At 42.3% G+C, this 288,358-nt stretch overlaps 3 protein-coding genes and 1 long non-coding RNA gene across 12 annotated transcripts; 2 read left to right on the forward strand and 2 right to left on the reverse strand.

Annotated features, from left to right (window-relative positions):
- Positions 1-40,531: 40,531 nt before the first annotated feature.
- Positions 40,532-98,338, forward strand: KIF2A (kinesin family member 2A). Of its 5 annotated transcripts, none has more exons than XM_077347212.1 (21): positions 40,532-40,743; positions 58,996-59,090; positions 60,525-60,641; positions 62,890-62,944; positions 66,624-66,746; positions 67,225-67,325; positions 69,354-69,449; positions 71,135-71,189; positions 76,925-77,087; positions 79,974-80,064; positions 80,620-80,683; positions 81,008-81,099; positions 81,276-81,418; positions 82,617-82,821; positions 87,255-87,365; positions 88,995-89,062; positions 90,478-90,591; positions 91,123-91,273; positions 93,886-93,987; positions 95,559-95,694; positions 96,162-98,338. In XM_077347212.1, the coding sequence occupies exons 1-21, from the start codon at positions 40,680-40,682 to the stop codon at positions 96,245-96,247; spliced, it is 2,232 nt and encodes a 743-aa protein (XP_077203327.1). In that variant the 5' UTR covers positions 40,532-40,679; the 3' UTR covers positions 96,248-98,338. The 5 variants fall into 5 exon arrangements, with proteins under 5 accessions (XP_077203327.1, XP_077203329.1, XP_077203331.1 ...); XM_077347214.1 differs by having other exon boundaries at positions 66,624-66,689; XM_077347215.1 differs by lacking the exon at positions 40,532-40,743 and adding an exon at positions 41,876-41,894.
- A 324-nt stretch (positions 98,339-98,662) lies between these two features.
- DIMT1 (DIM1 rRNA methyltransferase and ribosome maturation factor) lies at positions 98,663-111,139 on the reverse strand. Of its 2 annotated transcripts, none has more exons than XM_077347219.1 (12): positions 110,789-111,139; positions 107,927-108,002; positions 107,337-107,423; positions 106,238-106,299; positions 106,053-106,146; positions 105,908-105,957; positions 104,202-104,325; positions 103,999-104,091; positions 102,886-102,950; positions 101,103-101,166; positions 100,875-100,981; positions 98,663-99,280 (listed from the first exon to the last, which is right to left on the reverse strand). In XM_077347219.1, exons 1-12 carry the CDS (start codon positions 110,857-110,859, stop codon positions 99,238-99,240), a joined length of 936 nt encoding a protein of 311 aa, XP_077203334.1. In that variant the 5' UTR covers positions 110,860-111,139; the 3' UTR covers positions 98,663-99,237. The 2 variants fall into 2 exon arrangements, with proteins under 2 accessions (XP_077203334.1, XP_077203333.1); XM_077347218.1 differs by having other exon boundaries at positions 107,927-108,000; positions 110,781-111,134.
- IPO11 (importin 11) lies at positions 111,107-203,583 on the forward strand. 4 transcript variants are annotated; one of them, XM_077347209.1, is made up of 30 exons: positions 111,111-111,181; positions 121,282-121,425; positions 124,834-124,934; positions 127,959-128,031; positions 129,200-129,403; positions 132,612-132,744; positions 137,264-137,322; positions 137,995-138,043; positions 138,799-138,869; positions 140,377-140,569; positions 140,676-140,828; positions 141,085-141,128; positions 141,979-142,069; positions 143,328-143,375; positions 143,977-144,082; positions 145,666-145,792; positions 147,380-147,413; positions 147,546-147,586; positions 148,834-148,950; positions 150,799-150,912; positions 152,704-152,819; positions 154,227-154,303; positions 161,181-161,260; positions 163,022-163,102; positions 165,485-165,580; positions 170,500-170,613; positions 171,459-171,580; positions 180,785-180,880; positions 183,665-183,749; positions 202,144-203,583. In XM_077347209.1, exons 2-30 carry the CDS (start codon positions 121,288-121,290, stop codon positions 202,306-202,308), a joined length of 2,928 nt encoding a protein of 975 aa, XP_077203324.1. In that variant the 5' UTR covers positions 111,111-111,181; positions 121,282-121,287; the 3' UTR covers positions 202,309-203,583. The 4 variants fall into 4 exon arrangements, 3 of the variants coding, with proteins under 3 accessions (XP_077203326.1, XP_077203324.1, XP_077203325.1); XM_077347210.1 differs by lacking the exon at positions 111,111-111,181 and adding an exon at positions 111,981-112,262; XR_013233053.1 differs by lacking the exons at positions 183,665-183,749; positions 202,144-203,583 and adding an exon at positions 173,609-173,785 and having other exon boundaries at positions 111,107-111,181; positions 180,785-180,873.
- An 80,459-nt stretch (positions 203,584-284,042) lies between these two features.
- On the reverse strand, positions 284,043-285,272 carry LOC143841752 (uncharacterized). Its single transcript, XR_013232784.1, has 2 exons — positions 285,160-285,272; positions 284,043-284,488 (listed from the first exon to the last, which is right to left on the reverse strand). It is a non-coding gene; the product is annotated as an uncharacterized LOC143841752 (long non-coding RNA).
- Between the last annotated feature and the right edge of the window lie 3,086 nt (positions 285,273-288,358).

Raw genomic sequence — 288,358 nt, forward strand, 5'->3', positions numbered from 1 at the left:
GGAACTTGGGATCCAGTTGGAAAAACCCGGGACTCTGTCCTGGCCTCAACCATATGCCTGGTGGAAGAGCTCCATCTTGCAGGCCCTGCAGAAAGCTGGTAATTCCGGCAGGGCCCTCAGCTCTTCCGGGAGCTCATTCCACCAGGCTGGGGCCAGGACCAAAAATGCCCTGGCCCTGGTTGAGGCCGGGCGTACATCTTGGGGGCTGGGACAACCAGTAAATTCATACCCACAGAGCAAAGAGCTCTGCGGGGGGCATAAGGTTGCTCAGGTGTGTTGTGTATGTTGTCCATAATGCTCAGATGCACTTTTTCTGTTCACTGTGCTTCATTTTCCTCTGTTGTTGTAGATTCATTGATGTCTAATTTCTCCATATTTCTCCCTTTCATCAATGTAGACCACCATGCAGATTTTGACTGTTTCTGTTTCTAGGTTGAAGATTCTGTATCCTTTGTATCCCGGTGCATACCCAACAAAAATGCCCTCTCCTGTTCTAAGATCCATCTTGGTCCACTTTTCTTTAGGAATGTAAGTGTAGACCTTTGATCCAAACATCTTTAGGTGATTCAGGCTGGGTTTGTGCTACAATATGTTTGGAAACATGAAAGCTATGTCTGTGAATGCCTTCAAGAGGGACTGTACTGTTTAACTTCATGGCCTTTCCTTCTAGTCATTTTCTGCTGCCCATTTATCACCTGATAATACAAATATACTTCCCCCCTGATACTTTTATGAAGTCTGTTCACTGCAGTCTTATTCAATACAGAGTTTCAAAGTCAGATGTCCATTTTTATAAAGTTATTACATAAAAAGCTGTAGGAGGCTTCTGTGGTTAGAGAGTCTTGAATAACCTGAGGCAAAAGAAGTAAATCTTGCACAAAGGAAAGGGCTATATATTCATGGAAAATAGAAAATAACCAGGAGTCTAGGAGAAGGAACACAAAACAACATGCTACCTAATACTATTGTCCCACTTTAGGCATTAAATAAATCGTATTGTGCTTGTGGCACTGAAGACTTTTGACACTGATTACCTAAGCTGGTATAATGGTGCAGAATGTTGTAATAATTCCAAACACACAGGAGAAAACTGTCAAGGTTTGCACTCTGGTTTGCGTGGGAAAGCACAAGAGTCCTGAGCAGCTTTGTAGGGCAGGTTCAGCCAGGAAACAGGTCCAGGAGGTTAGGAAAATTAAGGGACTGGAGCCAATGAAGTGAGACGAAGAGATGGGATTTGACCAAAGAGGAGCCAAGAAAAAAGTTGAACTGTGCTAAAACTTCCCATACAGCCACACAACAGGAGTAGGCTGTGGGCTTTTGCCAGGTGTCAAATAGATAGGCTGGGGCTGGGGCCCCGGGGGCTAGGATGGGATGGGTGGGATAGGTGTACACCATGTCAGGAGAATTCTCCCAGGTGTGGCTTTGACTGATGCTGAAGCACTGGGTCTTGGCAATACCATGAGAATGATGAGGGTCAGTGAGCAACAGGGATGTGCACAGAAAACCAACAGAAGCATAGGCTGTGGGCCTGAGGTACTTTTACTGTGTGGCTCGCCTCCTTCACTTAGTGGTGAAGGATGCCCTGGATTTGGGTTCTGCAGAAAATTCCAAATGGGATCTTGAGACTAGTTCAGCAGTAAAACTGGTTGTTTATGGAGGAGGTGAGCTCTCCTCACTGGTGGTCTTCTTCAAGCAGATACTCATGAGCCCTGCTGAGAACACCAAATAGTGATGCTGAGATTACCCCAGAGCAGCTGGAATCTCACAAGCCACTTCTTGAGCTGTGTGACGGCTACCCATCTGCGGTGCCAGAAGCATGCACTCATAGGCAACGTGTTTTGCTCCCTCTAGTAGCCAATTTGACATCAAACAAGTTTATTCCCCTGTGTTTAAAACCTTCAAGGAGATAAACTGGAAATAAACCTGTTTGACGTCAAATCGACCACTAGAAGGCACAAAACTGAAGAAACAGGAACTGAATGGGTTCAATGAGAATGTGGAATAGCCCAAAAAGGCCAAAAAGCCCCACAAATATAATGAGAACAAAAAGAGATGTTAGAACAGTAAACAAGTTTGCCAATGAAAACAAGGAGCATCCACAGAAGAAATTAAAATTAAACTCATGCAAGCTATATTGCTGTTGTGAATGGGAAGGCGACTGTAAGCCGCTTTGAGCCTCCTTCGGGTAGGGAAAAGCGGCATATAAGAACCAACTCTTCTTCTTCTTCTTCTTCTTCTTCTTCTTCTTCGTCTGTGGTTCTGCTGGGATTCTCTGGTTTCACAGCGTTAGTGTTTGCTTGAATCTGCTTAAACCTGGCTAGCCAGCACCAGGTCCCCTGCAAATCTAGTTGCAAAACAGCCATTCCAACACACACTCTGAAAAATCATCATAGGCAACAACGGGATTTGAATCATTCTAGTATCACTCCCCTACCCCCAGAAAAATCAGACCCAAATCCTAAAATAGTATCAGGGGACCCAAATACTCCCTAATACTGGCATTTATTCCCTATCCCAAATCTAAAAAGGACTTTTTCCCCAGCAACACATCCCTCCTGAAGCTATCTCAGTCTCTGCTTTCTGCACCAGAATCTAGCTATCAAGGCTAATATCATTGAAGCTCAGCAAAGCAAGCCGGTTGCACTGGTAACAATGCCACATTGCACCCACAAACATGTGCATATAAGAAGGTCATTTTTGTGACTTTTAGTTGTCAGTCATGCCTTGCATGAATGCAAAAGAAAGGGTTTTTCCATCAAGCCTGTCAAATGGGAAAATATCTGGAAATCTCTGTTACCCCAGAAAAATTGGAGAAATCTCGTAGACAAGCCAGTGTGGTGTGGCTAAGAGTGCTGGCCTCTAATATGGAAAACTAGGTTTGATTCCCCACTCCTCCACATGCAGCCAGCTGGGTGGCCTTGGGCCAGTCACAGTTCTCTCAGACCTCTCTCACTCCCACCTCCCTCACAGAATGTCTGTTGTGGGGAGAGGAGGGATAGGCAATTGTAAGCTAATTTGAGACTCCTTCGGATAGCGAAAAGTGGCATATAAAAACCAACTCTTCTTCTTCTCAATACCAAATCCAAGGTGGGTGGGGACACTCTCCTTGCTATAGCCAGTTGCTGCTGAGGCTGCTGATTATACACTCCACATCTGTGTCTCTTCCAGGGACTGTGAGGAAAAGTCTGTTCATATATATATATATGGCAGTGTAAGCCCACTTAAAGCCAGCGAATTTACCCAAAGGTAAGCCAAGAGCAGCCCTGTGAACTATTTGAAATGACAACTGAAAGAATTGGTAGTTACAAAGTAGCAGTGGTGCTAATCCCCAACCTGTCAACACTTTATTATTTTTTTTCCAAAAGTAAGACTAATTTTTTCCCATGTGAGCCATTAAATTTCATAATCAAGAGAAAGAGATGGTGGCAGCTACCCGTCCATCGGAGGTGACGAAGTACCTGCCTTCCCCCACCCCTGGGAATAATTAGAGTGAAATGAAACTGCAAACATCAATAGCAAAAAAAGGGGGTGTGGGGAGAGGTAAGGTGTGAAGAATCCCAGTTAGAAATCCTGAGATTTGTACTTGCTTGTTACTGTGAAATATAGATTTTAATGCCCTAAAGACTTTAAAACCACAAGGCCCATTCTAAAAACGGGGTGTGAAATACAAAAGAAACAAATGCACAGGTTTTTCAAATAGAAGAAAATAAGATGAAAGTATATATAGATGCTTTCAAGGTGTGTATTTGGAAAGCAGGCAGGCTAGGATCTTAAGCTGAGTTAATAAGCTTGGGTGTATATCTTAGGTACTGCAGAGGCTTATGGGCATAGAGGATGGCCCCCAAGGATGGCAGTGACTAGCTAGTTCATCGGTTATGGCTGTCTGTTTTTGTTTATTTTGGGGCTGAACTAGTATTCATTTTACTGAAGCTGATGGCCTGGAAAGTGGTTTCAGGTCCACAGAAGTCTGAAAGGGAGAGCAAAAAAAGTGGGATTCTGTTTGTTTTCCAGCAGCCAAAAGATAAAGAAGAGAAAGAAGAGTTGGTTCTTATATGCTGCTTTTCTGTACCAGAAGGAGGCTCAAAGCAGCTTAAAGTCGCCTTCCCTTTCCTCTCCCCACAACAGACACCCTGTCAGGTAGGTAAGGCTGAGAAAGCCCTGATATTCCTGCTCGGTCACCCAGCTGGCTGTATGTGGAGAAGAAGGGAATCAAACCGGGCCAGATTAGAAATCTGCGCTCCTATTAGATCAAGCTTGCTAAAGGGACAGAAAAATATTTTAAACCAAAGGAAAACAGGGAAGCTGATTGGGGGAGACTGGGCAGGGAAGGAGGGCAAATCTTCATGTTGTAGGAATATAATTTGGTAATTTTTCCCCATATTTGTTAATGAACAAGGAAGTAGCTTCTATTTAAATAGGTTAAATGTATACTGTTAGGAAACTATTTGTTTGCAACTGGCTGAAGCTGTTAGCTATCTTCAAAACAAACACAGACTAAAGGGCACAGAAATGTAGATTTGATCCCTGATACAGCCCAGCTTCATTTACCCAGATAGCCTGGGGGACATCCAGAACATTCAGATAATCAGAGATTTAATAAATGGGAGTGCTTGCAACACAAGAATAGATCAGCAAAGAGCTCTATGTGTGTGCTGAATTAAGCTAATGAGCTGTTTTGGATGACTGCTGCGGGGACAGGGTGAGTTCTACTGAATGATCACAATGTCAGCTCAGCTCTCTGTGATATAACCAGGAGAGAAAATGCATCTGACTGTTTTATTAAAAAAAACAAACCCACACCTCTGCAGGTTTGAAAATGTTATAGTCCTCCATGACACTACAGTTCTCATGTCCACTATGTCACCTTTCTGATTCTTCCTTACCTGAATTGTATTGTGCTTACAGAAATAGTCACAAACACAAATAGCTATTGGGCTGTCACATTTTGTGCTTGAGACTAACAACCCATTAATTATTAGTATAAACTGAGGCAGAGCCCCAACAGAAGGTGCTTTTCACAAAATATCTTTTCTCCTAAACTGCTTGGGAAACTTGGACACAACACCAAGAACCTCCATGACCGCCAGGGGAGATGCAGTTCCCAGCAGACCCACGCTTGCTGACAGAGACCCCAGCAGCCCCCCAGTGACAACACATGGCCCTTAGTGGGCATCCCAGCTTTAGGCACAGGTGGAGGAACCAGCTGAGGCCCCAAACTGTAAGGGGTAAGAGAAGACAGCAGCCTCTAGAGCAGGGGTAGTCAAACTGCGGCCCTCCAGATGTCCATGGACTACAATTCCCAAGAGCCCCCTGCCAGCGAATGCTGGTAGGGAGCTCCTGGGAATTGTAGTCCATGGACATCTGGAGGGCCGCAGTTTGACTACCCCTGCTCTAGAGCTTCAGCAACTGCCAGAGCAGGACTGGGACAGTGTGCAAATGGACAAGCTAGGGCCAAAGATAGGGATGTCAGCCACCAGATAGGCTCTGGGAACCCCCAGAATTACAGATAATCTCCAGACTAAACAGATTAGTAGAAAAGGAGAAGATGGATACATTGAAGGGTAGATAGACTCTATGGCAATATACCCCACGGAGGTTTCTGTCCTCCCTGGTTCCGTCTCCAAATCTCCAGGAATTTCCCGGCCTTGATGTGGCAACCTTCCAATTCCCTGTTGGTATCCTGGAGAACTGGCAACCTTAGCCAAAAAAGCCTGCACCAGGGGAAGTAAACCAGCAGAACCCAGGCCCTGAGGCCTGGGCTTGGGAAGACCATGGAAAAGCAGGGCCAAGAATCTGGAGTTGTAGATGGATGATCATCCATCAGCAGAAATAGCTGGCTATGATCAGTGTGCTGATGGCAACCCAGCCTGAAACTCCAGATCAGAGGGTGCATATCGATGTTAAATAACATAGGGGAGAGAATAGCTCCCTGTGGGACCCTGCTTCATTTAAGGGGGGGGGGATTGAATTCCTACTAGCCTTGAGCTAGTAGCCCATGGGGTAGCCAAACTGTGGCTCTCCAGATGTCCATGGACTACAATTACCATAAGCCCTTGCCAGCACCATGCTGGCAGGGATTCATGGTAAGTGTAGTTCATAAATGTCTGGAGAGCCACAGTTGGCCACCCATGGTTTGTGTGGAATGCTGCTGTCAGGTCTAGCAAGAACAGCAGTGCCAATAGGAGGGATTTTGCCATTTTAGTAAATTGGGATTTGTGCTGTTTTTGGGGGGGAGGGGATATACAGAATTTTTAATATGTAATCTACCTGGAGTCCAAGGAGGAAGGTGGGCTAGGAATTTAATAAATAAATAATAAAATAATAAACAAGCAACAACAACAACATGAAACCATATGATAACATTTCTTAAGATCAACCTCCCCACCCCAGCAGGCAAGGTAATATTTCCAGTGCTGGTAACTTAAAGGATGTGTCAAACAGGGCAGGTACAACAAAGGGGCCAGCTTCAAGTGATTCCATGTTTGATAAAGAAGTCACATTTATGACCTCACCATGACCCCAAGGTATATGGGCTACTTTTCTGGTAACTGAAAACTTTTACTGTGCCATCCCATGCAGGTCTGCTCAGAATCCTACTCAGGTATATTCAATGGAAGCTTTTGGAAAAAGTGTTCTTGGCCTGTTCCTGAAATATAGGCAGTTTCTATATAAGTGTAAAGCTGCTCAGCTAGGTGTGCAAGAGGAATTGTGACAAAAACCAGGAAGGCAAAGAGCTTGTCTTATGTATAGCTGGGGAAATTCTGTCAAGGTACGTTCAGCTGTCAATCATACCCATCAGAGTTCCTAGCATGCCCATGCATTGCTTATACTGATCTCTTAGTAGTCTGCACATGGAATAAAGGTCAAACCAGATGAGGTGAGACACGTGGAAACCTGGGAATGGATTTCCCTTACATTTTAATTTACAGGCAATTGTTAGATGCCTATATGTTACCTTCACCAAGGGGAAAATAGGGTAGGGGGACTGAGATCACAAAAACAGCAAGGGAAAGGAAATTACTGCTTCCTCACCCACATTGTAATTCCAGTTGAACATAGGGGCTTTGCAGGGCAGCACAGTGAAGGTGCTATGCCTAATTTACTGCTCAAACATCGTCTTTCCTTTTTTTACAATTAGGCGTGAGATTAGTGACTATTCTCACTGAATATGCAAGGAAGTGACTGGCATGCAGCCACTCGGAGTCCTTCATAGATAGACGGGGTATAAATGGTGTCCAATAAATAAATATTTCAGTAGTGGGTGATGCACAATTATCTCCTATGCTAGAAATGCAATGTTTATGACCCAGGTTGCTGTATTATAGCATTATGACACCCCCAAATTACATCTGTAATGAATAAATAAATCTAGCTGGCACACTGAAATTCTCAGCAACCTCTGCAGTATTTGAATGTTAATCTCAGTACATAATAAGAATATGCCAATTTTATCGTATCGACAGCAAGCAAATTCCTGCAGTCCAGTTAGGGCTGCTGAACACAAGTACCTGAATAATGCTTAATATTATTAGAGGTGATCAGTAGGGAAAAATACTTTAACATTGCCAGGGAAATACTATTCACGTGACAACCGATTCTCAAGAATATCTCTGTCTACCTATTAGAATAGAATCATAGAGTTGGAAGGGGCCATACAGGCCATCTAGTCCAACCCCCTGCTCAATGCAAGATCAGCCCAGAGCATCCTAAAGCATCCAAGAAAAGTGTGTATCCAACCTTTGCTTGAAGACTGCCAGTGAGGGGGAGCTCACCACTTCCTTAGGCAGCCTATTCCACTGATGAACTACTCTGACTGTGAAATTTTTTTTTCTTGATATCTAGCCTATATCGTTGTACTTGTAGTTTAAACCTATTACTGTGCGTCCTTTCCTCTGCAGCCAATGGAAACAGCATCCTGCCCTTGGCCAAGTGACAACCTTTCAAATACTTAAAGAGAACTATCATGTCCCCTCTCAACCTCCTTTTCTCTAGGCTGAACATTCCCAAGTCCCTCAACCTATCTTCATAGGGCTTGGTCCCTTGGCCCCAGATCATCCTCGTCGCTCTCCTCTGTACCCTTTCAATTTTATCGACGTCCTTCTTGAAGTGAGGCCTCCAGAACTGCACACAGTACTCCAGGTGTGGTCTGACCAGTGCTATATACAATGGGACTATGACATGTTGTGATTTTGATGTGATGCTCCTGTTGATACAGCCCAAAATGGCATTTGCCTTTTTTACCGCTGCATCACACTGCCTGCTCATGTTTAGCTTACAATCCACAAGTACCCCAAGGTCTCATTCACACACAGTGTTACCTAGAAGTGTATCCCCCATCCAGTAGGCATGCTTTTCATATTAGATAAACACAATCTTTAAAGAGTCTTACAAGTCAAGGCTTAGAGGATATAACAGAAACATCCTAGTATACTATTACAAAATCAGAGTCCAGTTGCACCTTTAGGACCAACAAAGATTTATTCAAGGCATGAGCTTTTGAGTGCAAGCACTCTTCCTCAGACTATGAACTACCATCATAACAATGCACTCGAAAGCTCATGTCTTGAATAAATCTTTGTTGGTCTTAAAGGTGCAAGTGGACTTTGATTTTGTTGTGCTACTACAGACCAACACAGCTACCCACTTGAATCTAATGTAATACTCTTTGGAATCATTTCTCCCCCCCCCGGTTAGTGGCTTGGCCATTGACAATGAATTCTCATTACTAGGCTAGCTGATATTGCTAGAACCTATGTTCCAACCTCTCTGCCACAGGAGGATGACAAAGTTATTTTACTCTGTTCCTCTGACTTTTTGTGGGTACAGGAACACAAGGGAGTTTTAAATGTAGGCTAGACAGGGTTTCATCTATTATGAAACTGATACTACTATCTATATACATAAAGAGTGATTCATACTTCTGACAACATGCTGAAGATTCCAAAGACTCCTATTGGTGGAATGTCCTGTCCCCCAGGGCCAATTGCTACTCTTGCTCAGGATTCTTCACCCCTCTCCTCCCTTCAGGCCTGCTGTGAAGGGAGCCTCTAACAGCCCCTGAGTGATGTGAGGGATGTGTTTCTGAGAGCAATGCAGGGGAGGGCATGAGTGTCCATTGCTTTTGGGGGGAAAGCTTTCCCATTCTGCCTAACCACTGGCTGACAGGGAGGCCACAGAAAAGCCCCTTCTCAAAATACTGCTGTGACCAGCCTCCCTGCTCGAGAGTCACCACTCGCTGCTACACAGTTACCACTCCAAAACAGCTGTTTTTTTTTTTTTGCCTAGGAAGCTGATCTTTATAGTCAGGATAAATTCCAGCAATTCCAGGAGATATCCAGACCCCACCTGGTGGTTGGCTGTCCCTAGTCTGGAAATATTCCTTGAGGTTAGGAAATGGGGACTCAAAAGTGTATAATGCTTCTGCAGCAACCTATCTAGCCACATAGCACCCCCTGACCTATTTCAGGTCAAGAAAACATTGCAGAGAGGAGGTAAGGTTTCCAGATTTATGTTCTGGAATTCCACACTCCCAAATGTGCATAAGCCTGACTAGGGTGAAGACTGCTGTGAGACCTCCTCTTAGGGTTACCAGCTTTCAAGTGAGGCACCAAACTGTGAGTTAGCACCCGTTTCATTACAGAATGCAACAGGCTTTACTACTAGTAATATATATTGACTGATAAGAGTGTCTGCATATTTCTATCTGTTCAACTGTTCATTTATTAATATACTCTTAAAAACAAACAAGTACTGTCCCCAAATAAGTACACCAACTTCGTGATAGCTGCCCTGGGAATGCCCTGCATCTGGCGTGCTCCAAATCACAAGTTTCAATTGTTGTAGATCTGGATATACCTGCATTGCATCCTGTAAGCCGTCATGTTTTTTATTAATTGTACTAGTAGCTTAAGCCCACTGTAGGCAGAAATACAATGGGCGCTAGAACTCCCGTCCCCCCCCCCCCACCCACCCACCCGAGGCTCTCTGGAGCCTTCTGCCGGCGGGCGGAACGGCTCCTGTCCCGTCCCCCCCCACCCGAGGCTCTCTGGAGCCTTCTGCCGGCGGGCGGAGCGGCTCCCGTCCCGTCCCCCCCATCCACCCACCCACCCGAGGCTCTCTGGAGCCTTCTGCCGGCGGGCGGAGCGGCTCCCGTCCCGTCCCCCCCCCCACCCGAGGTTCTCTGGAGCCTTCTGCCGGCGGGCGGAACGGCTCCCGTCCCGTCCCCCCCCCATCCACCCACCCACCCGAGGCTCTCTGGAGCCTTCTGCCGGCGGGCGGAGCGGGCTCGCAGCGTCTACGACGCTGGGAGGCCGCTCCGCCCGCCGGCAGAAGGCTTCCCGTCCCCCCCACCCACCCACCCGAGGCTCTCTGGAGCCTTCTGCCGGCGGGCGGAGCGGCTCCCGTCCCATCCCCCCCCACCCACCCGAGGCTCTCTGGAGCCTTCTGCCGGCGGGCGGAGCGGCTCCCGTCCCGTCCCCCCCCCATCCACCCACCCACCCGAGGCTTCGCGGCTCCTGATTGGCCCCTCCGAGTTTTTATCCCGGACCGGTCCCGCCCTAACTCCTCCCCACTACCCCTTATTCTTTTATTCAGTCCGTGGCGCCCGTGGCGCCACGGGCTGTGTACAGATAGTGTTCAATATTTCTAGTTATGAATACAGTCAAACTTCTGGCAACATTTTGGAAAAGAGCAATTGGTGGGGAAACCTCAGTGGTAATCACTGTAACAATAGGGTTTTTTTTACCAAATAAATATAAAATGAGAACATTTTGTTTTGTTATATCATTATTTACTGCTAAGCTGATTCATTTACACTAATGACTGAAAATGTACTGGCAATTACTTTTTAAAAAACTAGTAATAAAGCATATTAGCAATTGGAAATAACAAGGAATATTACAGAGGTGTTGTTTTTAAGCCTCAAACTATTTGATGGTTAAACCAATATGGTTAAATTATTTATTTTACTTAGGGTTGTGGTCCGCCCCTGTCCTGAAGAATCAAGGTTAGTAATGCGCCATTGTTCCATTGTTAATAGTGGAGGAATACGGCAACCAATCAGGTCAGGATGGTCAGTACCAGGACAGATTCTTTGGAAATTCCATATAAGCTACGTAGATAGCTTATGATAGAAGATGATAGAAGATGTTGGACATGATAGAAGAAAGTTGGACTATCTTTTAGAATCATAGAATAACAGAGTTGGAAGGGACCTCATGGGTCATCTAGTCCAACACCCTGCACTATTTTGTTTGTTCATTTGTTCATTCAATCTTTTAAACAAAATGTATACTTATTTGTTCCATGCAGGTTTCATGCCCTTTAGAGCAGAGCAGTATATGAAATGGGATACTCCCTTCCAAACACTCCCTCAGTGTTCAGAATGTAAGTGTATGGATATTCCCTGTGACGTAATTAGTGATGAGCTATACACATGCCTAAGGCAACACAGCCCTCATCTGATTCATAGGTGTCTAGGCACCAGCTACAAGCAAAACATTATCCTGTAATGGATATGAACTTTCTACTGATGATTCATCAGGATGGGCCTCCTTCCATCTCCTGGTTTTGGTTACTTCCCAATGTGATGAGTCACATCTGGGAAGAGTAATTCTAGGTCCTTCAAGAAAGCATTCTCCTTTGGAAGATCAGACATGAGACAGGAGTTGCCTCAGCTGATTATGGACTTTGTTCACCATCACTCTGTGCTTTCTCTTACTTTAATTCTGGGTTGGAAACATGTCCCGAAACTGCTGTGCCCTAGCATTTATACCACCACATTGCTTGCAGGCATAATTTCTTTACTTAAACAATTACAGTTCTCTGCACCACATTTCCTACATGAGTTTGTCACAATCTTGATTTACACTTGCAAATGTATAAAGCATCTTTTACATTTGTCTAAAAAAATTAGCTTTGCTCAGGGGTAGTCAAACTGTGGCCCTCCAGATGTCCACGGACTACAATTCCCATGAGCCCCTGCCATGGGAGCTGAATCTTGCCTTTTTCTTTTCCCCTCACCAACTCCCTCCTGTGGCTCCACAAAAGCTGGTGCTGAGGTTCAGGGAACTGTTGTGGACAAAAGGCCACACTGTATGAGAAGGTAAAGTGAGGAGGTCAGTTGGGTGAAATTGTCCCTCTTCCATCTCATGCTGGCATGCTAGTTGGCTCTACCAACCTTCCATGGCTGGTAGAGGAGGGATTTGCTCAATTCCCTCTCCTTAATTTACCTCGCTGTGCCATCTTGCGTTTCCCCAAGAAAATTCACCGCAACAACAATTTGTGAGTCACAGAGGAATGCTAGGAGAAGATGAAGACAGGGAAGATCTGCCCCCACAGGCATCTGACACCTTGTGCTTCTGGTTTATTGAATCTAACTCATTATATTTTTTATTTATTACATTTATATACCATCCTTCCTTGTGGCTCAAGTGGTTTGCAGTGAAAGATTTGTAGTAAAGTACAAAAAAAGCATCATAAACATATCATATCAAACAGTGGAACTTATCACATTTTCATTATAACATTTCATTATGACCTTTAAACTTTATAGTTCTGCAACTGGGTAATTTTTTTAGACCATATATCCATAGATTCAAATTTCCTAGGGGTGTTCACAGTTTGTGGTGGAAGGGGCCTCTGGGCTCTAGTTTAGGAGCTGTTTCATTGGCCTCAGTGGGAAAGCTCCCTTTTACAGGGTTTTATTTCCAGCTGCTGTTATACAAAACAGCTTTAGCTTTCTTAGTTCCTGTTACACCCCTGTTACTTTTGTGAGTGTAACTATATGTGACTTTAAGTGAGTCCTCACAAACTGGTTCCCTGTTGTCCTGAGCGTGTATGAAACCATAGAGAAGCCTGGTGTTGAATCTGCTGGTCTCCTGTGAGCTATCTGGACAGGTAAGCTTAATCCTACACACCAGACCCCAGAGGTTCCTGCCTCCTGATTTTGGGAGATTCAAAGCAGCCTGCTCCATGCAGCTCCCTTTCTGAATTCTGAGTGCAGAAATAGGTTTTGAAACTCCTCTTCCTTTTCAAATCACTCAGTTTTACAGCTTTCTCAATCAGACTGAATAAAATAACTGATTAAAGTAGCCTTTTATTTTTCATGGAAGTGTTTTGCAAATTGCAGTGTGCTACCAGTGGGATAAGTTTGAATAATGAAGTCTCTTTCTTTCATATAATTAAAATAAAGTTCTTAAGTTAGCGCCATTTCCCCCCAGAGACACTCATAAAAATGTCAAGCATGTCTCCTAGCAGAATGCCATCCCATAATACAAACAAATACATTATCTAGTGTTCTTGCAAGCAGGGAATTTTTTTTTTGCCTTCTTCTTTGTCACCTGCTTTTTAAATTGAGCAAACAGTGCATGAAATAACAGTCTATGAAATAATAATCAGTTTATGTTCAAAGAAGGACTTCACGTTATAAAAACGGTTTGAAGAAGTATGCAGCAGCACAAGTTAGAATTGCATGTCCTTTTCCTATTCCTAATGACTCTTTTCAGAGGTTTGCTAAATCTTTAAAGGACTACTGATAGATGAAAACAAAAGCATCAAAACATTGCATTTCCCAGACTTGTAATAATCTCTTTTTCTAAGAAGGGCTATAGTGCCACCATCTGGAGCAAGAAGGGGACCAAAACCACCAGTTTTAATGTATCCGATTTTTGAAAACCTTATTTTATTTCCATTTAAAAAGGGTGAATAATGGGGTAAAAGATCTTTACACTACTTTGAAGTACAAAAAGGGTAAACTAAATTGTTTTGGCCCAGATGCCAGCACCCTATCCAGCCAGCCCCCACCTTCTGTGATTTTATTTTGTAGCATCCATGCTGTAACCATCCTTCCCCTTTGAATAGTGAATTCAATAATGAAACATGAATTCAAAATATGAACATGCTGTGTCTTAACACAGGCAATGGAATCCAAAGCGGATCCCAAACTGAAACATTAGCTTGATGCCGACTATGAAGGGAAGCAGCTGAAACGAATGGGGGCACAAGGAATGAGTCTGCAGCTGAAGATAACGGAGGTGAGCTGCTGGATGTGATGTCCAATGTAGGGATTCTAAAGTAAGAGAGCAAATAGGAATGGCCTGCCTGGGGGGGGGGGGACAGATCCAATAGAACCAAGGGTAAGAGGCTACAGGTGCTTATATACCAATGCCTGAAGCTTCTCATGCAGACAGAGGGATATGGTTTAGTAGGAATTGCAGAGACTTGGTGGAGTAATTTCTGTGACTGGAATGCAGTAGCGGATGGATGAGTTATTAAAAACAACAGAAAAGGTCAAAGAGGAAATGGAGTGGCACTGTATGTGAGGAGGGGGCTTGCCTGTCAAGAAATACTAGAGGAGTAAAATCACACTCTGCTGGAAAGTATCTGGGTGAAGACAAGGGAGGGAAAAACAAAGGGTATAGTGGTTGGCATCTGCTACAGACTGCCTAACCAGAGTGATAGAACATCCTGGCAACAGGACCTTGTAATTATGGGTGACTTCAATTTCCCTGATGTGTGCTGGGAAACAATCTCTGCTAAGCATCCAGAGTCATGCAACTTTCTGACCTGCCTGGATGACAATTGCATTTATCAAATGGTGGAAGAACCTACAAGAGGCTTGGACAAATTCAACTTAATACTGACCAACAGGCAACAGCTAATGGATGGGGGGGAGGAGGACCGGGGGAGCCCTCCCGCATCCAGCCGCCTGCCCGTTAGCACCCGCTGTATTTGGGCTACAGCGGGCCTTAAACCTAGTCTAGAATGATTAGAGATTTTGTGCTCTGCATTCCTTGACTTTTATAGAGCTGGAATAATATATTTTAGAGAACTGTTATTTGAGCAGTTGCTTTTCCTAATTACTGTATGCTTTCCTGGGAAGGATGAAATAGCTTGAGGCTTGTAAGACGTGGTGAATGAATGGGAATCCTTTGAAAGAGGAGGTCATCGTGAAAGCAGGGAGGAACTTCAAGGCATGCCTGTTGGTAATGGTGGTGGCATACAAATGAGAATGGGTCACCTGTAAATCAGAAAAACTTCCACATGGCCTTGTTTCACTTACATAAGTGTAATTAAATGGCCTCAACTCACACAGTCAGCTTTGAATAATCCAGTACTGAAAACAGAGTCTGCTTTCTTGGCGTTTCTTGGCCTGAACTAGCCCACTGTTCTTTTAATTGATATTGCTCAGATGGAGCTGGGTTGGGCTGAACAATGTCTTCTCCAATTTGATTTGGCAGACACAACAATGCTTTATGCAAACAGCATCTGACAAAACTACTGGCAAATATGGAAGGGATACAATAAGGTAGAAACCCTAGAAACTATATATGGACACTTTTGGAGTACTATCCCTTCTCATGTTTTTAATAGCACCATCTCACAAACAAATTAAATGGATGAAGCCTTCTTACCACTTTTGAGCTTCCACCTATTAAATCTGTGTCTGTCGAGTTTTATTAGAAGCAAAACCGTAGCAAGTGAACGATCCCTCTGAAGCTTCTTGTCTTCCAGTTTATGCAAATGACAAAAATAAAGAGGATCAAAAGGACATAATGTACTGATAAACTTGTGTCACTTACTCTTTCTCTGATTGCATTACAGTGCATTCGTGAGCAGAGCTATACCCCCAACTAATCCCATTGACTTTATTTAGAAAGGTGTAAACTTTGCTTAGAGCCTCTTCTGGAGCAGAGTGGTAAGGCAGCAGACAGGCTGTCTGAAGCTCTGCCCATGAGACTGGTAGTTCAATCCCAGCAGCCAGCTCAAGGTTGACTCAGCCTTCCATCATTCCGAGGTCGGTAAAGTGAGTACCCAGCTTGCTGGGGGGTAAACAGTAATGACTGGGGAAGGCACTGGCAAACCACCCTGTATTGAGTCTGCCATGAAAACGCTCGAGGGCGTCACCCTACGGGTCAGACATGACCCAGTGCTTGCACAGGGGATACCTTTACCTTTAAGATATACTGCCTTGGCCTGGATGGCCCAGGCTACCCTGGCTGCTAAGCAGGTCAGCCCTGGATAGTACTTGGATGGGAGACCACTAAGGAAGTCCAGGGTTACTACGCAGAGAAAGGCAATGGCAAACCACCGTGTATTGAGTCTACCATGAAAACGCTAGAGGGCGTCACCCCAAGAGTCAGACATGACTCGGTGCTTGCACAGGGGATACCTTTACCTTTGCTTAGGATGGCACTGTTAGTGTCAAAACAGCTGGAAACAAGGAGCAGTAATTGAATTAAGTCAGCATCCCTGACAATATTATGATTTCAAAAACCATTATTACTTTCCAAGAAATGAGTGAAACACCTCCTTAGAATTAAGGCCCAAAACATGTAGTTTCCTTATATTTTATCTTAAAGTGATCTCACAGAAATGTGAGCTGAAGGTGGGGAAAAATCCGTAGAAACATATTCCTGCATCAATTCTTCTGCCTTGTTTCCAATCCAGTTTTAGGCTATATAGAGAAGTAATGTGTTCCTGCATGGTGTAGTAATTCAATTGTTGGACTAGGGGGATTCACTTCCACTCTGTCCTGGAAGCTCATTGGGTACTCTTGGACCAGCCACGTTCCCTCAGTATAAGCAGGGTTATTATCAAGGTAAGATAGGGGGAAGAGAAAACCAGATGCACTTGAATTCCTTGAGGTACATACAACCAGAAGCCCAGCTTTTGAGGGTACACATGCTGACACTGGAAAACATCCACATTGATGTCTACATGTATTGGGAGGATCCCAGATAGCATACTCTCCTATTACAAGAGTTTGGCATGCCAAAATCAAGGCACATAAACAAGAGACAGGTTCATTGTCTTAACTTGAAACTCTGTGGCCATGACAGAGAACGATTGTCAAAGCAGATGATAACTATAGAAGAAGAAGAAGAAGAGTTGGTTCTTATATGCCGCTTTTCCCTACCCGAAGGAGGCTCAAAGCGGCTTACAGTCGCCTTCCCATTCCTCTCCCCACAACAGACACCCTGTGGGGTGGGTGAGGCTGAGAGAGCCCTGATATCACTGCCCGGTCAGAACAGTTTTATCAGTGCCGTGGCAAACCCAAGGTCACCCAGCTGACTGCATGTGGGGGAGTGCAGAATCGAACCTGGCATGCCAGATTACAAGTCCGCACTCCTAACCACTACACCGAACTGGCTCTCAAGGTCAAGGAGTGGTAGCACTCTTTGTGGGGGGCAGCAGGGAAGGAAGGACTCAGAGGTAACGACCTACTGTGCTAAAGAATGTCCAGTCCCGTACTCTGGACTGTCATACAGATTCTTTAACATCTGACTATCCAGAATCAAGTAAAAAGGAGGATACAAGCTTTGATTAACGGGTTGGTAAAATGTAAGGTATATGGTTCCCAAGAGACCTAAGAGTAACCTATTTGGGAGCCTGCTAGATGGAGGCTGTCATTATTTTATTTTATTTTATATTTTATTTATTTTATTTTATACCACCCTTCCATTTGACTCTGGGCGGTTTACATAAAAGGTTGTAGAATAGTTACATAGAACATTATAACAATATAACAACATTAGGAGGTAAGTAGGAATCACCTTTCACAGATATTTGACTGGGCAGAAAAAACATAGTTGGAGATGATCAACAATTGTTTACTTAACAGAAAAAGAAAGTATTTAACAGGGTAAGGATCAACCAACAGGGCTCTTTCCAGGGATAAAGTTGCTCTTTTAACACACTCAGCTCCTTCCCACAGTGAGCCGCCCAGAAAAAGAAGATATGACCAATACTGCCACCTAGTGCTAACTTGCTCAGTGCACACTGAATACTTATTAAACAAATCTAGCACTGCACATTTAAATAGAACTTTCCCACATTCTCTACTGTCTATGTTTTTAAAAACTATCTATGTTATCTCAGTGTCAGAGTATTTGCTTTGGTCCCTGATTCAGCCTCCTGCACCTAAAGTTAAAAGAATCGAATGTTAAATGATATGAAAGCCCTCTGCCCACGTCCCTGAAGAACTACTAAGAGTCAGAATAGACAATGGTATGATTCAGCATAAGGCAGCTTCATGTGTTCATCCAGAAGGTAAGTCTGACTCTTGAGAGAAAATAGTATAGAAATATCAGTCCTGCAGTCTCCCCTTGTTTTTTTCCTAAGCAGGGGGAAGCAAAACAGACTGGTGAAATGGCTTTCAGCTGCTTCAGCCTCAAAGCTGATGGGCACACCCACAGTCAGGTTTAAATGGCTGCAAGCCATTAGAGGAGGAGGTTTCTGTCTTCCCTTCCTCTCCCCACAACAGACACCCTATGAGGTAGGTGGAGCTGAGAGAGCTCTGACAGGGCTGCTCTCTGAAAACAGCACTATCAGGGCTGTGAATAGTCCAAGTTCACCCAGCTGGCTGCATGTGGAGGAGTGGGGCTCCTGGCTCACCAGTTTAGAAGCTGTCACTCTTAACCACTAGACCACATCTATTTATCTCTCCCCCAGTGCAAAGTGGTGGGGGAGCAAAATGGACGAGTTAAATGGCTGCCAGCCACTTAACCCTTTATAGATGATTCCCCCGCTTTGGTGGATCCAAACTGACTGCATGCAGAAGAGAAGAACACACCCAACAAAATGAATAATGGTAATTTAATGGTAATGCTGTATACTTGGTAAGCAGTCGAGAAATAAAGTTTAAGAAAAGCCACTACACTGAAGTGAGAGTAATCTTGTCTCTTCTGTTTTGGAAAGTGCCTTCTAGAATTATGTAAGATCAGGTTACATCACCAGATCTCTTGCTATAGTGGGGGATCTCCTGATGAGGCCCCTACTCCCTGCTGTTGTTAACAGGTCATTGGGAGGGTAAAAGGTAAAGGTATCCTCTGGGCAGGCACTGGGTCATGTCTGACTCTTGGGGTGACGCCCTCCAGCGTTTTCATGGCAGACTCAATACGGGGTGGATTGCCAGTGCCTTCCCCAGTCACTACCGTTTACCCCCCCCCCCCAGCAAGCTGGGTACTCATTTTACCGACCTCGGTAGGATGGAAGGCTGAGTCAACCTTGAGCCGACTTCTGGGATTGAACTCCCAGCCTCATGGGCAGAGCTTTCAGACTGCATGTCTGCAGCCTTACCACTCTGCCCCACAGAGGGAGGAGGGATTAAATAGATGGTACACCAACACACAACTTTATCAAATCAGAGTGATCCTCTAGGATTCACCCAAATTCTATCAATGTCATCACCCCCCACCCCAACTTTCCCAGTGGATTGCTAGAGTTGGCTGGCAACCCTACAACTAAATGCCCCAAAGGCCTTCAAAGTTAGGCATTCAAGCTCTTGTTATTGTTGACTCTGGCAAATGATTTTCAGAAGCATAGATTCCATTTATTCATCATTGTCAGTACCAGTAAAGGACCTATCCTCCATGAATGTGTCCAATCCCATTTTAAAACCATTTAAACTAATGGACATTGCAACATATTATGGAAATGAACAGCATCAATTTTATTGTATTTAAATATACTATCTAATCTGTTCCAAATTTACTGCCCATTAACTTCTTTGGGGGGCCCCAATTTTTTGTATTATGAAGAAGGGCATAAAAGTCCACTTGGGCCAATCCAATAATTAAGGATTGATTAATAGTAATTACCTGGATTCTTATACACTTAAATAATGCGGTTGCTATAACAATATTCAGACGGATAGCATGAGACAGGTTAAAGGAATACATATTGCCAAACTAGATAAACCCTTCAGAGGCCTTCAAAGAGTTTCCAGGTTTTTGTTCCATCAAAGTGCTTTGTGATCATTTTAATTAGGTTTCTAAGCTGCTTGATAAGAAGGGGTCTTTTATAAAGGCTGATCCAAGAAGGGATGCAATACAGACACTGTGACTTGGACACAGAACATATGCATGCATCAGGAAGCGAAGGTGGACCAATTATTACTGGTTAATTTATTACATTTTGTGACACAAGCTGAGTACCAAATTGCTGCCAATAATCAATATACCTAATCATCAACACAGCCCTATCTGTGCAGACTCGGGCCATGTAGAGCATAAAGTATTTTTTAATGCAGATCTGGGGGGACCTCTAAGGCAGGCTTTCTCAACCAGTGTCAACCCCCCCTCCCAAAATGGCCAATGATGAGCCTGGGGGGGGATGGGTGGGAAGGGGAAGGGCCATAGGAGAGCTATGCTTCCCTACCATATTCGCCATGATTGCACCACTTCTGGGTTTTCTTAAAGCTTGAAGAATGTTTCAGGGGTTTCTCAATGGTAAAGAAGTTGAGAAAGGCTGCTCTAAGGTTTCCAGAAAAACACAAACATGAAAAATGTAGGTGGGCGAGGCAGATTCCTAAATAGAATAGTGCAGAAAGGGTACACTAAGCAGGGAGGAGGTGCCAGATGAATTGATGGCATACCTGGACACCAAAACTGCCAACTCTGCATCTGTTTGCACTCCACCCCATAGCGGCAATGGGTGGTGTGCATCTTTGGAGACTCTGTCTGCAACTATCTCACAGTTTCTCAATTAAACTGGCTTTATTTTTAATTGGTTCAAAGGAGAAAATACAGAAGCCGAATGAATTAAGCCCAAATTGGGCACAACATACTCTTGATGTTCCCATGCACTTGCGGTAGGGAGGTGGCTTCCTGATGTACATGTCAGGGAAAAGCTCCAGGAGAATGAAGCTGTAGCATTGAAGTATTTGCCTGGCAAGGGTCAAATTGGCAGTGCAGTAAGTCTCTGTTGCAGTGGTTCTCATTAGCATCCCTAGGAATTAACCTAGGATTGTAGTGGAATTACAGGGACTTTTCAAAATGAGCAGATGGGTAAGACCTCAAAATGAAGCATCTCTAAAGGCTAAGATGGCCGTGCCTATTAACAGAGGATTTTGCAGCAGGGGCAAAATGCAGGGTTTTCAGCAAGGACTTAAGCAGAGGGCAGTTGTCAGTAAGAATGAGAGCAGCAGAGTCCCTTAGCGGCTGTAGCAACCTCTGTAGGAAAACAAAGGCAGATTCATGGGGCAGGCTTGGTTTTTCTTCCTACTCCGCCCTGCTTCTGATGAGCAGGTTGTCTGAATCATTTGCTAAAACATAACACTGCCAAAATGTGACCTTCTAAGTCAATGTAAAATTTCATGCAGCAAAGTGATCCGGGTAACCTTTGCCGTGAGACGGGATAAAATGCGGCTGCAGCCAGTGAGATCGTTATAAGCAGCCTGAAAGCATTTTTTTTTAATCTACATATCCATGGCATCTTTCCTGAAGGGATATGAATGCAACAGCATATTTATTCTCCCCTCCTTCATTTTATCCTTACAATAACCTTATGACTAGGTGAGGCTGAGAGGGTGTGACTGGTCTACAGTCATGCAGTCAGTTTCAGGGCTGAGGGGGGAATTTAAAACCAGGCATCTCCCTATTCCAGCTCTTATGTTCTAGCCACCATACACACTGACCTGCCATTCCTGCAGGGGAGTCTGTTGCACTGCTGCAGATGTTCAGAACCTGGATCTTTATGACCAGAAAAGTTTTTCCCTGGTCAGCAGTTTGGACTGTTTTCTTCCATATGCTTTGATTTTACTTGCAAGTTCACTATGCCCCCCCAAAGATCTGACCAATGTCTACTTAGGATCCCCAGCCCGAGGGAAGTGAGACTGGCCTTCTTGGCTAAGGTGACCAGATTTTAACATTGGTAAAGCGGGACACCATTGACTGGGGGGGGGGGTTCTTGATTAAAATTTGGTCTATATGGAGCAACAAAAATGTTCATAGAACGCAAAAAGGCCTCACTTCAAGAAGGACGTAGATAAAATTGAAAGGGTACAGAGGAGAGCGACGAAGATGATCGTCCAAGGGACGATCGGCCAAGGGACCAAGCCCTATGAAGATAGGTTGAGGGACTTGGGAATGTTCAGCCTGGAGAAAAGGAGGTTGAGAGGGGACATGATAGTTCTCTTTAAGTATTTGAAAGGTTGTCACTTGGAGGAGGGCAGGATGCTGTTCCTGTTGGCTGCAGAGGAGAGGACACAGTAATGGGTTTAAACTTCAAGTACAACGATATAGGCTAGATATCAGAAAAAAATGTTCACAGTCAGAGTAGTTCAGCAGTGGAATAGGCTGCCTAAGGAGGTGGTGAGCTCCCCCTCACTGGCAGTCTTCAAGCAAAGGTTGGATATACACTTTTCTTGGATGCTTTAGGATGCTTTAGGATGCTTAGAACTCTATGATTCTATGATTGACCCCTCCCCTAGCATGATTTAGAAGGAGTCGGCTGAAATTCATAAAATGTTTAAATGTTTTATTGATTTATAGTGGTTTTTATCATGTGCTTTTTGAGCTACCCTGAGCTACCCAGGAAGGCTGGGCTACAAAGGTAAAGATTTATTATTTTATTCTCTATAGATTTCTCTTTTCTTTGTCATTTCTTAATTGAGAAAACTGTATTCAGATATAAAGAATAAGCCAGAGAAACCATGTTATGTTCTTGAAACATTAAGGTTGCCAGCTTATATCCTGCCATAAATTCTACTCATCACTTTCTTCCCTGCAGACTAACACTTGCTCCCAATGCTGTGGGGTAGTCTCCTGACCCACTTCTGGGAACAAAATTTCAGGGAGCTCTGCAAGTTTCCCTGGAAGAGGGAAGCTGGGAAGTCCACAGATTGTCCATAGTCCACATGCTGCTATGCAAAAGCCTCTCATTTGGAGTTGTACTCCTACACACACTTTCTAGGGGGCAAACCCATTAAACTCAGTGGGGGGCAAAGTAAACATGCATAGGATCAGACTGCAGCCAATTTTCCTCCTCCTCTGTGGACTGCTTTGAACTTTACTGTTTTCCTACAGGACAAGCACTGTTGCATTTTAAAAAGATGAAAATTGCCTGTAGAGTCCCACATGTGATTATCAACAATGCAAACACACCCTTACACCACACATATATTTGTGGGATAGTCCAACAGCTTCCATGTCAGATGGTCTAGTAGACATCGGCCCCTTGAAATTTGGGTGGCCAGATGCAAAGGAGGAAAGTTTGTGTCAAAGCGTGAGTTGCTGTTTTCCAGCAGCTCTTCAGGTGTAATGTAAGAAAGAGGTTTTAGTTTCAAGAATATTGCCGATATTGCCCTGTTCATTGCTACCTAACCATTCACACGCAGATAGATTCAGGTGGGTAGCGAATGTTGTTCTGAAGCAACAGAGTCGAGTTTGAGTCCAGGGGCTTTTGTGTACATGAAAGGGTATATCCAGAATTAAACTTTGTTGGTCTTAGGGGCCACTGGACTCAAACTGTGTTTCTTTCACATCCAGCAAGTGATCCAGACACACCCAGAGCAACCGGTCCCTGTGCTAAACCACTAGGAACAACTCAAGTTCAAAAGCTTTCACGCGTGTGTTCCTAAGCCTTTTATGCGTGCAATTCTCGTTCTCTTCCATTGCCTCCGCTGTGTAAGGGTATAATTCTCTATGCTAAATGTTCAGGCTTGCCAAAGGTCAGGCTCCTACAGAGCATGTCAAGTTTCCGTAACAAAGAGTTGTCAGGGGATTAGCTGCGGTATCACAATCACACCCTGGTCTACAGACATCAGATTTTTTCCCTGCTCCCCGTTTACGTGTAGATCTTTGAGTGAATATTGTGAGACATTTCCTGTCTGAGACAAGGAAGCCAGTGACTGGATTTGTGATAGGCCCACATAGCTTTAAGATGATTGACTACTCATTACTGGGCTGTCGTTGAAGTCAAAGGGTCGAAGCTAGAGAACAAGTTCTAGGAACACAAGGACAGATGAAGCTGAGAGGCTGAAATCAGGAGTTGCTGTTTCTCTTTTGAGTAAATCTTTATGTAACACTGTTTGTACAGGCCACTTTTCAGGGAAGGATTTATAAGCTAACCCTCAAGTTCCAATCATGTTCACTTGAAAGTAAGCTGTTTATTTCAGCTAAGCTTGCTGAGATCTTTGGAGTGAACCAGGCTCACCCGGCAAACCTTTCTTGTTCAAATTTGCCTGATTACATGCAAGGTGAGCTCCTGAATGGACTGCCTGGAAGCTCCTTGGCAAAGCTTGTTTCGCCCTGAACAGTGAAAAGGGAAGGGAAGGGAAGAAGGAAGGAGGGAAGAAGGAAGGGAGGGAGAAAGAAAGAAAGAAAGAAAGAAAGAGAGAGAGAGAGAGAGACAGACAGACAGACAGACAGACAGACAGACAGACAGACAGACAGACAGACAGAAAGAAAGAAAGAAAGAAAGAAAGAAAGAAAGAAAGAAAGAAAGAAAGAAAGAATTATAGCCCAGTCTTGTTCCTCCCTCCCCTCCATGCACCGGTTTATTATTTTTAATTCCTCACCTGCAGTTAAATTCCTCACCTGCAGCCCATGATCAAGTTAGTCATTTTAAGTGTTTTATGATCACACCTTCCATTTAAAAACAATCCATGAGTGAATATGATAGGTAAGTCTGTGAAGAAAGTTTTTTTTGTGATTGTTCATTAGTTTTGTTTTTGCCATGCAGTCTCTTGGCCTCGTGTTAATGACTTACAATCTGGGTGCCTATTCATTGATGAAAGTTTGGAATGCACTATTTATAAATGCTTTTAGAGTGCTTCTTAATGGATCGCTTGTCTGTCTCAAAATGGCTGAGGAGTAATTTATTAATACTTACAAGTGGGACAGGAACATCCACAGTTTATGCTGAAGCCTAACTAACCATGCTGCTACTACCATTCTTGTTTATACTTAGATGAACTGGGGTTTCCGAATGGCTACAAAGAATAAGAAATCAGCTCTTGGGGGTCAGTGCCCATTTTCCTTGCTGCATGCAGTTTTCAGTCTTATTCCTCCTTTGTGGTCTATGAACCAGAGTGCTGTGGTGGTTAGAGAAGCCTTTCTCAACCAGGTTTTTGTGAAACCCTGGGGTTTCATGACAGCTCTGGAAGGGTTTCCCAAATGGGTGGGAGTTAATTAATTTTTAATATATGTTAAAACATTTATCAGGTGATATGACTCTACATGGTCATGTTAACCTGAACCTCCAATGGTCAATGATGGGCATGAAGGAGTGGGCAGAGGAGGGGTTCTGGGTGGGCTATGCTTCCCAACCATATTCTGCATAATTGCGCCACTTCTGGGGTTTCTCAAGGGCTGAGGAAGGTTTCAGGGGTTTCTCAATGGTAAAAAAGTTGAGAAAGGCTGGGTTAGTACACTGGATTAAGAGCTAAGACAGGGGTAGTCAACCTGTGGTCCTCCAGATGGTCATGGACTACAATTCCCATGAGCAAACGATGGCAGGGGCTCATGGGAATTGTAGTCCATGAACATCTGGAGGACCACAGGTTGACTGCTCCTGCTCTAAGAGACCTAGGCTAGAGTTCCCACTCTGCCTTGGAAGCAGGTAATTGTGGTGATGGACATGAACATGGTGTTAGGAAAGAGAAGCCCCCATCCCTCTGCTGCTGGAGCAAAAACACAGATATCTTCAGGATAAATTGTGGCAAAGCCATTGCCTTATTCCTGCCCCATAAAGCTGTTCCACTGTCTAAGCCAGACAAGTCTGCTCCGGCAACAGCTGCAGTGGAGGCATATTTATTTTTTAAAAACGTGTGTTGCCTTTCTGCCCTACTTTTCTCACAGTGAGTTTTAGCATTTGCTGCAAAATATTTCCCTTCATGGAGGGAGCGCGCTTAATAGGATCAGTTCCCCATCACTGTTGCAAACATTCATAAAGCCTGAAAATACGTTAGGGAGAGAGGGAGGTGAATGGCAGAGCTTAATCTGCTCAGAGGCATCAGCAGCGTTCTTCTGCAACCAGACTCCAGAAGCTTGTAATCCATCTATCACTGCGTCTCATGTCCTCTGGAAAACCATTAGACAATCTGTGGGGATCTCCAAACTGGATGGTGCGTTCCTACTGCTTGCCGGAGTTGGAGGGGAATTTTTCCAATGCTCCTAAGGATGCAGCAATGATCAGATTAATTGGTTCCTTGGGCCCAATAAAACTGGTCATTGTAGTATCCTCAGAGAAGTATTTAAGAAATTTCCATTACCAGATGGGCATGGGGGATGGACCCCCCCCCCCCAAAAGGGAACCTGTGATCAGAAGGGGAGAAGGAATAGGTGCTGTTCAAAAACAGAATTCCCCCAACATTGAGCAAAACAATTGATACGGCTGGCTTCCCAGTGCAAGGGTTCTTTAGTCAGTGAGTGCTTTATCCAGTGTCTGTCTTTCCTCTTCAAAATAGTCATATTGGGAAAAGAGGTGGGAATTCATTGGTTCTTTCACTTGACTGCTGCCCCTAGACAGTTTTCCCAGGTTCTGTCTGAAACACTCCTTAGTTCTTTCAGCTAGGTATCATTTTCAACACACTCTAGCAGTGAAATAGACAATCATGTCACCTAAGGCTTCTGCGATTGATGCGTGAGCATGCTTTAAAAAATATTAATCTGTCTTTTCTGTTTTCTCTCTTCCTATCATGAATGCCTGTTATTTCAGCAAAAGAAGTTGCTTCAATGATGTCATTCTGCAGAAGTTACCTTCTTTCTGTCATTAACTAAGCATATTCCCCACGGGTAAAATATCTGATTCACAAATACTGCACACACCCAGCCCCTGCACCCCATTATACCAATGAATATTTCAGTGACTGCTGAATCACAGAGCTGGAACAAGTAAGGTGTCTGCAGGATCAGATGGTTTGTTCCCCAGTCATTCTTACTCTGGAGTCAACGGTCCTCATTTGTGAACAAGAGGGTGATTAAGCCTCATCAGCAGAATTTATTCGCCCTTGAAAAAGCCGTGTCTCTTCGGCTGTGTTTATCTTGTCATCCTATCAAATTTTAAAAGCGTAAATTACCAGCAGTGATGCTTCAGTCCCCACAAATAACATGCTATAAATCCCAGATTTCTCTGGCTTGCCATCCTTGCTTTTCTTTGGTCGGTCCTCCCCATTATTTTGAATTGCTCGCCATTTTAAATGTTGATTGTTCATAATTTCAGATGGGATGGATTCCAACTTGATGCCCTGCTGATGTTGGCACGGTTGCTGGCTTTCTTAATTTATCATCACATGGGAAGCCGGGTAGTAGCTCTTGTTGGTGCATGTTCAACTGGATGGGTGGAAGAGCCCCGCATATTCTAGAGACAACAAGATATGTATCAGTTAAAAGCAATGTTTTTCTAGTATATCTGCTGCTTTCCCATCTGCATAGGTAGCAGCATTTATCATGACACTAGACATCCAGTTGATAGCCACCGGTGGTGAATTTATTGGACTGCTGACAAAGTCATGTGTGTCTCAATGTCAGGCACAGGGCATGCAGCCTTTAAAAATTCTGAGAACGTGCCTTCAGATGCCTTAGCCAAATGGCTTAATAGTAACAACAACCTATCCTAGTGGTCAGTCATGGGGCAAAGCATCATATGGTTGCTTGCGCAGAGTGATGCCTTCCCCTACACACAGTCTGCAGCATACTTCTGCCAAGCCACAATGAGAGAAACCATACGTGCCTACTAATAATTGTGACCTAAATCAGAACATTCTGTAGAACTGAGATTTTCCCTATGTGTTTGAAGATCCTATTCACAAGTTGATTATTATGATTCGACTAGAGGAGTTTGCCCATTGGTAATTTCTAATAGGCTTGCCAATTTATTAAATGTGTTCTGCGAAAATTCACCTTCTGGTTTCTTCTTACAAAGCCATGGCAGGCTGTGTTTCTGGTCAGTTGCTAGCCTCCTCCCTTCAAATATTTCAACCCCAAGACTACAGCCTAAACATCCAGAAATCACGGGGGTGTTATTTTATTATGTTTTCATCTCACCAAGACGACAAAACCAAAAGGCACTTATGGTTCTCCCTTCCGCTGTCATTCTTACAACAACCCTGTGGGCTAGGTTGCACTAAGGCTGACAGGTCCAAGGTCCTCCAGGGGCTTCTAGGCAAACATGAGGTTGAAACTCTGGCTTGGTTGGTTGTAGTCTAACACTCAAACGTATACTATACTAGTCCATGTACCTGTATTTTAAAGGCAAATGCAACTGGTTTGTATTTTGTTTTGATCGGGTCACTCAGAAAGTGCAAAATGTTTTTTTTTTAATTAAATGGTGCCTCAAGGAAAGTAAAAGGGGAGGGTTGACCTAAATATTTTAGTGCTTTTCTTCTTTTGAAGATTTGACTTCTAACATTTAAAAAAGCGTTATATTTCATAAGAAGTAGAATATCAAAATAAAGTAAGTTTATTGTGCTGTGCAGTTAAGAAAGATTGTCACATCTGTCTGATCATCAACCATGATCTCAGCTTTGTGCACAAAAGATCAAAGACGGCTTCAGTACTTTGCCTTGCAAATGTATGTCAGAACACAGACTCTTATTTTCTTCTTTGCAAAAGTGCTTCTGATTGCCAAACTGATAAGAGAAGTTCTAAGTATATATTCTCTGCTTGATATTATGTTTGTATGACTCCCACACTATTTTAGTATTCTTTGTTGGAAAAATTGCTGTAGAAAAGCAATAGCAGCTTGAAGCAGTATAAGGCTATGCTTCAAAGATTTAAGAGTATTAAGTTTAGCCCCATCCAAGTCTTATTAGCTCTTCAATTAGAAATGGAAAGAGGCTATCTTTGCTCTATTAACCAGCTTGGTGTTCTGCAAAGTCAGATCACTGTCAAAATTATAGCCCCAAAATGATTAAATATAGAACACTTCAGCATCAACTATTTCTTAATTTATTTGACTTTTTAAGGAAATTTCTGTCACCGTTCCAAATAATCAGCTTGAAGCACATTTCTATGAGCAAACCTCCAAGCCTTCTCTCTCTCTCTCAAAATTAGACAAGGAGTGGGGCCCAGGTTGGACCCATGGTATAAGGAAGGGCTAATAAAGCCTTTAAACATTGGTAGTAATTTTTATCCCTTATAGAATTCAAGGCAGCTTGCAATATTAATAACATATTATAAAATATACAATGGAAACAATAGTTATAAAACCCATAAAAATTTGAGTCCAATGGCACCTTTAAGGCCAACAAAGTTTTATTTGAGGTGTGAGCTTCTGTGTGCATACACACTTTGTCGGACCAACATGGCTACCCACCTGGAAACCCGTACAAGTCACAATTTTAAAAACTCCAATTTGGACTACCAATAATAAAATCTGAGTCAATCACATGCAGTCCTAAATAAAATTGTCTTCAGCTGCCTCCTGAAATCAACCATGAAGGACCAGGTGCACCTCCCAAGGGAGGCTGTTTCATCATTGTGGGGCTGCCATTAAAAAGGCATGTAGCCACTAAGACAGTTTATGCACTGGGAACTTCACTGCCCCAGCTCCCATCCGGGGGTAGATGAGGCGCACCGGGCCACTTGCTCCCCCATGTGGGTGCAGGAAGAGGTGGGGCAACCTGCCATGACTAAAACTCGAGCCTGCAGCCCATTATTAAACCTCCAGTGCGTAAATGGTCTTTATGAGCTTCTCCTTAATTGGTGGGACAATCAGGAAGGTATTCAACTTGAGGTGACCAAAGCAGTCTCTATTCCAAATTCTGGCCTGAAGTCAGATTAGAACGGGTCCAGGAAATCAATCTCTTCCAAAAACTTTTGGAGCTGTTTTTCTGACCTCAGCAGGCCCCAAGGGGGTCACAATTTGCCCAACTGGGATTTCCAATTGTGTTTTTTGTTTTTGCTCTTCCTCTCAATTGGTGATGAGCACTAGCACAGTCAATCTCTGACAATGAAGATTCAGTATCAAATAATCCAGCCACATAATAGTCTGAGCCATAGAGTCCAACTAGAAAACCTTTCTACCTGAGACAGTTGGTACAATCATTATAGACAGTAACAGACAGATCAATAGTATGTCTAAATTTAAAGTAGTTCTTTGTGTCTACGTTATACTGCTACGTGTTTAATGTAAATCTGTTTGGCTTCAGGGGATCAGAGATGGGACCAAGACAAATAAAACTTAACATTCCTTGATGATACTGAATATTTCCTCAGTGGAGGATAATTGATAGAAATGGTTTCCCAATGGCTCTATTCAAGTGCCAGTCAGAGATGAGGGATAGGGCTGGGATTTCTGTCTGACAAAATAGTACTTTGAATTTTGGAACAGGGTCAAGAAGAGACAATTTGCAGGTAAAGGATTTCATTCTCAGTGGGGATCTGATGTGGGGTGGAGGTTATGCTGCCCCGAGGTTTGTCTGGTCACTTTCACTTATACTTTATAAGCAGATACTACCAAAATATCACAAGTCTCCAGTGCTCTGCTTTCAAATAGAACCAGAGTTCTCACTTCCTGTATGAGTGCATAGCAATACTATTTCAAACAACAACCCAAAAATGAAGTACTTGTGTTTCCAGTTTCATTTCCTGGCTGGAAAACATGATATTATGAGACAATGCAAAAACAATCACACCTTGTTTTTTTAAAATGATCTTTTTTCTTGCAGCATCATCTGGCAAGACACATAAATTGATCCCATGCCAGTATTTAATCACACAGATTATTCTGTTATACTTTAAAATAAAGAATAAGCACTGAATCTCAAATCATTATCTAGCATGCATATACGAGAACCGAGGGCACACAAATATTCAGAACAAAATTCAACTTCCAGTTAGTGATACCATTTTTCATTAACACCGCTCTCCATTCCATACCACACCTTCATACAGAATAAGGCAGAGTATTAGATGTCAGACAAAGTCTGATTTAATTTACTTCAAGACATGGGCAAATATTGCCAGCTTCTACCATTTTATTTGGCCAAGTATGATCAAGAAAACTACCGACATATATTGTGAATGATCACCTCTGCAACAACTTCAACTGAAATATTCAACAAATGTTTTTAATGGTGATAGGACCAGGGCTGATTTATGAGCGTTCTTTCTCAGATTCAGGTCAAAGGTCACAGGCTGCATACAAAAAGACAGAAAAAATAAATTAAATTGATCTCCATTCATAGTATCTGGAACACTGAGGCTGAATAATTGCAAGGGTTCTGAGTATTCATGTACTGCTCCTATGTTTGTTGTTGTTGGCTGTTTTTGGTTCAAGAGCAACATATCTTGAAGGCAGAATTTCACCTGATGCAAGGCAATCAAAATTTGCTGTCTCTGTCATTAAACTTTAAAACATTAGAATGTAAGAAGCTAAGCTGTATCATACCACTGTTCCATAAGTCCAGCATCCTGTTTCACATAGCAACCAACCAGTTGCTCTGCAGGGAGCAATAAAAAGGGCACAGAGGTCAAGACTTTCTCCTGATATTGACTCCCAACATTAGTATTCAGAGGTTTGCTGCCTCTGTATATGGAGACTCCCTTCAGTCACCAGGGCTAGTAGTTATTGATGGCCTTACACTCCACAAATCAAGCAACCCTTTTTTTTAAGCAATTTATGCCCACAGTCATCACTAAACCCACTGGCACTGAATTTCGCAATTTAAATACTCGTTGAGTAAAGAAGTAGCAGGGGTAGTCAAACTGCGGCCCTCCAGATGTCCATGGACTACAATTCCCATGAGCCCCTGCCAGCGTAAATGTACAACCAGTGTTTCTTATTCAGCAATGAAGCACCATCTTGAGAGATGATCCAACAAATGGCTTAGCCCACTGCTTCTCTTTAGTCTCCTGAGTCACTTTTAAAATGTAGAACAAACTGGGACTCAAGATAGTATCCTGGGCTTGTGCAACTGGCTGATATAGTTAATGTGCATGCGTATATGTGAATATCCTCCTAATGGTACCAGCACAGTCCTGAAATGGATGATTAAACTGCAAGTGAGGAAACTAAAAATTAGTAGACAGGTGTGCTGCCAGAACTAGAGTTTCTTGAAAAGCATTTTTATACTATTAATTAAATATATTTTCCTTCAATTAGAAATTAATGGCAAGGTCTGGATTGTCTGTCCTTCTTAGATTTCTTCATCAGGTAGATTCTTTGCTGCCAGCTGTATTCTTAACTTCAGATGTATGTGAAGTATTTGAGCAAAGCTCTGCAGAAAATGATGAGCAAAGGAAAAATGGTGCCACGTCTTCAGTAATAAAAGCATTTCTCCATATATCATTGAAAACAGCTAAAACACAATCATTGTCAAAATGTGCGCTGTAAATATCAGTGTCAACAGCTTTATTACAATGGTCCCTTATGCTTTTGTTTCTGACCTGGGTAGCCCAGGTGCACCCAATCTTGTCAGATTTCAGAAGCTAAGGAGGGTCAGCCCTAGCTTGTATTTGGATGGGAGATCTCCAAAGAACAGCAGGGTCCTGATGTGGAGACAAGCAATGGCCAACTACCTGTAGATGTCTCTTGTCTTGAAAACTATGGGGTCACTCTAGGTCAACTGTGACTTGATGGCAGGAACAACAACACTTTTGGGGGAGGGGTCAAAAATAAATTGGAATTAAAGGGATTTTCAAACAATGCTTTAAGCTCAAGCGTGGATCTGACACTTTTGTGGTAGATTCCCTTAGGATTCTATTCTGTCACTTATGCTTTGAAACATTTACATCAGTTGTCTCAAAGTCCTTCCCTTCCTCTTCCCACAATAGGCACCCTGTGTGGTAGGGGGTTGAGAGAGCTCTGAGAGGACTGTTCTGTGAGAACAGATCTAACAGGACTCTGACTAACCAAAGGTCACCCATCTGGTTGCATGTGGAGGAGTGGAGAATCAAACCCAACTCGCCAGATTAGAAACTGCCGCTCTTAACCACTACACCAAGTTGGCCAAAATTCTTCACTGTCTCCCTATTGCCCCAAAATTTCTCACTGCCCCCCCCCTGATCCTTCCACTCCCCCAGAGTGTGATATCACTCATTTTGGGAACTCCTAATTTACATGAAGCCATTGAATAATGTCATCCACAGATATGTGATGAGATGCTACCAATCTGCAGATGTCACTGAAGTCTATATCTTTCTCATTGAAATCAGCTGAGGTGATACATGTTCTGATCCCTCAACTGGAGTGAGTAAAATGCTAGATAAGGCCCAAAAACCCAGTACTTAATCCAGAAATGAAGGTCCTGTTGGTGAAAACCAGCTTGGCCTTGCTGGGGTTGCACTGTCCATGAAGGAGAGTTCACAACTATTTGATTAGGCTCTACAGCTGGAGATCCAGATGTGCTCTTGCTATGAAATATTAACTTCAGCTGGTGCACCAGCTGTGGTCCTACCCGAAGCAGTGTTGTTGGGCCACTTATACATGTTGGTCACAAACAGACTGGATTACTAATGTACTTTGCATGCTGCTGCCACAGAAGACCATTTGGAAGCTGTGAGTGATGTAAAATGAGGCAGTCAGATTATGGACAAGTATCTAGAAAGTTTATTAGGCTTATCTTGGAACAAATATACTGGCTGCCAAATTATTTCTAAGTCCGATTCAAGGTGCTCATTTTGACAATTAAAGCCCAAAATAGCCCAGGACCAGAATACGTGAAGGAATACCAACTACGGTATATCCATCTTTACAGTGGGCCCAGTTTTGTCTTCTACCTGGAATGGAAGCATGGCTGATTACTACTCGAAGCTTTATCAGTAATGGTGCCCCAGACGGTAGAATGGCTCCTCCAGTGGTTTGTCTGGTGCAAGCTTGATGCGTTTCGCCACAGCATTGAGAAAACTGCTCTGACTGAGCAGTGATATCAGGGCTCTCTCAGCCTCACTCACCTCACAGGGTATCTGTTGAGGGGAGAGGAAAGGGAAGGCGACTGTAAGCCGCTTTGAGCATACTTCGGATAGAGAAAAGCGGTATATAAGAACCAACTCTTCTTCTTCTACATAAGTTATGTGTGGTTTTATAGGCCTATATTTAGATAGACAGATCTCATCTGTTTTTCAGGTCAGGTTAAGTGTGACTTCCCATTTTTTAGCACATCAAAACCAAAAATCAAACTTTTTTCTAGACCAAAGTGACATCCCAAACACAACTGATTCCACTTTTCATACTATGCCTTTAAATTCATCAACAATAACATTCAGAGAACAAGGCCACTTCCACTTCAATTGAACTTTCCTTTGACCAGTAATTCCCAAACCAATACTATTATTTGTGGTCACTGCTGTTTTCCCAAGTTCCTTGGGCCCACACAGAGATCTAAGGAGAGTTGAGGAGGTCCATCTTTTCCCCCATGCTGATTCCGTATGTCTCTAAAGTCTGGTGCAAAGTGAAAGACTAGTCTTCCTCCCTCATATTCTGTCTTAAAAGAAGAAATAATCTGTGCTATAGAATCCAGCATTAAAGCTTCCACCTGTCAAGCACAAAAACCGAGAATCTTCCTGCCTCTGTTCCCTGCAATGTGAGAACTCCGGTAAGGAGAATGATCTCTCATTTCATGCTGGGCAACCAGGGGCAGGTGGTTGCCAGAAAAAGATTGTGATTGCTGTTGGCCACTAAGCAACCGTGTTTGTCACCCACTGGTTTACAGCTATTCATTTCATCCCTACATCTGTTAAAAGTGTGTGGGCTACCATCCCGAATGTCCGAAGCAGATTGACTCCTGTGGTTTTATCAACCAATTTGACACAAAACACTGCTAGCTTTAAAAAATACGCCTGTTAAGGATTACTTAATACTTTTCTTGCTTGAGCAATAGGTAAGCTTCTCTGACCACATCTACATTGCCAACTACCTCAGGTAAAAATGGGATAACTCAAGAGCAACGCAGGAAAACAATTCCCACTTTACTTTTGACAAACAGTGGACAGGGCATTTTGAGCACACCTTGGATATGCAGAGAACATTGTGGAAGTCTGTTTTTCACCGGGACATGTTCAAAGTGCAACAGTTGTGTGCAATGGTCACAACAGTACAAATTATTTGATGTAATGACACTTAGCTCTTAAGTAGATAATAAGCCTAACCCCATAAAAAAAACTATCAACTTGGTGAAGTGGTTAAAAAGCTAAACTAGCATATAGCTGCCAGAGATTCCAATTCTTTACTGTGCCACGAAGCTAAATGGGTGATCTTGACCCAGTCATATTTGCAGCAAACCTACCTTCTGTCTTACAGCTGGCCAGTCTTTGGATACTTAAATCCAGAGACAAGAGCTGTGATGAGCAAGGCAGGTCTTTCTACAAACCTGAAAAGGACCCCAGCTTTGTAGAAAAATGTGAAAATACATGGAGAGCCTTTAAAAAAACTGAAAATAATAAAAGAAGTGCCTGTTGCTTTAGGCAACAGATTCCCTCTGGTTGTTGCTAGGCAATCATTGTATTCCAGGCTGGTTTCTGTGGTGGAGTTTGAAGAGGGCAGGATTGGGGGATGGGGTAGTAGTAGTAGTAGTAGTAGTAGTAGTAGTAGTAGTAGTAGTAGTAGTAGTAGTAGTAGTAGTAGTAGTAGTAGTAGTGTTTCATTTGTATTTTGCCCTTCCCCTGGGGGCTCAAGGCGGATTTCATATAATTAAAATATACAATAGTATAAAGTATATACTGGTATAATCTAAAACATTATATATTTAAATTCCAGAATTTATAGGTAAAACTAATTAGCCTGCCTATCTTCTGCTCAGAAGAGAGAAGAGGTGTGAGAGATTGGTCCCAATAGCATTTTATTGGATGTAGTTTGGTAGGTTAGGTTAGGGGGGGTCAGCAGAATTTTAAATTAATTTTCAGATTAATTTTAGATTAATTTTCAGAATTTTTGATTAATTTCCAGTGGAACAGTTTTGTCTTGCAATCCCTAGGGAACTGTCCAAGGTCCCACAGGACTCTGATGTTACTAGGAAGAGTGTTCCTAGTCTGAAATGCCCTGGCTCTGGTTGAGACCAATTTAATTTCTTTAAGGCCAGGGAGTCACAGCAGATTCTGGTCACTAGATTATCCTTTGGGGGACATGCTGTAGAGCAGGGGTAATCAACCTGTGGTCTTCCAGATGTCCATGGACTCTAATTCCCATGAGCACCTTCCAATCTAGGCCCTTACCAGGACAGGCCAGAAAGCCATGGGGAAGCGTCAGGACACCGTGAGTAAAGACGGAGGCCTTCCCCTCAGGCCTAGATTAGCTAGAACTGCTGTCTGTCCTGTTGAGGGGCCAATCGGAAGGTGATTTTATGCCTTATGATTGGCCACTCACCCAGACTGGCCCCACCCACTTTCTGCCCACTTAGCCCTTAGCCAAATATGAATACAGCGAAAGCTGTATAAAAATTATATCACCAATTTAAAACAAAGGAAACCCTTCTGCAGTAGGCAGAGGAAATGGTTATTGTTGGGAGAAAGGGCTGCTATGTAGGTGGGACAAGTAAAATCCAATCTTTCTCACTCACATGGCAGCTACCCAGGCATTGCTGTGATGTTTCCCAACACTTCAGAGCAAAAGAGAATTGAGAAAGAAAAGCCAGAGAAACCCTGGGAGGTGCATGAATACACAATGATGTTTTAGGAAAGCAGAAGAAACCCCACCATTTCCCAACACCGTCAGACTTGGGACAAATAACCTGTGCTGTACCACCCAAAATGAACAGGACATTAGTTGCAGGTGCATAATTAGCACATTCAAGATTTTCTTGCTTTAGATCTTGCATATACTTTTTGTTGTTAGTTAATGTAGCTGACTTCCTTTTCCAATCTTAGCATTGTTTTTACTGTTTAAATGATGCAAGCTTTCCCACAAGGTTTAGCTTGTAAGTAAGGGAACTTACTTGAAGATTTTAACAGATACATTTGAAAACAAATGTTCTTTCAATACCGAGAAATCTACTGTAAATAGAATTACCACTTTTCTAAACCCATTAAATCCAGTGGATTGAGGTATAACTAGGTTTGCCAACTTCCAGGTAGGGCTTGCATCTTACCTGGGATTACAGCTGATCTGCAACTGACAGAGATTAGTTCTGAAGAAGATGGAAGTTTCAGAGGTTGGGCTCTTTGTTATATCTCTGCTGAGCTCCCTCCTTTCCTGAACTCCATTGTCCATAGGATCCAATCCCAAATCTCCAGGGATCCCCTCATCTGGAGTTGGCAACCCTAGGTGTAACTGTACTTAAGACAGTGCTGTAATTGGTGTTGATATCACAGATACAAGTGTTATGCTATCCTTGAAAGTTAACACTTTGGATCATACTTCTGAAATAATGTGAAAATCTCATTTGTGGAAAAATCTGTTATTTCTAAATATGTTCATGTTGTTGGCTATGAATTTTTAGGAGAGGGGAGAGAGATCAGTCTAATGATAAGAGACTGGAGGATGGGTGGGGACGGACCACTAAGTGGTCCTTTGCGAACAGGTAAGAATTTAAACTCTATAATAGTTTGTTTTGGTACTGATAGGGCCCTGTAGAAAAATCAAATTTTGATTCCAGAGCAACATTTAAAGTTTTATGTTTGTGTTAATATAGCAGTGCTCCTGTTTGCACTACCCGGTGATCTTATTTCCCTAGTGCTATTATTCATGAAGTGTTATACCCAGCTGGGGGCAGCTTTAAAAAGCTGCACCATACGGTGAAAAAAGATGCTTAAAATGGGGTTGAGGAGGAGGGAGGAGAGCTCAGCTGCTAATGCTGCTTCAGTGAACCCTCAATACTGGGCAACAAAGTTGTGCATTTAGAGCTGACAGTTGGAAACGCAACTGCCATGCATTTTGTGCCTTATCTACTAAATGTATTTGTCATTTTCTAAATGACTGTTTGAATCCAGTGCCATTTGATTAATTTTTTAGGAGCTGCTTACAATAGTAACATGTGGCATAAGGCAACTGCTTGGAATAGGATTAGCAGTAACTCAGTTTAGTTTATTTCCTTATGATTTATTGAGCAATGAGACAAGTTTGCTTGTTCTCATAAGTTCCATGTTTCCTTAAAGTAGTATGTGAACAAGTGCTATAGTAAAAAAAAGTTAGGAGAGACAGAGAACTGGTATATAATAATATTTTTATGACCCACCCTTCCCCGTGCAGCTCAGGGTGGTTAACAAGAACCCTAACAAACAATCCAATATAATGTATTGGATTACATCATATTTCAGAATTAGTTTAAATTGCTGAAGATTTTAAACACAAAATTGGGCAGCAACAGGAATTAATACGAGCCTTTAATTTTATTGATGAAATTGTACTGCACTATATGAAAAGAAAAAGCTGGAGCACAATATTTAGGTTAGCTTTCCTTATGGGTAGGAAATTAAAATGGCCCCGTAGCAAACAGGGCTAAGTGCCTTGTGGCAGAACAAGCTAGCATTGCGGAGGTCATTCATCTCAGACCTGGTCACTAATGCATGTGATGGAGTCACCTCACCCACTGCCTTCTCCTGAACTGTACACACCAGCCCTGCTCAGCTGAAATAACCATTGTAGGAATCTGTTTTTTTTATGCCTTGTTCATCTTTTAAAAATCACCTAAAACATGGGAGGTAACTGCTGCATCACAGGGTTGAATCTCACCAGGCCTAAATCTACTTTAATCTGCTGACTTCAGAACACTCCTGTGAAACAAGATGAGCAGCAGACCAAAGGGGTTGTATTCTTTTAAGTACTACCGTTACTTCCCGTGTAATGGTTCTTTAAGTAGAGTGATTGCTCTTGTTCTTTGGAACGCTTAGATCAACAATTAAAGCATCAGAGAATTAAATGAGAGGGGACCATTTAAGTGAAGGTATTTCTGCAGTTCTGGTCAATGAGTTCACATACTGGGGAATGAAATAACTGAGAGCTAAAGTGATAGAACAGATAGTACTACTTTAAACTGCAGTTGGAGAATCACAAAACACTACTTTTTGGAATGCTTCCCTATATTAAAACTTCCTACAAACAGACAATATAACAATCAATGCAAAGAATCTCTCTCTCTGCTGTGATATTTTTCAATTTGCATGGAATTTCTAAATACAAAGGAATGCTCTAACCTGGAATCTACTAATGATACTCACAAGTGATACAATTCATGTTACCACTTCAGGCTTCTTCTACAATTCATTTTCCCATCTCAGTTCATTCTTTTGCATGCATGAATCAAACTCAAGTAGTTTGGACAAGAAAGCATGTAATGATAGGTCATAGCCCCTCTCCATAGTCTGTTTATCAAGACTTAGTAATACAAATGCTAGATATCTATTTTTCTTTTCCATTCAGGGTTGCCAAGCACTGTGGGCTGACTAAGGGTGCCAACACAGGGGTTGCCAGTTTTTTGACCTGCTTCTGCATGGTCGAAGAGCACTGAAGCAATACAGGTGGAGCAATACAGGTGGTCATATTCAAGATCAAATAGCTGGGACTGATGGGTGGAAAGTGCCATTAACTCACGGCTGAGTTATGCTGACCCGAGTTGGCTTGCTATTGCCTCCCTCTGCATCAAAACCATGGTATTCCTTGGAGGTCTCCCAGCCAAATACTGGCCTGGGCCAACCTGTTTAGCTTCTGAGATCTAACAAAACCAGGCCCAGCCTATGTTACTCTTGTCCAAAGTATACTGACACAACACATTAAAGGCTGTATCCCATTCTTAGGGATATAGAACAGTCTTCCATTTGTAGAGCAAATATTATGTTTTTCTCATAACGAGACCACAGAGCTGTGTGTTTCTGAGAAGTGTTATTGATTGGAAGAAAACGAAGCATACACCTTGTCACTTTCTATGAAAAGAGCAAGCATCATAGGCTGGTCAGCACAAGGACATATTTTGAAGGTCTTGGATAGGTGTGGGGTACTTTTTATTGTACATACCACATTACACGATAGCTTTAATTTTTGTAATTAATCTTACCTGTCAGCGAGAAAGATTAAGTAAATTCTCACATGTACACAGATTCTGCTTATTTATTTATATTTATATACCGCCTTCCCTTTCGCTCGGGGCAGTTTACATTATAACTCTCATAACAATACAGTGAAAGGTATTAACTGTGAAGAGAAATGTATAAACCCCCCTCCATTTACAGGAAATCAAATCCGCATCATGAGCTCGAAACGAGCTGATAGTACAAAAGAGTCACTGGACAAACTTTGCACAAAAGGCAGCCAACTTTTAAACTAGTCCCTCTAATATCTGCAGGAATTATCGGGGTGTGTGGGGGGGTTTAGCTCCGTATCGGGAAATTAAATCTGTATTAAAGGAACATGACATCCCCCCCCCCCCAGGGAACCCAGGCTCAAGCGTCCCTTGTGCTCAGTGGCAGGCATCGGAGGAACTACAGGCCACTTGAGGATGATTCTTCACGCCAAGCAGGGCGGAGCTCGAGGACATTACAGCCAAGGCTTCACGCAACGCACATTACTCAAGCCTTGGACAGCCAGAGCTCGAGGCCAACCCCTCCCTCCTTTTTCACGCCGCGCTAAGAATAACCTCCGGCCGGCATCCTCGGAGGCTGGAGAGACAGCCCGCCAAGCGCTGCACAACAGCGGGATTAGGCGGGGAGGGAGGGGGGGGGGGCAGAGCCGCTCCCTAGGGGGTGGGGGGAGCCGGACCCCTCCCCCCCCATCGCCCAAACTCCTCCTTGGCGGCCGAGCAGGCTCCCAGGGAGACCCGCCGCTGCTCCGCCCACCCCTTCAGCCGGTCCTGCCGTGACGCCTCGCCCGCGTGCGCAGCCGCAGCAGCTCCCGGCGACTGTTGTATCCGGCCGGCGCCTTTTTCTCCTCCTCCTCCCTCCCCCCTCCCCCTTTCCCCGTAGAAACCGCCGTTGCCGCCACCGCCGCTGTTGCTGCTCCCCCTTCCCCCCTCCCTTCACCCGGCTGCGCCCCGATCACAAGCTCGCCTCCCTTCCTCTCTCTCTCTCTCCCCCCCCCCCCATGACGCGATGGCAGCGGCCAACTTCGGCAAGATCCAGATAGGGATCTATGTGGAGATCAAGCGCAGCGATGGTAAGGGGGGGGGGGGGAGAACGTGGGATAGATAGAAGGATGGATGGATGGATGAATGAACGGAGCGGTTGTGAAGCGGCCCCAGGAGCAGCAGCAGGAGCAGCAGGAGCAGCCGCCGCCCCCTGCTCCCCTCTGCTCGCCAGTCCGAGGGGAGGGGAGGGGAGGGGCCGCGCCGGGGCCCTTGGAGAACGGGGCGGGCATCGCGGGGCCTGTGGCACCGGCTGCGGTTGCTTGCTAACGAGCCTTTTTGTGCGCGCTCTCTTCTGGGGTGGGGTGGGGAATAGACTGGGGCTGACAGACAGACAGACAACCGCCGTCGTCGCTGGGGGGGGGGAGGTTGCTGCAGTGTTAGGAGGGGTCCGTGAGAAAGGGGCGTGTGTGTGGTGTGTGTTGTGGTGGGGCGGATATGAGACTGGTGGGGAAGGCGAGCCGGGGGAGGGGGGGAGTACTTGAAGGGCCGGCAGGGGGGAACTGACGGGCAAGGGCGTGACCCTGGGGCATATAGGGCCACGGGAAGGAGGTGTGGGGTTTTTTGTGGGGAGGGTGGATGGATGTGCGAGGGGAGGGAGGGGGAGAGGTCTCTGGAATAGGAATGAAGGTGGGATGGGGAGGCGCCGCAGGAGATTGGTGTGCATGAGGACCGCAAAGTGGGGAGGCTCTGGTGGGCTCCATTGCTTTGAGAAGAGGAGAAGCCGCACATGCCCACCCCAGCAATTGCACTCTTCCTGGTCTGCTTCATCACGAGTATGATTTATGAAAGTCAAATTGCCGTTCTCTTTAGCCATGATAAAGCAGTTGAGAGCAGAAACACCAAGCAAGCTACACCCCCCCCTTACTGTACCGTACAAGAATCATGCCGGATGGGGGTAAACCGAACAGAATAGAGAGGAATCCCTGTTTTGGACACCCGGATGTTTGTATTGCTCCCTTTTCCTAGGGATGCGATCCCTTGTGTTGATTCAGAGCTTCCCTTTTTTTTGCTCTGTGTTTCCTGGCAGCAGCATGTTGTGGCGCTTTCTGTAGATGCAGATGAAGTTCGTAGGCACGTAAGGCTTTTGAGCGATCATCCTTGAGTGCTGTGAATGCTGTGTATCTATGGAGGGTTGCAAGCGGAGTGAATCGATGGGCTGGCCTCCCTTGCTCCGTAATGGGTGTGTAGCTGGCTTTGCTAATGGTGGGGTGGGGTCATCTTGGGATTCATTCGGGATTGGGGCTCAGGCCAGCCGTGCTGAATGTAGAAAGACATCAGATGTTTGTGTAGTGGCCCTGGGGTTTCTAATGCTGAAGCGCATAAACGGAGGAAGAAGTATATATTGTTAGCTGTGTTTTTCCTTTTAGCTCTACTAATTGCACCTTATAGACCGTTTCTTTATTGTAGCTGCGAGTGTTCATAATGATATTAGTTGTGTATGAGGGGGGGTGAGGTTACTTATTAGTCAGCTGCATAATATAACTAAGGGTCAAATTTTTACTTGTTCAGTTGCAGAGTGACCCAAGTTGTTCTGCTTGTCTCGGATGATGGATGTGTGAGACTGGTGTTTTCAGACTGACCAGAAATTAATTCGACCTTGGTATTATTGAATTGTGTTTAGCACCACCATTCTCCTCATGGTTTGCATTGGAAGTAGCTTTGTGGCCTTCCTTGCCACAGGAATCCCTGAATGCCAAATTCTTATTGGGAGAAGCTCAAGGTTTTTTCCTCCTTAGATATGCATGTTTTTGATAGTCCAATTTTGGATATAGTCGGTGATGTCTCCAGTGTCAAAATTAGTTTCTGACTGAACATAGCAACTATAGATCGTTTAACTGATACTTGATAGAGTTATACAGTTTTTAAGGGATCCGTAGTGGGTGGAGGAATGGCTTCGTGAACGAGAAATTGTTTTGATTTTCTATAAGGAAGCTTCTTATATCCCGGGATCTGCTAATTTTGACTGGAATCAGTAGTCCACTGTTTCTAATAAGCAGCAAGGTTTGATTACTTCCTGTACCAAAAAGGTAAATATGACAACCTTATGAGGAGGGTTTGCATGGGAGAAATAGTAGATGCATTTGGATGTTGGAAAGGGCTACGGCTTAGTGGCAGAACACCCTGTTTACTTGCAGGAAGTCCCAAATTCAATCCCTTGTTTCTCCATTTAAAAGGATAGGTTGTGTTTAATGTGTAAGATTTTTGCCTGACACTCTGGAAAGTAGCTGCTAGCAGTCCTTAGTAGACCAATCATTTGATTTACCATAAGGCAATGTCATATGTTTTGAGTGACCCCGCTCTTTCATTACATTACATGACAATAAGGCTGACATTAAGCTGTGGTGTCATGCACTGGAGTCTTCCCATTCAACTTCCCATTCAAGTTTTGGTCACCACTTCATAAAATGTCCACATAATCCCATGACTCTATGGCAGAGGTGGCCAAACTGTGGCTCTCCCGATGTCCATGGACTACAGTTACCATGAGCCCCTGCCAGTATGGCCTGGCAAGGGCTCATGGTAATTGTAGTTCATGGACCTCTGGAGAGCCACTGTTTTGGTACTCCTGCTCTATGGTATGGCTAGTGCAGACTGCTATAAATAAGTTTGTTGCTCCCATAGTGGGTTAATTCAAGACAAATTGTTTATTTTAAACATTTATAAACACACCCTTCTTTCAGATAGCTGGGGCCTAACCTGGGTGACACTAAAAACAGTACAAGAACAGAATTCTGGAAACAGCAGAGTTAAAACAAGCCACAGAAAAAAGCCTGGAAAATAAACTTTAACAGAGGTTGCTATCCTGCAGGGTATCCAAAAATCTAAAGAGATTTTGACGAAGATGCATAAATGGGCTGTAGGAAAGCTGCTTTTCTGTAATATAATTTTGTCTCCACACTTCTTATGATCACGGCCCATGTCAAGTTTTTTTTGGTCCTGGCAAAAATGTTGGTAAAATATGAATTGGAATAATACATATTTTTGAAAACTGAACCAACATTTAGTGTATTAACTTACATAATTCCCTAATATTTTTATCCGAGATAAAATAGGGTTGTTGATTTGTGAAGACTAATATCTACTCAACAGTTACTTTGATTCATTTGCATAGTGTTCTTAGTAGGTGCTGTTTGGCAGATTTTTAAAACAGCCATAATGTATTTATTTAGGTGTTTTTATCCCCACCATTCTTCACTACTTATTTTGGACTCTCAGGGGGCACTCTTGCCCCAAAGAAAAATGCAAATATTTAAACTGATGTTAGCAAATCTATCTGCTGCCAACTTACCAATGCACAGACAGATGCGGGGCAGAAAACGTGGTAGTTGCTTTGCCCTTGATGGCAGCCATCTGTCCCTAGACAAACAGGCATTCCACCCAAGAGGCCTTTGTACCTCCTTTCTACTTCCAGGGGCTGGAGGAAAAAGGACGAGCAGGTATAGCAGTTTTGCCTTTGATGGCAAACAGCAGTCTCTCCTCAGGCCAGCTTGGCAGGCACTCATTCAGGTGAGTTTAGCATGGAACTGTATGTCTCTGGTATAGGAGGCTTAGTGAGTTTTGCTGATGTGAGATGGCAGCAGCAGGCAACGAGGGGAGGAGTGGGCCATTAGAACTGTAACTCTTAACTTTTCACTCTTTGGTTGTCATTAGATTGTCAAAATGTTGATGATGCATAACACTTGTGGTAGGTAAAACTATTTAAAAATGAAAATCAATTTCTAACAGTACAGGGAATAAAGCAATGACACTGGAAAGGATGACTACTTAAGCTAGCCAAAGAGTTAAGTTACAATTGCTGTGATGAGATAAGTAATGGTTATAGAGGGAACTTTGAGGAAGAGCATTGGGTGAAATTTGTGACTCAGTGAAATTAACAATTATACCGTGAAATATGGCATTTGCAATCACAATTTTGCTTGAGTATTCCGTGGCTAAAGACAGAAATGAGTAAAGGCTAAACATGGCAATGATACCTTGGAAAGTGCTTGGATTTATGAACCCCCAGCACTACATACATTTCTAGCATAAATATAATGGACAAGACTGTAGGGTAAATGGCTAATAAAGAGAAACTTGCTTGGTTACATTGTGACAGGTTCTGAAGGCTTTTGGCACCCTTTGCTAAAGTATGTATGAGTACATTTCAAATTAATTCCATTAAAATGACAAACTATGTGAGGTGTGTTGTGCTGTTTTTATTTCCCCTATTGGGGCAATGTTGATCAGGATGCTTTACCTTGCCTTGGCATCCTTACAGCTGCGCTGTTTTCAGGAGCGATCACATGATGTTGTCCTCTTTTTGTCTTGCTTTTGCATTTTCCTCTACATCACTGTGATCTTTCCCAAACCTAGATTGGGACAATCTGTTGGAAAGATCACAATGAAACTACTTTTGGGAAAATGTGGGGTTTTTTTGGTGCATATTCTGCCTCTTCTGGCACTCTTTTCTTTTCCTCAGCTCCTTTGGTTGGTGCTTCCCTTGCCATATCAGAGAGCTTTTTCTGGCTTTAAAAACCAAAACTAAAAACAAACAACAGCAAAACCTGGACAGTTCTTTATAGTGTTTAACATCATAATGATCTATTTAAGTAATATATTAATTCCTAGGTTTTTAAGTGGGCCTTTTTTCCTTGAGGAGTTATAAGGGAAAAGTACAGGTACATAGTTCTCCTTATGACTCCACAAGTAGATTTGTGGCTATTGATCATTGTAATGTTATGCTATAATGACCCAGCAGTTCCTTTTAAAAATTCCTCTGAATTGCTGTCTGAATGGTCTGTTGTAACGTCACTACAAACTTGGTGCAAACCATACAATTACATTCAGAGGCATAAAGCAATAGCCTGATGGCCCTTTGAAAATAGGAAAAGCTACTTCCTGGGGAGCAGCAATATTAATATGGGAGGAAATACATGCCTTACATTTCTTTCACTTCCTGTTGTTTCCTTTTACCATCTCCAGCATACACACCCTTCCCCAGTACTGTATACATATTCACCCACATTTGGAACTCTGGGCTGTAAAGCCAGTTGAGGGACATCTGGAAGAGGGAAGTGCATAACACATTGGGAAGTGCTTAAGGTAATCACAGAACTGTGTGTAACATCTAGTTTGTTCCTGAGAGAGTGAGGAGTATGAGTTCATCTAGTGTAGCAGAGGTGTCAAAACTTATTTGTTCTGATTTGACATACGTATGTATGGCTTGGTTGAGCCACACTGTGTATCATTGAAATACAAAAGAATTAATTCTCTTAATCTAAAAATAATACAACTGAAATATTAATAATATTGATTCTCCTTAATTTTGTTGAAAAGCATGGATTGAGGAAATGAACATTAGGTGTGTAATCTATTCTCTTCACTTGTATTTGTCATCTTTTTAAAGAAAATCTAGACAAAATGCAACTATTTTAACTTTGGAAATCTGTTTTTACTTTACTGATATGCACTTTTATCTAGAATGAATTTGGGTTTTCTTATTTCCTTGGCCTTCATATCACAGTTTAATATACTCATTGAGTAATATCACTTTTACATGGTGGACACCAGCAGTTATGAGGAAAGTTAGCCTGGGTATAAGATTTTGGAGTAAAGACTGCAGTCTTTTGGGGAAGAGGAACCCAGTGGAAATTAAAGGCATTTATGTTTGACTAAAATTCTTGCCTCCAAGCAAGCAGCTAGTAGCCTGCTTATGGCTCCTGAATTTGCTCTGTCATTTTGAGCAAGTGTGCATATTCCTGCAGCATCTCTTCTTTTGCACAAAGTGAAAAGAGCAACTGAGGACATGTGGCATACTTAGCTGATGCTTGCTTTGAATGTGAAAGAACTTGCAGGTCATATGAATGGCATTGAAGACCTACATGTAACTTGTGGATCATATATGTTTGACACTTTTGTTCATTTGTGTTGTGTCCTTACCTCTTAGCCAAGCCTGCTTCATATATAAACCACATAAGTAGTAATATTCAGTGACCTGTGCCTATTTCAACCCTTTCTTCCTCTTGCTGAACAATACTAATTTGTTATCACAACAACAAAAAGCAGAAACTGAATGAGGGATGTGCTATATGTCAGAGTGTTGTACTTATACCAGTGATATCCAGGTTTAATCTGTCACTCAGCCATGTAGCTCACTTGGTAAACTTGAACTAGCTACCATCTCTAGGTCTGACCTACCAAACAGCTGTTTTGGAGATAAAATGGAGTGGAAGTGAATTATGTACACTGTCTTGAACTTCTTGGAAGCCAGGTGGGATAAAATGGTATAGATACACAGATCTAGCTTCTGGCACTATATAGGGATAGGCACAAAAGTTCACAAGCCAAAATTTGGCGTAAACTTGGCCTGTTTTGGAGCTCTCAAACGGATGTTCAGGGAAAGTGCTTTCCTGTAACATTTTCTGGACTTTTGTTGAATTCATTTCAGCTGTTTGGGCCATTTAAACCTAATAGCTGAGCAGCACAGATCCACAGGATTAAATGGCTGCAAGCCATTTCATCAGTCAGTTTCACTTTTCTCCACTTTCCATAATGGACAGGTGAAATGGCTGCCAGCCATGTTACATGCCAGATGTTACATACCTGAGGGGCCGCCTACCGCTCTATGCCCCTCGCAGGGCTCTGCGCTCTGCAAGTGAGAATCTTCTGGTCGTTCCTGGCCCTAGGAAAGCACGCCTAGCCTCGACCAGGGCCAGGGCCTTTTCGGCCCTGGTGGAATGAGCTCCCGGAAGAGCTGCGGGACCTTTCAACATTTCGCAGGGCCTGCAAGACGGAGCTCTTCCGCCAGGTCTATGGTTGAGGCTGGGGCTGCTGGGGTACATCGACTGCTCTCCCCCGGGCTTCTTCTTGAACATTGTTGACCTCCTTCTCCTCCACCACCCCTTTTTTTAGGAAGGGGATCTTATTATTGTGCCGCCATGCTGTGACACTTTAAAGTCTTTTAATGGGAGTTTTAGTGAGGTTTTAAGACACTGTAACCCGCCACGAGCCATTTGGGAGTGGCGGGAAATAAATCGAAATAATAATAATAATAATAACAATAACAATAACAATAATAATAATAATCCAAACTGGGTGGTTTGGTTCAGGGCATTTTTTAATTCGGTTTGGGGGCCACCATGAACGGAACTGGAATTTTTAGGTTCATGGACAGGAACAATCTTTTGTTGAATCTGTTCCTCTCCTTTTTCACCCAAGGTAAATATAGTGGCAGGCTATATTTATTGCTTTGCTATTCACTTCCTTGTCTACTCACCTTGTTTTGAAAACTGCTTTTTCCCCTGTGCTTTGTAGTATTGCCCAATCCTGCACTGTTACTAGAAGTGCACTGATAGTATCTACAGAAAAAAAAACAACATATTGCAGCCAAAGTTCTTACTCAAAAGCGAGGGAAGTACCTGGGAGGGTGACTTATGCCAAACAACATGCTTGAGGCTGCCTTTCAACACCCAATTATCTGGTTTCCTGTGACAAAGAGAAATTCACAAAGGTCACAGGTGGAAATCTTGCATATAGCAAGTCCCAAGCGTAGTTGACAGCATTTCTCTTTAAATGGATTCTTAATAACAGGACTCAAAAAGATCTATCTGGGAGAGCCATTGACATTCAGCATAAACAATACTGGGATAGTTTGGGCTTATATTTTTATTTATTGCATTTGTATACCACCCTCCCCTAATGCGTGGTGTGGTTCACATAGAATGCAACAGGAACAATACATCAAATGTGATTATATCAATGAAGATAACAGTAATTATAATAATAGCAATAAACAGAGAAGATAACATTTTAACAGGGTGAACAATCTAACAAGCCCACAGTTGGTCATATCCATTGCATGGGTTCAAAGAGGGGAGGTATGGGGCCCAGTAAATGTTGTTTAGTTTCGGTCAACTTCAACCAAATGCCTGGTGGAGGAGCTCCCTTTTGCAGGCCCTGTGGAATTTTTTTTACTGATTTATAAGGAAGCTTCATATGTCCACAGTACAAATTTCTCTGCGTAGTAACCCTGGAATTCCTTAGTGGTCTCCTATCCAAGTACTATCCAGGGCTGACCTGCTTAGCAGCCAGGTTAGCCTGGGCCATCCAGGTCAAGGCAGTATATCTTAAAGGTAAAGGTATCCCCTGTGCAAGCACCGGGTCATGTCTGACCCTTGGGGTGACGCCCTTGAGCGTTTTCATGGCAGACTCAATACAGGGTGGTTTGCCAGTGCCTCCCCCTGTCATTGCCGTATTGATGAAGTATCTTAACACAGCCCGTGGCGCCGTGGGCGCCGCGGACTAAATAAAGCCGTAAAGGCTTTGTGGGAGGAGTTAGGGCGGGCTCTGTCCAGGATGGCCCCTTCCTCTGGACAGACCATTGGCCTGGCCGATTCCCGCCCTGGCGAAGGGAGCAACTGCGAGCCGTGCGGAGCGCAGCTTGCAGTTGCTCTCTTGCCGGCGGCCTGATGCGTCGGGAGGCGCCTCCCGACGCGTCAGGCCACCGGCAAGGGAGCCCCCGGCAGCCGCGAGGAGCACGGCTGCCGGGGGATCCCTGCCCGGCAGCCTGATGGAGCAAGAGGCGCAAAGCCCCGCCCAGCAGAGCAGCCGCCACCGCCGCAGAAACCGCGACCGGAGCCACACCCGCCGAAGACGGAGGATACCCCGCCACCGCCACCAACAGTGCGGCCCCCACCTTGGACAATGATCACCCGGGTAGGCCGCGGCGCGGGGGGGGCAGGACAAACAGCTAGCGCCTGCTATATTGCACCTACAGCGGGCTTGATTACTAGTAGTTTCATAAATGAGTGGAAAAAAGGCTTTTGAATGCTGAAAGTGCATTTTGTGAACATCTCCCCTCGCCCCAGTAAAATGAGGTAGTGAAGAGGTCCTAACTGGGCTCATGAGTATTATATTGTATGATTTGCATCCAGCTAGCTTATTTGTTCAGTGCTGGCAAATTCCATTCCACAAGGTCCATGCAGGGCCTGTGATCCCCAACATGACCTTTTTGATGGTCAAAGGGAATCCTCTCTTCCCATTTTTTCTAGTGGAAATTCTGGTTGGATCTAAAAGAGTAAAATATTGTATTAAATATGTATTTAAATAAAGAAGAAGGAGTTGGTTCTTATATGCTGCTTTTTCTCTACCTGAAGGAGTCTCAAAGCGGCTTACAGTCGCCTTCCCTTTCCTCTCCCCACAACAGACACCCTATGAGGTGGATGAGGCTGAGAGAGCCCTGATATTCCTGCTCGGTCAGAACAGCTTTATCAGTGCTGTGGCGAGCCCAAGATCACCCAGCTGGTTGCATGTGGGGAAAGAGCAGGGAATCAAATCCGGCTCGCCAGATTAGAAGTCCGCACTCCTAACCATTACACCAAACTGGCTCTGTAGTTTCCCCAGTAACAAAAATAGTATTAAGTTTAAAGCGAACATGTTTAGTATGCTCTTTTATTTAGGAAGTATTAGGAAGTCTATCAGTAAGAATGGACCAGTTTAATTAAGTGATGGAAATTGTCCTGCTTTCTAGTAATTTTAAATTATGATTGAAATCGCCTTGACTTAAATGAAACCACCCTGCATTTAAATAAATGTAGCAGCGGTATGTAGCTTCTTTGGAACTGTTGTTAGATGTAACTTCGCTGTTGTCTTCTCTTTTAAACCTGTGTGTGCACTCAGTGACTCTCCTGAATCTGTCTACCAGACTCTGTGCTGCAGCAGTTTTTTTTAAGTACATGACTTTGCATTTCACTCAAGACTGCCCACAATTAGGAATCAGTGTTTGGAATCTGATTTGCTTTTAGGCTGCCAACACTGAAATACTTGTCTTATGGTAAGGTAGCTTACAACTTAATTCATAAGGATCTTAAAATCAGAACAATTGTTTTTTAAAATATGTCATTCTGATTTTATGAACTTAGGCAGATTGCCTTTCCTTGTATATTGAGAGAATTGCTGATCACCACTGTGCCTGCATTGTGCAGGGGTTGGACTAGATGACCCTGGAGATCCCTTCCTACTCAGATTCTGTGATTCCTTTACCAATGTCATAGCAATGAAAGTAAAACTACTGTTCCTCCTTGCAATTCTTTTGTTTTCATTTTTGACACACAAGCTGAAAACGAGCTTGTCATCTTTTGAGCAATACCTTTAATTGAATGTCATTCGTAAGAATATAACATATTCATGTGCTTTTGTGAATTGGTATTTGCTTTTTACGAAGTTATTATAATTGCTGCCCAGCTGTGGCTTGATAAGGGGGGGGGGGACACACAGAATACCTGAGGTTGCATTTTAGCTGCTTTGGTTAAGCCATCTCTGACCCTCTTAGTATTTGTCCTCCTTCTTTAATGGCTAATATGTCATTTGCAAGTGGGAAGGGTGACGTTTTTGAAGTCTGTCACTGGTTTGTCTACATAGAACCAGGCTTATGGAAAGGTGGGACTGGCTGTAGGTTTCCTTTTACTCTTTCATGCACCAGCAGAGTTGTGTTTATCACTCTGATCACTATACTGTGGGAAATAATTGTTCAGTCTCGGGTATCTTCCTTTTGAGCATTTAAATTTCCTTGAATATAAATTGCTTTGTAAGACAGGGTCTTTGCCATAGAATATTCTTTAACAATAAATTCATAATTATGTCAACATTATGATTTTTTAGGATGGATAGTTAGTAGGCTGGGGTATCAGCCAAGTTTATTAATGGACACCTATTTTTGTATCTGCATTTCAGTATTGAAACAGGCCTAGATAATATCAATATTTTTGTCTGGGCATGTTTCAGTCTGCCCTGATATAGATATAGCTTTACTCACATGATAGGTGACCTTTACTGTGAGATGGGGAGAGTGCTGCCTTGTAGATTACTCTGCACTTCTCAGCAGTTTTTAATTGACCATGGCATCCTTCTAAATTGCCTGTTTGGAATGTTGAGTAGTTTATATCACGTATCCCTGATTTTGTTTTTACATAGGTTCCATACAGTGGTGCTAGCAGAATTCTGCTTAACTGTGTGGCTTTTGTGTTGTAGAGTGCTGCAAATTTCTGTCCTTCCACTTTGGAGAGTTTGCTTAGAGATTGAGGATGAAGTGCCATCCATATACCGATGGGCATCTGAGTCTCTTTGTTTAACCGGATATTGATTAAGGTAGTGGATGTATCAAATGAGCTGGTGATGAGATAGTTAAGGCCTAAAGCTAGAGGTGTCCACACAAGACTGAAGTCTGCTTGCCACGGGTACATGGTAAATCAGGGAGATGGTGTCCAAATTGGGTGGTGTTGTGAATCCCAGAAGGATTTTCATCTTAAGAGCGTTTTTCAGTCTAACCCTCTATTCAAATGGGTAGCCGCGTTGGTCGGAAGCAGCACAATAAAATCAAAGTCCAACAGAATGATATATCTTTAAGACCAACAGAATGATATATCTTTGTGAACTACAAATGGGTTGGAGGGATCTGATTGGCTGGTTTGGCAGGGAGTTATCATGTGGCTGTGTTTGGATGCTGTGACACAGTTTACTAATGTAACAGGATTAACTTTTGCTTATATATTCCTACTGTTATGGTGGTCAGTTCTTAGTCTGACAAAGAGTGCTTGCACTCGAAAGCTCATGCCTTGAATAAATCTTTGTTGGTCTTAAAGGTGCCACAGGGCTCTGATTTTGTATTGGATGGTCAAGTTGCACCTGTGGCCTTTCACTAACTTTGGGTTCACACTACATTGGAAAAGAACAGCTTTGCCACCACAGCTATCCATGCTTTGATTACCTCTGATTAATATGATACCTTGTATGTGGGACTGCCTTTGTGTTCAGAAATTCACGATAGTTCAAACTACTTCTTTGAAGCTACTGGATGGTACTCCGTAAAATGGATCTATTCCTTCCATATTAGAATAAATACTGATTTCCACAAATGTAAGCAGAAAATGGCTCATACTAGAAAAGGGCCAAAACCTTTTTTTATCAAATTCCAGTAGCACAAGATTACAAACGAGAAGTTCCTTTTTTATGAAGCAAGATTAAAAATGATTCAATCCCACCTACTTGTCTTTTCCAAAATGTTATTTAGCTACATTTCTCTTTAATGCTAAAATTGCTGTAGGCCAAAACCAACAACAATTGTGTACCAGTACTCAGATTTCTACTATGTTTCCATGAATGACTGAAAGTTATGATGTTAGCCAACCCAACCCTAAATAGTTTGGGTTGGGGTACCTGAAGGACAGCTTCCTTCCATACCTGAGACCTTGCTGCCTTCAGAGGTTAGGTGTGTAATAGCTTTGGACACCCTGGCATCTACACTCCTTTTTTGCTTGCTTGTGCCTTTTCCGTTTTGTGCTTTTTGTCCCTTCTTTAAACGAGTCTGTGGATTTTCTTTTCCTACTGCAGTTTTGCTTTTATCACCATTGTTTTTGTTTTATGGGCAGACATTTCGTTGACTGTATGATTGTGCTGTGAACATAGGCTTTATTGTGATCTACCTCAGGCAATTAATTTGAAAAGGTGGGGTATAACAATCAGTGTTGGCAAATGCCTTCATGAAGGTTCTGAGGGAGATGACATAAAGCAGGGATTGAGAAATCAACATCATAGTGATGACTTGCAGCTTAATTTTTCTGTGGCAACAAACTTGGGAACAGCAGTTTTGTTCTTGTATAGTCCCTAAAAGCAGGGGTAGTCAACCAAGTAGCATTTGCTGGCAGGGGCTCATGGGAATTGTAGTCCATGGACATCTGAAGGACCAGTTTTGCTTTTATCACCATTGTTTTTGTTTTATGGGCAGACATTTCGTTGACTGTATGATTGTGCTATGAACATAGGCTTTATTGTGATCTACCTCAGGCAATTAATTTGAAAAGGTGGGGTATAACAATCAGTGTTGGCAAATGCCTTCATGAAGGTTCTGAGGGAGATGACATAAAGCAGGGATTGAGAAATCAACATCATAGTGATGACTTGCAGCTTAATTTTTCTGTGGCAACAAACTTGGGAACAGCAGTTTTGTTCTTGTATAGTCCCTAAAAGCAGGGGTAGTCAACCAAGTAGCATTTGCTGGCAGGGGCTCATGGGAATTGTAGTCCATGGACATCTGAAGGACCACAGGTTGATTACCCCTGCCTCAAAGGATCGTTGACTGAGACTGAGGATCTGAGACTCAATCCATAGATGCTGTTTGCTGGTTGGAAACAGCTCCTTCTGGAGATGGAGTTTAATCGTACTACGTATTTTATATTGGCATGTTTTTATATCCTGATGTAAGCCACCCTGAGACCATCTTGGAGAAGGGGTGGCCTAAAAAAATCTCATAAAGAATTTAAATAAATATTATTAGGGATAAAAATGAAAAGACCCATTAAAGAAAGAAAAAATTCAGACCCTCCCCCTGATGGAAAAATAGGGAAATATTTTAGGAAGCACTAATAATAAAAGACCCCTGTGAAATGCTGTCCCTTTTTGAATGTGTGAAATGCATTTTAAGACTAAACATCTAGCATGGATACTTGCATGTAACGCTGTCTTCAGTGCTAGATAATGAAGTATACTACAATAATATGCTCATTGTTTAAAAAGGCATAATTTTGGCAACAGTTCATATCTTACATTTTCTCTAGTCCCCCCCCACACACACAAAGTAGAATTCCTTCCCCCCTACCCCAAGCCCTTAAAATATTCAGATATCTTAAATCTGTAGTGTATCTTATTCATCATTTATTTTATTTATTCATTATGAGATCCGGCATTGCAGTCTTGTGAAGTCAGACTCCTCCTAGTCTAGAACATTCAACTGGCTCCCCTACTGTATTGGTTTTGGTGTTTATTTTTTCTTTGTAACTGTTCTCTTTGGAGTTTTGTTTGTATCTAATGTTAGAAGCTGCAACTTCTGATAAATACTTAAATCCCTATTCCAGTTGTACAAAGAATAAATATGTTCATATATTTAAAATATTATAACATCAGGAATTGTGGATTTATTTTTTAGCTGCCAAATAACTAAAATCATCGGTAATCACCTACTGTTTCAAAAGTAGTAATTATAGATGAGTTTGTATTTAAAATATTAATTATATAATTTAAAAAACCAAGTATTTGGTGTCTTTCAGCATTTCGGGAGGCTCTTGACTGCTGTGCATCTCTATCTGAAACCAAAACTCAATTATGTGCTTAATAAGATTTGCGCCGTCCTAACTAATAGTGTGTCAAACCTGTCTGCTAAAGAAAAGTATAAAGGAATACTCTATGCGTCTGGTAGAGAAGTGTGCAGAGCTGGGGTGAAGGCAATTCTTCTTTCCTTCTGCATTGGATATGCTATAGACTGCAGCTGCGGAACTGTTGTTGCCCTTTTCATGGTAGAAAATAATACTGGGAACAAATTAAAACTGTCAGTTGTTGAATCTGCAAACTCCTTTGCATTTGTTTTTGATATCCTCTCACAAGTCTTTTTGTATCCCTAAGTAGGTCATTATCCAGAAGGGGGTGCCTTCTCACTGTTTCAGTCTGGTGTGCTAAATTCTGCCATTGTGTTATTGGCAGACGATAACATCTCTGACCAGAATCCATCTGAGCAATTGAAAAAGTTGCATTAATTAGTTTCACATTGGTGCAGGAGTAAATGGATATTTGTTCCAATATGTACAAAATAGACTGTTGAGTGTGGTAGGAAAGAAATTGGAAACTGATATGAAAGCAAAACTGACAGTGCAATCTTAAAAAAAAACATTTCCCTGGGAGTAAGCCCTGCTGGAAAGATCCAAGTAGGATTGAGAGTAGGCCTGCTTAGGATGGCACTGTGAATTTCTTCAGCTTCCTTTTATGAGCCCTAGAAGAGTGGAAAGGCATGCAAGAAGAAAAAAAATACATAGAAGATTAATGACTTACTGTCTATTTTGGCTGTTGCCTTGCTGTTTTGTGTCTTCTAAAGAAGGTTGAGCTTGATTAGACTCTAACTGAAATATATATATAAAAAGAGAAATTGCTAACACTATTCTTTATGTGGACTGCAAAAAGTATTTTTGAAACAGAAATTTCTTATAGCATTTCACTTTCTGTGTGGTGGTCACTAATACTGCATTGCAAGCTAATTTGAATTGTAAATTTGGAAAACATCAGAAAGAGCTGAAACATAGCATAATTATTAAAATGACATTAAGTACTGCAAAAATTATGTAACAGGACCACAGTCGCTAATCATTTCTCCAAGTAAGTTAGTGAATGAGTTTGTTCAGCACAATCCTATAAAAAAAAAGCTCTCTTGAATAATTTAATTATTAATAGTGTATGGAAAGCCAGGGGAGTGGGAGATTTCCTGACTTCCTTGGGAAGGCTGTTCCATAAGGTGGGAGCCATAACAGAAAACACATAAATGAGTAGTTGTTGATCTTTCCTATTTGTAGGTTGGCACCTGCAAAAGCCCCTGTTGATATGAGGGAAGCTATCAAGGTGGAGCATAGGGCTCGAGGCTGACCTACAGATGAGAGAGACCAAGGCCATGAAGGGATTTGTATGTGATATCCAATACCTAAAATTTAATATGGCAACAAGTGAGCAACCATTGGAGTATCTGCAGAATGGGAGTAATATGCTCCATCTAGCTCCTGGTAATAGCTGAGCTGCAATATTTTGGAGCAGCTGAATTTTCTGAATTGATTTTGAGAGGAGACCAGTGTTCACTTTCAGCCAGTTAACCACAGCAGCCAGACAGTGATTTAGGACTTCTACCACACCAGGAGGAGATTTGGATAAGGATATATAGAGCTGGGTATCATCAGCATATTGATGACCCAAAACGATGAATATAGAGAATTTATTTAGACCGAGAGGACCAATACTTTTGTGTCTTTCCCCGCCTTTGAAAAAGACTGTATATATTTACTTTGCAGCCATACTCCTTTCTTGGTTTCTCTGGTCATCTTTTAAACCTAAGACATTGAATGATAATGCAGTCCTACAGGCTTGTAAATACCTTGCTGCCTAGTTACCAGTGTAGGATGAACCAGACAAGGAAGCTTTTGTAAATAGAAAAAGACTTGGTTGTTACATCACCAGTTATTAGCATAGGTATGTGTGTGGAGGTGGGTTAGTAACTAGTTTGGGATTCTTTACAATGCTCTATTTGCAGGCTATGATTCAGAGAAGATATTTATTTGAGGGCAGGGGAACTATGTGCTCTGCCAGGGCATTCTTTATAACTTCAAACCAACTCACAGCAATCAAGCAAGCTGTTTTTAAACTGGACAACAGCTTACCTTATCAATTGTGGGAACTGCAGTCGTGACACTTAGAGTGAAAACTCCAGCTATGTAAATCCTGCATATGCACACCTGAAGCTCCTTTGGTTCTCCAAAATAGGTGTTGGCTTATCTGTTGATTTCCTTGTTTGGGGAGTCCTTTGTATGCAGATTTTCTCATGGAATTATTATCCAAATAGTTACCTATGGAATTTGTTTCCCAAGTAGATACTTATGCAGGAGCTGTAACATGGAAACCACCCTTTTCACATGTAAGATCCAACATGCATCACTTGGAGACTTTTTGCCTCTGTATACTAGGATCCCAGTTCAGGGCAGCACTCCAAAAGAATGATGAAGAGAATGATGAAGAGAATGATGAAGAGAATGATGTTAGAGAATAAAGATCTTTCTTGTTTAACAAGCTATGGAATAGAAAGCAAGAACAGCAAAATGTGACAGTACAGTCAACAAATGCAAAACCTTTATGTAACCCTACCTGCCTGTGAGCTATTGTTTTTTTGGGGGGGAAACCTGAACAATGGGGACTGATTAGCAGTTAGGCACAGCAATAGTGCTTTGGGGGAATAAAGAGGAGAAAGCAAACATGTAAGCCTTATCCAGAAGAGAAGAGATGGGCAAGAAGCCAATCCAGGAGCAAGTGATGAAAATCAGGTCTGGGAATGCAGTTCTAAAGTTCAGAGGAAAGGGAAAGCTCAGTCATTTCAGCCAGAAGTGGGAGTCCAAATAGTGAACCAGCTGTAAGGTTGGGGAAGCTGTCTTGAATCCAGAATCCAGGTATGGTAGGGTTGAGGTACAGTGTGGGGAGGTTCAGTGATTTCAGCAAGTATAAGGAAATAGACAAGCTATGAGGTTATGGGAGGAATCCAGCTACAAAGTTGGAAGGGCTGGAGTATCCTTTTATGTGTAAATATGGAGTTATTTTGAAGGTGGGGATTCTTGTTTCAGCAATGAATACCCACACAAAGCTGCCTTGTATTGAAGTAGGGAAATTGGTCCGTCAGTGTCACTATTATCTACTCAGACTGGGAGCAGCTCTTTAAAGCTTCAGGTCAAGGTCTTTCATACCACCTTCTACCCAGAGATGCCAGTAGTTGAACTTTTGCATGCACAGCAGCAGCTCTTCCACTGAGCCACAATCTCTTTTATTAGCAGATTTTGAATTTAGGGGAGGTCTTGGAGGCAGAAAGAAGGCATGGCATGCTGTGTGCTTTGGCATGACTTAAGATGAGGTGGTAAGGTTATCTACTCGGAGTACCAACTTTGACTGTTTCAGCTTGAAGTCTTGAATTGTCTTAGGGAGTGGGAGAGGCTCAGCCAAGTTGGGAGGCTGACTTGCTATTTAGCAAGACAGAGTCATAGCCGGGCGGTATAGAAGTTTAGAGGCTTGAATCTAAAAGCTTTTTATCAGTGTATTCCATAGAGCAGGGATAGTCAACCTGTGGTCCTCCAGATGTTCATGGACTACAATTCCCATGAGCCCCTGCCAGCATTTGGGAATTGTAGTCCATGAACATCTGGAGGACCACAGGTTGACTACCCCTACCATAGAGCGTTCTATCAGATGAACTTCTCCCTTTTTAGAGTGTCTAGGGAAATCCTTGTCAGCTTCAGGGGCTCCAAATTTAATATCACACTGAATATTTTAACCATGCCTCTGGTGGTCTAGCCAGAAGTTCTTTACAGGTTAACAATTATGGGGGTCCCCATGTTGGGGGAGTCTAGTTGGGGGAGTCTTGGGAAATCAAAATTTCCCCTGACATTTATGTTGCTTTGGAAGTTCATTTTTTTCCTGATCTAATGGTGTACATTGAAGTGCACTGTTGGTCCCTGTAACAGCTTCCTTTGAGGGTCCTTCTCTTGACATCCCACCTATAAAAGCAAAATTTTCCTTATACTGGGTAACAGTTACAGGGGGAAAATTGATAGTGCTTTGGATTGTTAGATAAATAATCAGTGCTTATTTTTTTTTAAACTCTGCAAGTGAAATAATAAAGATAGAAATAATTTCAAGGGAAATTCTATAATGTTGAAGGAATGCTTGTGCTTCCCTTGCAGGCCGAATACATGAAGCTATGGTAACATCCCTAAATGAGGATAATGAAAGTGTTACGGTTGAGTGGATTGAAAATGGTGACACTAAAGGAAAAGAGGTACAAATTAGCATTTTAGCCATCAAGAAAAGGGTTGTTCTAAAACATTGAATGAAATCTAAAGATGCCCCTATGTGAGAAAAATCAATTTTTGCCTGCATGCGCTGTGCTGGGAGTCAGCAATTTGTGTGGATTCCTCCTTGACCCGTGAAACTTCATCATTAAGAGGCTTCCTGCATACTCAGGAGCAGCTTTTAGGGTCACAAAGGAGTTGCCGAAGACCGAGAGGCAGGGCAAATCAATTCTTTGTGTCCAGTTCATAGTAGTTTCCATTGATCTGTGCAATAATGTAAAATAATAAACATTTATGATTAAATGTACAGTTATTTGAAAATATTGAATGTAATTTAGTGAAGTAAAGGCCTTTATTTATGAAATTTATTTTTCAGTTTATTACCTGCCACTCCCAGTTCCTCACTGGCTTGAGGCAGGTTAACAGTATTTAAGAATCCCACAATATAAATCCATAAAAGGTTCCACTCCCTTAAAGTCCCCAGCAGCATTCAATCTAAGCCGACTCCCACCCGCTTCCCAGGCACCTTATCTATTCATCCCATGCCTTAGGGGAAGAAAGTATATTTGGGGGTCAGCATGTTGGCCCAGCTGAGGCAAGGAGGGGCTCATAGATATTAATCACCCTGGTCCTAACCAAATTACTGGCAAAAGAGCTCTGTCTTACAGCCCCTGCGGAACTGCAGAAGCTCCCGCAGGACCCTTAGCTCTTCTAGGAGCTCATTCCACCAGGTTGGGGTCAGGGCCATAAAGGCCCTGGCCCTGGTTGAGGCCAGGGGCACTTCCCTTGGACTGGGGACCACCAAGAAATTTAGCTTAGTGTACTTCACTTGTGAAATAACATATTTTCCTAGGAAAACCCCTTCATAGTATTGAAGAGGCCATACAGGCCATCTAGTCCAACCCCCTGCTCCATGCAGAGACAGCCTAAAGCAGCCATTGTAAATATCTGTCCAGCTGCTACTTGAAGACTTGCCAGTGAGAGGGAACTCACCACCTCTTTAGGCAGCCTATTCCGCTGCTAAACATATTAACAAGTCACCTTCTTTCTTGAAACTGCTAATTAATCTAAGAAGTTCATGTGGCAAGAAATTTCCCAAATATACATGCTTTCTGCTTCCTTTTAAATGTTATGAATCCTGGGTTTTTAGAGTTTTCATTTTTAAAAAGTGCATAAGCAGCCAAAACTTATGATAATATCACAAGCTAAGGAGAAATTACATAATCTGTATTGAATCTAAGGGATGTATTACATCTGGCTGTCATACAGTTCAACTATTTTTTATGTTGCTGTTAGCAAGTGAGAAAACATAAACCTTTGGGATTTAGCTTTAAACAAATTGTGTGGTTCTTTTTTGTTATTTAAAATAGAAACAGAAACATAGCCCATATTTATTGTCACACGATTCATTTTTTGTGCAGATTGACTTGGAAAGTATATTTTCACTTAATCCGGATCTTGCTCCTGAAGATGATGATCCCAGCCCAGAGACCCCACCACCTCCAACGCCTTCAGCTAAAGTAAACAAAATTGTCAAGGTTAGTGCTATATAATCAAATAAAGTTTGACTGAATTTTCCATAGTTCACTTAGTCTCTTAGTGTGTAATCTTTATTCAAGAATTCTAAGGCTAACAGTTTTCCGTTAGAGTGATAAATAATAAGACAGCTGCTTGGATCTGGATTGATACTGTACTCTGCTCTGGTTCAGCCTCACTTGCAGTACTGTGTTCAGTTTTGGGCACCCCAGTTGAAGAGGGACATAGACAAATTGGAGCGTGTCCAGAGGAGGGCAACAAAGGTGGTGAGGGGTTTGGAAAGTTTGGGGGAGCTTGGTCTGTTTAGCCTGGAGAGAAGACGACTGAGAGGTGATCTGATGACCATCTATAAGTATTTAAAAGGCTGCAATATAGAGGATGGAGCAGAGTTGTTCTCTCTTGTCCCAGAGGAATGGACCAGAATCAGTGGGATGAAATTAATTCAAAAGAAATTCCGTGTAAACATCAGAAAGAAGTTCCTAACCGTTACAGCGGTTTCTCAGTGGAACAGGTTTCCTCGGGAGGTGGTGGGTTCTCCATCTTTGGAAATTTTTAAACAGAGGCTAGATAGACGGGGAGGCTGATTCTGTGAAGGCTTAAAGGGGTGGCTGGTTTCAGTGGATGAGCGATAGATATGTGAGTGTTCTGCATAGTGCAGAGGGTTGGACTAGATGACCCAGGAGGTACCTTCTAACTCTATGATTCTATGATTCTATGATTCTATGTCTTCCCTGGCAAACTTGGGATTTGAACCAGGGCCTCCTCAGTCTTTCACTTTAACCATTACTGTTTGTTCTTTTATTGTTTGGAATTTTTTGCTGCTTTGCAGACTTATGTCCAGTCACTTGGGCTTCCAAATATTTTACTGGTGGAAGGATTTCTGTTACCAGAACTTCGGCTAGTACAGCATCTTCTGTCCTCTTGCAACAACTTGTAATGTTGTTTCTAGGAAACAGGGAAGTCTTCGTAACAGCAAGGGATGAAAGCTGGTGCATACTGGCCCCTCTGTTCCATCAGCAGAAATCCTCTGCAGAATCTTACCCGTATCAAGAGTATGGGAAAAATGGTACTTCCATCTATGGAATGCCATTTCAACATTGAGAGCTGCTAAGAAGAACATGCCCTAACTTGAATGGTCCAGGGATTGTCAGGAATCAGAAGCTAAGCGAAATCAGTACATGTTAATATGTGGATGGCACACCATCAGGGAAGTCTAGGGTTGCTTCACAGAGGCTGGCAGTGGCAAACCACCTTAGAATTTCTCTTGCTTTGAAAACACCCACAGGGTTGCCAGAGGTTGGGTGCGACTTGATGACACACTTTCCATTGTCACCAAGATGAACGTAGAATAAAGTTGTTTATATGTCGCTTGCTAAGACATTTTGTAATAATTGTCTATTATCTTTGAGTTACAAATATGACATTCCCTATACTTTAACAAGGGACGTTGTCAGAAGGGACATCTTTATACTTACCACTCTGACCCCCCCCCCCCCCAATTTATCCTACCTCTTCCCATTATGTAAATATCTTGTTTTGACCAGAATCTGGACAGGAGAAACAAAATTGGGGGACAAAAAGAGTTGATCTCTTCTAAATACAATATATAGTTTTATACCTAAAACCTGAAATACATGCATGTAAATAGTTCACGTTAGCTCCTGAACTTCCCAAACCAGTACAGTATTTTATATTTATATAACTGAGTTTTTAAGCTTTGAGATCTAAAAAGCCAGTCATTGCTTCTGGCGTGGGTAATTGTAATCGGAGTCTCTGAAGCCTAATCGTCTGGTGAGATAAGTTGGTACATGTGAACATGGTAATAAAAGTATATAAAATTGTAACAAGTTAATTAAACCTTTTTCTCTATATGAAAGGAATGTTAAATTGGTTCCTGGGAGGGAACTATAGAAATTTAATTAATAATAATAAATAATAATAACCTTTTCAGATATTTTTAAAGGCCACATAGTTAAAATCTGATTCTATTGCCTATTTTCTCTCTCTTTAATGCTTTATTGGCAAGTTGAACATCTTTAGAAAATCCCATGTATACTTGCTTCCTGCCTTGTGGATGAAACAAGTTTTCCAAATATAACTTGTGCTGATCTTTTATTCCCTCTTAGCAGTTCAAGGAATAGGTCTACTAATCTTTAAATCAGTGTGTCTATAAAGCAGATGGTAGAGCAAATAAAGTGTTGAACAAGGGCTATAAGCAAATTATAGAATGTCTGTTTTCTTTCCTTTTAGAATCGAAGGACTGTAGTTCCTTCTAAAATCGAAGCGCCTACTAGAGACAACAGAGGTAAGCCTACGTTAGTTTATGTATTTGACATTTTAGAATATAAAAAAGTGATGAGTTTCACTTTGTTAATTATATCAAATTCTGGTGATTCTTCCACATAAGAAGCTGTCTGTTGATGTACTTACTACTGCACTACCTAAGACAAACAGCCCTTCATTTGCAATTGCCCGTTTCCTGTTTTTGTTACAGTAAAACTGGAAAGGGTTCTGTGCAGTTCTACAGTTGGGTTCTTCTGTACAGAACATACTTGGAACCTTCTAGAGCTTTCGCCCTCCCTTGAGCAGAGGAGTAGCCTCTGTGCTCTGATAGATGGAACAAATGCATCTGAATCTCTTTTTCAAAGACTATGATAGCAGCATTGTTCAGAGCCTTCTCTGTGAAGTTTTCCAATCAAGGTGCTTCTTCTTATAGCTAGGGTGTGTGTTGATGTTAAGTGCTCTCAGGTGTTTTCAACTTATGGCAACCCTATAAATTAATGACCTCCCAAATGTCCCATTGTTAACAACAATGCTCATCCTTGCTCCAAAGAGGTTAAACTGGGACCAGGGCTCTACCTGTTAAGATGAGGGCCCTGTAGGACATGGGACAGTTCCACAAGCCCTGGAAAAAGGAGTTGTTCTGCCAAACCTACTGTTGAGGCTGGAAATAGTATTAAAATTCTGATCTCCCTGTCCAAAATGATTACTCAGCTTTGATCAACAAACTTCTGGTTATATATCCCCAGTCACTAGACAGATGGAGGTGACTTCTGGAATGATTTGATGTTAAACTGGAGTATAAATCATTTTAGGATTTTAATATTAATTAATATTGTATGATTATATTGTGTTATTTTATTGCTTATAAATGATGATTGTTGTTACCCACAGCGAGCCTCCAGTGAAGGGTGGGTTATAAATAAAATTTTACTTACTTCCAGGTCTTGCATACTGAGGGCTGTAACTTCCTTTATTGTGTCAGTCTGTTTCATGTTGGATCTTCCTCTTTTGCTGCTGGTTGAGGGCAAATCAGACAGTCTTGTACCACAGTGTCAGGACTGTCAACCTCTGAGTGTAGAAGATACAACTGCATTGATTGGTTGAATTGCTTGCTTTCCATTATGATCCATCTTTCTTACATTTGTACAGGAACAAGGGAATACTTAATGCCTGAGACTGGCCCAAAGTATTTCCTATTTTTAGTTAATCTAACAGTTTTGGAACTCTATGGTTCCAGTGCCCCACATTTTGAGCTGTGAGCCTCTGTAGATGTGTAATTTTCCCACTGCTGTTGACAGGATCTGCTAATAGGTCACCTGGGAAGAGAGAAATGGTACTGAATCTGCCTCACTGCACATGTTAAGAGGACCATTAGGGTGAGGAGGCAAGGTTATTCAGTAGCAGAGAGGGTTCCTTTTTAGCATAGATATGTTTTGAGAAACTCCCCCCCAATACACAACACACACAAATAGCCTCCCCCTCTTATATAGCACAGCCAGGTGTGCCGACCTACTTCCAGAGAGCCAGTTTGGTATAGTGGTTAGGAGTGCCGACTTCTAATCTGGAATGCCAGGTTCGATTCTGCGCTTCCCCACATGCAACCAGCTTGGGTGACCTTGGGCTCGCCACAACACTGATAAAACTGTTCTGACAGGGCAGTGATATCAGCGCTATCTCATCCTCACCCACCTCACAGGGTGTATGTTGTGGGGAGAGGAATGGGAAGGCGACTGTAAGCTGCTTTGAGCCTCCATCGGGTAGGGAAAAGTGGCATATAAGAACCAACTCTTCTTCTTCTTCCTGAATATGAGCTTGCAAAGAGACGATGAAGGAGGAGGACAGGCTACTTACCTGTAACATAGGTACTTTGTATGGTCACTTCTGCAGTAATAAATCACCAACTTTCCCCACTTCTAGGACTTTTCTCTATTTAGTATTTTTATTTAACTCCATAGTTGGACTGAAGGAACTAAGGTGCTGATCCTACCATCAGAGCAAGTGCAGAAAGGTGATCCCTATGCTTGGAAGGTATCGCCTTTCTGATGATGTTCCGCACAGGTTCTGGATCCAGCTATGAAACTGCACAGTTTGTTTCATGAACATCAGGGCTGAACACATTTGTTTTAATTCATACATTATCATCCCATCCTTCCTTTGAAGAACTTAAGAGTGGCACATGTGATTTTCCCTTCCTTCATTTTTATCCTCTCAACAGTGCTGTGAGATAGGCTAGGCTGAGAGAGAAAGAGAAAGATTGATGGTGGTCACTCAGCTGTCTTCCCTGGCCAACTTGGAATTTGAAACTGGGCCTCCTCAGTCTGTAACTTTAAGCATTATGCCAACTGTTTGTCCTTTTATTGTTTAGAAGTTTTTCTGCTTTGCAAAGTTGTGTCCAGTCACTTGGGCTCCCAAACACAAGGACTTGCACAATACAGCTAAAACTATTCTAGGTTTTGTGGCCAACCTACAAAGCACAAGGGTTTGAGAGAGGGATCTGTTGGAGGCCTGAACTGCAGTAAAACCCTCTAACAATGCATCCCTCGCCCCGATTATACAGAAGATGAGAACAGCAAGTAAAGACATCATAAATAGGGTTGTGCGCGGCAGTATCCAAATCGGCCATTCCAGGCTGACACCATGCCACGGGGGGGAAGCATGGGCGCTGGTGCGTAACTCGGTGCACACATGCAGGCACGGAGTTCCGGAGTTATGCCGAGTTACACACCACCGCCAGTGCCTCCCTCCCCCGCATAGCGCGACGCTGGTTGTGTTGGCCGATTCAGACACCGCTGCGCACAGCCCTAATCATAACATCCCTTCTCCGGGTTCAGTGGAAATGACTCTTTTCCCACCACAATTATTTTGTAAGACCAACTGAAGCTAGTACAGGAGGGCAGTCCGCTGAAGATGGCAGACAATATATATATTAATCCTTCTATCATTCTACTTCCTTAATGCTTAGAAGAATTCATATGGAGGGTTTGTTTTTGTTTTGTTCAGGTTGCATCTTGCCTTGTTTTACTTTCTGATTTGAGCATATGTGAAATTCTGTTTTTCAACCCGATTTTCTCCCATCCACATGTCTCTCCACAGATCCATTTGTTACATCATTTTAATTTTTAATTTTATGAACAACTGTCAGGTATCTTGATATACTATTAAAAAAAGGATAAAAATAAGATAAATGACATACTGGAACAGGGCATAGTTATACCTGCACAAGGCATTGTTATACCTACACTGATGTGCAGATAGGATGTTAGTGAGGTGCTTATGCAAAATATGAGAAACATCCTACCACCTGTCGCTGTGAATGCTTTTCTGCCAGCTTTATTCTGGTATTACTTGTTTTGGACAGCTAGATTGTCATGAAGGGAGATTGGATTTAGCAGTTCAGCACACTTTGAAATGAATCTTAACTTTAATAAGAATGTGAAGAATGTGACATGGAGGCATGAATTTTAACATAAGGATTGATGATGAATCATGTATTTTAGTTCTAATACTGGTTTGTCTCATGATGTGATCTATTTATGTACCTGCTTGTGTCCAGAGTGTGCTTTTATAGTTTCTTTAAAAAATAAATTGTCTTGGCCTTGGACAATATTATAAGACAGAACTTGTCTTGTTGAGAAATAGGACACTTCTGCTTTCCTGTTCTGACTAGATTCCTTATATCTGTTTCTTTTTAAACCTTTCAGTGGTTGGTTCTGCCCGTGCGCGGCCTACTCAACTTCCTGAACAGTCTTCCTCTACACAACAGAATGGTAGTGTTTCAGATATATCTCCAGTTCAAGCTGCAAAAAAGGAATTTGGACCCCCTTGTATGTAAATCATGTATCAAGGATTCATTCATTTTAGGCATTACATGTATACTCTCTTGGACAATTATATTATTCATTTAGTAGTGAATAGTCTGTGCCAATGTTATGTCTACTTTGAGAAATCACGGTGTGATTGTTCTTCCATAGTCGTGTTGGTAACAGAATATTCGTAAAACTTCAGCTTTTCTAAACTGTCGACTGAGTGAATATTGACCTGACTTTTTAGTAGGTCAAACCAAGAGAATCACATGTATAAGTCAGTGTGTGTTTAAGGGGCACTATCTGTTCTGGGCTGTCACTGTCCATTGTCCATATCCTTGAAATATGAGGTGTTGAGTCTACAGTCAGATCATAGCAATTAAGCCCAGATTAGTCTGAATGGCTTACAAAATTAGTTAATGAAGGCAGATAAAAATTTTACAAATACAATAGGTACTTCTATGAATGACAAAAAGAAAATTACTTTTTTCCTCTTAAGCACGTAGAAAATCTAATTGTGTGAAAGAGGTTGAAAAACTGCAAGAAAAACGTGAGAAAAGAAGATTGCAGCAGCAAGAACTTAGAGAGAAACGGGCTCAGGTTTGTTGCATTATTTACATTGATGATGCTTCTATTCCAGCTATTCACTTTAGTTAATATGAAATATTCTCTTGTTTTCTAAAAATGAATGGTTAAAACCAGAGCTGTACTTTTGGTGCTAAAATATTATGTCAGTCTGAGATGTTAAGTTATTTGAGTAATTCTACAAGTTTCTGTGCACGCTTTGGTTGAAATTGTAGTTGTATGCTCAGTCATTCTTTAAAGCAAATAATTCACTAATCTTGTCATCAAATTCCTATGCATTAATTCTGTCACAAAGCAGATGCTGTAATATAACCAGAAGCATAATCTTGTTGGCAGGCTTGTGTGTTTTATTTTCTAGTCTAATGTGAAACTTGCAGTCTCCTATTAATGTAGTGTTGGCATTCATATAACTTGATAGTTATACTAACTGTGCTAGCCTTCTGAACTGTGGGGATTTTTCTTTCTCTGTTAAAGAGGAATTAAAGTTTTTCCTGCAAAGTTTTAAAGACATAGGCTAGATTTGCATCCAGTAGCACCTTAGGGGCCAATAAGATCTTGTGAGATAAATGCTTTCAAGAGTCAAAGCTCCTGTCATTGGATAAAGGAGACCATGATTCAGAGTTAGATCAGCTTCTAGGCATGTAGAAGTTCTGTCCTTGGCATCTTCATTTGAAAGGATCAGGTACGAGAAGATGTAAAAGACCTCTGCCTGAGATATTGGAGTGCTACTAGCAGTCTGAGTGAACAGTAGTATCCCTGATGGCCTGTTTCAGCATAAGGCAGCTGTTCTTGAGGCACAAATCTAGCTATTCTGCTGCAGACCAACATGACTACCCTCTGAAACAAAACACATATTTATTTCTTCATTTATATAATTAGGTTTCTGTAATCCCCTAGATGGGCTCAGGGCGTTTTACAACATAGACCAGTAATCACAGTTTGTGTGTGCTGTGATACACATAGGTACTTACCGAAAGTGTTGTGTTGGGGTAACTGTACAAATGGAAACACTTTGACACTGAGTTCAGTGGACCTGCTGTTGTTTCTTCAGGAGCTCTGACATTAACATAGGTTGGAAAAACTTGGTATCCAGTTTTATTTCTTCAAGGCTTTTTTCTGCATTTTGGAATTGCAGGTGGAAGATGGGGAAGCTTCTGTAATAGTTTAGGATTCTGTAATAATTTACAGGGGGGACATCAAGTCAATTTGCTTATCTCCTATTGTCCTTTAACTGATTCTCAACCTGCTGTGACATGCTTGGCCTTCATCAGATTATTTTGCAGGTTTTAAAGTTAATTTTATAAAATTAAGCTTTTCTGTAAGATTGGAACTCCTGCCAAAGTATGTAGAAGCACTTCCTTTTTCTGTGGTTTGGTCTGGTTTTGGTGCTTTCGTGATTGCTATGAGCCATCATGTTACTATCCAATAGTAATGAGATTATGCCTAAAGTTCTATTTGTAATAATATTGCTTTTTCCTGTATGCACATTCATATTTTAAGAATATGGCAGTCTGGTATAATTCTCATCAAAGATCTTTATAACATGAAACGAAAACATGCACATTGTAAGGAAAGTAGCTGATGGCATGTTTTAATGTTGGCATATAACAGAAGTCATTTTGATTCGTCAGCTAAGCAAACAGTAATGTACTTGGAGAGATTTTCAGGTTGCATATTCAAATGGTGTGGAAAGTAAGGGGGTCAAAGCTGTTTACTGGAAACTAGTATGGACTGGTGTAAAATGGATGATGCCGGTTGCAATATTAGCTGGTTTGATTTGGTATGGGGGAGTAATTGGCAACTGGAACAGAAAATAAAGTCCTCATTACATGTTGAAGGCCCCTTTGGGGTGTAAGTTCTAAAATATTTATGGTAAACCATAGAATAATTTAATACCAGGCATGTATTAATATATGCCCTTTTTTATTTCAAGCACCTGCAGTTGTAGCTGCAAATGATACATAAATGTTGAGGAAACAATACTTTGAAATGTTGGTCACATTTTTTTCTTCTTGCTTTTTCTTGCTTCTTCTTGCTTTTTAGGATGTTGATGCTACAAACCCAAATTATGAAATTATGTGTATGATTAGAGATTTCCGGGGGAGCCTGGATTATAGACCACTGACAACTGCAGATCCTGTAAGTTTTATTTTAATACTAGTGCCCTACAAGAAGTTTGGAAGCTTAAAACAAGAAATAATGTGTTGCCCTGAAAGGACTTGATTAACCAAAGGAAAGAAGTCTTCATTTCTTTTAGAGTCCTCTCTGCTCAATAGAAGCCCCATCTCACACTATTTTTGAGGTTGGTGGGAGCATGAGAGTTGTACGTGGAGGAGAAAGGCAGGAAAACTGCATTCTATGAGCAAAACTGAACTGTGGCATCTATTTGAGCATGTTGTGGCTGAATAGTGGTGTGATGATGCTTATCACATGCTTTGAAACTGCTGCACCTATATGAGGTAATTTTTGGTATGATCAGAAGTTGTTTTGAGACCTATGTCCTAATGAAAAAACCTAAGACTTCCTCTCAGGTTACCAGTTTTGCTATTCTTTGTACTATTTGGTAACAAGAAAATAAGCAAAATTCATTGTTTGTCAATAATAATATTGTTTCCATATAGAGGTATATTTGTTCTGTTGTTTGGTTACTAATAATGCCTTAACTAAGAATCAGTTGAGATGCTTCTTTGGACTGTTTTTATCTCTCATGGGTATAATATGCTTTCCTGAGCTGGGAATAGAGAGATCTCAGTCCTAGTAACTATAGTCTCAGACTCCTTTTATGATTACAGTAGAGGGTGAGAATGTAAGCTTCTAGTAGTTTCCAAAAATCTTAAACCTCTTGGTAACCAAAATCACAAAGCCCTCATGCAGCCCTGCTTTATACAGTGATATCAGATGGATAAATTAACTTGTGAATTACTCACAGAAAACCTACCTCACAGGTACGAATCTGAAAACTGTAAAAAAAAATCTGTCCCTTCTTGGAGCTTAAAGTATTTAACATGGTGAATTCAGTATGTGATCTTAGCTGGGATACTGATATACCCATTTTGCTCAGAGAACAACATTTTGGAAAACTCATCTTCTAAATTCAGCTTGGAGTTAGATGATAAATCTGAGCTAGAGAAGACTTCCCCCTTCCTCTTCTTTTTTGCCCTGTCCCAGTTTATCTGTCACAGGAGGAGCAATGGGGTAGCATTGCAAGGCAATCAAGCCCAGAGAGAATTGCAATGTTGTAGCGTAGTCTGTCTTCATTCCATTGCATTATGGGAAATAAAGTTCTTAGAATGTGAGACATTAACAATTAGGAATGCTAGGAAATGCATTTCCAGAAAGCAGTAAATATGTTCTATCATAAAGCAGTAAATGGTTCTATCCCATAACCATTGATAAACACTGTCATACATTCTGGACACTGCAATTCCCAGAATACTTTTGGCAGAGGAAGATAGAGTTAGAGAGCTGCAGAAATGTTCCCTTTTCTTCCCCAGTAGATTCCATCAGCAGAGACACCAGGGATAAGGAAGAATTCAGTGGGGAACCTAGTATTGCTTAGTGCTTCTAATGACACCATTGGAAGTATCATGGTGTCTGTAGTTGAATCCATCTCTAATAAAACCATGTTTTTGACCATTTATCCTCAAATATTTCTGTCTGAGCTGAGGGAAGTTCACCCCTCTTTAGAAGTTATGCTTTCTTGTACGTTTTGCTTGTGGAAATTTGGATTGATTGTGGTCTTACCTCAAAATAATTGCTGTTACAATTTTCCAGTTGGGTTTAAATTTGACTTATAATTTCTCAATTGATCATCTTTTTTTTAGATTGATGAACACAGGATATGTGTTTGTGTTCGAAAGCGACCACTCAATAAAAAAGGTATGGTTTTTAATAGTTAACAGACTATTATCTGATTGTCTGGGGGATGGGTGATAATTTTTATTTTGCATTGTTGAATACCCTCTTTGTTATATGATTGCAGCATAAATGTTCAAATTCAGTGGTAAAATTGTTCAGAGCTAAGAAAGTGGAGAGAAATTTCCCCAAAAGTTCACTGGGTCATTACCTAGTTTACCAAATTTTTCTAGATACCCATGATTGAACTGTTACAGTGAAGCCAGTTTCTACTCAAGATTCTATTTTATTCTAAATTCAGTATGAAATTCTGAAATCACTTGTATATTGATAACAGGATTGCTAAAAATTCGTTTACTTGTTAGCCTCAGCAAGCAGTGTTTTTTTTTTTAGTTGAAATCTGACCTCAGACTTGAGCCACATTCTTCACTTTGTACCGTTAGGAGGAGATGTAACGTGTGTTTCAGAATCAAAGACTTGTGATACTTCAAGCCTCCAATCCCAAGAGGTGTCGGAGCACAAAATGATGGAATGCTTTCTCATTCCCTTGCAAAGATAGGACAAATAGCTCATTTCAGAGCTGCCTGGCAGGAAGAGTTTTTGTTGACTCAAAGAAGTTCACTTTTTCCTTGAAATTTCCTTGAAATTTTAGTCCTTGATTAAGTATTGGTTTTATATACAGTCCCTCCCTGAAAGCAGGTTTGGGGCAGTTCGCAATAGATATTTCATATTATAAAATCACAGTTAAAACATTAAAACATGATTAAAACCTTGTAGTGCTCCATTGTTCCTACTCATTAATTAGACAATCTAATCCACTTTATAGGCAATATATAATACTAGTTTCAAAGCCCCTTTATAAAAAGGGGTTTTGAAAGGGGGGGTTGCCTCGTGCGGTTTTGAAAGGGGGGTTGCCATCTGCTCCCCACCCACCTCTCCCTCGGGGTCCTACATCACCGCTGAGGGAGGCAGCTGGGCCTCGTCAGGCACCGCCAGCACCTCCCCGTCCTGTTCGCCAAACCTCATTGCTGAATCTGAAGCCATGGAGGTCCCAGCAGCATTTGCGGAATTTCTGTCAGAGCTGGATCTTTCCGAGGGGCTGCCGGGACTCCCGAGGACGTCCTGTCTGTCTCCAGAGCTGGAGGGAGGGGGGGCCTTCCAAGGCAAGGAGGGAATCCCCAGCAGCCGCGCTTCGCGCGACTGCTGGGGGTTGCCTCGGGCGGCGGTCTGACGCTGCGCGAGGCGCTTCGCGCCTCCCGCAGCGTCAGACCGGCAAGGAGGGAATCCCCAGCAGCCGCGCTTCGCGCGACTGCTGGGGGTTCCCTCGGGCGGCGGTCTGACGCTGCGCGAGGCGCTTCGCGCCTCCCGCAGCGTCAGACCGGGAGCAACTGCGAGCCGCGCTGCGCGCGGCTCGCAGTTGCTCAGCCTGGGAATCGGAGGGACCAATCGGCAGGCGCTTCGCGCCTGCCGATTGGTCCCTCCGATTGTCTGTCGTGAGGAAGGGTCCAACCCGGACCCTTCCTCATCACGGACAAAGCCCACCTCTAGGGGGCTTAACGAATTATATAGTCCGTGGCGCCCGTGGCGCCACGGGCTGTTTAAAGATTATGCAATTTCGAGTTTAGTGGAGGGAATTATCCAGAGATGAATGGAGGGAGGCTCATAGATTTTATTGGCTCTTAGCTTGTTCCAGCCTCAACTGAAAGCCTAATAGAAAAGCACTGTTTTTCAGTCCCTGTGGAACTTGGGTAGTTCTGTCAGGGCCTGGATCTCACTTGGCAGCTTGTTCTACTAGTCTGGGGCTACAGTTAACAAGGCCCTGGTCCTGTAAGAGGCCAGATGAAGTTCCTTTGGGCCATGGACTACCAACATGTTAGTATTAGAATATCTTCAAAGTTCTTCTGGGGGTATGCTGAGAGAAGTGTTCCTTAGAAATAGAAGAGTTTCTTGCTGATATATAATAATTGTATTTTGATTATCTAGGGTTTTTTTCAGTGTTTTTCAAACAGGTCATCAGTGTTTATTTTATTACTTTAAAACATTTATTCCTGCTTATTCAAATCTCAGGATAACCTGTATTTGATTTTTAAGATAGTAATAACCAATCAAATCTACAAAAGCAACAATTTGTTAAAAAGTAACTACTGCAACAAAGCAGACCTTGACAGTCTAAGGCAGGCTTTCTCAACCAGGTTTTGTAAAACCCTGGGGTTTGTTGATGGCCCTGGAAGGGTTTCCTAAATGGGTGAGAGTTAATTAATTTTGTATTTTTTCAAATGTGTTAAACGTTTATCGGGTGATATGACCATATATGGTCATGCTGACCTGTTTCTCCTCCTCCTAAAATTGCCAGTGATGGGCTTGGAGGGGGTAGAAAGGGGAGGGGCCCCGGATGAGCATGTACACAGCTATGCTTCCCAACCATATTATGCACAATTGTTTCACTTTTGGGGTTTCTCAATAGTAAAAAAGGCCTGGTCGAAGGCCTAGAAATACAGAAGCTTTTCCAATCCAAATACCAAGAGGGATGCAGTCATAGACTGCTACTGGAATGTTCCAAGTTAAAATAATATGCTAAAAATAGGTTACATGTTAGTAAAACTATTTTATCTGAATTTTGGCTATTCATCAATCAAATCAGTCAAAGTCCTAAATGCCTAACAGTGTGTGTTAGGCATTCAACTCTTATTGAATATTTAGAGGCTTCTGATATCTCTGTGCTGTTTCGTTAGATGAGGCATTAGTGTGATAAAGAGAAATGTTAGAGTTGTAATGGAATTTTGGTGGTGGGGGATTACCCTGTAATTATGTAACTGGGTGATTACATAATGTTCCATCTGAGGGAATTGTGCAGAGCAAAAGTTGCAAAGCTGCTGAATGATCTGTTGAGTATTGCTTCAGTGCTCACTATAGAGCAGTGGTCCCCAACCTTTTTATCACTGGGGACCGGTCAACGCTTGACAATTTTACTCAGGCCCGGGGGGGGGGGTAGTCTTTTGCTGAGGGACATAGCTACCGCCTGATACACTGCTCCACTTGCTTTCCCACCAGTGCCCCTGACTTCCCACTGCCCACTGGGAGGTGCTGCCAGCAGCAGCTGCGCAGTGCCACGCTGAGGGGGAGCCCTAGCCATGGCAGCTGCCGGAGAGCACCAAAGGTGAGCCGGTGGCAGATTGGCAGGGCAGCCCCCGAGGAAGCAGCTGGGGAGGAGGATGAGGAGGAGCCGCGGCCCGGTACTGACTGATCCACGGACTGGGACCGGGACCGGTCCCCAGACCGGGGGTTGGGGACCACTGCTATAGAGTACATTTAACAATTTTAAAGTTTAGACATATTTGGCTTTCTTCCTGACATACCTGACGGTATTTGCATATATATATTTTTTTAAATATATTATGCGTTCAAGTTGCACTTGTGAATATTGTGCTACATAATGAAGCAACAGAGTATACCTTTAAAAATGCATTAATACAACAGACATTAGGAAGAAGTACCACCAGAGCCATTGTCCCATGACCTCTTGGCCCAATTTGCTTCTTGCTGTTTCCTTTACTTGAAATTTTGGGAGTACCTTAGTCTGAAAAACAAATGAATAATAAATCCTAACAAAGGCTTAAAACTATTTTCATGTAATCAGTTTGAAAACATGGTAGATGGGAAATTATTCAGTCTGGTTCTTGTGGCTGGTTCTCAAGTATTTTCCAATGCTCCTAAGCAGTATTTTTTCCATAGTCTTTTCAAATATGACAGAAATGTTTGTTTCTTCTCAAAATTGTATATGTACACATCACTAATAAAGTTCATTTGCATTCTTTAATGAGATAGTTGATGGTCATGATTTAGAATTGGAACACCTCTTTCAAAGCAGTACTTCTGTTTGAGAGTGTAAACAACATGTGAGGTTCTGTGCCTAAAACGATTTTTCCGTCCTCCCCAGAAATGGGGCACACAAATATATTTGATGATATACACAATGTACCTTTGTTTGTATGTCTCTAGAAACAGTGGTCTTTGTGTATAATTGCTGATTCAAGCATTTCATACAATTAACAGCCACTGTTACCAATTAATGCCTAGTCCTCACTCCTGCCATCTGAGTCTCGGTGAAGCTGGAATTGCATATATATGATCCCAGACGTCTTGGGGAGGCATAACGATGGAGCTTGCTTTTGCTAAATTTTAAATAGATTAATTTTAGTATTTAAATGAGATTATATTTATTGTATGGATTTTTAATTGTGGAACTGTTGTAAGCTACCCTGAGACCAAGAGGGGTGTCCTAAAAGCTCAATAAATAATAAAATAATGCATGATCTGATGAAATCAAGCTAGATACCTCTCATATGGCTGACAATAGGTATTATTCTTTAAGAATGGTGAGATATATTTGTCGAATGCCCTATGACCAAGTTGTGACAATTATACGTCCTTTAAAAACATGGATATAGTCTGTTTTATAAAACTGTTTACTTCTAGGAGGCAGGCCAGGGAACAAATACATTTATAAGATACATTTATAAAACTTTCAGTAAATTTGATAACAGTATTGTAATATAAGAGGTCACTTAATAAGCCCCATATGCCTGGTATTTTAAAGTGTAAGGATAACATTAGGCACTCTAGCTGCATTTGAACCTCACAACAAACTCTAATTGAACAAACATTTGTCGGCAGCTGGCCTGATGACAGCTGCTCCACCTCCAGTTTGCTATTCAAATGCAAGTGCTTGAGCAGCAATCTAGTTTGACAATATACTTGCATTCAGACATTATGGTAGGTTAGAGCTTAATAAAACCAGTAAAAATTCTATCAGGAGGAGGGCATAAGCAAAGGGTATGCATAAATCCAGCAAATGTGTGTGAAGACCTGAGAGATGCGATTCAGCTCTTTCCTCTGGCCACTCCTTCCCCTCCATGAATCCTCTTCTGATCTCCAGCTCTTCTCCTTTCACCCTCTCTCTCCAACAGTTGTCATCCTTTCTAGCCTCCTCTGTCTTCAGAACTTGACTTTCCTTCCTTATATCCCTCCCCTCATTAGAGTTCCGCTTCCTATGCCTCTGCCCTGTCCCTCCTTTCCTGATGGTCATCTGGTCACTTTCCTTTCCGGGCTGGTTTGCAGGTGCGGCTTTGCCAGTTCTGTCTGAGTGTCCTGGGCACCAGGACCTGTAAGTAGGTTACAGCCAGTAGCTCATTGCAGTGAGGGCAGCTGCAGGACTGGCTGCATGTCCCACGGATCCCCAGTTGGCTCTGAGCCCTGGGTATTTGGGGTGGGTGTTACAGGGAGCAGTGTTTCCCTCCAACCTTCTGGCTCTGGAGTTGACATCTGGCTCGGTGGGGTCTTATGGGCGGAGGCAGAGTGCTGCTCGACCCTGGTAGCGACTATTTCTCTGTTGGTGGGGTGTTGCAGTCAGAGGCGATCCCTCCTTGCTGGTGAGTCACGGGGTCTCAATGGGGGTCCCCAGGTGCTGGTCTGGTGGCCGCACAGTGGTGGCCGCTAAGGGCAGGGTCTCCTCTGATGCCTGGGAGAAGCCCAGGGTCCCCAGGAGAGAGCCTGCTTCAGTTATATGTAGTGCCAACACATTTCTGGTTAATTGAGGTTTATGTGATGTCTGAATGTAACCTGTGAGGCTGTGAATATTAGGCTAGATAGTTCCTATCATAATTTTTTATCAATCTCTTTCATTATCTTGGATATGTATGTTTTGAATCACTAAAATTCCTATATCTTTAACATTAATGCTAATTTTATATACTTTTTAGAAACTGTAATGAAAGACCTTGATGTAATAACAATCCCTAGCAAAGATGTCGTGATGGTACATGAACCTAAGCAAAAGGTAGATTTAACAAGGTACTTAGAAAACCAAACTTTCCGCTTTGACTATGCCTTCGATGACAGTGCTCCTAATGAAATGGTCTACAGGTAGGTGTTTTACACAATCTGGCAGTCGTTTTGTGTCCTTGTGCTGCTTTTTGTAACTCAACTTAGAGTCTGTGCATAGCTATTTCCCATTTACTGTTAAATATCTTGTTTCTCTATGTGTGTGCATGCACATGTATTGTTTTTTAACCATTTGTATTGGCAACATTGGCTCAGGTAAATCAGCTTAATTTCCTTTGTCTTTACCGTGTTCCAGATATCCTCCAAAATGGCTTATAAAAGGAAAACCATTTTCAGTCTATCCAAAAGCATGACTGGAATAAATATGTCCATCTGCAAAGATTTTTTTGCATGTGTTGCTTCTCTGATCTTCCTAAGTCACCTTAAAAGTTTTTGCTGTGAAGAGTGGTAGTTTGTTGTACAAACAGCAGATCACAGTTGCTGGCTGTTGTCTGACCACTCGCAGAATCTCTGGATACCGTCTTAAGTTTTCTTCCATTGTCCAAATGCTGGAAAATTATCTCTATATATGCAAGGAGCTTGTGATTGATTGCCATGAATTTATTTAATTTACTAGGTGCAAAGCCCATTCCTAAAAACGGGCTTTGAAAGGCCCCCCCCCCCAGCCCTCTGTGGGCCGGCAGCACTGCAGCTGCTTCCCTGGGGCCTGCAAAGCGCTCTGTGAGGCGGCGAGAGTGCTTTGCGGGCCACAGGGAAGGGAATCTTCCTCCCTTGCAAGCAGGCAAGGAGGGAGTATGGGAGGTGGAGAGGGAGGGCCAATCAACAAAGCTGGCTGCACCCTGATTGGTCCTATTCCATCAATCAAAAGGATTTTTTGATTTCTATCTTGCCACTCCTGCAAACAGCTTGTGGCGAGTCACAACATTCCTATTTTCCTATTTTCCTAATAAAACCCCATTAAAAGCCCCAAAGCAATCAAATCCAAGTATCTTAGTAGCGATAAACCTCTCCTGCCCACCCATCCAGAATAAATGGATGGGGATCTACCTTCCTTTTAAGATCTTCTGGTTGCTTGAAGTTAAGCCCCCTGCTCACTATAGCTACTTCACTGCATTCCCTAACCCCTCCCCCCTTTTAACTGTGAAACAAAATGAATCTTTGAAAATTCTCCTTGTCCTTTGTTGTTTCACAACATTTCCTAGTATGGAAAAGCTGGGGAAGAAACACATGACTGTGGCTAGTTCAATTACTTGCTGTCTCTCCTAGGACATGAAGGAGGGTTTAAAAGAGGGAGGGAGGCAGGGCAATAGGTGGGATGTAAAGTGCTTCTGACTGTTTTGTGTGGAGCCATAGCAAGCTGAATGAAAGCATGCAATTAAATTCCATTGTCCCATTACTTTTTAAATTTCCCTTTGGGAGAAGATGGAAGCCACTCAGAGTTGTTGGTGAGTCATCACTAGCAGAGAAGGTGGGTTCTGCAAAAATACTACAGACAGCTGAATGCCACTGAAATAGCTAGTTCACAGAGATGATCAATGCCACTGAAATAGCTAGTTCACAGAGATGATCAAACAGATTTCTCGGCTCAAACATAGTGAGAAAGCATAGTTAGAACCAATCATATTAAACAAACAAGATACAAATTAGAATCCCAGTTCAAAACCCCCCCAACTGCCCACAGTTTGTTGGGCAACCTGGAGATGGATGTCACAATACATTGGAGTTTATTCAAACCATGAGTTATCATGCTGTCTTTTTGCTGCCATTGTGCTCCTGTAAGGCCTATTATGCACGGCCGCTGAAACAGCAGCATGGAGAACGCGGAGGAGGAAGAAGCGAAGCAAACCGCTTACGCACGGGACGGAACACAACAGCGGCAAAACTCCGAGTATCTGATTATGCACGCGGCTACTCCGGAGCCGCTTCTGGTTGCATCCTGGTCCTGGGAAGCTCCACTTCCTTCTGCATCTCACTAACATGGCTTTTTCAGTGGCATATGTTGATTCTGCGCCTGGTTGCCGCCTGCAGCGTGCATAATTGGTGATTTTAGCCACTGCCACTCCACCCCGAATGCGGACCTTCCACTCCGTGCATAATGGGCCTAAGAAAGAACTTAAGCAGGTAAATCCAGATTAGGCTCAGACGTATTTGATGCAGTGTGTAAGGTCACTAATTCTAAGAAGATGGGAAGCGTTTAAGACTGCCATCTCCTGAAATTTGTCTGTGTGTAAGATACAGTTTGGAAATTATCCCAACTGGCCCTACAGCTAGCTTCAAAGGATCAGCTAACAGGGTGTGATACTAACCTCTCTGGCTTTAGGCCCCTAGGCATTCCTGCCTTTCTTGTTAGTGATGAAATGATCCTCACCCATGGAGCAGTTTCTCCTTCAGCATATGAACTGCTTTTTTCTTTAAAGCTGTCTCATCCCTTGGCTGTCTCCTGTCAGTTTGGAAAGCCCCTTGTATGTGAGCACTTTCCTCTGTCAAGCCCCTTTCCACACTTTAAGCTACTTAACAGTCAAATATTAGCACTGCATATGATTTGATCCTGCCAGGTTCATTGGTAGTTTTGTAATAATTCTGCTTTGACTTCTTTTTGTTTTAGAAATTCTCTTCACTTGCAGAGAATTTCTTAAGTTTTGGCACCTGTTAAAATACCCTTTATTCCTCCTGAATTGATTAAAGAATTGTTTGGAAGTCAGACATGTACTCTGACTGGTGCTGCATCCTGCACTGAACATAATTTGTGTAGCATTGTTCTGCCTTGGTCCTTTTATTTAGATTTTTTTCAAAGTCACTAATGCTGACCTTGGAAATAAACAAAGAATGTCTTAGGGAAAAACATTAAAATCCTATTACAGATTATAAATGTATGTCTTTATAAAGGGAAATATGCCAGTTATCTTTATGCCATCTTTAAAAATCAAGCTAAATATTGACTTGTAATGGTTGTTTTCCTTGTTAAAGGTTTACTGCACGACCTTTAGTAGAGACCATATTTGAAAGAGGAATGGCAACGTGTTTTGCTTATGGACAAACAGGCAGTGGAAAAACTCATGTAAGTATTAAGCTATGCGGTTACACTCAGCTGTACTTTTACTGCAGCTTCACCAATGATGTGAGAGCTTAACATGTAAATAGCATCATAGATATTTTAAAGTACAGTTTGCCTTCATCCTACATCATTGTGTAAAAAAAACTTACTGATGTTATTAAGAATACTGCTGTCACACCAAAATGGTTTGTATTGATAGGAAGTTAACACAGCAGATGGATTTATTGCTGTGTGACTATTATTTCAGGAGAAATTAGGGTCCTTAATGAATGAGCTAGGGCCTTTTTCTCCCTCCCCTATAGTGGGTTATTAGATTTCCGGGCGTGGGGATAGAGTTGTTTTATTGCTTTGTTATTTTTTACCATATTTATTGTATTTGGAATGTCCTTTTCATGGGGGTTAATGGGTTTTTATTGAGAACTTTGTGACCCGCCATTGAAATGGGAGTGGTGGGATATAGATCACATAGTAAGTAAATAAATAAACAAACAAACAAATAAATAAATGATCATAGTTTGTCTTCATGATTTTCCTTTCATTGTATTGTTTTATCTTTAGACTATGGGTGGTGACTTTTCAGGAAAGAACCAAGACTGTTCAAAAGGAATTTATGCACTAGCAGGTAAATAATCTGGTTTTAATACAAAATGTAATGCTTTATATCTGGGTAGCAGAGAGTAAGAGGGAACTCTTTATGAATGTGGCTTGATTAGGTAGAACTTGGACATATGCTTCTTGGGTGAAAGGCCAGCACCTTTTTTCTCTATCTTCTGGGTTGTACTAGCTATTGCTTCCCTCTTTTAAATATCTTTATACTAACTTACTCCAAAATATGTTGTCATAAATTCATGAAACCTGTGCTTAGATCAAACACATGAAACAAACGTGTGTCAGCAGATCAGTAGCTGTGCATCTAAAAGTTTTTTTATTTTTAATCTGTTTACAGCTAGAGATGTCTTTTTAATGTTGAAGAAACCAAATTATAAGAAACTAGAACTTCAAGTATATGCAACCTTTTTTGAGATTTATAGTGGAAAGGTATGTGCCTTTTTCCCCGTTAATGTGATGAAAATCACCAAGAATTGTGAAATTATCAACTTATTTCCTTCTCTTTGTCTTACCTGGCTGAATTGTATTTGTCAAACAACAGATTTGCTGTGCCAAGCATGACCAGCTAACACATACCTCTGTTTTGCCTTTCCTACTTTCATAAGGTTTTTGACTTATTGAACCGGAAGACCAAGTTAAGAGTTTTAGAAGATGGTAAACAGCAAGTCCAGGTGGTGGGATTACATGAGCGAGAGGTTAAATGTGTTGAAGATGTACTAAAGCTTATTGAAATAGGCAACAGTTGCAGGTATTTTATTTTTTGTTTTTTGGCACCATTAGCTTTAGTAAATAAAGCTTTCCATATTTTGATCCCCACACAACCCCCCCCCCACTTTTCTGGAAGACAAATGATAATAAAACTTGGAAATTTCCAAGTTTGGAGGAAACACCCCCCCCTCCCAATAGTGTCTCCTGAGAGTGATGTAACTGCTACTTTCCTATTTGCTAAGTGCTCTGTTCAGCTTAATATATTGGTAATTCCATGAAATACTTAAAAAGGTAAAGGTATCCCCCTGTGCAAGCACCGGGTCATGTCTGACCCTTGGGGTGACACCCTCGAGCGTTTTCATGGCAGACTCAATACGGGGTGGTTTGCCAGTGCCTTCCCCAGTCATTACCATTTACCCCCCAGCAAGCTGGGTACTCATTTTACTGACCTTGGAAGGATGGAAGGTTGAGTCAGCCTTGAGCCGGCTGCTGGGATTGAACTCCCAGCCTCATGGGCAGAGCTTCAGACAGCATGTCTGCTGCCTTACCACTCTGCGCCACAAGAGGCTTTTATGAAATGCTTACGCAGACCAAATTGAAAAGCCCCCCTGTAACTAAAGTTTAATATTAATATTCAGATTTTCCTACTGCCTCCAATACAGGAAAAACGTTCTATGAATATCCTATAGAAACAGAAAGGGGTGGATCCGATAGTCTGTTAGCAAAAGATGGCTATTGATGTTTCCTGTGTTCTTTCCTGCTGCCTCCAGCAGCCCTATCTGACCCTGGGAGAATCATGAGATCCCAGGTGGATTAGTTGGCAGGCTAGAGTAGGAAGAGTGCAAAATCATCCTTCCTTCCTCTTTTGTCAGCAAAGGCAACCTATTTGATCATGAGTGTAGCTTTGGTTCTTCAAGGTTTGGAATAGGAATGCTTTTGGTAGGAGGACATGTGAAAGATCCTTGTGTTCACAGATTATATCTGTGAAGCAAATTGTGCTGCAATACTCTGCAGAATTATACAAGCTTAAGTCTGTTGAACTCCTTGGCCTTAGATAGGCGTTAATTCCGAATAGGTTTGCAGCATAAATCTCTTGGCTGTCTTATATTTTGATAGAGCCTAAAATGTGCTTTAAGCTGTTCACAGCAATAACGTGCCTAGCCCTGATGAAAATGTCGAGTAATTTGTGAGTCAGTGACATTTCATCTTGTTCTCCCCACCACAACGCTTTCTTAAAGAACATCTGGTCAGACATCTGCAAATGCGCACTCATCTCGGAGCCATGCAGTGTTTCAGATCATCCTCAGGAGAAAAGGAAAACTGCATGGTAAATTTTCATTGATTGACTTGGCTGGCAATGAAAGAGGAGCTGATACTTCCAGTGCGGATAGGCAAACGCGACTGGAAGGTGCTGAAATTAACAAGAGCCTTTTAGCACTCAAGGTAAATAAAATATCTTTAATTACGTTGGAGCTAATAAACCTCCCTAAGCTTTTCATGTTGCAGTAAATGTTTATAATTCCGTAAGCAGTATTTTTACCTTTGATTTAGTACATGCTTTTCACAGTGAAATGCTGACATGTAAGGAGTCAAATCCACGACGCAGTACTACAAATAAAATAGGGAACATAAATATGTGTGGGATGTGTTTTTGTTACAGTGTATCTCTCCTTGTTTCCAGGAAGCTCATGGCAAGATATTAGTCTTACAACAAATTCTGAAGGACTTACCCAGTGCCCCACCCTCTGAGCTTCATACCAGGGCAGAGATTGAAAGCCAGATGTCCCAGGCTAGTGCAGTGGTTATTGTCAGTCTAGGATCCGGAAGACCCAGTTTCAGATTCCCATTCAGCCTTGAAGATCACTGGTTAACCTTTGGCCAGGCATTCTCTATTGCTTAACTTACTCCACACGACTGTTGATGATAAAATGGCCCTGGTTTCTCACAAGGGCAGTTGCCATTGTAAGGGACCTGAGGTGTCCTCCCTAGTGGCCAGAACTGGGTTCCACTTGACAGTTCCATATTGGAGTGGTTGACTATGTGTCTGGGCTCCATACCCCTGAGCTTCCAATGGGACCCCAGCTATGGTTGGTGCTCATCTCAAGATTGATTGCCAAATGATTGGGGAGATTCCTTTCCTAGTGTGAATCTCCATTGCAATTACGGAGAAAAAAATACACAAAGGAAAAAAATGGTTAGGATCACTCTTATTATCCCTATCCTTTGCCCTAAATTAATCATTGCAGTCATTGGGTTCTGTTATGCCTCTCCTTTGGTGTGCCTTCCCAAGTGAGAGGTGGATGGCTCTCTGCCTTGGATCACTTCACTGCCATTCTCAGCTGGGAGCCATCATCAGTAACCTTTACTCTCTGTCTTCCCAGCCTGTGAGAAGGCATTGGCAAGGTTAGATTTTCTTCTTTCTGGATCTGGCCTTCTGTTGCTCCTCTCATTGCCTCTTGGAATCTGGTATCAGAAATGAGGATGCATTACATTCACACACACACACACTTCATATATACTCACAAAACTCACAAAATGGCTGGCGAGGCTTTTTGGAGCTGATCAGTCATGAGAGGGGAAGTCTCTAGATAAAATGGTGGTAGTACCTTTGGTACTAGATGTATGGGAACCCCTAAGGGAAGATTGGAACGTGTATATACATGGAAGTGGTAGCTTCCATTCTGCAGTTTCTTCTTATTCTAATGCTATCTTCCATACATCCCGTCAGGATTGAGGGTGAGTCTCTCTGTTGATCTATGACCATGATAAAGATCTGAATCTGAGGGTGAATCTCAGCCACAGCATGCAAAGAGGCTGGAAAGGCAGAAAGCCTGTTCTGCCATGGGTTTCTTGGGGCAGTATGCTGTGTATAAGGTACTGGCTGCTGGGGTACCTAAACTGTGGTCTGTGCATATTCAGTTGCTTACAACAGATGCAGATTCGTAATTAGCAGATGCAATACTTAATAATACAGTTATCTTCAAACATGCCTGCTCATCTGATTCACCAAAAAGAAAAATAGAAACTAAACTGAATTAAGTGCAATCAGAAATAGATTGCAAGTAATACACGATTTCATTATGAAAATTATTTTTTTAAAGATGTCGCATGTGAGGCAGCTGGTTATCACCATATTTGTAATCAAAATATATTAATATATATAGGCGAGACACAACAAAATAGTTATACTGCTTTTGATACTGTTGTCCATATTGCAGAGGAGAGCAAAATGGACAGGTTACATGGCTGGCAGCTATTTGATGGGTTTATTTCGCTCCCCCCCCCCCCCCCCCCGCCTTCGAAACAGGAGAAGTGAACCCAAATCAGTGAAATGGTTGGCAGCTATTTCAGTGTCCTGTTTTGCTTGCTCCCACTTGGAAATGGGAGGGAAAGTTAAATGGACCTGTTTATTTGTGTATAATAGCAGTTGTGCTGTTGCTGGGCTTTGTTATCTTCTAAATGCCTTGAATTACATAGGAGGATTAAGAATAAGAAGCAGCTACAGATGTTTCCAATTACTATTTTGGAGAATAAATAGGACTTCTCTATTTTGATTTTTAGTAGAGTTCATCCAAGCCTGGCTTGTTTCTGGAAGTCTTAAGCCTTTTTAAATAGAAGGAGTTGTATTGTACAGCATGTGCTTTGCATGACAGAGGTCCAGAATTCAGTTGCTAGCATCACTGTCTAAAAGGTTCCCAGGTGGCAGGTATTGGGGAGGACCTTCCTCTGCTTGAGATTGTAAAGAGCTGCCATCAATTGAAAGACAATGTTGGACCAGTGATCTGATCCTGCAAGGAACCCTCTTGCCTTCCATGTTCATATTAGGTTTCCTCTGCCTTCTGAGTTGCATGAAATGTCATTGCTATTGAAATGTTTAAAATCTGTTACTGAGTTATTAGGTATGTTCATCCAGTGGAGAGAAAGAGAGGCAGGCTATTTCAAGTTATGTGTGTGTTTGTGTGTGTGCTTTTTTTTTTTTTTTTGCGGTTTCATAATAAGTGTCCACTTCAAACATTTGGTTTCCCTTTTAATCCTAATCTGTCTGGATTCGACTGGTACTAAACTAAACAGAGACTCTTATATGGTCTAATTTCTGGAAGTGTTAGGGGAACTCCATTTCACAGTTCCTGTGAAGATTCTCGAGGCAAAAAATATCTGGGCAGTTTCAAGAGGCAGCCAATATATTTGAATTTGCCAGCTGTTTAATTCTGTACACGTGAAACTATACTCTACTGTAGTATTGCCCATTACTATGTGTTTGAAAGCTGGACAATGAAGAAAACTGATAGGAAGAATATTGATTCTTTTGAAATATGGTGCTGGAGAATTAATAAGTCGGTTCTAGATCAAAACAAGCTTGAAGTCTCCCTTGAATTTTAAATTACCAAAACACAGGTATCAGACTTTCTTCACAAGAAAGACTTAATAGAAAAGACAATAATGGTAGGAAAAATGGAAGGCAGCAGGAAAACAAGAAGATCCAACATGAAGTGGATTGATTCAGAAGACGCCATGACCCACAGTTTGCAGTGATCTAACTTTTTAATTTCATAGAACTTCTAATTCAGCTTGATGTTAAACCAAAGGCAGAAGGAGATGGAGTATGGGAGGAAAAAAGATGTTGCTGGTTGAAGGCATGATTGTGGCTTTACCTGCTGTAGATTAGCCTTAAGATGGTGATTAAGTGAACCCCTTGTAGTTGGAAGCTGTAAACTCTAATAGCAGCAGAAAACTGCTTAGGAGCAAGGGGGAGACAGATTGTTGTAATGTAACTCAGGGAATGCTTGCTGAGGAGCAAAAGTCAGAGTTTAGAATCTGATCTATCAAGTAAAGTAAAATAAGTTTTAGCATTTTCATTTCTTTTTTGTGATTATTTTTGTTGTATTTTTGAAACATGTATATGAAATGCTTTAAAACTGCTTCCATTACAATAATAATCAAGAATTAAATGTAAATATAGTGAAAATCATAGTATGACAGTGAAATATTCAGCTAAACTTCAGTCTCTGCCATTATAGTGTGCTGGATAGCGTAGTGTCAGGCCAGGATCTAGAAGTCTCAGCTTCAGATTCCCGTTCTGCTGTGGAAGATTACTGAGTGACCGTGGGCCAGTTAGACACTCTGCTTTACATGGTGGTTGTGAGGATAAAATGAGGAGAGGAGAATGATATAAGCTGCTTTGGATCCCAGTGGGAGAAAAAGTAGGGAATAAATGAAGTAAATAATGTGTGACTGATTTCCATATTACAGCTTTCCAGTTCTGGAAAAGGGCTGCTGACAATTTTATTTTTTATGGGGGGAAGAGAATCCTTTTAAGAAGATACAATTTTGCATTGAGTCTTGAGTAATTTTGTGTTAGTTCATGACTTGCACGCATGCAAAAGATAAGATCTGGAGGCCTTTCCATGTTTCCTTTAAAGTTGAATTTTGCAGTTAACCTGAAGAAGCTTTTTTACAAAGTTTATGAAAGTGTCTGCAATGACAATGGATGCCAGTCTTTGGCTTGAGTGACTCGTAGTGCTGTGGGGTATGGCGCTGCCAAAGACATGAAAAACAGCAGCATTTAAAGCACTTGCCATTTGCTCTGTGCCCTCATTAGACTCGTGCTAATGTTGTGCTCAGACTTAAAGAGTCAAGCTCCTGCATCACCACAACCCCAGTAATATGATAGCCTTGAGGTTTAATGTCAAATCTGTCTCTCTTTAATGAGATATAATGAAAGCTGACTTGCAGTATTTTAGCATTAGCTTAGAGCAGAGCAGTCTGTCATCCAGAATTTGTTCTTACCCCCTCCCTGTTCATTAGTTGCAATTATTTTAGAATATTTTTGCACTGGTCCTGAGGATGAAACGGCATAAACATGTTTATTCTTGCAGGAGTGCATCAGAGCCTTAGGCCGAAATAAACCTCATACTCCGTTCAGAGCGAGTAAACTTACTCAGGTCCTAAGAGATTCATTCATAGGAGAAAACTCTCGTACCTGTATGGTAAGTTTAATAATTGGCAATGCTTGTACAGTTGTAAACATGGCCTATTGGGGGGTCTTCTCTATATGAGACGTTTGTTCTTAGATCACAGTTTCAGAATACAACAGCACCTGAGTATACAGAAGCTATTGTCTCATGATCACAGTAGCTTCTGTATATTCAGGTGCTGTTGTATTCTGAAAATGTGATCTAAGAACAAAAGTCTCATTTTTCTTCACAACCCAAACCTCTTAGTGAATTCTCCCAGGATTGTTTCTATTGCCATCAACAGTCAGCTGTGAACTTGAATTAAAAATTAGGCTCTCATATCCAGTATGATATGATGTTCTCTTTTGACAAGTCTGAGGATAGTTCCAGGTTTCTTGGTACATTATTGTTGAGTTGTCAAAACTACTCAGTAGAATGACAAAAGTACCCTCTATGGAAGAAGAAGATATCACAGATATCTACAAATGCTTTCACTGTTTTTAAATGTGTGTTCCTAATATACCCTGTGTTAGTTGACCCAGTTAGTTGTTGAGTTATATAAAAAAACTAAACTTTGAGGGATTAGACTACAGGAATCAGCAGCTGACTCTCTCCTACCTATCCACCAAGTTTGGTGAAGATTGGACTGGTGTGTCAAGTGTGGGTTCAGGAATACATAGAACAGGTACTGTGCAAGCTAGAGGCATCAAACTCCCCAAAACGACCCCCTATATGCCCTGACTGGGAGCATGGAAGGCACACCCAGGAAAGTGCTTTCTAGGAAGATATTATCAAGTGTGGGTTCTGGGCCAGAGAATGCAGAATGTGCACTCAGTGTGACCTACTAGAGAGGAGGCATTAAACTTGCAGTGGACCTCTCCAGGATGGACTCCCGCCTCCTGGAAGCATGTGGGACATGTCGCTGGCACAGTTGCAGATGGATGTATCCCTGGCTGGGCCCCATCTCTTTCCCACAACCAGATGAATGCAGGGTCAATCCCCTCCACACTGGCTTGTTAACCATCTACATAGTAGGAAGCTGCAGTATCCATCCTCCGTGTGTGAACAGACAACGTGATTTCTTGGCAGGGCTAACCCTCTCAGCCTGCCCTCAGCTTCCATCTCCCCAGGCCCACCCTTCCACCCTCAAAGGGACTGCAGGGCAGGGCCAACCCTCTTACCCTGCCTGGGGTCCAGAAACCAGCACATAGTGGGTGGACACATCTCCCTGGGCCCACCCTCCCTCTGCTGTAAGAGTTGCAGGGCGCTGCGTCCCCACCATGCAACAAAAGCACGTGGAGCCCCTCTTTGAGTGACCCCAGCCTGATCTCTCCCCACCCCCAGTGGGAGTGGGTTTCTTCCACTTTCCTCGAGTGGTTGACACTCCTTCCTCCAGCAGCAATAAACTAGGGTATGCCATTTGCAAGTGCCTGCAGAGAATGTTGGTGGTCATGTGTTGCAGGTCCTGGTCCCTTCAGATACAGGCATGACTCACCTAGCACTTTACCATCCATGGGTCACCACCCAGGGTGTGGAAGTATTTCCATATGGTGGAGAGGAACTGTGAGATACAAATACTGCTTTGAACATACTTAAAGGTCTTGAACGGTTGTTCCTCACGAAGTAAATAACTTGCTGGCTTCTGGTATGTTTTCTTCCCAGATTGCCACTATTTCTCCAGGGATGGCATCTTGTGAGAACACTTTAAACACACTAAGATACGCAAACAGGTAAGAGTAGCTGATGTATTTAAAATCTGAAAATGAAAACTATAGTATTCATATACAGAGATGGGATGGCCTGAAGGGCTGACAACTGATTTTGAGGTGCTCTCCCAGCTCCCAGTTTCTTCAATCTGTGCTTTTTAAGTTTAGGGTGGGAAGACTTTGGAAGACCTTAAGACAAATGGACTGTGGTGAATCAGCAAGTGAACAATTGCAGCTGCCCTCTAAGGGTGCTGATACAGTTAAAGGTTATGCTGAAATATTTAACAAGCTGTACTATTAGGCAGCAGTGAGCACTTGACCTTCACAACCTGTTTAGAATAAACACTTCTGAAAAAAAGGGCATTTTGCTGCTTGTCTAAAAATCAGTCATCAGATGACATACCGGGGAAATATCTGGTGCTCTGTGTCAGGCTGGCAGTAATGGGCGGGCAACTATCATCTTTCCCTTCTTCATAATTCGCTAAGGGCTAAGTGGGCGGAGAGTGGGTGGGACCAGTCCAGGTGAGGGGCCAATCAGATTGGCCCCTAACCAGGACAGACAGCAGTTCTAGCCAATTGGGTGAAGGAGTAAACTAGGCCCTCACCAGGACAGGCTAGAAAGTGACGGTGAAGTGGTAGGACACTGTGAGTAAAGAAGGAGGCCTTCCCTTCAGGCCTAGAATCACACCCGGGGCCTCTTTGAGGCCCCAGGTGTGCTTCTAGGCTCGAGGGGAAGGCCGCACCACCACCAGGGGGCAAGGGGAGAAAGCAGGCCTTCCCCTACTGGGCCCAGAAACGCCACACCCAGGGGCAACACCGCCTCAATGTGTCTGCTAGGCGGCCACAGCGGGGGGGGGGATTTCAAAACGGGCTTTGAATCTAGTGCTAGACATATTTGTTGTGATGCTTTGCTAGAAACTCAGAGCTTATGCTGAAATATGGGTTCTTTTGGCATAGTGCGCAATCGCCTGGTTTGTCAGTGTTATTGGACTCTGCTTAATACATCATGGCACTTCTGCCAGTTCATACTGTCTTCATTTACAGTGTACCACATTTTGAGAATTTACATATTGCAAATAGGTGTTTGTAACATAATTAAAGGGACCACTAAAATCTGGGCAATACTTATAGGTGAATAGACAGTGCTTTGCTTCAGTTCCTGATGCTTTTCATAGAAGGGTTAGATTCCAAGGAGTTAGTGTGGTCTAGTACTGAGAAGGCTGAAATTGTGGCATCCCACCTGACCCATTGATTCATTGGTCCAACGGTGGCCTTTTATAAGGTCACAAAGAGGGTTATCGGAGGTGGTTTGTTAAGCACTTTGAGATGCTGGCAAAGGGGGGGGGGTAAGCTAATGACTAACTGAAATAAAACTGTAATTCTTACTGTCTTTACAAGAACACTTTCTTTTAATTTGCTGCTGTATCTTGCTGCTGCAGAGTAAAGGAATTTGGAATTAGTCCTTCGGACATTCCCTTCTCACAGGGTAGTGGCAGTCGCTCTGATCTCTCTCCTTCCTATGAGTATGACGACTTTTCTCCTTCGATCACCAGGTCTACTTCATTCTTTACATGGAATCTTTATTTTGAGGGTTTTTCCCCCCCCCTTCTTTTCAGCTGTGTAATTTTACAGACAACCCTTCACTTGCTTTCCCTGCCTTTATAGTCATCGCCTCCTTTTTGTTTCCATTCTGTTTGACAGGTGGTGGTACTGCATGGCCTGCAAATCATCTTCCCAATAATTATCCATCTTCTTTTGTTCTTTTTTCCCCCCAAGCATTTCATGCCCAGCCTTGTTATTCCCCTCATGTGTAAGAAGTGGTGATGTTACCTTTGTAGTACTGACCCTTTTGCATCTGAAGAATTGAAATTGTGTATTGGTTCATTTAAAAAAAAATGCTTATGCAATCATTATGATTTCAGCACTTGCATGTCTCTAAAGTTCCAGAACATTGGGATTGGCTCCTTAAGAGTGCATTCTGTGCATAAGGCTGACATCATCACTCCCCTTTATATGATGAGTTTTTCTCTGCCTCGGTGCTAGGGAATGTTACTAACCCTTAGATGCCTGTCTTGCAACACTAGAGTCAAGGAGCTGACCGTTGATCCCAGTGCTGCCGGTGATATCCGTCCAATCATGCATCACACCCCAAATCAGATTGATGACTTGGAGGCCCAGTGGGGTGTTGGAAGCTCACCTCAGAGAGACGATCTTAAGTTACTTTGCGAACAAAACGTGAGTATCTCACATACCACAGCACAAATGCGGACTCTGGCCAGCTATTTACTGATAAAGGTGTTCTGCTGTAAGGAAAGCTTGGACTCTGCATTAAATCACAGCAGAAGCGTGTTGTGTGCATTCTTTTGTTTGTAAAGCTACTGCTGACCAGTTGATTAGGCCAGTGGTAGTCAACCTGTGGTCCTCCAGATGTCCATGGACTACAATTCCCATGAGCCCCTGCCAGCAAATGCTGGCAGGGGCTCATGGGAATTGTAGTCTGTGAACATCTGGAGGACCACAGGTTGACTACCCCTGGATTAGACTGTTTTAAATTCTGTGGCTTCCATCTTCTGGAGTTTTCCTGTGGCTGGAAGGGATCAGCTATGGGATGTGATTTTTGGGAGGCATTTGGGGCTGTGTGTGGGATGGGGTCAAGAAAGTTGTGTTCCCTGTGCTGAAATCCTCCCATGGAAGACTTATGGAGGATCCAAACTTTTGTGTTTTGACAAGAAAGGATAATTTCGTATTTAGATTTTTTTTAAATTTATGTTTCAACAGACATGGCCACAAAAAGCTGTTGCAGGGTATGTGTATTAACATTAAAATATAAAACAAGATTACAGCCACTGTAACTTAAAACAAATCTTTAGTACCTCAGCTCTGCTCATAATTTTATAAATATTCTCATCTGCCCTTTTCTGAACATAAAGCCCCTTCTTAGGCTTCCTCATAAACAAGATAAACAAGATTATTTCAAAATCTTTATTGCTTCAGTTCCGTACTTTGTCCTGCTCTTCTTTGAGGTAATCAGAATGATACACAGTATTGTAGGTGTGCTAACAATATAATCCATACAATTTATACAATGGCATTGGGACAGCTGACATTTGGTAGGAGTTATTGTGAAAGCTTATTGTCGAAAAAGAATTTGCATTTGGGCCTACCTCTTTTTACTGAGCTGACATTTTAGTGTATTTCTGTTTAGTGTGATTCTGTTATGATTATGCTGGATGACTAATTCAGATCAGTTCATCATATAAATAGTTAGAATTTTTTATATAGTTAGATTTTTTTTGTCCCAAGGTACATCTATTATTAAATCCTACCTGTCATACAGTTTGAAGGTCTCCTTTTGAAGGTCCTGACCATCCTGAATAATTCATGTCACCTACCATCTTGGCTACTTCAGAATTTGCTTCTGACTGCAAATGATCTTGAAGAAGTCCAGTAGCACCAATCCTACAATGTGATCTTAGGAAGCTTCACAGTTAACGTTTAACTTTTACCTCATGCACATGCTGGTTGACACGTTTAAAAGAATTATGAAATAGGGAAGCAAAATTCACCCTGGCAGGAGTCACGCTAATTTCTCCTCAATCAGACATGCTTTATAAATTCAGTCATTAAACCTACCTGTTAACAAAATACATAACAGTGAAGCAAGAGAACAAGCAGGACATCTTTGAGCTTGGGGTTCTTTCAGTAGCATCTGTGTGTACATTGTCCACAGTATCTCATACAGATCTTTAAAAAAATTCCAAATCTTAGTTGTTGCAAGGCACAGACACTTGTCCTGTCACCTGTTCCTCCAAATATACTACATCTTAAGGATAATGAAATAAACATTTTGACATACCTTCAACATATATGTCTGTTCTGCATTTAGAATGGCTTGTGAGCTTGAACAGAACGTTCTAGGAAAGTTTGATTTCTAGGAAGCAAAGTTCCAAGTCTACCTTCAATAGGCAGATCAGCTTAGGTCACCAATTCATAGTCCTGGTGTACATCACAGTACATTTGGCACCTTAGCTGTTATCTCAGCACTTGTGCCTCAGCTTCTGCATTTATCCAACATTACAAAATATCAGTCAGTACTTCTGGAGAAATTTAATCTGTTTTTAGGCAACAGATGTGCTTTCCCCCCTGAGGAATGAAGTGTGGTGCTATTTCAACATGATGGGCACCTCTGCTGTAAATGACTCTTTTAGCGAGTAGATAAAATTTTCCGAGGGAAAATGTGATTTTTTTTATCCTGGTTTAGGAAAGAGCACACTGGGGAGTCTCTCTCTCGACTCTATTTTTTTCAGGCACTTCACTTGAGAAAAACAAACACTAGCTACAATACCCCCCAAAAGAGTATTTTGAAACTAGATGGGGCTTTTCCTTCCCCCCCCCCCTCATTTCAGACTATGTAAGTGTATATCTCAGGAATCTGAAAGCCATGTGGCTTAAGAATTGACTTGTTGGATCTGATCAAAACTCGGCCCAGGCTTCTGTTTTGATCTGTGGACAGGCAGATGTTTCTTGGAAACTCACAGCAGGACAATAATGACCATACAACTTTACCCTAGTTATTTGTTCCAACATCTGGTAATGCATGAAGAGAAATGCATTAGCTGTCATGTGGTGCATGAGAGGAAGACATTTTTGCAGAACAGAGCTTATGTCTTCAAGCTGATGCACTGTCTCCTCTGAACAGAAAAAAGTACATTTACTCTGTCATTCTTTTTGATTGATGTCAGTTGGTTCCTCAGAATACAGCTTTCTTTCCCTTTATGTTTCAAAAAAAGGGTTGGCATGTATAATTTTAAAGTTTCACTGGAGTGTGTTTTCTGTTTGTTTTAAAGGAGGAGGAAGTTTCACCACAGTTATTCACTTTTCATGAAGCTGTGTCACAGATGGTAGAAATGGAAGAACAAGTAGTAGAAGACCACAGAGCTGTCTTCCAGGTAAACATTCTGTGGATGCCAAGTAGCTCCAAGAAAAAAACAAACAAAAAACATTGCAACTAGCACAGGATGTGGCCAAGCCCCCAGATACGCTTCATGGGCTCCTAACGGCCTGATTATGGCATTGAGTTCTGAAACTTCTTACGACGCTCATGCAGTATTTTAAATGATTTGCCTACTGGATCAGTTTGGATGCACCACACCGTGATGATTTAGCTCGACTGTGTCTAACCTTGTGTAAGCATGATTCGTTTTGCAGATGGTCACGGTATTCCGGCGCATATGTGCAAATCCTTTTTCAGTGCATTCCAGCCTGCTTCGTAGTGCTCAACTGAGGGCAACGTTTCTTCATGCCATTGGCTTATAAAGAAAGGGAAGCTGTACTAGGGAATGTTCAGCTGCCAGGGGAAAGGCTGGCAGCTAGTAAACCAAGCCCCCCGCTCCCCCCTTTCTTGGACAGTGTCTAAGGAAACAGCGAGGTATTCATATTAATCCCTTCTTCATAAAATCCTTGAGGGAAACAACCTCCAGCTGCTGTTTTCAGTTTTCGCTCCCACACATGTACCTTCCCAAGCATCTCATCTACATGTCGTGGAATATGATAGCGGCAGATACTGTGTGCCTCCTGTTCCTCCAACATTTTCACTCATGTGTCCCATCTGGTTTGTATCTTTCACCAAACACCACTCCCCAACCACATATTTAGGAGCGTTTACAGTCATAATTCCAACTCCACAAAAGCCTGCGTTGCCTGCGCTCACCCACTAAGCCAGCTTGGTGAAGTGGTTAGGAGTGCAAACTTCTAATCAGGCGAGCTGGATTTGATTCCCTGCTCCGCCACATGCAGCCAGCTGGGTGACCTTGGGCTCATCAGAGCACTGATAAAGCTGTTCTGACCAAGCAGTGATATCAGGGCTCTCTCAGCCTCACCCACCTCACAGGGTGTCTGTTGTGGGGAGAGGAAAGGGAAGGTCACTTTGACACTCCTGGTAGAGAAAAGCAGCATATAAGAACCAACTCTTTTAAACACATGGCTATATTTTGAGGTTTATTTGGTAAACTACATATAACAAGTAAGAATGACTGTGCATGCCAACTTGAGTAAGGTGAATAAAAAGACAGGCAGATTTGGCTGGTTTCTAACGATCTCTTGTTTGACCCACTCTGTTGACCATTGCACATGGAGAAGGAAGGTTGGAGAAGGAAGTTCTTCAGATTGCCCGAGAAGGGACCCTGGTTATGTTCTCAAGATTAATTGTGATTAATAAAATACTTCAGATCCTAGTCTGAACTACCAGTAGTCAGTATTATGGCCTGCATTTGGAGGATTGACTAGTTGTTTTTTAACATGTCCTGTTTGCAGTATGTGCCCCTCTTCTTTTCCTAGTCCTCATTTAAGTGGCAACGAAATGGTTCATTCCTGAAACTGTTTCAGTATGTATGTAATGTTTTTCGGTCCTTCTACAACTCTGTGCTTTCTAGATAGGATTTGATAGTTTTGAGAACAACAAAAGTTTGGTAGTTCATCTTCATATATCTGTTTCTCTTCCTCCCTGCTTTGATCTTATTAGGAATCTATTAGGTGGTTAGAAGATGAAAAAGCTCTTCTGGAAATGACAGAAGAAGTAGATTACGATGTGGATTCGTATGCTACACAACTTGAAGCAATCCTAGAACAAAAAATTTACATTTTGACTGAACTTCGAGGTAGATATGCCTATATTTATTTGAAAAAAACCCTTTTGTGCATCTTATAATTTGACAAAAATTATAGGCGGCTTAATTTTTAAAAGAATGATAACTGGAAAAGAAAACAACCTCCCCTCAGTTATATCAGCATTATCATCAAAAAAGAGAGAGAGGGAAAGAGAAAGGTGTAGTTATGAGAATCAAGGAGTGGGGGAATCAATCGTAATTGATAACCATATATAAACTAAATTTGTGGAACTATTAGTAATGTAGTCTCACATGCCCTGAACAATTGTGCATCTTTCAATAGATCTCCCCCCCCCGTAGCCATGTGTGTCTCAGCTTCCTCGTTTACATCTCCTGAAGATCTCCCAGGGAACTTACATACATTATGTATTTATGCTTGTAACAGACTACCTCAAAGCATGCTGGTAGGAGCCATGGTAAAACAAATAACTGATTTTTATGTTCTTTGCTTCTTAAAGATAAAGTGAAATCCTTCCGCACAGCACTTCAAGAGGAGGAGCAGGCCAGTAAACAAATCAATCCAAAGAGACCACGTGCTCTTTGAAGCCCACCTCTGCTGCTAAAGGATGCCTGAGCCTTCCTCGCTGGTACCATGCGGTTGTGTTTGGGAAAGAGGCTGCAAGAAGTCAAACTACTTGAAAGATCGCAAACTTTTGAAGTGTCTGTGGAAATGTCCTGTTTCTCCTTCCCCTGGCCAACATTTCAGTTGTGTGGAACACTCCCAAGATGCCTGCGGAATGCTTCTGTCCCAAACAGCACAAGCCAGGCAGGTTTCGGAGCTGGGAAGCACTTTTTATTTCAGTTGTTTAACTTCCTCGAATTGTGAATCTTTTTATGTTTTGGAAATCTTTTGCCAATTTTTTTTAAAAAAAATAATGAAGTAAAATGGTGGACTTGTAAAAACTTTACAGTATTTTTGTTTCACTTATGTCGAGTTTTGTTGCAAAGAACAGCTGTGCAGTTTTGTATTTGCATGCATGCCCACCTCATCAGTGATTGTACAGACCTCCTCCTCCTCTTCTTAGACAGCTGTGCTCACCTCCTCCCAATCTGTGCCTTGACCAAGGCGACTTGACCCTAGACGTCCTCTCTAAAGCACAGCCTTAATAAATGACATTCCTTATTTGTCAATGTAAATTACTTTTATTGTGTGTACATTTTAATGTGTGTTGGAATATTTTTTTTTCTTGTGACTAGTTCTTCATTTCACAGTTTGTGCCATATCATTGACCTGGAATTAAAGAGCTGCCTGGATTGACAGCAAGCCATTCCACTTTCCCCTGTAAAAATCTGGAATCATGTTTTATTTCAATCTCATAAAAGAATCTAACACTTTCCTTGTAAAAGACAAAACTATAAATTAGTGGATGTATAATAAAAGGTAATTGCTTATGAAGGAGAGTTGTATCTTAGGATAATACAAATATACAGTATGTGTGCTAGTGTGATGATGTCAGAATACAGGTGCAATCCGATCTCTACGTATGGTGTAGAGTTGTCCAATGCGTGGGACACCCCCATACCCCTTTTGCTTACTCCTAAAATTGGCTTCTGATGCATGAGAGTTTACATGTGCATTATCTGTAGTTTGCAGGTAGTTAGTACTGTTACTTTAAAAGATGGTAGCTAATGCATATTTTCCCTTTGTATGGTGCCATCAACTGAAAAGTGGGGTGAATTTGTACCATTTGAGGATTTGCACAATAATCTCCACTAAAGTCTGATGTTGAAGAAATTTCCACAAAGATGCCTGAAAGCTTCACAAACAGCACTGTGTATCCAGCACTTTGTAAGATGATGGCACTTCCAATTATTTTTGCAAATTTATCAGAAAAAATTACCCTTTTATGTATTTTTGTCAGATGAATTTTAGAGCTCTCTAGGAGTTGTCCCTATTCCTAAAATAGATTCTAGGTGCTCATATGAAACAACGAACATTCCTTAGATCTATTTCACATTTTGTTTCTGGAACATAAGCCCATGTGCTAAGGCTAAGGGAAATAAAGGGAAAGCAGTGAGGAGAGAGCATGAATGAACCTAGGTTTCTCAGTATTCAGCATAACTCCCATAGGAAGGTAGGCTGTGGAAGTCCCTTGTCATATGGTGACAAAACACCTATCTGTAAACATGGAACCTGAAACAGCTATGTAGATTTTACACCATGTGTTTAATAAATTTAACTATGAAATAGAGATGAGAATGTTACTTTGTATAACTCCATGTAAAATGTTTTGTTTTCTAGATGCATCTACCTCAGCTGAAATGTCTATTAAGATATTTTAGAACACATGTATGGATGATCTTTCCATCAAGAAATGATAATGCTATCCAGATTGATCTCATCCCAGAGTAATTATGTCTGTGGCAATTGTAGCTGATTTGGGGTAGTCTGAAAGTAAAGGTAGGAAGTATGTGAATAGGGATAAGTCTTAACATATATAAGCTACTGTAAGAGCTGATTCAAAACAGTAGGTTCCATTACAGATATTAACTTCTCTCTCTCCCTTCTTGCTTAAGTGCTGTAGTTCTGTATTGAGAGGGTCCTAGTTGGTCAGTAGGTATAGTGTGTATGTATGGTGGGGGAGGAGTCTCTTTCTTTGGAATAAAGAGTTCCTCTGGGACAGCATTTTCATGAGTCTTGACAAAAGAATGGTTGTTTTGCTTATATGATGGCTGTTAATGGTAAGAATTTTTGATGCTTTGTAACTTCATCGTAATGGGAGGTAGCACCCATAATGAAAGCTGTTTGTGCTAATGATTCACTTGAAAAGCAAGGGCGGGATACGAATTCTGTAAAATCAAACACAGAAGCCCCCCTCCTTTGTATCTGCTATGTTGTTCTTAACTCTAAATTGATCACAACTAATTAACCCCACTAATTTCAATGGGATTTAAGAGCAACTATACACACATATACAGTCTTTACAAATAAAGAAATAGGGGCAAGTAACGTAAGCAATTTCATTATTTGGTTATATTTAGTGTTTTTGTGTAAAATAGTATCAATGAACAGCCTCTGTATTTCCACTGCATCTTTAGAGCACATTCTATATACTACTTCTGCAAGGTTCAAAGCGATAGCTGAAGTTTTTTTAAAGGTGGCATCTTTATTCAAAACCAACTTGAAAACTGCATATAACTTAGTTCTCTCATTATAATACACAAATAGGATATACATAGAATATATGTATGCCTGGTCAAAATAATTTGAAGAATTTAGAAAATCCATGAGGTCTTCGGTAAGGGAACTGGACTTCAAAGTGGCAGGTTTAGCATGCATGTTTAATGCTCAGTGCCACCATAATTGCATTAAAGATTTCTGTTAGCTTTTACTGGTAATGAAAAAACCTGTCATCAATAGGTTACTCTATTTCACCACAGTGTAACTGTGGTCATTATTTTTCTTCCGTCGTCTGGGAGTTCCATTCAGTTGAAAGTAGCTGGCTATACTGGATTAATATACACTCAACATGAGTGAAATTCCAATACTATATCTAATTCAGTTCATCCTAGCAAAACTGATTTTCTTTTCTTTTATGAGAAGTGGATGCCTTCTGCATTGAAGCCGTGTAGAACTCTGAAAAACAAAACATATCACCTTAAAGATTATGTTTTGGGGAAAGAGGCTGCCCTTTCAAGTGGGTCTTGGGCACCTTTATTTTTTAGCTTTCCATGACAGGGGAAATGAAAAAAAAATGCAGTTCCTAATCTTGCTTCCAAGATTGTAAACCACTCACTGTCCATCTGTGCATACTCTTCTTCTAGAGCTGCCATCAGTACTGGGTCACTGGCTAGGGCTGTCAGCCGGGGAAAATTGCACTATTTTGCAAAAGTTAGTACTGATAGAATTTAAGAGGCACATGAGTCCCCAATATGAATCTTGTGTTTTCCATCAGTCATGGATCTGAGTTTTCAGAATATCCCCAACTGTGGCTGTATCTGCACATCATTAGACATTGTACTGTTCTTTCACTATGGCAGTTTTCCCACAATTGGACTTCCCTGAACATACAAACCAATCCAGTTGCAAGGCTTCCTACACTAAAAGGTGCTACAGCATATAGTAATATTCAACAACATGCATACAGCCCCTATTTATTATTACAGATTCCATATATTAAGATGCTGAAGCTCCCTGAAAAGCTCTATCTAACCATAGCTCTTCCAATGATGACCACTGTGTAGCTTTACTGCTGGCTTTACACCTAGACTCCATATGTTATCATGCATTGGTTCATACAGCATCTCTATGTCTAGGCTCCATGTGCAGTACTAAATGGAAATAAACCTCAGGATTATTAATGTTCCCAAGTCATAGGGCTGGGAAACTCTTTTGCCTAGCACCCAGGAGTACATGCCAGTTAGACTAGATAGTACTGAGCTATAGGAACTCATGCACTCGAAGGTCCCTCCCTAAACTCACATTGCATGTAATTCCAGAACCCAGAGACATAAATGCTGCGTGACAAGACTTCATTCACACATTTCACTTGCTATGGAAGAAAACCAGTAGATATTACATGAACACAACTTTTTCAGATGCAGGTTTTTGCACGTCAGCATATTCACAGCTCAGTGGTTAAAACACAGGTGTTGTATGTGAACCAGCCACATGGACTCCCTCCAACATCACAAATGCCCTAGACCAGTGGTCCCCAACCTTTTTGAGGCTGGGGACCGGCAGGGCAACTGCCCGCCCACTCATGCCGTGCATGCGCGGTCGCGACCTGGCCGCGCATGTGCCGTGCGTGACGAAAACTTTCGCGCATGTGCGGTTTTGGCCGTGCATGGCGCATGTGCGCATGCACGGCCCTGATTCCCTCCCCCCCCCTCCCGCAGTAAGAAGCTTCCCGGGCCGCAAGCTTGGGCCTGGGAAGTTTTTTACTGCGGGGGGGGGGCGGGGAGAGGGAGCCGCGGCCTGGCGCCAAGGCCTTCGCGGCCCGGCACCGGGCCACAGGTTGGGGACCATTGCCCTAGACAGAGATTTCCCCCAAAGATTATGGTTAAAGCCGCCACCTGCCAATGGGTGCAGCTCTAGCACGCACATTCTCACCTATTTTTGCTATCATGATAACAAAAATAGGTGAGAGCACCTGTGTGCTTCAACTGCATCCATTTTTTTAACAACCATACAAGGTACTTAAGCATGAAAAAAATACGCTTGGTTTTACCTGATGAAGTCATCGATGTCCATTATGCGGGCACGTTTTTCTGAGTAGCCAGTGTCACGTAAGATTCCTTGTACTAGAGTCCCAATATTGAAATTTTCAGGAATTTGCTGCCAGCATAAAGCAAAATAAATATGCAATATATACTGTTAACAAGACTAAAACATTGGTGCTTTCATAAACATTTTTCACCAATACCCCCTTTCCCAGGAGGAACTCTAAAATGTATACCAAGTTATTTTGTGAGCAGTGAATTCGGTAATTCTGTTCCAGCAGTCGCTTCACAGCATTTGAACTGAAATAAAGTTAACAAGAAAAGAAGAGGAGAGGTAATTATTTAGGCCTTCCCCCACACACAAGTGAAAAAGGAGAATTTTCCTAGTAATCTGAGTTGTTCCCCCTGAATTCTCTGGCAGAACTGCAAAGGCATAACCAGAAAGCTATTGGAAAGATGATCACCACCCTGTCTGCCACTTGCTCAGAATCAACTCATTGCCTGATCATTTGACCATCATTAGTAACTAATAGCTCTAACCTGGATAGACCAAGCTAGTTCAATGTCACCAGATCCCAGAAGCTAGGCAGGGTCAGCCCTGATTACTACTTGGGTGAGAAATTACTAAGGGAAGTCCTGGGTTGCTACACAAAGTAGGCAATAGTAAACTATCTCTTAACTTGGAAACCAAATGGAGATAATAGCAACTATTTCTAACAAGCTCTTCACTCAAGGTGGGTAACAACACATAAAACAGTTTGCTAACATTACACATTTAAAACCTTAATTTTAAAATTAGCTAATACATACATCTAAAACAGGATAAAAGTAACTCACACACAACAGAAGCCCTGCTGTTTGTCTGGCACTGTATCTTTGTGAGGAGGAGGAATGGGGGGGGGGGGGGCAGATAGTTAACATGTGACAATTTATTTGATGGGCAGGAGGTCAGGCAGAATTCTGATTTTCTTCCCAGGCTTCAGTTTTAGGCCTAGCAGAACAACTCTGTTTTACAGGCCTTGCATAACTGCTTAAGATCACGTGGGGCTCTGATTTCACCAGCAAAGTATTTGACCAGGTTGAGATCAGTTTGACTTCTTTGTGGCCAGGTATCCTAAGCAGATTTTGTTGGTTCAATCAAAATGTTCTTTGGGGGACATGAGGGATGACGGTTCCAGACCATTTAGGGCTTTAAAGGCTAAAACCAAAGCCTTGGATTTGACTTGATCTGCAGTTTGCAGCCAGTGCAACGAGCACTTTCTACCAATAAGAGTCATGCAAAACTAATGCATATTAGATGAACACAAGAAAAAGTGCTACAGAAAAAAGCACTGAGTCTTAGTTTCAGCTCTGGTCTATTCCTGGAATTTTCTAGAACTACTTTGTATTATCCATGGAGGCAACAGAATTACTAGAAGTCATTTGCCACCCTGTATACCCAAACATGTGTGGTTTGCCTGCTCACCCATGTGCTACCTTGGCTTTCCTGGATTTCTGACAATTCACAGGGAACAATTAAGTATCTGTGTCTAAAAGAGTTAAGGACAATGTAACAAGCCTCTTGATTTGCTTTCAGGAAAAGAACAGTGTCCCTTCCATTGCCTCCACTCCAAAAGGAACTAGAAAAATGGAACAGCAGCAAGAGAGCAGCAGTCATGTAAGAACAACCAGGAACAAATAATCTCTGGGTGCTTCTTCATTTGACTTGGTGTTCTTTGGGCAGAGGCTGGACCATGTTAGAGGTTCTGAACCATGGTGTGCAGACTCAGATACTCGTAAGTCAGGCTCACCATCTTCTCCTTCCATCCCCTTATCACAAGAACTAGAAGTGGAGCCATCTCTCCAAAAGCTTCCCGTAGTAACTATTTACCGTAGTTCCCATAGTGTGTGCGTGCACAGGTCCTTAAATTTTTGGGTGATCAAACCCACCCTAGCCCATCAGCAGTGGTTGGCATAACAAACAATCCAGCTAAAGGAGAAAGATAAAGTCATGACATCAAACTTTCCTGAGTAACTTACTTAAAAATTGCTGAGAGTGTTTTGTTTTTCCTGACAAAGACTATTCTGAGTAGACCGTCCCATTCCTAAAGAATATAAAAAAAGATTTACACAGTATTCCTAATAACTCTGAAGAGTATTTCCCTTACCCATCCCCTTATTTCCTAGCAAATATCCGCAAAGACACTGTGTTAGCTTGGGGCTCCTGGCTCTTATTCAGTTTTGCATGTTCCTCCTTCAGACTCTTCTAAACTGTTCCTTCATTAACCTGAAGCTTACCCATGTTATTTTCTGCTTCTCTACACTGCCCATGTGCCACTACATCTAAAACATTTCCCTGCTTATAGAAGAGGATGCTCTATAGGAGGCCCTGTTCACTTTTTACAGTTTCTACCCCAGTACTCAAGAACAGCCTCAGCCACCATCCTTGCAAGTCGCCAAGGTATGTTTTTGCTCACATGTATGCCCCGGATTTAGGGGCATTCCCTCTATCCACTTGAACTTTCATTGAATCCGTGAAAGGCACATTTTGAACCTCCTGAACCCTGATGCAAAATCTTAAAGCTCAGCCTTCAAACTGGGGCTTGATTATTAAAGCAGAGACATATTGGACATAGAACTACCATAGGCACAACAGACTGGTGGTGGTGATTCACCAGTGTCTCCCCCCCCCCATGCTACATTCAAAAACACCCTCCTGAAATGGGTGTTCTAGTCAACGAGTGGCACCAGGAATTGCAGAAAATGTTCCCCCCCCCTCCCCTGGTTCCCATGGACTATTTAGGTAGATTCCAAGCCATTATTCCATAACCATTAAAGCAACAACAGTAAACAACTAAACAGTAAACAACTAAACTAATAACATTAGTTACTAAACCAGTTTATTGCCTTAGGAAGGCACAGTTTCCCATTCCCCTTAACAGCTAAATAATCACTTCCTGACTCTTGATATTATCACGATGTAAAATGTTAGTCAGCCTCCAAAAAATGAAGCTCACCATTGTCAGACTGTATTTTATGGACATCTTGTAAAGGAAACATGTAACAAAGCCTCATGCACACTGAGGGGGGGGGGGCTTTGTGCATTAACAGTAGTTTGCATGGATTATATATTAATATATGCATAATTCGCACCTGGAAATTGATGGGTGGTGGTGGGTTCTTTGGTTCTATCCTTATCACACTGGATTCAACTTTGGGTGGTGGCTTAAAATTATTCCTTCCAACCTGTTGACATCATATTAAGAGAAAGAAATTTACATCCCTCCATGAACTCCTCCCAAACATCTGATCTGGATTGCCACAAGCCCACTTTAGTTATCTGCCATTCTACTTACTTTCATTAGATGATCAACCCGGGCTAATAACTGAGTATTAACAGAAAGCCTGCAGTACTCAGGAGAGCCTGGCCTGGCAACCAGACGGAGAGCAAATTCTTTTTGAAACATAAGTACTGCACACCTGAAAGTTAAAGGGGAAAAAAACAGACTCACGTTAAGTCTTGCATATTTAGATTAAGAATGTACCTGGAAAAGCCAAATTATTATTTTTAAGGAGTATACCACTGCATGAACTTATGTTGAGAGATCGTTTATAGACTGTTGCGTCGTGTAACACTCTGCTTAGCAAAGTTGGGAGGTTTATTCCAGTTCAAAAGTCTCTTCTGCCCGAGAGTCACTTTAACTTAAGAAAGGTTTCCAGCTTTTCTGAGTGGTGTGGGACAATATATGATACTGTTATTCGTAATACCTCCCCCCCAAAAAAACACACTCGAAACAACAAACAAATGTAAAACACAAGTAAAAAAAACAACTTCAATAAAAGCAGCAGTAAAACAAATCGTTTTCTAATGCCTATTTGGAAAGAGGCCAAAAATGACAGGAAACAAGCTTTCTCACCATTCAATGAGCCTGGAAGGCTGAATAACACCTATTTAGGTCAAGGAGGCAAGAAGAGTAACTGTCATTCTTAAACATAACTCATTGAAGCTGCCTCGGGTGGATTCCGGACAGAGAAGAGTATGTCTTCCCATATTGTATAGTTAAGTTAGGAAATACATTTCCACAAAGCGTGACAAAGTCTTTTGTGTGTTTTGTTTTAAGAGAATTACGCAAAATCATGGTGAACTTAATACTTTGCAATGCCAACCCAAGCAGTTCACCTACCTAAGGCCACTGAAGTCAATGAGCTTAGAAAGGCGTTATCTTGCTCATCTCCACTGATATGCTTCTGCCTGGCTTAACACAGTTTGCACCTTCAGCTCCTTAGCCCAATGGATATTCAGCAGATGCAGAGAAGGGGGCAACATAAACCCCCACATGACAGCATCAGCACTGGAAGTCACCTCGCTTAATATGGATGTGGATGGATATTAACTGGCAGTAGCCAACATTAAATGCAATAGCAGCTTCATAGAATCCCCACACAGTCTCTGAACTTCACCGCTGAAATCTATGTACTCACTACATTCAAGCTTGCTGGTGACAGACACAAGCTAAAAGCATATTCAATTATCTGGGCTTTTCGGATGTCAAGCATTTTGCTTATCGGCCTGAGGATGCTATTTGAGGTTTACATGTTAGATGCCCACGAAAAATGTTTGTTATCACTACCAATGCAATCCTAAACAGGACTATTCAGGATTCTATCAAAGTGTACTTAGTGAGGTTTGCTCCCAGGAAAATGCAATGTAAGTTTCTTTTCTAAGAATCCATTACATGGTACTTGGTCAATTAAGGAGAAGCACCTAAATGCACCTTGATAAAGATTTGTGGATGGCATCTAATTAAAATCAACTGATGGGGAACAGTAGCAAAAAGGAAAGTTTTGGTGAATACTGTTTGATCTCAAAGCTTCAGATATTCAAATTACAAAGCTATTTGTAGGAGAGCCCTAATCATGCCATTCCACCCACCACTCCTACGCTTATCTAGTGACTGCAAATTTATGATATGAAATATTACCTGCTTTCTTGATCAGCCAGCTGCTAACACCCCCAATTTGATAACTACTTGTAAAACTAAAACATATGACTTTTTCCTACCTGAAGAAAGGCCGGTGTAGCAACAGCTTGAAAATAAATGGTGACGAAATCTGGGGGAAGGAGAGAAGAACCAATGTAATGGTTATCCAGTATGAGCCAGAAGCTGCATTGACTTTTCATTCCAACAGGAAAGTTTTGAACTTACTTGATAAGGCAAGTTAGCCACGCAAGCATCGAAGAAGGGCAGATCAGATTTCAATACATCTCCAATCTTTATTTCGAGCTTGCTAGCTAAAGGTCTGGAACAGAAATGCCATTATCTCAGTAACTCAATTCCAAGACAGTCTGACCTATAAAAACATGGTAGCACACTTTTTACAAAGTACTTACGTGCCCTGGACTCTCTTCTGGAGTTCACCAACCAACTTTACATCCAGCTCACAAGCAATGACCTGAAAGAGAATAATGTACAACAGTGGTCCCCAACCTTTTTATCACCGGGGACCGATCAACGCTTGACAATTTTACTGATGCCCGGGGGGGGGGGGGTAATCTTTTGCCAAGGGGCGTCACTGCTGCCGCTTGAGCCCTTGCTCTGCTTGTTTTCCGCCAGCACCCCTGACTTCCCACCACCCACTGGGGGGTGCTGCCAGCAGCAGCTGCGCAGTGCCATCCCGAGGGGGAGCCCCAGCCATGGTGGCCGCCGGAGAGCACTAAAGGTGAGCCGGCAGCAGAGTGGCAGGGCAGCCCCCCAAGGCAGCAGACGGGGAGGAGGACGAGGAGGAGTTGTGGCCCGATACCAACTGATCCAGGGACTGGTCCCAGTCCCTGGACTGGGGGTTGGGGACAGCTGATGTTCAATAAATCTGCATATGCTCCAAATGCAATGAACCAATAGACCAATGAAAGTTAACAAAGATACTTATATCCCATGTGCTTCTTTTTAAAAACCCAGAAGGTAATTTACAGCTGTATAACAATCAAGTTTAAGTGAGCCATCCATATATTCTACAGTTTTGTATTGAGAAATCTTAAGCAATTTATTATATGCCATTCAAAATTGTAGACAATTCCTGCTTTTCTATAAATTTTTTTGGATATGCCCACAGAACACTTATATGGAGGTACAATTCAAATGTTTTAGAAGTATTTTTTAAATTATTCATGTACTCAAGGCCACAACAGTTATTATTTATAAGCAGTATTATATGTTCCTCAAATGGATGTAGATATGAAGAAACCTGGAAACATGTTTGTTGTAAGTGACGTTAAAAACCTCAAGAGGTTTTCATGCAGAAAAAAACTGAAGCACTACCGGGGGGGGGGGGGGAAGAGAAGAGAAAGGGAAGAGATACTTCCACTCCGTACTTCTGCTTCCCATTTGATCAACTGATGACTTGGTAATTTTAATCTCTTCATTGTTCCTTGAAGTGCAAGGGTGATCAAACAGCTTCCCCAACCCCCCAAGGAGAGAAAAGCAAATATTTACCTTTTTTACTTTTTCTAACATTTTCACTGTCATGTTGCCAGTGCCAGGACCAACTTCTAGAACAATATCTGTAGGACGCAATGCAGCCTAGAAATAAGCAAATTGGAGTTACATAAAACTCATGCTGGAAAATGCTTTGTAAGGTATGTAGTTACCCTATAGCATTAGGGGCTATGAGAAAAATGGAATTTTGATGATACATCAATACGTCCACACACGCAGAAAATTACAATCAACAGTTGGTGTTTCACTCCTGGCTGTGGCTCCCAAATGATAAAAGGACAAATGTTTTTTTTAAAATAGAATGTTTTAAAACAAAGTCATTATTAACAATATTGTATTCAGGCTATAAGCAAGGACAATATTTTCCAGTTATTCATCAGTTATGCAATTTATTTCTGCCTCTCAAAATTTTGCGTTACAGGTGGGCAGAACAAGAAATGGGCATGCACATGGAAGTTTGTACCTTGAATAAAACTTTATTGGTCTTAAAGATGTCACCAGACTCAAAGTTTGTTCTAGAGTTTTGCATATGGACCATTGTACACCCTTAAAAAAAGCTGCTTAGTATTTTTGAAATTATCACCCACCTTTTCTACAATGCTGTTCACAATGAGGGGATTTTTCAAAATATGTTGACCAAGTCCAGTGTTGAACCGGATGCCTACAGAACCATGGTTCAAAAAAAATATGTATTAAGATTTACTAAATGCTTTCTTGAGAATAAGTCCTGCTAGAGTTAGTGAGACTTCCTCGCAAGCATGTCTATACAGAATTGAGCTATCAAACTTACTCATGGGATGAAAGTCTTGTTTAAATCATAACCATATAAAATCCTCACTTTTTTGAAAAGAAAAATACTGGCACAGCATGCAAAGTTGCCACTACTGTGCCTTCAACCCTATTCCTTCACAGATGGTACTACTCACTATCTTCTCCCATCTGCCGCAGGGCGTAAACTGAAGCCCTTTCAGACAGCAAAGAATGAAGGAAATTGAATGATCAAAAATCATTTATGATGGAAGACTATCTCAGTCTTAAAAGCAAAAACTTTGTAATGGCCAAGCTCCAACTAGCATCGCTTCCTACTGAAAGATTTCAGCCTGCAGGGTTGAGAAAGGTCTCTGCTCCAGACCGTAGAAATGTACCACTAGTCTAAGTAGACTGGGCTTGCTGAACCAATGCCATAGTAGCCACTGCCATACCTTTTCTTCCTAACTGTAATGAAACTGTTAAAAGTTACGTCTTCCAGATTACAGACAACTGGCAAGTAGAGACCCCAACAGCTTTCCAATTTGAGGGTGATTTCTGGGCAGAGGCTCAACCCTTTGTCTCATCAATGTGTGGAGCCAGATGCTCAGCAATCACGTTCCAAATCTTCTTCCATCTGTACACCGCCCGTGGCGCCGCGGGCGCCATCTGTACACCGCCCGTGGCACCGCGGGCGCCATCTGTACACCGCCCGTGGCGCCGTGGGCGCCACAGACTAAATAAAACAGTAAGGGGTTCTGGGGCGGGATGTGTCCGGGATGAGGAAGGGTCCGGATTGGACCCTTCCTCATGACAGACAATCAGAGGGATCAATCGGCAGGCGCTTTGCGCCTGCCGATTGGTCCCTCTGATTCCCAGCCCCAGCAACTGCGAGCCGTGCGCAGCGCGGCTCGCAGTTGCTCCCGGCCTGATGCGGCGAGAGGCGCGAAGCGCCTCTCGCCGCGTCAGGCCGGCCCCTGAGGGAGCCCCCGGCAAGACTCCAGCCGCCGAGAACCTGCAGAAAAAAAAAAAACCCAGAGGAGCCTTTCGTCGCTTCCAGCCGGCGCGCCTCCGAGAAGCAGCAGAAAGGAAAAAAAAAAAACCAGAGGAGCCTTTCGTTGCTTCCAGCAGAAAGAAAAAAAAAACCCCAGAGGAGCCTTTTGCCGCTTCCAGCCGGGCCGCGAAGGCCATGGCGCCGGGCCGCAGCTCCCTCTCCCCGCCCCCCCCCACAGTAAAAAACTTCCCAGGCCGCAAGCTTGCGGCCTGGGAAGCTTCTTACTGCGGGAGGGCGGGGAGAGGGAATCAGGGCCGGGCTGCACCCGTGCAGGCCGCGCCCGCACGGCCCGATCCGCGGGCGCGGCCCGATCCGCGGGCGTGCCCCGCGGGCGCAGCCTGAAGCGTGGCCGTGGCCCGCGCGGGCACGGCCCGATGCACTGTCGGTCCCCAGCCTAATAAAGGTTGGGGACCACTGCCCCAGTGGAGCCTTTCGCCGCTTCCAGCCGGCGCGCCTCCGAGAAGCAGCAGAAAGAACCCACCCCCCCCAGCCGCAGAAGATCAAAAAAACGCAGAGGAGCCGCCGCAGCCCAGCGCACCACGCCTGGGACTCCTCGCCAAAAACCACGAGACGCCGAGGAGCCGCCACCCGCCTCCTCTTTCAGGTAGCCTGTCCCTCGCTCTGTCCCTCGCCTGCCCCTCGCTCTGGTCCCCGCCTGCTAGCGCCCATTGTCTTCTTGATACAATGGGCTTTTTTACTAGTCCTTCTAATAATTCATCACAAGACACAACCAGCAAGAGCTCAGCAGGTATACTTTTCTCATTGCTGCTTCTCAAGGTGTAACACCAACTTCTCTGAGGTTATGGACTGTGAAGATATGAAGAGAAAGGTAGCAAGTGCAGAGGGGTGATTAAAAAGCCTATTCTCAGGTATAACTACCAAAGGATTAGTCCTGCAGGGGCAGCCAAACTGTGGCTCTCCAGGTGCCCACAGACTACAATAACTAAGAGCCCCTGGTAATTGGATTTCATGGACCTCTGGAAAGCCACAGTTTGGCCATCCATGGTCTATTGCAGGGGTAGTCAAACTGCGGCCCTCCAGATGTCCATGGACTACAATTCCCATGAGCTCCTGCTGGCAGGGGCTCCTGGGAATTGTAGTCCATGGACATCTGGAGGTCCACAGTTTGACTACGCCTGGTCTATTGCAACAACTAAGAGACTGACCAACCTGCAGACTGCGCGAGATTGGAAAGCAAATAAATTATTGTGATGAAGGCTTTTATACAAACAGCTCTTCAATCTGATGAAGTATGGCCAGCTGATGTTTCCATGCATCTGATGGCTCCAGTACATAGAAACATCCGCCTTAATAGATCTGTTCTTCTATAGCTGTTTGGGAACACGTGCTGCAGGATTCTTTCTTGATTTATCTAGTTGAGAGCTTTGTGGCAGCTGCTGAAATCCCTGCCTGCCATGCCCGGGGAAGCGCAGAACGGCGGGCGACAAGAGTCTGGAAGGGTGCCGAAATCTTGCACAGAGTTTTGCGTCATTTTTCTGGATCCTGATAAATCTTCTGACTTTGGACCAGCGTGGCTGGACACAACTTTTGCCTGCTCCGGGGAACTGCCACGGGCTGCCATGCCTTTACAGCCTGTCCTCACCCTCGACTCTCCTCCCGACTACCAAGTAGAGACCCACCTGGTCCCGGTCCCGGTCCCGGTCCTTTTGCTTCATGGCGCTGCTGCCGCGAGCGCGGTTTCGACTTCACCTTCGGCATTTTAATAACCGGTGGGCCAGAGACACGCTTGCTGCTGGACTAGGGATCCACGTTGAAGCGGCAGCAACAGCGGTAATAGCGCCCGTGTGGGATGCCGGGACAAGTAGTTTCCCTCTGTATTCGTCAAACGCAGTGGAAACGCTTTACGACTACAACTCCCATGAAGCATTTCACCCAGAACGGAAGTCATTCGCAATTCTCACTCGTGCGCAGAAGGAAATAGTCAAGGCTTCTTGAATTGAGTTGTCGCATGCGCACTTTCAAACAGGAACTGGGGCAAAATTCAAGTGAAGAAAAAGAAGAAAGGCAAGCGAAATCTCCGGTAAACAAAAAAGAAGGCTGCTTTTGGTCATGATAATCTGGAAATGCATGCAATGGATAATGCACTTTTAATGTGCTTTCGCAGCTGTATTTCCCTATGCAGAAAAGGGAAAGCGCCTTCTAAAGTGCATTGACGGTGCATTCTACTACCTGTGTGGCATGGGCCTCAGCTGGAGGCGGGGCAGGGATGCGTGCGCAACAAAGTGGACTTTTAGGAGAAGAAAAAGTCCAGCGGCATTTAAAGACTAACAACATTTATTTCAGGTGTGCAGCCGTATTCGTCTGAAGCAGCAGAACAAACTTTGAGACCAGCAGCACCTTTACGACCAATAAATTTTGATTCAAAGTATAAGCTTTCACGTGAACATACATACAGTAAAATAGAATTTCCCCAACCATTACATATAGGTGGTGATGGGAGTTAATTGCCAAGAAGGGTTGGCTAGAGTGAAGTTGCAGAAAAGAGAATAGCTGAGCTTGGCTCATGTGGACGCACACGAAAGCTCACGCCGTGAATAAATCCTTGTTGGTCTTACTGGACTCAATTTTGGTGCTGCTACTTCAGAGTAACACGGCTGCGCGCTTGAATCTATATTTCAGTCCGAGTCTCCGTGCAAGGAGGGCATTTAAGACTTCCAGAAATTCAACCAGGAGTTAAACCCCCTCGAATTCAAATGCAGAGCCCAGTGGCGCCTTTAAGACCAACAAAGTTTTATGCAAGGGATGAGCTTCCGCGTGCACGCCCACTTCCTCAGAGGAGCCCTATTTCACCGAAGCTTTCCTCTTGTTCTCCCTGGAAGGCATTCCCCGCCTCCTCCTTCCGGCCACGCCGGAGATTCCCAGAGAACAAGAGTAGGCCGCCATCTCGCCCCGGTTGCCAAGGCGACTAGACGCATTCTGGGGTACCACGGAGAGGGGAGGAGGCAGAGAGAGAGAGAGAGGGGCGAGTCTCTATGACGTCACTGGGCCGCGCCGCCGCGCCAGGGTGTGCTGGTCCCCCACTAGTGGCGCGAGCTTCGGAATAAGCGCGACCCGCGTGTGCGAGGCCCGGGAACCGCGGGGAAAGACTCCCACCCCTCACAGTGAGTGCCGGAGAGAGAACGGAGCGGGTGGAGGCCGCAACAGCGGCTAGGGCCGCTCCCAGGACGCGGAGCAGCTGCTGCCGTCGTCTCCAGGCGGGGAAGGAGCTCTAGGTCCCTTCGTCTCCCGCCGGAGAGGCAGCTACTCTCGGAAAGCTCCGCGACCGCCCGCGGGCCGAGCTCTGCATGTGGTTGAGCTGAGGAGGTGTTTGAAGAGTGGCTGGTGGGCCTGGAAGGGGTTGTGTGGCTCCGAGCTGGGCTGGCTGGCTGTCAAGGGTGGGCGCCACGCCCCCGTCGAGGAGTGCGGTGGCCGCAGCAGGCAGAGTCCGTAGCTTATGCACCTAACCAGCCCCATCTCTACCTTGGTTCTTTCTCGCGTCACATAAGGAGAGCTCTTCCTTTCCTCTGGTGCCTGTGTGTTTGGGAACACCTAAGTGTATGAGCTTAAGCACTAAAGCTTAATAACACTGCTTCTAGTATCTGTGCTGGCATTTCTGCAAGGCATGAGGAAAAAGTCCTCACGGAGCCCCGTTTTTCTTGTAAGCAGGTTTTTATATGTAACCGGCCCTTCCCCAAAGGCTGAAGGCAGGAAACAGCACTCATATAAACAATACAATAACCCAACATAGTCATGTAGTAATAGTTAATATTAAAATCCTAAAAATGTGTGCTACAGTTTTAAAATGTATCATTCCACATCTGCCTCCTTCCCTGTGGTGAAAGAGAGTAATAAAGAGAAGTTTGGTGATGTTTTAGGAAGAGGCCAGAATATAATTATTTCCAACCTCAACCTAAGGCCTGGCAGAACAACTCTGTTTTGTAGGCGCAACAAGAAACATCTACATGTCACACTGGCTACATGTCATCCCTCCCACTTGCTCTTTTATCCGTGCATGCCAACAGCAACAAAAATAACATGTTCCTGAAACACTCCCTATTTCTTTTGCATCTCCTGTGACCAATCACACTATCCTAAACACTATCAATATTTTCTTTCCGTCTGAGTGTTGACAAAAGTTCCCATGTAAAATCCCATAAAGGCCTTCTCACCTTAAGTCTTTTATTCCACATTTCTAACTTTTCTACAGCCACTAATGTCAAAACAGGAACAAAATCCATAATCCTTTAACTCTTCATTGTTCTTTGCAATTCATAGTGCATGCTTCCTCCTAATTGTAAGGTCCAGAAGTTGGATTTGAGCCATTTGCTGCCACATCAAAAATATTGTTAATGCAGCAAAGGAAAATATATCTTCTGGGATGTACCAGTTGAAAGGTTTGGGCTGCATGTTTATCATATCACCCAAGGCACATGAGAAACACATGAGATGATGTACCTCCCTTTCACTCTAAACATGCATGTAGGAGGAATGAGATTGATGCTTGCTTTGTGGAGCTTGCAATGCTGTCCATTATTTTCCATCCTTCTTTTCTGGTGCAGCAAACATTAAGGCTGGAATGTAGTTTGCAAAGGTCTTGTGCATTCAAAAGGTCTTGTGCATTTTAGCATAAATCCCTTTATTTTCATAACTGCCATGTAGGAGATTCCTGGGGGGGTTCAGAATACTTTTTGATAAATGTGATCTTTTGCCAAGAGAAAAATATATTGTTAACCAGTGGTCCCCAACCCCCAGTCCGGGGACTGGTACCGGTCTGTGGATCAGTCGGTACCGGGCTGCGGCTTCTCCTCATCCTTCTCCCCAGCTGTTGCCTCGGGGGCTGCCCTGCTACTCTGCCGCCAGCTCACCTTTGGTGCTCTCAGGTGGCCGACATGGCTGGGGCTCCCCCTCAGTGTTGCACTGTGCAGCTGCTGCTGGCAGCGCTTCCCAGTGGGCAGTGGGAAGTCAGGGGCGCTGGTGAGAAAGCAAGCGGAGCAGGGGCTCAGGCAGCAGTGGCAACGTCCCTCAGCCAAAGACTACTCCCCCGGGCCTTAGTAAAATTGTCAAGGGTTGACCGGTCCCCAGTGATAAAAAGGTTGGGGACCACTGCTGTTAACAATTAGCTGGTTTATTTAAATCCACTGACACCCCAATACATTCAAGATGAAATCCACATATGGCTATGAAAGCGTACCACAAATTGTCTTATTACATTCTATTGTTATTTGGCCTATGCTCATTGTGTCTTGAAGCCCAAATGATATATTATACTTCCTAAGTCTGTACCAGTCCTCTCATACTGGTCATGCTCTAGGAGTTCTGTATTGAAATTTAATTCTCCAATGGTTGTGGGCTTGCTTCATATTAGAACTGTGGTGTGTGGGAAGACCAAAGACCCCGTCACCACCATTTTCTTGACCTGATAGGGCCTTCCGAGCCGCTTTTTGACCTGTTTGGAAACTAAGTTTCCTCAAATAGTGACTATTTTGTGGCCAGTCCCCTTGGGAAAAGGGAACAAGGGGAAAGCTTTAGCACTCTCTTCTTGTATCCTTTGGCTTCAGTCCCATATCAGACCCACTATATCCCTGGATGCCCCAGGCCAGCTAAATCATGGAAGCTAAACTAGAGCAGCCCTGGTTAGTACTTGGAAGGGTGACTGTCAAAAAAGTCCAGGATTATTTGGAGAGACAAGCACTGGCCAACCACTTCTATATGTCTCTTGCCTTGGAAACCTCCCAGAATTTCTGTAAGTTGGCTGTAAGTTACACTTTACACACATGCTCGAGAACTAAATTTTAGCCCAGCAATTTTCAACTGCCACCTTAGGGCTATTTTTTTTAAAATGGCAATTGTTTAGTAGACAATGTTACAACAATCTGAATTTATCTGAATTTCCAGTCATTTCATTTCAGAGATATGCTTTTCCACTTATAAAAGAGCCAAGAAGCTGACTGCTTTAAGTTTTTAAAAGAAGTAAATGTAGAGAGTGGGATATATTGTTGCAACATTATAATGATACTGATTACAAATAAAACAAAACTGAAAAAGCCCCCCCTTCCACACACACACAAACACAGAGCCCATATGCAGGAGATAGGAATAACTTTTCAAAAAGAATGTACTGAGAAACAGGAGAAAAAGAATAAAACCAATATTGTGGAGGCAGCTGCCTCTGAAACAGTGTTACCTTAATTGCGCAGGCAGAAGTCCTGCTGGGCCAGAGTGCCACCTGTCTAAACACACTTGACTCTTATCTCTTGACCTCTTATCTAGTCCACACTTGACCTCTTATCTAGTCCATGCTTGTTGCTACTGAGTGGCCAAATTCTTATATTTAAAATTAAATATCTTTAAACAGCCCGTGGCGCCACGGGCACCACGGACTAAATAATTCGTTAAGCCCCCTTGAGGTGGGCTTTGTCCGTGATGAGGAAGGGTCCGGGTTGGACCCTTCTTCACGATAGACAATCGGAGGGATTCCCAGCCTGAGCAACAGCGCGGCTCGCAGCGCGGCTCCCAGCCTGAGCAACAGCGCGGCTCGCAGTTGCTCCCGGCCCGCCGCCCGAGGGAACCCCCGGCAGTCGCGCGAAGCGCGGCTGCCGGGGGTTCCCTGCCTGGCGGTCTGACGCCCGAGGGAGCCTGCCTGCCTGCTGCCTACAAAAGCCTGCTGCCGCCGCCGCCACCGACGCCGCCGCCGACCAGCCCGCCGCCGGTGAGTCCTAGCGCCCGCTGCATTTCCCTGCAGCGGGCTTGCTTACTAGTATCAATATAAGCAGCCAGCCACAAGCTTTATATGGAGTCCAAATGTGTAGACTTTACCTGTTTTGAATTTGTTTCAGTAGATTTTTTTCTTTGCATTTTTATTTAGAATATATATATAAGTGTGTCAAGAAGTAATTTGTGTTAATTTGTAAGTTTTACAGGGGCAGCTAAGATTCAGGAGAGATTTATTTGACTAAAAGCTACATGGCATAAAAACAGTCAAGACTGATTAAAAATATAATCTTTTTGAGATTGTTTTTTTGTTTCATTTTTTAAAAATGCAAAGAGTCTTCTCTTTTGTGTAGTGTAGTTCATAGGCCACTTTCTCTGAATATTTCCTATCCAGCCTCTTGAAGATTCATATTGGTAGCATTTTAGGAAGATAAGTGCATGTGCACTTCTCTTTGCAGTACATGTGTGTTATTCTCCCCAGCACTGCAAAGAATACTTAGCCTTTGCATCAGAAGGAGTTTGGGGGTATGCTTTGGAAGGGTTTCTTCCAAACTGTTGTCTGTTGATTGAAATACCTTTGCCTTGAAAGATGTGTCTAATTCTCCTAGTGAATGGGAATTTTGGGGGGTTAAAACTTTGTTTTCAATTTTCTACAGATCTGTGTATTTTCAATATCAATAAAATCAGTTACCCCATAGTATTTTATTCCCCAATTGCCGTGTATATTCTGTTGTCATCCCCCCTCAATTACATTGAAAGGGAAACTGAAATTTGACACATAAGGTGAAATTAACATATTTGCTTATTTTTTTATTTGTTTGATTTATTACTCGCCACTATCAAACAAGTGATCTCATGGCGGGTTACAACATCAAAACCAGAACATGATCTGAGGCCGAGAATAAATTGATATATAAAAATTCAACATCATCCCCCCATCCCCCCGCCCCAGCCTCTCAGGGTCAAACTCCCAGGATGCAGATTTAACAGAGTATCGTTGTTCTTATGTATATTCTTGGATGTAGAGGGGCCCTGACATCTTCCGCACCCTGGTCTCAACCAAGGACCTGGCGGAAGAGCTCTGTCTTGCAGGCCCTGCAGAACCATGCTCCGGCAGGCTCCTCAGGCCTTCTGGGAGCTCATTCCACCAGATTGGGACCAGGACTGAAAAGGCCCTGGCCCTGGTTGAGGCCAGGCAAACTTTCTGTGGGACCGGAACCACCAACAGATTTGTACCTGCAGAGCTCAAGGCCCTGCGGGGAGCATAAGGTGATAGATGGTCTCTCAGATATGTGGGTCCCAGACCGTGAAGGTTAATGCCAGAACCTTGAACCTGATCTGGACCGCAACTGGCAGCTAATACAGCTGCCTCAGCACAACCTAGATATGGGCCTTCCAAGGTATTCCTGTGAGGACCTTCACGTCTGCATTTTTCACCAGCTGCAATTTCCTGATCAAGGTCAAGGGCAGGCCCATGTAGACTGAGTTACAGAAATCAGTCCTGCATGTGACAGTCACATGGATCACTGTGGCCAGGTGTTTGGGGGATAGATAGGGCGCTAGTAGCTTTGCCTGGCGAAGATGGAAAAAATGCCAGGTACTCTTTTGACTTGTGCCTCCATAGTAATGGAAGCATCAGAGATCACTCCCAAATTCCTGGCGCAGGGTGAGGTGTTAAATTGCACCCTGGCCAGCTCAGGCAGCTGTGCTTCCTAGTCTGCCCATTTCCTTCCCAGCCATAGGACCTCCATCTTGGAGGAGTTGAGTTTCAGGCAACTCTGCTTGAGACATCCAGTAACAATTTCCAATCAACTGGCAAATGTTTTTTTTTGGGTGGGGGTGGGAGAGGAGTCCAGGTGGCAGTCTGTGAGGAGAAAGAGCTGGGTGTCATTAGCATACTGATGACAGCCCAGCCTAGAGCTTTGGACCAGCCGGGCCTTGCAGTTTTTATGTTTCTTTACTGATATTGATAAAGTAAAACACCTAATAAGGATTAATTGAATACATTCTTCAAACATTTTATGCCTGTAGCCAGCTTTGGAGTACATTTGGTCCCCATGCCAGCAAATATATTTGTTGTTTGGTCAAGTGTTTTGATTTGAAACGAAAGCATTACCGTATTTGCCGGCGTATAAGACGACTGGGCGTATAAGACGAACCCCAACATTTCCATTCAAAATATAGAGTTTGTTACATTACATTACAGTACTATCAGCCACTATGGGCAGCTATGTCCATCCCAACTGAAGTGCACCCGGCGTATAGGACGACCCCCCCACTTGGAGGCATGTTTTTCAGGGGGGAAAAGTAGTCTTATACCCCAGCAAATACTGTAATTATAGTTTAGTAGATGTTACAGACAATTGTGATTACCAGTAAAAGGAATTTGGAAGAGGAGGAGACTGTGACAAAAGTTCTTTACAGTCATACTGGTCCAAAATCAAGGAAAAAGAAATCATAATCTAAGTAACACTTTTTATTACAGTGACAAAGTGTACAACCTTTCAAGTTCCCCAGGACTCTTTATCAAGCTGTGTTACAAAATTGTAAAAAAAAAAGAGAAAATATGTTTAAGGTCATGGTAATAAAGGTCGTTTCTTGCCACCATCTCTGTGCTCATTGCCAGTGGCAAAAAGATTTATATTAGTATCTTTGATATCGAAATGCTCCTCAGTTCCTCTGAGTAGGAAAAAAGCCCCTAAAACAAATTGTGTCTTTCCACTGGAATTACAAAGGCCAGTAGTCTACTTGGTATCCCTCAGACACCAGATGATCCATTATAGGCCAAAAGCCAAAGCATTATTTGATAGTTACTGTGCTAACAGCTATTGAGATAAATTTAAGTGATGAGCAAAGTGTAAAGTCATAAAGCCACAATGGGTAGGTTTATGTTGTAGGTTAGTTCCCTTCGGCACAGTTTTGCTTCCAGCCCTTCATACCATCAAAGAGAGTAAAAATAGATGATAAAATACGAATTTATATGAATATGATGGTTAAAGACAGATTATGTTATAAAATTTTAACTCCTTTAGAAGCTTAATGTTTACAGAAATGAATCTCTAGAGCCAGTTTGGTGTAGTGGGTTAGGAGTGTGGACTTCTAATCTGGTGAGCTGGGTTTAATTCCCTGTTCCTCCACATGCAGCCAGCTGGGTGACCTTGGGCTCCTCACAACACTGATAAAGCTGTTCTGACTGAGCAGTAATATCAGGGCTCTCTCAGCCTCACCCACCTCACAGGGTGTCTGTTGTGGGGAGAGGAAAGGGAAGGGGATTGTAAGCCACTTTGAGACTCCTCCTGGTAGAGAAAAGCAGCATATAGGAGCCAAATCTTCTTCTTCTACATTTGAGATAACCTGCACATTTTTTTCCTGTTATTGTATATATTGAAAATTTTTCCTATTATGTACATTGCAAGCTTGATAAAGCAGGTTTGTTTACTTCCTAATTATATTTCTAATTACGCTAAAATTACCTTCTCTTTAATTTGACAAAGTCGTATTTCAGCAATCATGCTAATGAAACATTGGGCTTTTATTGTGTTGGTTTTGTTTTTCTAATCAGAGAACATGGTCATTATAATTCAAACTTAAAAGGGAAAACTTTAGAGAACAAATTTGCTTTGTGGAAAATAACTAATTAGAATTCTCTGTTCTTCCAAACTACTTCTTGTACACTGGAGCAGATGTCTAATGAATACAAATATGCCTGGAAAATTCTCACTTCTCTGGGTCTAATGCTAAAATCCCACAGTCCAGATTTTAAACACGGATAAAATCTGTGGAGAAATTATATAAAAGGAATATATTCCTTTGAACAATTGGAACTGGAAAACAAAAACAGGATATATGTAAAATCCCTTACATTGGCCTATGTTGTTTGTGGTTGAAACAGGGGCTATTCATTCATTTTGATTATTATATTCTTCTCCAAAGTCCACATGCTGTAGTTTCATTTATTAGTAGTACTTAAATAGTATAGATTTTATTGTTATTATTGTTATTGTTATTATTATTACTATTACTATTACTCTTATTACTATTATTAGGTTTATTTCCCGCCTCTCCCTGTAGGCTCGAGGCAGGTCACAATAGTCTCACCATTAAAAGACATTAAAAATACCAACATGACGGCAAAAAGAAAAGAATCCCATCCCTCTCCCTCCCCCACTATCAATACAAAGAAGATGGAGGGGAGCGATGTAACTTCCAGTGTCCCTGATTCGCTGACCCCAGTCTCAGCCATAGATTATTGTGCTATTAAATCATCAAGGCCAGTTTGTCTGCAGACAATCCGCAAAAGTGACCTTCATAAAATTTGTATTGGTTTTGCTTGCCCACAAATACCAGTTTAGTCATTTTGCACTAGCTTCCTGAAAGAGCCTCTTGTGGCGCAGAGTGGTAAGGCAGCCGCCTGAAAGCTTTGCTCATGAGGTTGGGAGTTCGATCCCAGCAGCCGGCTCAAGGTTGACTCAGCCTTCCATCCTTCCGAGGTCGGTAAAATGAGTACCCAGCTTGCTGCTGAGGGGTAAACGGTCATGACTGGGGAAGGCACTGGCAAACCACCGCGTATTGAGTCTGCCATGAAAACGCTAGAGGGCGTCACCCCAAGGGTCAGACATGACTCGGTGCTTGCACAGGGGATACCTTTACCTTTACCTTTTACCTGAAAGAAGAAGAGCCAATTCTTTTTGAAACATTCCTGCCATAGTTGCCAGGAAGTTATTATAATTGTTGCTGTGAGTGGGTGAATAGTTCTTTGCCTGACTGATATTTATAAATATGTAGGTTTAATTTTGCCTACTGAAAGCAGGGTTATGAACTCCAGTTTGGGAAATTCCTAGAGATTGGGAGCAGTGCCTGAGCAGGCTGGAGCTTGGGGAAATGAAAGAGCTATGTGTGTGTGTGTGTGTGGGGGGGATCTGATGTGATAGATCCTGCCCTCTTCTGTAGGGGAACTCATTTATCTGGACATTAATTGTAATTTTGAGAGAACTGCAGGCCTCACCCTGAGGTCAGTTACCCTATTACATTATGACTGTTTTTGGATTAATGTCTCCCACAAACTTGTCAATGATGGCAGGAGGTGTGCAGCGATATACAGAGTGGAATGTATTTTTGTATGATGACAGTTCTGACACCAGGTTCTCTATCTAGAGAAGTTTAGTTCTTGGCAACTTCTTGCATAGCCTTTTGTTCATCAGCCTTCCTGTGACTTGTTGTCATTTTGATCAAACAGACAATAATGTATGACCTGTTTATTATTATGACTAAGCACTTTCCCCCGCTGCTGCGTTCTGCAGTAGAAATCACTTGAGCGCTCCAGTGTCCTGACTTTAAATTGCCAAAGTTGCTAGCAGGAGTGTCTTATAGGCTAGCCTATGTAATGTATATCTTTACATTAATACTTTTCTCTGCGATTATCTTTGTTAGATTTTCATGGATCTCAATAGTGCCAGTAGCATTGTACTTCAGGTCTTGACTCAAGCCACCAGTCAAGATACTGCTGTGCTGAAACCAGCTGAGGAACAACTGAAACAGTGGGAGACACAACCAGGTTTCTATTCAGTATTGTTGGTAAGCTGCTGCAGGGAAATGCAGTTGTTTTTCTCAAGTCTTTTAAGCAGTACTTTTTTTCCCTATCCATTATCTTTCTAGAATGAACTGTAACGTACTAATTGCTCACTTCTGTGAATGGATTTTCTAAAAAGACAAAGATTATCTCCCTTGATACTGAAAATACAATTTTATGATCTGTCGTAGCACTTTTCAACAAAGCTTGAGCAGGTATTCTTGAGTAAATGCATAATCAGAGAGGAATATGTTGTCTGTTGCAGTGATTCTCTTATTCATAGTGATTTAGAAATGTAAATGTCATGTTTTCTTGCATTTTATTTTTGTAACCAGTAGATTTGGAAATGCATATTAACTGATTGGACTAAATGCCTCATTCCTGTAATAGGGCAAAATCCCTTTCAATGTGAAGTTTGGGGAGCTCTCTCTAAAGGGATAAATTAAATGTTTTGCTGAGCTGACTTTCACTTTTAGGTTTCCGGAATCACTAGGATTGGTATGGAAGTGACTTGTCTTAACTAGAACTGAGATGGAATCCTTAACCATATATAATTTTTGGAAAGATTCTCTTAAAGGACAGCTGTTCATCACTAAACAGATATGCATGTTGAACTGCAGCCATTGCTTTGTTCTAGATACACTGTGATAATGCCTATGTATTGAAAGGCTAGGGTTAGAAAAGCTTTCTCTGTTCTTGTAAGGTCTGAGTTGTTGATGGAATGAGCAGGGCAGACTGGTGCTTTCATGTTCTTCCTCTCTTCTGATCTGTTGGGCAACATCTCTTTTCCTTGTCCTCTGACTAGTTCTTATCCACTTTAGACCAGCCTTTCTCAACTTTTTTACTGTTGAGAATCACCTGAAACATTCTTCAGGCTCTGAGAAACCTCAGAAGTGTGTGATCATGCAAAACATGATTGGGAAGCACAGCTGTGTACGTATATGATCATGTCACCCGATATATGTTTAACAATCTTAAAGAAAATAACTTTCACCCATTTGAGGAACCCTTCCAGAGCCACCAAGAAACCCCAGGGTTTCATGGAACCCCTGTTGAGAAAGCCTGGCTTAGACTCTTTGAATAGTGGAAGTGAAGAGTGGAAATGGGACCAGGAAGTCCAAGGGTTTGTACCTGTGCCAGTTTCATTGGCATTCATTCTCTGATAGGGGAATTGAAAATTGCCTATGTTCAGTCTGAAAACAGTATATTATCAGTTCCCTTTGAAACTCACAACATGCCTGTTTCATCATAGTCACCAGCTGTGCTAGTACAGATGTAGGAAGAACGGGTTGTGTGAGTTGTCTTGACACACTTGAAACAAGCTCTGCAACAGTTCAGAAGGGCCAATGCAATGTGCTGCATCATCTTCCCTAAATGTTTAAATGTTATTTCATGTTTCAAAAGACCTGCAGAAAGCTTAGATCCGGGGATATCCTTTTCTTTTTCTCTTTGATCCTTGCCATAGTAATTTAAAGGAAGGAAATGGATTTTAATTGGAATTAAATAACAAAGTTGGAGTCTGTTTAGTTTAGATCCTAAGAACTGGAAATGTATTTCTAGCTATTCCAATTAAGAAGAACGGCCCCAAGGGCTGTTTATGCCAATTCATTTAATTGAATGACGCGGACCGCACTCTGTAATGAAAAGGAGTTTCAGTAGATGTTTTATTGATGTGCTTAGAGTGATGACATGTAATATCAATATAGTATTAATTTCTATAAAGGATAAAAATTAGAATAATACATGCCATCCATCGTCTGTATAGCATAAGCCAGGGGTAGGCAAACTGCGGCCCCAGCATTTGCTGGCAGGGGCTTCTGGGAATTGTGGTCCATGGACATCTGGAGGGCCGCAGTTTGACTACCCCTGGCATAAGCAAATACTAATGCCAGACCTTTCACTGTTCTTAACTGAATTAATTTTCCATTGGCAGGCTGAGAGACTGGGTGACAGTGATAACACCAGGCTTGGTTTCTTCAAATTATTGAGCATTGTGAGAATGAAAAGATATAATGGGAGGGGGAGAAAAAGCTACCTAGGAGATAGTGTAAATCAGATATAATATGGATCATGATTTCCTACATAGAAGTATAGCTTTCACTTTGCAGTTATTGAAAAAGAAGGTATGTTCTCTTGATAGCTCACCCTAGGACATTGATCAAAGTCTTACAAGCACTGCCACTGTGCATCTGGATTCATTTAACAGAGCTTACTGGTTTATTGATATACTTCTTTCAATATGCAGGCCGTGTGCATAAATCCATACCCCATCACAAGTTGCTGTTAATTACACTACGGGTTCAGACATGCAGTTTATCCGGATAATCTAGTTTTAGAATTTAGGATGTTACATGGTTCCCCCCCACCCCCTTTTATCCTTGCAGCAGTCGTATTATGTGGAATGTACTAAAATGAGGGTGGGGGGGGGAGAAGAAAGGAAAAGCTATTTTAGGCTGTGTTGAAAGAGCCAGCCGCTTGTAGATTTCTCAAACCGGAGATCCAAAATTGTTGCCGACTGCATTAGATGACATGATGATGGTTGAAATATAGATTCCAAGATGCCCCAGAGGTTCCAGAAGATGAAGAAGCTATAAAGCCAAGCCTCTCCCATTGAAAATACAGAACAGCCTTTTCAGTCTTTTAACTGTGGAGGAACCCCTGACATATTTTCCAGGCTTCAAGGAACCCCTGAAGTCGTGACATGCCCCTTCAGAGAAGGAGGCATGGAAGTAAGATGCAGGAGCAGCCAAACAATCACTTGACCATTTACCATTTCCATTGTGGGAAAAAAAAAGAATAGCCTGTAGAGCAATAGGGGAAACTCCATTGATGACATCTAGTGATGTCAGTGCCCATCCAAACTTCTAGGGAAGGCCTTGTAATGCTTGGGGAGTTCTCACCGAACCCTGGTTGAGAATCCCTGGTGTAGAAGCTCACCATTCATCAAAATGTTCCACAGCACTGTCCAGAACACTCTGATGTCTATAAAGTTGAGGACAACAGAAAAATGTGGTACTCATTATATTCCTGGTGGGGAATACTGGTGCAGCTACATATTGAGTGGAGCAACAGCTTTCCCCTCTGCTCTCCCACCATTTGTGGGACTCTCTCCACCAAAGGTGGGAGCATATTCCAGCTGATGAAAATTCCCGCACATAAAGCCCTTTTGGATGTTACAGAAAAAGAGCAGACTGGGGATTCTTATGATGTAAAAGGCACAACGGCTCCATATTTTGATTTTCTTAAAGCTGTATTTATTCCTATTAAATCCAACTAAGAATGATTTCATTTTTAAAAATCTCCCTTGTGCCATTTTTCACTGTTAGCACGCGATATCTACAAGTGATGTGGTGGCTCTGTATATCTACATAGAGAGATAAAGAAGTTTGTTGAACTCTGTACTTTCCTTACAGACTATTTTCACAAATCATGCCTTGGATGTGAACGTGCGGTGGTTAGCAGTGCTTTATTTCAAAAATGGCATTGACCGGTATTGGAGACGAGTGGCACCACAGTAAGGAAGGAATTTCCTATCTCCTGTTTACAGCAGAGTGTTTTACAGGCTTAAGGCTATCTGTAAAGTATTAATTTTATCCTATGAATCTGCCACCTTTAAGCTGTAAGAAAATTATGGAGAATGACACATAAAGGTATGAAGGTAAACAGGAAAACTAAATAAATTGTCACTGATCCATGTAATAGACATTCTGTTACACAAGAATAACCTAGTTCATAACAGTGACTAATGATTAAGGTAGCACACACTCCCACTGCATCCCACCACTGGCGGAAGTTTCCCCCACATCTCTCACCCAGTTGTACAGGTTAGAACCGTGGCACAGGGAAGGAAGGGTAAGTCTTTCCTACCCAGAAACATTGCTTTACTTCTACCTGAAACAACCTGCAGGAATAGCATTTGTGCAGCTGGGAAAATATAACAATAAAGGGTAGTTCAGTAGGGCCCCTTAATGTCAGGAAAATAGCAGGGAGGGGCCTTAAAATCTCAACACCCCTTGTGCTGATCAAAAGAAGGCCCCCATGTGCCAGCTATTTAAAGTCACATTTGGCTTGGCTCTCAGACAGACATGGCAAAATCGTGGCACAGGTATGCGCTTTGTGAAGTAGAGAGCTAATCGGTGACTCTCTACATCAGCGGAAGTCAAACTGCGGCCCTCCAGATGTCCATGGACTACAATTCCCATGAGCCCCTGCCAGCAGGAGCTCATGGGAATTGTAGTCCATGGACATCTGGAGGGCCGCAGTTTGATTACCCCTGGCCTACATATTACAGTTGCTATCTTCGGAACAATGCCAGAGTCGGAGGGGTAAAAGATTGGCAACAGTTGCCAGGAGGGTGATAAGAAGGCAGTGACAAAGGCAGCCGTTGCTGTTGCTGAAACGAAAGAAGACAGACAAGGAAGCACCAAGGAATCCAGTAGAAGAGGTGCCCTCCCACGAAATTAATGGCAGTGATTTGTGTGCGTGTGTGAGGGAAGGAGGCTTAGAGCAGAAAAACAATTGTGTGTGCTTTCTGCTACTAGACATCTTTCTTCTTCCCCACCATGCAGCTGCTTGTAGGCCCAGCCTTCAGCTCTTAACTCCTCCCTCCCAAAAAAACAGCTCATTAGTGGAGACTTGGGGCTAAATGTATACCCAACTCTCCTCCATTAGAACAAGGGGGAGGAAGGGCCAGCAGGGGGAGGCAATGGAAGGCCTGTTCCCCCACTGACAAGTTCTTGCAGGTTGCCTTCATGTTCCTTTAGAGTTCCTTTAAGATAACTTTTCCCCATTACGTGTCAGGAAATCCAGATGTTTTGACACTATATATTGCAATGTCATGCATCTTTCTAAAATGCCTGTGTAGTCAATACAACAACCAGCTGAAAGGAACTCAGTGAGTCTTTTTGAAAGTTCATTGATTCAAATGTGTCTTTTACTTGTCTGCAGCTTTATTGGTTCACATGTTTATTAATAATAGTTAATGTTTACATAGCTCATTTCAAGTGGTTAAGTGGATAAAGTAATGATGAACATAAATAATTAATATCCTTAAATGGAGCAACTCATTATTAACATTCAGTGCTAAAGAGAAGTTTCTGAATCATAGACTGTTTCCTAAACCTGCAATTGTGTGGGAGGAAAGGTGTGATTACTTTCACCATCCAGAAGGTGTCAGTATTGCATAACAGGAATGGCTTCCAAAAGTCTTCAGTTTCTTACATCTAAATTGTCCTTTCTAGAATGTTTTTGCAATCATATGTATTCATCTTTGATTTGGTCTTTTTACCATTTTTCATCATGTCCTGCTAGCTGCTTTTAAAACTCCCATGCAGGGTTTGCTGGGCACAGCTGTCACCCGGAAGAGAAGCATGTAGGGTCACACTCTAATCTGTACCCTTAGAACAAATAAACTTTTTATTGATTTTGCTGCTCTTATGTATTCTTGTAAAACTTCTTGGCCAGATTTTTCTTTACAGTCATAAACAGGGGCAGGGGTTCATGGGAATTGTAGTCCATGTACATCTGGAGGGCCGAAGTTTGACTACCCCTGATCATAAATATACAATGCAAACTCAACCTCAAACATTCTTTTAGTGTATAACCTCCCCACACATCACACAGCTGTTTCCAAAGTTTCTGCACTTAATTCCCAGAGTTTATGCTGCTAACCTTACGACTGAGTCAGATTTAACATTTGCTTGTTGAGTCATTATGTAGCAGCCAAGTAAAGCAGGCACACTTTTCTTGGTCACATTTCTAACGTGCTATTATCCCAGATGACATGGTACTTACCCCATTTGGTCACCTTGTGAATCTGGGAAGCTGGGTAAGTTGAGAGAAAGCAACTAATCCAATGTCACTCAGTGAACTTGTGTTGCTGAGTGGGGATTTGAGCACAGGTTGGGCCAAGTTCAGTATAAGCCATTATATATAACAGTAGCATCACAACTTGGTTTAGTGGGTTTCAGTCATTTCCTGAAAGGGCTAAGTTTACAAAATGATGGTAATATGTACATGTTATAAAATATGCTAAGGGGAAAAATGGTTTAGTTTGTTGGTCTGAGTTTGTGGTTCGAATCATAAGAACTTTCTCTCAAGAGTAAGCTGCAGTGACTAAAATGGGAGCTATTTCTGAGTAAACCTGAATAGGAGTATATCATCATTTTACTGTCGCCAGTGTGATTTGCCCTCTAGTTGAATTTTTCACAGTCAGGGTAGTTCAGCAATGGAATAGGCTGCCTAAGGAGGTGGTGAGCTCCCCCTCACTGGCAGTCTTCAAGCAAAGGTTGGATACACACTTTTCTTGGATGCTTTAGGATGCTTTGGGCTGATCCTGCGTTGAGCAGGTGGTTGGACTAGATGGCCTGTGTGGCCCCTTCCAACTCTATGATTCTGTGATTCTTTGATTCTATGAATGTTGCCAGGAAATAGGCCTTGCCAAGCTCTCAGGTATTTAGTGTTTAGGAAATGAGAAGTTTGTGCTCTTGTATATTTTTGATCATCTTTACTCATTAATGTATGTCTGTGTTTTAACCAGTTCTCTTTCTGAAGAGGAAAAATCTACATTGCGTGCAGGGCTTATTGCAAACTTCAACGAACCAGTAAATCAGGTTAGTAGTGATACAGGTTAATAATTATCTTCTAAAGAGTGCATATTTTTAATTTCCTTAAATTTAGAATGGAATGGATTTTATTTTTGGAAAAAGATTATACATTTGAAAAAATATTTTATGGTTGCTCATGTAAGCAAAATATTCATGATGATGATGATAGCTCACGTGCACCTGCAGTAACTACACATCCTGGAGATTCTTTAAGCAAATTGCTTTTCACTTTTCCTTTCTTAAATTTTCGATAGACTTTCATGCAAGAAAAATCTGTGCGGATTTGCAAGGAAAACTCAGACTACAGTACCAAATTCATGACAATATTTGAGAATGTGGTCAGGGTGCATACTTAAGATGATAAATCGCTAGGCGTACATTTTTAAAGCAGAGTTACAACCTTCTAAGCCCATTGACTTCAATGTCTATTGGACTCAGTAACTATCTATTGATTTATTTCCTGCCACCGGCAGGAAAATACAGGATTTCCTGTAATCCGGCTCATGGCTGATTACAAGCATTGGTCCCCAATTACAATGAAACCCCACTAAAACTATATACAACAATATGTAAATCATGATGGTAAAAATATAGATCATAGCAGTAAAAAACCATCTCTCATCCCACCACAGTTGACTGCCAGCCGTGCGTCTGTATATTTATATTCTGTGTTTTATTTGGCTCGTGATTGCTTTCTCATCTTGGGCAACTAGTAGATGGATATCTGGCCAGTGCGCTGCAGTTTCCCTAATATCGTCTTATTTGTAACTTCCAAAAAATAGGGGTTGCCTAACAGGTTATAGAGTAGAGAGTTTGGTGCTGTATAAAAGTGTATTTTAACCCAGTATTTAAATTTTTTGAATGAATTCAACTGCTTAACTTTGTTAGGATGTTAGTAGACCAGAGAGGCTGTTAAAACTGAAATCAGTGGGTTTGATTCTTGTAAACTGTGTTTTAGATTATGAGCATGACCTTGTAATACAGGGGTAGTCAACCTGTGGTCCTCCAGATGTCCATGGACTACAATTCCCATGAGCCCCTGCCAGCGTTTGCTGGCAGGGGCTCATGGGAATCGTAGTCCATGAACATCTGGAGGACCACAGGTTGACTACCCCCTGTTGTAATATATGCCTGCTGTCTAAACTCTGGGTCTTACCTTTGATTACCTTTATAGATCGCAACACAGATTTCTGTCCTGATAGCTAAAGTCGCTCGGCTGGATTGCCCTAGGCAGTGGCCAGAACTAATTCCCACCCTTGTAGAATCTGTTAAAATTCAGGATGATCTTCGGCAACACAGAGCTTTGCTTACTTTCTATCATGTTACAAAGACTTTGGCATCAAAACGGCTTGCTGCAGACCGAAAACTTTTCTATGACGTAAGTATCGCTTTCAGTAACACACCATTTATACGAAATTAATTTAGTGTGTCAAGGTGTGAAATTTGGGTATTTCTGTTCTCCACCATTTAGAGCGGGTTCTCTACCACTGCCTCTGTTCTAGTGAGGTTTCTTTTTGAGAGCATTTTTATGTAGCCTTTACTGTGATTGAAATGCTTGATTGATAGAATGTTTGGTGATTGCACTCCTTTGCAATGCAGGATCAGTATGCAGAGGGACTGTGACCCAGAACAATTGCAATATTTCCTGATCTCTTAACCATGGGTTAGGGTGCCCCATCCTCCTGAGAGCGAGCATGTGCTTAAGAGGGGCGGACTCTGGAGGACCAGGTTTGATTCCCCACTCCTCCACATGAAGCCTGCTAGGGGACTTTGGGCCAGGCACAGTTTTTCAGTACAAATAAGTTGTGTAGTCTGGAGCATAACGTATAGGACAGCAGATGGGGTTTTGCGTACATGGTCATGGTGCGGTGGGTATGGGGGCTTAGATACATAACACACAAGCTTTTTTGGGGGGGGGAATGGATGACATTTATATATTTCCCAGAAAACATAATTGTGTGTTAAGACATAAATGGGATTATGTCTGAGAAATACTTGCATAATATTTGCAAATTAACAGCCATCTGCTTCTCCTGCATGCTTTTTTTGGGGGGAAAGGTTTAATTAGTTTACATTTTGCTTAGCTTTGTATCTGTCATCTAAATAATTTCAACACACAGTCTGGTAAGGTTTTCATACCTGGAACAGCTTTTAAGTTGTCTGCGAACACTATGCAGTACTTGTGTCATTTTATTAATCACTGCTGTGCATTTCACAGTGTGGCATATTGGTTGAGTTCCAAGTCATTTATTCATTTATGCCTTGCCTTTCTTCTCAGTGGGAACTCAAAAGTAGCTTGCATCAATTTTTCTCTCTGTCCTTATTTGCTCCAATCATAGGAAGTAGGTTCGGCTGAGTGTCTGGGACTGGGCTACTGTCACCCAGCAAGTTGACATGGCAGAGCTGGGATTCAAACCTGGGTCTCCTCAATCCTAATCCAACACTCTTAACTACTGTACTGTACTGGCCCCTAGATGTTACATCCACCATGTAATCACCATGGCAGCTTCCAGCAGGAAACTAGTTGCTAGTTCCTTGTGGGAATTGCATTTAGAAGCCTACAGGGACATATTTTCAATTTAGGATCATGGTGTGGGGGTGTGAAGTGGCTTCAGGTGCAGACAGGAGCCTCCCCCCCCCCCCCCCAACCCCCAGTTGTGGTCCTGATCTGAATTAGGTTCCTACAGTGTTTGTGAGTTGAGTTCCCACAGGGAACTTGCGGCTGGTGTTCTACTGCAAATTTCCATGCTGATTATTCGTATAGTTTGGCCCTGACCTTACAGCATTCAACTTCAGTCCTGTGCATATTACAGTGTGAGCTGTACATGTGATAACAAACCGTGGTGTAGTCCTGTGCTGACTTACAACAGTTTAAACCTATTGATTTGAGTAGAGTCATAATGGAGTAACTTTGCACAAGATTGTTCTGCAAAATATACAGTTCAGTCTTCATGCCTGCTAATGATTTATGTAATTACGTTATGGATAAGACAGGTTTGTTTTCAGTGTCAGGCTAGATGTGTTGGAATCATAATAGTTTTACAATTCAGTTTTTCTTCTTGCTTAATTTGAGAACCAAACAAACATTTCTAGATGATTGTAAAATGGTTCTCAGCAATGGTCCACTATCCCTTATTGCTATGAATTGGATATTGGAAGAGAGCCCACATGGAATCAGATTTGCAGTCCGTTGTCAAATCCTGATAATGATGAAAGCCTGGTTAGTTTAAACCAAGGCTAATGCTGGTGTAAGTGTAATCCTTAAATGAGACTTTTGTGGAAAGGGTGAATGAGTTGAGAGAAAGATCTTAAATCCAGTGGCCTGATAACAAATCTGTGGTAGAGATTCTTCAGTGCCCCAGGCTCACATTAAAATTGGTTAACTGAAATGTTAAGCTGTATTTTAGGAACTCTCATTGCTTACATTAGATAGAATTCTCTTTTCCTCCTAAATGTGCAGTGTATGCCAAGGAACCAATGATAAAATTGGGGTTAGTAACACAGCTATAAATGTAATTCATTCTAAACTGCAGTCTAATGTAAATGCAAGCCATGAAAGGACATCCTATCAAGAACATTCCCATGAAATAGAGCAAAAGCCTTGGCTTGTTACTAAGTGGTTGTTACTTAGTAAATTAAATTACTTTTTTCCATTTGAATAGGTTGCTTTTTGCCAGTCTTAAACAGGATTTGAAATTCAGTTTCCGAGACAGCCATGTGGCAAAAGGAACAGTTTTTTATTCTTAGAGCCTACTTGGATTCAAAAAACAAGTTGCAAGTTAGCCGTAGTAGCCAATCCTCTGCTTTTATGTGGGTAGTGCCTCCCTCACATAGTAACTTCACATATGGTTATAAAAATATACTCCTTAGGTTCCAAAAAACGTGAAGCTAATTTTGTGATTCAAAAGGTAGACTTGAAGAAAAACTCCCCTTACCCAGTACTGCTTAACATGCTTCTTTTGACACTTGTTTTATCTTTAACACAAGCTTTATGAGTGAACTAGCAAAACAGCTCATTGTGGAAAAAGGGCAACAGGCTCTAACCCCCACCCTGACTTGAGTGGGTGCCGCTGAGGCCTGGCGAGGCTGCAGTGGGGCTGTTTGTGGCAGGGGTGAGCATTGGTGGTGCCTCCCTGGCTCCTCCTCCCTGACTTGGGTGGATGTTGCCCAGGCCGCAACAGGCCTGGTCTGACTGGGAGAAAGCATTTCTGGGGACTTTGGGATGGGGGGGGGGTGGGCCTTCCCAGTGTGGGAGCATCTTTTGAGGCTGCATTGGCCTTCCTGGTCTGCAGCCCAGCTTCTCTATCCTAGCCACTCTGCTTGGCTGGCTCACATGACTGCCAGCTCTTCCTGCTGGTGGATAGAGGTGGAGGGAGGCTGTCAGGTGATGGGGCATCTCCTATGTGATTGGTCTTCCTGGGGACAATCAGGGAGGAGGAAGGGGTTGGGAGCGGGGTGTCCCGTACCTGATCGGTTCTCCAGGGCTTGAGTGACATCCCAGAGGGCCAATCAAGTAGCAAGTGCATCGGCGCATATGTAACAGACTTTATTATGTGGAATGATTATTTCTGTTTTTTTAATTGCAGCTAGCCTCTGGAATTTACAGCTTTACCTGTTCCTTATGGAATCACCATACAGATACCTTCCTCCAACAGATTTGTACTACAGATGAAGCTGCTATTAGTAATTCATTAGAAAGAACATTATTATCATTGAAAGGTAATTAATGAAATGTGTAAGATGGTGTAGCACTGTAAATATATACAGTCAAGTGGCATTTGCGTATTTCTGCTCGGGATTAAAGCAGCCTGCCTCTTTAGAGAGTTCAATGTACACTCCTTAGAATCCACAAGAACATCTTTCGTTTTACATGCACAGTTTGCTTGCTAATTAAAAAAAATACAAAATTGCAATGCCTTCTTTTTGGCAGCCAGAGCTTTTACTTACTATAGAGTCTCAAAATATAGATTTATCCAGTGATTTCAAATATTACCGTGTAGACTGTTTTTATAAGTACTGATGTAGTGGATTGCAAAATTCATCCATTCATGTTTGGCTCTGGAAATATGCTCCACGCAAGGTGTAGCAGCCTAATCCGTTTATCTATTTTTGGGGTATATCATGCTATGGATTGCCTATAAATATGTCTAGGGCTTTTAGTGTGTATGGATTTTCCCCTTCAGTTGTTAAATGAGATGGGCTTTTCAGTTTTTTCATCAATAATCCCTTGTGAGTTACTGACTGGTCCAAGGTTACCCAGCGAGCCTTGTAGCCAAATATCTGTAATCTCCTTTGGCCAATTCTGAAGGTATTCACTCCACTCGACCATACTTCTCTTGTATTATTTGCCCCATAAAGTTGGCAGAGAAACAAATTAATCATAGTACTCTGGCCTTCTTACTTCCCAGCATTAAGTGCAAACTGCAACTTCTTCATCTGCTAATAAATTCTTCACGCTATGTGTGGGATTAGTTTGACAGCTCATTCTTTATTAAGAATACATTGTGCATAACTGGGCTGCTGGGCTAGTGCAGTCTGATTATTGGAGACATGTGTTTCGAATTAAAATGAGGAGCAGGACAGTTCAATGTCTGTAATGTAGCCGGAGGACTACCCTTGTTGAAGGCAAAATTTAAAAATGCTTTTGCATCTTATATACATCTGTATATCCTGACTTTCTCCTGTGGTGTTTAAGACAGCTCATGCAGTCTTCAAATATAAAATATTTCAGTATATTGGGATTTTTTTTTTTTGCAATATGCAAAAAATGACCACAAATTTTGAGAGCCGGTTTGGTGTAGTGGTTAGGAGTGCGGACTTCTAATCTGGCATGCCAGGTTCGATTCTGCGCTCCCCCACATGCAGCTGTGCTCCCCCACATGCAGCTGGGTGATCTTGGGCTTGCCACAGCACTGATAAAACTGTTCTGACTGGGCAGTGATATCAGCGCTCTCTCAGCCTCACCCACCCCACAGGGTGTCTGTTGTGGGGAGAGAAATGGGAAGGCGACTGTAAGCCGCTTTGAACCTCCTTCAGGTAGGGAAAAGCGGTATATAAGAACCAACTCTTCTTCTTCTTCTTCTTGATGCTGTCTCTTCTGCATACTTTGCTCTAAATTGTCCATGCGTTTGGTTAGGCACCTCAGTTGGTGGTAAAAAATATTTAAATATTGTATTTGTGAATATATGGAAGAAAAAGTAGAACCTGTTGTCCTTTGAAAACATTGATGGCCTTCAGTGAAATTTATGTTATATTCTTTTTGTTTTGCAAGTAGCTTTATTTCTTATGACTAAAATGCTAAAATCTTCCCAGGCTAGTGAGAAGTCAAACTTCAAGTCAAACTTCAAGTATATTCACTGTTTCAAGAAGCAAAAATGTATCATTATGTTGGATAATATTCAGTACCTTCTATATATGCTCAATGGTCTTTTTCTTCATGGTCTGGTACATCCCACTGTTGGATTTAGCAGAGCTTTGATTTGGACATTTCTAAAACTGGATTTTGTGCACAACAATCCTCTTGCCTCAGAGGTACAATGAAAGTTGTGCATGCCCGAGAGGGAAGACTGATGTCTGCCCACTTTCTTTCCCCCACCCCAGCAGTTATTGGTACAGTCTCCAAAAATAACCCCCCTGTTTTGATCTAGCCCTGGCACCTGTACTGCAGAGCACACTTTTTTAAAAGGTTGGCACTGTGGAGGAAAGTTCTATGGCCACAGTCAGTGTCTCCTGTGTCTGCACCTGTGTTTCACAACAGTACACGACAGCAACTTGTACCAGCTGACTGAAGTGTACACCCAGTCTGCCCAGCTCTGAGCCACTCTCTTGGAAAGTGCTAGCTCAGCTTCTGAGGCAACTGTCAGTGAACTGGCACAGAAAACTGTCTGCTGGCACAACGTCCTGTGCCAGAAACTTCAATGCCAACTCCTTCAGTACTGAATTAGCTAAGATCAGACTGCTAAGTGTCAAGTCCAGGCACAGCTGGAATTGAGGAGGAAAAAGAACCAATTTAAGGCAGTTTAACAGAGATTTGTTCCCCAGCCTTGTTCTCAGCTCCAGGGAAGATGCTTCTCCATGTGTTTCAGCAGATGGGGTCCCAGTACCACTGGAACCTTTCTTGGAGAAGATTCAAGATCATCCCCATCCCATAAACACCATCAGTTAGTAAGAATCAGTTTAACTTGGAGAGGTATTCTTCTAATGCCATTTGGAAGACTCCCAACAGGATATTCTCCAGTCTTCACCCACCTCCACTGAGCCCACCTAGGCTAGTTTCTCATGCTGCTAGTGATATCCTGTATCTTGCAAGCATTCATCATCAGATTCCTGGAGTGAACTTTTATCACCCTCAGTGTCCTGAGTACAGTCCACATTCATGGAGTCACTTTGAGCCAATGTCTCTGCATTACGTTCCCTAGTACTGGGAGTAAGAAAAGCAACACCACAGGAATTAGGACCAGGACTAATGCCTCCTAAAGGCATCATTCACCACATTCTTCTGTAAGCTTTGAGATCAGCATTTACCTAGGGTTTTTCAACCAGGGTTTCATGAAAACCTAGGATTTCTTGACGGTCCTGGAAGGGTTTCCTGAATGGGTGGAAGTTAAATTTTATATATATTTTCAAAATTTTTAAAACATTTATTACGTGATAGGACCATATATGGCCATGCTGACTTGCCCCTCCTCTTAAAATGGCCAATTATGTACCTGGAGGGGGTGGAAAGGGGAGGGGCTCAGGCACGCATGTACATGGCAATGCTTCCCAACTGTATTCTGCTTGATCGTACCACTTCTGAGGTTTCTTAAAGCCTGAAGAATATTTCAGGGGTTTCTCGATGGTAAAAAAAAACTTGAGAAAGGCTGGCCTAAGGTTTCATTATGTGACAGTCAACACTAATTCTTGATCTCATCAGAAGTGAGCTCCTGCCCACTGATGCTTATTTCTCCTTTAGGATCAATAGAATGTTCCTTGGTACCAATGATGGTATATGCTTCTGTACTTAATATTGGTGCCTGTTGTTGTCTGTGTTAGACCCAGTTCCTCCTAGAAGTAGATGGAGATATCTTTTCCTCTTCCTGTATTTCAAGGAGGAAAATTATGACACTTTAGGCCAGTGGTAGCCAAACTAGCTCTCCAGATGTCTATGGGAGGGGCTCATGGGAATTGTAGTCCATGAACATATGAAGAGCCACAGTTTGGCCACCCCAGCTTTAGACTCTTCCTTGCTGTCAGCGATTGATGTGATGCAAGGCCTTCTTCCCCCACTGAAGATGTGAGACTATATACAGGGAAGCTGACACAAATTGGACTGGGAAAAAATAATCTCAGATTTCAGGACAAGGGTTCATGGATGCTAGATACCCAATGCCCTCATTCTTCTTGCATTATTTCAAATGGAGAAGAATTCCTGGGATGTATCAGTTTCCATGCCTTCCACATCAAAAGGATTTGAAAGCCTGTGGAAGACCTAACAAGAGCAACATAACTTTCTCTTGGGCCACGCCCAGGTGGAGACTTCCCAAGGCAAAGGGAAACAAAATCCCACTATGTGCTTGCAGAAGAGGAGGAAAGAAAATTGGGTAGCATGCAGAGAAACTGGTGACGTGCTAAAAGACGGGCCAGAAGTTTACTGCTCTCTCCATTTAATGTATATCCACCATTAATAAGACCCAAGGCCAGAAACAGCAATTCAGATTCTTTTCAGAGTAGACTTTTCTCCTTCTTGGATTGATCTTCACCTCATAAATCCTGTGTTATCCTCAGCAAATCCTGCTCTTTACTTGGGTCTCAGTTCATTCCTCAGGGTTCTGGAACCCCCTGTCAGGATGTTTGATTTTGACCTCCTTGTCAACTGTTCCACATTTTCATTGCCCTTTGTCAACATCGGAAGCTATCATCGACAACAGCTGGGTCTTGACTATCAGCAGTCTGGAATATAAAAGACCACTTTGCTTTGCTCCCCCCCCCCCCATCTATAATAGTCAAGCATGTATTCTCCTCGACCCTACCTTGGAGATCTTCCTATTGAAAAAAGGTGATAGAAATGGTGCCACACTCTGGTGTGTACTGTCACAGCTTTATTTAAACTAAAAGTTAGCTCTGGAGGTTTTCAAACTGGTGCTCTGTGCATCTGCAAAGCCCATCCGTGTGAATGTGCAGATGGTCACCCAATGAATGTCAGTTACAGGTAAATGACCTGTTTGTTTTGAGGCAGTAACTTTGTTTCATTTTTCAGTGCTTCGTAAATTGACTGTCCATGGTTTTGTGGAGCCTCATCGGAATGTAGAGGTGATGGTAAGCAACGCACATGCTTATTTTTTGTAAATACATTTTTTTTAACATAATGTGGTTAAATGCCTGGAATTAAGAACTGAGGCTATGGCAGTTCTTGCTGCTAATCGGAATGATTTGATGAAGTTTCTCTGATGAAAATGGAAAGTGCTGATGCTGCCTAGAGTGCAATTTGGAAGACTGATAAAGCATGTTTAGAATCAGGGGAGTACATTTGTTATGCCTGAAAGTCTTTAAGATAATAGACAGTCAGCATCCAAAAGGGGTATGAACAGTGGGGTCACTATATAGACTTGTTAAAATTTGCAGGCAACTTCGCATTAACCAGTTGAGATTTAAATTATTAATATTAATGCATGTTTAATTTTTTCTTATTATTGCCATAATTTATAGCTTAAAAATTAAGGAAACTGTCATTGTTTTTAGCATACTAAGCATATTTTACAGTTTTTAAATATTTTAAATTAAAATAACAGCTGCATCTACTTCCATCCTACCTGTCCCACCTACTCTGCTGATTCTGCAGTGCCCCGTGCTCCCCTTTTCTCCTTGGTTTGCTTTCTGCCTCTAACAAGATGATAAAATATTTTTTGTTCTCTTTGGGAAAATATAGCCCTGTGTTATATGGTTATAATTGTGCCTACTATTCTAAAATGTTGTTTTCACATCTTCTAGGGATTTCTACATGCAGTATTTGAGCGATTAAAACAGTTTTTGGAATGTAGTAAGTATCTGAAGGCTTATTTTCACCTTTGCATGATGCTTCAAACCCTATCAAAAGTTTGTCAGCTGAGCTTGGCTTCTGTTGCCAAGTCATAAAATGCTCCCTAATGAAAATTCTTTTTAACTATTATTGCAACTGACATACATCACTTGTTCATGAAAGTTCTGTCTGCATTAAGAAAAATATTCATATCACTTAGAGCATTTCTCCAAAATATAATCAAGATGAGTTTTGAATTATTCCTTAAAATCTCCTATAATCTCTTAGTGACTTTCTCTGCTCAGACACCACATACTAATGCATATGACAAGGCTGTATTAAAAAACATTGGCATACAGTGCAGTGAAATATTATAGTACCTACCAGCTCTTCATGTCTACTATTGTGTAATGGTAGATCAGTATTATAATTCCTGCACTGAGGATGAGGTATGAGGCTGAAAGAGTGGCTTGCCTAAGGTAAGCTTGTGAATTAGTGGCAGAGGCAAGATTCAGACTAAGAATTTCATTATTCTTAGATAAAGCTCTTACCCACTAGGCCTCAGTAACTATGTGGAATATTTAAATTGCAGTTTATTATTTATCTGCCCATCATGTTTCTCCTGTGTGTTCTTCATCATGTAGAATCTGTGCATCTAAGTGTGGGCATTGTGAAACTAATATGGAATAGTTTTAAATTAAGTTTACAAACTGTGAATGCTTTTAAGTGAAATTTAATGCAGCTCAAATTTATTTATTTATTCATTCATTTACCAGGCAGGAGCATAGGAGTGGATAATGCTTGCAGAGATCGGCTGGAAAAGACTATAATTCTTTTTACTAAAGTGGTAAGTTTAAATGAAACTTTAATGAGCTTTAATATGCAATCAGTAAAGGAAAAGGCCTAAGAAGAAAGGATTTACATCTTCCATTCACACTGTAGTAGCGGAGGAAACCCTGCCCTCCTCTCTTCCTGCCTTGATTATTTATTCACCTTTACAGCATTTGCTAGTATTAGTCTGCTCAATTGCCAAGTGACCTTATGACATAACCTTATTCTCCTAGCTTCAGTGAAGTTCTAATGCCTGTTCATCTTCCTGCCCCCACCTATCATCTCTTATTCCTGTTCCTTTGAGAGTTTATTTATTTATGGGACGGAATTTATAGCCTGCCCTATCTTTGGGAAGTGCAGAGATATACAAGATTGCCATATCCAAGACCCTCAAATTGGGAGGCCTAATTGTTTTATGTGTTTGATTTTTTGGATGAATTTTTGTGGAAGTAAGCTGTTCAGAGGATCCTCCTGATAAAGCAAGATAAGGTTGTTTTAGTAATTACCAGTGGAGACATTTAGGAATTAAGCAATGAACAAATATTAATTGTTGAAAAAGTGATATGTGAAACGAAAACAACTACTGGCAAGTTGTTTTGATTTTTAGTTATCCTACTTTTTCTGACTTTCTTCCCTGTCTTCAGCAAAAGTGCATTTTATCCTTCCTGAGTTAATAATGCTTTTGTGGATTTCCTGTGGATTTCCTTTGGACTCTGATAATTGAGAAGAAAGTTCATGGTGCATACTGAATTCCCCTTTTGCCTGTGATTCTGGGTGGTTAAATGTAGCAGTACTTTCCCTCTGAATAATTAACAAGGCACAAATCCTGCTTCTCTCTTGTTTCATTGTTCAATACATACAATGGACTGCACTACTTCCTTTATGTCGGTCATTGCAGTGACTTGTAATTTGTCACTAGAATGTTGAAATGTAGAAGGTGATAGACTGATTTTGTTGAACAATTAGGTAGAATAGTACCTGTAAATTTTGTCTGAGAGCATGAGAAGCTTTTTTTTCAAAGAAAGGAGAAAGGAGAACTAGGCACTTGAGCCAGCAGATTCACTAAACCTGTGTTGAGTGGTAGCTCTTCTGACAGTCTGTTTCTCTTGACTACTATGTTTAGAGAAAAAAGAACTACCGTATTTGCCAGCGTATAAGACGACTGGGCGTATAAGACGACATTTCTACTCAAAATATAGAGTTTGTTACATTACCTTACAACTTTGTCTATCCCAACTGAAGTGCACCCGGCGTATAGGACGACCCCCCACTTGGAGGCATGTTTTACAGGGGGAAAAAGTAGTCTTATACGCCAGCAAATACTGTAGATCTCGTCATGCGGGGCTAAAATGATTGATATTTCCAACCAAAAGAGCAAGTGTGCAAAGATGATTAATGGATCAAGGGTTACTAGAAATGACTATTTCTGTTAAGATTTCAAGTTACCGTATCTCTTAGATTGGATTTGGGATGTTTATTTCTGCTATCATTATCCTCTTGTCTTTCTCTCACTTGACTTTCAGCTTTTAGACTTCTTGGACCAACATCCTTTTTCATTCACCTCTCTGATTCAGAGATCTCTGGAATTTGCCGTAAGCTATGTCTTCACAGAGGCTGGTGAAGGAGTAGTGTTTGAGCGATTTATTGTCCAGTGCATGAATTTGATTAAAATGATTGTCAAAAACTATGCGTACAAGCTGTCAAAAAATGTGGAAGGTAATTTGACTCTATCCCTGATTATGTCACTTTTGGAATGCTTAAAAACTTTGGTTGCTGTATATTAAAGAGATTTATTTGAGACCGTGTGAAATATTTATTGCAGACAGCAGCCCTGAAACGCTTGAAGCTCACAAGATAAAGGCATCTTTCTTCACATATCCAACATTAACAGAGATATGCAGGCGATTGGTCACTCACTATTTCCTGTTAACTGAAGAAGAACTGACAATGTGGGAGGAGGATCCAGAAGGCTTTAGTAAGTATCTATGCATTATCAGTCTCTTTTCTTTCTTTCTTTTTTTTTTAGCAGTGTGTGCTCATTATCCAAAATGTTGAGAAATAATGTGCTGGCATAACTATTAATAGCAACTACAGTATTTTTATGTACCAGAATTGCAAGTTCTCGGTTAAACTCTGAACTTCTGTGCTCAAATTTGTGAATCACTAGTTACAACTATTAAAGCATGAGGTATTTGTAGTGTAAAACCTGTCATCTTGTGCTTATGTTGCAGCTGTGGAAGAGACAGGGGGAGATTCTTGGAAATACAGTCTGAGGGTAAGCACCCAGATATAACTTAAATAGATATCTAGCAAGCGGATGAACCATACTGCTGTCTTTGAAGTATATTTTAGGATTTAATCTAGAGAAAAAGAAGAGTTGGTATTTATACCCTGCTTTTCACTACCCGATGGAGTCTCAAAGCAGCTTACGATTGCCTTCCCTTCCTCTCTCCACAACAGACACCTTGTGATGTTGGTGAGGCTGAGAGAGCTCTGACAGAACTGCTCTGTGAGAACGGTTTTAACAGAACCGTGACTAGCCCAAGGTCACACAGCTGGAGTGGGGAATCAAACTCAGCTCTCCAGATTAGAGACCACCACGACTCCAAGCTGGCACCTGGAGTACGTTGTTATAACTTTCCCTCACCCTGGCAAAGGCATTCATATCCGTATAAACCCCAGACAGACTAAGGACCTGGAGACTGCAAAAGTATTCAGTCCTGATAAAACACCAGGCAGATTAGGAACCTGGACACTATGCAGCCCAAAGGATTGCCCCGGCCATCTCGGCTGCTCTCTTCAGCAGTCACAGAATCTCCTGAGCAGGAAGAGGAGTGGCATGTAGTGGTCTCCTGGGCATAGAATCTTCCATCCTCCCAATATTCTTGCCATTTGCAGGTTCAATTCCCGGCATCCAGTTAAAAGGGTCTCTACCTGAGACCTTGGAGAGCTGCTGCTGTTCAGAGTAGATCTTAAGATACCAACAGCCGATTCATGTCACTAAGCGTGTTGATGTTTTTGATTAATAGCTCTATCTGGATTTTATTTTTAAACTGACTTGGTAAATCTGTTTTTGCCTTCTATCATAAGTGCTTCTGTGTTGTTGTTGTTGTTGTTGTTTTTAGCCCTGCACAGAAGTGCTCTTCATCGATATTTTTCATGAATATAATCAGACTCTTACTCCAGTACTTCTGGACATGGTTCACAGTCTACAAGGTATGTTGCATTCTAAAATTGTGTGATGTGTAGAATGTTCAATTAATTCTTCCTTGCCACTTCTCACACTCCCTAGACTGCAGAAATGCTTGCGAAGAGATTATCTCTGTAGCTTTTCACCACCTCTCAGTGCAGTTTCCCTGTGTGAAATCTCTCTTCCTCTCCTTAAAGGTGTAAGGAGTTGGTCATGCTCCAGTCTTATGTTCAACAATCAAAGCAAGCTTTACTTGTTTTGCCATGCCAAGCTATTGCTGAAATGCAGGGCTGGCTCTTACAGTTCCTGATAGAGAAGGGCTAAGCGACACGCCTCAGTTCCATCCAGCTCATGTCATTCAGTCTAAGGCTGCACACTCCAGGTTCAACTGAAGCATTGCTTGACTAGGTTCATGTCTCTTCCCTGTCACATGTGTCACTACTAACAGGATCTGTATAGTAACATTGCTGGTCACCCTCGCCTTGTTGTCACCAATGTGCAAGTCAAGGTCTAATAGCAAAATAAGTGAAATAAAGTTGCTAATTGTGGTATAAAAGTTGGAGTCTGTGTGTCCTGTTGAAGTTTGTTTGTGTGTGTGTGTGCTTCAATAGAAGGCAGAAAGCTCTGAAAGCAGGATTTACCAGGCTAACATTGTCTGTAAGTTTTACAGTCAAAAATATAGTATGGCTTCACATTGTGTCTGAATTAAGCCAGATTCCTGTTCTGAGATCTGCTGAATTGTCCTGCCCCGAATCATACAAAACACAAGGATTGGTTGCATATCCTGCATCTTCCTTCATCAGACTCTGAGACATCTGAAAAGTCAATAGTGGTAGTAAGGGGTGGGTGGGGTTGAGGGTAGACTTTAGGCAAATAGGGGAAGGCTGCAATAAAGGGGGAATTTGGTGGTGAGAGGGAATTTGCTGTTCTGCGGGTGGCATTTCCATTAGTGTAAGAGAGAAGTTGGAACTAATTGCCCCCACAGCCCACCAGTCAGACTATGATGCCTTGGCGATCCCTGGCACCAGCTTTTCAGTTTCATGCAGGAGGAGAGCAGCGCTCTCTAGATGCTTGACCTTAGGTGTATGAACTGTGTCCTCAGATGAGGATATAAGGCAGGATGAATGAAATAGCCCTGTTCCCTATGAGTGTCTTGGCACTTAATTATAGGAAAATATACTCTAGTACCCATTGTATTAGTAGCTGTTAGTGTAGAATTAACTCTTCTTTGCAACCTGTCGCCTGGCACCTGCTCTGTAAGAATAAAATTCTCCTTTATTTCAGGTCCTACCCTTGTACATGATACCCAAACTCTGCTGATTAAAGATGCTGGTAAAATTCAATTTCTCTTATTTTCTGTGAACAGGTCCTTGTTGTTTTCTAATAAATTCTAATAATTGGCATTATTTGATTTTGAAAAACAATATCCAAATAAGCCTGCCAGAAAAGCTAGAATGATAGTCTTCATGGTATATTCCGTTTTTGTTTCCCAAACCCTCTTTCTGGGATATGTATGCAAGGTTATTCAGGAGAAATAGAGATAAATATGTTTTTTAAAAGCAGTAATCAGTAATTGGTCAGATGGGTGAAAAGCAATTGATATAAATTGTGAATAGCCATAATTACTTAATAGACCCTGCATATTTAAAGATTGCATCTTGACTGGAAGATGTTGGAAATAGATGAAAAGGGATAGAAATCTCTTCTGTTTCTTTTTTTTCTGAGACTACAGGTAGATCAACTTTGGCAATCCAAAACAGCACTAGGTAGAAATGACCTTACTCAGCATCAGTTCTTAATTTTCTGAGTATTACTTAACATTCAGTTCAAACACAGTATTGTAAATAAAATTTCTCTTACACAGAGGCATTTCATGTATTTTTGAATAATCTATTTTTAAGGAAATAAAAATCTACATCTTTCTCCCCTGCAGTGTATAATGCAGTTGGACTGGCAGCGTATGAGCTGTTTGACAGTGTGGATTTTGATCAGTGGTTTAAAAGTCAGCTACTAGCAGAATTGCAAGTAACTCATGACAGGTAATTCAACTAACATCTCTTATCTCTTGGCTTTTGAAATAAATTTAGTTAAGTTTGATGGTAAGATTCAGAATATTTATTGCTGTGAACCGCCGCGAGACCACTGGAAGAGCAGCGGTATACGAATTGAAAAATAAATAAAAATAAATAAAATATGTTAGGTCTAAAAAACACCCATAAAATCATATTTTTGGTTATGCTTCTGAATATAGATTTAACCTTCATGTTAACATTGGCTTCCTTTCCCCCTAAAAAGTTAGATACAATTTTAGAGTTGCATAGAACTCTTCAGGTTGCTTGTCCTGCTTGTCCTTCAGCTCCGGAGTCTGGACTTGGTATTAAGTATTGCCAAATATCTTCCTTGGCTGTTCTTGCCTCCCTTAATTTTCCTCCTTTAATGTGCAGCAGACTGTATGCAGCTCTGATGGATTTGAGGGAGGGAACAAGCTCTTTTTAAAGGTAAAGGTAAAGGCATCCCCTGTGCAAGCACCGAGTCATGTCTGACCCTTGGGGTGACGCCCTCCAGAGTTTTCATGGCAGACTCAATACGGGGTGGTTTGCCTTCCCCAGTCATTACCGTTTACCCCCCAGCAAGCTGGGTACTCATTTTACCAACCTCGGAAGGATGGAAGGCTGAGTCAACCTTGAGCCGGCTGCTGGGATTGAAATCCCAGCCTCATGGGCAGAGCTTCAGACAGCATGTCTGCTGCCTTACCACTCTGCACCACAAGAGGCTATTTTAGTGCTATGCAAAATACCCAATATTTACCAGGCCCCTGCAGCTTTATATACAGTATTTATATACAGTATTTCCAGGACCTGGAAAGGCTGCAGGCAACTGTTAGGGAACTCACCGGCAGGGGCAGCTCTTATGTGGCAGGGATCTGCAGATTCCAAGCGTTGGAGGGAAGTGGAAGGAGGAGGGGGTTGTCAGGGGTGGAGGACTGAAGGCAATTGGCTGGCCCCTGGACAAACAGGTAAGCTGGTTGGAGGATGAGGCACTTGGGGGGCAGGACAGCTGCCCAGAGTGGGTGAAGCGCTGAGTGGGTGTTAAGCCATGAAACACACTCCTCCTCCAAGCCCTTACCAGGAATATATTATGTGGAACAGATGTATAATGGACTAAACTTAAATAAGCAGAATTTTTATCTCTGAATTAATTATGGAGGTTTTTTGTACTTAGATAAATGGAATTTATGTTCTATAAGTGTGCATGCACGCTAAAGTTCACACCTTGAATAAGTATTAGTTGGTCTTAAAGGAGCCATTGGACTCAAATTTTATTTTACTACTTCAAACCAATATGGCTGCCTGTTTGAATTTATTTTTAATGGTTACTGAGAGCAACTATGTAGGGTATGGAGATTAGCTAATACTGGTTATTTTTAAAATATATATGCCACCCTTCTGCATCGGCTCAAGGCAGCCCACACAAATTAAAAAATAATACAATCATATATGTAACAAACAGTTTAAAATTTAAAAATCCATATAATTTATGGATAGAAACTAAATTCCTAAATGTATTTTGAGATATTGGTGTTTAAGCTGTTGAGGTTGATACAATTTATACTCTTTTCAAGATATAAGCCAATACGTCGACGAGTTATCTGGCTAATTGGACAATGGATTTCTGTGAAATTCAAATCTGATTTAAGACCCATGTTGTATGAAGCAATCTGCAGTTTGCTTCAAGATCAAGACTTGGTGGTATGTACATATACTATTTTCTTTGACAAATATTTTATGCTTGCATATGATGTACTTTGCCATTTTGCTCCAATTTGCAGACAATGTGAGGTTTTGATCAAATTCTAATGTTAGGGCTATCTGTAGAGTGATGTGCTTAGACATTAATGGAGATTGTGTAGGACAGTGTTAGTCATTCCTTAACCTTGTAGCTAGACACATTTAAACTCTTTTATAATTTGTGAAAGGGACCATGATCAGTAGTTGAGCATCTGTTTCGCATGCAGAAAGTACCTAATTCAATCCCACCCATGTCCAGTCAAAAGGAAGAGGTAAATCCCAGCCCACATCTGTTGACTGTGGTCATGATCATGTGAATTTTACCTGAAGGTGTTGTCTCTGATTGGCCAGGATTCAAAGAAGATCACATGAGCTTGAATTGCAATGATGTTTTCTAAGGAGATTCCGCTGAGAACAGTGTTCTCGTTCACTACAGTAAGGTTGAGGGCATGAACCATCCCCAAAAGAGCTATCGAAATCATCAATCTACACATCATGTAACGGGCAATTATATAGCATATACATCAAAACATGACAATAATGGAACTTTCAACATATAAACCTCAAGTACAAATGTATGCATGCATTTTATCTTGTTAGATAAAGTATATTAAGAGTAAGAGATCTTTCAGAACAGTATTCATACATCATTAAAATGCACACTAACAAAGATGAATTAGCAGACTATTTGGACAGCTGCTACTTTCAGCATAGATTTGCAGCATGGATTCAGCATGGATTTGCATTATATATTAGCTATGTTTACTTCCCATTAGTATTTGGATCTGTTTGAGAGAACAATCTTCTGTTCTCTATTTTTAAGACGCGGGTAACCGTTTCATGATCTGCTGTGAAATGTAGGTAATTTTCATGATTTGGTATGAAATAATATTTATAAATTCAATGAGAATGCAGTTGAAGCTGCTGAATAGGTAGTTCTGACTGGCAGGTAGTTTAAATAGAAGGGGGAAAGCTTTGAAAAAGACTAAAATTTTAATAAAGGAGATAAGAAACACAACTGCAGGGCATATTAGTCTGAAACGAGGCAATATTACTTTGAATAATTTCAGCCATGGACTTATTTGACAATATTAAATTTGTCTATCTTTTCTTATCCATGGTATAAGCAATAGCAAGTAACTTCCAAATACAAAAATAAACTACCGTTTTATCCTCAGCTTCAAAAGTTGAATGCTTGTTTCAGGTTCGAAGAGAAGTTACTTAAATGTGTTCTCTTTAGTGATATTAATTTCAGGTTAATTAAAATATTATACATGTGTTAATGTGCCAAGCTGAAATCAGAGAGGAAAAGGTGACAAAAGACATCTAGGAAAATATTGGAGGATTGTCTAAACAAGTTCTTTACATGATATTCTAATTAAAATCACTGCATTAGGTAAACCTTTTCTTTTGTGTGCTTGTGCTAGGGAAAAGTATCCCCCCCCCCATGTAAAGATTACATATTGGAAGGCATGTTGATTGGGGGGGGGATAAATAAATATAGTATGTTAGGAAAAAAGACACTTCACGTTTTTTTCCCCCTTTCAGGTCCGTATTGAGACAGCTACTACTCTGAAATTGAATATCCTTTTTTTCATGTTGAAAGTATTCTGATCCAATTCAACAATGAAAATAGTTTGAGTCTCTGTTTTAAAATATTCATTGTTGTGCACTACAATTGCAGAGATTTCAGTTTTTCTTAACAGCATGTTACCTGTGGATGACTTCGAGTTTCGGACAGACCAGTTTTTACCAGTAAGTATTTTCCTTTTTAGATGGAGATGAATAGCTCAGCTGAAGGAACAGGGAAGGGGAGGGGGGTGTTCTATATTTGGTTTTAACTTCGAAAGTTGTCACTTTGTTTAATGTTCCTTTTTCCCCCGGATTTTTTTAAAATGCTAGTACTACAACTAATTTACATTCTTAAAGGTACTTAATTCAGAAGCAAGGGATATGGTTAAAATTAAGTATCACGTCCTCTTGGATTTCTTGTTGAGGAGGGAAATTTGAAGTTCCTTAAATCTTCATGTGCATTTTTTTTGAAAGTGTTGTAATAGAAATCAAATATTTGAAGTCAGTTGCAAAATCACTGAAGCATATTGGCTTCCTGCTGCAGGTAAAGGTAAAGGTATCCCCTGTGCAAGCACCGGGTCATGTCTGACCCTTGGGGTGACGCCCTCTAGCGTTTTCATGGCAGACTGAATATGGGGTGGTTTGCCAGTGCCTTCCCCAGTCATTACCGTTCACCCCCCAGCAAGCTGGGTACTCATTTTACCGACCTTGGAAGGATGGAAGGCTGAGTCAACCATGAGCCGGCTGCTGGGATTGAACTCCCAGCCTCATGGGCAGAGCTTTCAGACTGCATGTCTGCTGTCTTACCACTGCGCCACAAGAGGCTCTTCCTGCTGCAGACCACCTTACAATTGCATGGTAGGATTGCAAAGGGGTATTCTCAGCAGCCTGTGACTTGAGCAACGTAAACATTTCCTTGTCTTCTGAAGCTTTATCCTCTTACAAATTCCGATTTATAGCATGCTACTTGACAGCAGAGAGTTTTATAGTTACACATAACTGATAAATATTATTAAGACTGTAAAATCAGGACATAAAAGCTTCTTTGGTGAATTTAATGTATTCCAGTTCAGTTATGTTTCACTTATTTTAAAACTAGCAGGAAGCTTAGAAGAAGAGGCCCCACAGAAAGGAAGGGTAGAGAGAAGAGAGTTCAGGGAAGAAAGAGGGCAGGAAGTTGAGGAGAAAGAAGGAAAAGAGCAGCAGGAAAACCTCACTTAGAACCTAAGAGGAATAAATCATGTGCAGTGAGTATTAGAAGAGAGGATTTGTGAGGAAGCTTTGAAGGCTCTACGACTTTGATCCGTGGCATCATAGACCACAGATCAGAAGAGCCACATGGTCTGGTATTTCACGGGGCCTCTGGAAAGATCAGTTAACATCTGTACTCCTGGTGGCCTTATTAACACAAGTTAATTTGTTTTTTGCAGTATCTGGAATCCATGTTTACTCTGCTCTTTCAGCTACTTCAAGAAGTTAGGGAATGTGACACTAAGATGCACGTTCTTCATGTTCTCTCTTGTGTGATCGAAAGAGTCAATATGCAGGTAACTTGATAGCAGAAAATATGAAATCTTCTGTTCTAAATTCACAGGACCACAGCATATAGTATAAATCAGTAAGAAGATCTAGGTAACTGCAATAGATATGCTCCTTTTTCCTTTGTGCTACATACTTTTATCACTGTCAGTTTTTTTATTTTTCTCAGTCCTGTACAAGCCAGAATTTTTTTCTCATTCATTGTTTGTTTCTTGAACATGCAAAAAATGGTAAGCCATAGCCTTCTATATACAATATTATGTACATTGACTTCATACATAGAAGAGAAGCATGATAGCCCCATTCCTGCCTACACGCAGTTGCTTATTTGTGAGCATGGAGTCTAGACACATAGGAAGCATATGCATGCAAGCTCTGTCTCTGTGATCAAGGACACTGTCTGTTTAACATGTCTTATTACAGGGATGAGGATGGAGTCTATGGGGGCACACACCAACCATTCTCAAAAGCTGGCAGGTGCAGAACTGGTTGGAGTTGCAGAAACAATACATTTGTATGCCACGCATGCTAATTTCAGTGCATACTATGTTTGTGGTGATTCTGTGCACACATCTACACACACACACACACACACACACACATTGAGTTGGATCTAGACTAATTTAGCAATTTCCACCAATCCCTCTGTATATAGTCTTGTAAACCCCTCAGCACCAGGGAACTCATTCTCCCATTTTCTTTCCACAATCCCAAATAACAGTCAGCATATCAGAAACGTATAGGTTGTCCTTTAAATGCATAGCTTTTTTACAGTGCCAGTTCCAGAAGTTAACCACTGCCTTATAGCCTGGCGTGTTCACTTCTCATCGCCTCCACTGGCTCCTACCTAGGTTCTGGGCTGCATTTCTAGCCTGTGCCCTTACTTTCTGCAAGGTTGCTGTTGCTATCCCACTTGGCTCTCTTCTCAGATCTGCAGCTAGGCTGTTTCCTTCCTTAGGGCTGTGCTCCTAAGGAAGCCCAGGGGTAGGGTGCCCTGGACTGTGACAGAGACCCCCTCAAATGTCTTTCCTCAGGGGCTTCTATCTGAATCCAACCCATAGTAAGCACATTTCCATTCAGATAGTTTGTGACTTTCAGCCCAGTAATAGTTTTTTTTTTTGCAAAGAGATGCCATGCTACAATCTTAAACCTGACTTTCTGTTCTGATAAAATGTGGATTAGGGTTGGGTGCTTTGGCGTCCGAAATGGCCATTCGCACCTGAAACAGCCAGCGGCACCGGGGGGGGGGGTGAGGGCGCAGGCTGCTTCGGGTGCAAACAGCCACTGAAGTACCCAACCCTAATGTAGATGTCTTTTTCCTTCTGAAAACCTTTCCCACCATTATCCAGTGTCTCCAGGTAAAGGATCTGGCAATGGGTGAGTTGAAAGGCCTCTGCCTGAGACCCTGAAGAGCAGCTGCTAGTCTGAGTAGACAATGCTGACTGTGTAAGACCAAGGGTCTGATTCAGAATAAAGCAGATGAATACGTTCATGTTTAGTAGAAATCATTAAAAATATATTTTTTGATGAATAAGATTTGGTTTTTATACCATTTTTCACTGCCCAAAGTAGTCTCAGAGTTCTCTCCCCAGAACAGATACCCTTTGAAGTAGATAGGGCTGAGAGAGCTCTGACAGGACTGCTCTGTGAGAACAACTCTAATACGACTGTAACTAGCCCAAGGTCATCCAGCTGGCTGCATGTGGAGGAGTCAAACCCAGCTCTCCAGATTTGAATCACTACACCAAGCTGGCTCATGAATGAGCTTCTTGATTCACAGTTAATTGGTTCATAGATATTGGGTTTAATTTTAGAATTGATGTCTTGAAACAATATCACTTTGATATTCCTTACAGATACGACCGTATGTAGGATGCTTGGTTCAGTATTTACCATTACTTTGGAAACAAAGCGAAGAGCACAATATGCTCAGATGTGCTATTCTTACTACATTAATTCACCTTGTCCAGGTACAGTATCTGCAACTTTTTTTTAAAGTTAGTTTGTGCATTATAAGTATGCTGGTACAAAATTGAAAATGTCCATATTCTAAAGAAAAGCTAGAAATCAACTTTACTAGTTGCTTGATTGGAAGGGAATGGAAGGCTCTAATTCTTATGTGAAGTTCTTCCATTCATAAGTTTCCTCAATGACTTTAATCTGACCATAAGGAATAGTGAACAATGATGCTTGCTGATGTAGGATCACTGAATCATGGGGTTTTAGACTTGAGGGGTTGATATCGAGTACATAGGGATTTTTTGAATATTAATTAAGCTGAGCCTCAATAAAAGCTGATTTGTTTTAGAGATCAGGATATTTAGCTATACTGAACAGCTGGGGCCTCCCAGCTGATCCTCTCAGGTCTGCATGTGGTGGCAAAAGACCACGGCACAGCAGAAGCCCTCTCATCCAGGTCTGCATGCAGTGGTGAGAGATGCAGATCCTCAGGACAGTTTCTCCTGTGGCACAGTTTAAAGCATGCCACAGGAGATGCTAAGTGCAGGGAGTTGCAAGTTCAAGGAGAAGCCAAGGCTGGCTTTTTCTTTTCATCCCCCCCCCCCTTGCATGTATTCAACCCCCCAAAATCCAGGGATTCTGAAATATCCCAGATCAGAATACCATACCAGTATTTGGACTCTGCATTTTTTGGAAATACCAACTTTTTAAATACATTCCTGCTTCACATTTCAGCAAGACAACAGATTGTTGTCTTTAAGGCCATATGCAGTGAGGGACCTGCATATCTGAGGGACCGCCTATTGGAATGTCCCCCCCCCAGAGAGCCCTTCGGTTGGCCAACTAATTGGTGGTCACCAGTCCCAAAGGAGTGTGAGTAGCCTTGACCAGGACTAGGCTTGTGCACCAGGAGTCTGATCTGGACCGATTAGGCTTTGGCACCCATTAAAGTACATGGAGCCATTGACTTTAATGGGAATTCTGGTGTTTCCACCTTTCCTGGGGCCTGGGGGGTGGGCTTCAGTTACAACCTCCAAACTTTCAGGGTAGTTCCAGGAGGCTCTTCCCTGACCCCTCTCTTAATTTCACAAAGATTAGGCCACAAGGTCCACTTCCAGGGGTTCCGAAAAAGGGTGCCCCCATCTCTCCATTCTATCTAATGGACTATAGTCTTCTGATTCACTGATGGAATGCTGGAAAAATGAAGATAAAGGGTTAAGAGAAGAGAATTGCCTTTGTGCACAGGCAGAGTTCTTCCACTTACAAGGGGGGAAATGGTATTCAGCTTTTCCTGAGCTGCAAAGGCTGAATACCATTTCCCCCTTTGTAAGTGGAAGAAAAGGCAATTCTTTTCTCTTAACCCTTTATCTTCATTTTTCCAGTGTTCTGTCTAAGTAGACAGCAAACTCTCTGCATTGTTGTAACTTTGTTTCTTGGAGATTATATTCTCTTGATTCTCATAATATGCCAACCTTTCCTTATTTCGGCATCCAGTCTTTTACACTGGAAAAAATGAGGGTTACTATTTTTGCCATTTGATAATCCCACCATTTCCACACCTAGCTTTTGATCGTGACAATATTGTATCTAATCCTGAAGATTCTATGTTCAGATCCCTATGCAACTGTATTCTAGGCAACAAAACCTACCTATTTTATTTATTCCAAGTGGCTTGGCTTTTTATAGTGTTTAGTTGTACCATTCTGTTCTGAAACTTTTCAAACTGAAATAATGAGCTTTTAATCCTATCAGTCAATGGAGAAGCAACAGCAAATATTTATGTATTTTGTCATTTCTTTTAGGGCTTAGGAGCAGATAGCAAGAATCTTTATCCTTTCCTACTCCCAGTTATTCAGCTAAGCACTGACGTTTCCCAGCCCCCACATGTTTATCTTCTAGAAGATGGATTAGAATTATGGTAAGCTTGTTTTCTTTCATGCCGCTATCCAGAGGAAATCAGTATTTCTTTTATGGCGTTGTGAAACGTATATCATGAACTCTGAATATGAGCCTTAAATGGTCTGGGGCCATCATAACTTCAGGATCATCTCTCTCCATAGGACCCCTTCAGATCCTTTTGTCTCCATAGGACATCTTTTTGTCTTCATCACAGGGCCTACAGTGGGTGCCTGGTCCACTAGTAACAGTCTTCTTAGTAGTTTCCCTGCCTTCTGGAGCCCCTGGGAGGTTCTTGCCCTGTAGGACCTATTAAGGTTCTGTGAGGCATGCAAGACTGTTTCATTCAGCATCTAATTAACTAAGAGAAGGGTTGTCCTGATTATTTCCTGAGCCGATGACTGGTTGAATTTTTAATTAGAATATATTTGATTGTATTTACTTATATTTATATTTATTCAGTTTTATTATCTATTTTTAAGTTTTAGTTTAGTGTTGTGTATGTTGTGAACTGTCCTGAGTCCTCTGTTGAGGAGAGGATGTGGGTCATGAATTGAATAAATAAATATTCGATCACTCAGTATTTGCAGCTTTTTCCAGTGAATGAGTCCTAATCTTTAGAATCAGAGCAGAGGACAAATTCATTTCCTACATGTGGATTTCATACAGATCCTGTTCTCTGCTACCAACAGGGACCGCTCGTCACGGCACTGATAAAGCTGTTCTGATCAAGCAGTGATATCAGGGCTTTCTCAGCCTCACCTCCCTCACAGGGTGTCTGTTGTGGGGAGAGGAAAGGGAAGGAGATTGTAAGCTTGAGACTCCTTTGGGTAGAGAAAAGCAGCATATAAGAACCAACTCTTCTTCTTCAGTTTTGTCCACATCTTTTTTTTTCAAGTCCATATCCTTTCTCCCATAGTTTCTAGCTGTTGTACAGAGCTAAGGGATTAAGGGGTTATTCAAATGTTTTATAGACTGTTCCATGTATTGTTCCTATGTTATTATGTAAACTGCCCTGAGTCCCCGGGGAGGGCGGTATATAAATATAATAAATAAATAAATAAATGTATGGATAAGAAGAGTGAAGATGAGAGAGGGAAGGAGTTTATGGGATCTTTAAACCACATTAATTATGGAACAACATCAGGTATATTAATTGGTAATATGGTAGCAGTTCACTATATTAGTACTTCATTTAGATCATTTTTTTAGTGATTTCCCCCAAAAATGCCATAAACATCTGAAGCCCATTAACCTCTATTTAAAATACTGTTTTAATACATTTGAATGGCAAACTTGGAAACAACTAACTTTGCAAGATGACCAGCTTTTGTTGATTTTAGGAAGCTTCAACAATAGTAGGCCAATGTACCTTTAATGTTTAGATTAAAGATAAGTGTGGTCTGACAATACTATCTTTTCCCATTAGGCTAGTAACATTAGAGAATAGTCCCTGCCATACTCCAGAGCTGCTGCGTATTTTTCAGAACATGTTTGCTCTTCTTGGTGAGTATCAATATTATAACCTATGTAGGAATTGAAAAACTATGATTTTGAGCTATATCACTTTTTAATAAGAAAAGTGATTTATTGATCCTTACCTTGTTCATCTATACAGGCCAAGAAGAACATTGTAATAAAATCTGTCACTACTTTTAAAAGCTGAAGTGCATTTTCAGTAATTCATAGGCCCTCTCCCAGGCAACAAAATAATTTAAATTTTATTTGTATTAATTGGTTTAAATGTACTGATGTGTGTAAAGTGCTTAAGTGTGGTGCTGTAGTATTAATGCTTATATTACAGGTTATCTAAATAATCCCACTGTTTGGTATATTAAAAAGAGAAATCAGTTATGGCACTTTAGGATTTTTTATTTTTCAGTTCAAAGGTCAAAGTTGCCAAATATTTGTTTTTTCATTGACCAGATATAATCTTCTGGAAAACATGGTATTTTGTAGAAGGTTTGAGAGATACCTATTTATCTTTTGTTGTTGAAAATATGTATATTTCACTCTAATTTATTTATTGCATTTATATCCTGCCACTATGGCATGAAAGTGGCATATATAAATGTCCCCATGCAGGTACAATTGAAGCCCCTATTTGCTTAGCCTCAACAAGGTTGTGGCATCATGGGAACATATGAACCTTTTAAGTACCAGGTACAGTCCAAGCCCCTATTTGGTTAGTCTCAACAAGGTTGCAATATCATGTAAACATGTGAATCTTTTAAATACCAAGTCCGCTATTGTAGTGAAGAATACTGTGGCTCAGTGACAGAGCATGTGTTTGCCTTTCAGAAAGTCCCAATTTCAATCCTTGACATCTCCAGTTAAAAGAATTCGGTCATAGATTATGCAAAAGACCTCTGGCAGAGACCCTGGAGAGCTGCTGCCAATCTGAGTAAACAATATAGAACTGATGGACTGGTTTACTGTAAGGCAGCTTCATGTCTTCAGGGAAGGCCTTTCTCAGTATCTGCCCCCTGAGATCCTTTAATTCAGTGGTTCTCAACCGCTGTCAAGCTGCGACCGCAACTGCAGCGGGGGTGGCATGTGCACACGCGCAAGCGCATTGGCAGTTGCACGACAATCTGGAGGCGGTGTGAAGGTGGTGTCATGAACCCCGATTCATGCCCCCTCCCTTGCTGTGGCCTCTCCGGGCCTAGTGTCATAAAACTGTAAATCCTTTCCTGAATCCTAGTCTCCTCTGCATTCCACTGATGTTGCCAGCGGGGCCCCCTTATCTGGCTGATTCCAATGACCTTGCTGGGCCAGCGGAGACAAAACAGAAATGTAACTGCTAGGATCAAAGCCAAGCTATCTGGGCCGGCTGGGAAACTTTGCACCTCTGAGTACCTCTTGCTCTCCTGCCTAAACCATCAGCTCCCCTCCCCTATAGAGTGACCTCTGTAAAAATCACCTAATGTCTATTGTGCCTTTGTATCTGCCAAGACCTTTGCTCATTGGGTCTTGGCTCACATCTGTATTTCATACTCTCTGTTCAATAAAGCTACTCATTGGATCTTCACCTGCCTTGGGATCCTGGATGTTCCTTTATCACGGACTTTACTGACAGGGCTTGGCCTGATCCCTGACTGGTGGCCAGTGCCGTGGCTCTGCTGCCTTCACCTGCCGCAGGCCACCGCCAGCCACTACCACAGCAGCCACCAACCTGCTGGCCCAGTGGAAGGGGCCAGGTGACCCGAAATGGGGTCGGGACCCCAAGGTTGAGAACCACTGCTTTAATTGAGGACATCAGAGATTGAATCTGGGACTTTTTTTGCTGCAAAGTATCTGCTGTGTCATTGAGCCGCAGCCATTCCCTGAAAATACAGTGTATCTTCCTTATAACCATACATTGAGATTTATGACACTGTAAGCCTACCTCATCTCTGTTTCTGCAGGTAAAACTGAAAGATGACCTCTTAGTAATGTTCTCCACATAAAAAGGAGGACCATATGCAGGCAGATACTTTCGATAGCATTGGAAACTTTGGCCTCTAGAAATATGACAGAACCCTGGCTTCATAGTAAAGATGTTTTTATTATTTAGAATAAAACATACAGTGACTGTAAATATACAGGAAGTTAATGACTGGGCCTGAAGATAGTGCCTGGCCTGGTTGAGCTTCTACTTCCTGGCCTGAACTCAATTTGTCCATGTGGAAATGGGCTGAGACCCCCCCCCCCAACTTAAAGGGGTTGCAGTCAGGGAGAAGCAAAGCTGTGACAACATCAGCTTCAGCGAGCTGGTCAACCACAGCTATGGAGGTGGTGTGAGAAATTTAAGGGCCACAAGGAGGGAATGTGCATCTGTGAGACTGGTTCCCAGTATGTTAACCCTGGCTAAAAGAGAGGCAATGTCTTTACTGACATCTTATGGCACATCAAAGATTTAAGAGTGAAGATTTAATATTTCTGTACTTGAGAAAACTCATTTTATTGTGAGGCTATTGCAGTTGATATCTGGGAATGACTATTTGGAGGTTTGATTATTTAAGTGTCACTTCTTGTGACTGCATGGTGTAGTGATTGTACATTGATTGAAAATGCTCTGCTAACCTATGTCTACAGTTTTCCAACTTGATTTGGCCACTTGTCAGGCATTATCTGAGAAATTCTGTAAGGTCAGCCGGCCTTTGACTCACTGTTCTAAACCATTTATTTTAATTGGGTTCTCCATAATAAACCCAAGATGGGAGAGCCGACTTCAGACCATGAAATCCTGTTGGCTCTCAGTAATAATGGGAGGAAGAAAAGTTGGAAGCCGGGATCAGAAACTTAGGAGCATGACTGCTGAGATGTGAACCTGGTCATGTGCTTATGGAGCACAAGGATTGTGAAGCTCGTGTGTGCATGTTAGATTTGATTATAGCACTCTGCTTTTACGACACACAACATATGTTGAAAGGTTTTCCAGAGAGCAATTGATTTTGGGTTTAAATTGGCTTAAGGTGGGGTCTGACCACTAGGCTTGGAATCCAGTTAATATTTTGCTGCAGTTGTGGGGATGTACCCCAGTGAGGGCCAATCAAAGGCTCAGCCTATCGTCGGAAGGACGGTAAGTTTTTCAATATAGGATGATTACTTTTGATTTAAGTTAGATCATACAGAAGATTACAGTTTGTAGCAGTTTCATTTCTAGTGGTCTGGCTTGAGTAAAACAACAGTTCCTTAACTTAAAAAGCAACATATCGCCATAGAGGTTTTAACCATCATGTGAACAAATATCGAGGTGTATGGTCTAGAGTTCTTAATAGCATTCTTGGGGATTTGGCTCCTTTCGTTTCAGTAACAGGCATTTGTTGTTCCTTGGCAAAGTAGTTGAAGGAAAAACAGTGCCTGACAAGCCAGTGATGCAGTTCCTTCAGCCACCTGGCAAAAGTGTTGTGACAGAAAACAGATTGCTGACACTTCTTTCATTTCTTGGAAGCTTAAAGTTTTACGTTGATGTAAAAGAAATACAGCCCTCTGTCGTGACAAAAGAAGACCCATTTTAGATCACTTTCTTCTTTCTGTCAAGTCTGTGCTGCTTTTATGTCTAACAGGGTGCCTTGATAAGTAGGGTGTCAGTATCATTTCTGATTTTCTTTCCTGCTTGGTGCAGATAGTATTCAGATGATGATAATGATGCCTTGGCTGTTGTTTCTTTGCTAAAAGAACCCACGTCCGCATGCAACTTAAAACCAGCTTGAAAACAAAATTTAAACGTATATAAATATGATGTAAAGTTATTATCTTGACATCTAGTAAACCTTAATCAGCACAGGTTTATTCTGGGATAGGTGTTCTTCCAAGTATGTGAACCTTAAGCCATGAAAGGTTGCAAGGTTGTCAACCTTGAATTCAGTGCAGAAATAAGTAGGCAGCCAATAAAGTTTTTTTTTCAGAATAGGTGTGATATGCAAATTGCAAGAACTGAAATTGTCTTCAAAGGCATCGAACCTATTTCAGTAGTTCAGCTTCAAGGTTATTGTGGCTGGGATCAGCTTAACTATATTGAGGTAGGGAGCCTGCTTCTGTGCTAGAGGATGGAAGAAGACATTCTTAGAGGCTCCATTAGTCACTTCCTCTAGCAGTTAATGTTAGATCTAACGTTCTTATTGTGTCAGAAATACCTACTTCAGTTCTTTACTACTAAGAATGGTCATCCATAGATAAATACATAGACCTGCATATCTGCATATTTTGCCCAATGTCACATGCAGGGCTTTACGCTCAACAGGTACTAACGTAATGGTTGTTCCTGGCCCCAGGGAGGCTTGCCTGGCCTCAACTAGGGCCAGGCCCTTTTCGGTCCTAGCCCTGATCTGGTGGAATGAGCTCCTGGAGGAGCTGTGGGCCCTTGGTGAGCTTTCAGCTTTCTGTAGGGCTTGTAAAACGGAGCTCTTCCGCCAGGCTTATGATTGGGGCCAGTGCTAGAGCAAATGGTATGGATCCCCCCTTGGTGCTTTGCGCCAGACAGCTTGGCGCAGTTTGGTTTTCCCCAAGCCACCCTCATAAGGGCTTTCCTATTAGGAGGGTTGTTTTGCCATCTTGGATTATAATTGTAATTTATTGGGTTTTTAATGGGTATTTTACGGGGTTTTATTGTCTGGATTACTTTTTGTAACCTGCTGCGAGATGGTCTCCGAGAGTGGCAGGATATATATCCAATTATTATTATTAATAATACTAATAAGGTAAGCACAGACTCTCTTTTCTTTTTTTTATGGAAGAAGACAATGAGGGTGGTTGCCCTGGGCCTCACATGTGAAGGGAGTCATATCAGCATTGATTATTAGTATTGCTATCAGATCCTTATCAGTTTTACTGGGCCATTGATTTCAGTGGAAGGTGGCAATCTTTACTGTCCTGTTTGGCCTTACACATTTAATCAAAATGTAGCCCCTTAACTCCATTCTTGTGGTTCTGTTCCACCCCACCCCCTCCTGGATAGTTCAGTACCTTGGTATTTAGTGTGGTGGCAGCTAAACGGTGGGTCCATTGCTCCAGCCAATAGTAAGAATGAATAATTATTGGCTTAGTTCAAGTTTCTGAAATGCAATGTTGCCAGCTTTTTAAAATTCAGAATCCCAGTAATTTGGCATTCAAAACCTACTGAACCAGTGGTGGAATTTTGTGAAGATTGCAAGCTTGTCTTTGGTCTTTCAGTTTTGACATACAAATACTACCATAATACATTCTGATGTCAAATACAGTTGCTTTTGGAAAGATCATAAGCATATTTTTCCAAATGAGGGAGAGAATATATATGGACATACCCTAGGACCCCTTAATCTTATAGAGGTCCTGGATAAACATACATATGAAATACTTTCCTTCTTCCCTCCAAACAAAAGAGGGGAATCAGATGTGAATGAGCTGTAGAGGTGGGTGATTTATTGCTTTGCATGCTGAGTGTATTCCACGGTTGTATACTTTAAACTATGACCAATGCTAAGCACATTCTAGGCTTTAAAAGAAACTTACATTTTGTGTTGACTAGTGGAATTCTCTGTAAGCAGTTATATAAGCAGATCTCTTGTAGATACTGCTGATTTTGTGTGATTTAACTGACAGTCCTTTTCTCTCTGATGCTAATCTCTGGGGCTTCATCTTTCTAGCCTGTTTTTTCAGAGATCAGAGCCAGAAGCAAACTTTTAAAAAACAGAAAGAAAAGAAAAGCAATCACAGGTTCTCAGCATGCCAGATGTTGTCCCACTATCAAAACCTTCCTTTCCCTAGAACTGCTGAATGCACTGTCCTAGTTTTGGCATCCTACTAGTTGTATCTGTCACCTTGACAGTTCCAGGCGACCACTTTAGAGCATCAGTGAGGCTTGTAGAGGTGGTTGGAATGTCTTTTAAGGTTTTATTTGGCTGTGTGGCAAAGGTCAGTTCAAGACTATTTATAATATCATTATTTTTAAAAATTGGAGGGAAAGTCTATGAAACCAGTTCTGTGATCCTGATTTCAACAAGCAGTCTCTGTCATATAAGCTCAGTATTTTATGGATATTTAGGTCTACTGTTTGTTTGGCTATATTTAGTTTTGTTTGAGCTTGTTTTCATATGGTTGTGATGGCCAATGGCCAATACAATAGAATTTTAACTAACAAAATAGAAGCTAGGTGTTTATAATTCCATTTGCAAGTTAGCTCTGTTATCTAGATGAACTTTTCTGCCCTATAATGGCATGTTAATTGGATCACTTGGATCAGTAGCTCACAATCACCAAGGAAGAGCTAAGTTCAGAGCCACCTGCTGTTGCATTTGGCTATATGGGGCTGTTTTGTTAGGAATGACACACATATGTCACACACACGGAGGAACAGGAACAGTAGTGTAACTTCCTGTCTACTTCCTACTGGTGGCTGATGAAAAGAGCAATTTTGCAATGGTAATTTGTATAGTGGTTGTATTTATTACAATGGTTGTATAATAGTACTCAAAAAAATTGAGAATCCCCATGAGATAAACTTGGCATATGGATAGTGGGCTGTACTCAGAATGATGATAGGAAACAGTCTTCTTTTCAACTTCCTGACCTGTATCTCTAAGAGTAGCATTATGGCCTTTCTTTTATAATTTATACTGCGAATGAAAAGAGATATTTATGCATTCTTTTATCAGAGCCGTGATACAGATGTGTTTGTATACAGATACCTATTTGAGAATTGTGGTACATTTTGGAACTTATCCATCAGGTTTTCATAGTACAAGCATCCAGGTCTATAAACTTTTTTCATATGAACAAAGATCATGCACAAATAAGGGATTCTAGAACAATTATAAACTTTATTTTTAAAAATAATATGTAAAATATCCATTGTCATGTTTATTAACACTCTTTAAATTGTGGCAAAGCCCTTGAGATTATCTGATACTTATTTTCACAGAGTTAAGTTCAGAAAACCTCAGAACCTGTTTTAAGATCATCAATGGCTATATCTTTTTATCTCCTTCAGAATTTCTTCAGGTATGTATTAGGTTAATTATCATACATTCTGTAAAAATTTCTAAGTACTTCTTGCATCAGCTGACCCTTCATTATGGCAGGGTGGACACCTGGACCATGCTCCTTGAGACAGTCTTCAAAGAGAAATGACTGGGAATTGGGCATTCTGAGAGTGAGATTAAGATGTAGCATGAGATCATATGCCTAAGGGCATTAACGTTAGCCCAGTATACATCTACTAATATGAGTCAAATTCTCTGAGAATTAATTTCATTTATATACCCTTAAACCTTGCCTACCATGCAAGGTTGTTGGGCAGATTAAACTGAGGGCCATTTCGCACGGCTTCAAAATAGCACAATGGTTACTAATTGGAAATGCTACTAATTTGCCATAACCCACGACGTCGTAGACAATCTGCAACAATCCTGAAACCGACCCGCAAAAAGCGCTTCGTTGTAGCGCTTTCAGGGGAATCCAGAAAAGTGGATTCACCCTCCGGATAGCGATACACTCCTGCAACCAATCTGCAACAGTAGCGCTAAAGACCTGTGCGTTACCATTGTTGCTGGTTCTTCGAAGTCCCTCCTCCTGAGCCTGTCCTCCAAACTTCCGGCGAAGCCATCGCCATTTTTTTTTCTCCGAGCGAGCGGGGATAAACGCACCAGCGAGCCTCTTTCTGTTTAGAGGCTTCCCTGGCTTCAGTCCTTCACCTTTAGTCACTAAGCACAAACCACATAAAAGCCCGTTTGCTGAAATAAAGTCCCTTTATTTTTTACACATAAATTCAGCCGAAAATCGGGCCCGTGAGAGGGGGGGGGGATTTTTTTTTTATCACTCGAGGCAGCGTGCCAACGATCATACAATCAAACGACGGCTCACATTAGGCAGCTGGATGGGTCTCTCCGTTGCAACGAATCTACCTAGATTCGTTGCTATGGGTCTGTTTTTTTTTTAAAAAAACCTTTCTTAAAGGGAAAGGGGCTGTTTGGGAGCATGCTAACGGCTGCCCATTGGCTGCTTGACGGCCAGGGGCGGGACGAGCTTGGCAATAGCGCTTCCTTTCTAGCGATTTCTGCCGAGACCGGAAGCCTGTGGGAAACGCTAAAAAACGCAACTGATTCCACTACAAAGGCAGGTATGCATAACGACGAATTCCACTATTTTAAATGGCGATTTTTCATTCCGCAAACAATTTGCAACAAAGATCCCCGTGCGAAAAGGCCCTGAATGTCCCTGGTGTGGAAATATTCCTTGAGGTTTGGAAGTGGGGCCTCAAAAGTGTACAATGCCTCTGCAGCCACCTAACAAGCCAGGTATCACCCTGACCTATTTCAGGTCAAGAAAACATTGCAGAGATGAGGTCAGGTTGTCAGATTCGTGTAGGTTCATGTTCTGGAATTCCACACTTCCTAGGTGTGCATAAACCTCACTTGTATCAGGACTGCTGTGCACAGAAAGACCTCCTCTAAGGTTTGCCAGCTTCCAAGTGAGGCACTAAACCCACACCAAATTATGAGCTAGCACCTGTTGCATTAGAGAACACAATGGGCTTTACTACTAGTAAAGAAAATGGCTCATTGGAAAAGGCAGAGAAAAGCTGATTGAGACAAGTGTGGCATGCATTTCTGTTGATTGAGTTGTTTATTCATTTAAATGTTAGACTTGGTAATACTGCCCATTATTAATTACTTGTACTTCAGTAAGAACTAATGTGTAAACAACGTTGATTTCAAAAATAAGCATTTTCTGTGTTCTAATCTGGGTTAATTTTGATTTTAGGTCAATGCAGCTGAACTATGCAAATCCTTTTGTGAGATCTTAAAAGACATAACTACTGAGGGTCAAGTTCAAGTACTGAAGGTTTGTATGTTTGTAGATGGCTAATGATGTTTGTACTTTGCATCCAGAAAAAAACTGATTTTTCTTGTAAGAATTAGATGTTAATTGCATGCATTGTCATGGGTTATAGTGTTCTTTTGAGGTTTGGGATATGCTTCCTTTATTTATTTATTTCCATGCAGCAATCTGATTCTTGGATATTTAAAAAAAAACATTTCCTCAATCCCTGCAGATTATACATGCATAAAAAGAAAAGTTTAGACCCTCTCTGGAGGCAGTGAAGAATCTGTCTTCTTCACCACTGTATGGAGAAAATCCCAAAAACTAAAAGCTAAATTAAAATGTGTGTGAGAGAAGTGCTCCTTGCCATTGTAATTCTGCCATGGCAGCAAATAAGAATGGTGAGAAACTTCTTTTTGCTAGATCCCAGCTGGCACATGAAGTTGTTATCTTTCAGATATTAAACATGAATACTAGCATGTTGAATTGAACCAGGTATCAAATCACATTGCAGGTACTACAGTTACACAGGTGGAGTGTGCTTTCGTTTCCGAGTCAGCCAAAGGCATGCAGTAGTTAAGTGTGGAGGTTTCTGATATATGGAACAGCATGGCAAGATAAGCTATGTTAACAAGAGACTTGGAGCAAGATGACAGTAGCAGCAAACTGTATATCAAAATGTATGCCTTGATACAGTAAAATCCCAAAATTCTTTCCCTGTGTTGATAATCATAATACCCTTGATCTTAAAAGTATTCTCTGATGTCATCTGACTGAACTATCATTATCTCCTTTAAGCTTGTTTGGATTCAGTTTCAGTTTTTCCATCATCCTCTTAACACAGTTCGAAAAAACTGATTAAGCACAAAGATAGCAGCTCCTTGTTGCTTTTTTACCGAAATACAGAGCTGGGTATTATCAGTGTATTGCTAGCTGCAGACTTATCCAGTGGATGCATGTAGATATTGAGCAAAATTGGAGAAAAGAATGATCCCTGAGTGTTTGTTTTAAGCATTTGTATCCAGGGTGGGAAGATAACACTCTTAGATAAACATAGAGAAGAATAAATAAATCTTCACTTGATGCCAAGATGGCAACAGACCTAGTGGCAAGTGAACGTCTAAATGGAGATTGTCCAGAAGCTCCTAGTTCTCAGCCACCTACTCTGTAATGGAGCAGAAGGGCAGAGCAAGGCTTCAGATGGTTATATCAGTGAACTCAAAGAGGCACGATGTCTAGTCTTCCATAAAGGAAGAATCAAAACAACTGAAGGGCTAGCCCTATGATATCTCCCTGATGTTTCATCTGGTGTCATTATCCACTATGTAGAAAGTAATCAGTGATTCTAATAAGATTAATAGAAAGGGGCATTGCATGTATCTGTCTCCAAACATATCAGCCAGGGCTGTGAAGGCTGTCTCTAACCCATAGCCCAGATAAAAGCCAGATTGAAAAACTTAAAGGTAAGCGGTTTCAACATGAAAGCCTGGAGTTACTGTGCTGCCACCTTCTCAATCTACTTGCCCCAAAATAGAAGCTTTGACAGGGGCCTAAAATTGACCCGATCCTCCTCATTATTCTTGGCTGATTTTCTCAATAAGGAGTGGATTGCAGCCTCGATTAAAGGAAGAAAATCCGTGCTGTTGTAGAGAAGTATTATTTGATTTAGCAGTTTCCCTCATTCATAATGACATGTTTACAAATCACAATCCAATTTGCAAGTAGCAGCCTATGTAGTACCAGGTAACCTGACTACATCTGAGCCACCAGTACAAAATGATCATAACTATTAGGACATGAATGTATCACATTTCCCTAATACAGGTTCTGAATAGTTAGACATATCCCTAAGTGCTAAATCATATTTTTTCTTTATGCATGCTGAAGTGCTAAAGTATGCTTTTCTGGACCAGAAGGGCTAGGTTTGCATGCAGTCCACATATAAAGCACAGCAGGGAAAAAGAAGTCTAATAATTCCTTCAAGGAAGCCTGTCATGTAAATCAAATGGAATTATACTGAGGAGGATGCAAGGTAGTAGATGACTCTGTGTGTGTGTGTGTGTGTGTGTGTGTGTGTGTGAGTGTGTGTGAGAGAGAGAGAGAGAGAGAAGCATGTGAAAGTATCTTTATAAACAAAAAACGAGCAGCAGCTTGCTTGATTTTTATAATCTTGTGGAACTGTAAAGAATTAATTGGATTGTGGTTAAATTGTGTTCTTGGTTCGGAAATCACAATATCTGCTAGTTACAGTATATAGTTCACGTACAGTGTAGCTTTCTAAGCTCAGTTGTAGGGAAACATTGAACATGTGTACATATAAGCATTATGTATGGCTGGTAGCAAAAGGGTTTCTTAAAAAAAATGTAATTGCTCCTCAGATAAAATCTGTCTTCTTATTTTCAGGTTGTAGAAAATGTTCTCAAAGTGAATCCAGTATTGGGTTCTGACCTATTTCAACCTTTGCTGCCATCTGTGTTTCGGGGAATTATAAGTGGGGAGGTAAGAGTGCCTTAACTTTTTAATATTTCTTTTCCATGCATTTTTATCTGCATTCTTTAAAAATAGTTCAAGTATAGAACAATAGGATGTCATCCAATGCATTTCTGGTAAGAATTGCATACTTCCATTTGCCTTCTGTTATATGTAATCATTTGACAGCATCCTTTTCACTCAGTACCACTAATTGAGTTTTGGTGTTTAGGACAGGCTGTAATGTAATTTAAGTGTTCTGTGTATTGAGGTCATACTAGTCCAAATGACCCTCCCAGAGTTAAATAAAGAATAGAATGCACACTAAATGTAATCAGTAGCATTATTTTATGTTTTCTGTAGTACTTACCATTACAATTCTTTTAATTTAATTTTGAGTATAAATATCGTGAGATAGGTGATATGGCAAGAAATTGATTTTTCTCAATCTGAGCTTTAAGTATCAATTTCTAGCTCAATACCTCAGCTGCTGTGTTATTCTGGACCACAGTGAAATGCTCCCAATACTGCAAATATAGATTTTATATCCTATATACTGGACACAAATAGCGCAGTCTTCATTAGGGGTTGGATCCCGTCATCTGTGAATGCAAGAATCAGGGATTCTTTTGGATCCCCTTGGTCCATCACACACTCTTTGTCTGCAAGGCCCCAAGAAGCAATGGGAATCTTTGTGTGTGTGTTATTTGGGTAGGCTTCTGCTACCACTCAAAACATCTCTGCTGTTTGACCTTCCTCTGAGTGGTTTGAGTCACTGAAAGAGCGTCTGCCTAGCTCTGTGCATAAATGAACACACATGAATCTGCTTTATACTGAATCAAACCATTGGTCCATTAAGGTTAGTATTGTCTACTCAGACTAGCAGATACAGGTCTTTTACATCACCTATTGATGGTTATTCCTTTCTCTTTCTCCAGCCTGCTAACTCTGTTGGCCAGTGAGGTGATTGGTCTATGCATCGATAAATGGTCAGGCGTTTGAGTAAGAGCTTTGGTCACAGCATGAGAACTTCAAAGAGGGAAAAAAACCTCAAATGTTTATTAGCTAGAAACGGAAAAAACAGGTATAGATATCAGAGCAGTAGCACAGCTGTTGCAAAAAACTAAGACAAAAAATCAAAATGGACTAGCTAAGTTCCACAGACTAGTTTTACCTAAACATTCATTTTAGAGGAGTGAGTACAAGAAAAAAAAATGTAATATTGAAATTCCCGGATTTTGCCTTGTGAACCTTGTACAGGGCCTGCTAAATCTTTTAATTATTTTCCTCCGGGGTGGGAAGGGCATTACGTAGCCTATCTTGTAATAAGTTGAAAACATGTTAATTCCTGCCTTTCTGCCTTTACCCACTCACAAATGGCTGCATGTTCTTGATCTTCATGGCCCCAATTCAAGATATTAAAAGTTATCTATCATATATTCTGCTTCCCGTTACAACCAGCGGCATAGCTAGCCTATTTGGCACAGAGGGTGGATAATATTTTAATACACCCCTCCTCTATTCTTTTTTTGTCACATCTCAGCTGATGTTGCATACCAAGAATATTCAACATCCAGAGTGGATTAATTTTTTACACCCCCCTCCTCTATACAATAAAAATATTTTCAGTAATAATCATGAAATAAATGCTCCTTAGGGACCAAAAAGTGTTTCATGGAATAAGATTTCGAGAGTCAAACTAGAGAATCTCTGTAGCAGAAAGTGAAGGGTGTGAGAGGTATTTCTGCAATCTCAGCAGAATAAATGCAATGTACAGAATGCCTAGCAGAACTCAGTGCCATTGTGACAATGCCAGCTTAACAGGACTGATGTTAAGCATGCAATCACAGTCCAAGAAAGAAAGCGAGATGGAAGACCAGCAGAACCAGTACAGTGTATATTACCCAGGAAACCCAGTGCCGTTCTGACAATGGCAACTATTGTTAAGCACAAAATTAAAATCCAAGCAGGGGAGGGGGGAGGAAGCCCAGTGGAATCAGTGAAGTGTACAGTGCCCAACAAACCCAGTACTTTCTGTTCATATTAACAAAAGTTTGCTATGATGCTGTTCCTAAATACATTCTGTCACCAAGCAGGAATGGGATGAGAAGGTCCTGAGACCAAGAAATGAAAATAGAGGGGGGGGGGGGAATCACAAAAAAATTAGGTGAAGGGAGACAGAAATGAATGAGAAACATATGGGGAAAAAAGGAAATAAATTAAGAGAGGAAAAGGTGGCTTTATCTTGTTACTATTTATTTGTCATATGGCTTGTGTGTAATATGGCCAGGAGATCATAAGATTGTCTGAATGCAAGGCAATAGAAGTTTGGGGGTGGTTTGCCTTTAACTGCCTCTAGATATTCCTTGGAGGTTGCCCTTCCAAGTGCTAGCCAGGGGTGACTCTGCTTAGTTTTCAATATCTGACATAATCAGGTTTGCCTGGGCTATCCAGGTTAGGTATCTTGCTGCAACACCCTGACTACTACTTTGCAAGATCTGGCTGAGCTGGGAAAAGTAAGAGATTATTTGAGAAAATGACCCGCAGGCTGGTATCAGCATGCCGGTTTGGTTGTACGAACTATTAAGCAAGTTTGCTTCAGTCTTGGAGAAAGAAAAGTCTAGCCAATCCTAGAAGGCTTTCTGCTGTTCTCAGGCTTCCCTTGTGTCCCTTGTGGTTGTGGCCGGAACTGCATTTTTAAAATAAAAGGAAAGACATTTGGCTGGATGCAGCATGAAGATGGCTTCAAGGGCTCCCTTCAAGTTGACCCAGGGCAGACCACACAGCCCTGTCCCACCCTTGGTATGCCACTGCTTGTAACAGAATAAACTGTTATGCAGGATTATGCAGTGCTGTTTTGTACCCTTGCTTGTCCAATAGTAAGGCGATGCTATCGTGCGAGGCCACGTAGGTTTGCTTCTTGTCCAGGTAGACAGTTAAAACAGTTTGTTAATTCAGTTTGTTGCACTCAAGGTATCCTACATCTTCAGCATTCGTCTTAATATCAATTTGGAAATTTCTTATGTATTTATTTAGATTTTTATACCGCCCATTCTTTGCAGCTCTGGGCGGTTACATTATATAGATTTCATATTTATGTTTTCTCATTTAAAAAAAATAGCACCTTTTGTTCTGAAACAAGATACCATAAGCTGCTGCTGAATTTTTTAATGAAATAACCTTCATGTTGAAGTTATGTTTTCCTCTTTTGAGAGTGAGGAGATGGGATGGTCTGAGTGCTTTGTGGTAGAAAGCATGTTCTCTGGATCCCAATTTATACACACATATTATACCATATGTTACATATTCTCTCTCGCTTGCTGGGAAAATGTGTGTCATCCTTTGGGAAGAATGGAAATGATGACCCCTGAAAGCAGAGATTTTAGCCCTTTCTAGAATGCTAAGGGAAGAACTTGGAAGAGGATGGCAAATAACTTCTGCATCTCCCTCTTGCACCCTAGTTGAAGAATGAAAAACAGGAAATCACAGTTCCCATTGTGTTTGTGTTTTTAGTAATAGAACCAGTTTGATGCCCTTACAGAAAATTCACTGGATTTCTCATTTGAAATAATATAATACATTTTTTTCATTGTCATCCTAATTTTTCAAATGGAGCAGTACCATCCTTTCCTTGTTTTAAAGTTTTAAAAAGCTTTTTTAAAAGTTTTTTTTTGTTTGTCTTTAGCTTTTCTGGTTTTACAGTCTGCAAATAGCCAGTAGATAATGGGAAGTGTTAAAATAATGTAATTTAACACATGGGTTCATCATTTTTTTTCACCCTGTTGTGACACCTCACTATACAGTTCCATAAAATCTTTGCACTGAAGAGTGTTACCACTGAGAATAGCAGCAATGACCTGCTTAGTGAGAGATTAATAGCACTTCTTTGAAGTAGCAAAAGTCTGGTAAATTAAATATGAATAGCTGTGCTGAAGCTTTCTGTGAGATCATCTATATCTCCAAAAAGGAGGCACAAGAGAATAATGCAGTAACTGCTGTTTACTCACATATAGCAATGATGGGAGTTGTTTCCTTATGCAAACCTTTTTCTTAGCTTATGATTTTGTTTTCTCCCAGCCAGTGGTGCTGTTGTATAAATATTATACTCCGGGAGTGAACTGAGTACTTGCTGATGCATGGAGTTTGAAGATTCAAAATGCATTTTTCAAAATCCAGTACTTTGAGGCACAAACTTGCTAACGGTTATGATTTGCCTTCCAACACATTTCCATGAAAGCTGATGTAGTATATTGAATAATAACCAGAAGTTTCAGGTGTCTGTGCTGACTTCTGTTAGCCATTCTTTCTGGTGTATATAGAGCCAAAGCTAATGGGAATCTCTCATGTAATTCTTTTCAATGCATAGATCTCTATTTGAATACATAAGAACACATAAGAAAAGCTCCGGCACAGTATGTCGGCACAATGATTAGGTATATTTAGGTCTCTGCTCAGCTGTGTTAAGCTATCTGTAAAGTTAAATCTGATTATATTTTGGATAATCATGAAACAACCACATCCCATCATGGTAATTGTAGTGCTTTGGTGTTGCAATGGTTTTCTCCATCCCAAATTTCCAACACTGTCTGAGCTTTCATATACTATTAAGGGGGATGGAGTTTCCCTGCCAACTAGAATGGAATTTACCATCCATCTAGCCTCATAGGACATAGTACGTATTTTTTCAATCACTGTACACTGTAATTTCCTTTACATTGTAACCTGGAATTATTCTGAACAACTCCTATAGCTTCAAGCTGGTTAGCTGAAAATTGATGTACTTTTCATTTAGCATAGGAATTGGTCTGACTATAACCAATCCTAACGCTTATGTATTTAGACCGAGTGCTATTACATTTCCTAAGAATCATGCTCATTGTAGTATTCCTTTATCATGTTTATATTTTCCACCTGATAGGGCAGCTCAGTTGAATTGCTTTCATTTTCAGAGGTACCCGGTTGTAATGTCAACTTACCTGGGAATCATCGGTAGAGTCTTGCTGCAAAATAAAAGTTTTTTCTCATTGCTTTTGAACCAGATGGCTTGTGAGTTTGGGCAAGAGGTAAGATTTCATATTTAGTTATCTGAATACATAGCACCTTTTGTTTACTTTAAATATTTATGCCTCATACTCTCAGCAGACAGTATGTTAAAAACAAAAATTGTTATACAGCTTATGTGAGAAGAATATTTTGTTTGTAATTTGTTTGGAAACTAGAAATGCTGGTTAATTAGCTATATTACAGTTCAGGTTTATACTTGGAGGTTGTTTCTGTACAAATTACACTGTTTCCTGGAATGTATGTCTTCCCCCTCACCCCATTTAGCTCAGTGTTCCTAAGAGTTGTGTACAAGATGGTTCTAGTGCATTATAACTTTTACACACCTTGTATCCTAGAGAAAACAAGGTGTTCTAAATATGTACATAGAACATAAAGCTTTGAAATTCAGGGTCTCTAGTCCTTAAAGATAGTCATACTACCTCCAGTTTAAGCAGCTTTGCTCAATGTATGAGCTAGGATTCAGAGACTCTGCAGACGTACAGAGGTGTGTTCAGCTTTGTCTGTTTATGTACTGGGAACTTCACTGCCCCAGCTCCTGTGCAGGAGCACAAATTGGGGGTGGATGAGGTGTACCATTCTTCTGTATCCCAGATGATTTTTGATATATTTTAATATTTTTCTTTTGCTAAAGAAAATGTTTTCTGTGTGGTGCCGAGACTTAGGATGATAGCCGGGTTTGGTTTTTTTTTTCAGTGTTTGTATCTAACCTGAACTCCCCTTAGAAGCTAAAACGACTACACTGAGGCTGAGAAGTTTTATTTTATCTCATCACAAAACTCTTAAATTAGTTATCTAGTCTAATTACATTGCATGCAAATGTAACAATCCTGTTCTCTTTTTCCAGCCGGACCTGCTCCTTGGTCATGTGATTGAAATGTGGGTTGACCGCATGGATAATATAACTCAGCCAGAAAGAAGAAAACTTTCAGCTTTGGCGTTGCTTTCCCTTCTGCCATCAGAGAACAGGTCAGAGTCATGCCCCAAATCACTTCCTTGTATGTTTTTCTTCAGTTTCAGTCCAAGAAATAGAAATTCAAAGATTGTGTGCCAAGTTAAGTTGCGCAGCTCTTTGGACGCTCCATCTTGATTTGTAGCTGAGAGTTTCTTCAGAATTAATCAAGTTGCACAGTATAGACTGCAATTCACTGATCCTTATGGGCATCCAGGCTCTTCAACATGAAGGAAGAGGTCAGGGGAACTTAGAAGCATGTTTCAATACTTGGTGACATTTTAGTTGCTCCTAATAAAAAGTAAATTACACAGTTGCTACTAATATCTATCAAAGTCAGTGACCTATAAATAATCATGCAGGTATTTTACTTATCAGTAAGATTTTGACTATGTTTATGGAAATTCATTAATATCTGTCTACTTACTTTTTAAAAAATTGGAAACTAGAAATGTATGAATGGCTTAAAATCCCCCAGTTAATTGCTCAATAATTGCTTCTTGTTCACTTGCATAACTGGAGTATTACTTTGGGGTGTGTGCCTTTATATATCCCATCAATCCCTCACGATCTTCTACCTCATACTTGTTTATATTTTGAAGAAATATAGGTGAAAAATGCTTTGAGACTGAAATATTTAATTTATTTTTCTGTCATTCATACACTCTATATGAACCACAGTACTAATTTGAATAAAAGTTCGAATTTGGGGGTATAATTATTTCTGAATGCTGAGATGAATGAATATTCTTTTTCCTTCCCAGGTGTAATCGTTTATACTGGTTATACCCCATTATGTAAATCCCTGTATTTATTTAATTCATTTATACCTTTCCTTTCTCTCCAATGGAGATACTCTCATCCATTTCATTCTGACAACAACCCTGACAGGCCCATGATCACCCGGTGAACTTCCATGGCACAAGTCAGAATTTTAACCTGGGTCTTCCAGATACTTTTAGAGAGCCAGCATGATATAGTAGTGGCCTCAAATCTAGAAAACCAGGTTGGATTCACCTCCTCCACATTCTGCCAGCTGTATGACCTTGGGCTAGTCACAGTTCCCAGATCTCTCTCAGCCCTATCTACCTCAAAGGGTGTCTGTTGTGTGGGGAAAAGGCAGTTGTAAGCCACTTTGGGACTCCTTCAGGTAATGAAAAGTAGGGTATAAAAACCAACTCCTCTTCTCCTGCCACACTCATAATCACTACAGAATACTGGCTCTCCATTCTATTATATTCTGCTTCGCATCTACATACTTTATTATAGATAGTAATATAAACTGAATACATATTGTATGAGTATCATGTGAAGACTAACACATTTAACTCAACTTTAGAGGAATGAATTACAGAGATTTTCCTTCTAGCAGTACTTCAGAACTGCAGATAAAATGACTTCCTGTCTCTCAGTTTCCTGTATCCATGGTAACTTTATTTTAACCAGTCATTGTGGAAGAGCAAATGGGAAGAGTAGTGTTTCCTGTAGGAACTCTTGCAGAACCTGTGACAAAATGTGGGAAACGGGAAGGTAATCTTGAATGTTCTTAAAATAATGCAGTGCACTAGCAGCTCCAGTAAGCTGCAGAACAACAATTTTTACCTGACAAAATGAACAGCACGTTCTGGGTAAGAGCAATTTTTAATATATTTTAAACTGTCAAACCATCAAGACTATTAAAAGAACAAGAAGCTAATAATTGAAGGAAACGGAGGTTGCTGAATATAAACAGCGCTATTTCCTTTTGTGTTTAAGTAGGATGAACCATTTATAAATTCTATTACCAAAAGCTGCTATTTTGGTTTGGATTTTAACTCTTGAACTAGTTTACAGCCCTGTTAGAAAATACAGTAATTTTACCATTACTTATACATCACGTTCAGTTATTGGGCAGGAAGTAATTGGTGTGATAAAATAAATTAGCTTGTTTGAAGCAGTATTAATAGTCCAGAAAAAGCAGAAATAACATTAAAATATTGCATGCCTTTGAAACAAGTGAAACCTGAGAATTTTGAATGAAACATTTTAACTTTTTCTCCTAATAGCACAATCAGAGATGATTGGGAGAATCACAGTCCAGAATATGTGTCGACTTTACCACCTCGGGTCGTTTCGGCATGTTCTTAACTGCCTTCTTTTGTGGCTGATCCAGGAAGAAATACTTTGCTGTCCATCTGTTTGCCGGCAGTGTACAGGCAAACGAGCTGACTGCCATCATGCAGGTCTTTCATCTATTCCGAAGAATTTTCCCCGAACGACTGTATTCATATATCTAAGTGGGAATAATATATCTTGCATAAATGCTCATGAATTGATAGGGCTTCGGCATCTTGCAGTGCTACACTTGGATAATTCTGGGATTTTAAATGTGTACCCAAAAGCATTTTCTGAATTTAAGAATCTATGGTACCTACGCCTGAATAATAATCATATTAAACGCTTGGATCCTGGAACATTTGAAGGACTTTCCAATCTTCATTCTTTATACCTGCAAAATAATGAAATAGCTTTTGTTCCTAGAGGATCGTTTAGTGATCTCACTTCAGTGCGATATCTAATGCTTCAAAGCAATCGCCTCAGCATCCTTGGTAGCGGCACTTTCTTTGGAATGATTAGTCTTCGGGTTCTTAACCTAGCCAACAATAAAATTTCACGGATATCAAATGCAGCGTTTCGTCACCTTGACAACCTTACGTGTTTGTACCTTGAAAGCAACAATTTAACATCCGTTCCACCAAATGCTTTTGTAGCACTGAGCAATCTTGAGAAACTTTCCTTGTCACATAACCCTGTTGGATCAATACCTCCCTTTGCATTTAGAGGACTTGACAAGCTCAAATACCTCTCTTTAAAGACAGCCAACATAAACATTATTGACGTGAATGGATTTGGGGGGTTAAATCATCTTGAAAAGTTGGTTTTGAGCAATAATAATATAGAAAACGTCAGTGCTGATTCCTTTGCATCATTGAATAATTTAATGTTTCTGCAACTTGACAGAAACAAAATAATCAGGATTGCCGATAATGCATTTGCAAAAATTGGATCATCTTTGAAGGTGCTGAATCTAGCATTTAATAACCTTACAGATATGCAGCCTGGAGTTGTCAGGCCTTTGGTTTCATTAACTCACTTGCAAGCAAAGTACAATCCTTGGAACTGTAGCTGCAGATTACTTGGGCTAATTACTTGGCTAGCGTCATCTTCAGTCTCTGTCAATATTAATTGCCATTATCCGTCCAGTTTGCGTGGAAGACATTTGAATTTGGCTAAATGGGGCTTGTTTCCAAACTGTCTCAACAGTTCCGCAGCACCTGAAACAATCAAGGATATCAAACCAGCAGGTATCCACCACAGCTCCACTACTTTATCGATGACATGGGATAAAAACCCCTCAAGCAGTTCCATTTACAAATATTTAAAGAATGCAGATGCAGATCCCGTGAGATTGTGGACAGAAATGCCTACCACATCTGCTAATCCACACCTTTCTGAAGAGCATTCTGGTGGGAGGCTCAGACTGGTGGCTACAGTGTTTTCCTTCTTAACTATGGAGATACCAGCACAGGTTGTCCCTGTTAATCTTACTACACAGCAGAACACAGCATTTTCTCCAGAAGCTGCTTCTGTATCATTTAAAACCTCTCTAATCTGTACACAGCAGTTAGAACAACTGACTCGGGCTTTTGACATTTTATTAACCCTTTTTATTTTGGCTTGTGCTGTTATCTTCTTTCTGATCTACAAAATGATTCAGTTTAGACAGAAGCTTAAAAAGCAAAAGAGCTCTGACAGTGGAATAGAATACTATGGGTTTTATCAGGCTGGTAGATACTGTGTAACTGATCCCCTTCAGTCTGTGCCACAAAATCCACTGGGGAGTTCAGAGCTGGACAACACTAATCTTCCCAAACCAACTACCGTGCTTGAAAATCCAGCACAAGTCATCTTATTTGAACACTCAGCTTTATAGTATAGGATTTCTGATGCTGCTGGTGTAAAAACCAAGGCTGCAACTTTGTATAACGTTTTTTAAATAATAGTTTCGCTTATAATTAAGACTATTTTTAAAAATCACGTAATTTACTGTCATTTTCATTCACATATCTCTATGAATCTTAAACTTTTGTTTAGGGTTGTGCATTCTGACGCGCTTCGGCAAGCACCAAAGCCCGAGGCGGCCAGCACCACACCATGGAGGGGAGGGGCGGTGGCAGTGCACCACCCGGCATTCGGGTGCCGGCTGGCGTGCTGCCACTAGTGCCGCCCCTCCATGCCACAGTGCTGGCCGCCTTGAGCTTCAGTGTTTGCCAAATCGCACCAGAGCACGTAACCCTCCTTTTGTTATGTAATCCTATTTTGTTCTGCTTGCCAGGTAGAAACTCTTCATTGATAACTCTTGAATTGCATCAGTATGTGTTCCGCATCCTACCTATATCGGATGATAAACTGTTGCCTCCAAATATTTCAGGCTTTTCAAATATTCATTAGTATTAATAATTCATAGAAACAATATAAGACAGCTCACAGATGAATAAGTAAAATTGATTATAACTAGCAGCATTATGCGTAGGAAAAAAAAATAGTTCTGGTGGAGCAATCACAAGCAAATCACAGTATTGTATCCTGGTGGTCTGGAGAGAAAACCAGAAACAGTCGTTTGGGGCCATCAGAACACTTGGCAGGAGGGGAGGGCACATTTAATGGAGGTTTGAGCAAGATTAGAGTTTAGAGCGGCTTTCATCAAGGTGAAGACTTTGCTCGCTCTCCGGTCACTTGAGGTGAAAGTGGACTATTTAGTGGCCTTTTACGGCATACATTAGTAAACAGATCTTATATGTAGCCTTTCCGGGTGATTGGAAAGATTGGGAAAGCTGAGGTCTGCATTGTAAAATGGTTTATAGGTCCAGGCCTGTCTGACAGGTTAAAAAAACTGATGGTAGCTTGGCAGTGACTGGCTAACTCTCCACATTTCCGTATATATACACGCACACACATATATGCATACTCATATTTCAGTGTATAAAGTTGTTTGTGAAAGTCTCCATTTTGCTTCCCTCAATATAAATAAACTTTTTTCTTGTGTCCAGTCATTCCTCTTTGATACTAAAGGCAGAAATGTAGTAATCAGGCTATACTAAGGCAGGGAGGAACAGCATAACCTTTTACAGCTGGGCTGACTTGTAGTAAATAGTGCCAACAGCACTGTCAGGCCATTGCATTGGCCTCTTTCACAAGTGTGCTTCATGTTGGGATGGGGAAAGTTGGTGTGGGCAAAATTAATACTTGTTAGCATTGTGAGGATAGTGGCACTGGGCCGTGTGAAGGTTTCCTTGCCAGAAATATTTTAGTGCCTACTCCTGCCACTCCATGGCATCACACATGCCTTTTGAAATTAATTAGAGCAGTTAAATATTCTTGGGGAAAAGGCTGTATGTATATTTAGTTTATTCTAGTGTACAAGCTGCGTATTCTGTATTATGTTTTTTGTCATATATGATACTAAGTAAAATAAGAATTTGTAAGAGAATTTTATCATCTATTTTTAAAACTTCTGCAGTTTTCTAATGCCAAAGAATTCTAACATTTTATCTATCAGACACCATCCTGACACTTTTATTTGTGTTTGTTCCATTTGAAATGGACTTTGTCCCCAAAGGGGTATTTCAGAATTAGAGGGGAGAAGTTTATCTCAATAGTTGAATGGGGATGTCATACTTCAACCACCACAACAAGAACAAAAAGACGGAGCAGATCAAAGCTGGGTCCTGGGAGGGTGACCTCAATTTATAACAGTATGGTGATAAGATTCCATTTTTCTAAAACACCTGGATACATAGGTGACATGAATATTTGTCACACACTTGGCAAAATCTACTATTAGTCAAGTTGGTGGATAGATTAGGTCAGAGGTAGTCAACCTGTAGTCCTCCAGATGTCCATGAACTACAATTCCCATGAGCCCCTGCCAGCAAACGGTGGCAGGAACTCATGGGAATTGTAGTCCATGGACATCTGGAGGACCACAGGTTGACTACCCCTGGATTAGGTAATAGCAACCATTTGCTGTTCTGACATCATTTTGAAGATTTGGGCAAAAATGGAATGGCCCTAAACTATTTTGGCTTTGGTTCTGAACCAAGCACTAAGGTGCTATGCACTGAGTATAGCATACTGCATGCATGATGCATGTGCAGGTCTGATTCTTACAATTTTTCCATTCTGTCATAGCAATGAGATAGATAGAACTTGATGCTCATATTTAACAGACAGAAGTCTGTTTGAGCTCTGTACAAACCAGGCTTTATTTACAAGCCGAACTGAATTCCTCTCCTGCAGATTTGGCTTCCTCCTCCTGTATCCTCCCTCCCTCCCTCATGTGAAGGAAGTGTTTTTTCATTAGCTAACAACTGTGAACAAACCAGCTGAATGGCAGTATGCGATTAGTTTTAACCAACTTTGAACATTTAGAAAGATTTTTAATGTATTATTGTTATATGAATAAGACAAGACAATTTGTATTGCTGTAAGTTGCCCCAAAATGACTGGTTCAAAAGAGGTCTGATTCTTACAATCTTTCCATTCTGTCATAGCAATGAGATAGATAGAACTTGATGCTCATATTTAACAGACGGAAGTCTGTTTGAGCTCTGTACAAACCAAGCTTTATTTACAAGCCGAATTGAATTCCTTGCCTGCAGGTTTGGCTTCCTCCTCCTGCATCCTCCCTCCTTCCCTCATGTGAAGGAAGTGTTTTTTCATTAGCTAACAACTGTGAACAAACCAGCTGAATGGCAGTATTCAATTAGTTTTAACCAGCTTTGAACATTTTAGAAAGATTTTTTAATGTATTATTGTTATATGGTCTTATTGTTTGTATTGCTGTAAGTTGCCCCAAAATGACTGTTTCAAAAGAGGAGAGATATAAATATAAACAAATAAATATGGCAGTAACAGAGGTTGCATAGTTAATAATAACTATGTACAATTACTAAGATTGTATCTATAGTGTCACACTGGGATTTATAAGCTGGCAACCTAGACATGGAAGTATTTCAGAGGTATATCATAAATATTTATAGACTTTCTTAAGTAGTTTAAATCAGGATTAATGGAAGAGTTTTTGTATTGCTAACTGCAAATCTTTTTCTTCAGAGCCTTTCAGTGCTTTGTATGTGCTGATATTAATCTTACAGACTTTCAGTGTAATGGTAAAGCCTTGATTAGTTTGGTGATTATTGTGGCCTAAAACAATACAGTATTTTGAGATGTCTTTTGCACGATAAGTCTTGTATTTGATCATTAGGCTCATACTTCCAGCTTTTTCTGCAGAAGTCAGAGGACAAAAAATAATTACATTTTCTACCTGAAAATCTCCATATTGTTCAAAAGGCTACTAGTCCAATTGACCAGTTTTTTTGGATCATAATAATTTAAATTGTGATATTGGAAGCACTTCAAATCTGTCTCATAGATGACAAAACTCTCTACATATCAATAAAGCATTAATGAGCCTGTAGTGCAAAAATGGTGTGTGACACTCATAACAATCACAAGTATAATGATCATCAGACCTTAAATAGGACTCAAATTCATCTACCAGATATGAACAAAATTTTTTTTACTGGGATATACTAAGTTTCCTGTTTCTAGAGAGAACAGTCTTGAATACTGAAGAAGGAAAATCCTATAAACTATATCTACTATATATATAACTCATATAAGTCAATGTTACTTCTTCTTTATCAGGCAGCTTTAAATATTTCTGCAGAGAGATATTTTTCTTTTCCTTACAAATGAGCCACAATTGAAACATTACCATCATTAATAACCAGTTTGATTTTAGAGCCATTGTTAGTCTCCAGATTTATGGTAAAATCAAATGATTGTGCTTTTCTTAGAATACCAGAATTATCCATGGGGTTGTCCCTCGCATGGAGCTTTTTCATAGTCTTAACATAGGTAGAATTTAGCAGTAGAGCAGAACGCTCTCACAGTGTGGGACCTATCTTTAAATTAAGGTCTAATAATAAAAAAGAAAAAAAACAGGCCTGAAACATTTCTGCTCTAGCAGTATTTTTGTCATTGTTAACAAATATTACATACAGAAATTTTCCTAGTTAAGGGCTACATTTCATAACAGAATAAGATCTGGTGTCCATGTGAAGCCAACATTTTCCAAGTGCTACCTGACTTTGCATATGATCCTGGAGGATCATTGTCCATGGGGTCGCAATGGGTCGGACACGACTTTGCACCTAACAACAACAACAACAACACTATTATTACATAGCATAAGTTTAGCAATCTTAAAAATTGTCATCCAACAAGAGGAATCAGGCCTTAGAAGTTTTTCTTGTGTGTGTTCTCCTGGATTCAGTCTGCAGGTGTGTGGTTCCCAAAATTTGATTTTTCATCTGATACCTTGGGTTTGTACAGTCCTTTAATTGGGTGTACATGTACAATTCATGACAGAAGGTCTGCTGTCAAGCCTGACAGAATGAATATGGAAGGAGAAGATTAAATCTAGCCCTCTTTCCTGTAACATGTGATTGATAGTGTCTGAGTTGACTACACTAAATATGGTTTGCGATAGATGCTCATAACCTATTATGAATATGAATCTGTGTTTTGTGTGGTTTTCTTATTTCCCCCGTTTGCTATTTTTATAGTCGTTTTAGTAGAATGCATCAAATGTGAATTTGTTTTCGGATGCTAATAATCTAGTACAGTCCTAGGTTGTAAATCTCAGGTGAGTTTCATGAACCCTTACAAAGCTACCATTTTTGAGGTTTTGTCTGTTTTTCTGCATTTTGGAAGGATTTACTGCTATGGCAAACATTTGAGAGCAAGGCTGCCACATTTCTTGCCTCTCAGTTGAACAGATGCTGAGAGGAACACTGATGACGATGCAAGGTCATTTAGGAGTGGAAATGATTGCTTTCTAGCATGGGCAGGTTTGGAAACTCTGGTTCCTGATCTTCTGGCTGCACCACAGTGATGTGATATGATTTCCTGTCATGTGCTTGCAGCTCAGGGGATCACATACTGGTATGTGGGGTTAAAGGTGGGTTCTGGGTCTGGGAAAGTTCTGATTGAGGTAATTCTCTGCTTTTGGGAAGAATGTCAATGAGCTTAGTTAAGCACCAAGAACTCCCCCAAAACTACTAAGCAAACTTCCAGTTTACCTAGTTGAGCAAAACTATTCTGCTCTTTTTCAGTATCATCCAAGATAAATTTTGTGGTATCATAAATATTTCAGTAGAAGGACTGCATGATGTCATGACTGAAGATACTGAAACGAGGACATTCAAAGAGTAAGTAAAAGACTAAATTACTCTGTGATTCCTGTATATGCTATGATGGCAAAGCTACTTGATCAGCACTGCTATATTTATAAGTTACACTCTGCAAATCTGAACAGGCCGGTGGTCCCTGGCCCACGAGAAGTACGCCTGGCCTTAACCAGGGCCAGGGCCTTTTCAATCCTGGCCCCGATTTGGTGGAATGCGCTCCAAGAAGAGCTGAGTGCCCTGTCAGGGCTTTCACAGTTCTGCAGGGCCTGTAAAGTGGAGCTCTTCCATCAGGCATTTGGTTGAGGCTAGGTGTTGAAACATCAGTTGGGTCCCTCCTCTGAACCCCCACCGTGGGGGTGTGGGAAATGTGCACAGTCCATTGAGTGTCAGTAGGGGAGATGGGTGTATGAAGTTTTGGGATTTTAAATGGCATTTTATGCAATGATGTAGATCGCCTTGACAGGGCTGGCTGGGAGGGACAGTAAAGAAATGTTGTTGTTGTTGTTGTTGTTAATCTTATCCATTTGGTGCCCCTTAATAATTGTGAAACAGCCTTGGGGGATGAATGGTCTGGCCTCTCCAGGGCCAATCAGGTTGCAGCCAGCTGCACCCTGATTGGCCTTGCCTCTACAGCTCCCACTCTCCCTCACCAAGCTCTCATCCCTTGCCTCACACACATGCCTGGCTGTTAGAGCCAGGCACGCCTGTGACTCTGCCGCTCCATGTCCAGAGTCCCAGGTAAGAGGTCGCAGGGGGGAGGGGGGAGACGGAGCGCTTCTCAAAGGCCTGCAAGGCCCCGGGTGTGTTTTCCAGGTCCCCGGTAAGCCATCCAGCCACAGGACATTCAGTTATTGCAAATTAGATAAACGGACCACCCACCCTAAACAGATGCCCTTATTTATATCAGCATACACATTTATAAAACAAGTTAGGCCCTGTACTGTTGTCATTGTTTGTAAAATTTGCCTAACATTATCATAGATCTTATCTTGATCAGATGAAATGTTGTATTTAACTATTGAAAAATGGCAACCCCAAAAAATACAGTCTGAAGTATTGAAGTATGTATCTTACCTAGACAAGTTATCCTCTTTCTGTGCTATATGTGGAGTAATTGCTTGGCCCAGGATAGAACCTGAAGATAAGAGAGCAGTAAAAGAAGGTCATGTGAGAAAGACAAAGGTCTGCGGAAAGAGATTCTTGGCTAGGGAAGTGAGGTACAGATGTTTATATGTCAGTGCCAGAAACTTCTAGGTGAAGCTGTGGGGAGCTGGAGTACTTGGTGTTAATGAGTTGAAAACAAAGCTGTAAGTTCTTTAATTTTCTTGTATAGGTCTATGATGCAGTTCTATTTGTGGTTAGGAGTGCGGACTTCTAATCTGGCATGCCAGGTTCGATTCTGCGCTCCCCCACGTGCAACCAGCTGGGTGACCTTGGGCTCACCACGGCACTGATAAAACTGTTCTGACCGAGCAGTGATATTGGGGCTCTCTCAGCCTCACCCACCTCACAGGGTGTCTGTTGTGTGGAGAGGAATGGGAAGGCACCTGTAAGCCGCTTTGAGCCTCCTTCGGGTAGGGAAAAGGGGCATATAAGAACCAACTCTTCTTCTTCTATTTGGAATAACATGTACAGTTCTGGTCACCACCTCTCAAAAAAGATATTGCAAAGCTGGAAAAAGTACAGATAAAGACAGATGATTGAGTGGTTGGAGCATCTTTCCTATGAGGAAAGGCCAAAATCAACTATGAGACTTTAAATTTAGAAGTCTTAGAGTTTAAAATAAAAGCAACTATATGGAAATATGAAACAAGTCTATAAAATTATGCATGGAGTAGAAAAAGTGGATAAAGAGAAATTTATCCAAATCTTTCTTATGACATTTCTTACGAATTTGAGGTCAACCAGTGTTGGATGGAAAATAAATTCCAGTGGTAGATGGATAATGAATTCAAGATTGACAAAAATGAACTCACAGTCAGTCAACTCATGGTAACCCCAGCAAGGGGTTTTCAAGGCAACGATGTTCAGAGGCGGTTTATTGCTTCTGTGTAGCTGTAATAGGTATTAGACAGAGAATAGGTTCATTAGTGGCCACTAGCTGTGGTAGCCAAAGGAAACATCTGCATCCAGAGGTAGGAAACTTCTGAATATCTGCTAGGAGGCAACATCATAGGCTTCTGTACTCTGTTTGTTGACCCTGCAAGGCAAATTCTGTGTGAAACAGAATGCTGTACTAGATGGGCCACTGGTCTGATCCAGCAGGGCTTTTCTTATTTTTTTATGCTACTGAAGAAGTAATCTGTGTTGCATGTTTGATTCATTAATTTATCATGAGATTACAAAGAAAGAGTCAGAAAGACAGAGCAGTAGGTGGCGAATCTTGAAGCAGCGTGCTCATTCTCTTCTGCTGAATTAGTTACTTGGTGTGTGATGTATCAGTCATGTTGCAGAAGAATTCAGGATGGAGTTTTTAAAAATAGGAATAAGAAGATAGCAGGACAAGAAAGAATTTTTTCTTTTTGCCACCCCACCTCCAAATTCCCTCTTGTACATCATTTATCAGCGACACTGAACTGATACTCCTGTGTGAACCCCAGTTAAAACTGTTGCATCATGTGAAACACCAAAATCTCAAAAACAATTCTGGCCCTGAACACAAGAGTTGGTATATTTGTGACCTACTGCAAGCACAGTTCTATGTAATTTAATACGCAGTAAATCTGTTTTTACAGGCAGTTTTTGTTAGGCTTTCAAATCCTAGTCGAATTCTGAAGTTGAAAATACTTTTATTTGTGTTCTTAGTTGCATGCTAATGTCTATTTCTGAAGAGCCGAAAGTGACAGAAGAAGAGGAACCTCCCACAGAACAGGACAAAAGGAAAAAGATGGTATGTTTTGGGCCAGCTCTTAAATTTCAAAAAATTATAATTTAATGAATAGTAGAATAACTATCTATTGCTCATTTCATTTACTTTATTGCTGCCGAAGGCAGAAGCTTATGAGACTTTTGACTTTTATTCAGATCATCAACATATAGGTGCTTCTAAGAAAATGTTGTTAAAAATTATTCTGAAAATATCTCAAGGTTCTCAGTGGTAGTGTGGGAGCCAGAGAACATTTCTGGTGGTTCTATCTAAACCCTCCCCCCCCAAAAAAAAACCAAAAAAAAGTTGGTCAGGAAAAGAAATAGCATGGCAATTGTATCAAACATTTATGTTCCTTCCTAAAACTTATTAGAAGTTAAACTTGACTTCATTAAGAAAGTGGCTTGCTTCCAGAGAGATTTGTAAGTGATCTGCTTGTCTGGTGTGAGGGTCACAGAGATCATTAGCCATACAAATAGGCTAACAGCTCCTACCAGGATCTGGTGAATCTGTGCTGCATTTTGATACTGGTACAATTGGGACTTGAGCAGTGGTCCCACCAAATATAGGGATTAGAACTCAGTTGCATCACTTGTCAATTAAACACTAGCAAAGATCTGTGTTTTTTTAAGTTCATCCATCACTACTTCTGGTAGTGTTCTTCATCGCCAAATAAATCCATACTTCTGGTCCTAGTATTGTTGTCTCACCCATACACAGAGACCCTTCCAAGTTTGTCTGTCTACTTGGTCTAGCATGTGATCCTGGAAATACTTTTTGAATAGCCTGAGCTTCAGTTTGGATTTGTTTAGTGGCTTATATTTCCTAGTGGTTTAACATCTTAAAATGTTATTACTTACAGATTTCTTCCAATGCTGTAATTGATATAATGAACAATTTAGGAATCTGCATTTAAAAGGTGCCATACATTACTGAAGGAAACACAGTTCTAGATTCTGCAATCACCCACTGAGTCACAGATGTCAATATTATAGAAGAGCTTTTATTTCAAACCTTATAAGCCTAACAGCTTACAAATAGCATGGAATTATTAAGTACTAGATATAACTGGATTCTCAATTTGATGGGATACAGGTGAAGCACTGGAGACAAAACCTGAGAAAATAGCTGTATATATAAGATAAAACTGACAGGTTGGGATCAAGTATAGACTTTCCTTGCATGGAAGAAATATGCTTATTAATATAATAATAATAATAATAATAATAATAATTCAAGCTTATTAATAGAAATATATTCTTTTTCTGCTTGTGAGGGACTCTTAAGTAAATACTGAAAGGAAGCTACCTAAGCTCATTATTTATGATCATTTCCAGTTTTCATATAAGAGCTTAACCACTGGTTCAGTAGTTGGGATAAGTTTGTGTGTGCACAGCCAGAGTTCATAAATGTGTGAAGTCCTCCACATTGACTCTGATGTTAAACCTCCCATCAGACACCTTCAGAGCTTAAAATGGAATCCATATGGCTATGAGCCTCAATGTGTGCTTAAACACTATTATCAAGAAAACATAGCAGAGAACTGAATTGCAACCTTAAGTGACAAATGAAAGGGTATCAGAGTGTGAAAGAAAGGTGGGATCAAAACTGTAGTCCCAGTGGAAGGACTTCACTGATAATAAAAACAACCCTTTAGAGATGGAATTATTGATTGCAATGCCCTCTTTTTCCCGTTCTCTCTTAGTTTTCCTTCTTGCTTTCAAGTTCAAATTCAACTTTCATGTTGAAATATACTATTAGGCTTCAGCAAAGGTATCTATTTGTTTTATCTTGCTCCAAATCTAAGAATGAAGTTGAAACAAAGGACTCCTGATCAAAGGAGACATTTGACATCTAGTCAGAGTTGACGCTGCAGCTGTTCCCACAGGTGGATTTTTGAAATACCCTCTGAGTGCCAGTGTCAAATGAAAGTGGAGGAAAGCTTGGAATGAACCCCACCGAACATGACAGCACACTTTCATGCTGGTTTATTGACTGAGTGGTCTTTGCTGCCGTGTTGTCTCGCTGAGCTATTCTGAGTTTTAAAGGGGTTTTACATCAGGTCTTGATGTCAAGATCTGGAAAATGCAGAGGCTCACAGTAACATGTTTGCTACGCCATTCACAGATACAACCATTCACAAACATCACTTTCTTGAATGCCAGGGATTTTGGTGCTATTTAAGAACATTATCAGAACACAAGTTAGCCAAGTCACTGTTCCTTTTCTTTAAAAGTGATGGCTGGACAGGTATCCATGCACTGATTGCATCCAGGTTAAATTACTACAGTGGGTTTCCTCATATTGCTGAACAACTTAAAATAAATCCCATGCAATGCCTAATTCATAGAATCATCGGATAATCATAGGATCATAGGATAATCATTGGATAAGGGATCTCCTGGGTCATCTAGTCCAACCCCCCACACAGTGCAGGACACTCAGAACCCTATCGCTCATCCACTATAACCTGCCAACTCCTTGAACCTTCACAGAATCAGGCTCGCCGTCAAATGGCTATCCAGCCTCTGTTTAAAAATGTCCAAGGATGAAGAACCCACCACCTCCCAAGGAATTCATTTAACTAATGTTCAGAAATCACATATATTCTGGTCTAGAAAGTACAATGTTAGCTGTCCGTTTCCAGAAGAAAAGAAAACACCAAGCCAGCTACTTGTGGCTGAATAATTCATTCTGTTTTATGAAGTAGCTAGTAGAATGAGATCTGGTATAAGCCTTGTTTTCGGAGATGAATATCTTCTTCAGTGGCTTAGTAATGTGAAACAAACTTGTAGTTATAATACTATATTATTTTCAGTCACTTTTCAATATCACATTGTCCCATGGGTCTCATATTCAATAAAATCTGGAGGGAACAGTGGTCTCCACCTACTAGTTAGACCCTCCTAGTTTCCAAACAGAATTGAAAATGTTTGTTGTGGATTGGAGACTGCCCAGCTTCTGGAAGGTAAAACAGCCAATGAGCTGTTTCGTATAGGAGCCAGTGTGAGTGTTGCTGCAACATCCAGAGACCTTTCAGAGGGGGGCGGGAATCTTGGAAGGAAGCATAGCGGCAAGCAGGAAGCACAGATACTATTTTGGTCTCCCTCATCAAGACATTTTAAAGGGTAGCTCCTCCTGGTAAAAAGGAGGGGCTGTGGATCAGTGGCGGAACATCTGCTTGGCATGTAGAAGGGCCTAGGTTCAATTCCTCGTATCTCCAGTTAAAAGATCTGGCAGTAGGTAATGTGAAAGACTTGTGCCTGAGACCTTGGAGAGCTGTTGCCAATCTGTGTAGACCAGTGGTTCTCAACCTTGGAGTCCTGACCCCAAGTGGGATCTGGCCCCTTCCACGAGGTCGCCAGGTTGGTGGCTGTGGCGGTGGCCAGTGGCAGCCAGTGGTGGTGGCAGGTGGCGGTTGGCTGGGGGTGGCAGCAGCAGGCAGCAGCGGAGGAACCATGGCACTGGCCACCTCCATGCTGCCTCCAGATTGTTTTGCGCCTGTGTGTGCCGCCATCACCGCTGCAGTTGGGGTCGCGGCCTGATGGTGGTTAAGAACCACTGGCGTGGATAATACTGATTTCAATGGACCAGTGGTTTGATTCAGTATAAGGCAGGTTCATGTGACACAATACCTACCTGGTTGTAAGGCCTGTCTCATGACAAGTGGCCCTGATACCCTTTAGCCTGATGCTTGGGAAGGGGCAGGCTGGTGTGAGTGGAATCCTGCGTGAAATGATCGCCTGGTGGCTTGGCAGTGAGAGCACATTTGCCACAGCAAGCAAGCTAAAACAAACCTAAATGCCTGATCCATGCTTCTCTTGTGACTGCCTGGGGACCTGTACTGCTGGCCTGTTGTTGAAAAACAGCCTGTACATAAGTACGTTTTTTGTATTTTTACACAATTCTTGCTTCAGTGATTTCCATATTCTTTTTATTCACAACAAAACGTACCTCATAGCAGCAAACACAAACCCTTTATACCTGCTTCCTCAACTATATCCTGTAAATGAGGGCAACAGCTAAAGGGAAGGTTTATTTTTAAAAGAGCCCTGTACCCCTAATCTTAATAGGCAATGGGGGTCATCTTGGTCTAGTTTTGGATTGGTCGCTTCGGTGCTCAAAGCGGCTAATCTCTCCCGGCGCAGCCAGTGCCGTGCCACGGGGGGGGGGGAGGGAAGGCGCGGGCATCAGTGCGCCGTTGGGCACACACACGCCGGTGCAGAGTCTGCATGTGTGCGCCCACCGGTGCACTAACGCCCGTGCCCCACCCCCCTGTGGTGCAGCGCTGGCTGTGCCTGGAGAGACCAGCCAATTTACCAGCCCCCCCCCCCCGCTATTTTGCTGATTTATATATATAGCAGGTGGAGAGTCTCTCACTGACTAGGAATAAATCTAGCTGCTGCTTTTCTGCCACTCAGGTTGTATAATCAGTTTAATTGTGCTGCAGTTATTTTTTATATTAACTATAATGTGAGTCACCTCAGGGGTTCTTTTTTATGGAGAGTTAAAATATTAGAAATGCATAAAACTACCTTTATTTAGTCAAAGGTAGCCTATTAAGGGCAATGCAGTTCAGAAGTCTTAATGTGAGATTTGGCATCCAAACATTTTAGCTGTTATCTGACATCAGTGTCATACTACAGCACATTCATTTTACAAGATTACTGTAATCTAAACATGGTAGGATTCCACACCCCCCCCCAACCTAATTACTTTTAGACAACCGTTTTCAAAGACCGTATAGGCCAGGGGTAGTCAAACTGCGGCCCTCCAGATGTCCATGGACTACCATTCCCAGAAGCCCCTGCCAGCGAATTCTTGTAGGGGCTTCTGGGAATTGTAGTCCATGGACATCTGGAGGGCCGCAGTTTGACTACCCCTGGTATAGGCAGTTTGTTGCTGAAACACCCTGTTGCTCAGGAAGGTTGCTTTAATAGCAGCAGTGGTGCAGATAAACCTGAAATGTCAGTTGGCCACATGCTCCAGCTTGGTTTATCTGCTCTAGGGAATTGTGGAACAAAATGATTGAAGAGTGAAGTTGATTACTTTTGTTAAACTCATACCCTGGTATGTTAGAACTTTGGCAGATAATGCCTCCTACTGACCAACTAAAGAATGAGCACATTCTTTCCTTTAAGGTTAAGTGCAATATTTTTTCACTTGTACATATGGATGTAGGGTTTGCTGAACCCGTTATACCTAGGATGTTCTTTTTTTTGAGAGAGAACTTCCTGAATTCCCTTATTGATATTGATTAGCCATCTCTCGTATGGATGACAGACATAAATGACAACGGAGATATTCTGTCTTGGGTTAAAATTCCGGGACCATTCACAACATGTCTTCCTACAGATATAATGAAACAAATGTGCATTCAGGTTACAAACGGATAGATACATTCTTCAGTCTATATGCTCAGAAAAACCTTGTTCTCTTGTGTAACTGGGTGTATTCCAGGGATCAACAGACACACTATCTGGTTCAGAAGCTCAGTGTATGACACATGTAATGAGACAGCCTCCTGACACCTCTGATTGATACTGTGAATCTCATTGTCACTATCCTCCACAGCTGCCTTGAGGACTAGGGAAGCCAAGGTGTGATAAGGCTTGGCCTTGCCATGTTGTAGGATGTGACCGATGATAATTTCTCCTTGCTCCTGCATGACTCTTTTGGTTAAATCAGCTCTTTGTCAAAGCTTTGCTCAGTTTGTGAATCAGTTCAGAATAGCTACTGTTGAAACTGGGAGGCTGGGTCCTATGGATCGGCTCCACTAAGGGCAGTGCTTTCCCCTGGTGCAAGGAACTGTCTTCTTATGAAGAGTGCTTCATATGTAGCGGTGTTTGTCTCCAGTAGAGCAGCTAGATTCAAGTCACTTGACCAAGGGAGCTTTGGTGGAAGCTTAGACCTTCCACCAAAAATTTTTGTTGGTCTCCAAGCTGCAACTGGATTCAAGCCTTGCCGTTCTCCTTATGAAGGAGGCTCTTCTGAGAGGGGAAGTTTTCATCATAAGTGGAATGAATCCAAGGAATCAGATATCTCAGGCTTGAAAGCCAGACTTTGGATTCATAGCATGCCTACCTTGTTCTTCCTTCTCCCAACAACATAACACTATTTCAAAACCTATGATATGACTTCATTGAGCTATAAGTGTCCTTTTTCCAACAAGGAGCAAACAGTGAGCAAGAGCAGGAGCAGCACTGATCTTGATAGTATAATGCACATTTTGTAATGATGGGTGTTACAGGGAAAAGAACAGGAGGACATTCAGGGCAGCAAATTTTGGTAGCATTTAATTTGAGATATTTAGATGTATGCTTTATACTTGTTTAGATATTAGATGTATGCTTTGTAATATTTAAATTTGCCTTTGTTTTCTTTATTCGTGTACAATAGTATAGTCATCTGGCCTCTCCCCTATCAAGAGCTATCACCAGCCACCAAACTAATGTCTGTCTTTCCCCTCTTCTTTATAAGCGTATATTGTTATTGTTGAACAAGCAGAAAAGAGGGGGGCAAGTGAGGCACTTCTCTGCAGCCTGCCTGGAGCACTTGCTACTTGTCCCGCAGCCAGGCACTCTGCTGAAGAGGGAGGGCAAGAAAGAATAAGCAATCATTAAACCTCCCCCCCCCAGCCCAGATGCAGAAGTAGAATGAAATTTTATCTCCGTGTACCCCACTAAGTGTCCTTCCTACGTCACCAATAAAATTCAAAATTGCTTAGTATATGAACTACCAAGGTGAACACAATTTCTTTGCTAGCTACCTTGACTGTTTCTTTTGAAAAAGATGGGATATAAATGAACAGACAGGAAAAATCTGGCTTATTAGAAAGCAGTTGGACATGCTAACTATCTTGCTTTATGTCCTACTATTTTTGTAGTTAAGTACTAATTTATTAAGAGCCTCTTGTGGCGCAGAGTGTTAAGGCAGCAGACATGCAGTCTGAAGCTCTGCCCATGAGGCTGGGAGTTCAATTCCAGCAGCTGGCTCAAGGTTGACTCAGCCTTCCATCCTTCCGAGGTTGGTATAATGAGTACCCAGCTTGCTGCTGGGGGGTAAATGGCAATGACTGGGGAAGGCACTGGCAAACCATCCTGTATTGAGTCTGCCATGAAAACGCTGGAGGGCGTCACCCCAAGGGTCAGACATGACTCGGTGCTTGCACAGGGGATACCTTTACCTTTACTAATTTATTAGTAGTAAAGTAATACATGGAGGGTTGTGTTTCATTTTTTAAAATAAATCCAGAAGCTACGTTTTTGTATCAGAGCAATTTAATATAATTGAAAATTATGCTAATGTATTTTGAAAATGTTTTGTATGAAGTAGTTGATAATTAGGTACTTCTCACACTTAACATCAGATTATCAAAAATGCATTCCCATTTCACTAAACATGATATCTAGTATCCTTAACAACTTACTCCATGCATGTTGACATTTTCTATACAGTCTCTAGTGAGTATTTGTTACTTTGCGTACCTATAAAAAGCTTACCATGCTTCCGGTGACATGCCAGACCTCTGATATGCCTTGAATGGGATGGCATTCTCAAATAGTGTGAGAACCTGAGTGAGGGCCAATCATTCCCTTGCTCCTCTTCTTTGCCCATTCCCTTGCTCCTCTTCTTTAGTGCTGCTTCTCAGCACTTGGTGTTAGGCGGAAGCCTGGGAGCTGCAGGTGGTAAAGGCAGAGGCCAAAGATCAACAGAGCTTCTGCGTGGCCACTCCTCCTTACCACAGGGACTCCTCATGAAGGCCTTATGCTCCACCTTGACACCTTGCCCGTCCTGTTCTACAGCAACGAGGCCATAAGGGCATGGGGCAGAGGCTGAGCAGCACTGGGGCTCTTGAGTGGTACCTGCACCCACCTCCCCAGCCTCCTCTCCATGGTCAGAGCTCGCTGGAACCCTCTCCCTCACCATCTGGGCCACCCTTGTTTGCCTTCACAAGAGTGGAGGGTGAGTGGTAAAAGAGGACACATCTCCTACAGAGCCCACCAACCTGACCACGGAATTTACCTAGCCTCCTCTGCAGGGGCCCTTCCTCCATCCCACTTTGCCACTAGTATTGATAGATTATGGACATGTTCAAACTTCAGGAACTGTTCAGTGTTCAGATGTTACATTACTCAGTTTTAGAATGCATGTGTCTTCCCTGAACTAGGTTTCTCCAATGCTGATACCTCAGGGCATTCTAATGTATAGAAAATCTGGATTCAGATCTGTTTAGGACAGAAATGGCCTTGGTTACCCTGACTGATGATCTTAGTTGAGAGAGTGAAGGGAAGTATGTCCCTGTTGTTTTCTCTTGGACCTCTCAGTAGCTTTCAGAAGCATCAACCATGGTATCCTTTTGGATAGGCTGATTACATTACAAGTAGGGGGTACCAGGCTACACTGACTCTGTTCTTATGTGACCTTTTTTCAAAAAGTGCTGCTAGGGACCGAGATTTGGAGTAAAGTGCACCAATATGCAGATAGCATCCAGCTCCATTTCTCCTTGACAGTTGAGTCAATTGATTCTGTAGAATTCTTGAACAGGTGCCTGGAGACAGGATGATTGAGTGCCAGTAAACTCAAGCTCAGTCCACACAAGACTGAAGTGCTATTGGTCAATGGAGAATCAACAAGAACTGCAGAGTCAGCCTATCATGGAGGGCATTCTTCTCCCCCTCAGTGTGCAGGTTCATAATTTGGGGATGTGGCTGTATCTTGGTCTGTAACTGGAGATTCAGGTTTTCTCTTTGCCATCAGCTTCAGCTGATATGCCAGCTGTAGCCCTTCCTCAGAAAGCATGATCCAGGCTACAGTGATCATCCAGGCTAGATTACTGTAATGGGCTTTCTATGGGTTGCCCTTGAAAATGGTACAGAAACTCCAGTGGGTCCAAACTGCAGCAATCAGGTCATTGCTAAGAGTGAGATACAGGCATTGTATATCACCTCTGGGTTGGAAATGTACATAAGCTGTCCATCAGTTTCTGAAGTGCTAGTTCTGACCTTTAAGGCCTTAAATGAATTGCGATCCCAGTGCCTCAAGGGTCACCTTCTCCCTTACTGTTCCGCCCACCAGCTGAGATCCTCCTCATAAGCCCTGCTCTCAGAAGATCTACATTCAGAGGTAGGGCAGGTGGCAGCTGAAGACCAAGTTTTTTTAGTAGTGACACTTCCCTTGTGGGATGCCCTTCTCCTTAAGGCTTGCTTCGCACATACTCAACTCTTGTTAAGGTGCCAGGCCAAAACCAGGCTTCCAATACAGGGACTAATAGTGTAAAACATTGCTTTATAGTCGATACATAGCCTGAGAAATATTTAAATCTCATCTTGAATTGCTCCATGTTTTATTTTGTACTATATTCTAGCTTGCATTTTTAAATGCCTGGTGTTAATTACCTCTATGTTTTACATTGTAAGTTTACTCAGGCAGATTCCCTGGAGAGCTAGCACAGAATTTGTCCAAATAAATAATAAATAGAACACTCCACAACACTTTTTCAAAGCAATCATGCCCTGCTTCTTCAGTAGTTGCCAACGCTTCGACAGGATGAGTTAGCAAAGAGGATAAACATTTATATGTTTCATCACTGGGTTTTTTTTTTGTTTGTTTCAGATATTCAAAAGCATTTTTTAAAGTAATTATTTTTTTTAATGTGGTTATTTAAAAATTGCAAGCTTCAAGGCACCTCTAGGTTTAATATAAATACATTTCAATTTATTTATTTTACAGCCCGCATGCTCTCTCTCTCCACAGGAGACTTGGGAGGCTTACAACATTTGAAATACACTAAATAGAATACAAATAAATAAGTGCAATAAATAGAACAGTAAAACCAATTAGTCAACTTGCCAACAGAAAAATTTAAACAACTGGCCAACTCTCTAGTTTGTAATTTTTAAACATTTCTTCCTTAAAAAAAAAAGAACTAGGGAAAATCCCTATAAACTAGCAACTAAGTGCAGATGGCAAAATATTGATGTTACATGTGCAACCAGGGGGACCAAGGCAACAGTCTAGCAGCTGCACTATGGACCACCTGAAGCTTCTAAAGCATCTTCAAAGGCAGCCTTATCTAGATTGTGTTGCAATAGTCTCATCTGGAGGTGACATCACATGGATCACAGTGGCAAAATCAGAGCAGGACCGATAAGGGACCAGATGGCAGGCTCGGTGTAGATGATAAAATGCTGTCTGCCACTCTGGAAATATATCTATTCAAGGTAAAGGAAAAATCACACCCCTAAGCTTGTAACAGGATCTACTGCAGGCAGCTGGACTTGTCAAATGTAAATAAAACCAGCCACCCTGAACACACCCAACCACATCATCAGTTTTGAAGGGTTTAACTTCAGCCAGCTCTCTCCTGTCCAGTATGGCATCCCGATACAACGTCAGATCCAAGATTCTGGCAATCTGGCAGAGTGGTATGGCACTCATTCCAAACCTCTGTCAGAGGGTACATATAGATAGTAAACAACATTGGAGAGAGGATCAACCCCTGCCAGACCCCACAGGATAGCTAGTATCTAGGAATCCAACCTCTCTTCACTAGCAGCTACCGTCTGTGAATACCCCTAGAGGATCGAGGAGAATCTCCTTAGTGCAGTTTCCTTCAACCCTAGGGAAGTTACGTGATCAAATAGAACTGAATGGTCAACTGTGCCAAAAGCAGCCAACAGATCCAAAAGGATTAGCAGTGCTGTCCAGCCTTTGTCAAGATATAATCGGAGGTGGTCAGCGAAGGCTACCAGAGCTATCTGGCTTGAAATTGAATTGGAAAGGATCCAGGGCCAATGTTTCATCCAGGAAATCCTGAAGCAGCTTGGCCACTGCTCGCTCAATCTCCTTTCCCAGGAATGGAAGTTTTGATACAAGGTATTAATTAGCTAGGTCCCATTCATCTAACCATGTATTTTATGGAGAAGTATTGCCACTGCCTCCTTAAAGGAGCTACAGAAAGAGCCCCAAGAGAGGGGGTGATTAATAATTTCTTTCAGGGCTTCTCCCCCCCATCTCCTTGCAGGCTTTCACCAGCCAAGAAAAACAGGGATCCAAGGAGTAGATAGTAGGTCAGACCTTAATCAGGATCCTGCTGAAATCAACTTTCAAGTTTGCTACCTTGCCATCCATCTAAGAAAATGTATGCAGTTTGCCAGTGGTAATTTACAGCTCCTCCAACTTAGAAAGAACATTGCTTGTTTATTTGGAAAATTGCAAGTTGAAGGTCACCAACCTTGCTGACTCCAAGGCAGCCCTTGTGTAACATGAATACACGCAGATGCTAATGTTTGCAGGAACAACAGTTGAGATAAGGGGGAAGTGTTTGTAAGTGATGTACTAGATTTGCATCATTGAATGTCAAGGAGTATGTATGCGTAAAAGATTATTTATAGATGACTGAGTAACTGCTTGATTGTCTAGGGCATATGAGAGATAGGCATTCCCCTTAGTGGAGAGATTACAGGTGAAGTTGTGACAAAGTTTAGAAGGGAAAAATAGATGGAGGGTCTTGAAGGTACAGCAGGGTATCTCAGGCAATAATCACTTGCTTCAGAATTTCCTGAACAGCCTTTTGTTTTAGTTAGTGATTACTCATGTCTTCCATCTCCACTTTTTAAAAAATAATTCCTCAGTTGCTAACCTCAGAGGATGGCAGCCAAAAGGTCCCCCAGAACGGATTGTTATATTATCTGGTATCAACCTAGGCCTCTTCTTTATCCTAAATCCTGATTCCATCAAGCAGTAAATCGGGCATTTGCACCATCCTTATTTTTGCCCTACAAAATGCATAAGCTGGTCTCCATTCCCTGGAACTACTTAGTCCAGATAGGTATAAAAAAGGATCTATTTTTGAAGTATGTAACTTACAGTTAAGGCAGAAGGCATACCTGAGGGCCATCGAGCAAAGTCACAACTATTTGTTAAGTGGGTAGGCAGTTTTCTGAGTAATCACACTTCTTTGTCTCCCTACACTTCAAGAACATCTACTTTGATATGTGCTCCCAGGTTCTGAAAACTGCTTTATAAGGTAAGGAGGTAGCTGACCATGGCAAACTCCTCATGACAAGATAAATGCCCTCTTGAGTTTTTTTTTTAGCAAAAGCTGCTTTTGATAGGGGTTTCATATTGCCTCCTTTCTGTTATAGTGCCTGGATTTTTTTTTCTTGTGTTAATAAAACATCTGCACTTGTAGTTGTTGCAAGGCACTACTTCATGTATATTTCCATGGCAGACACATTATGAAATGTTGACACTATTTCCTCTCCATCACTCCTATAATATAGATGAAAGCAAGTGGTAAATTCAGACAGGGGAAAAAGCGAGGGAAGAGTTTGTGAATGATTATGATTCATTGAATGGCATGGCTGTGATGTACTTTGGCGGCGGCGGGGGGGGAGGGGCAGTTCCCATCATTTTCTAACAACCTTATTGCTTAGCAACAAAACTCCCCAAATGGAAAACAACACAACATTTCTCATTTAAATCACCAGTGTGACTTTTACAAAGGTTTGTTTGCTTACAGCATTCTATCTTTCAACAAGAATACTTGAAAGTGGTCTACATTAAAAGATTACACAATGCCTGAAAAGATGACGCTGGATGGTGAAGGAAACCCTATAAATCAGTGGTCCCCAACCTTTTTATCACCAGGGACCAGTCAATGCTTAACAATTTTACTGAGGCCTGGGGGGGGTAGTTTTTTTGCTGAGGGATGTCGTCACCACCACCTGAGCCCCTGCTCCACTTGCTTTCCCGCCAGCGCCCCTGACTTCCCGCCACCTGCTGGGGGGCGCTGCCAGCAGTAGCTGCGCAGTGCCACGCCGAGGGGGAGCCCCAACCATGGTGGCCACTGGAGAGCACCAAAGGTGAGCCAGTGGCAGTGTGGCAGGGCAGCCCCTGAGGCAGCAGCCAAGGAGGAGGAGGAGCCATGGCCCGATACCGACTGATTCATGGATCGGTACCGGTCCCCGGACTGGAGGTTGGGGACCACTGCTATAGACAAAGTACACCAGGGAGTGCAGTAAGGAAGGAGGACTCAGTGAAGTTGTCTTTCCTCCTATCAGTGTTTTTTCTTCCTTGATGATATTCTCCTCAGATGTGAATTCACTGCAGTGTCTGGTGTGGTTCTATCCCCGCCCACAGTATTACGTTTTCTGGCATCACTAAGATGCTGCAAAAGGCAGAGACCTGTCTCCATGACCAAACTGCACTCACACTTTGTAGGATCCAACCCTAACATCTGAAAAATGAGAAGTTAAAAAAGAAACTTACACTTAAAAGCCAACCATAACAAAACCAACAGAGCAGTATCAGCAGTCAAGTCAAAATCTCAGTTTCCAAAAGCTTGACAGACTAGACATTTACACATACACAGAAACCCCCAAGAGAGAGTATCCGTTCTGACCTCATGAGGAAGGGTGTTCCATAGTTCAGGAGCCCTTGTAGTAAAGTTTTACTCTTAGTTGACAGTTGTGACATCTGGAATATATAGTTGGCTAATGCTGTAAATCTTAAGGAAGATGATAGTATTGTACATTTCAGCATTTGTGTATTTTTTTTTCTGTTGGAGTATCGCTATGAAGTATAAGCAAACTAGTTTGGAAGGGGTGGTGTATTCTGAATATAATGTAGTAATTTTTGAAAAAGAAAATCTGACCATAAATTCATTAGCTGAAAAAAAATTAATCATTAATGTGGTCTAGAAATTCCTTTTTCTCTGTATTGCTTAAGCCCCTGAGACTCTTTGAACCTAGTGGGCGAATACTCCTGGCCTTTAAGGCATTTTTAGATCAATCTAAATTCCTAAATTAGTTGGTCTGTTGGTGGTGCCTCTAATTCCACAAAGCCAAATGTGAGTCATTACTCAAAACTAAACACTAATAGTAATTCTTGCCATTAAGCTTGTTCTTATTTTCAGAAAGATTTCTCAAATGATGCTTTCAGGCATTCATGTTGTAGGAGCTTTCCCACAGAACATATAACAAGTTATTTAACATGTAGTGGGTTCTGATTGGCTGTTGCCAACCTCATCAGTTGTTCCAGAATGGGGATGCCAGCTCTTACATGGAGATGGATCCAGCCAACTTTTTCTTTGTTCAAAAAGGGAGGAAGGGGTCCTGTTTGCACAGGGGAGCTTGCTACAGACTGTCATAGACATAAATTGGATGGACAGCTACATCAAGATATCTAGGAATGTTTGATTACAAAATTCTATTGTGTATTAAGGCTGCCTAAGGAGGTGGTGAGCTCCCCCTCACTGGCAGTCTTCAAGCAAATGTTGGATACACAGTTTTCTTGGATGCTTTAGGATGCTTTGGGCTGATCCTGCGTTGAGCAGGGGGTTGGACTAGATGGCCTGTATGGCCCCTTCCAACTCTATGATTCTGTGATTTAGAAAGTACCAGATAGTAAGTGTTAAGTACATTGTTTGTTGTTAATAGCTCTTTTCTTTTAAGACTTATTTTACTGGAGTAGTATAGTTCAGAACTAACTTTTAGGTGCAAGAGTCTAGAATACCCAGGCACAGCAAGTCTTTTTGCTTAATCAAACATTTAAAAAACCCTGAAAGTAAAATGAAAATTTCATACCTGAACTGATGCTTTCTATCAGATTTTTACTCCACTCTTCTGTCAGAGTTATCAGGATGGCATATCTCATCTGGTCTTCTATCTTTTCTTCCTAACAGTACTGTGAGGCAACCTAGCCTGAAAGGGAGTGATGAGTCCAAGGGTATCCAGTTAGCTGTGTGGCCAACAAGGCCGAAGCATTTGGGGGGGGGGGCGCTAGTATACAGCATCCCTCATACTATCATCCCTTCTCAGAGATATAGACATTTGAGTTATGAAAAAAGTTTCTACTTTAATTCTGAAATTACATTTTCTATCCTTTTGAAATAGACCCTTGACCTAAATTAAGACTTTTCTTCCATGCCCCCTCTGCAGTACACACCCTTCATTATTTGCTATGTTTGTTTAAGATAGCATTCAGCCTGAAGAAGATTCCTGCAGAGTAGCTGACTGTTTTGTAATACTTTGGGTATTCCTAAGGTTGATCTGTCAGTGTTTTGATTTTTCTGTTCCAGTAGACCAATACAACTGCCAACGTTTTATAAGTTAGAACAGTCCCTTTAAATTCCAGAATCATGAATTATCTTCCTAATAAAGTCAATTTCTCTGGGATGGTGACCACTCAGTAAACAAGCTAGGTAGTTTGATTGCTTACCCCTTAGTACTCCTGCAGTTTTTGATGTGTGCTGGGTTCTTCAGCCTCTGCTGTGGTCCCTGGCATTGCACAAAAAATCCACAAGATCACTTTACTAAACATTGCCATGGGTTTTCATAGCTCTCATTCAGAAGAGAAGCGAGGTAAGTTCAAATTCTTTGCAGAAATTAAATTTGAAGTGTGTAGCTACACATCTTTATCTGGCAGAGTTCAGGGCAGATCACCAAAGAAATATTTGGGGAGTATGAAAGCATGACTGCACAGGATATTGACTTTTTTTGTCACGTCTAAGCAAATGTCTACTGTAGAAGGAGGAGGAGGAGGAGGAGGAGGAGGAGGAAGGACGGTTGGTTCTTATATGCTACTTTTCTCTACCCGAAGGAGGCTCAAAATGGTTTACAGTCGCCTTCCCTTTCTTCTCCCCACAACAGACACCCTGTGAGGTGGGTGAGGCTGAGACCGTTTATGCACTGGGAACTTCACTGCCCCAGTTCTTGTGCAGGAGCACAAAGCGGGGGTGGATGAGGTGCATCGAGCCAAATGCTCCCCGGTGTGGGTGTAGGAAGAGGTGGAGCAACCTGCCACGACTAATACTTCAGCCTGCAACCTGACATGAAATCTCCAGTGCATAAACGGTCTGAGAGAGCCCTGTTATCACTGCCCGGTCAGAACAGTTTTATCAGTGCTGTGGCGAGCCCAAGGTCACCCAGCTGGCTGCATGTGGGGGAGTGCAGAATCGAACCCGACATGCCAGATTAGAAGTCCGCACTCCTAACCACTACACCAAACTTGGTGCTTCCCAATACGGTTTTTGTGTGGCATGCAAACAAGTGGGATGTAACAATAACCATTTTTCAGCCATAAGTTGTTATTTTATGGATTCTGTTTTTAAGGTATTGAACCTATGGTTTCGTCCATTTTCAATAACAAGCAATTTTCTCTGTGCCTGTGTATCTGGCTCATGCAGGTACCCTTAGGCAAACCGTTCACCATATCAGAGACAAGGAACAAACACTGTCTTTTAACTAGAGAAAATGATTATAGTTGCAAGATTATGGCCACATATCCTTGTAATACCAGCCTCTCAATTTACATTTTGAATGTGGCACATGTGGTGGTTTTTCTGATATTTGATGTTTAGACTGCACAGGGATGTAACACATCCTGCTAAGCTATTCTGTAGGAAAGCTACTACCTAACCATAATTTTTCAGTGAGACTTTTATAATTAGAAAACTGCTAAGGTTGGTTAAACTCATCTGAAAGAATAAATGTTTTTTTTTAATTGTTGCCTAGGGAGATGAGATACTATTAATAAGTTGACAGTTACTGTACAAGCTGAAGTGTGAATACAGTGTTATTCCTTTATAGGCCTTTGTTCCGGCTACAGTAGTGTGACAGGCACTTGATGTTAATTCGCTAAAGTAATACACAATCTTCGGCAGAACAAAATTCATAATTTAGCTAGCTGCATTTTCGCATTTCCCTTCTTTGTTCTTCTAGGATTATTTTTAAGCAGATCCTTTTCTTACAGTGCGGTTTTGTGACCCAGTATGTTGGTGACCAACACCTGTATAAGCAGTCCTGTTCCATACATGGTGCAAACTAGCTTCCAGGGGAAGAAGTCTTTGTGGCTGTCTTTTAAAAGCAGCTTAGTGGGCTGATGTCTGTCAAAACAGCATAGGTGACGGAGGAAAGGTGGACTTCTTCCCTCCTTTGTAGCTGTGCAACGATGGATCTTTCACCCACAGTTAAACAGAAAATAGGAAAAATAAGAACAGAGAGAATGTCTTACATTAGAAATATGTATTTACTACAACACTTCATTCTAGCCACGTAAGCAATTCACGTCTCTTTATCTGTATTATTTGGGTTGTGAGTAATTAGTTTTTATTATCTCAACGAATGTGGAAGCGACAGGAGAAGAGATATTCTGTTGTCCAGTGAAGACAGGAATTGCCTGGAAGCATGCTTATAAAAGTATTGCTCTCTTTCTTGATTAAGATTGCAATCAGGGGAGGGGATCTTGCGAGCAATATTGTTGACGCTGCACTAACATAATTTCTGGGTTGCACCAGAAATGATGCTGTCAAATGGAGCAATATTGTAGCATTTGCCCTAAACTCTGTGGCTAGAGTTTGAGGCAAATGCCTAGAAGATTGCCCCAACATTATGTCACTCCGAAATCACACTAGAAATGAAGTGAGCACATCGTCGGTATCACCGGTCACCCACCCCCACCCCCCCGCCCGCCACTCCTGCAGTGTCTCAGCAGGTCACAGCAAATGAAGCAGGTTGTTGACAAGGCATCTTCTGCCAAACCAGGAAATCTGGCAGTCTTATTCTTGATGGAGTAGAAGGATGCTGGCTGGACAGATGGGAAGACTCCTGTCCCCCATGGCGAGCAGACATTGGACTTGTTCAGTTATTGCAGTTGATGCAAAATTAATAGCAAGCACCTCCTCCATCCCAGGCTACTTTCCAGGAGAAGTAGGAATTGCTATTCCTACTACAACAAAAATAATTATGCAACTGTATTTATTAGATTTGTTTCCCGACGCTATCTGGGAACCGTCTTGTACTGATTTACAATCATAGAGCATAAAACTCTCAATCATAAAAACATTCGCCCCCCGAATTAAAACCCACAATTACTAAGAAACAGATGGCAGCATAAAAACCACTCTCTCCCCCCCCCTCACCAACCCTCCCACATCCGGTGCTTCAAGGGTGATCTCGGGTGCCTGTCCCAGATGAACTTGCATATATAAGTATGTGGACATATGGAGGGGACCTCTGATCTTCTGTGCCCTAGCCCTAGAGCTCTGTTTTACAGGCCCTGCGGAACTTCCCATCAGGTTTCATGCTGGCTGGTTCAGAAGTTGATATTAGAGGAGAAGTAGAAATCAAAGGAACCACTTGGTCAAGATAATGAAGTGGGTCCAGTTATCGTTGTTATTTTTAACAACCTAGTGTTGGTGCTTATAGTAAGTTTCAACTGATGAAGTAGCAGAATTTCTCTTTGAAAGTGTTTGACTGTTGAACGATGTTCCTGGGGGTAAGAACTATAGAAAACAAAAGACTTAATTTTTTTTTAAGCAGCTAAGATTAAAAAATAGATGAATGAGTCACGGTTGCACTGGGCTTGCCTACTGTTTTCATTGTTATTTATTGTTCTTATCTGCCTTTTACAGCTTGCGCTAAAGGATCCAGTACACTCTGTGTCGCTGCAGCAGTTCGTATACGAGAAACTGAAGGCACAGCATGAGCTGCTGGGAGAGGCAGGCTTTCAAGCACTCATGGAAACGGTGGATGCAGAAATAGTCTCCCAGCTGCAAGACTTCTTGCAAGGCTTCTGAAGGAACAGAGGCCAGGTTTTCTGTGCCTCTCTCTTCACTTCCACTTTACAAGGGCAGCCTTCAGTCTGTCTCCGAAACCCAGCTTCCGACAAGGAAACAGAGGCTATAGAACTGGATTTTCCCCCCTGGGAAGACAAGGCTGAAATAATAACTGTAAATTATCTAATTAGTTTTACCTTCCTGTTTTACCAGGTTGTAATTTATATATAGGGAGAAACGTTTGTATAAGAGCGGTTCTGTGAAAGCAGCTGTTTCATTTCTGGGTTAGTAACGTGTCACAGCTTTGATCTTAAGTCATGTGCTCTTAATAGCTGCAGAATGGTGGCCAGGGCATGAGTTTGCTTGGGCTTTCCAGTTGTTGCTATTTATGACATTAAAAAGAACTGGGAATGTTACAGTGGGCAAGAATGGAACTGTCCTCAGTCAAGCAACATGCAAAGCATAAGCATAGTAATACAGATAGCCGAAAGTATTCTTAACATTCAGCCATATGGGGAGCTGAACACCTGTCTTTTGCATGAAAAAGTAACTGATGGAGTCATCCAAATTTTAAAATTACTATGCTCATCCCTATAGGAAGAAAGATTTTAGTAACTTCTCTCTTATTTTATCTCTCTGAAAATATTTTTGATTTAAAATGTAGCACATAGATCCAAGAGATGGTTTTCAGTCTATGTGAGATTTAAATTAATACTTGATTTCATTCTCCTAACCTGGTAGTATGCACCCAGAAAGAAAAGGGATGAAGCAGTATTTATTTTCTGTTGTAGAAAAAAAAAGATCTCTTTAGAGACTTAAGGATGAGAAGCAATGTTTACCAAGGTTATATGCCTCTGAATAATGATGGTCTTCAAATTAAATATTCAATGAACTTCGTCTGGACTGTAAATCAGGGAAATGTGTTGGGAATAATTCTAGATTCCTGTGTTATTTCAAAACAGCATTCATGTCTCTTCCAGCATTCATGTCTCTTCCAGTCCCTCACCCTGCTGGGCTCTTTTGATCCTGTACCTCCTATTTTAAGGAGAGGCTCATTTCTTTTGGGGCAAGGTTTCCTTTGTCCTCTATTGTAAGAAATCAGTCTGGTTTTTAAAGAAAGCAATTGACAATATACTAACAAAATGTTAGTATAATATTTGTGCAGAAAACTGGCAATTATCTGTAACCATGGGGAACAAAGATCTCCTCTTAAACTGTAGATCACAAAGTGTACTAGAAAATCTGATGCTTCCAAACAACAAAACAGTAAATTTTCAATTAAATTTTCCAAAGATATCTTACTTCTCTTATTCTGTTATGCTCCTCTCAGATGGCACAAAAGTCTTAATTCTGAGGCAATACCCCTTTTAACATGCTTGATGTAGCTTCTTGGGGCAGCAGTTTGGTGGATTTTAAGCAGTGATATTGCTGTAAACAGAGCATTCCTTGCTGCAACGCCAGTGACCTTGGATTCTTCTACATTCAGAGACTTAGGCTCCAAAAGGGATTGGCATGAAAGAACCATAATATTAATATATCTTACTATTATCTACTTTCTAAATTAACTGCATTTGAATTGAGTCTAATTAGGAAATCTTTGGTTAGTGTACAGCTTGGTAACTGAATGAGCTTTGACCAGCAGCTATGATTGAACTTTAGGACACAAGCAAGTTGAGAAATATGGGTTTGTACCTTACTGTTCCATTCTGCTTGATGCAGAGCCTTCCTCTGTGGAAGCTTGCTCTTCTGGAGGAAGGCTTAGGCTTCATACTTATCTGAGCAGTGTGACAGGATACAACCTACATGAAAATATGAAATTGCCTTAGAACATTGATCTATCAAGGTCAGTATTATATGTTCTGTCAGTGACTGTCTCGAGTCTCAGAAAGGTCTTTTACATCACCTAATGCCTTATCCTTGTAACTAGACATGAAATGGATCAAACGTGGAACCTTCTTCATTCCAAGCATGTGCTTTACCACTGAGCCACAGCCCCTGTCCCAAGGATCGTAAGGCCACTGACCCATCTTACTCAGTGTTGCCTATTTTGATTTGCAGTGGTTCTCCAGAGTCTTAAGGTAGATGTTTTTCACATTAACTACTACCTGATCCTCTTAACCGGAAATGCTGGGGATTGAACAAGGGATGCTCTACCATGTGACCATGGCATGTATAAGAGTTAGAGTGTTGAACCAAGACCTAGAATGAATCCCTTTTCTGCTAGGTGAATTTCAGCCTGTTATGATCTATCAGCCTATCCTACCTTTCCAGGGTGGTTATTAAGTGGAGGACGGGATAACATAGCTGAAAGACACTTTGGTTCCAAATCAAGGAGAAAAGTTGTATATTATTATATTTATATCCTGCCATACCCAGCACAGTTGGCTCATAGTGGATCACAACAGTCAACATAAAAATCCTCCCACCCCTGCTCCCATCCCGCTTTACCCTCCCCACACCAGTCCCCAGCTCTGTCACCCTCTTACCACACCACAGCTATATAACTGGGAAGATGATATTACATATTGCATTTCGAAGGAGGGGCTACATATTCCACCATCTTGCCTCACCTGGCTTCAACCAAAGGCCTGGTGGAAGAGCTCTGTCTTACAAGCCCTGTAGAACAGTGTCAGCTCCTGCAGGGCCCCCAGCTGTTCCGGGATCTCATTCCACCAGGCTGGGGACAGGGCCAAAAAAGCCCTAGACCTGGTCAAGGCCAGGCAGACCTCCTGTGGTCCAAGGATCTGTAGCCTATTAGCTGTTGCAGAATGCAACAACCTACATAGGGCATAAACAGTTAGACAGTCCCTCAGGCACAAAAGTCTTAAGGTATGCATTTTTAAAAATGATTTAAAGGTATAAAAAAATAAGCAATCTGTTGTTATCCCTTTTATGCACAGTAAATGTTTGGCATGGCTATGTTTTCCTGATTTTATCTTGATTTTTCCTTAAGAGAAACTTTGTTTATCCAAAAACACATTGGAGATAAAATGTGTACCCACGAACCCTAGTTTTAATTAGCAAATGTCCAAGAGGATAATCAGTGGCAGTGTGTCTCTCCCCATGGAAATTAGGCGATCATGCAATCCTTCAGTTGATTTACTTTTTAAAGCTAAGCTCAGTAGAACTCCTTGGAATGTGTTTTTTGCTGGATTCTTAGATACAGCACTCAAGAAGTTCTACTTTCTTGATAGATTAACTAATTGATAGATAGACTAATTAGATTAAGAATATAAGAGAAGCCATGTTGGTTCAGGTCAATGGCCTGTTCAAAACCCAGGTACCATAAGGAGGTCCACCAACAGGGCCAAAATTCCAGAAGCCCTTTCAGTATTGAACACAGAGCATCACTGCCCCCAGATATAGTGTTCCATCTATACATTGTGACTAATAGCTACAAATAGACCCCTGCTTCATATATTTATCGTCCCCTTTTGAAGCTATCTATGCTTCTAGCCACCACCACTTCCTGTGGCAGTAAATTCCATGTGTTAATTGCTCTTTGGATTAAAGAAGTACTTCCTTTTATCTGTTCTAAGCCTACGATGTATTAATTTCATTGACTGCCCACCAGTTCCTGTATTGTGAGAACTGGAGAAAAGTTCTTTCTCTTCTCCCATTCATAATTTCATAAACATCTATAATGCCATCCCTCAGTCATCTTTTCTCCAAGCTAAAGAGCCCTAACCTCTTCAACTATTCTTCATATGGAAGATGTTCCATCCCCCCCAGCCATTTTAGTTGTCCTTTTCTGCATCCGCAGCTTGGGCCCTGCCTATCTGAGGGACCACTTGTCTCCTTACGACCCTCACAGGGCACTTTGCGGGTGCTAATCTGCTGGAGGTCCTTGAGCCTAAAGAAGCACACCCGGCCTTGATCCAGACATACAATTGGCGCTAGGACCCAGGGGTCACTAGCAGGTGCAGTTATATATCTCTCAGCATGAGCCATAGGTGGTAATCAGGGCTCCTTGTAGTAGGGAATCAAGGGTCATTTGCAATTTGGGGCTCATTTGCAGTTTGGCCCTATTCCAACTTGGATACCCGGACACATTCCACCCCCCCCCCCCGACTGTTTCACAAATATTAAGAGGAACAATGGATATATAAGGATATACTGTTCCTGGACCCCCAAATAGCAGTGTACTAGCCAAAAACAATTTTGAAGCATGCCTCATTTATGTATTTACCTATCCTAACAGTAGGTTTGCACTTGTAGAAGCAACATTTCAAAACAGTCATTTGCAGCCGGCTCCCTATGTGCCTCACATGTGAATCAATCTGCTATCCCTGCCAGTCCCTCCCAAATAGCTAACCCAATTTAAGAGGAGAGCAGCTTGCACCTCTACATACATTTGCAATGGAGAGCTGCAAAAGCAGATAGCTCACCATTTGTTTCCTGTGCAGGAGAGGAATCTCTACTGGCATGTGTCTGAAGGCATATGATGCAGTTCTTTTGCTTGAAGCTAACAAGATCTGGCTCCAGAAGCAGCTGGGAGCTATTTGAAGAACGAGTGGAGGTTGGGAAAGAAAATGCTTGCATTAATTGGAAATAGAACTCCTGATCCTCTCCTCGGATGCAGATTTGCAGATTTCCCCTCCCATATTAGGCTCCATAACAGCAGAAGAGAAATAGGATACGAGTTGATTAGAAATGGCAGTCTTCAAGCAAAGGTTGGATATACACTTTTCTTGGATGCTTTAGGGTGGTTAGGGCTGATCCTGCGTTGAGCAGGGGGTTGGACTAGATGGCCTGTGTGGCCCCATTCCAACTATGATTCTATGAAATCCCCTTGAAACGAGGCCATATTTAAATTCCAGCCACCCAAGATTCTGGATTCAACACATTACCTAACTGGTTTGCTATTTTTTTGCATTATGTTCCTTATTCTTTAATCTTTTACTGAAGCCATTCTCATTAACAAGAAGTCTTTCTTTACACCGTTTGTTTGTTCTCCCAATTCATGTAGAGAAATTGGAGTCCTAAAATTGATACCCAAAATAAATCCATCTGAATTAATAAGCCACATTGCTGCAGAATAAAAATGTGCTTTCCCCGCCTCTTTTGCATTTCATTTCAGAATAAAACGTGACTCTTGTATGTGATGTTCCTTCAAATGATACATGAAGTTCCAACCTATTACCAGCAATAGCAGACCTTTCTGTTCTCCTGTGATGCTCCTTGTTTTGATCTGTCTGCATTTTTGGTATTAATAGGCAACTTTTCTGGAAAACAATGTGTCTGCTTCTTACAAATTCTCTCTGTGTGGGGAGGTGTTGTTTCTTGTGTGCTTTGTGGTCTGCAAAAACAGTTCTGTAATCTCCCTGAGACAAAGCGCTCAGTAATAGAAGCTGTTTTTTTAAATACCCTGCTTTTCGCTACCCAAAGGAGTCCCAAAGCAGCTTATAAATGCCTATCCCTTCCCCTCCCTGCAATAAATCTCCTGTGAAGTAGATGAGGCTAAGAGATCTCTAGCAGAACTGCTCTGTGACAACAGTCTTAAGTGACCTGTGGGTGACCTGTCTTAAGTGACCTGTGGCTCAGGGTCTAAGGCAGGGGTAGTCAAACTGCGGCCCTCCAGATGTCCATGGACTACAATTCCTAGGAGCCCCTGCCAGCATTCGCTGGCAGGGGCTCCTGGGAATTGTAGTCCATGGACATCTGGAGAGCCGCAGTTTGACTACCCCTGGTCTAAGGTAACCAGATTGTCCCACTTTTGGAGGGACACCTGGGGGTACCTGGCAAATTGTACTTATGTTGAAATTTTAAAAAAATATATTACAATACTATTTTTGCGTTCTATGCGTTCTATAAAACTTTTTGTTGCTCCATATAGACCAAATTTTTAATCAAGAATGCCCACCCCGGTCAATGGTGTCCCACTTTACCAATGTTAAAATCTGGTCACCTTATCAGGGTCACACAGCTGGCTGCATGCGGAGGAGTGAGGAATCAAACCTGGTTCTCTGGATTAGAGTCCGCCACTCTCTAACCACTACACCACAATTTTAAGGGCTTGCTTTGAGTGTAAATCCTTAATTGCTATCCCTGGCCTGTCCAATCAGGGACTGATTGCTAAAGCTAAGGAACCTGATCTCAGAACCAAGAATGCTCCTTAGACCTTGAGGAATTGCTGCCAGCAGTACTGAGCTCAGGTGTGTTAGTCATCGAAAAGTGTTGGGCCACTTCATATTGGGGACTTTTCCAGTTTTTCGGATCATTTCTTTATTTACTTAGTTATTTTTCCAATTTCTATACTGCCCCTCTTGAACCAGTCATCTCGGGGCGGTTTACATTCTTAAAAACACAACCAGAGCAATAAAATCACCATTTAAAAAACCCTCAGAAATATATGTTAAAACCATTTACACCACAGCTCTGGTTAGCAACCAACTTTTTGAGAAAGCTCTGTTTGAGAATTGTCCAGAGTATTTCAGATGGTCTCAACGGAGAACAGAAAAATAGAAAATGGGGAGGACAGGATGAGGGAGGCACAAAAGAGGTCTGCGATCTTCTCAGCTGGCCTCAACTGCAGAACTCTGTGTGTTCTTTGGGGTAAAGTATTGTGCTGGTAGCTTAGCCTGGCAGAGATGAAAAAAACATCAGCTGTACTACCCTCATGACTTGTGCCTCCATAGTCAGGGAGGCATCAAAATTATGCCGAGGGTTCTGGCTGTTTGTGCAGTTGTAAATTGCACACCATCCAGCCTGAGGTGTGCTTCCTGATTTGGCCCCTTCATCCCTAGCCACAGAACTTCAGTCTTTGAAGGATTCAGTTTCAGATAGCTTCTTTGAGCTACCCAACCACAGACTCCAGGCACTGGAGCAATGACCTTGGAAGGGTGTCTGGCTGATCATCCTTTAGGAGATAGAGCTGGGTGTCATCCACATATTGATGACAGCCTAGCCTCAAACTCTAGACCGGCTGGATGAAAGATGTTAAATAATGTCAAGGAGAGAACGACACTCTGTGGAACCCTGCACTGGAGTTTATGCTGGTGTGATTGATTCCCTGATGGCAGCCCGCTGTCCACAATCATGGAGAAAGGAGGTCAGCCACTGAATGACTGTCCCCTGTATCCCCATGTCACAAATCAGCAAGCAATACTACATTGAGAATTGATGTGAGGTCAAGTAACATGAGCAGTGCTGACCTGCCTCAGTCCAGTTGTCTCCAGAGGCTGTCCATCAGGGCAACCAGAGCTGTCTTCACCCAATGGCCAGATTGGAAGCCAGATTGGAATGGATTTAAGACCAACGCTTCATCCAAGAATGCTGAGTGCCAACTCAGGATGACATTGGAGGGAGTTTGCTATTGCTCACAATTGATAGGATTATTGTAGATAAAATTGATAGCACCTGGATTACATCAGTAACATAACATGGCATGTGACCTATCCATGGCACATGCAAACACATTGGGAACAGACAAAAGTGGGAAAAACAGTTGCAACAACGAGTGAAAACTCTTACTATGTGCAAGTTTTGGGAATGTGAGAGGTCTGGAATGGACTCAGTTGCCCAGAAATGAAGAAACTGCTATTAGGGAAGAAACCCGAAGAGAATTGCATGTAAGGAATTTGAAGCTTTTGCAGGAAAAAACATTGACTGGAGAGTTCTACTTTTTTTAAATCTTCGTAGCTGAAACTCAATTAGGAATTGACCTCAGGTGTTCTAGTTACAAAAATAGAGAGGTGGAAATAGAGGCCATACCTGAATCAACTGGCAGTACAAGGTTTCAAGCCATGGGACTTCAGCAGGTGTCCTTTGCTATTTAGGTGCTCAGTTAAAGGCTGGGCTAGATGCTGTCTCAAAAAGTGAATAAAAGGCATTTTTACTGTGGGACAGAAGAATGGAAGGCAATTAAGGAGAGAGGATCTTCAACGGCTGATCCATGTAGAGTGCATCACAATAGTCTAGACTTGAGGTTACTATACCTAGTCAATGTAGGGAGCCATAGTCCAAGTTATATACAGAAGGAAGAGAGCATATGTAAAGCCCCATGACTTTTAACTGAGGCATCAAGGTTCAACAAATCAAATGTAATCCTAGTCTTTCAAGACTTCAACATCCCAACCCAGTGTTGCCTCTGCTTTATCATGATTCAGCTTCAACTGGTTCACTCTTTTCCCCTTATCCACAGCAGGCAGGTGGTGGCTGAAAATCTCTACTGCATCGCCCAATGAATAATTTCTCCAAAAGGAGAAATAGAGATTGAATAGCATAAGGGACAGGCTCAAGCTGTGGGGTATCCCACTGGATAAATTGCTCTCCAACTGCAAACTGCTGAATATGACCCATAAGGAAAGATTCAACTAAAGCATCCATCTAGATACTTCCTTCCTCCAGACAACTAGACAAAATGGCATGGTCCACCATAGCAAAGGACTACTGATAAATCCAGTAGGAGAAGCAAAGAGTCATGGGGTACGTTCAGATGGAGATAATCTACTCTAAAGTCACCAGTGCTATTTCTGTTCTTAAGCCAACTGATCGAGGTCCAGAGCAGATGAGTCATCCAGGAAGACCTGAAGTTATTCCTCAACTGCTTTCTCAGTCACCATACCCAGAAAGTATAAATCAGAGAGACAGGGTGATAATTGGCCACATTATGTATCTTTCTCTCTCTCTAGTGAATGGAGTTTGCAGAGATGGAAATTTAACTGGACATTTATATTTGAGGAGGAGAACAAGGTGAGTCTTTGTGGGCATGGTTTATTCACTTGGAATACAATTTAGAAATTAGTATATATTAAAAATTGTCTTTGTTCTGCAAGTATCTTTTATTTTTCCATGAAAATCATGGACCTCTTTGCATTATGTGGCCTGAAATATTTTGGCAACTGGGATGTGAGTCTTCTTGAGACAGAATCACACTCCAGAATGAATCAAAATGATCAAATTCGGTGCCTTGAAACAACCTCCCCAGTATCAACTCTGATGAAATTTTGCAGGCATTGTTTGCTTCAAGTCATGCAAATTGCATCTGATTGTGTCACAGCAAATTGAAATTTGTCCTTTGAAGTCAATGAGGAATGATTTTTAAAAAGAGTCGAAATTTAATCAAAGCCGTTGCCGAAACAGGGCTCAAACCAAAGAGGGCTGTTGAAGTGAACCAGTTAAATGAGTCAAGCCACCAAACAAACAACAAAACGAATGTGTATTTCTTTGTACTTCCTGAGTTGGCAATCCACCCAGCATCCTGTGGAGGCTTTGTCATGTGTCAGGATCCTTGATCACCCACTGGTTCAGTTTGTGATCTATTCCCAAATTGCAAGCAAGAAATGTGCTTGTGCATGAAAGTTGATATCTTGAACTAAAATTGTCGGCCTTAAAGTTACCACTGGACTCAAACTAAGTTCAACAAACTGTATTTATACTCTTGCCTTATGCTCCGTTGTGTAAAAGAAACAACAGCTCTTCTAATACTGCTTTTCCTGCTCAGTGTGGCTTCTTTACTGCTGTTTATCACATTCTTTAAGTGTATAGAACTGGCTTTCTCGGTCAGAGTTTTCTGAAACCCTGGGGTTTCTTAATGGCCCTGGAAGGGTTTCCTGTTAAACATTTATGGGGTGATATGACCATATATCATGCTGACCCCCCCCCATGGCCAATGATGGGCCTGGAGTGGGTGAGAAGGGGAGGGGCCCTAGGTAGGCATGTACATAGCTATGCTTCCCAACCACATTTTGCATGATTCATTGCACCATTTCTGGGGGTTCTCAAAGGCTGAAGAATGTTTTAGGGGTTTCTCAATGGTAAAACAGTTGCTATAGAACATTTATTTTTCACAGATAGGAACTTACAAGTGAGAATTTACAGTTCCCTGACTGGCCAAGTTTCACTAATGGGAAAAGAGGACAAATTGTCCAGGTAGGAAACAATTCACACACGTGCATTCTCACACTGTCAAGATTGTAACAGTATTTTATCATTCCTCCCACGTAGATCGTTTAAACCAGGGGTAGTCAAACTGCGGCCCTCCAGATGTCCATGGACTACAATTCCCAGGAGCCCCTGCCAGCATGCTGGCAGGGGCTCCTGGGAATTGTAGTCCATGGACATCTGGAGGGCCGCAGTTTGACTACCCCTGGTTTAAATGGTACACCCTGATCGTAAAAGCCCTGTCAAGTACAAAGTGAGAGTGAACTATAGCTCGTGGTCACTGACGGACCTGTCTTCCACGAATTGGACTAATCCTTTTTCAAAGGGATCTGAGGTAACAGCCACCACTATGTCCACGGGCAAGGAAAAGACAAAATGAGACATTTAAAGATCCTCTCCCTAGAGTTAATAAAAGAACACCCATATTAACGTTAAATATCATTGCATGTGGTCTTTATCTCCGAAATGTTTTCTTTCAAGGGCATTTTCGTCTCCATTAGTCATGTTTGCGTTTTCAAAGGTCAATAAAAATTTCAGTAATAAAAACATTACGGCTGCATTAATAGTTCAAATAGTTCAGGGTGTTACAAGTTGTTGTCTTTTCTTCACATTTTCTTGGCTGAAGTGCTAATTCTTCTTGGCTTTTCCAATAAAGCACGAGATGACGCGTCGCATTAGCTAGCAGGGAGAGCCCATAAAAATGTTAACGTCCTGCAAAATATGGGCAGAAAAAAATTGTCTCTACAAAACCGCCAGCAGCAGGAAGACTAACCACCCTCGTCAGTTTTTTAAAAGCTATTTGCAACTGGATTCCATTTTTTAATGTGTTTTTTTAATTTCAATTTGGCTGGTGAAGGGTGATTAGTATCCAGAGTTTTGACTTCTATGAAACTTTTATGAGTATTTCACAGAGCTGTGCACTTAAACCTCTCTCTCTCTGTGTGTGTGTGTGTGTGTGTGCTTACCAAGATTCAGATTTCAACTTCAATGGCAAGACGAATGTCTCTGCTTGTGTCAAGGGCACCACAAAGAAGAATAATTTGATGAATTCACTAAATCCCACATGTTTCTGTGTTAAAATTATGCTCTTCCTGAGACGTTCTGTTCATATTCTTACCTTCTAAGAAAGAAGCACAATCCTGAATACTTTGGAGGGCGGGGGGTAGACAGGTGTCTTCCTATCATACTGTATGTGGGACTGAATGCTTCTGTTTCCCAGTGTCCTTTTTAGACTGTATAGCCCTGACCTGGAAAGGCCAATTTTGGTAACTAAGGATCAACCCTGGCCAATTTTTGGATGTGAGACCTTCAAGGAACACTGGGGTCATGATGCATGGAGGCAGGCCATGGCAAATCACCTCCGAGTGTCTCTTGCCTGGCTGCCAGACAGTCCTAGGATCTCCTGGCTGCACTGCTTAATATACTACATAAATAAATATCCCCTGTAGGCCATTCAGTGAAAAATCCTTTGCCCAGGGAGTCAGGTAGCACATTTTCAGAATCGACGCAAGGCCGCCCTTTTCAAGTTTCCACGAATCATTTTAGGATCCATTATGTTTTATTGATCCTGGTTATCTGTTGTAATGTCATTGAAATGCTCGTGATTTTGATGCGCAATTGAAAAACCAAAGGATCTCTATGGGGTTGTGCGTTTGTGTTTCTCATAAAATAGCCCCTTATACTACATAGCTATCCAGAGCTTTTCAAAGCAGCACTGGAAAACAAAAACAAATGCATTTGAAAATCCCAGTTGGTTGCCCGAATCCCCATTCATGTCCAAAACAGCTCTTTTGATCCCAGTCTGAATTTTATTATTTTGCTGTCACATTATGCCTTGTATTCCCATGTCGTAAGCCACTTTTTATTTTGAGTATCAATTAACAAATCGAATCATTCCCATCATTCTGCCACTTGCCATAATGTGTCAATTGCCTGTTAATTAAGCTACTCAGTGTGGAAGGAGGAAGAAAATCTCTCGTGACCCTAATGAGATTCTGGGAACTAAATATGTAATAAGCAACTTTGGACTGTCGTGATGGTCTAAGACAGGGGTGGCCAAACCGTGGCAGGGGCTCATGGTAATTGTAGTCCATAGACATCTTGGAAAGCTACAGTTTGGCCACTCCTAGTCTAGGACGTGTCAATGAAATGTATTTTAAAAAAAATTAGACATGAGTTTTCTCTGTAGTGCTCCAAGTCTTTGAGACATTTGCTGAAAAAATAATTATCTATCCAAAAATTATATAAACTTTGGAAATGGCAAGAGAGAAAGTTGGGAGATCTGTTAGATGAGCTAGCTATTCAGAGAGACCTCACTGATTGTTTCCCCCTGCTACAAATGCCACAAGGTATTTATTCCAGTGACTGTGAGGAAAGGGAGGATTGTTCTGTGAAGGTGGCAGACAAGTCCAAATGACTTCCAATGTGAATCTAAAGCTATGCCGAAAAGAGCAAAATAGCAGCACAGCTGGGTTGGGATTATTTTGAAGGGGCCACCAGCATGGGACCGAAGGCTTATTGTCTTGCCAGATAAAGGAAAGCGATTCCGCAGAGCATGTGACAATTGCAGATCACTTGTGTTCCTCCGCAATTCTAAAGATGTTTTCCCCCCCAAACAACCTGTTTTCAGCTTTAACTGCCGGTGAGGGCACACCTCCTATCATTGTCCTGAACAATTGGCCTTGTGGCTGGGAGATCTGCAGTGCTGTATTTGTTGTTCTCATTCCGTGAGAGACATTGTTCTGCTGTATAATCAGAAAAGACCCAAAGTTAGCTCCTGTTACGAACCATTCAGGCTTCTAAAGAGGCCACCGCAAGATTTGTCAATGAGGGCCAGGACTCTGTGACCACGAGAACTCATATATAAAGTTGCACTGATTGCCACCAATTTCCCCCTCAGTTAGGGAGAGTCCCCCCCCAAAAGGTGCTGGTACTCAGGCCTGGTTCATATCACCACAGAAAAGCCCTGCTAAGAGCCAATGAGGCGCTTCCATACACAGAGGAGGAGGTTTTTCGATTTTTAGCTAGAAAAGGCAATCCTTTAGGGTTACCAAGTCTCCCTGGCAGCCACCAAAGGTTGGGGGACTTAATGGGAGCAGAGAGGCCTAGCCCAATGTGGTAGCATCACCGGCAGCAATGTGGCAGTGTCACTGCTGGCACCAGCTGATTGTAGCAGGGAGCAGGGATTTGACAGCTCAGTCTTGCTTTGAGTTAAATGCCACTGTTGAAAATCTCCTGTAAAAGATCTTCCAGAGAGCTTTGGGGAAAGCAGTAGATAGAAGGGCCTCTTAGGGTTGTCAACTCTTTAATCAGGAAATGATCAGTTGTAATTCCAGCAGACTACTGGGCCTGGAGTTCTTCTGGAAGTATAACCGATCTCTAGACAGCAGAGGTGCTTACTCTGGAGGAAATGGCAGCTTTGGAGGGTGGTTTCAGGGCATATCATCCCTGCTGAGCTCTCTTCCCCAAGCTACCCTCTTCAGATACCAGTTTTATATCTCCAGGGATTTCCCAAACTAGAGTTTGGAAGGAACCCTATGCAAGCCCTAGCTTGGTAATGCACATGAATGTCTGACAGAGGAAAGCGTTTGTCAGCCTGTCCAAACATTTCATTTTAATATTTCTGCATAAGTTCGCATCCAAAGCTTTCAAGGTCCAATTCAGCAGCTGATCTGGACCAAAGCTAAGTTGATTTTCTTTTTACTTGAGTCAAGGTAAGTAGAGATAAAACTGCCTTTCTTTTTAGTAACTACAACCCAGCTATAAATAGCAGATCTTTCAAGAGACAGGGCCTGGTACTTTGTCAACATAATTTGTTTACATGAGTTTTAGAATTGCTTCCTACTTTGTAGGTCCTCAGCCTAGTCCACTGTCTAAACCTTCTACAGTTCACAACAATTTAGGACTTAGTATTTTCTTTAGATAGTAAGATTAAGTGACAAAGCTTAATTTAGTCCTTTGAGCAATGAGCCAATGTAGATTGTCATATCCATGAACTAAATTCTTCAGTACGGTTACTAATCCTGCACTGGCAAATGTCAGGAGATTTCATGGCAGTGTCTGGGAAGGGTAGAGTTTTAGGGGATGTGTAGTCATATCCCCTGTGATATACTAGGAATTTCCCCAATCTCTATGGTAATGAACATAGAAACTGGGTAAATTTCTAGAGCACCATCACCAGGCATTTGGTTGAGGTTGACCAGAACTATTACTTCCTCTGGGCCGCTGAACCTCCCTCCCATGAAAATCATCACCTGAACTATCTAACCACGGGGCTATCAGTATTTTTCAGTTGTTAGGGAAGGCAGCATGCATTTGTGGCAATGTCTCAAACTGATTGTGTTAATGATACATCTGAATATGTCAGCAAAAACAGAGAGGAGAACTGAAAGTGATTTTCTGATTAACAAATAGGTCACTGTAATGATGCGGTCATGATGCTGGTGGGATATACACCAGTTCCAACTGCAGAAGGACAAAAGGCACTTGAAGCTGCACCATGTAGCTTATTTACTGAAGCATAATCCTGCAGCACACAAGCAACTAGTGCATAGATGCAAAGCTGCCTGACGTGGCATCTGAGGCGAATGTCAAACAACAGCAAAGTGATCTGGCTATTCTGTACTTTGCAGAGGTCAAGAGAACTTGTGTGTATATGAGGAGTTTGATCAAGGTAAATTTGGCTGTCAATCATGTCCTCAATGATGTCCTCATTATCTTTGATGTTCAGTTGTCTGGTTCTGTTGTCTAGTTAAAGGACACTTTAGGGTCAAAGTAGATAAAGAGTTCCAGTGAGTTTTAAAAGCAAAAAAGCCACAGGGAGAGGAACTGGGATTAAATGGAGTTAATCTAGCCATCCTTCAAGGAGCCTTCTTCCAGCCTTAAGTGGCTCTTCTCCCAACAGAAGCCTCATTTACCTTGGATGAGATCTCCTTAAGTTGAAGGATATTTTCAAACTTTGCTAGGTGGAGTGGTAAGGTACAACAAGTAGGATTTACCTTTGCTCTTGTGTATTTTCCCCACAGAGCCAATGGGCATATGGGAGAAAGAATGGCGATCAGGAAATTAGTATAAGAAGGAAGGTGCACACACACCACTCCCCACAACATGACAAGTCTGTTCTGGACTTGTCCTGAAACACTTAACCTTTTAAGAAGGTGGGAGACCCTAATCATAGATTTCACCAGTCACGTGTAGTTTGGTTGTAGCATCAAGTTTGGCTTTCCAGAAGCTTCAGATCTAGCACACAAACTGGTATCTGTGTGTGTGTATATGGGGGGGGGGGGGGAGTGCCCTGGTGGACTTCTCCATTCCACTCTGAAGATGCCATTGAGGGGTAGGAGGGCTCTCAAGGAGTGCCAATTTCAATATCTAAATTGCCTCTCAGCAGTCACGTGGAAGCGTCTGAACATGCTACTGTGAGCCTTTGTGCATAAGTCACAGAATAGGCCCTCCACTCGTTAAATGACTCTTCCCATCTTTGCTGCCAGGCACAAGGATTTCCATTGGATTTCCAATGGCAGCTGTTACTTAAAAAGTCACTCCAGGACATGAATTGTGTTTGGAGATACTAAGAGCCACCTGTTAAGTGTGGCAGGGCCCCCTGCCTCATTGACAGGCACACTGTCTTCTATAACCAATGGCACCACACACTAGTCTAGGCTTAAGCTAAAGCCAAGACAACACTGCTAGGGTCGGCCAAGCCAGGCCAGACTCCATCTCTGCCTTAAGTTTGGAATGACAGCCTTTGCCTGACCCAGAGGTGCCTCTGGACTCAAGCTTGCATCAGCTTACCCCCCCCCCCCCATTGTATTTCTAAGTGAGTGGACTGGCTTCCTCCTGTTTGCCTAAGGGCTCATAGGAAAATCCTTTGTCTTGCAACATTTTTCACACTTGGCCCCTCTGCCAGGGGAAATCTCCTCCCCACATCCTGCCAGCTAGACCTGATGGCTTTCTTCCTCAGAGCCATTAATACCTTTATCCAAATCCATTTACAGCCATCACCCCCCCCCCACTTGGCCAGGTATTGTCCTAATCTCTGGGGACCCTGGAAACTTCCAGCACATGCTTACCTGAGCCTTGTCACATAGCCCCCTTCCCAAAATCCTATAAAAACTGTGGCTTCACACAACCACTCTGAGTGTCTTCCAACCCGGGACCTCCCACGCTGGTTCGTGCTCCTTCCTCTGACCCACCACTCCTCGGACAGGTAACTATCAAGCCTTCCACTCTTCCTCCCCCTTCTCTATATGACTGCTTGTATGTGTGTTAGCTATTTGTGTGTCTTTTTGTTATTTTCCTTTCAATAAAAGCTTATATTAATATTTTACCATTTAAATCTGTGTTTGCCTTGAGTTCCCACGGGCGAAATAAACCCTCGTATACAAAGGTAACGATCCGATAACGCTAAGTTACCCCCCTCTCGCAGCATTTGAGCTAATATTCCCCACAAGCTCAAAGATACGTGTTTTTAGGACACGTGTCCAAGCAATTTGGGTAACAGATTATGGTGGATCACGCGGGCATTTGCCCCAGGCTTACTAGGGAGTAAAGTGGATGCACGGCACTCTCCAGTAACCCGGACGTAAGGGGAAAAGCCTGAGTGAACTCTTGGCATTAGTGTGTGAATGTGCTCTTGCAAGTGTGAATTCTGGGTGGGCTGTTTTCCGTTCCCCTCCTTTAGTACTATAAAGCCTGTTGGCCGTGGGCTAAAACGGTGTTCACTTGGAATTTGTTGTGGGTTTTGACTGTCGCTCTGTGGGGACCCCACATTGCATCTTTCAGACCCACTGGGTGTCTCCCACCACGGTAGCATGCGATAGGGAACTCCGCCCTCATGCATCTGACCTTCGCTAAGGCAGAGCTGAGGTTTGCCCTTTCATGTGCTGCATATACCATGAATTAGGGCTCCTCTTCCTCCTCTTCTGATCACGAGCTGTAGATACCGTGAATCAGTCGAGGTTTGCAGGTGCTCCTCCTGACTTCGGGCACTCCCGTTAAGTGCAGGGCAAGAAAGGACACCGTGCCAACCCCCCCTTTTGTTTCCTCCTGTTCATGTGCTGTATATGCCGTGAATCAGGGCTGGTGCAGGCTGTAATCACTCTGCAGAGACAGAGGACACAGGCCTGGTCTTTCTTTTGCTGCATACCGGAGCTCGGTGCCAGCAATCTTTGGGTTAATTCTTGGGTGCGTTGCCTGTAGGATTTCCCCTATCTCTTTGAGTGTTTGGGTAACTGCTGCCATAAGGGATGGCTGCAAAGATTGTTCTTGCTGAAGCCTTTCAGAGCAAGGACAGGGTAGACCAGCTGACCAAGTGGGTCATGTCAAAGGGGCGCAACCCCTGGAAACCTGGGTTCTTTAAAGACCCAAATCCCCTGGAGAAACTTACAGAGACTTTTCAGTCATACTGTGACTCCAGGAGGCTGAAACTGGGAAGTGTGAGTACCCATGCTGCCTGGGGTCTCTACATTGCACTGCAGGACAGTGTGGCACAGATTAGAGAACTCCAAACAGCATCGGAAAGTTTGGAACGGGACCTCCGACTAGCATTGGAAAATCAGGAGCGTGAGTATGCACTCAAGCTCTCTGATACAGAAACTCGCCTTGAGTCCCTGGGAAAAGATCTTGAGAGAGAAATTGGGGAGCGAGACGCTGTAATTAGCAAGCTCCACCGAAAAATAGAACAGTTGCAAGGAGAGAAGTTTGACTTGCTGGTGGAACAGCACAGAAAGTATTCTTTCTTAAATCAGGAAAGGAAGAAGTTTTGTTTCTTTAAAGACTGACCCCCACCTCAGGGAAGCAAGGGGGGGAAGTCACAGATCTTCTTTGGGAAATGTGTCCTTTACAGTTTTTTCTTCCCTTTTACATTTTGTCTTTTTATTTTTAATTGGCAATTAGAACATTTTTTTTCTTTTTTTTTTTTTGTTTTGAATGAAAATCTAGCTTATCAGCGAGCCAATAAAGACCCTCTGCCCATGCACAGGAACAGTCTTTCCCTTTAAGGATACCAGGTTGCTCTGCCTAAGAATGGGAGCATCTGGTTGAAGTATTTCCACTGTGTCCAAGGAATGGAAAGGACAATTGGACAATCCCCAGGAGGATTGTGCCACTGAAGAGCCCCCGGAGGTCAAACCTCCAGGCCCCACCACAACAGTTGTGGTCAAACAACTCTCACTGAGCAATTCAGGAGAGCCTGCTTTGGAAGGTGTGGCAGAAACCTTCCTCCAGTTTGATCCAGGGTAAAGGGAAATAGGGACAAAGACCTTGCCTGCTCTCGGACGCAAGGGGGGGAGGCCCTTTCCCGAGGCATTTTGCACCTGTGTATATGGCCCCTGCTACAACCCCCGTTCCTTTCTCCTTCTAGCCTTTGCTGTGCTCTCTCTTGGAAATGCTTCCCCTACTCTTCCTCCTCAACAGGAGATTATTGTTCCCTCTTCCCCACAGCCCCCACCTTTGACCTCCTCTCCCCAAGCCTAAAACACCAGATTCTCGTTTTCCCTATCCAGCTCCCTGGGTTCCTGCTGCTCGGGAATCCATAACCAAACCTGTCAGCTTGTTTCCCTGCTACAGATTTCCCGCAGATGCCAATTGTTCCCGGTTAGCCCCAAAGATCTCGCGGCTTCCCTATTGTAAGGCTTGCCACGAATAATGCTCAATGCCACCCTCCCTGGGAGACTTTGCTGCAGCCGCTCTGCCGCCACTGTTTTCCTGGAAGCAAGGGGGGGAGGGCATCAGAAGACCTTGCCAACCTGCCAAGAAGATTCTAGGGAGGGAGGAGTGGGAACGGGAATAATTTGCCTCTGTATTTATTGGGAAGGTGACTGCCACCTCTCCCACCCTACATTTTTGCTGTAAATATACATTTTTCATTGTGTACAATGTATCCATTTTAGTTAATTGAGAATGTAGCAAATAGTTTGCTAGTTTATGTATATAAGTTTTGCTGAATTGCTTAGCTTTATCTTGTTCTTATTGCATTGCTTATTAGAAACCATTGCTTAGTTCATTGTCTAACTTTTTAGTTTCTGCCACTTTCTGCCTGCTTCATAGTAATTGCTTGATATTCATTGCCAGCATTTTTAGGATTGCCTAGTGCTTGCATTCTAAAATATTGCTCAGGTACTGCCCACAGTTTCCTGCCTGCATAGAATTTGGTTTTTCCTGCATTTGCTTTTTGTCTATTGTTTGCTAGATTGCCTTGCTCAACATATTAGTTTGCATTGGTTCATTGCGTTATTCATATGGTGGAGACCTCACGCTTAGCTAGTTCATTGTTCATGTATGTTACATTTAGTTTTGAGTGGTTGTGGTAAAGAGGAATGGCAACTTCACAGCTTTCCTTAAGTCACCCAAACCCCTCCTAAATGTATTTTGTTTTTAATTTGGCTTAAGTTTTTGTAGTTTTTGTAGTGGCAGAAGATGGCCCCACTTTTCTCTCTGAATTTCTAGGCTGAATTTCAATCTTTGCCACCACCAACGCAGTATATATTGGTCTGGAGCGAATAAATGGAAATAAAATTCGCTCCAGAGGGGGGGATTGTTAAGTGTGGCAGGGCCCCCTGCCTCATTGACAGGCACACTGTCTTCTATAACCAATGGCACCACACACTAGTCTAGGCTTAAGCTAAAGCCAAGACAACACTGCTAGGGTCGGCCAAGCCAGGCCAGACTCCATCTCTGCCTTAAGTTTGGAATGACAGCCTTTGCCTGACCCAGAGGTGCCTCTGGACTCAAGCTTGCATCAGCTTACCCCCCCCCCCCCCCCATTGTATTTCTAAGTGAGTGGACTGGCTTCCTCCTGTTTGCCTAAGGGCTCATAGGAAAATCCTTTGTCTTGCAACATTTTTCACACTTGGCCCCTCTGCCAGGGGAAATCTCCTCCCCACATCCTGCCAGCTAGACCTGATGGCTTTCTTCCTCAGAGCCATTAATACCTTTATCCAAATCCATTTACAGCCATCACCCCCCCCCCACTTGGCCAGGTATTGTCCTAATCTCTGGGGACCCTGGAAACTTCCAGCACATGCTTACCTGAGCCTTGTCACATAGCCCCCTTCCCAAAATCCTATAAAAACTGTGGCTTCACACAACCACTCTGAGTGTCTTCCAACCCGGGACCTCCCACGCTGGTTCGTGCTCCTTCCTCTGACCCACCACTCCTCGGACAGGTAACTATCAAGCCTTCCACTCTTCCTCCCCCTTCTCTATATGACTGCTTGTATGTGTGTTAGCTATTTGTGTGTCTTTTTGTTATTTTCCTTTCAATAAAAGCTTATATTAATATTTTACCATTTAAATCTGTGTTTGCCTTGAGTTCCCACGGGCGAAATAAACCCTCGTATACAAAGGTAACGATCCGATAACGCTAAGTTACCCCCCTCTCGCAGCATTTGAGCTAATATTCCCCACAAGCTCAAAGATACGTGTTTTTAGGACACGTGTCCAAGCAATTTGGGTAACACACCGACATTGAAGGACTTTTGACTTGCCACCGTGAGATTCATGGAAACGTTAAAAGAAGATTTAATCAGTTCAGGTAATGGATTCAATTAAGTTTTTTGTTTTTTAAGGCAGAAGGGGAGAAAATGCAAGTTTTTGGTTGTGGTGGCAGCTACTGCTAATCCACCTTTAAAAAAAAATCTGCACAAACAATCCACTGGGCAGAAGTCCAACTTGGCCAAGCTGCTTCCTAAAAACATTTGACAGGCAGCAGGAAAGGTGCTGACAGATGCCATGATACTCATGGGCAGTGGTCCCAACCCCTGGTCCGAAGACTGGTACCGGTCCGTGAATCACTCAATATCGGGCCGTGGCTCCTCCTCATAATCCTCCCCGGCTGCTGCCTGGGGGGCTGCCCTGCCACTCTGCTGCTGGCTCACCTTTGGTGCTCTCCAGTGGCCACCATGGCTGGGTCTCCCCCTTGACGTGGCACTGTGCAGCTGCTGCTGGCAGCACCCCCCAGTGGGTGGCAGGAAGTCAAGGGCGCTGGGAGGAAAGCAAGTGGAGCAGGGGCTCAGGCAGCGGTGGCGACGTCCCTCGGCAAAATACTACTCCCCCCCCCCCCGGGCCTCAGTAAAATTGTCAAGCATTGTCTGGTCCCCGGTGATAAAAAGGTTGGGGATCACTGCTCATGGGGACCACTGCGGAGACTCCTGGATCACTGGCTTCAGCAAGCACTGTTGCAGCACACTGTTCAAGTTGCACTACAGGCTACTCAAATTTGGTTCAGTTTTGCTTCTCCTTGTGGATTTGCTTTCACGTGCGCCTTAATACTACATTTGCTGAAGCCTCTTTCTTCCCAAATACCAGAGAACCACACTGCCGTTCTGGAATCTGGGCCAGCTTTCTCCCTGTCACAAGGCTCCCTACGTGCTTTATAATTATCTTATAATTATAATGAACTTGTTGGATTAACATTTCGTAGTTAAAATAACACATCCCAGAGTCCCGTGTCTGCATTTGCCTTTAGCATCCTTTCAAATGAATCGGTACAATATTTGCTTGGACATTTTAACAGTAGCTGTCTTGAAAGATGGATGGCACAATGAAGTTTCCATTAAAGCCCAACCCAGAAAAATTAAAACATTTGACATAAAATAGCTCCTAACAGGACACCTGTATTTCATATAATGCCTTGTGGAACCCAAGTGAAAAATGATAAGCCTTCAATGCTATCTAAGGGAAGATGCTGATATAAAGAGGTAATTCTGAACTGAAAGACGTTCTTTACAATGCCCGTATCCTCTCAGGGGGCCAATTGTCACACATCCTTTATCTGCTTACATTCATATCATCTCACACTGCACTGAGTTTTGGCTAATGGTATTATAGCTAATCTGATTTCTAAGTAGTACCAATGACCTATATATTATTGCCAGCACCGCCACAGCATAGGTTCTCATATGGCTCTGACCTGTGTTTCGTCATACTTGGCATGAGTCTTTCTTTCTCTCTCTCTCTCTCTCTCTCTCTGTTTAGTTATTTGGTACCTATTTATCCTTCCATTCTTCCAAGGAGCTCAGGCATTATATATAACTCTGATCTCATTCATTTTATCCTCACAACAACCTGGTGGGAACTACTGACCAGTAAGGTTCATGGCTGAGGGCCAGATAACATGCATCGCGCATCTGTGAGTTTGCACAAGGATATATCGCCATTTTATAGAGTCTTTAATCCTACTCAGTCCCACCTCCCCTGGATGCCAGTTTCACCTGCCCTTAGATAAATGAATCTGATGGTTAGTTTTTGATGGGTGGTATTAAAGTCTAACAGAATGGGCTTAAACTGGGATTAAACTTTGTGGTCCATTCATTGCCTGAACCTTGGCTCACAATTATCCTTGGGCTTGTCAGAGTACTTATAGGCCTGTTCTGATCGAGCAGTGATATCAGGACTCTCTCAGCCTCAACTACCTCACAGGGTGCCTGTAGTGGGGAGAGGAAAGAGAAGGCAATTGTAAGCCACTTTAAAACTCCTTCTAGTAAAGAAAAACAGCATGTAAGAACCAACTCTTCTTCTAAGATCTGGAGGTTTGAGCCTCTGTGGATCAGTTCAAGGCCTCTGGTTCCCCCAAGAGAACTACTGGAGCAGATGTTGGGGGGGGGGACTAGAGCATCTCCCCCAGTTCTACCAATCACGGATGTGATTGGCTCATACCTGGTGTCAAAGCTTGCCAGAGGCAAACTTAACATGATTTCATCTTGCCCTGCCTCTGGACATGCCTTCATGTAAGTTCCTACCCAGGGTATCCTGCTTCTGCCTGAACAATTTTTCCAAGCCAAAACAGTTCTGAGGGGCACTTATCATTTTGGGTTGGGATAAGGTTCAGAGGTGAAGGCAGAGGCTCTCTTCCTCTGCATTGCTATGGTCCGGATGAGAATCTGGCCCTTGCAACGCAATTCAAAGGAGTTCCCAGGTGGAAACTCACTGTCTAAAATGGCAATACGTCTTTGGAATGAACTCAGGGATAACTCCTAGTTTGGCCCTGAGGGGGAATTTGAACCTGCGCTTCTAGAGCTTAGTCCAACACTCTATTCCCTGTTCCACTCTTGCCACATTAAAGAGCAGAGTTCTTCTGAGTACAAGGAAACTAAGTGAGAAGTAGTGCAGAGGAGAGGAACCTTAGACGCCATTGTGCCTATCACTTGTGTGATGTCCTGGTTCTAGAGGACTAGATTTTTTTGTTTCCTTAATCCAGAAGGATTCTTGCCATAGTTATTGGGAAAGCATTCTCTTGGGGTGGACCATTTTAATTCACCTCCCAGTTATGATGACTGAAGTATTTTGGGTCCAAAGAGGTTGAATGACCATCTCAATCTCTACAAGCAATGAATGAGACATTAGTTCAAGAATCTGCATTAGAAATGGGCACAAGCCAGCTCACCAACAAAAGAGCCACCAAGGATTTCCATGAATTTTTAAGGCAAGGTGTGGCTCCAAACCCCTGCTTTCTACTCTTCATACATACAAAACAAATGAACAAACAACTGAGTGGAAGGGAGTAGAAAGCAGGGGTCACAAAACCAAACAATATGAATCAGTTGCCTTAACTTCCTGTTCATATTGGTTCATGGTTTGGTTTATTTTTTCTAGAAGAGCTTTGAATTTGTTTAATAAACTTTGGTCTAATACAAAATCCTCGCCCACCCAAAATGTTCAGCTAAGGAATCTGTACATTCTCACTGCTTGGTTATATGGAAGGTTGTCATGAGGAGTTGGCCTTGGAGGGGGGGGGGGGGATGGTCACTGGATCAGGGCTTTGTAGGAAGGAGTTGTAGAATAGACATATTATGTCTTAGTTTTGCAAGTCAACGAGGAGGATTTTAAGCAAAGAGGATTTTAAGCAAATAAAAATGTGAGCCCAGAGATATTCATAAAGTGTGACAACCTGCAGGAGACTGGTTGATAAGAGCAGGACCTTCTCTTTAACAAAGTCAAAAATTAGTCATCATGTGTGAATGCCTCAAGTTTTCCCAGGACTTGATATCCCTGCAAAAGCAAACAGTCAGCAAAGCCATCCTTTGTTGATTAAACAAACTGTGACACCACAAGAAATTTACATACATGTATGAAGTCTCCAAAGAAATCTTTTGCACTATTATTCAACTATTTGTACTATTCCAAGAGATGGTATTGTGACAAGGATACTCTTGAATAGTGTTGCAAATTAAAAAACAAAACTAAACTAAACAAAGCTCCGGACAAGGAGGCCACAGACTAAAGAATGGGGATGTTAATGAGCTTTTGAAAACAATTAATAGTGGTGCCTAAAACCATCAAACTAGAGCTTTGGCCTTGGAATCTGAGATAAGCAAGTTTGATTCATTTGCTCAAAACCAATCACACCTTCCTAGACCCATTGCAGATAGTCAAGGGCTGTGCTTCATTGCTTCAGCCTTTCCTTGGTTATCTCAATTGATAAAGAAATGGTCTACATGTGTTTCAATTGGATTAATTTTGTTTGTAATTACCCCACTGTATGCTATTAAGAAAAGGGCATGCCATTATAAAAAGAATTTTGTTTCAAGGTAGATTGGAAGACATTGGAGTAATAGGCAATTAAAAAGCAGAACCTTGTGAACGGGCAGAAACAACCAATGCCTCCCCCTCAAAAAAACGCCCCAACAACTTGAGAATGAGGTTAAGAGTTTTGGTTTTCCATCATCTGGTGAATTGTTTCATCTAGTTGATCACTGTATTATTATTTCATCATTACTACATATTACAGATCTCATCATGAAGAAGAAGAGCTGGGTTTTTTATACCCCAAAGGAGTCCCAGAGTGGCTTACAAACACCTTCCTCCCCCCTATAACAGACAACCTGTAATGTAGGTGAGGCTGAGAGAGCTCTGACAGAACTGCTCTGTGAGAATAGCCCTAAGAGGACTATGACTAGCCCAAGGTCACTCAGATGACTGCTTGTGGAGGAGAGAGGAATCAAACCGGATTTTCAAGGTTAGAATCCGCCAGTCTTAACCACTACACGCCATTGTCAGTCTTCTAGCCTTGGTTCTGGTCTATAAGAGACAAAGGGAGGATCAGGGTCCTCTTCAGGGCTTTTTGGCCTTTAAGGGGGATTCATGGGGTCAGGCTTGGTAGTAACCACTGGGCAACTTGCTACCATGTGATTTGCTTGACTCACCTAGGCCATCGTACCAACTTGCTTATCAAAGCACTCCTAGTCTCTTAACTTGTTCTGAAAAAGCCAACATCACCTCATCTAAGACAAGTGGATTCAGTCCCTCTAGAATATCAGCCTTCCTAACCAGCATAACTTCTGTCTTCAGATATTCAGATTCAGATATTCAGCATCAGCTTGTTCTGTATTAGGCTGAATCTGCACTTACTTTGTTTATTCCGTTGTGGATCCTGCTTAAGTATTGAACTTGGGTATTCCTCTTCCCCCGTCCCTCCCCATGGAAACAGAAAAGTGTTCTGCATGTGGTTAGCAGAGTTCAGAAGGGGAGGGGGAAGCCAATCACAGCTGGAGCCTCATTCTTTCTTTTCTTGAATGGGAGGGATTGGAGACAGCAGAGGAGGGAGAAAAAACCAAGAGGCAAATCTCTGCCAATAGAAGTTTAGGCTTCTAGAGCATCTGACGAGAGAAATTAGGGCTTCCCCTTTAAGACAAGCTTGTCACCTGGGCAGCCTAGGTCAATCAGGGCTTCTCTACCATGGAACTCTTCAGCAAATTCAAAGCAGGCTGAGCTCCGCATGCTTTCTCATACTTTCTCAATCCGATTCTTCAAATATTGAGGCTTATATCCACTCCAGGATATTGCAGAAAAAAGGTAGGGTCACTCCTGATCAGTCATGCTTGTTGCAGAGGGAAAGTTTAAATTAGACAAAATCAAAATGGAAATCGCATTCAGTGGAGATGGCAGGGGCTGAATCGACCGGGGACTGGAATAAAAGCTCCATGCAGTTTACACCTTAGCCACCTGATTATGGCTTGAAAGAACCGGTTTAGCACCAAGATGGATGCATCTGCTACTAAGAAGGGCTGACCTTGTTAACTTTCCAAGATCAGATTAGCCTGGGCCATCAGAGGGTCAGTTAGGATGGGCTTCTAAATAATAATTTAAAAACCTAAACCATTCTCACTGCTCCTTCATCCTTCTATTGCTGCAGATTTGGGATGAAACTAGGAACTCACAAGTTGTCCAGCTGAAGAGTGCTGGGGCAGAGGGTGGAGAAAAGCCTTCCTTCCCCGATCTGCCTATCCTCCACATACCTTCCACAAGGAGGAAACCAGAAAGGTGAGTCAGATCTACAAGTACCTGACATCTTGAATCCCAAGTTTATCTTGAGCTAAAGGAAGTCTTTTCCATGCTGTCAGCATCCTGCAAGCTGGATCTGTAGCTGGACACGGATAATTAATCAAAGTAAATGCCTTTAACCTTGGTCATTTTTGCCAGAAGAGTCTGGAACGCTGACCAAGGATGCCTGCTAAGTGATTTGACTCGCATATTTATGGCAAGTGATTTAGAATCATAGGAGGCATGTAAGGTTGTTAAGTTGTGCTCCTAACAAGGAGAGGCTGCGGAGAGACTTGAGACACCCTGAACTTTGGGGTAAGCCCCGTTGAGCTCCTATGGGACTTAATTCTGACTTAACATGCATGGGAAGGGGCTGTTTGCGGCAGTGGCTGCTTATCTGTTCTGCTCTTTAACATTTGGGAGGGAATCTTTTCCACAGCTCTAATAGATCATCCACATATCGCTATTTTATTTAATACAATTATTATGTTTTTCTAAAGCTCAGTTTTCTCAAAGTTGCTAACTGCAATTAAAATACCTATTATTTTTTTTTAAAAAACAGCAATAACAATGAAAATTAATGTAAAAGTACAGTGCCATACCAGCTGCAAACTCAATGAGTTAAACCGTCCAAATTCCCTATGAAACCTGGCACCTAAAATGCCAACCACGAAGGTTGCAGTTGCTGCAACTTTAGGCTCCTTTCATGATTGGCTTCTTCTTCAACTGAAAGGATCTGTTAACAAACAAACAAACAAATCCATATATCTTTGTTGCTATAATAGCTCATTCAAAACTGACCTAATTTTCAGTTTCCTCCATCACTCTGAAACCAAGCTATGAACCTGCCGGTTGAACAAACAACAAAATAAAACACAACTATTGATTAAACAGTACATATAACTATAGGATGAAAAATGACATGCAAACAGATCATGAGAAACTCAAATCAAAGTATACAGCTACAGGATGAAGTCATAGAATAATAGAGTTGGAAGGGACCAGGTCATCTAGTCCAACCGCCAGCACTATGCAGGACACTCAAATCCCAATCGCTCATCTACTGTAACTTGCCACCACTTTGCCTTCACAGAATCAGCCTCTCCATCAGATGGGTATCTAGCCTCTGTTTAAAAATTTCCAAAGATGGAGAACCCACCACCTCCTGAGGAAGCCTGTTCCACTGAGAAACCGCTCTAACTGTCAGGAATTTCTTCCGGATGTTTAGATGGAATTTTTTAAAAATTAATTTCATTCATTCAGGTCTGTGCCCCTAGGACAAGAGAGAACAATTCTGCTCCATCCTCTATATGGCACTCTTTTAAATACTTGAAGATGGTTATCAGATCCCCTCTCAGTCATCTCCTCTCTAGGCTAAATAGACCAAGCTCCCTCAACCTTCCTTCATACGTCTTGGTCTCCAAACCCCTCACCATCTTTGTTGCCCTCCTCTGGACATGCTCCAGTTTGTCTACATCCCTCTTCAACTGGGGTGCCCAAAACTGAACACAGTACTCCAAGTGAGGCCAAACCAGAGCAGCGTAAAGCAGTACTATCACCTCCCGTGATCTGGACACGATACTCCGTTTGATACAGCCCAAAATCCCATTTGCCTTTTTAGCCACTGAGTAACACTGCTGACTCATGTTCAATGTATGGTCTGCTAAGACTCCCAGATCCTTTTCGCACATGCTACTGCCAAGACAAGTCTCCCCCATCTTATGTCATGTCTAATTCCAAAGAATCACAATAATGGTTACATATGTATAATAACCAAAAGGCCGAGCACATTTTGACACCAAAGTGGTCAAAATTGTATAAGCACACACAAACTATAACTATATTGGCATACAATTTGTTTTTAAGTCTAGACAGACAGTACAAAATGTGAAGCCCCAAATAATGGACGTAAATAAATTCTGTATAAACAAATTCAGTCCTAGAGGAGATCAACCCTGACTGTTCCTTAGAATGCCAGATCCTGAAGATGAACCTCTAATACTTTGGCCACCTCATGAGAAGGAAGGACTCCCTGGAGAAGAGCCTAATGCTGGGAGCGATCGAGGGCAAAAGAAGAAGGGGATGACAGAGAATGAGGTGGCTGGATGGAGTCACTGAAGCAGTCGGTGCGAGCTAGAATGGACTCCAGGGAATGGTAGAGGACAGGAAGGCCTGGAGGATCATTGTCCATGAAGTCACAATGGATTGGACATGACTTCACAACTAACACCATAAACTAAGGAGCCCACATGCATCAAGCATAATAACTGAGAACCACCATTCTGTCCTGGGCTGATGTTCAGTTCCTGGTGTGTGTTCATGTCTATATCAAAGATCAAGGTGTGGCTGCTGTTTTGCCAGCCCAAAACTGTGCAGTCTCACTCCTGTGCTGGCTCAAACCTCCAAACCTTCTTGCTGTTTCCTTGGAATCTTTGGAAACCCTGTCTTAAGGTCCCCTACACAGACTGAATCTCTGGATCATCTAAATAGACAATGAACTCTATCCAGTTCAGGAAGCTTGGGACAAAGTCTTTCTCTGCTCATTCATTTTCTCTTCGAAAGTCTCCTTTTCACTCCTTTAATTCCCTCTCTCTTACTTCTCCTTATGCCCTTTCGTTCATACAGAATTTTCACTCAGCCAGAATCTTGGCCACCTCTCACTTTGTCTTTCTCTCCTCTCATGCAATCTCCATGTGCACATTCTTCAGCTGCACTGTATTTATCCTTGAGTACCTTTTCAGTTCCCCTGCTCTTATATTTCCCTCAATAAATCCTAAATCTAGGTTTGGGAAAGAGCTGGTTGTTTTGTGGTTACAGGTAGCCTATTAGAGGCACTTTAAGCTTGCAGGACGCCACGAGCCGGCTTCGGAAATGGTGGGGAAATAAATATCATCATCATCATCATCCAGGTAGATCGCTAAATCGTATGTTCTGCTCCCCCTAATTGGCATGTGTGTCAGCTTTCCAAACTAGAAACTAGAAGGGGAAATAAGTTTTCCACTAACACTGAGCTTAATTCCCCCCAAACCGGTTGTGGTTGGGTGACAGTCCCAAACCAGAGTTGGAGAGTCCGCCCATGACTACCAGTAGACATGAAAGGGAGCACATGGGGTAACAATGGACCATACAAATCAGTCAGCATACATTGTTCTCCTCACCTACCCATCCAGCGGAAAGCATCTTGTGTGCTTCATTTCTTGAGGTGCTGATTTCTTCCCCACTTGCCAGGATATTTTCTTTAACACGTGGAAACATTCCAAAACGATGGCCCCACATGCAGTCTAAAATGGTACATTCCACTTGACCACTACATTGTGCTACATGCGTGTGTGTGTGTGGGGGGGGGGACTAGGTCAACAATGTCATACAGTGCAAACATCTTTCCACATTTCACCAAGCAAACAGGAGCCTACGGGGCCTCAGAGGGTGAAATGGCAAGCACCTTATCTCATGCACACAGGAAGCCACCCTAAGCTGTGTCTTTGAAGCAGAAGGATTTTAATTCCCCCCCCCACCACCCATTTTCTTATTCTTCCATGAGGCATTGCTTTTGGAGAAGACACCTTGGTGAAAGAAAAATAGACTGGACACCTAATATAGTGATTTCCATTAACTGTTGCCCCAGAGCTATATTGTTTAGGAACGTTTGCCACATCCTCAGTAGAGAACATCAGAGCAACAGTGTGAATCATTAGTACTTTATAAAAGGGGCTGCTTAATCATTCATTTCTGTTTGCCTATGCGATGCCAAACCCCAAGCCTTCCGTATCGGTCGGTATAGTGTGTGTGTGTTGAAGGGGAAGGGACAGTTGTTGCTGCAGATGGCTGTACCATATGTCTGGGGAGCCAGTTGAAGGGGCAGTCAGTTTTGTTGGCACCTAAATGCCACTGCACAGCTGCTGGACTCCAAAAGACACTTGCAGCCATCTCCCCTGAAGAGATGCTGGGCACAAGCAGAGGCAGGTGAGCCACTGGGGGATAAAGGGCTCCCACACAATGGCAAAGATTTATTGCTGCCTGTTTGGTAGCATGCCAGAAAGCATCGGGACTTTGCTATTCCACAGAGACCTGGTCTCTTTATAGCTGGGCCGTTTGATTTGAAAGCCAGCATGCAAGCCTTCTGTTCCAAAAAAGGATGGCTGACAATCAATGAAGCCAGGCAATCCGGAAGAGCTGAGGGTAACAATTGTAGCCAGAAAGCCTTCTGCAAACTTCCATGCTTCATGTGACAGTTCACGATTAATGAATTATGTCTGGTGCTGAGTCAAGTCCCAGACACTTTCATCCTGGCCTAATCTCTCAGTGGGTTACAAATCCTTCTCCTGTCAGAAGTTCATGCCAAGAAAAACCCACTTACTCTGTCTCTTGTGGTATCCTCTTAGGCACGGTTTCAGTCTTTGGTGTCAGAAATGAATGTTATGTTTTGTTTCAAAACTACCAATAAGACCCAGTGTGCTCTAATGATTACAGTGCGGGACCAAGTCTGGAGATGCCTAACTTCTGTTCCTCCCTCACAATCTCTCTGAATGACCTTGAGGTAGGTCTACCAGTGTTCCCATTATAGCTTCCACTATGGCTACGGTGGGAGATATCCAACCTGGCAACCACTACTCAATAACCACTACTCAATACTGGAAGAAAAAATGCTAGGACCAATCACTATTGCTCTAATAGCATAACAATATTGCTTCTGGCACAAACCCAGAAGCTTCATCATTGTACTGAGGTGATGCTCTAGGACAGTGGTTCTCAGCGTGGGGATAGCGACCCCTTGAGGGGTTGCTTAGCCCTTTCCCGGGGGTCACCGAGATAGCTCGGCAGTGGCGGTTGTTACCTGGCATCCTCCACGCTACCTAGGAGATCATGGAAACCATGGAGGAGGCCTGCTGTGGGGGTTGTGGCATTAGGGCAACTGACTCCATGTCTAAGCTAACCCTAACCCTATCCAGAGAATATAAGCTAATATAAATCACCTTATTCTTACAAGTACAATTACGTCAAAGAATTCTTATACACCCCATAGCCATTCCTAACCATGTCACAGTGAGTTCCCCATTACTAATGCTCCCATGAAACTTGCAAACTTCCCATCCGGATCCATACCTAAGGTAACCCTAACCTGAGAATTTACGCTAATACAAATCCCTGCATTTTTATATGTAGTACAATGTCAAAGAATACTTAAATGCCACATGGCCTTTCCTAACCGTGTCACAGCATCTTCGCCTTCCCTAATGCTCCCACAAGACTCACAAACTCCACATCTAGACCCATGACTAATCTACCTCTAAACCTAACCTGTGAATTTACTCTAAAATAAGTCCCCCTATTCTTACAAGTACAATTACGTCAAAGAATTCATATACACCCATAGCCATTCCTAACCATAATACAATGTCTTCCCCACTGCTAATGCTCCCACGAAACCTTTAAACTCCCCAGCTGGACCCATACCTAAGGTAACCCTCACCCTAACCTGAGAATGTACGCTAATACAACCCCATTACCTGGAGGAGGTAATAATGCATGTAATTATGCTGAGTTCCTCAGAGGAAGATGAGGATAAAAACAAATATGTATGTTGTACACAGAGTTGCCTCTGTTAATGAGTATCCATCCTTTGCTCCTGAACGACTTTGTCTTCCAGTAACTTAGCGTTTTATTGAAAAGACCAAACGTCTGAATTCAAGATGTTACATATTTACCTCTATGCTCAATTGAATTAATTTGTTATTTAGTGACACTCTACTTTTCTTTCCAATAGAGGCCCGAAGACACTCACAATCTTGTTTCCCTTCCCTTCACTTTATCCTCCCAATTATAGCCCTATGGCGGTAGGTAGAGCCTTCAGGTGGGGTTTGGAGCTCTCCTGCAATTACAACTGGCTGTCAGACTGCAGAGATCAGTTTCCCTGGATAAAATGGCTGCTTTGAAAAGTGGATCCCATGGCATTATATCCTGCTGAGGCCCCTTTTTTTCTCCAAACCACTCTTTCCCCAGGTTCTGTTCAGCCATTGGTGTAAGACAGTTCAGTGGAGGAGACAGAAATCACAGTAATATTTATGCATGCCATAAATGGCATTCCTCATTCCCAAATCCCCTGGAATTGCATAGTCCAGACTTGGCAAGCCTACCTGTGAGGCTGGTTAAGCTGAGAGAGAGAGAGAAAGAGAGAGAGAGATTGTCTCAAAGTCACTCGGCATATTTCCATAGCAGAATAGGGATGTGAACTGGGTTGTGTAGCTCCTACTCTGACACTCTAATTACGACGCCACCCTTTTTAGTGGGCATCTATGCCACATGCTATTTGCCATGGCAAGAAATTTAATAAGCAAGCAACAGGACATAGCCTACTGCAAGACAGGGGCCTGGTAAATCAGATCAAATAGCAGATTTAGCAAGATTTGGATCTTCAAAGCAAAAATGAGTAGTCTCTTTAAGGACACCCCGAAAGCCGTCTCCAGTGGAAGGACATTCAACTTGTTTTGTTGTCTAAGAAAGGTCCCTGGATTTCTTGAAAAATTACCACCTCTGGATCATTAGGCTTGATGATCTATGCCCTTAATAAAATACAAATCTCTTTAGATTTCTTCATGGTTTACTAGTCTTAACGGAGGTCATGCATATACTGCACCTGGCTATGTTAATAAAGAACTTTTAATGGAAAGCAAGGAAGAAAAACTATTTTTAAAAAATATGTGTATAGTATGTGTAGATTTTATAACAGTTTGAAGGATATTATTTCTAGGATTATATTACTAGTGTTGAGGACTTCCATTCACGTTCACGGGGCCACTATCATAGAAGAAGAGTTGGGTTTTATACCCCAATTTTCACTACCCATAGAAGTCTCAAAGCAATTTACAATCACCTTCCCTTCCTTTCCCCACAATAGACTCCTCTGAGGTAGGTGAGGCTGAGAGATCCCTAACAGAACTGCTCTACAAGAACAGCTCTAAGAAGAAGAACTGGAACATCTTGGAGGGCCCACATCCAGCCGGTGCTGAGGCAGCTGCATTGGCTGCCAATTGCTGCCCGGATCCGGTTCAAGGTTTTGGTTTTAACCTTCAAGGCCATACGCGGGTTGGGACCCACATACCTGAGGGACCGCCTACCGCTCTATGTCCCCCGCAGGGCCTTACGCTCTGCGGGTGAGAACCTGTTGGTCATCCCCGGCCCGAAGGAAGCGCACCTAGCCTCGACCAGGGCCAGGGCTTTTTCAGTCCTGGCCCCTACCTGGTGGAATGAGCTCCCGGGTGATCTGTGGGCCCTGCGGGATTTGTCAGCTTTCCGCAGGGCCTGTAAAACGGAGCTCTTCCACCTGGTCTATGGTTGAGGCTGGGGTCAGCAAATCAGGGACATTGCTCCCCCCCTAGGAGTTGGAGTGTACGCTACTCCCCTATCCTTTCCTCTTCACCTCTTAATGATTGGGGGAGGGATGGGATTTTTAGCCGCCATGTTAGTTAGTAGATTGATATTTTAATGGGAATTTTAATGGGATTAGTTGTTGTGACCCGCCTCGAGCCTATCGGGAGAGGCGGGAAATAAATCTAATAATAATAATAATAATAAGAAGAAGAGTTGGTTCTTATATGCCGCTTTCCCCTACCCGAAGGATGCTCAAAGCGGCTTACAGTCTCCTTCCCATTCCTCTCCCCACAACAGACACTCTGTGGGGTGGGTGAGGCTGAGAGAGGCCTGATATCACTGCTTGATCAGAACAGTTTTATCAGTGCCATGGCGAGCCCAAGGTCACCCAGCTGGTTGAATGTGGGGGAGTGCAGAATTGAACCCGGCATGCCAGATTAGAAGTCCGCACTCCTAACCACTACACCAAACTGGCACAAACAACTGTGACTAGCCCAAGGCCACTCATGTGGAGGAATACGGAATCAAACCTGGCTGTTCAGATTAGAGTATGCTGCTCTTAACCACTATACCAAGCTAATACAGTTTGCAATTTTAAAATTTAAAATATTTGCTTATATTGGCTTATATTAATAAACATTGGTATGTTTACTAAATATCAAGATCACGAGCATTCTTTGGGAACCTATACAATAAAATAAAGTCACTGATCTCTTTTTGAATGCACTAACATCTACATTTCTAGTTTGATTTAAATGCTGTCATTAGGACAATTGAAGTCTCCCAGGACAGCGTCTTATTCGCCTGCCCTTGCAAATAGTTTTTCAATATCACAGGTTGCTGAGCACATTCTAAGCAAGATACCTGCCCATAGAAAGTCATCTTGGTGAAACAGGGATTTGTGCATTGTCCCTGACTTGAAGTGTCCTCAGCAAAATTGCTGGATTAAACTGTAAGGCCAAGGCTGTTCATTTCAGAACCAGAAACCTTTAATCCTCTTTTGGGAGTTCTCTTTCATATATGTGTGTGTGTGTGCGTTTCTGTGTGTCAATGTGTATAAGACAGAGTTTTAGATTGCTCCAGAAGGTAAACTGTGATGTCTCCTTAAACACTGTCCAGAGAGAGGAACTCAATTCACCACTGACCAATTCCAAAGACATATAACACATTTTGCACACAATGAAATGAAAGGGGGGGGGGGGTCTTAACCCCAACCCAGTGCTTTCCCCTGGCAACACCTCCCCAATGAAATGGAAACATGCATCAAGAACCGGGTCTAGAAGAAAGTGGTCCTTGTAGAATGTTACAAACAGATATGGTTGGCAGAGAAGTGATAAAGGACCCCTTCTTACCTGCCACATTTTCTCTGAAAACTTTATATTTCCTTGTGATTTTATGCTTTTCCCAGCTATCTAATTCTGCCCACCAATAACAGCTCCTTCCTTCAAGGAGCTCAGAATGGCATATCAAGTTCTGAGTCCAGGATCACCTTCAAGACCAGCAAGATTTTTGGGGTATGTGCTTTCAAGAGTCAGAGTTCCCTTCGCCATATATGCCTTTCGTCCCGTTTTGTCCTCACCGCAGCCCTGTGAGGTAGGTTAGGCTGAGAAAGAGTGACTGATCCAAGGGTGCCCAGTGAGCTCCCTGGTGGATGGAAACCAGGTTTAGCCAGATCTTAGGCTAGGTCTATAACCAGTGAGCCACGCTGACTTTCAGTTCAGTTGTAAATGTAAAATGTGCCTTATCCTCTGCCCTAAAAATCTAAGACAGGGTTTCTTTGTCTCCTGCAAACATAGCTTAGCAAACACTGGAAACATGTTTCTGAACATTTGATCTGATTTTCTGGAAGCCTGGTAGACACTAAGATGAAAGGGGGGAAAATGTCAGAAAAGGACGGCTTTCCTCAGCATAAAAGGAGTGACGCTCTTTGTTTTCTGAACTCCAAAGTTGCAGTTTGCCTTTGAAACTGCTGCATTATCAGCAGCTGAAATGGAACTGACTTAGGTGACTGTATCTTACGGCGATAGTACTAATCTCTCTGCTCTTCTGTTTCTAGAATGTTAAGTGGCAGTTCTGTTATTTGCCCAGCACCATTTCATTATTCATTGGAGATCAGTCAAATGAATGGCTACTGCTGCGTCAAAAACAACCGTGTTTCTCATCGTTCTTCTTCTTCTTTTTTTTTTGTACATTGGCCTAGAGACCCAACAAGAAATAGCAGTCGGCAAGTAGCACAGATGGACGTGCATTGAAGCAGATCACTGGTCTCTCTAGGTTGTCCAGCTGCGAGTCTTTCACCTTCCCTCCTCCTTTAAACTGGAGATGACCAGGATTGAACCAGGGACCTCCTGCGTATGAAACAGATGCTCAGCCACTGAGCCATAGCCCCTGTTTGATTGCAACTACGATCTGCAATTTGTTGTACTGGACTGACTTCACAGCTCAGCCCGCTTATGTGCTAGGTAAAGATACAAGGGCAAAATGAAATCTGGTTCTTCCGGATTTACTTACTAAAGTTTTTTGCCACTTGAGGCTTTTGTGCAGTAGATCTCACTTCCTCAGATGCCAGGAGGGTTTTGGTAGACATCTGTGTGAGTAAATATACTGTTGCAAAATTAGACGCGTGACTGCCAAGATAAATATTGGGAGGCATGGGCTGTGCAAACTGAGTGGATTAGGAAGCTCTTTTGCCAGAAAGGCTTGGTTGGAAATAGTCAAGGATAGCTCCCCTTGCTTTTTTAATACAATTATAAAATCTTATGTAGGCACTAGAGGCCTACCCCGAACCAGCAAACGAACCAGCGAGCCTTCATTCACCCAGCGAGGCTTCTCCGGCTACAGTCCCTCCACAGAAGTGCTTTAAAGCTCCCCTAAGTCCCCAAGCACAACACAGCCCTGTTTGCAAGTTCCCTTTATTTTCGAATGAAAATCGCACCCGTGAGGGGGGGATTTTTTTTCACTTGGGGGGGGGGGGCGGTAACGATGACTCGCCAGCTCACATGCCAGCTAGATGGGTCTCTGTTAGGAAGAATCAAGGCATATTCGTCCCAACGTGTGATTTTCTTTTTTTTTCAAACCTGCGCTTAAAGGGAAAGGGGCTTTTCTGGAGCATGATAACAACCGCCCATTGGCTGTTTGTTGGATTGACGGCCAGGGGCGGGACAAAGCACAGAAAAAATCGCTTCCTTTCTAGCGATTTTTGCGAGACCGGAAACCTGTGGGAAATGATTGAAACGCTACTGGATTCCACTACAAAGGCAGGTATGCATAACGCCGAGATTGCACTTTTAAAAATAGCGTTTCCGCTTTGTGGAACCAATTGGCAACATTGGTCCTTGTGCGGAAACACCCTCAGATTGCTGCCCTTCCTACTGCCTCAAAATTCCTTATCACCCCCCTGGATTCTTCCATCCCCCCCCCCACCCCCCTGGGTAGTGTACTGTTCACTTTGGGAACCCTTAGTCTACTTGGACTGGTAACAGCTCTCTGGCATTTCAGGCCGAGGTCTTGCACATTGCCCATGACTTGATCCTTTTATCTGGAGGTGCCTAGAATTGAACCTGGAACCTTCTGCATGGCTAGCAGACAGAAATTGCCTATCATGGAAATTACCTGGTCCAGGATGTTCTGATTTCATTGTTGGCATTGCAGTTCCTGTCCTCCTGAGCTTGGTAACCAATTTTGAAATGTAACATTATTTTCCACTGAGTTATGGCTGCCACAAACAACCTTATGGTCCACTGCAAAGAGGAGGGATGGGAGGGGGAGGGGGTCACCTGCACCAGGATATTCCAATCATCTTCTTTTTGGGTAGTGGAGTCGTGGTCACCATCCTGAGGTTGGTGGCCAGTCTTGAGAATATTAGCTTACTTTTCCAATGAGTTATGACTGCCACAAATGGTCAGACCCTTTTGTTATAGATTCATGGTAACAGTGAGTCAAGTGATGTGTTTTGTTATGATCCATGATTTGGATCAGGGTCAGCTGCTTACTGCATTTTCTCCTTCATCATTCTAAGTAACAGCATCCTGTGAGAAAAGAATTATCTGCAGTAGGCACTTCTGTCACGAAGAGCTGGCCCTTTCAGAAATCCGAACAGTTCAGTATCCAAAGCCATCCATTAGATGCTGAGCTAGCAAATCTGGTTAAGACGTTTAAAATGCCAGAAAGCAGGCAAACACAAAATTAAGCTGCTCCGGCTTTTTGTGGTTGACGTGGTAATTTTATCTTTTCATGACCTCTTTAGAATGTTGAGAGAGCACCTGATTACCAAGTGTGAAAAACATGGAAATAGGAAAATAACATACTGATTAATTTAGTTCATATCTATGCAAATAACATTCTGAGCAGGGAATTGGAAAATAAATTGTGTATTTTCATATTTAATTACTTTGAAACCTTATTTTTCTTCTAATATGAACTTCCTTGAGGGTCCATAATGGGTGGGGAAAATGGCATGCAATTTAAATAAACTAATTTTGGTATCTGAATGGTTTGTAATATTTGCTATGTGTTTCTTTGGTCTTTTTAAAAATTAGTCTCTTAGGTCAGAACTCCCAAAGACTGAGAGCTCTGAGTCTGGCTACTGAGGGTAGGAATTAGTCCATTTTATATTCCCCTGGTTGTAATTTTTTTAAAAAAATTTTAAGTCTTGATCTTAAGAACATAAGAAATGTCCTGCTGGACTAGACCAATTGTCCATCTAGTCCAGCATCCTATCTCACATAGGGGTTGACAAGTTCTTCTAGATGGCCGACAACGGGGCATAAATGCCAAGCCTTTCCCCTGATATTGCCTCCTGGCTCTGGGTTTCAGAGGATTAGTGCCTCTGAATGTGGAGGTTCCCTTATGCCTTAGTTCTTTTTATGACTCTTGACAGTAATCTTAGTCTGGATTGGTCTCAAGGAGCAGTTTCTTGTTACTAAGTTAGTTGCAACTCAGTGACATACTTTACTTACTTAACTCTAGATTCAAGTGGATAATTCAAGTGGATAGCCGTATTGGTCTGAAGTAGTGCAACAAAATTTGAGTACAATGGCACCTTTAAGACCAACAATATTTATTCAAGGTGTGAGCTTTTGTGTGTATGCACATTTCCTCAGACAATGGAACAGGGCTCATGAGAGTACAGAAATAAGGAGAAAGTAAATTAGTAGCAAATTAGTAAACAGCATCACAACATCCTAAATATGTAGTATAATAATTCATTGCTAGCAAAGCAAATTAGTCCTTTGGGTTCTATTGTCATTCACAAAAACATTGGGGGAATAAATCTGTTAAGGTTTTAACAGATTAATGGCAGATTAATGGCAGACACTTTTGCAGTTGTGAAAAGAAGTAATTAAAAAAAAAATTGTTGATAGTCCCATCCATCTCCACCCAGGTAGCTGTATTATTGCAAAGAAACTTCAAGAACAAACCAGAAAGGGAGATTTCAGAAATGCAAGTTATTAAAACACTCAAAACAATGGAATCCCCAGAACTCAACAAGGATAATGGTTTCTTATCTCACTCCGTATGCTAACCTCAATCAACTCTTATATCCACATTCCTTACAATCCCTTCTTCTTTTAATTTTATTTGGGACAATGGGACAATGAGACTGTTATATGATGTAAGTAAGTATGCAATGCTATTTAAAATCTAACTCTCTGTTCTCAGGACAGGGTAACAAACTCAGCACAGCTTTTCACTTGTGGAATGCCTCCGTGCTTCGGTTTCATATTTTCCTGCACATTTTCCAATATTTTCCAGTCATTTAATATTTTCCTGCACATTCTGAAATCTCTGGGATAAGCAGTTCAGGGTCATTTCTCACAAAAGATTTTGTTTGGCTCCCATGATATGAAATTATTAATCTGTTATTGGCTATAAGCAGTTTGACATCATACAAGGAGAACTGTGGGTGCGAATATGGGTGCAGGATGCCAGCTGTGGCATTATGTCACTTCCAGAAAAAACAACAACAGCGGCATAAGACAGCTGTAGGAACTACAGGAGCTCTGCCATTCTATGTGGTGCTGTACGCAATGCGGTGGATGAGCCTCTTGTGGCGCAGAGTGGAAAGGCAGCCGTCTGAAAGCTTTGCCCATGAGGCTGGGGGTTCAATCCCAGCAGCCGGCTCAAGGTCGACTCAGCCTTCCATCCTTCCGAGGTCGGTAAAATGAGCACCCAGCTTGCTGCTGGGGGGTAAACGGTCATGACTGGGGAAGGCACTGGCAAACCACCCCGTATTGAGTCTGCCATGAAAACGCTGGAGGGCGTCACCCCAAGGGCCAGACATGACTCGGTGCTTGCACAGGGGATACCTTTACCTTTACGGAATGCGGTGGATATTTTTTTATTTTTATCCTGACCCTGCTCAGAGCCGAGGTAGACAACAGAAATGAGGAGTGGGAGATTTCCAACCCCTGCAGGGGGCATGAGACCCCTAATAACATACAAAGTCATACAATGTACCAGTAAGGCCTGTAGGGTTCGGTCTCCATGCCCGGAGGCAAATGAATTGCCTATGCGGCTCTCCCAAATGCATCAGCTACCCCAGGGGTAGTCAAACTGCGGCCCTCCAGATGTCCATGGACTACAATTCCCAGGAGCCCCCTGCCAGCGAATGCTGGCAGGGGGCTCCTGGGAAATGTAGTCCATGGACATCTGGAGGGCCGCAGTTTGACTACCCCTGAGCTACCCCATTCACCGCTCTGCTCTGTGTCTGCTGCTGGTGTCACACTCAGCCGTGAAACTCTTGCTGAGCTTGCCGGGGGGGGGGGACTTCATGTAGTTCTGGAGCTGACACCATCCTGTCTGTCTAGCTACAGGGTTAGAGCTCAGCACTTCCCTTTCATCTGCCTCCCCAGAAAAAGCCCGGTTTCTGCCTATTTGTATAACAAACAGCCTTCTTTTTAAAGAGGCTCTTTGATTTGACAGGGAAGGGGAAAACCTGTAATGTACAATGCAGCTGTTAAGATTTTATTCCCCTGCATGTCTAACCCCGGCTTTGCTTTGGCTGTGGATTCCATATTGCCTTCCCTCACATCTTTTCACCAACATGTCAGCAAAAGTTGAAAGATGTTACGTTAACCCTTTGGATGGGTGGGGGGGGTGAACCGTAGAACACTTTGTACAGAATAACACTTCAGGGACGGAACTACTTTGCTGCCGGCTCCCGCCTGAAGTGTTACAAGTCCTCGAAGGAAGAAGTGCTAACGTTCTTATTGCTTGAGCACCAGTAGGTGTCGCTGTAATAGTAACTATGTCAAGATGAGGGCAAGCCGTGGCAAACGGGTTACTGCTCTCATCTGGAAACGCTCCTGATTCAGCCTGCCTGAGCTGTTATCGGCAGATTTTCCTTCACCCAGGACAACAAGTTGGGATACAGCGAAGTCGTTGGGAACAACCACACCGGCATGAACAGGAGTGTAACCCTTTCTGGAGAAATATTGAAGATGCTGTATCTTTCTGCTTCCCATTGTCATAGATCAAGTATTGGTAGCATTGCCAACTGATCTGGCCCGCACCTTCAACTAGGCTTGCCTGCTCTGTGCTTGGAAATACCTAGAGATTTGAGGTTGGAGCCAGGAGAGTGGGAGGTTGGAGTGGGAGGTTGGGAGGGCATAATACCATCTAGCCTATCTTTTAAAGCAGTCATTTTCTCCAGGAGAAGTGGAATAAATGTTTGAAATAAATTAATAAGTGATCTATGGTTATTAGAGCCATTATGGTGTGGTGCCTAAGAGCAGTAGACTCTAATCTGGAGAGCTGGGGTTCATTCCCCACTCCTCCAGATGAAGCCAGCTGGGTGTCCTTGGGCCAGTTACAGATCTCTTAGGGCTGTTCTCACAGAACAGTTCTGTCAGAGCTCTCTCAACCCCACCTAATACATAGGGTGCCTATTGTGGCGAGAGGAAGGGAAAGGTGTTGGTAAACTGCTTTGGAACTTCTTTGGGTAAAATAAAAATAATCGAAGGATCGTTGTAAAGATTATGAGGAGGAGGATATTGGAAAGAACTCTTTGTTTAATACACTGTCTACAATAAAACGATTTATATATTGTTGATATATATATTGATATATATATTGTGTGGGTGGGCTTGAATGAACCCAGTGAAGGAGAATCCTTCTCTGGGTTTTGTTTTCTTCCTCTCATATTTCTTGATGCACAGCTAGACTTGCCAGAGCCTCTCTGTTTAACACATTGGCATGGGAAATAAAACATGAAAGGCTAGACGATGTGGCATAAAGACAAAGAGAAAAGATCACACACAGGAAAAAAAAAATCAGAGAGGTACATTGGAAAATGATCTGACAAAATAGCCTCTTTATTTCTGTGTTTTTGGTACCCCGAGGGCCTTTTTACTATGAGATACTGTGCATTGGTTATCCAGTATTAGAGACTGTGGTGGACGTTCCATCATCTGTTACGTCTTAGGAAAATATGTTGACCTCAATAATCAGTAATGTTCAACCGCTGCCAGTTGTAAATATTAAGGGGGGGGGGAGGAAACTATACCAGAAGCATCTAAATCCAATAAGCTGGAGAGAAGCTTTGTACAATCCTTTGGTAAGTTGATCTTGCTAGTGACATGTAGGATATGCAGTGAAAAGTACTTTACACTTTGCTGTTCCTGAGAATTGTTTCATGATACTCATTTTTAGGAGCTGTATTTTACAATTTTACAGTGTATTACAATTTTAAGTGTAAGACTGTAAAATTAAGTCTGTTGCTGGGTTTTTAAGGCTGGATTTTAACCGTTTTTCAATTGTCATTATTTTTATGGTAGTATGTTTTTCATTTATTATTTACTTTAATAATACCCCATCTTTCTTCCCTATGGGGACCTGAGGTGGCTTATGACATTTGCCCCTTTTACATATTATTCTCACAATATACCGGTGAGGTAAGTTAGGCTGACAGTGTTTGACTGGGCCAGGATCATTCAGCAAGTTTCCATGGCAGAGCAGGGATTCAAACCTGGGTCTCCGAGATCCTAGTCCAACATGTTCACAACTATACCACACCTAGGGTGCCAGGTCCCTGGCAACCAGAAGGGGATGGAGGAGATTTACCTGGAGAAAGGGAAATACCTTATTTGCCAGTCCTTGTTGCCAGTTTCACACTGGAAGCAATATCATCACATGAGTATCACCTAAGGATACTCTGGTATTTTTTTGGGGGGGGGGATTCTATGGTAAAACTGGTTTCTACCATAGAGTTTTGGCCTGAATACCAGAGCATTTCCTGAACCCTGCTGGTGTGATGATGTCACTTCCTGTATGACACTAGTGATGAGGAATGGACCTTTCTCTTTCTCCAGGACACTGTCCCCCACCAGCCAGTTGATCAGCAGCTGAGGGGCAGGGCCTGTCAGCAGGAGACCCCTGCCTCCACTGGAGTGGAGGAGGTTAGCAACTCTAACCACACAGGGTTATTATGTTTTAATTTCTAAACCTCCTTGAGCAGGCCATGTGGAAAGTGGCATAGGATAAATAAATGTGGGTATCATGCTAATTTTGAAAGCTTAATCTTAAAAAGGTAGCAATACAGGAATATTGAGACCAGGTGGGACAGATAGAAGAAACAATGTCAGTATCCCCAACTTGTGACAAGGTTTCGTTTCCAATGAGCTATACTTCTCCCACATAGGTTAGTAATCCTACATGAAAAATGAAGGGGTGGAGCTGGCAAAGCTGTAATCATACTTGGACTTGCAATGAAAGAATCAGATCTGAGTCAAGCTCGAAAACTATCTAGATCAGTGCAGCCCACTGTTGGTGGCAGGTCCTCAAGAGTTCAGGCAAAGGGTTTTTTTGGGGACTACCAGCTGAGATAATTTAGATTAAGCTTTCTCAACCAGGGTTTCATGAAAACCTGGGGTTTCTTGACAGCCGTGTAAGGGTTAAATGAACGGGTGGGAATTAATTGTAATATATATTTAAAATTGTTGAATATTTAATCAGGTAATACAACTATATATGGCCATGTTGACCTTTCCTCCCAAGTGACCAATGAAGGGCCTGGAGGGGGTGGGAAGGGGAGGGTCCCCAGGTGGGTGTGTAAACAGCTATGCTTCCCAGCCATATTCTGCATGATCGCGCCACTTCTGGGGGGTCTCAAAGCCTGAGGAATGTTTCTGGGGTTTCTCAATGATAAAAAAGACGAGAAAGGCTGATTTAGGTTTGGAACTGCTAAGCAACTATGATAGGTCTTCTGTCAGTGCTTTTTGCAGCTTTAATATACATACAGTTTCTATTTCAGCTCCACTATTTTGGATTATAATCCCTGCCTTTCTTTTCTTTTTTTAAAAGTATCTCTGACAAGGCAGACAAGAAGAGATGCAAAGTCTTTTGTTTTTGTTTCTTCAGGCACTCTTGCACAATTGCTGACCTGTTTTTAGCATTTTTATATATATTCAAAGTGGACTGTGCTTTTTAAAAATCATGCAGGAGCTGAACAGTCATTGATCAAACTACTGATTATTTGTTGTGTGGCAATGCAATTTCAATTAAGAAGCTGTGTGAAGTAGGCAGTAGTACTTTGAATGTTATATCCTTTTATCATGGGTTAGGTTGACCTGGGCTGATTCAGCACTTTGTTTTTTCCATTGTGGATCCTGCTGAATTCAGATCGATTTGAACTCAGGCCTTTGTCCATCTCTCACCCAATTGAAACAGAAAGTGTTCTGCACTCAATTGGGGAAGCTCAGATGGGGGGGGGGGAGCTAAGTGCAGCAGGAGTCTCTTCCTTTTCTTGAATGAGGGGTGGGGGAGAGGATTGAAGACAGCAGAGGAGGGGCAAAAAAAACCCCCAAGAGGCAAATATCTGCTGAGAGAATTTAGGGCTTCTGGAGTGCAGTCACTTTAAAGGAACCCTTGCAACCAGGATCCAGGAAGTCTTTGAACTGACCAGTTAGCGCCCTGCCCTATTAGGGAAGATTTATTTGCTGTGAGGCAAGGAGAAGGGAGTTAATTTGCAAAAAGCAAAAATCTGCACACTTTCTGATGTTGGGTTTTCAAATATCACTTCTGGATATTGCGGGGGAAAGGTAGGGTCACTCCGGATCAATCATGCATGTTGTAGAGGGAAAATGTAAAATGCCCAAAATCAAAATGGAAATTGAATTCAGTGTAGATGGTAGGGATTCATTCAAACTGGGACTGGGTAAAAAGCCCTATAAAGATTACACCTTGGTCAATTGGAATGAATGGTTTGAACCTTTGGATAAAAGAAGTTAACATTCCTTCATTGGTGTAAGGCCATGAATGGGTGAAGTCTCAGATGTGTTCATCATGGCCTGTGCACAGTAAATTCCAGGGAATTGCTATGTTTGTCTCATGCAGTAAAAATGGATAGGGATCTAGCAAGCCTCTTAGCTGATCATAAGTATCCCTGGACTATAATTCTCTTCATCAAATATGTTATGTTTAGGGATAGGTATGAACCAGTTTATGGACTAAAGTTTGTGATGAATTCTCCTTCTGATTTATGGTTCACAAACTGAAGTTATAGCAGGTCAACCAGCACAATTTTTCAGTGTTCATAGTGGCTTGTGAATGGAGGGCAGGTAGAGGACGTAGAGTGGTGTCGTGCTGGAGGTGGCGGGTATTCTATCATATCATGAACCTTACAAACTGAACTGGTTCATTTGGCACCTAAAGGTTTGTAGTGGTTCGTGGCTCACAAACTGGGCGTGTCACACACCACAAACCAAAATGAACCACATTTTCCACGTTTGTACCTATCCTTAGTTATGCTAGAATAAAAGGTTGATAGTTTCTAAGTTGTAGAATAACAGTTTTCCAGGTAGAATGAGCTGGGGGAAGGATTTAAGAGAAAGAGAGAATATAAGATAAAAATACCCAAGAGAAATGCTAGATATTTACGGGTCCATCATTCAGGGAACCAGTTGATCTGCCTCTCTTGCTAAGGGAAAACATTTGCAGCTAGATAATTAGGCTCACAGGTTAAGAAAGCAAATCCATTTGGTCTCCCACCAGGAATCTATTTACATGTCCCTTCAGATCTCAAACCTGACTCCAAAGTAAGCTCACGATTATTCTTAGGACTTCTCAAGTTCACTAGCCAATTAGGCAATTAAAAAAATAGATCACACCTTTCATTGCCAGCTGTTATGATGTCAATTTTAAATACATTTTCTGTGACATCTCTGCAATTAGATGTATCTGGATAGCTAGAAGACATTCTGAGTTCCCATGCTGTTCCGAGGAAGACAACGATCACAAATCATGAATTGCTGTATCATTGTTGTTGATTTGGAGAAGCTCGGGAGGGTAAACACAATTCTGAATTCATCACAGGAAAGCAGGCAGGATAATCCTAAAGGAGACAACAAAATCTATTTGAATGCTTCAGAGGAGCAAAAAAGTCCTCTTGCTCAGTTTTTTTCTTGGGAGAGCCAAGCATTCCTCTTCAAATGTATAAGCTCTTTTCATCCCCATAACTACACTACTCCTTCTCCTCCCTACTTAGTTGAACAGAGTTGCAAGGCAAATGCCACTCTCCAACATTTCCTTTCTTTTTTTGTCCAAGCCTTGGGACAGGAGGGAAGAAAGAGCAATGAGCAATCTTCCCTGTTCATTTCTTCTCTACACGCCTCCTCTGCCAACTTTTACTATATCCCAGAGAACGACTAATTAATTGTAGAAATTCCGCTTCCTTTGCTAGTATTTCTGAGCAAATGCTTTCTTTCTTCTGCTCCCTACTTCAAGGCCACTTGCAAGGCTGAGAGCCCTGCAAGCCAATGTCCAGTGCAACCACTTAGGCTAATTATTTACTGGGTTCTCAAGGCTTCAAAACCATAACACCCTCCCATATGAATTTTTTAAAAATGAGGCTGTCTGAGAGTTCACCTCAAATGATCAGCGAGAGAACACATTTAAGAAACTCTGCGATAAATCACTCAAAATAAAAGGCCAAAGGCTTACCTAAAACAAATAGAGATACAAAGCGCTGAAAGCAAACTGCCAACAGGCAGTGGCCATCTTGACTCAATGCCCAATAATTTACCTTGGAGAATGTGAGTACCCAAAAGAAGGAGGGAGGCATCCAAGTGCTCCTGCTGAGTTTCAACTGGCTTGCAAAATTCCTGAAAATTTAACAATTGGCTCTCTCGGGCTTATAGGAGTCAGCTCTAGCACACCAGTATATAAAGGAGATCTGAGTCTCAGATCTGTTATGATTCTGGTTTCATTATGTATGGATACAGATATAGCATACTGCAGGAGCCTTCAAAACTCCATCTCCTGGGTTCTAACACATGTTATGATGGTACCAAAGCCACGAGAATCCAAAGGGAATTTCAGAATGGTTGTGGGAAGAGCAAGATTTGACAGGGCAATTGCACAGAAACTCTATAACCATAGAGCATTTCCAGGAACAAGTTACACCTTTGCATGCGAGTGAGTAAGGATGGTTGTTCCCACAGGGATGACCACTTAAGATATTATTATTGCCATTTGTCACGTAGGCATAATTTGGAGGTGCCTTCAGTGTGGGAGTATTTTCTACAGTGCCGTGACCTGGATGGCCCAGGCTAGCCTGATCTCCTTAGATCTTAGAAGCCAAGAAGGGTCAGGCCCGGTTAGTATCAGGGTGGGAGACTGCCAAGAAATTCTGGGGTTGCTATGCCAAGGAAGGCAATGGCAAACCAGTTCTGTTAAGTCTCTTGCCTTGATAACCCCACAGGGTCACTGTAAGTTGGCAGCAGCTTGATGACAGTTGACACACACATTTCGTAGATCTCTGTGAAAACAAAGAGCTCTCTGATTCTCTCTCTTCATTTTTTCTATGAGTGCTTGTATATTTTGTACTGACGCTTTCTGGCTCCCAAGCAAAGATAGTCATTCCATGTTTATAGTGGAAAAGGCGTTTGTTCTTTGGAAGCAAATGCTGGCTAAATACAAAGATACTTGACAATTCACTGGTTTGGTTAATGTCCTTTTGACTAGTCATGAGTAACTCCCACCCATTCAGGAAAACCTTTAAGGGCGGTCAAGAAACCCCAGGGTTTCATGGAATCATGGTTGAGAAAGCTTGGCTTAAACCTTGAATACAAACTTTTCTTAAAGGTGCCACTTTGTTCTGCAACTTCCTTGTTATTCATTACTAAGGAATGCCCTGATTCTGTACCACAAGGTGCTATTGTGCAGGCTTACCACAGTGTTCAGGTAAAAAAAAAAGGCAAAATATTGAGGTGACCCAATCAGGAGCTCACCTCACTTGAAAGCAAAGGAGTTTGCTCAAAAAGCATCCCTGATGAGGTAAAGAAGCTGTGAATTTTCAGAAGCCTAGTTCTTACAAAGGTAGATGAGTCTACAAATAGCCTCAGATTTCCATGCCAGTCATCACATGAAAGTCAAGGTTGTTTCTTGTTCTTCTGCTCACAGAACTGTGTATCTTTGTGGTACAGAACAGATAATTACTAATATGAGTTGTTAACAAGGGACCATTCCCTTGTCCGAGGTGCAACTGAAGACTTCAAGATGCTATTCTAATTATGAGATAGTATTCTAATTAACTTAGTGCTAGTTTTCAAGGCAGCATGATCCTGAGAGTCCTGAAACCACAAAACATCCTATGCCCACGGCACAATACATTCATTGCTTTTAAATGCATATTTGTCTTGGCTTCATCTAGACAGATTGTGTAATTTTAATTGGATTTCGAAACCAGAGTCTAATTTGCTGTGCCATGGGAATCACTTATGATCTCATGTTGGTTCTGCTAATGCTTGTAAAGACAAACCACATGGAATCTAGTAGTTGCATCCGTTCAATTAGAAGATTTTTACAGTGGAGCCTGCGCAGGGTGGAGTTTTGGGGAAATATGACATCACTTCCTGGCACCAATCTCTGTGTCCTAATCTCTGTGGCCTTTACCACCGCTGATGCCAGTTCCCCCTCCCATTTTAATCCCAATTAAATTCGTGAGGACAGTGGGATGAAAGTGGTAAGCTTAAGTCAAAGGCGGTGGCACTTAGGGATGGTTCTCACAAAAAGTGAAAAGGGAAAGAGTTTTGGGATGGATCTACGTGGAAACTTCAGACTGAAGAACGGTGGAGGGTTGTACTTTAGAATGTTCCATTTTGTTCAAAACTCCCTGCAAATAGAAATATGGTACAGGAGGAATTAAAGAGAGTGAGCAGATTCTTTTTCTTTGCTGTTCTACTTGTTCATTTGCATGGATTGCATAACAAAAAAGAATATTCAGAGCTGGAATCCACCACTTGCTGATTGACATAGCATTGGATATACCATGCAGCGTATTATCCCTCCCTTTCCCTGCATGTGTAAAACAGGTAATTCCCATCAGAATAAGCAAGCATGTATTGGGCTGTGTTGCCAGGATCCCATGCCTTGCTAGTTTTGCTTGACAACCAGAGTGCCCCTTCTGTTCCCTGTCTTTAGTCCTTGTACCATTTTTGCACAATTTAATACGATGCAGTCTTTGGCGTCGGCTGAAATGTAACTATCAAGGCCACCGTCACCACATTGCAGGAAACATGACCTCAGTGACAATAAGGAATCCCTTTTGGTTCTTCTGGTCTGTTATTACAAGGTAGACTATTACATTTTTCAAGATTAATATTTTTTCTGGAATTACATTGCGTTCCTGGATATAGAAGCCCCACACATGGCACACATTCAATTAAACTCCATTGGATTTTAGTTATTAAAGCAGTAGATGCCTGCCTGAGTGCCATTCCCTCTTCCCTTTCCATCCAAGAGCATTTGGCGACAAAGAAGTGATAATGTGGTTGGATGGGATGTCAGTTTAGGATTTTATAGAATGGAGGCAGAGGCGTGTTCCTGCCACTTAAGATCTAAGTCATAGCTTGGTTCATTATATTTAATTACTTTAATATATTCATAAATGTTCTCTGTAGTTATTTCACAGTGACAGGCATCCCTGCGTATTCTCCCAAAGATATCCCCTTCAGATGTGTATCATTATGTGTGGTAGACATACTAAAAATAACATAAGATGATTTCAGCCCGCCTCCCCTTCTCGTCAGAGCCCACTCCTGACCTCTCCATCTGTCATATTTTTACTCCAAGAAGCCCTGGGTGGCGTCTAATGTTTTCCCATTACTTACTTTATCCTCCCCCAACCCTGTTAGACAGGGCATTCTGAAAGAAGGTTAATGCTCCAAAGATCACCCAGTGGACTTCATGCAAGAAGAGGGGGAAGGATGGGAAGGGGGGGGAGTGGAAATGCAAGACTGACTGAAGCCAGGAGATGTGACTGGGCCTTTTAAACTGACCAGATGGACCTGAGGGAAACTGCCTGCAGTAAGGTCCTATAGCCAGGGACTACCCTTCCCCTGGCCATGTCAAGCTGGGGGCCCACAGAGCTACTGAGCCTTCTTGGCCATTACTCAGCCCTGCTGATGGGGACCCACTGGCTTAGGACCATCACATCACTCCAGACCTGCAAATGGGGCCTGTGATGAGTCAGGGGCCTCTAGCATTCTGAGTCATCTGTGATTAATTTAAAGTAGGTTCTGGGAAAAATGATAATACTATACTTCATATGGCTCGTAACCTACATGCAATTTGTTACCACACTCCAGTGACCACTAGCAAAGCTGGATACTAGGGTTGGGCACTTTGGATGCTGAAGCACCCCACCCTACTGGATACCATTTTGACATGTCTTCATCATATTGTGCACACACATGGAATCGAAGTTTGGTACAATTTTCTTGTTGATAGTAATCAGCATGGTACAGAAAACTGAGCTATCAACAGAAGGCTCTGTTGAGATTGTGTTGGTCTTATCTAAGGGATAATAGATGGTTTTGAACACATGAATGCATCATCTATCAGGGTTGATATTGTCTACTTCGATTGGCAGTCACTTCCTATATTGAGGTGATTCTGATTTGCAAGATAACTGATCCTTATAACTAGAAATGCTGGGAATTGAAACTGGGTCCTTCTACATGGTAGGCCAATGCTCTGCCTCTGAACTGTAGCTTCTTCCCTAATCTGCTAAAATTAGACAAATTTATATAGTAGAATTGTCAACGGTGAATAGTTTTATTAGAAAATAATTGTACTTCCTGATTCAATGACAATGTGAATGCCAGTTTGATGCAATGCTTTGAGCTCTGAATTAGGACTGGAGAGACTCAGGGTTTCATCCTGGCTCAATCTGAAGCTTACTTGGTTATTTTAGACTTGGGGTGGCCAGACTGTGGCTCTCCAGATGTCCATAGATTACAATTCCCATGAGCCGACTCATAGGGATTGTAGTCCATTGACATTCAGAGAGCTACAGTTTGGCCATCCCTGTCTTAGACAAATGTACTCGGTCAAGGCAAATTGAGAAGTTGTCCTCAGTTTTCCTTGTTTGGGAATTTTCCAGGATATCTGACTGGTTTAGGGATTGATGGACCTTGGGACAATTACAAAATGGTAATTCGTACATGTGAATATCAGTAATGCCTTCGAAAAGCAATAAATAGTCAAAAAAGTGATTAAAGCTGTGTGAAGAATTATAACTCAACCTATTGTTTAACCATCTGTTCTCGTCTGCTTGTAACAGAATTAATCTGCTGCTAATTTGCTTGGCTATGTGTGAGGTTTAAAATTTAATTATATCCCATGGACTGGAAACTTGCTTTAGCTAATGAGTAGGGGTGGGATAACGTAATCTGAAACAGACCAATTTTTCAGATATATAAGAGGCAAAAGGAAAAATGTTTGCTGATAAGGGTACAAGAACTCTTGCTAAAAAGTTACCCTTGACTACTGACATTATAATACTTTAAGAAAAATTTTGACTTGTAATCTATAAACAAAGCCTTTAATTTTACTCGTTGTTTGGGATTTTTCAGGACAGCTGGATAGTTGAATTTAAAGAACATTTAAAAGGATTATAGTCCCTTTAAATGCCTTCTGGGTAAGCTCACTGCTAGCATAAGGTGTTTAAAGGGACCATATTCCATTTAAATCCTTTCCTCCCTTCTACTGAAAGCAATGGAGGATTGGTGCACCTTCTTTGGGGTGTCAGTGAATTGGATCTCCTGGTCCACTCTTTTTGAAGCTTGGAAGATTTTTTGAAGAAAGGTTCCAGCAGTTATCATGCAAATTTGGTGCTTCTACCTCAAAACACAGCCCAAAGAGCCCCAGATACCTCCAGATTGATTTTCCATTATTCCCTATAGGGACCGTTGACTATAATGGTCCCCTTAGGGTATAAAGGAGCAAAAACCATTGGGTTTCACAAATTACTGAATCCACATGCCATACTTATATTGAGATTCAGGAATTTCAGGAAATACCAATATTTTGCAGGTTTGATATATCCAAACCTGGAAAATATTGTTTTGTTTTGCACACACCTAGTCTTGAAATATAAATTATTATGTCTGAAAAAAATAATTTAATGACCTACATCATGATTCCTTGGAAGATCAAATCACTGGTGACTACAAAAGTTCACATTGGATGTTCAGTCTCACTTTTTTGGGTGGGAGGATTGTCTTGTATGTTTTCTGCTTTTAATTTTGGTATAGATTACCAGTGAATGATGTATCCTAAAGAATCTGGTATATGATTGTGAAGGGAAAGTGTATTATGTGTTCTCCTTAGTAAGCTGGTATGGCAAAATTAGAGTAGATATGCAGAAAAAGAAAATTTGGTGTCACTGCAGAAAATGGAACTTGTAGGTATATCCTATTTCTTTTATAAAAGGAAGTCCGAATTACTACACATCCAGGGCTCGTTCTGCACACATAGGATAATGCAATTTCAATGTACTTTGGCAGCTAGATGTCCCTGTGCAGAACAGGAAAATCTACTTCTAAAGTGCATTGAAAGTGCATTATCTATTGTTTGCAGAATTGGCCCTAGTGCAGGGGTAGGCAAACTATGGCCCTACAGATGCCCATGGACTACAATTCCCATGAGCCCCTCATGGGAATTCTAGTACATGGACATCTGGAGGCCACCGTTTGCCTACCCCTGCCCTAGTGTGATGATACTGCACCTTCCATTTCCTGCCAGCAATAGCCAGTGACCATGTGGGTGTGAGACAATATGAAATCCTTGGCTCAAATCTCACCTTGGCCAGGAACTCAGTAGTCCTTATGACATCCTCATATCTAGGTCAGTATTATTAGCCTATATTGCAGTTGGCTAGCTCAGGAGTAGAGAATAGTCATTTAAAGCCGTTAGTCTATAAGGATGTTATGAGGATTATTGAATAAATAGATACGGAAGGCTTTGCACGCTAGGGAAGCACTACATAAGTGCTCCATTAGTCATATCAATTAAGGCTTGGCTATTATCAATCTTTGAGGGGATTTTTCTGCCTTTGAATTTGGTTAACCTGTGAATCGGGCCCATACTGAGAGAAAGAAGATCTGTCTCCCAATTTAGGGGGTTAATCTCCCTAAACCGTAATGTTATATCTGCATATATGCATAGTACTTACCCGAGCTGCTGATGTGGTGGCTCCAGAGGGCCCTGCTGGTTGCTGGGGTAACAGCTGTCATCACTGCTGTGGGGGGAAGAAAGCTGGGAAGGCTGTTGCTGCTGCTGGAGGGGGGAAGTGGGTGGGCCCTTGGTTGACCTGCCACTGCTGCTTCTTTGTGGGGTGAGGGAGCAGGAGGGCAGGGGGCTAGAAAGTGAGAGCAATGGTATCGGGAGATGAAGAGAGAGAGATGGGCTAAGGATCAGAAGGAGAGCCCAAGTGAGATGAGGTAAAGGTATCCCCTGTGCAAGCACCGAGTCATGTCTGACCCTTTGGGTAAGACCCTCTAGCATTTTCATGGCAGACTCAATACGGGGTGGTTTGCCAGTGCCTTCCCCAGTCATTACCGTTTACCCCCCCAGCAAGCTGGGTACTCATTTTACCGACCTCGGAAGGATGGAAGGCTGAGTCAACCTTGAGCCGGCTGCTGGGATCGAACTCCCAGCCTCATGGGCAGAGCTTCAGACTGCATGTCTGCTGCCTTACCACTCTTCACCACAAGAGGCTCTGTGAGATGAGGTAGGGAGACATAAAGAGAAAAGAGGGGAAAAAAGGCAGAGACAGTGACAAGCATGGGGAGGGGGTGTAAGGAAGGGAGCAGTATGGAGAAAGGAAATGTGTGGGGAACATGATAGCCACTCCAGCAAGTTTCTTGCAGGTCCTCACTTGTAAGCACTTAATCAGGGGGATAGTTCTGAGAAAACAAAGCCTTGAACTTTCTACGGAGACCTGAACTATACATTATGTCCAAGTTAATCTCAACCGCTCAGTTTCATTCTCTTTCCTGTCTTGCACTTTTGTCAGCAGTGATATTTATTAAACAGGTCACAGTGCCAATTCCTTTCTGCTGTATCAAGATCCTGCCTAAGGCAACTGGCTCAGAAGCACTCGTTCACTGCCCTGTACCCTTCACTCGGGACCTGCATTTCCATTGCCCAGAGTCAGAGCTATGGACAATCTTATCTGGTATAACAGCTTTTTCCAAGGCTAGCCCTCTTCTTTCATTAAAATGGATGAATGCATCCAAACCCCATTGTCTATGCAACAATCGTGCCACTCCCAGGTCTCCTCTATTCCAAGGCACCACACCAGAAAAAAGTGGTGAGGCGATACAACGTGATTTTCAATGGTGCTCACACACTCTATGAATAATTTTACAGAGCATTAAATATACAGTTATTTTTTGCCTGATGCTTCATGCATTCCAAGAGTGGTCTTCCTGTTTTTTGCTGGAAGCTCATTTTCAAAAATGTTGTATTTGAGAAAGTAGCTTGGTCCACTGAAGAAGATGGAGGAAAGCATTTGCTATTGACTTCAAAGGGACTTAAGCGCCGCTCACTATCTGAGGATCGAGGCCCTAATGGAAAATCGCGTCTAAATTTCTATCATATGAGAAGCATGCCAAGCATCAATTCAGCAATAAAACTGGATATCTATAGCTCCGGATTTTTTTCAGTGGAAAAGTTGCCTAGCTATGGATTTTAGAGGAAATTTTAACTACAAAAGGTACAGGGTCTGATGTGGGACAATCTTGAAAAACTGTGGATGTACAAGGATATCAGAAAGCCAGTTAAGACCTAGACCACTAGGCATATTCTTGTCTTTCCTGAATAACTAGCAGGTGCAGAATATAAAGATCTTGTTGACCCAAGGAAAGTGAAGGAAAGGACCCAGCTGATATACCAGCTGAAGCTAGACTTTAGCCATCATCCCTGCTATTTCAAAATCCCCAGCTCCTATGAGAAGAAAAGAGCTGTTTGAGCTCTATTCAGCAGGAGGAGGTATTTGAGTACTATTATGTCAGCTACCTGGAACTACATTTGTTCCAGAGATATGTAATATTGGTAGAACTTTCCAGTATATGATGTAGAAATGATGTAGAAAACCCAGAAGGGAATCTCAGAAACCATTCTCCATGAGCATTTTTATTAGGCCATGGTAATTTTGAATACTTTGCAAATACAATTATTATTCTCCAAATAGCTGAGATTTTATTTAGAATAATCACCAGCAGGAGCTCCGATTTCTAAATCCAGGTTCTTTTTCATAAGAAGAGACAAAGTCTCTCCCAATCCTTAAAGCAACAAGAAAAATCTGGATCAAACTTTTGATTCCCAGTAGTAGCTTTCCTCCATGAATCAGAAGTGGCAATAAAATATACATAGACAAAAACAAAAAATACATATAGAGAGATAGTATCACAGAAATTGCATTGAAAAATTTATTTTAAAATTCCCCTCAGGAATCTGAGGTAAAAAAAAATCATAATTAAAATTCACATCTATTTACTGTTTGATAGTGTGACACTTTAGCCAGTAGATGACTATGCTGTAACTGCATGAAATTAAGTTCCAGGTCCTGTGACTGAAGACTGGCAGAGGGGAAACAATATTTTTCATGAGTTAATAAGGATTTTGTGTATCTAATTCTATCAGTGGGTATTTCTGCATCACTAGTTTACAGCAGTGACCTTGGCTGAAGTAAAGAATCAGAAGTCCATACTAAATAAGCACATAAGCCTACAGTAGTGAAGATTAATTACAAACCTTCTTGTCCAAGAAGTTATTGGCCTCACCTTTCCTGCTGTCTGAGAAAGCAGTTTAGCATTTGGCTTCAATAAGGGGAGATAAGTCAGTGATCTGAGCAGAGAACAATTGAAGAGAAGATGACCTCCGCCCTTGAGCTTCTGAGGTAATTATTTAATCTTTGGGCATCCCAATAACTTATCACACTAACACTTCCTCTGAGGGGCTCTTGTGTTGTTTGGGTGCACGTGGGAATGTTGAGGAAGGTGAGGGCACAAGGCACCTGGGAACCATTTTTTTAAATTAAAATATCCACTGTTCATTCTAGCATGTAGCTTCTGAATTACAGATGTGGGAAACATAAATAAATGAAAAGGCGCATTTATTTATTTATAAAAAAGTCTACACTGTCTTGTTACCAAGGGAATTTATAAATAAAACGTCTCCCTCCAGTTTAGAAGAAATCCAGCATGTGGTAAAGTCAGCCAGGTGCCTCACATGCTGTGGTGATTTGAAAGATGGAAGCAGGAAAGGCAAAGGGTAGAAGCAGCCGGATGCTCCTCTCAGGCTTTTGCAGCAACATAACTAGAAGGTACTCAAATATACCATCCTAGAGATTCTGTGTAGTTAAAGGGCTAGACCAGGATCTGAGAGTCCAGGTTCACATCTCCTCTCAGTTATGAAACTCACAAAGTGACCTGCTAAGTTCCACATGCCTGGATGTTAACATGAAACGGGATAGAGAGATTCATACATGCCTTCCTGAGCTCCTTAAAGGAAGGGCTGAACTTTAAAAAAAAACCCTAACTACATAGATCTTAGTTGATATAACATGAGCTGATATGTCTTCCTTATGGAAGAGTACGTTTAGCAATGTAGCAGAGGATACATGGTGCAAAAGGGAAGGATGGATCTCCTCCACTCACCAAATTCAATACTTATAGGTTAATAATTAATAATTACATGTTGTAGTCCTAGGATGTGTGCCTGGTTGACTTACCTAGGACAAACTAAACAGATCTGGGTCTAGCCACCACCTGGATAGGAGATCGCATAATAAGACCTATGCATGCCACCTTGGAGATATAAATGTAAGGATGATGATAAATACTGTTCCATCAATCTGATCTCAATGATTATATGATGAGCCACAACAATTGAGAGACTACTGTGACTCATTTGTTTGTGAAATGAATCCAATAGGACAGCATCTTGTCTCCCCTACCTTTGAGCTAGATAGGAGATAACATTATGCATGAGATAAATATTGTGTGAAACTCTCTGTAGATTTGGAGTCTGGTAAAATCTAGATTTCTCTTTTTCTGCAACTCAGAAGAACTTAAAGCAAAACATTTGCTTTTTGTTGTATCCTACCAGGAACGAAAACACTAGAATCCAGAATCTGGAAGGATACTCCTTCCATGTAGAAATATTAGTCTTGTTACGCCTGTATAGATATCTGTGAAAAATGATGTGTTAGGATGGGTTAACAAGGACTGATTATGCATGGGGGGATGGGCTGGACCAGCACCTGCATGACAGTGGGGCAAATCCCTGGTTATACTTGCTGCTGCCTGGCCCACTTTAGGACCTGCGATGTCCTGCATTAAGACATCATTTTAATCTACATTAGGAGAACACAGAATTTTATGCATTGTCTTTTTTAATGCAGGTGCCATCAGTGGCTATGACAGGCTGGGCTCATGCATACAGTGAAGACCCGGACCTCCCAGGGCTGGCTTGTCTCCTCACCTACGGCATCCCAGCAGGAACACAAAATAGCCCGTTCGGCTCCATGGCACTTCACAGTGCTGCAGAGTCAAACGGGATGTTTCTTTGCCCAAACAATGGTGGGGTAGCATTGTGATGCTATACCACCTTTGTGCTGTGAAAGCCCCCTGCCCCCTTTGCTGCTGCCATGGTGAGGCACAGCAGACCTATCTGTCCCGGACTTGCGTGTGCAAATGTTCAACTCCAGGGGAGGCCATGTGCACCGGGGGATTTCTTCCTCCATTAGTAAATGGGAAGAAGTGGGGCATGCTGCTCTGCCACAGGAAACCAGCGGCAGCCGCATGTGGCTGCTAACGTCAGGGTATGGACTATAGGATAGGATTCAGTATAACACATTCAGTATAATACACTGATTAGGGTAAAGGAGACCAAGCAGAGGACTTGCCAGTGCTACGCTGGATCTGATAATCTAGCCTTGCATCATAGAATCATAGAATCATAGAGTTGGAAGAGGCCACACAGGCCATCTAGTCCAACCCCCTGCTCAACGCAGGTTCAGCCCAAAGCAGACTAAAGCATCCAAGAAAAGAAAAGCATCCTGTCTAACTTCGTCTTCTTTTTATTCTTTAGCTGGTGATTGGTGAAGCAGTTTGTCCTCTCAGCCAATACACTACTGTAGGTGCCGCTGGATTTTTTTGCTTTCTGTATAATATGTTTCCACTCTTGGTAATTGGTGGCAGTAGTTTTGGCCATGTGGACAGTCAATGGCTGGTTTCTAAGGTCTTCCTCAAACTAAGCCATGTTTTATTTGGTACCAGTCGTTGGATCTTCCATTCAGCTGGTCATTCTGGTCAGAGGAGTTTATGAGACAGTCTGTTGGTGTTCACTCTGCAGACATAGCCAAACCATTGCAGTCTGTGCTTTTGGATTTGTTCTTTAATTTATGGCTGATTGCCACATTTTGTCTGAATTATTTCATTTTGATTATGATCGCATAGGGAGACGCACAGAATCTGCTACAGGCATCACATTTGGAAGATCTCGAGTCTGTTTATGTCAGGTTTTAGTAAAGTCTATGTCTCTGATCCATATAGGAGTATTTGCAGGATTAGGGTCCAGAAGAGATGAACTATGGTCTTAAGAAAGATGTTTGTCTTCTTCCAGAGGCATCATTTGAGTGTGGCAAATGCTGATGTTGCTCAGCCAATCCTTTTGTGGGCTTCAGTGGTAGATGACACTTCCTTTTCTTGAACCAATGAGCCTAAGTATTTAAATTCTTTGACTTGCTCAATTTGGGCTCCATTGAAGTATACATTTGTCGGTGATCCATCTGTAGTTATGACTTTGGTTTTGTCCACCTTTATTTTTAAGCTGTAAGACTGGGTGATGCAGGCAATGTCATAGAGCAGGGGTAGTCAACCTGTGGTCCTCCAGATGTCCATGGACTACAATTCCCATGAGCCCCTGCCAGCATTTGCTGAACATCTGGAGGACCACAGGTTGACTACCCCTGTCATAGAGGATGTTAGTAGCCTCTGCATCTGTATTGGCATATCTGGCACTATCATCTGTAAACATAGGTCTGGCACAAAGTTTTTTTGGCCATATTGAACTCCATGCTTATTCATGAATACTTTTCTCATAATAGCATTGACTACAATGTTAAAAATTAGGGGAGAGGCCACCTGTCTTTTGCACACTCCAGTTTGGATGGTGAACTGTTCTGATAGCTCATTTCGAATTCTCACTTGGCTTGTTGAACCATCAGATGCTGTTTGGAGGAGTGCGATTATCTTCTGGGGCACATTTTCAGTTTCTCGTACATTCCATAGAGAAGGCCAGTGGACACAGTCAAAAGTGGATTTGAAGTCAATAAAGACAATGAGAATTCTGTTTCCACATCTAATTCTTTCCTCTGCTAGTTGACGGAGGGTGAACATTTGATCAATACAGCCCCGATGTGGCCTAAATCCTGCTTGCTCTTCTCTACTAGTCTGTTCACAATGATCCTGTAGCCTTGACTGTATGAACCATCATGAATTCTTTGCTGATAATTGACAAGAGTTTGATGCCACGGTAATTCGTACGTTCTCAGTTGTCACCAGGATTGGCAGTATGATGGCTTTCTTCCATGTTGATGGGATGCATTCTGAGCACCATATGAGTGTAAAGAGGGTGTGGAGCTGTTGTAGCAGAATGTATCCTCCAGCTTTAATCATTTCAGCGATAACTTGGTCTGCTCCAGATGCCTTTCCATTCTTCAATGATTTTATTGCACTTTTTAGTTCAATGACAGTTGGCTCACTGCTGATGAATATATTTTCTGGCAATAAGTGGTGGTTTGGGGGATGGTCCCTGAGGTGCATCATGGTTGTAGAGCTGGTTAAAGAATTCTTTCCATCGCTGCAGGCGTTCGGTAGTAGATCTCACAAAAGTACCGTCTTCTTTCTTAATATTATCGTTTGTCAATTTACTTTTATCACATAGTCATTTGAGGGTCTGATATAGGGTTCTGTATTCATTCTTGGATGCAACTTCTTCCAGGTCTGCCGCAATATTTATCCTGACTAACAGTGGGTGGCAGTACAGATTTATTTATTTTTATTATTATTAATTCAATTTCTAGGCTTCTGCTCTTAGCCAGCCAGATGTGCTAAGGGTGGGTCAAAGCAAGAGACGTGCTTTGTTTGTTTTCTTTTGAAGTTTTTTGCCTTTTACATCACAGCTACAAAATCTTCCTTGTGGAGAGTTTTCTTCTCATTTCATAAGTCTTTCTAATCAGGTTTAGCAAGATGGCTGGTGGTCCTTGCTAGACTTCCCTGAAATGTAAGGGACTGAAATGTACTCCAGGAGGACCTAAATGTAAATAATGGAAAATGCCCTTGCTCCCATAAAACCGAGCACTTGTAGGTCCTGCAGATCCCGCTGCAAGCCCTCTTCTATTATTTTTAATTAAAAGAATTCCCTTACTCCCCTGCCATCCTTCTCTTTTATTAAAACAAACACCGATTGCACCAGCCAGAATTGTGCTTCTGCAGCCTGACAGACCATGCTGACCTAAATCATGTGGCTTCCTTACCTGAAGATTATTAAAAGTGTAATATAAAGAAGCTGTTTGCTTCTTCCATTCCCCCCATTTCCTCTCACCTGCAGCTTGCCATGGCTGGGAGAATGGGGTGGGGGCCACTCTGGGAGGGACTTCCCTTCCACCTTTCTCCTTGTCCCTGTCCCACCGGGACCAGAAGACAGGAGGGATCACCCAGGAAAGTGACCATTTAAGAGTAATTCTGGGGGGTGTGTGTGTGTTTAGTGTACTGCAGCGGCATAGATGGAATGGAATGGGGGTAGCTGAGAGAAAAAAAAATCACAGATCCTCATTCAGACTTTGCCCCCACCAAGAAGTGAGAACCTGCTGAGATTGGCAATCTTGTAACCTCACTTTTTTATTTCCTCTCCTTTTGAAAATTCCCATCGATGAGACTGCTGCTGCAGAAGATACCATGTAAAGATTTTAATATAGATTTGGAAATGGATGGAGGCTTCATTTATTGTACAGCTGGAAAGGCTTCGCTTGTTTAATTTGGCTCTTTTTCTTAATCACTGAATTGGAGGCTTCAGCATGCATTAGAAGGGGAGCAGGGCCAAAAGTTCCTTTTGGCAAGAGTGCATATAGCCTTGTACTTGTTAAGTTTAATGGCTAGTCACTGATTATCCAGCCTGCTTCATTTCTGAATTCTGGTGCTGGAAAGTAGGTAATGGACCAATCTGTTAAAGCCCTTTCTTCCAGCTTCGAGGTCACTTCTCTGAGTCATAACAATTCTTGTCTTTGCTTTGATAACTATCAAGCCTGTCTGAAGTTTAGCATCCCATTCTTTGCTTTTGAAAATTTATTTTGTTTACCGGGGCATGGGGTTGAACGCTTCCTTCTGCCATGATCTCATCAGTCCTCATTACAATCTGCAACAGGGATCCCAGCATGATATCAGTGGGTGCTATCGTGCTACGAGCATGTTTGATAATGCCCACCTTTCCTCCCCTCCCCCCCAAATCTTCCCCCGAAGCAAAGATCTGGTCCAGGCTTTGCTCAGCCTCATGGGAGCAGGACGTGCCTTGATAGGCATAATCTTTGGGTTTTCAGCAGGGTATAATGTCATAAAGTCCATTCTCCCAAGCAGCCATTTTCTCCGGGGGAACTGATCTTGGTTTTCCGGAGATCAATCGTAATAGCGGGAGATCCCCAGTTACTAACTGGAAGTCTCCAACCCTATACATGTATCCATAAAAACCCACACACTTGATTGCCCTGATCACTACAGAATACTTGTTATGTAAGCAACGTAAGTACGGTTTGCTCAGCACATAAACAGAGGGGGCACCTAGGATACTGCAGACATGATTCAGAGTTTGTAAAATTTGTTTATTTATTTCAGTAGCACTGTGGTTAGAATTTGAAGTTTTGTTCCTTGTGTACCATTAGAGCCTTTGTCCAATCTGTATAGTGCATGACAAAAGTCATTTATGAAAAAGATATTCAAATTTTGTCATTAAAAATAAAGGTTGTTTATAAATAAAGCCTGTAGTCCATAACCTTTCATCTTATAATTATTTGGGGTTTAGAAACTGTTGCCACCAATTAGCTAACTAAGTCAGTAACAACAGATGACCAGCTTACTTAACAGATGGCCATTTGTTAACTTCTTCAACAATCAAGTTTCATGAAAACACAAAACATTGTTTGGCTACAGCTTTTTTTGTTGTTCATTGATGTTGTAAATTTAAGATGGATCAAATATTCACATTTTTAGACCACCTATAATCTTTTCATGCTAATATTTCCTTTCTGGTATTTCACTTTTTGAAATTGCTCACCATCTGGGGGATGAAGTTTTTTTTAGTGTGTTCGGTGGCAACTCTTCAGCCAAAATAACAGTAATTGTAGCTACGGCATTTAGCTTTCCTGTTGGGGTTAAGCGGAAGCTGACCCATCAAATCTACCTGAAAATCCCTGTAAATTCATGCCTCCAATACTTTTGGATCAACTCTAAAGATGCAATAACAATTCTTAACTTCATTTTTCAAAGAAAGTTTAAAGTGCTCATGGCCTGTAGTGGAGTTATAAACAGGACTGTTGACAGGTGAGGGCACACGCTATATTAGAGGATGATTAAGTGGAGCTCCAAGAGGAGCTCCACAAATTGGGTGAGTGATCAATGATGTGGCAAATGAAGTGCAGTGTTGGTTAAGTGCAAGGTGATGCGCTGTGGAACAAATTCCCCCCCCCCCCAACTTCAGGTATGTGCTAATGAAGTGTGAACTGGGTGAGACTGAGAAAGATTGATGAATTAGAACTTCTCCGTGAGTTTTATCCTGTTCTTCTGGAACGATGTTAGGACAATAGTTTGTGCTATTCTACAGCCATCAAGTTATCTGAACAAAGCTACAGAGATTGTTTTTATCACCCATTATGGGTGTTGTGAGTGATCACTCTGCTCATCTGTACTGTAAGCTTCAAGTAGGAATGTCACGGGTGATCCCACTGTTACATTTTCTTCTCTGTATATCTGCGGGTGCATGGAATGAAGATTATATCTCATACATCTGATAGAATGAGTACTAGTGAATGAAAACAAAGCTTGTGGCAAAATGAATTATTTAAAGTTGTCGCAGCAATTCCTATTCTTGTGGTAGTTTTTGGAAAGTACTAAAATAAAGAAGAAAAAAGAAGAAAAAGATGGACACTTGTCCCAAGAACCTAATTTTACAATATACATTGGGAAGGAAGACACAATAAGTAAGAAAAGGAGAGGGAAGAGGCAAATATAAATAACGGGTTTTACATACTTAACACTTGGTTTTGGTAGTGGAATGTTACTTAAAAGCTTGTCTGAAATGCAGACTAAAATAATCTGTGAACCAAGGACATATGGATATATTCATTTTTGTCTTTTTTTATTTCTTCAGTTGTCATTGTGAGCCTTTTCCTTTTGCTCATTTGATTTAGTGGTTTTCCTGATTCATTTGTTTCTTCTTTACTTTTGTTACCCCATTTTTGCATGCCTTAAAAGTCTTTTATATGCCATCTGTAAGCAATTGCAACAAAAATGACATTACAATTGTGTGAATTTTTATGAGAACAATTTGGCACAGCAAAACTGAAATGAATGGGAAATAACTTATATGTTTCATCTGCATACAGGAGGAGTGAAATCAAAATGAAAGTTTTCAATCTGAAACAGCAGGCTGGCGGAATTGGTCAACATGCCGACAGTACACAACAGTGATTTGATCTCCTTCGAGAAATACAAAATCCTTGGACATAGCATATTAGAAGGATGCAAAGAAATCTTATTTTAATTCACATTATAATTATTTTAATTGCTTTTTATTACAATTATTATACATGCTTTGATTCTTTATTTTGGTTTTATTAGTTTCGATTGATTGATGTCATTGGGGCAAAGCATTTCTGGCTGTAGCTTTTCTGTCTTACATCCCATTGAGATGAAATCCCTCTTCCATGAAATCCACTCTGCCAGATTTCCTGCAGATAAAATATTCCCCATTTTCCAAGCAATTTACAGGGCAATCCTATGCAGAATTACTGCCATCCAAGATCATTGCCTTCAACAGGTTTAGACTGGATTGAAACTCTTCATTGGCACTGTACATTTCTTGAGAGTGAGCACAGGGAGGCATTTAGCAAAACCCGGTGACAAACAGGGGAACAGAGCAGACTCAGGGAAGTATTTGGTGCTCTGAGAAAGACAAGCATAACAGTGTCATCTTAAATTGCATTATACCTTTCTAAGCCCACTGACTTAAATTGTCTTAGCAGGGTGTACCTCTGCTCAGGATTGCCCTGTGAAATCACACCCGGTTTTAACAATTGCAAAGCAATAGCAGTGCAAAGCACACAACAGAGGTCTCATTAAAGCACAATTTCTCAGTGAGTGGATATTCAGCAAGGGCAGAAAAAAAATACCAGTGCTCCATGATTGACAGGAATTCACAGAGTGCTCCCTGATAGAGCAATGATTAGCGGAAATCCTCTTTGGCTTGATCCTGAGTGCTCAATGTGCCTGTCAGTCATTTCTGTTTGTGTTCCAGGATGATATCAGATAATACCATAAATCTGCAATACCATCTGTTTAAAAGCCACCCATATCCACAATCTACAACCAACAAATCACCCCAAAGCCTTCCAAAGCAACAGTTTTTACAACCATTCCAAAATAAAGGAAAGAAGGTTTTATTTATCCATTCCACTGCCGAGCTATTCCAAGACGTCGGGTTGATTACAGAAGACAGGCCGCCATAATCAGAGCCACATTCTGCTGAGGACAATGGGTCAGTATAGGGAGAGAAGTGTCTACGGTCATTTGGGCAGGGTCTTTTAGAATCATAGAATAACAGAGTTGAAGGGTACCTCATGGGTCATCTAGTCCAACACCCTGCCTATGCAGGACACTTACAACCCTATCGCTCATCCACTGTCACCTGCCACCCCCTTGACCCTTCACAAAATCAGCCTCTCTGTCAGGTGGCTATCCAGCCTCTGTTTAAAAATTTCCAAATATGGAGAACCCACCACCTCCCGAGGAAGCCTGTTCCACTGAGAAACTGTCAGGAACTTCTTCCGGATATTGAAACGGAATTTCTTTTGAATGAATTTCATCCCATTGGTTCTGGTCCATCTCTCCGGGGCAAGAGAGAACAACTTTGCTCCATCCTCAATATGGCAGCCTTTTCTCAATCCAAAACCACTGCGGCTTCTATCATTTCCTCCTAGATGTCATTGCTGCCACTGGACAAAACATGGGCTACCCAGTGCATCTTCAGTGTTCAAACGAGGTGATGCACCCCCTCATCTTCATGTAGTGCCAGCTGTGTTATAAATGCAGAAAGTCTTGGAAGAACCAGCGGGGCTGTCATGTTAGGAAGTGTGCCCCCTTATCATTGTGCTTCTGCTGCCACCCAAGTCTATGACCAGTGGCTGCCCTCTTGGGAGTGGGGAGATGCAGCATGGGAGGATGATGCATGGTGATAAAGCTCATTGAGCTATTCCTATTTGTGAGTGTGAGACATGAAAAGGTCAAAACCAACTCCTTAACCTGTGTCCAGGAATGAATATACAGAAGAAATAATATTCAGGGGAAGAGAAATCTGGTGGCTTTTTTGGGTGGTGGGGTCTGGGAGCATAAGCTGTTAAACCCCATCCTAAAACAATGAAAAGCAGAAAGGTTTAACTGTACATTAAAAAAGGTCCCCTGTACGCTTTCAACTAGATGTGGATTTGAGATCAATAACGGAGTGTATTCAATATTACCTCAATATTACCCAGGGAATATATTGCTGGCAATGATTTATTTTACTTCTCCAAATTTAATGAGAATCGTCAGTAAAAGAAGCATTATTAGGATAGCCAGTCAGGAAACCTCAAAAAAATCTCAGTGCTTCTTTGGATAAAGGAGACCAAGAAAAATTCCTTAGCAATAACAAATACATTTTCATTCAAAACACCATTTTATAAAGTAGATTCTATGTGGAGAGAAGCTATTCAGAAATGTCACAGGTCTATTGCTACGCTGTGTGGTGTTGTTAAAAGCAGCAGATTCTAAACTGGAGACCTGGGTTTAATTCCCCACTCCACCACATGCAGCCAGTTGGATGACTCTGGGTAAATCACAGTTCACTTAGAGCTGTTCCTGCAAAACAGTTATCAAAAAGCTCTCAATCTCACCTAGCTGAGGCTGAGAGAGCCAGCTTGGTGTAGTGGTAAGGAGTACTGACTGTTCTCCTCCACATGCAGCCAGATTGATGACCTTGGGCTCACCACAGCACTGATAAAGCTGTTCTGACCAAGCAGTGATATCAAGGCTCCCTCAGCCTCACCTCCCTCACAAGGGTGTCTGTTGTGGGGAGAGGAAAGGGAAGGTGATTGTAAGCTACTTTGAGACTTCTTCTTCTTCTTCTTCTTCTTCTCCTCCTCCTCCTCCTCCTCCTCCTCCTCCTCCTCCTCCTCCTCCTCAGGGTTTTTGTTGTGGGGAGAGGAAGGGAAAGATGTTTGGGACTCCTTCAGGTAGTAAACAGCGGGGGTATAAAATACCAGCTTCTCCTCCTCTTGCATTTTGTGGTTTTTAAATCCAAGTGTTTACAGTCTGTTTTCTCTGTATGCATGTGCATATATCGGGGGGATGACATTTCATGCATTGGACAAAATAGGTTCCAGTCCACTGACACTGATGAGAGAATAAATGTATGACTTTAAGGTGGCACAAGACCCTTTGTTGTTTTTGTTGGGCTCGATTAATATGGCCGGTCCTTTGAAAATAAATGGTACTGAGCTCTGCTTTAGTTGGTAGCAAATACATTACCTGAGAATTCCCACAGCTGCTGATAAATTCAGGATTTCTAAGAGACTAACAAATGACTTTTTATACATGACTGACCGATCATATTGCTATTTAACTTGGGTCATTGCTTAGCTTATTCATGTAGCGCTTAGAAAAATGAGGCCTGAATGGGTTTGGGGACTTTGAGCCTCCTGAAAATGCAAATAATAAACAATGTAATGTAGCTTACATGACTGGGTGAGGAATAAGTCTGTTACAAAAATTCTTAATAACTTAACAGACATTTTTTTTTGTCCTCGTCCAGCAAGGGCAGAAAAGCAGTAAGAATCAACCAATTCCCTCGAGGAATCAGAGCTGGCGCATTCAGAGCATGAAGTCAGTGAACATCCAAATGATCATCCAAAATGCAACGTGCGTTTGGGCATGAGAGGTCAGATCCAGCTTGCATTCACACCACAATGTATTGGGCAGAGCATTTAATTTTTTAAAAAAATTGCAGATGGGAAGGTACATGCACAGCAAGCTACCTCAGGGTGGTAGGCACATGTGGTAGTATCTATGACTGATCCAACAATGACCTTCTTGTGCTGCTAAAGGGTCTCTCATCCACACTCACGTGGAAGCAGAACTGACAAACAAGCATTCCATGCAGCACTTAATACTGAGCTATATTCCCTTAAAACTTTTGTTCCCTTTGCCTGCAAGTACAAGAGTTTTTTTCGACATGTCTACTCAAAAGTAAATTTCCTCCCACAAAAGTCTTTCTTTCCTTTCAATTATTCCATTTGGTTTTAACTTAATTCAGCACTTCTCTTTCTTATTCTTTCTCTAGTACTCATGGATAAATGCTTAATTATAAGCCGTAGTGGGGGGAAGCAAAGAACAAAAAAAAAAAAAACCCTTAAATTCCAGAAGGAATAATTCAAATATAGTTTATTTGTAGAATGTCTTTAGCCCCTCCCTCACAGTTGGTGATTAAGCAATTATTTAAGATTGCTGGGAAGAGATTCCGCCTTCCAGGGGACACAGGAAGTGATTACTTGGGCTGAGCAAAGAAGGAATTTAAAGGAACAGGAGCACTGGGAAACCTTTGATGGTCCAGCCAAGAGACAAACTGGAACTGCAATTGCTCTATAAGAACATACAAACAGAATCAGTACAATCAGTACAAATAAGGCCTGACCTCCCTCCCCCCAAGAAATTCTGAAAAAATTTGGTTGACCACAATGTCATCTTGTTTCTATACAAACAAAAAAAAGGGGGGGGGGAGAAAAGGGGGAGGAATGAACTTATTATGGACATTATAGACTTTAATGGCTTGTGTGGAAAAGCCTACGTGCGGACTGACGACTTTGAGAAGAACTTGCATTGCTAAAGATATTGTCTTTAAATGTGTCATACCCAAGAACTGCTGTTTAGCCTTCATTTTCACAGGTATATCAAGTATGGTAGATTAAGGCCCTTTTTGATACCATTTTTAGGGTGGGAAGCTGCTTTTCTCACTCTGTTACTATAATGCAGGGAAACCCAGGCAAGAAAGGAACTGATGCTGCTGTTTCTTCCAATGTCATTGTCTTTTAGGAAACTGAGTAAATGATGACAGCATGAACTGTTGTCATGTTGCCCACATGAAGGGTCATATCTCAGTGGCAGAGCATCTGCCTGACATGCACAAGACCCCAGCATCTCCAGTCCAAAGGATCAGGTAGTAGGTGATGTGAAAGACCTCAGCCAAATCCCAGAGAGCCACTGCCTGTCTGATAAGAAAATACTGACTTCAGTATAGTGCAGCTCTACGTGTTCATCCTCTGGCAATGCTAAAATAAATCAGAAGAAGTCCTTGTTGCACTATACAGTATACTTAGATTTAAAACCTTGACCCATAGTGTCTTCGTGTGATCTTTGTTTTTCAGTTTGCAAGTTGGTACTGGAGGAAAATGAACACACTGAAGTTTTATTGAGGTAGATGGAGTTGTTTATGATGAGCAAGCTTAGGATTCATGAAGTGGTAGAAATTGTAATCATGAATGGAATCACATTTCTCTCCCCTCTCAAATAATAAATTCATAGTCTGGGAATCTTCTTTGGGGCTGTCCTTATAGTGGATGCTTAGGCTGAGGCAAAATATACAATACCAGTGCACTGAATCTTCTTCAACTGATTCACAACTACAGCCATTTCTGGAAAATCAGTGCTTGACCATAATTATGCCCTGGTAACATCCTGCCTAAAGTATTGTAATGTATTGTCTGCGTAAGTGGACTTATGATTGTTCAGAATCTTCTGTCGTTCCAGAATGCAGCAGCCAGACTGATTTGTAATGGTAGCCACTGGAAATACAATATGTGTTTTGTGTGAGCCATTCAGTTGACTATACATTTCTGAACTATATGTAAAATGCCTGTTCTTATCTTGAAGAACCTTCATGGTTTGAACCTTACACACACTGGGGTAACCTTTTATTGGCATAAAATATGTATAAGTCATATAAAAATAGGGTTTAAAATTCCAACAAAATAATAAAATAGGCCATGGGGTTACATAACCAAACAGATCTTGAAATGATTAAATAAACTATAAAAGATAAAATACAAGGTAGGCAGCATATTATAAAAGCATCTTAGTTAAAACTCTGGCAACTAAAATGGTTATCTCTGGGTCTTTGTCAGAGAGCAGAAATTGCAAGAAATTGCAATTGCAAGATTTACTTACAGAAGGCTTGTTTCCCAGCAAAGCGACAAAGCTGTCATCCTGACACTGCTCATATAAGGGGCAATCTAACAAAATGTGTGAGATAGAGTCAGGGCAGCCAGAACCACACGGACAGAGTCTCGCATGGTATGGGATATGGTGGAATCTTCCCTCTAAGACCTTTGAGGGGAAAGCATTCATTCGTGCCAGGAGAAAAGCTCTTCTCAGGGGTGGGACATCTTCCAATGTATACTCCCTCATTCTCTAAAATAAAGCAGTGAGATTTTGTTTGGTTGTCCCACAGTCCCAGTACCTGGCAGGATGTGGCTTTTACAAAAGGACTTTTTCTGTATTGACCCCTTTGGATTTCATCAGATTTGGGAGCCTGACCCTTAAAATCTTAACTATTTCTGTACCAAATGTACTGTGCTTTGTTCTTAGTAATTCTATTTGCTGTGATAACATTTTTACTCGACTTTTGGAGAGTTTTGATATAAATATCTGAACTTGATTATATAACTTCAAAGCTGTTCCTTCCTTTGAGAAGCAATATATTTAAAGATGGATTATGAATTGGTGAAATAAAAATATAAATACTATATAAAAATAGCTGAAAATAATAAAGCATGTTATACACTACTATATTACAGGGAGAAAAAGGAGAAACCCAATCTCAGTGGAATGATGTATGTGTGGAAACTACAGATGTGAGATAAAGAACATTACCTCAGGAGAAGAGTGAATTTTTTAAAAAAAAATGTAAATGGGGGTTAATATCCAATTTGAGATATTCATTTCCTAGCTCTTTTACAGTTCCTTAGGCTGAATGTTGAACAGCTCAGGTTAAGATCATTTTTGTCATTGAGAAATGGGTCTTGAAAGCCAGAGGCAGCGCCAGCAAAGAATATTGAGTGGAGGGGGAGGCAAAGAAAGAGTGAATTGGATTCTTGGAGTCAAGAGTTACTGTTATCTCACTTATTCAACCTTCTCAGAAACATCTCTATATTTCACATTAATGTTCCCATCCTAAATATGGAAGAAGCAGCTCACTGATTCCAATAGAGTTTTCCTCCAGCAAGTTTTCTGATTGCTTATTTTTTTTGCTCCCCTCTTCCATAGAGGAACTCAGGGTCTGCCCCCACCTTTGTTTTCCATCCTCACAACCACCATGTAAGAGCAGATGCAAAGCAATATAGACTGATTCAAGCCGGGCCTCATGAATGACGGATAGTTGTACTCCAGTCTCCTGTCAGCTATACCATACTGGCACCATCCTTAACTTGAGTTCTAACATAAGATTCTATTTCTATTTCTATTGTATTTATTTTGCTGCAGTCTTTTAGTTTTTGGTGAAAATACAAGTCTTTTTCCTGAGTGGAGAACAATAATGAGAAAACTTTGTAAGCCACCTTGCAATTGGAATAGGGCAGGCTGGAGGGGCCATTTGTTCTGGGGTGAAAAGTGGGTCGAGAGCAAGGATGATTTGGGTCAATTGGGCCTTGACTGGCTGTCAACTGGTCCACTGTCCACCAGCTTCCTGCAGCCTGCCCCAGAGATCAGCCCATCATGGAATGGAGGGGAATGGCATGCAGTCCTCTGAGCTCATCTCTAGTACTCAGCTCAGACTGAATAAAAAAGGGTGAAGAGGTCCTTGGCGTTCAGCAACTAAAACTACACGACAAATCTTCATCATTACAAGCTTCTTCCATTATATAGAAACAGTAATAGAGAGCATTACTCAGGAGCACTGGCAGAATGAAAGATGGCAACCACACACACACACACCGAGGTTTAGTTGGGGTGCTTCGTGCAGGAGTAATCTCTTATTTAACTTGGTTCTGTGAGATAAGCACTAGTCTCCAGCCTTGCTGAATCTGTGGACACTTTAGAAGCTTTGAGAAAGGCTAGAGCACCAACAGAAAATGGCTGCCTTGGGGAGGGCATTTAGAAAATGATGGGTGGTTTCAACACAAACTTTCTACTATCAGGTCGGCTATTTCTGAATGGGCATTCCCTGCAGACTGAAAGATGATGCTTCCTGGGTTCTGATGAAGCACTTCCTATTTCATTTAGATGAACAAAATACTGGACTGGTTTCTTGCTTTGGAAAAAAAGGTTAAGTGGGATCCAGGAAATACACTGGTGAGCACAATGGCACCAACAGATATCATGCTGGACAACCCTGGGCTAGGGGAACATTTAAATAATCAAAAACATGGACAGGAGACAAACATGCTCCTGGGAGGAGAGGGGCTGTGTCTCAGTGGAAGAGCCTCTGCACTGTGTGCATAGAGTTCCAGGTTCAATCCTTGACAGGCTCAATCCAGGCAGTAGGAGATGTGCATAAGATACTGAAGAGCCACAGCAAGTCTGACTAGAGTAGGCTCTCTCAACCAGTTTTCTGTGAAACCCTGCAATTTCTTAATGTCCCTGGAAGGGTTTCCCAAATGGGTGAGAGTTAATAATATTTTATATAGATTTTAAATGTGTTAAACATTCACCAGGTGATATGACCATATATGGTCACATTGACTGCTCCCCCAAATGACCAGTGATAGGCCAGGAGGGAGTGGGAAGATGAGGGGCTTCAGGTGGGCAGGTACATAGCTATGCTTCCCAACCATAGTCTGCATGATTTCACTACTTCTGGGGTTTCACAAAGCCTGAAGAATGTTTCAGGGGTTTCTCAATGGTAAAAAAAGGTGAGAAAGGTAGGCGGTACTCACCTTGATGGACCAATGGTTTGATTCCCTACAAGGCAGCTTCATGTATGCAGGTCCTAACAACAAAATAGCCATCCGATTCATCCCAAGTTTGTATCTGTATAGGGAAACCAAGATTCAGTATCATCAAAAAATTCTGGCAGAAGACAGTCCATTCCAGTAATGTAAACTTACTGGTGTAGATCCCAGATCAAACGAGTTCTCCTGCATTACTTAGAGGAGAGATTAATTTAATCCATAGTATATAAATGGAGTAGTTACACAACCAGTACTGCAATAATTAGTTCATTGGCTTTCTCTCTTGATTGATTTTCAGCATTATTGAGAAATACAACAGAAATCCAAATTAGTCAATCTATATTAATTGTTCTCTTCAAAGCAACAAAAGGTAAGGCACTTTCTTTCATTCTTAAGAACAAAAACATTAAGATTAAATTGTCGCAAGCTGTGATATTATGCAACGGTGCACCCTGGGTACCCAAATATTTGAGATGGAATTAATTTCACCTGTGAGTTTTTAATCACTTTCCCCATTTTGTTAGGGGGGAAAAAAACCCTAAATATGCTTTGAATGAATTTTGATCACCGTGAATATTAAAACTCCTTCTGTGACTTGCAGAGACAATCTTGGTGTTGAAAGGATACGAAAGCAAACAAAGAAATCTTCTGAAACAAAAATCTCCCTGCAGAATCAGGTGCTTGACAAAGGAGCTTGAACTGACACTGTGGAAGAGGTACAAATGTAGAGACTCTTCTTCACTGGAGTTTGTAGAAGTCTTGCCCCTTATATCAGGGGTAGTCAACCTGTGGTCCTCCAGATGTTCATGGACTACAATTCCCATGAGCCCCTGCCAGCAAATGCCAGCAAATGCTGGCAGGGGCTCACGGGAATGGTGGTCCATGAACATCTGGAGGACCACAGGTTGACTACCCCTGCCTTATGTCACTTTCCATCAGTGTGCTTTGGGGCAGATTGCTTCAGGCCAGAGTGACCATGTTCAAGCTGTTCTACAGCACTTTGCAGAACTGTGATTCAGCAGTCTGCAGACTGCTTTCTCACTGTGGCTGAAGGCGCTTCAGTTATCTCAGAGAAATGAACTGGGCTGAGATAAGCTGAGATAAGAGACACATTTTGTTCTGTGACTTCACCCGTCTAAGATTTGTCCGGCATTTTTCCAGATAGCGCTTGTAAATAGACAGCTCATCATCAAGGAACGGCGCTTCAGATTTTATCTCCTGTTTCCACAACACATGAAGAAGAACCTAAAAACCACTGTGCCGGATTGGGTCAAGATTCATCCTGACCGGCATTCTGAGAGGCCCAAAACTACAAGTTACCTACTCCTGTGCAGCTTATAAAGAGACTATCAAAATGCAAATGTAGCAAACATAATGTGGGAAACAGCCAATGTGATCTAATGGGACTGGAAAGACCCAGATTCAGATCCACAGTCAGCCATGACACTCACTTGGCAACTCTAGACCAGTCTTAGTCCACCTTCATTACAGTTGTCAACTCTGGTTTGGGAAATTTGGAAGGGAGCCTGGGAAGGGCAGTGTTTGGGGAAGAGAGGAAGTTCCTCCAGGACATGAAGCTGTAGATCAGTGGTTGCGCAACCTTCCTAATGCTGTGACCCTTTAATCCAGTTCCTCATGTTGTGGTGACCCCCAGCCATAAAATTATGTGTTCTTTAAGTGTTCTTTCACAGAAATTAAACCGAAACTGACCAATGGCGTGAAGATCCATTGTGCATGATTGTATATAAATTGTATATAAATTGGTGGGTGCCTTCAGGAGGAGCGGAAACAGTGGTGCCCTTCCCCTAGCCAGGCTGCTCACCCTGCTGCGACCCCTGTGAAAGGGCCGTTCGACCCCCAAAGGGGTCCTGACCCCCAGGTTGAAAACCACTGCTGTAGATTCTGCCCTCCATAGCAGTTATTTTATTTTAATTTTTACAGAAGAACTCATCTCTGTAGTCTGGAAATTAGTTGTATTTCTGGGAGATCTCCAGGTCCCACCTGAAGATTGACAGCATCCTCTTCCAGGATGGTTAAAAGGGTAAAACAGAGAAGAGGACCGTGCACCGCTCCATGCTTCTTGGAGACAAATGAACAGATAGGAGGCCAAATGGATGGCTTTATATTTCTGTTAGAAGAGTTGTTCTTGTTCTAAATATATAGTGGCATGTGAGTCTTAATTTTTATTTGGCATATACTTGAAGAAGTACAATGTTATAGCTGATACTGCTGGCTATTTCTGAGGTTATATTAAGGTTAAATAGTAGCACATTGGACTGTCTCCCAGCTGCACAGTAGTTAAATTAAATGACACAGTGAGTAGTAAAAAAGAGTGATCTGAGTGATGTGCAAAACCCACAGGGAGAATTCTTTTGTCAGACCGATTTTACAAGCCAAAAATATTGGATTTCTGAAGGAAATTTCTCTCCCTGTTTGCATTCAGGCAACTTCCACTGACTTTTGCTTCTCCAATATTGGCAATTGCTCAGTTCAGTTTAAAGGGCCTTTATGTTTTCATGCATTTATTTTTTGCTCAAGGGCATAATGCATCACAGAATGTCTTTTAACTATACACAGGAAATTCATGAATACCTTGTCCTCACTTTGTTCCAAAGATTTCTTTTTGTTTATTCCCTTGCAGTCCAGCTTTCATTCCTGCCATTCCACAGTGGCTTATTATGCACAAGGGTTTCCCCTCACATTTGCTGAGCGTCTCTTTTGGGTTTTCTTTTTCATTATGCATTGATCCCCCCACACACATACACACCGAGTGCTCAGTTCACTAACCAGTTGCTGTTTCCCCAGGTTTTCTGAGAGTGGTTTTGTGCCTTTTTGTTTCATTCAAGGAACTGAATCACAAAGATTTAAATGGAAGGCACTTACTTGACGCTACTGTGCAGCTGCAATAGGGCAACTGTGCAAAATTTTAAAATAAAAACTTTGAATGCCACCTCTCACATGTCACAAGTGACATTCCTACCCAGTTGAGAAAACTGGGGTTGTAGCTGAAAGAATATGCACACCAGATATACAAGAATGGTGTGAACGACAGGTGCAAAATCAGAAGTCAAGCTCAAAGGCTTGACTGCTCACATTTTCTGCAGTAAGCTGTGTGTATGTGTAATAGACACCTGACTCCATGTCCTCTTCAAGAGTAGGACACAGGAAATTTTAGTAGCTGGGTGTAGGCCCTGCATGGGATTGTTAAATATTTAGTGGGTGATATGGCCATATATGGTCATATTGATCCACCCACACCTCCCAAAATGGTCAGTGGAGGAGTTGGGAAGGGGAGGAGTCCCGGGTGGGCATGTACGCAGCTATGCTTCTCAACCAAATTCTGCATGATCTTGCAACTTCTGGGGCTTCTTGAAGCCTGAAGAATTTTTCAGGGGTTTCTCAGCAATAAAAAAGTTAAGAAATACTGCATTAACGAAAAGAAAGAAATAGCCTGTGTATAATGTTGGTGAGGATTAGAGGTGACAATCCAAAGCTCTGCAATCAATGATGCTTGAAAACCTCTAGAAATAACCTCTTGAGGGCATTGTGTCATGGAGTGGAATTATTGTTCCATTTCAGTCTTCAAGGACTGAATGCTTTTTTTTCTTATTGAGCATTTGCCCCAGATGTATCACCTGTGGTGCTTGTGCTAAGAACAGAAAGGAGATTGTGCCCCACTGAGGGATGTAACAGTATTCACTTATATGATAACTCATGGTCTATCACATTCAGTTAATGTTGCTGTGCCCAGAAAATGGGGATGTAAAAAACTCCTGGCTGTGAAGTCAATATTTGCTGCTTTTGAAAACCATAACCCGGATCCAAACTTATTCTGTTGACTGCAGACCATGACTCTGGTAGATGAATATACCTCTTCCACTGGGACAAGTCTCCTGGCACTAGAAGGCTCCACAGTTAGCAGGACAAAATAGAGCTCAGTGGCTCTATTGATACATGAAGCTGGTATGGGGGCTGATATGGGGGCAAGGAGTAGTGCATCAGCTCTGTACCTGCCTCATCAAGGGAACAATCTTGTCTGATTTTTTTCACCTCCAGTTCAGAGCCCTTTTCTTCCTTGAGGGCTGTTTCTGGTCCTTCCTTGAGTGAGCTGTCTGAAGATAAGTCTTCCCTTGGCAACCTCCTTTACTTGTTGTTGTCGTTGTTGTTTGGACTTATAGCTCGTGGCAGGTTACATACAATAAAACACATGAAACCCCCAGTACAATAAAATCCTCATAAAATAACAAGCCCAATCAACCCACCCTGTCCAAGTGGCAGCGGGAATATACAACTTGACCTAATCAGGGGGAAGGAATAACAGTCCTTCCTCCTGTTTTTCATTTGGACCACTACTTTGCCATGTTCTAACCAGAGAGAGAGAGGACATAGCATGCCCACTTCAACCCCACCTTGCTTCAGCAGTTTCTAGACTCAGCTGGGCCATGATGCAGAGCCCATGTTATTTCTGCCTTCTCTCACACAACTTCAGAGAGGAAGACACGTGCCTTTGAGAGGCCATTGATTTATACGTTAGCTCTTTCATGCAATGGCCATATAATTAGATTCCCAAGTTCCTTCTGATGGTGTAAATGAAGAACAGTTGTTGCTTTTCAGGGACGGAGTAATTAAGACCCTCTTCTTTCAAAACTCTTCCAAAATACAGTATAATAGGGACTGTGAACTGCTTATCTATTCCCCTAGGATGAGTGTAATCAATCTGCTATATAGAGTAGATTAAAAACATCTATGGTGTGTGTGTGTGTGTGTGTGTGTGTATATGGGGAAGGTTCTTATATGCCACTTGTCTCTACCCAAAGGAGTCTCAAAGCAGCTTACAATCACCTTCCCCCTCCTCTCCCCACAACAGACACCCTGTGGGGTGGGTGAGGCTGAGAGGGCGCTGATATCACTGCTCGGCCAAAACAGCTTTATCAGTGCCGTGGCGAGCCCAAAGTCACCCAGCTGGCTGCATGCGGGGGAGTAGAGAATCAAACCTGACTTGCCAGATTAGAACTCCGCACTCCTAACCACTGTCTCTGACACTGCTATAAGGCATTGTTAAAAATAAGTTAATGAACAGTAGGAAATGAAGAAGAAGAAGAAGAAGAAGAAGAAGAAGAAGAAGAAGAAGAAGAAGAAGAGTTGGTTCTTATATGCCACTTTTCTCTACCCGAAGGAGGCTTAAAGTGGTTTACTTTAACCCGGCATGCCAGATTAGAAGTCTGCACTCCTAACCACTACACCAAACTGGCTCTGTTGCCACTGTTGCACTATGCTCCATGTTGAATCTTTTAACGGGAGGCTCCCCTTTGGAAGAAATATGCCTTTGAAACAGAAAAGCCTGGATTGACCCACAAAATGCCTGGCATGACTTGTACCTGGACTGAGGAGCTGGATGCTGGAGTCAAGGTGGCGCATGTCACTCCAGTCAGCTACTCTCAGCAGTGCTGTCAATCACCTGTTTGGGCAAAGGGAGCAGAGATCCAAGACTTCAACTTACTCCCCCACCCCCAAGGAGTGGCATGGTTACAGATGAACTTGCTAGTGTTGTGCACACATAGCTGGCTTCAACTAGATTAGGTCCAGAGCTGTTTTACGCTCAGTGGGTATGTCTTGTCCCTGAATCATTAAGAGTGCTCAGGTTTATGGACTGCGACCGCTTGATGGGACAGATTAAATCCTCAGTGGAAAAGCATTTCTTATCCGCCTTTTCCTTCTCATGTGTTCTCAGTACACAAAGACAGGCTGAATGAAGGCTTTCTCTCTCAGAACTAAGCCAAGATGATAAATGGTTATTTGGGATACTTGCCATAGATCAGTTTGGTGATCTTGGCTCACTCCAACATGCCTCTGTGCAGGCTGCTTTAACAAACGGCAGGAGAAAAAGAAGGGGCTAGCAATAGTGATTGAGGTGGGGGAGAAAGGGAGAGATTGGAGTAATTGTAGGGTGTACAAGGACTGCAGAGCCTCTTGTGGCGCAGAGTGGTAAGGCAGCAGACATGCAGTCTTAAAGCTCTGCCCATGAGGCTGGGAGTTCAATCCCAGCAGCCAGCTCAAGGTAGACTCAGCCTCCCATCCTTCCGAGGTCAGTAAAATGAGTACCCAGCTTGCTGAGGGGTAAACGGTAATGACTGGGGAAGGCACTGGCAAACCACCCCGTATTGAGTCTGCCAAGTAAAACGCTAGAGTGCGTCTCCCCAAGGGTCATACATGACCCAGTACCTTTACCATTTTACAAGGACTGCACTCGGGAACTGGGATGTCTACATGTCAAAATGATGGTGATATTTGTTAATGACTGTGGGCATTCCCTCGATAGATCCTAATGTCTTTGGTCACTGGAGTTGGCGGAAATGACCAGCCTATCAGCTGAAGGTAAGGGGCATCTGGGTGTGGGAAAGCTTTAGAGGCTGGTTGAGTAGGGATGCCAATTCTTAGTGGGAGATTTTGATTGTGGAATATGCAGTGGGAGGGGTATATAACTGGGCATAATGCCATAGAGTCTGCCATCCAAACCTCAGTGGAATATAAAGCCTTTAAGTCCACTATCCAAAGCAACCAGGGGTAATCAATCTGTGCCAGAAAACCTTGGCAGGGGATCATGGGAATTGTAGTCCATGGACATCTGGAGGACCACAGGTTGACTGATTTCTGTTGGCTGGAGATAAGTATCTGGAGATTGGCCATCTCTATGGGGGAGAGAGGGAGGGAGAGGGAGATGCTGTTCTCAGAGGGCTGCTTTAAGGGTCTAAGATCTCCCCATCCATCCCAGAATCTGATGTGGGGTCACAGATCTGGTGGCCTGTATTAGCACCTCTGCACCTAACCCTGCTCCTGTATATCTGTAAACCGCCCATGGTGCCACGGGTGCCATCTGTAAACCACCCGTGGCGCCGCGGGCACCACGGACTAAATAAGACAGTAAGGGATTCTGGGGCGGGATGTGTCTGGGATGAGGAAGGGTCCCTCTGATTCCCGGCCCTAGCAACTGCGAGCCACGCGCAGCGCGGCTCACAGTTGCTCCTTTGCCGCTGGCCTGAAGCGGCGTCAGGCCTCCACCAGAAAAAGAGAGCCTCGGCTGGGGGGTGGGCCGGGCAGCCTTCTCCCAGCCGGAGGAGCGGCTTCACAGCGTCGTAGACACTGTGAAGCCGCTCCGCCGGCCGGGGGAAGGCTCCAGAGAGCCTCGGGTGGGGGGTGGGCCGGGCAGCCAAAAAACCTTCCCTCCGAGGAGACACCGACAGAAAAAAAAAAACACAGCCGACAAGCGCCCTCATCCCCGCAGAGGACAGACAAAAAAAACCCGCCGAGCCGCCAAGGAACACCCGTCAGGAGCCGCCGGCAGCCTCCTCTAACAGGTAGCCTTCCGCCCCTCGCCTGCCCCCGTCTGCTAGCGCCCATTGTCTTCTTTATACAATGGGCTTTTTTACTAGTATGTAAATAAAGCCACTGCTACAAAACTGTAATGAATCTCCAGTGCTCTCTCCTCCAGAGTAGACCGGGCTGAGGTCTTCTAGCCCATGGAACTTCTCTCCAGCTGGAGAAATTAGGTGCTCATAATTAGGGCTCTCTCAGTGCATCTGGAAATCCTGAAAAACTGAGGCTGATGATAAAGCAGGAGAAAGACACACACATGGTTATGTATGCTGGTGTTACAGCCAGTTGCAATATCACGGTTAGAGAGCATGGGCTGAGGAGCAATGGGTTCAAATCCCCAATCAGCCATGAACCTCTGCAGGTCATCCTGGCCCAATCACTCTCCCTCCTGCGGGTGAGGATAAAATGGAGGAGGAGAAGCAGATGTATTGGCTTGAAATCCTCGGAGAAAAGAACTGCCTATAAAAGCATAATTCTGTGCATGTGTTGTAAAGAATGTGCACAGGCTGCAGAGGAGCATGCCTCCACCATCCCTTACTTTACACACACACACACACACACACACACACACACACACACACACACACACACACACACACACTCATTCTGTCCTCTGCAAGGGCTAACAGCTGTAATGGGACAGAGTCTCCTGCCTATTTAATCAGTTAGTCACACTATTCAAGCTCCTTAGGAACATTTCCAAATTCAAAGGCATGTTAAGAAAGGAAATGTAACATCTGACAAATAATATTTAACCAAGCAGGAGCTCTTAAAATTGCTCGACATAACTTTGATCAGGAGGCAAGGATGGTTCTCATGCATTTTCAATGAGTCACAGCCTATGTTCCAACAGGCATCTTCTTTGTGTGTGTGTTTGCATGTGTATGCATGTTTCGTTGTTGTTGTTGTTAGTTGCAAAGTCATGTCCAACCCATCGCGACCCCATGGACAATGATCCTCCAGGCCTTCCTGTTCTCTACCATTCCCTGGAGGCCATTTAGGTTTGCACTGATTGCTTCAGTGACTCCATCCAGCCACCTCATTCTCTGTCGTCCCCTTCTTTTGCCCTCAATCGCTCCCAGCATTAGGCTCTTCTCCAGGGAGTCCTTCCTTCTCATGAGGTGGCCAAAGTTATGCATACAGACTAGCCAAAACTAGTCAAGGAGAGAGGACTGAAAGCTGGCATCTTGTATTCATAGAATCATAGAGGCCATCTAGTCTAACACCCTGCACAATGCAGGAACTCAAAACTACAAAGGCAGGAGCTCACAACTATTGGTTAGCATTTATTTATTTTGCCATTTATATTCTCCCCTGTCTTTGAAAACTCAGGGTAGATTACAAAATCCTACCTCCTTAAAGGACTTGTATGTGTATGCTGCACTTGCAACTTACAGATCCAGGGTCAAATCCCCACCACCAGCATTAAGCTTGTTGGAGGGTCATGGGCAGGGTTGTCAGCCTCCAGATGGCACCTGGAGATTTCACACTATTGCAATTTTTCAGGTGACCAACATCAGTTCTCCTGGAGAAAATGGCTGCTTTGGATGGTACTATATAGCATTACATTTTGCCCAGGTCTTCTCCTCCCCAAACCCCACCTTCCCCAGGCTCTACCCTCCCAATTTTTAGGTATTTTCCAACCCATTCATTGTTTCTTTGACTAACCTACCTCATTAGTTTGTTGTGAGAAGTAGGGGTGAATGATTTTTCCACCACAAGCTCCACAACTGGCTCCCTTTAGAGCAGTGGTCCCCAACTCCCGGTCCGGGGACCGGTACCGGTCTGTGGATCAGTTGGTACCGGGCCGCAGCTCCTTCTCGTTCTCCTCCCCAGCTGCTGCCTTGGGGGCTGATCTGCTACTCTGCTGCTGGCTCACCTTTGGTGCTCTCCAGCAGCCGACATGGCTCGGGCTCCCCCTCGGTGTGGCACTGCACAGCTGCTGCTGGCTGTGCCTCCCAGCAGGTGGGAGGAAGCCAGGAGCGCCGGCAGGAAAGCAAGCGGAGCAGGGGCTTAGGCGGCAATGACATCCCTTGGCAAAAGACTACTCCCCACCGGGCCTCAGTAAAATTGTCAAGCATTGACCGGTTTCCAGTGATAAAAAGGTTGGAGACCGCTGCTTTAGAGAACACGGACACCATGAATGATGAACTGCATGCCAGAAAGGAGAAGAAAACTGACCACTGAAGCAATGGATGAAATGCAGAGCAACAAGGAGACTTTATACTGGAAAAAAATGTTGGGTGAGTAGAGTGTGTTGCAATTTTTTACTTTAATTCTTTAGAGGCAATAAACTATCCAGAAAAAGTTTATGAAATAGTCAACAGCTGTAACTTGTTTACTCTGTTTTCCTCTTGTTGGGAAGGAAGAAGAAATTGTGCTTTATAATACTGAAGACACATTTGAAGAGTTGAGTAATTAGAAATCTGTTGAAGAAATAGCCTGAACAGACAGCATATTTTCAAAAAGGTGGTTAAATATTTTCTCTCTCTTTGACTTCTGGCTTTCAAGAGAACCCTGTGACTTATGGAACAATGGCGGGTGGCTGTACTGTCTGCCATTAATCAAAGCAAGTGTTCCAGAACCTTCTGTCAGATAATATATGAGAGGAAGTGTGGACTGATAATAAATGAAGGTCAGGACAATGCCACATCCTCTGTTTTGCTGCATTTCAAATGATCTTCCTCAGGAGCACCAACGAAAGCAGGGAGAGATAATCTGGGAGAAGCAAATCCATTTGTGAAGAGGGAGAATAATGGCGACAGACATTCTGAGACCCTGTAAGAAGTAAGCCATTATTCATGAGCTTGTGTTTTGTTGCTTCATGTATGGTGGGTATGAACTGTGACCAGACCTTTCAGTTCTGAACCCATTTCCAGTACCCATAAGAAAAATGGGGCTCTATTACCAATTTAGCCTTTGGTAAGGTTTTAAATGGCTGGCTTAGACCAACAGAAGCCATTCTTATTATAGAATTCTGCCATTGAGAGAATACATCCAAATGAAATGTAATGAGAACACAATAGAAAATGGCTCTTTATTTTCTCTCTTACAAGGAGAAATATACTTCAAAGAATGATCTCAGGGCATAGCAAGTTTGGCAACAAGGACTGGAAGAAAAACTCTTTGTTTTCAAATGGAACAAATAAAGGAAGATCAAGAAATGAATCTAGATCCGAATTTCTCTGATATGTAGGTTAAAAGGGTGTGTTTCACTAAGAATAAAAATAATGAGGCCAAGATCTTTTCCCTTGTTGTTAGGAGAAACTTTCCAGAAGTATCCAAGGAGTAGCCATGTAACTATGCCTCAGAAGAAGCAAAATGGATTATTGTGCCACTTTAAAGACTAATGGATTTATGGGAGCCATTCATTTATGAACCAGTATAAAATAAACCCATTAGTAATTAAGGATGCCAAAAGATTCCAAACATTAATCAAACTATGCCACCTGTTGTGAGCACAAGTCCTGTTAGAGAGAACTCCTCAGAGGTAGAGCCTTGCCAAGAGGTTCGAGCTTCACCGAAGCCTCAGCTGTATGAGAGCCCAGCCAGATGTTCAACAGGCAGAGAGTTCTGACCAGCAGAAGGGAATGGAGCTACAGATAAACTAGGACTTAGTGTCCATAGCAACTGTGATTCTGTGGTCAGTGGAGGTGGTGGCATTATGATGGACAGGACCACAAGAACCAATCAGGGGCCATGTGGCAAAGGGGTCCCTCTCCATCAAGGGGCAGAGAGGGGTGGGCCACAGGAATTCTGTGCTCATTGTCAGCAATGCCTCCTACCTCCTTAAAGGAACCAACTGCTGTCAGCTGATAGTGAGGAGGGGGTTTGAGCTGTCCACCCCATAGGCATGCACAGCTGCCTCAATGCTCACACAGAACACAGGGTAGGCTAGGGAGGTGGTGTTGCCACCCAACACATGTGGTGATGTCTGTCATTTCCCTCAGGATGCACTTCCCAGAAGCCTAGCTCAAAGCCAAGAGAACTCGTATACCACCTCGGCCAGTTCCCTCCCAACCCCCCTCCAAAGACATCGAGTCTGCCCGTTACCTTTCTTCCTCTAGCCATTGACTCTAGGCACCCCTGCAATGCCCTGCCCCCTCATTGATACTTTCGTAGATGCCTTCACCCAGGTGAGAAAAAGCTTTGCTCTTCCTAGAGTGGATACATAGTTAAGTAGTTCATTCATTCACTCTATTCATTTCCCAACTTTCTCTCCATGGGGACCAAAGTGGCTTCAATCATCCCCATCACCTTCATTTTATACTCACAAAAATTATGTGGGGCTGGCTAGGCTGAGAGTGTGCAAGTGGACCATGGCCACCCATGAGCTTCCATTGTGACAAGGGGGATTGGAATCTGAGTTTCCTGGTTCTAGTCACACTCCAGCTGCTACCCAGAGTTGGCTCATTCTCCCTGACCTCCCTCTGGCCCCTTCCCCTTCGCATAGAAGCCTGTAAGGGGAGAGAGGGAACCTGCTGCTCCATCAGCTCTGGAGGTCCTGCTGAGCCCTTGCTGTGTTTGCCAGAGGACTATGACCACCAGTGGCACCTGCAGAACCATCCACAGACACCCAAGGCACTCCTGAGCCATCCCTCCTAGACATGCCCTCGGGAAGTCCCCCGAGGGAGTCACAGATGGGTTAGAGAGGCAGGGGAGCAGGGAGGGGTGTGGAGCTCCGGTCATGTAGTCAAAGCCAAAGAGACAGAGACACAGCTGGGACACAACTCACCATGACAAGGTGTGAGGGCTCCATTTGCCACTTTCCTAGGGCCATGGGGAAAAGAACTGAGGATTTGGGGCACGTGGGATGGCACTGCAGATGGAACTTGGAAGGGCTGGCCAGTTCCAACACTCCACACCTGAAGGGGGGCTGAGAGAGTAGAGTGTGTGTGTGTGGAGGGTGGAGAGGTGGGACAAGCCATACCCACAAGTCTCCCTGTTGGATCTTCACCTGCAGGAAAGTAAAACAGAGATATGTGCAACCCTGACATCCAGGCATTAGGAATCTAAAAGGTTAAGCAGCCGCAGAATATATATAAAATATTAAAATGCAAATATTTATTTCAGTGCATGTGCACATATAAAACTTAAAAACATCAACATATATCAAGCACTATTACACAAATCCAACACATTTCGTCACAGGGATAAATGACAAGAAACAGAGAACCAAACGCGTTTCAACCCCTATTGGGGTCTCCTTCAGTGGTCTAATATTTAAATTACTCATGTGATGTAATGGGGACTATAAGGTGGTAAGCAAGATGAATGGAGAGGCTCCCACACTAATGAAAAGTATCCAAATATATATCCCGGAGCCTCCCAATTAAAATATCTATTTTTCAAAGTGCCACCCTTGTTGAAGCCCTCTTTTAGCTCGAGTGTATCTATGAGACACATGAGAATACACTCAGGCGTAGGGAGGGCTTCAGCAAGGGTGGCACTCCTTTCCGCTCCTATTTTAAGTTACTGTCTAGACCAGGGGTAGTCAACCTGTGGTCCTCCAGATGTTCGTGGACTACACTTCCCATGAGCCCCTGCCAGCATTTGCTGGCAGGGGCTCATGGGAAGTGTAGTCCATGAACATCTGGAGGACCACAGGTTGACTACCCCTGGTCTAGACTGTTCTGGTTTTCTTCCCTGTTTCTTTTAATTAATCTGTTTCCTTCAGTTATGCCCCACCTTTCCCCCCAAAGTTGCTTACATAATTTCCTCCTTTAATGTAAGGGACATGGGTGCAAGAGTAGTTTAAGGACCCTGGCAGAGTACAATTGCAGCAGGAGCAGCCAGACTAGGGGCAGAAAGGGGTGTCACTCTAAGTGTCTCTAAACAAGGAAAAGAGAAGAAGAGAGGCCATGGCCCTGACTAATGGAGGGGAAAGGCACTAGGTGGGGCCCCTGGAAGTGCAGGGCCCATAGCATGTGCTACATGCGCTACACGGGTAAACCATTCCTGCTTAGGTATTCTATTTGGTGTGTGTGTGTGAGAGAGAGAGAGAGAGAAAGAGAGATTTGATCGACCGCTATTTTTTAGATTTTCTGTTAGATACTGCCATCCTCCCTTCTTTCTAGACATCTTAAGTGCAACTTATAGCACTTGATTTATTCACATCTGCCTGACTTTCTACACTAGTTGCAGTCAATGGCTTCAGTCTATGGTACTTTTCTTGGAATAAGCCCCCCCCCCCGCCCCGATCTTTAGTAGATTAATTTAGGTTTGCTCCCAAGAGTCCTTAAGATCAGCATGACACATCGCCCCTCTTTTTTAAAGGACTTCCACCGTAATGAAATAATTTTTGTTGTTGTTATGTGCGAAGTCGTGTCCGACCCATCGCGACCCCATGGACAATGATCCTCCAGGCCTTCCTGTCCTCCACCATTCCCCGGAGTCCATTTAAGTTTGCACCTACTGCTTCAGTGACTCCATCCAGCCACCTCATTCTCTGTCGTCCCCTTCTTCTTTTGCCCTCGATCGCTCCCAGCATTAGGCTCTTCTCCAGGGAGTCCTTCCTTCTCATGAGGTGGCCAAAGTATTTGAGTTTCATCTTCAGGATCTGGCCTTCTAAAGAGCAGTCAGGGTTGATCTCCTCTAGGACTGACCGGTTTGTTCGCCTTGCAGTCCAAGGGACTCGCAAGAGTCTTC

Source organism: Paroedura picta, chromosome 7, assembly GCF_049243985.1.
Source record: "Paroedura picta isolate Pp20150507F chromosome 7, Ppicta_v3.0, whole genome shotgun sequence".
Lineage (NCBI taxonomy): Eukaryota > Metazoa > Chordata > Lepidosauria > Squamata > Gekkonidae > Paroedura > Paroedura picta.

Bases quoted from the DNA above. Each gene is read 5' to 3' on its own strand.
- IPO11 (XM_077347209.1), top strand. From the start codon at position 121,288: ATGGATCTCAATAGTGCCAGTAGCATTGTACTTCAGGTCTTGACTCAA. The intron at 154,304-161,180 runs GTGAGTATCAAT...TTATTTTCACAG, and splicing joins GAACATGTTTGCTCTTCTTG to AGTTAAGTTCAGAAAACCTC. The intron at 165,581-170,499 runs GTAAGAGTGCCT...TTTCATTTTCAG, and splicing joins GGGGAATTATAAGTGGGGAG to AGGTACCCGGTTGTAATGTC.
- DIMT1 (XM_077347218.1), bottom strand. From the start codon at position 110,859: ATGCCGAAGGTGAAGTCGAAACCGCGCTCGCGGCAGCAGCGCCATGAA. The intron at 104,092-104,201 runs GTAAGTAGAATG...TGATGTCAACAG, and splicing joins GGGTTGATCATCTAATGAAA to GTTGGAAGGAATAATTTTAA. The intron at 99,281-100,874 runs GTAAAACCAAGC...TTTGTTTTTCAG, and splicing joins GACATCGATGACTTCATCAG to AGTTCTACACGGCTTCAATG.
- KIF2A (XM_077347212.1), top strand. From the start codon at position 40,680: ATGGCAGCGGCCAACTTCGGCAAGATCCAGATAGGGATCTATGTGGAG. The intron at 91,274-93,885 runs GTGAGTATCTCA...TTTGTTTTAAAG, and splicing joins AGTTACTTTGCGAACAAAAC to GAGGAGGAAGTTTCACCACA. The intron at 93,988-95,558 runs GTAAACATTCTG...TGATCTTATTAG, and splicing joins ACCACAGAGCTGTCTTCCAG to GAATCTATTAGGTGGTTAGA.